General features: G+C 39.3%; 3 protein-coding genes and 1 pseudogene across 4 annotated transcripts; 3 read left to right on the plus strand and 1 right to left on the minus strand.

The window, feature by feature from the left end:
• The first annotated feature begins 4,795 nt into the window (after positions 1–4,795).
• Positions 4,796–9,767, plus strand: LOC141958788 (histone-lysine N-methyltransferase SETMAR-like; annotated as a pseudogene).
• Positions 9,768–13,430: 3,663 nt separating this feature from the next.
• On the plus strand, positions 13,431–168,135 carry CPED1 (cadherin like and PC-esterase domain containing 1). Of its 2 annotated transcripts, XM_074903153.1 has the most exons (23): positions 13,431–13,780; positions 14,253–14,728; positions 25,218–25,404; positions 48,867–48,973; positions 50,831–50,906; positions 63,904–64,060; positions 65,930–66,098; positions 79,555–79,697; positions 81,059–81,131; positions 82,733–82,900; positions 83,808–83,912; positions 84,798–84,967; positions 89,976–90,040; positions 90,365–90,409; positions 92,289–92,475; positions 95,342–95,510; positions 141,686–141,803; positions 147,442–147,578; positions 156,265–156,485; positions 156,742–156,843; positions 157,049–157,136; positions 159,038–159,184; positions 165,123–168,135. In XM_074903153.1, the coding sequence occupies exons 2-23, from the start codon at positions 14,477–14,479 to the stop codon at positions 165,348–165,350; spliced, it is 3,114 nt and encodes a 1,037-aa protein (XP_074759254.1). In that variant the 5' UTR covers positions 13,431–13,780; positions 14,253–14,476; the 3' UTR covers positions 165,351–168,135. The 2 variants fall into 2 exon arrangements, with proteins under 2 accessions (XP_074759254.1, XP_074759256.1); XM_074903155.1 differs by lacking the exons at positions 156,265–156,485; positions 156,742–156,843; positions 157,049–157,136; positions 159,038–159,184; positions 165,123–168,135 and adding an exon at positions 148,020–149,524.
• An 18,121-nt stretch (positions 168,136–186,256) lies between these two features.
• WNT16 (Wnt family member 16) lies at positions 186,257–197,293 on the plus strand. Its single transcript, XM_074901566.1, has 4 exons — positions 186,257–186,345; positions 186,441–186,697; positions 188,645–188,931; positions 196,829–197,293. The coding sequence occupies exons 1-4, from the start codon at positions 186,257–186,259 to the stop codon at positions 197,291–197,293; spliced, it is 1,098 nt and encodes a 365-aa protein (XP_074757667.1).
• Positions 197,294–207,645: 10,352 nt separating this feature from the next.
• FAM3C (FAM3 metabolism regulating signaling molecule C) lies at positions 207,646–236,727 on the minus strand. Its single transcript, XM_074903159.1, has 11 exons — positions 236,599–236,727; positions 232,343–232,389; positions 222,409–222,469; positions 219,660–219,764; positions 218,479–218,508; positions 217,942–218,065; positions 214,194–214,252; positions 213,463–213,513; positions 212,943–213,027; positions 210,363–210,489; positions 207,646–209,295 (listed from the first exon to the last, which is right to left on the minus strand). Exons 3-11 carry the CDS (start codon positions 222,419–222,421, stop codon positions 209,206–209,208), a joined length of 684 nt encoding a protein of 227 aa, XP_074759260.1. The 5' UTR covers positions 222,422–222,469; positions 232,343–232,389; positions 236,599–236,727; the 3' UTR covers positions 207,646–209,205.
• Between the last annotated feature and the right edge of the window lie 51,631 nt (positions 236,728–288,358).

A 288,358-nucleotide genomic window follows, 5' to 3' on the forward strand; every position in this document is an offset into this window, starting at 1 on the left:
CAAGGCCAGGCTGGATGGGCTTTGAGCAACCTGATCTAGTGGAAGGTGTCCCTGATTCTATATATGATTTATAAAATAATACTTAATTCTCAATTCATCTGCAGCTGAGGTCTCTGAAGTAGCTATTGCTGTGTAGGAATGTGATTTTGGTGTTATCTAGGTAATTCTATGGAAACATCAGCTCATTGCTCAGCAACATGTCAGACGAGCTACGAATGACTCAGTAGGACATAAAGAATAAAACAAAAGTTTTACACTATGTAAAGTGATGTGCACTTGAGTCTTAATGTAGTATAACATTCTGGTCCACTACTATGCAAAAATTTAGCAAAACTAGGAAATCCTCAAATAGGAGTATCAAAGTAGTCAAATCTGTGTAATGACAACACATCTGAGAAGGAGCTGAAATGTGTGGGACTCTTCTGGATGAGAAAGAGGCAGCGCAGTGAGAATGTAACAGGGATCTGCAAGTTCAGAAGTGCTGTGGAAAAGGTGTGTCTTTTGATAGAATAGGGAGGTAGCCAGTCCAAAATGAAAAAAAGAGCAGCATTTTTTCACATATGACATGCTTCAATTGTAAAACTGGCCACATAGCTTATATGGGCATAGAAAGTGACTGAGACATTAATGGAAGCAAAGCCCATGGAGGCATAAAATGCAGAAGCAACACATCTGCATCAGAAACTCACTAAAGACTGATCTCTCAAAATTAAGAGTTTGTAACCAGGGAAGTGTTCCTGGATGCCTGTGACAGTTCTACAATCCTCTGGCATACACCACTGAATACTGTTTGAATCAAGACACTAGGTTACGTGACCCTTCAGCGTTATGCAGGGCAGCTGATTTTAGTTTCATTTCAGTGCTCCAGCATTTGGGTGAATTTTTAAGATGAGGATGTATTTGTAGTACCGCAAAGTGCTAAGCACTGTAACACTACAGAAAGTTCTCTTTGCCTTGTAAACTGTATTGTCAGTTTGCATTGTGAAGAAGTAACATTTTTTTCTCAGCTGTAGCTTTTTTTTATTCTAGGTGTGGAATGAAAAAGGAAGAGGAAATACTCTTATGCTTCCTGCTTTGAAAATCCTGCTAGGTTGTCTCTGAATAGCACAGAATAATTTGCATTCTTGTCTCCTTTACTGAACTTTGCAAAATGTTGTTCAATCACACACAATAAAGATTAGAAATTTTGAGGTTTGTTATCCCCTTTCTGTTCCCCCTCACCAGCGAGGTACTTTCCACTCTGAGCTGGCTTTTCTTGGCAAGCTTTTTAATCTCCCACCTCATCCTGCTGGAATGTCTGGACCACGCACTTTTCTTGTTCAATAGATGTGACAGGTGACAGAAGGAGGACCCAGGTGGCCCTCACCTTGAGAACAGAGGGTTCCATTTTGCACTTACACTAAATACCTCTCAGAAGCAGAATTGCAAGAAGGCTGAGTCTGGCTTTTTACACGCTTCTAGAGGTATATATGAATAACTCAAGTTAGGCCACACTGTATGAACATTGTCACAGCAGTTTGTTACTCTTCCCAGGATTGCCTAAAATGCTCTGAGAATAATGTAATTAAAGCAAGAAAAATGCCACACTTCAGTATATCTACACCAAGTTACAGTAATACACCTTTAGCACTTTCAAATACATATCTTGCTTTTATACTCATATGATATTCTATGAAGACAAGCAGCAGCTTTTTCCTCTAGATAACATCTTGTATTTAAAAGCTATTTGAAAATGCAAAGGTTGTCAACAAATTGCATGATTACTTACAGACTTAATGCTTGAATACATCATGTCTTATATTTTAGAAAAAAACAATCGTTCCCTACATTAATTCATAATAAAGTCTTAGAAAAAGTCAAGAAAATGAAGAACAGTGTTAGGATCCACAGCTGTTTTAACATTTTTAAAGCCCTAATACTTATTCGTGCCTTGTACCTTATATGATGAAAACTCTCTAAGTTTTCCTTTTCCCTATTATTTAAATCTTTAGCAGTAATATTTAAACTCATGAAGGAAGGAATCATTTAAATATATTTTTCATAATTACAGCAGCACATTATAAAACTATAACCTGACTTCATATTTGGCTAATGTTGTCATGATTTTAAATCAACCCAAAATATTGTCTGTAATTCTCTTTCTAAAGTCCATTTTGAATCAACCAAATTAGGTATCAGATTTATATATATTTTATTGATTTTCTGTGTTGATGCTGCCTGGTTTTACATTATTTTCCAAAACAAATGGTCTCTTCAATATGCTTTAGTTTCAAAAGTGTTGTGTTGTGTGTTGTGACTGCTCTGTTCCTTTCTAAATATTTATTCAGCAATGCCATACACATTGAATCAAATCTGTATGCCCACATTGGTGAAACTTGCTGCTGCCAATTAAGAAAAGTTTTACTGAAATCTAAGAGTACAATGAGGAGATTCTTAAGCTAAATAAAGTAGATGCAGTTGTTCAGCTACAATTCACATAGTTTTCATAAATAACAAAATTTGGGGGTATCCTAAGTATAGTTTTGTTGCTGACCACAGTTTTATTTATTAGGTTGACGGTTAATGTGGTTTTCCTAATTAAGGTTATACTAAACCTTTCTTCATAGAAGAATAAATAATAGTTATACTGTATTTGCACACATGAGAATAGATGAAACAGAAATAGGGGAGCAATGCAAAGATAACTTTTATTGTTTCCACCTGTGAAAACTTCAAAGCATGTTTTATTATTTCTTTTCAGAAGATGACACGTGGGATAGATGTTTGGATAAACTTTGCAAGCATGAGTGTAGTTGTGCTGGAAGGGGTCAGTCAGGGAAGTACTATGGAATTAGGGAATCCTTGTCAGAAGTACGGGAATATTTTTCCCTCTGTTGATAAAGGAAATGTTTTTTACAGCTCTGTTTTATTTTGGTGAGACTAATATTACATTGTTATTATGTGTGGTTAAAAATAAGTGCTCATCGTATTAAAAAACTTTTAATAATGTTCAGTTATGTAGTTTGCTTAAAAGGTGACAAGTTAGAGTGTTTCTGCTGTGATGAATTCATCTGGATATGATATTCTTGACTTAAATTATTTTAAAATGTCTTTAATTTCTCTGTCATGTTATTTGGGGCTAAATTAATCCCAGGCTTTTAAAGAAAGCACGTTCTATAGATGGATGGATTAGTCAACAGTTGAATGAACTGACAATAAAAACATGTGTTCCTTAGGCTGGGAAAATGGAATGGTTCTACAGTCAGTAGTATTGACCACCCCCTTATTTTCATTTAAGAACATATACACTTTCCAGGGATCTTCCTGATAGCCTAATGCAATTGGAATGGCTAAGGAACTGAAGTAGGAATTATTTTTAAATTACCCTCAAAAATTAAAATTATATGTTAATAATTTTAATCCAGGGTAGAAACTCCCTTAGACACTGACTTAAAGCATGCTTTTGCACACAGAAGTGCTGATTTCAGAAGTAATTATTACCTTTGAGAAAGTCACTTACTTATACCACAACAGTTCTGCCCACCTCTTCTATAACATTGTTGGTTGCTCTGTAAAACATAAATACAATAAATAAATATACACTGGGAAAACATCTTAAAGTTTTAGGCCAGGACAGGAAAACTAAAGATGATTCTCAAAACAAAAAAAAGAGAAAAAAAATCCAACTTGAAGGTGTTTTGGTTAGTATCACCATTAATGTTCAAGATTTACCAACTCTAAAGTACTTTTCATTTTGAAAGTGCTTTCCAAACACTCACCTACAGCTATTTACTTAAAGACTTCTGTTAAGAGGGTTAAAGGAATGCTCTGGGAATGTCTCTCTATGGAGGCTGACAAATCTTTTAGTAGAAAACATTCTAAGTTTTCCTTTTCTCTGTTATTTAAATCTTAAGCAGTAATATTTAAACTCATGAAGGAAAGAATAATCTAAATATATTTTTCATAATTACAGCAGCACATTATAAAACTATAACCTGACTTCATATTTGGCTAATGTTGTCATAATTTTAAATCAACCCAAAATATTGTCTGTAATTCTCTTTCTAAAGTCCGTTTTGAATCAACCAAATTAGCTATCAGATTTATATATATTTTATTGATTTTCTGTGTTGATGCTGCCTGGTTTTACATTATTTTCCAAAACAAATGGTCTCTTCAATATGCTTTAGTTTTAAAAGTGTATCAAAACACAGTCCTATGAGTGATTGATTTAATAAATTTAATAAGAGCTTATTCAGCTACTTCATACTGTATTTCAGAGGTATTCTGATTTGGTTATATTTTAATTTTTGCAAAATCAAATCCTAAAAACATTTACATCTGCATCTAGTCATAGAACATACCACCATAATTAAAAAATATCACAAAACAACCCACAGAAGAGACAACTCCCAACAACCCAGTAATCAGAAAATGAATAAAAATGTTTCTATTCACTTTTCAGCCCTTCTGGACAATTTCAATTCAGTGTGAAGTGTAGAAAATGATAGCAAAACATTTTAGAACTCTCAGACCTGAGAAGTAGCTTCCCTAAACGTTGCTTTTTCAACAGACCCTTGCCTGGAATGGTAGTTTTACACATGACCCATTTAATCAAAATTGTTAAGATAACCCACCAACAGTATGATGCTCGGCTTCCCCCAGCCATATCCCAGCAGTTCAGCACTGATGTCCCTCCCTCAATTTCAGCTTCCAAGACACTTCCTCCCAACATCCTGCAGTAGCCATCAGGCATGTTTTGAGCAAGCTGTGCAGTTCAACAGACCAGAGCTGAGAGGCCATGTAGTGACTCTGCATGGGGCAGGACACAAAGCTCTCATCAGACCTCATGCCAGCTGCAACAGGGACTTTCTGTGTGGCCTCCTTCACCGTATTTATTCCAGCCGTCTTGCTTTTGTTAGCTGTAAAAACGCTTAAACGTACTTTCAGCTTTACTTTTAGAAATACCATGTAGAGTAGGTTGTCAAAAGCCAGTGCATTAAAAGGTGTAATGTACTTAAGGGTATTTCTGAAGTAACTTGTGTGCCACAGTGGTTGCTGTCATCTTGTTCTGCAGCAATTACACCACAGCAGCTAGACTCATGAGAGAAACTGTAGTTATAATTAGATCCGTAAGTTCAGAAGTATATTGTTACTTTCTTCTGCTTGTCCATAAGAACAACAAAATAGAATGTTTTGCATCTCCATGTATTCTATATACTGCCATATATTCTGTCAGCACCAGAAGAATGCAACAAACTGGAATAAATTGTTATATACTCTATTATATTTAATAATGACTGGTCTTGATGGTTAAATGTATGGGTGGCTTGAGAGGCACAGGTGAGCATTTATTCTACATTTATGTGTCATGTGGTTGTCTTAAAACTCTCCTTGTTAACAAATGAGCTGTGTAAAACAAATATCCACCAGTACAAAGCCTTTTGATACAAAAAAATCAGGTTCTTGTTCCCTTGTGCCTAAAATACCCACATGTATGAACTCATCCACTGAAGTCAGTGGAGTCCATGGTGTGGTTTAAGTTGTACATTTGCATGGATATTTAACTGTACCGGGGCTAGCCAAAATTTAATGACCGAAATGTCTGAAATGATTGGCAACTGTAAAACTTGGTCCAAAATTATAACCTTGTTTGCCAGTTGTGTCAGGCACACTATCTGCAGCTGCACAGACTAAATCATCTAGAGGGGAACACAGACAGCTGTAGGTACTTGAGAGCATTATAGCTTTGTTTTATACACATACAACAGAGGTGACAATATTTTCTTGTTTGCAGAAGACTTTCATTTGTTTCCCTTCTGCCAAAGACCATCAGGAGATTGCTGGACAAAGGAGACAGTGGGATAGTAATTCAAAACTCTGTGAATGGTCTCAGCAAAGCAACCACTCTGCTAAAGAAAGAGGATTTTCCTGATCATATAAGCAGTGAAGAGGAAGAAAGGCAGCCAAAGGTAATGGGATACAAAAAAATATGGTTTAGGGAATTTAGGAGGTGAATTGGAAGATGAGGGTTTATAGAATGAGGAGTCTAGTTGTATTTTTCTTTCAGCTTCTAAAATTTGCTTTATTTTAAATAGATCTTGCTTCTGAACTTGAGGGCAACTGTATAAAAAATTGGTGCTAGAGGATGACTGTCATGAATTTTACGGTTACCTTGGCTCTTCTCATATTTTGGACTGGTTTGGGTCCATTTGTGTTTTAGAACAGGAGAAAAAAAAATGTTCTATCAAACTTGGCTACCTTCAGAATGAAGTCAGGCTAAAGTGAAAAGGGAACATGGCAACGAAATAATTTAGTTCACACAAAAGAAGGGGAAAGACCTTGTGATAGGACCTTGAGGACTATGACATTTCAGTTCAGTATTTGGGTTTATTGGAACAGAAACTAGAATAATTAACTTTTTTAAAACTAAAAACACCCAGAGAAAATGCAGAATGCTAAATGTTAGAAATGAAAGGGTTTGCAAATGCTTCTCTTCCCCTGCTAAGTGCCCTTACAGACTGGTCCTTTCCTTCAAAGTTGTTGCTCTGGTTCTAGCAACTCTGTGACTGGCTTGAAAGCTTCACACATTCCCACTGTATATGAAGCTATTTAGGATATATCCTGCTGTCATGCTGGAGGCCTGTCTGAGGGATTGCTCCTTCCTTTTTGCAGTAGCCTCCAAACCAGTATGCTTACAACTTGCTGTCTCTTTCCACCCTGTCTCCTCTTGTGAAAGCTTTTCTGACCTGGTACTGGGGGTGGAGGGGAAGGGCTTGGCATGGGGAGGGTGTCCCAGTACATGGGTAAGCTATACAGATACCCTCCATTGCAAACATCGCTTGAGCAGGCATGGTGTGGCTAGGGCAGAGTCAACTGCACTGGTATTCTCAGTTTCTTCTCACTCCCACTGGTCATTTTAATACGCTTTCACCTGAATATAAGCAGCTAGGAAGAACTGCAAGGAAAATACTACTATGCAGCACATAAAGCACATTCAGAGCCCTTCTGCAGGTATAAGGCAGTGAATGCTTCTGCCTGCAGGAGAAGTACATGAGAAATTAGAGAAGTATTTGTGCAAATGCCTTTCATATAATAAGCCCAGATGATGTAACTTAAAAAAAGAAAAGGAATATCTAGATCACCTATAAGAAGAGATTATTCACTGTGCTAAAAGGATTCTAAGAGAAGACAGAGCTGTTATTAGAAAAAGTTTGTAGGAAAAAAAGAGGAAGACTTGGGAACGGAATTTCAGATGTTCTCACCTGAGGTGTAGAGAAGAGGGGGACCAGCAAGATGCCAGAGATGTGGAGCATGATGAAATAAACTATTTATTTAAAATAAAAAGTAACAAAAATGCTGTCAGAGGTCATGAGATATTCCACTTAGTTCCTGTTCTGCATACCTGAAGATCAATGTCCATGTTCTTGCAGCCTATATGGGCATTTTTTGATAATCACTGATTCTTATTCAGCTCTCCGCAGTAACCAATGAGTCTGAGCAATCAAAATGGCTACAAAATCCATAAATCTTTGTGTAATTTCAAAATAACTGCTGCAAGGGGATTATGTCAAGAGTCAGTGAATAACTGTAGACAGGAAAAAGCAAAGAATTTCCTGATTTATATCCTCATCCTGACATGCAAACTTGCCTTTTAAGCAGGAACCAGTGTCTTCATAAGACTTCGGTCTTTGGCCTTTCCCTTACCCTCATGTCAAGCAACTTTCTGTATTATTAACATATATAAATTAACATATATAAATATTATCAAGCTTTGCTGCTGCCTAAAAGGTCCTGTTCTTTTCCTGTGTTTACATTTTCTCTCACTTGTATTCTCCTGCTGTTTAACTTGTACCATTGGGCCCACTGGACCTCTCCAAGAGTCGATTCAACTCACTCACCTGGAGGAAAACCAACTGAGCTGCACAGGTTTTTTTCATGAAAGGATCTAATGAGCGCCATCACAAGGTAGGAACAGAGGAAGGGAAAGAGCAGGACCAGAGGTAAGGAGAAGACGCTAAGGGCAGGGGAGAGGGGAGCAAGCAAGACCTTCCCTTTTCCATTACTAGAAATTGGAATTCCTAGACTGGCTGATCTGTCCATGGAACTGCAGGCCCAACAACATCTTTATTGTGGCAAAACATCCAGCAAACACAGCTCTTAACACACCGATAAAATTTACAGACTAGGTATCAAAAATTAACTATTTATCTACTATACATATATATGGTCTGTAAATCCTATGATAAGAGAAGTAAACAAACTGCTTGTGTAGTCCAGATCACTTATCGACTCCTGCATAACAACAAAATATTATAGGCTGTTCGGAAATTAATTTCCGTTTTGTAATGTGATTTCATTGCATATGTTTCAGGAATAGTACCTTCTCGACTGGCGTACTGTTATATATTTTTGAAAAGCTCATGAAAGTTATGAACTTTCACACTGTATAATTAAATTATGATATAAGCTGCGTTTTTGACAAATTTTGGAGGCTTGAAGTTCAGATGTCAAAACAGCAATTTCGACAGATCTACGAGTTCAAACTTGGACGTAATGTGGCGCAAGCTGCTCGAAACATCAATGAGGTATATGGCCAGGGAAGTGTTAACGAACGGACAGTGCGACTTTTGATCCAAAAATTTCAACGTGTCAATTTCGACCTTGAAGATCAAGAAGGTCATGGACGTCCTTCTGCTATTGACGACGATGAATTGAAGGCTCTGGTGGAAGCAGATACTCGCACAACTGTTCGAGAACTTGCAAAAGAACTTGGGGTACGCATATCAACTGTTTCTGAGCATCTGAAGAAGACTGGAAAGTCGAAGAAGCTCGACAAATGGGTGCCGCACGAATTGAATGAGAATCACAGAAATCGCCGTTTTGAAGTGTCGTCGTCGCTTCTTTTTCGCAACCAGAACGACCCGTTTCTCGACCGTATTGTGACGTGCGATGAGAAATGGAGGCTCTACGATAACCGGTGACGATCGGCTCAGTGGTCGGACCGCGATGAAGCTCCGCAGCACTTCCCAAAGCTGAATCTGCACCAAAAGAAGGTCATGCTGACTGTCTGGTGGTCTGCTGCTGGTTTAATCCATCACAGCTTCCTGAATCTGGGTGAAACGATCACGGCGGAGAAGCACATCCAGCAAATCAATGAAATGCACCAGAAACTTCAACAGCTGCACCCAGCACTGGTCAACAGAAAGGGTCCGATCCTTCTCCACGATAACACGTGGCCACACGTTGCACTTTCGACGCTGCAGCGGTTGAACGAGCCGGGCTACGAAACTCTGCCTCATCCACCGTACTCACCAGAGTTCTCCCCCACCGACTGTCCCTTCTTCAAGCATCTCGACAGCTTCCTGTGCGGGAGACGCTTCAGAAACCAAGGGGAGGCCGAAACTGCCTTCGATGACTTAATCGCCTCCAGAAGCTCAGAATTTTATGCAACTGGAATAAATATGCTTGTTTCTTGTTGGCAAAAATGTGTTCATTCTAGTGGTTTTTATTTCGATTAATAAATTTTATTCTGACCTGAGATATACCACTTCAAATATGCAGGTTGAAATCGGCAATAAATTTCCGAACAGCTCGATAAATAAATTGAACAATAATGAGAAGCAAAACCAAAAGGGGAGTCTCCCCTAAAACTCTTCTACCATTAACATCAACTGTTTTGCTTTCCAGGGATTTGCAGAATCTTCTCTGCTAGCCTGCCTTCACTGTGAGCCAAGATCAAAGAGCTGAGCCAAAGTGGGATTATGATGTGAATCTTTGTTCTCTGGAGTGCTCTGTGGAACAAAATCACAATATCATTAAGGCTTACAGTGTTCTGTGAATGGGAAAAGGAAACAGAGTCTGGGTTTTTACTATGCTGGGATTAATTTAAACTTCAGTAGTATCAAATCTTCCAATGTGCAGCGCAGTAATGAAATATATTTCTCCTATTTTCTTTACTCTGTGCCAGTCTTCCCCATTCACTATGTATAATGGGACCACACACAGAATTGAAGATACAGCAAATCTAATTGCAATCTGGATTGAATTCAGGGTGAAGTAAAAAATCATGGAGGGTGCAACTGAGCAGGCTTTCTCCATCACAGTTTTAAATAGATGTTTTTCTTGAATATTTACAGTGCTATTGATGCCTATTATTCATAAAGCTTTTATCCAATATTTGAAGTTAGTGAGAATTTATGGCCCTTTGCATAGTTTTTAGTATGCTAAAAAAGAAAGAGTTGACCATAAACAATGAAAATTGCATATAGGTTTACACTGTGAAGATTACAGACATGATTACAGGGACTTGACTATCAGTTCATTTAGAAATGATCTGTTTGAGCTTATTTTTCATGTGAGCTCATTTATCACTGGAATGGTTGCTAGGATGCTGTACTTTGTAATTTGAAACTTGGTCTAGAAAAGAGCAATTGTGAATAGGTTTTTAAACATATTTTCTTCTTGGCAGCCTCGATATAGTGAAATTATTCATGCAAAATGGTTTTTATTATATTAAGTCCTGATCTTACAACCACTTATATCTGGACTTAACTTTATTCAGAGTTGCAGAATGATTCATGTTAGATCTCTGCGTGAAGTTAAGCATGCATAAAATGGATCTATTCATCTGGCCTTAAATTCCTTCTAACCTTCTGTGCCTAATATTTTCTTCTTAGTTGGCTTCTGGCAAATATCTGTCCAGGTCACTACTTAGACCATGGAAATCATTCTTCAGTGGTCACTAGCTTTCACCACTGAACAAACACAGAGACTTGGGTAAAATGGAAGCTGTGTGAATGTGAGCTGGATTGCTTAAAACCCCAGTGCGACTGTGAAAGGTGCATATTACATCCCTGCATGGCATAAATCCTTTCAAATCCTAGTCCCTGGCAATTTTTAGCAAGTCTTGTGACTTTCCTCTCACCTTTTCTGTGTCACAGTATCTTTAAACACAGTCTATTCTAGATAATGCAGATGGAACTGGGATTCTGGCTGCAAGAACTGGATATCACTCTTGACAGACGTGGCTGGTTGGTTTTGGCAGAAGCAATCCCTGAAGGACCTCCCTTCACGCAGAGCAGGGCAGCAGCTGGCTGCTGTGGGGAGCATCCACAAAAGCAGCCCTGAGTGAAAGGAGTAGGGAGAGGGAAGCAGGCTAGAGAGCCTTTAATCCATGCACTGGGAGCAGCCATTGGAAGGAAAAGGCCTGGGAACCCCAAATAGGAAATAAATACTAGATTTGTTTTCTATGTCAGAAAGAGGAGATTTGCAGCTTTCTGCTAAGATTTCTGAAATGTGTACATATACCTGCAAGTATAAATACTCAGTTGGATATTTCTGATCTTACAGATAATTGTGTTCTGTGGTTATTTGAACACTATGCACTGAAGACTCATGAGTTTGGGACCCAGGGGGCCTGACCCTTTATCCACTTATATCCTTTTTGTAAGTGACTAATGTCAGGGGACATTAATGTCAGGGGAATTAGTCCCCATTTGCAATAATCTTGACTTGATTTCTGAGGTGTCAGAATGTGACCAGATAAGTCAGTAGACATGTAAGACCAGAGATGTGGTAGAATCCTGATTCAAAAGATGACAGGAATCATGTTTATTGCACTCTAGCTGTGATTGAGAGAAACATTTACAGCTTAAGAAATGTGTGTTACATGCTATCATCATGAAAAGAAACCACAAAACATAGGAAAAAGCCAACTCACTCCTTGGAACATCTGGGAAAGCATATGAACAGAAGGCTGATCCCCAGGAATATACAGGAGGCAGTAATCTGACTGCTGATATCCCTTCAGCTCTGTTTTTTCAGTATTAGTCTTGGTACAGTAAATGAGTAAATGTTGTCAGCTTGTCCTGAAGACTTGGGGCCCATGAGTGATCTTGGGGCTGCCAGTACGATGAATTGGCTCTGAGACACTGGGGAAAATGTGAGAATAAAGACCCTACTTATGAGCTTGAAATGGGAAAATGATGTTGAGCTGGAAGGAAAACATGCTTACTGACTGCTGAAGGTAACTGAGGAAGCAGGGGGTGAGGACAGAAAGGATTATTTCATTCTAGTGTGGGACTCTAGCAAGGCGATATTATCTCCACGTTATGAAGCATCCATTAATCCAAATCTTTATAAACTGGTTTTAATCGAGTCTTGTAGCAATAGCATGTAAAACCCCGACTAAAATCCCCTCACTAAGAATCTGGGAGTAGTTGACAACCATGCAAATGCCACCTACACAGCTGGTGGTTGTGGGCCCAGAAATCAGGGCATGCCAAAAACCACAAGACAATCTTGTAAAACAATAAGGCAAGTCTATTATTCTCTCTGCCTCTGCTGATGGGGTTATTGTGGCTCCCAGGCTGGCTATAGCGTCTCTGCAGTCCTCCTCTGAATGTACCATCTCCCTGGGTACCCCTCTCCATTGTGTGGTATAGACCTACCCCGAAGCCAGCTGCAGGGAATCCATGGTTTTCCGACGTCCGCTAGCCAGATTTGTTGGCTTGCCAGAGGCTTTGCAACACAGACTGGCTGGAGCAGGGCCTGAGGATATGAGCTGGTATGCTGGAGAAACATTTATCCAGAAAGCAGAGATGAGAGTTTCTCTGTGAATGGCAAGTACCTATCGCAGGAGGACAGAGGCAAGTTTTGTACTCCTTTCCCACTCAGGATAATTCAGGAGTCTAATTTAGACAGCTACAGCCCCAGACAGCAAACTAAAATGCAGTGCATGTGATAGCTGAGGTTCTGTGTGAGGTGTTGAATCGCTTCTATGGCATTTTTCAATATGTGCAAATTACTGGGTTTAGTATGGGGGGAAAAAAGGGATTTGAAAGCTGAATAAACACCAGCACTTAAACAAATATGTACTCTACTCTTCGTTGATGTATATAGGCCTCTAACTTGTTAATGTTGCTGCTGCTGTTGAATTGTGTAGATTGGCTTAACGTTATCATAACAATGCTCATTTCTTATATATGAAGCACTGTAGGAAGAACTCTTGCTTTTAAAAAGTAAAAGATGGGGGATAAAATAGACAACTTGTATACAGATATTTTTAGCTAAAAGAACTTCATTATATGAAAAGTTTAGGTCTATAAAGATAACAGTTTCTCAAATGTTTCCATCTGTCTCGTCCCTCTCCTATGTCAGCAGGGGGAAGTAGTAACTAAGACCTTCTGTGGTTTAGATACTAAGTGCTTTCATTGGAGTATTTTTGTCCACCCTCCTTTTTTTCCCTCTTTGACATCAGTAAGAAGTTTTATTTATACACTGCTATGAGATATTATATCTGCTATGGAAAATTACTGACAACTGTTTTGTCAGTGACGCTTATGTCCAAGTAAATCTGCTTCCTTTTACAACATATTTGTTAATCTGGATTAAAATATTGCAGGTGCTGCTCAGATTTCTACTGCCTGCAAGATATTAATATTGTTTGAATTAGACTGGTTGCCGTAACAGCAATTTTCTAAAAATTGCAGTGATGGTGGCTTCAAGGCATGCAGTGTGAGCTAGGACACCTCTTGTTCCCCATGCAGATCTCAGGCTGCGTCTCCAAAGCCTGTGGCTGCACAGAGTGGAGCAAGTTTAGCCCCACCCTCTGAGCAGTCCAGCCTTTATTTATATGAAATCTGTGGTCCAACTGGCTTCAGATGGCGTGTGTATGTGCGTGTGCCTGCCTTCTGAGTGTGTGAGACGAGCTGGGATCATGAGCCAGGGTTGTTCCAAGTGGTTTTAATCAGCAGCCCATTAGAGGAGAACGGAAAACTTCTAACAGGATAAGAACTGAGTAAGTAAACCTAACTTTGAACTCGCAATCTGGACAAAACAAGCGCAAACAAAAATCTTCATAGTCTGTCAGTTTTCAGATAAATGATCACTTTTAGAGAGAAAGCTGCGCAAGCTGACAGGAAGGAGGCAATTTAAAAGGACTGGAATGAAGGAAACTGTAAAAACAAAGTGGGAATTGAGAATGCAAGAGAGAAAAAAACAGCAAACGATTGTTCACAAAGTTGGTACACTCTCTTACTCTTTTCAGCTGTGGACAGGATGTTTTAAGCTTTAACCTCTTGCTTTCTTGGATACTATTCTCTGGCTAAGTGGTTCCTTCTGCAAAGGGGGTGAAGATTTCTGCTTCTCACCTGTCTGCCGGCAGGTCTGTTCTCCCAAGAATGCGGTGTGGATGAGCTTGCTACGGCTGCTTGTGGAATGCCCCATGGCACACTGCTGTTTGCTGCCACTCACTTGTTGTTTTTTCACAGGTTGTTCCCGTACTCCAATAGGAGGCTACTTTCCAAGCCTCTGCTCATCTGGAACCTGTGACTTCTTGCCAGGCACCAGGAAAGTGCTCAGCAGCAGAAATGAGGAAATCTCTCGCTAGTTTTGGGTAAAACGTGCCTTTGGCTTTTTTTATCCTGGCAAGACGTGGCTACTTGGACTGCATCTGCAATGTGGCAAAGGGCGAAGTGAGGACGGCAAAGAGGACATGGTTTGTGGGCAAGTCCCCAGGTGCCGCAGGCTTTGTCGCCCTCGTCCCTTCCTTCTGGCCTTAGTGGTGGCCATCTGTCTGTTCTGCCAGACCCTGACACCTCTCATGACCAGCAGCATCCTTTCGGCCGTTGTTAATGGGATTGCACCCAACAAACTGACTAAAACACAGCAAGGCAGATACAAGGAGGTCTCCCCAAGCAACACTCACTGCTTCCTCCCTGGCAGTAATTCACAGACAGTGAAAAAGGTAAGTCAGCTGGAGCAGAGTGCTGAGCAATAATTAGCAAAGCGAAGGATAGCGAGTCTGACAGGATCATCTGAGTCCAGCTAAAATTAGACTAAGCTTGGAAGTCTGAGATCTGTATACAAACAAATGGGTGATCTAATGACAGCAGCATATGCGCAAGCACATCTCCGTTACCAGCTCTTCAGTGTAATGTTATTAACACAGGAATCCTGAAATCTTCGACTGAAACATGGTATTGCTCGGTGACTCCAGGGAGATTTCAGTTTGCTGCACAAACCATATTTTATTTTGGCTTTTGGAATCAGGTCAGAGGCTTTACAGTACAGGCACATAAATCAGGAGCCAGTGGGGTTCCATGAAAGTGACCGAGGCTGTTAATTAGCACCAGGACTGCAGCTGCCCTGTGTTAAAGTTATCTGCTGGTCAGTTTTGAACTTTACTAGGATTCTGCTGAAAAGCTGAATATAAATGCATTTGAGAAATTAAAAAAGTGCTTTTCACATTTTCAGATCACACTATTTACTTTGGAATCTTTGTCCCGCAAATTTTACTTTGTCCTTAGGTTACCTGACCTCATGTTTATTTTGTATAGGCTTCCTAGAAAGGGTGTTGAACCTAACAAATGCCAACACTGTTATTTTAGTTGGAAAATGTGGTTTGTTAAATGGTCCAGACTGATGTAGTTATTTTTGCTCTGGAATCTGTGATTAGCACTAGCACAAATGTTTCAGGTTTTATTTATTCCTGTAGAGGACTGCTAATAGTGCAGAAGATATTGCACCGTGAAATTATCATTATGCTGGCATTTTATATACAACAGTGCCAGGAATATAAATATTAATCTGTGACTTCACATATTATGGACAGTATCCATGTAAAGCAGTTTAAATTTAAAAAAAGAAAAAAAAAAAAATAGAAGGCTGGTTCTTTGGTTAGGCAGGGTTCACAGTCTGGAAGGTCAGCAATATTGATTTTAGGAGAGCAGTTATAATGTGCATCTTCTTCAACAATTAAAAACAGATATGTGAAATAACTTTGGTATGAACTCTTTAACCCTAAATCTTAAAAAATGGATTTTTTTTTCTTGTGAAGATCAAAGAGATTTATCTTATGAGTTGCAGAAATCTACTCCATGCAGCATTTGTCATAATTTTATATTTTAATGACCTTTTAATACACTAGGTACCCAGATTTGGATTTGTTCAACAATGTGACATGAAGAATTACAATTTAAAGGGAAATGAGCACAGCTGATGGATGCAAGTCACATAGTGTTATAGCTTTTGATACTTAACAGACCACTCCTTTTTACTCATTGCTATTGCAATGGCAAAGAACATTTTGTATCTCACCTTGGGCTACCTAAAGTCTGTGAGAACTGGTGAAATAATGGCAAAGTTTTGCTAGCATGTTGTTTGGCTGAAAATATCCGCAATTTCTTGTTTCCCAATTTGCCTGAGAACAATGCAGATGGACGCTGATTTTGCTGTGCTGGCTGTTTGAAATTAGAAGGAAGCTTATGTTTTTACAACATGCTGTACTTACTGCCCTCCAGCATGCGTGGTTGGATGTGACTATCACACGCACATGTTTGAACCTTATAGTACAGATGTAAATGCATATGTTAACCCTTATAGGTATGGTTTCCAGGGCTGTGCTACTCTAACACATTCTTCAAGTTCTGAAGACCACCCATAGCTGGCTCCCTATTTGTCTTGAAAGTTTCCTCCAGAGCCTGATGAACAAAATGTCTTGCACATGTTGGGATGTTACTCTAAGTTGCTCTCTGTTTCCAGAGAATACTCTGCTGGTTGTGTGGGCTGAATAATAATCTCAGGGAACAGAAAAGACAAACATCTCCAAAAATCACTTTGCTTTGAAAGTGTGTTCTTGAACTGTGTGTTTTCACCCACTGTTTATTCAGATAGCTGAACTGTTGTTATCTTGCCTCATTTTATTGGGTACTCAGTAACATCTAAGACAGATGTCATGGTTGAAACTTTACATTGTTTTATTTTACAGTCATGTGCCTACTCACAGTAGCTAGTTTGGACGCAAGTTTTCATTAGAGCTCTGGTTTAAATCTTCATGTATGGATCTGGAAAAACACTTTAAAATATAGTCCGAATTATTCACATTTTTAATTAACAAGTCACACATGTATTCTTAGTCTGTAAATAGTCCAGCAAACAAATTGCAGTTAAACACTGCACATGTCTTATGAAATCTAAGTTCATTAATAATTTTTAAAGGAAAAGAAGACCCTGCTGGAGATAATGTTCTTTAGATAACGCCCAGTGTTTCTGGATTTTGAGCATCTGTCACACTGCAGAATCTCTTCTGTCTGGGTTGGGGCAGGTTTAATTCTTGATTCCTTCAGAGAAATAATCAGTATTGTGTTGAGCTTGCTGTGAAAACTTGGTTATGACTGTTTCTGAATGAGCAAAATCCTCTTCCTGATGAATCTGATAATTTCTCTGTTCAAAGTATGCATAGCACTAAGTACCTTAAAAAAAAAAAAAAAAGACACATTTCATGAGTTATTGGGGGAAGCAGAGGGAGAGATCTGAGGAAAAGTGCAGCTTTGCCACTGCATCTCTGATCTCAAAATTAATCTCATTTGGAAAGTAAAGTTCCAGACAAATGCAGAAAAAGCAAAGGGCTGGAAACTGCCAATTTGATCTGTAAATGTGTCTTTAACTACATTCAAGATGCCCTGGGATGGAGCCATTACTGTCAGGCACGTAGTGCAAACTGTCTCTTTTAAATGGCAAAAAATGTAGATTTTATTCATAGCCTGGAAGATCTTGCAGAGCTCATAGTATGTCTCTCAGGTATCACACGTTACAGGAGTTTAAAAACTGCTGGAGAGCTGGTCCTGCAGCCTTATTTTGACATGAACAGAGATCAACAATTTCTCGTATAAATGTTAATATCTGTTGCATGATAAATAGAAGGCTTATTTCTGAATCTCCAACATTGAAGGCATTAGAGGGAGATATCACATCCAGCAGCAGGCTGTCTTCAGGATCAGCCAGGCATGCTTACCTCCTGCATGACAAAATATTTGCAAATATATATAGTAAGGAGAAGAGTTAGTGCTGTAGAATCAAAACTGAAATAAGTATCAACAGAAAAAGCCCCTACAAACCCTGTGTGTACGTTTACCTGGCATGGTATTGTGCCAGAAATACCTTTGGTACTAGCCAGATGTAAAAACTCTTACACTCATCTTGAGCAATTTAGCTCTGCTTCTCAGCTAGTTCTGAGAATAGCTAATTAGCTGGTTACACTGTGTCTTCACTCTCAATTAATTCAGCCAGAGCCAATTTAGGTGTCTGCACAGCAGTGCATTTTGCCCAGGTAGACACAGTACTTCTGCTGTTGGGAGGAAGCAGTGAGACAGTATTTCTCATGGGGTAGGCACAGCTTCAGCATACTAGCTCTTTAACCATGGTCAATGTATAAAAAAAAAATTAGATTTTTTTAATATAGGTCTTGAAGAAGATTATTTCGTGGATACTCACAAGAGCCTTGCTTCACATCCCCTGGCCATTTAAGGATAGCTGAGAAAAAGAAAACAAACGAGACATGCAGCTGATTATATGAGAATTTAAAGAGTGGGTGAGGCTGGCATCTTAATAAATGAAATATAACAGGTATGTTGAAAAAAGCTGTCTTCACTTTCAAGGCCCTCAACCTGCCACTTATGTTTGGTGCAAAAGATAGATTTCTAAGAGGAGCTATAATGAACTGAGCAAAGAGGAAGAAAAGGGTTTTTATAGCTTTATTCTGAACAAGTAGGATAGGATATCATTTACTGGGAGTGGGCAGTATGAAAGATGCAAGATAATGACAGTTTGATATGGCCATATCTCAGAAATACTATGTAGAAAAAGAAAATAAATTTAAAAAAAAAAAAAAAAAAAAGATAAGCATATTTTAGTCCTGTCTGAGATCTAGAGGAAGACCCAGCTGAACATCTTGCACAGGTTTACAGGACCAGGTACCTATATTTCAAAACTGTGATTGAAACTACTAAAAAGCTGAGAAATTGTTACTAGACTCTGGACATCCAGAGTGGAATTATCCTCTCTTTACTTGAGTACTTCACTCTATCTTGTCAGAGCCAGAAAGCTGGATTTCATAGTCAATGGAAATAATTGCCTCTAATGCAAAATTCGTCATGACTTATTGCAGACATTTAATACAAATCTGATGAACTTCACCCTCTAAAGGTGTGTGTCTGGCTTTTTTTTTTTTTTTTTTTTTTTTTTTTTTTTTTTTATGGAATATACTTGCTTCAGTCAGAATAACCAGGGAATGAAAACAGTAGGAGAGGACTGTCATGGAGGAAGGTGTGGGGAAAGCAGATGGGGAAGGCAGAGTAGGGAACCATGGCTACAAAGTAATAGTATCCTAATAGCATCCTCAGAAGGCACAGAAGAGATTGTGCACCAATGGGGCTGGATTTGTGCTGGCGAAGAGAAAGGGAGATGAGAATGGAAATGAAAAGAAAACAAGACAAAGCTAGTGGGAGCTTTTGAAATGTAAATATGTGAAAAAGGAGAAATGAAGCTGGATGATAGAATGAGAAGGGGTGATTTTTGCTATTATGTAGAAATGGAGTGTGGTAAGAGCTCAGAAAGAAAAGATTACATTATGCATAATAAGGCTGGATACATTTTTAAAGTAAATTTAACCTTAAAAAGGCTATTTTATAGAATAAAGTAGGGGGAGGAGGAGAATTCTTTTCTCCTCTCACAAAAGAACAAAGAACTTTGCTAGTATGAAATCACTGCTAATAGAAAGCAATCGATAGATGGTATAATAGCAGCAACTGGTTTCCTTGGAGTTATACCACATTCACATTGCACCCTACGAAAGCAGGACACTTTTTTTCCCTTTTTCAATGTAAAATGTAAAAGGCACTGAGGAAACAGATATTTTTACTGTGCAGATAGCTAGAGATATTGTAGTGATAAAGGGCAAGGCTGTTGTGGTGAGAGTCAGGAAAGAGGGGCAGGGTGGAGACTCTTTGCAGGAAGGGAATTTTGAGAAGGATGCATCAGCAGCAAATGGGAAATGGAGGCAGAATCTCACTCATGCACTTCATTGAGCCCTTTCCTCAAAAGTAGCTATTTTGATAAAATGGTAGGATTGTCTCATGGTCTGTTCTCAAGACAAGGAAGTTGGTACCATGAACTACATGCAGTCATAAAGCAAAGACATTTTGATAAAATAGCTCTGTACTCCAGCTCAGAGTGCTGGTGATGTTTATGCAAATAACTCCAGTTTTGCTCTTGGACTTACGAAGTCATCAGAAACCAGCCATCAAGTAGTGTCAATAATCTAGTTGCTTGTTCTGTATTTATTCAGCAAACAATTGGAAGCAGAGTTACATTCCAACCATTTCATTCTACAACACAGTCCTTTTTGATGAGGAAATCTAACAGAACATAAAGCCAACACATTTAAATATCCTCCAGAAAGTGAAACAGGAAATTAACTTCTCTGTTACTTCTTGATACAGGAGCCATGTGCACTTCAAATGTAACAGTAATATGAACAACTTACTATTTCTATGAACTTTTATGCAAACATGAAAAAGAATGTAAAAGTCACACTTGGAATTAATAAAGGTCTGCATAGTCCTGTAAATGAATGACCTAGGGCATTAGAACCACATGCTAAGTTTTTATTATAGCTCTTCTTATCAATGCTGTTTAATATTACTGTGGTAGTTTCTAGGACTCCCACTCATGGATTTTTTGTAGTGTTGCTGTGCTTGGTGGTATTTAGCAGCAAAGGGAGATCCACACTTCTTTGCTGGCTAAGTGGAAATTTAGGCAGTTTGCTGCCTGTGAATACTGCTAGTACTGCCAGTGTTGTTTATATAAGGCTCGTTCTCTTTCATGGTATTTCTGTTGCACTCTCCTTTCATACAAAGGACTTTTGGTTTGCATAGTGGCTCTTATATCTCTTTTGCAGCAGCCCAGTACCTCCACAAACCAGTAGGGTTCAAGTAAGCTGCTGTCAAGTTGTTTGGAGCTATTGGTCAAGACTGACAGTCTTGACTAGCTTGGTGTAAATGAGTGGCTGCCTGTAATCAACACAGGGACTAACACCACCAGAACTGTGTAGCTGAAAAGATGATTAATAATTTTTGAGTTCTTTCCTGAGAGAAGATTAGGCAGACACGAGTTGGGCCATTATGTTAGGAAGAAGAATTTTGTTTCTGCAGTTGAAGTGATGGTCAATGAAATTCTATGGCATCAGTTCAAACTGTATATTTGCTTCCTTGCCAGGCAGAGACAATGCATCAATATTTATGGAATTATGCAATCTTCTTGGAATCTGAAAAAATGCCAAGGAACTGTTTGCCTCTCCTCAACTTGAAATATCATTGCTATTTTCTTCTTGGCCAAAACAACAACAGTAATTATATATAAGATGCGGTTACTGACCAAACTTTGAATTTTTGGAACAACCCAGAAATTTTGTACAATAGCGAAAAGCTTCAGAGACTAATACAATCAATTATATCTTTATGCATTCATAAACTAGAATTGGATAAAACTGGTTTCAAGGAAAATGTCAAAACATTTTCTCTTTAACAGAGAACTTCACAGCTATGTGGAACTTACAGACAGACAGAACTAAGAATTGCAACTCAGATAAGAGATGTCTATTTTCAGTTGGACAAGGAGGGTTACGTAATTATTGAGCTTTCATATTATATAAATTGGGCTGTTTATCTCATTTGTTAAGACTTCAGAGGAATATATATTTGACTTGATCATTTATTAAAAAAATTTATGCTCATTTCTTTTTCTTTTGTGTTTTTGTGTTATTTTGTAAACTGAAAACAAAATTACAAAATTAATTTTTATGCATTTTTATTCACTTTATAGCCCATTGTGGTTTATTTAGACCCATTGTTAAGGCTGTGGATCATCTGTGTGATAGCCTATTGCACGAAAATGAGGCCAGTGGCTCAGCTAAGCGCAATGGCTTGCAAGCTGTAAGACCAGGTATATCACGGCAAAACTGACAGAGACCTCATCCTAAATCATACAGGAAGTCTTAGCTTTGCTGTAAAGCCTCATTAATTTCTGTGGAGACACACACACACTGTTCTCTAGGTAAGACAGGGACCACAGATGTTCTTTACCAATCCTTTTTACAGAAGTTGTATTGAATCTGTATTAAAGTGACCTGCTAATAATAGCCTGAGACTTCAAACTGGGGAGGAGCTAAAAAATGGTTTGGACTTGAAAACATTTGACCATTTAACAATTATTCTTAAATACTCAAAATATTATGGATCCTTTTTTTTTTTTTTGGTTGAAGACTAATGCACATTAAAGTTATAGGAATGCCAAAAAAACCCAGAACCATAAAATATCGAAATATGTGAACAGCATATTTTAATCTATTTCACTCTGCTTCTTTTATACCAGCTCTCTGCCTAGACTGCATTTTTATGATTGAGAAACATTTTATAAAAAACAGCAGACTCTTTAAGTGTATAAACAAGTCTGCTTTTGCTATAATATCAGAAATTCTGAAAAACATCCAGTAGTAACTAGATCAGCATGTCCAGTGATGTAAGGCATTTTATATAGAACTTTGGAAAAAATTATGGAATCACTTGCTGCAAGTGTGCAGTTGGCCAGAAATTTTTTATATTCTGTGTAGCTAACAGGTAGTTTAAAACAAACCCAAAAACCTACCCTACATTGCTTGGCAAGAAAACAGAGGACACGTTGAATCTTGTAACCTGGACTGCAAATAGCTCTGAAAGGGCAGAGGAAATAAATTTGGCAACACTATGCATGGATCTCAAGCAAGCACCGTAAAAGGTGTTGAGCTGCTTCATATTATTCAATAGTACCAGATTAGACATCAGGTCAAGCTGTTAAATTTAGGACCTGAATTATCACGGAGTCCCAAAGATCCCGTCCTGGCTTTTTGGGAAGCTAGTGGATAAAAATGCCTGGGCGGTGGGAGGGGAGGCTGGGTGTCCAGATGAGTGTGTCCCCAACCAGGTTTGCTCTGTCCCTCCCAGCCCTGTGTCAGGAAGTTTTGGACACATTTTTACGTGTCTCAGGACTGGGTGTCCCAAGTAAAGCCCTCTGGGTGCCTGTGAAGGTTAGCACCATTGTTTGAACTTCCTTTTTTTTTTTTTTTTTTTTTTTATGCTGCTATCCGTGTTCTCTTACACATTTGCCATTGCCAAACTAGAGCCTTGCAAATATGTCTTCTAATCCCCAGGGAACTGGGGAATTTGCCATCTGCAAGCGGGAAGGAGAGCTCCCTTCCCCTGGAAGATCCCGCTGCAGACGGGCTGGCGCAGACCAGAGGCCTCTGGCCCCGGGGCCCTCGGGACGTCTCGATGCCAGCTGGTTCCTGTCCCCCTGCGCCTCGCCGGCCAGGTGGAGTGAGCGGTGGGGGCACAGCTCGGGCCCCAGGCCTGCCTGACACCCATGGCCGCCAAGGCCTGTCGCACCAGGCGTGGGCCGCGAGGCGCTGCTGGGCGGGGGGGAGCCCTGCAAGACTTGTCCTTGAAGCGTTGCCTGCAGGGGAGAATAAAGTAGTTTCTGGGTACTTGAGATAGAAGCTCTTGAACTTTGTTGGAAGCAAAATGCTTAAGGAGTGACACTGCCGGAGGCTTTGCTTTCACAAAGAAAGGTGTTTTTTGTTCGCATGAATAAAGCACAGTAGCCCTAGTGAGGAGGTGTGCACACCGGGCGCTGCCGAGTCCGAGGCAGGATCCTGACCCCAGGCAGGAAAAAATCACCCTCAGCCGTGCCGCGAGGGGCGGCAGCAGGACAAGCCGTGGTCGCCAGCTAAGACTGAACAGGGATGTGTCCTGGGCTGCAGCCTCTCTGTGCTCCTCACGTGTCCTCAGTTCACCCTGCAACACTGGCCGCTGCAGCACACGTGGGATGGAAAATTGGATATGCTTGCAAAATAAAGTGAGAGGTGTCTCTCTCCTGATTTTATTCTGCAATGCAAGTGAAATAGAAAGTGGGAAGTGTCTGGCTGGACTGTCCAGAGGAGGAGGGAGAGGGAGCACAGGCAGGGGGCCAGGGCCAGGGCTGCGTTTAAGAACAGGGAGGGAGGGAGGGAAATGGAGAGGGAGTGCTGCCAGCGCCTGCTGGCGCTGCAGGAGAGCAGGAAAGAGAGAAGATAAGAGGAGAGGAGGGAGGGGAAAAGGCAGAAGGGGAAGGAATGGTGTATGCTGTGGTGGGGACGGGCAATCCGAGATGCTGTAACGCTGTGCTTGCCTCCCTATTTAAAGGGAGTGTTTTAAAAATGCTGGAATGCCGAGGAGGACATCTGACAGGTTACCTAATGCGAGTTCCTGTGACTTCACCCTGTGCTATGTGTGCTTTTTCCAGTCAGCATGCAATCAACCTATACTTGAATATCCCAGTGTCTAAAGTAGTTTTGGGCTGCACATTTAGAAAATATACATAGAAGACTGACAGTGTTTTAGCAAGATATTTTTCAGGATCCCGTCATCGATGATGCTAACCCTTTCCATTGGGTATGTCTGCTCTGAAGCAAAAGCAGACGTGGCATTAGAGCCTCAGGGCTCTAATTAAGTTTCAGAACTTAATGTGCAGCTCACACTACTTCTGTGCATTTGGGGTAGCTCTCTTCCATTTTTCTTTGCATGATGCTCATATCACGGGCTATTATAGAGAAGAAGGATTTTCTCCAGATGCCGTTGTCCTAGGCGCTATATGGGAAGACAGTGAATGGTGGACAACTCAAGAGTTCCTTGAGATTCATTGGAGAGATCATACACCTTTCTGCTTGCTCCTATATACAAGTCTCTCTGCTAGACCTCCTATAGGAGGGATCATGTTGGACTAATAAGGCAATAAGGTACCGAGAAGGTTACATTTATTTTTCTAGAGGCATAGCAATCTACGGTACTTTTAGGATTCCTCTGCATGCTTTTACTTCGGTACTCTTCTTACTTTTCTTAATCACACTGCACAGCAGAACTCAGACCCCTGCACTTTGCTTCTGTGTGGGACCCACATTCCTTGGAAGAGTTTACATGGGTTTCACCAAGTCCTTTCTGCTAGGTGACCCACAGAATACTGTGGGCCCACGGTCAAAGTCTGCTGGCAAGTACTGTTACCAGCTCATCAAAGCAGCCCAGATTTCAGCCAAAGGTGTTTCCATAAAGGGAAGACCATGGTTTAAAGATCCTCCATTGCTACTCTGAGCTTTCAAACCCTTGCAATATCAGCTCAAAATGAGGGTAGAAAAAAATGGAGAGGCAGATAAAATGGAATTTGTGGTCAGAAGTCCCTGATATAAAGAGAATTCTTAATTATACCAGAAATATTTCCTGGATCGCCACAATAAATTACTAGTTTCTCTTGTGAAAAATAACAACTGTATATTATACTGCAGAGGAGTGTCCTATCTTACAACAATTGTCTTCGTATTGTGTTTGCTGTAGATTGACGACTCCATTCTTCAGTACTTTGGAAGCCATACAAGAAGAGCAGTTCTGTATGCACCTCCTGCTCATCATGAAACCGACCGCCAGCTCTGTCAGCGCATCCTGGCAAAACATGGATATACAGTCACAGTCCTTGAAAACAGGGGACTGACGGAAGATCCCAGGCATGAGGGCCCTTACCACAGTAAGAATAATTAGCCTTAGTTAATATGTTAATTAACTAAATGTTAGCTATTTTTCCAGCATCCTTACACAGGGGTAAAGCTTATCAACTCTTGATGTAAGGATAGAAACCACATTCTAGCCCTTCTCAGTTGTGCAGCTAATTTTCCACAATTAGATGATTCTTCCATTCGATAGATCCTTCTGTAAAAAAAATGCAGCAGAGTGATTCATCATAGTCTTGACAACCAAATCAGATCAGTTTGCTTCCTGATGACTACTCATACCAACTTCATCAGTATAACTGAGTGATTTGCAGTAGAGCATTTCATAACAAAACAAATACCTGCTATATTTGTGTCTTTCTCATCTTCTCTCTTATAGAAAAGCTGTATCCATGAAGGTACACTTTTTCCTCCAGTAATGTTTTGATTCTGTAAGCTCATTAAAGAACATGATACAGAAATACATTTTGCACTTGCTACAGAAGCTGGGATAAATTACTGTCGGTTCTTAGTTCCTGTTGAAATTTGATCCACAGCTAAACCAGGCTCCTGAAGAAGCTTGATGTCTTGCACAAGGGACTGTAGCTTTGTTGCGTAGAGTTGTACTGTCTTGATAGAGGAGCTTTGGGCACCAGTTACATATATATATGCTGACTATGTTTAAGTCTTGGACTTAAATTCTTGGACACCTCAGAGGTAGGAAGTGGAGCTGTGATCTCAATTTGATCTTCTGTTGGAAGTCAATTTCAGAACTGGAAGGCTTTGAAAAAATACACAGACCACCATTCTGTCAGTAGAAAAATGGTGTGGTTGGTTATTTTTCATGCTAAAGGGAGTGCTGCTTGCATCATTCAGGCTTGCAATACATTCCTAGGGTTACCAGAGAGCTCAGTTTTGCTTTGTGCTTTAACCAGAGTAGTTTCATAGATGAAAACCATAATTACTTAGCATGCTTGAGGCTGCTCAAAACTCCACCAGTAATTTCAAGTTTCTCTAAGAAACTTTCTTGAAAATGAGGTACATGCAGTTTTCTTGGCAGGTTGTACCAAGAAATAGTAAATTGTCTTCACCTCACTCTTTTATTTTAATCTGGTTTCATAGTCACCTTTTAGCCTCTCCTCACCTTGAGTACTTTCCATCTCAGAGTGACAAGACACAGCATGTCTGCAGGCTTTGCTAATGTCACATGGGCTGCAGAGAAAAGATGGCATCTCTGGGGACCATGTGCACCATCTCTGTGAAATACTTTTGTTTCAAATGGCCAAGGAAATGGGTATGCCAAATTCAGTTATGATTAATAAAAAAATGACTGTACTAGATTTTGCTCCAGTTATCAGTTCAGGTTGAAGTTCTCCAATATAGATTTTTACCCTCCAAATTCTGCCTCTGTAGAAATCAACTTAACCGTAGGCATTTATGTTTTACAGGCTAGCATCAGTACTTCCTGTAGTATTTTTCCAGTAATGAAAAAAAATAACAAAGAGGTTTTAGGTATTTTCCAGGAACATCCTACAGCTTCCAGCGGATGTTGGCGTATGTAAAGAAGTCAAATACTTGCCAATTTAAGACAGAGTAAGACTCTAATAATTCCATTTGATGGCAATGTAAGTCTGCCTTTAACTAATCCCTGTTATGTAAATACCTAGCTTTGAATTTACATCTTAAAAACAAGAAGTAAGTCAAAGAGCATGTCTGCATACCAAACCAATGATATTTTCTTAGAACTAAACAAATTATGCTCAAAGTTATTTTTCTTTTCCAGTAGATGGTGGGGTTTACTGTTCTGGATAGCACTTCTTATTTTGGAGAAGGGTATTTTGAGCTATGCTTTGTCATAATATTTTCCTAATAAGAGTGTTACAAATTATTTAAAAGTATGTTCCTTGAAGTCTCTATTAAAAAGATGTAGATAGTGGACTAAGAAACATAGATCATGAGTGTTGTGAAAAATCTATAAAAAGAGTCTTTCCTTCTTATTTGGTATTATTTAGCAGCTCTATCTGGTGCTTTTATTTTTGTGCAGTCTGTCTTACTCATGTATCTTTCAAAGTTCACTCTAATTTTGAAAGGATTTTTTGTTTAGAATGGCTGAGAGCCAAGAGTCTAGCTGAAGACATATATGGAAAAAAATTCACCACAAAACATTCCTAACTTTTTTGTGCTGGCCCGCTATTAATTTTGGGACCTGTTCTGTTCCTGTCTGAAACCCAAATGGGACACTTCTGCAGACTGGTCTTCCAGAGAGATACTCTAAACCTGGGCTGCAGCACTGTGTTGAGTTCATTGCTGTTAGAGAGAAACATCAGGAGAATAGTTTTCTACTTATAAGTGGAAATTTTTCAGCTCTTACAGATGAACCAAAACATTCGCAGTTTTGGTAACTGGAAAATAGTTGGCTAAAAAGGAAAAGCATACCTTTATATTTTTTCTTTCATGTCAAAGAGACTGTGGTTTATGGGTTTCCTATGAAAACTTTGTACAGAAGTGCTCTACAGTAAAACATATGTTATTCAAACCCCTAATTTTTAATTGAAAAATAGCTTTGTCAGTAAATTTTCAAACAGCTTTGCTTGAACAAAAAGTATCTGTGCTTTCACTGTTCCTTAGCAATTAAACCCACATGGAGGGAAAAGCCCATGGACCGATGATATCTGTGCCTGCTCTGAGCTCTTTTTGCAGCAGCCTGAATGAGAGAGTTTTGCTGTAAGGTTTAACACATTTCTTAGTCTGCTGCTAGGATGGAGATGATAGAGAGGTGGTACTGTGTTAGTAGCAGATGATGGGATAGTCAAGTTTTGCAGAGAGCTGGGATAGCCCCCTTGGGCATGTAGCTGCTCCTGGGGTAGACCCGTGTAAGCATGGTCAATATATCCAGTGTCTGTGATAAATCCATTGTGAAGCAAGCAGTTCAAATGAAGTTGGATAACAGCTGATGAGAAAGTTATCAGGTTGTATTGGGCATCACATCTATAAATGGTACACTTGTTTGTCAGCTAGGCAGAAGAAAGTGTGCTTGGTGTGTTGCTCCTTCCTTCCTCCTCCTTTTTGTATAATGTGAGAATCTGCTCATAGAGACATAGCCTCTGGGCCGTGTTCTGCCTTTGCTGCAGCCTGGGAGCAGCTTTGAATCTGGTGTCACACAGCTTCACAGAAAATAGCAAAGGGATCAGAAACAGGAGTGAGAAAGACCCTCACATCTGGACTTTCTCCTGGGGGGTGTTCTTGTGCTCTCAGAGTGGCAAATGCTGGAGAAGAACTTGCCAGATATTTTCCAGTCTTCTGCCTTCTTCCCTGTCCTTCCAGTCTGAGAAGCTCTCATCTCTGGGGCTGCAGCAAAGATCAACAGGATCTGTGGGTCCCTATGGCTCTGTGATGCTCTGCCAACATTTTCACGTTTTTTAACAGGAAAGTTTTATCTCAGAAATTTGTTGCACTAAAATGCGTTTCTGCTCTCCAAAAATAATGTGCCCTCATTACAGTCCGCTGCCTGAACCTTTCCTGAATTCCATACTTTCCCCAGATGACATCTTCTAAGATAAGTAAACTTCTTATGTCTTTCTTTCTGGAGCTGTCAGTTTTTGTCCTTTGCGCAGTGTGCCTGCCTCCTTAGTCAATGGTGACACTCCCTTAATAGACATTTCCTTCATTTCTCAATTTTTCACCTTTACTAATAGTTACGCAAATCTCAGAAAACTGCAGGCTCTGAAAAACATGTGCACTTGTATGCTACAAATCTGACCAGGCAGTTTTAATTCATTCTGCAATAAACTGTATAATTCTGTTACTGCTAGCTTTTGGAATGGAAAAGGTTCTGTATAGCTTTAATGACAGCTAGTCAGTCGGCCATGGAAAAACCACATCTATTCAGGCCGCTGGCAATCCGAGTGCAATGTAACATTATGTGCTCCCTGCTGCCTTAGAATGTTAATTTTAATAATTTGGTGGAAGATTGTGCAATTTAAATGGATGACTTTAAAAAAAGAATCATAAACCATTTTCATAGTATTGATTTTACACAACAATTTCCTATTTTTAGAATACTACAGCTAAGTATTTAAACTTTACTAGGGCTTTTGTTTGCAGTTTGAGTGACATCCACTGAAGATTAAATTTTAGCCATGCCATTACAAAGATCGTTACAGTACATATATTGATTTTGGGTTGTTGGGTTTTTTTTTGTGATTTATTATTCCATAAGATATGTATTGAACCCATTTTAGCTTTGGTCAACATTTATGTCTTGGGTCAATGAGTCTTTATGTTTATTTCCACTGAAATCAATACCAGTTTCATGTCCTATTTATTCACCTGAGCTTGTTAAGTGGAGATCATATACTATATATATCCTTAAATTTACATACATTGCAAAGAATATTAGATCTGGAGTTATTTCCTCTTTGCTGACTTTATCAATATGCTCACTGATTTCTGTTCTGCTTTCTGCCATTTTAAAAGCATGCTGTGTTTTTAAGTGCTTGGCTGTGCAAATTAAGTCCTGGTTCCAGCAAAGAGGATGATCTGGCTTTTTGCAAATGTGGGAGTGGTGCTTGGGTGGAGCTGCTCCAAGAACAGGAAGGGATGAGTGAGACAACAGACCCATGGGAGCAAATCCAAGTGAATCTTGGCCCTTCTCTTTATGTGAGATGGTCAAGAGATCTGTCTGGTATTTAAGGTGGCATCTCATAGCATTACTTAGATATTACTGCAAGGACTGAATAACCCCTCATTGTTAAAGCAACCTAAATATATTCAGACATAACTAATTTTGCTGTAAAATGCTGATTTGAGAATTGCTGTATTGTTACAGCAGATATGGCCTCTGCTGCCTCCCTTCTTGGCTCTCTATAGAGTGCTCTGTTGCTTCCTTGTGCCAAGCAGTTGCTCCCTGTAAAAGCTGCTACTTGGGGCATGTCAGGAAGCATGAGCCTGCAGGAGTGAGCACAGGTGTTCAGCAGATGTGGAGCAATGGTAGCTACATGTTTCTCTCTGTCTCTGGATGGTGCCTGACCAAAGAAGCAGTTGGGGACAGATGAAAGAAAATTCTGCTTTGATTCTCCCCAAAAGCCAAGTCATTCAATTTTTCATTTTGGTTTGTTGGGTATCCTTTGGAAAACTTCTCTTTAAATAAATTCTTCATTTTCTATGGGAAGAAAATGTCTGTGTCTCCTCACTTCTATTCACAGTAGGACTAGGAGACAGAGAAATGTTGCCACACCAGAGTTAGAGATGGAGCAACTAGAATAAAAACCATATGAGTCACTGTCAGAACTAGGATGAAATGCATGCTCCTTGCAGTATATCTTTAGCTTATTCCTTTAGCATATTGTATCAACACTAGTACTCCTCACTATTGATACTTTTGACCAGAGGCTAATTCAGCAAAAGAATCAGCTTAATTGCTGACATCTGGCCAGCAGCAAGGTAGGAACTTGCAGAAATGCTATTTCACAAGCGCAGTCAGAAATAGTTTCCTCAGGGTTGCTAATTCTAGAGAATAAACTACAGCCATCAGTTTTGGAGGCCCCCAGAGCCATGTCTGATCACTGTCAGACATTTGCCATACATGCCTATAGTAAATAGGATATGAAGTACTACAACAACAACAACAAAAGTTATGTTAGATATTAGGAAATCTGTTTTGGGGGTAAGGCTAGTGAAGTAATCAAATGGATCTGCTGGAGCTGTGAAGCATTCAGTCTTACAGGTCTTGAAATACTAGGTAAAGAGGTTTTATTGGGTGGAGTGCGTCCCCCTGTGGGGTAACAAGATGGACTAGCCTTGAGAGAATGAGGCAGACAAGAAACTGAAGAGGGAAAACATAGTGATTTCTAAAGTAGGTGGAGAGATTTCAGGTATGAAGCAGCTGTGGTGGCTCAAGGCTCGAACTGAGCAACAAGCAATATGTAATTTACAGCAGCTTCTTAAAATGCAAAATATTTTAAAATCCCAATTCTATGAGAATATATTCCTGACAGGAGTGGGGAAAATGGAAGGGAGTGCAAAATCAGTCATGCTTAGAGTATTGCCAGCTGAAGTTTGAGAAGGTAGGAAGCAAATAACATACTCTGAAATAGGGATGGTTTTTATGGGACAGCGTGTAAAAATCAGTACTAAGAGAACCAAGTCTCCTTCCTTAGTGAGTGGTTTTCTATGGAGTTTGAAATACATTGGTAGCATTAGTTCTAACTTTACTTTCATTTTTTTTTGTTTTTGTTCAGAGTACATTTAGTAGGAGATCTTACTTGCTGTTTGTTACAGCCTCAGACAAGTTTCCATGAAATCCAACTAACTTTAGCAAACAATTATAAAGACTAAAGGCCTCAAGCAAAATTGCTGGTGTGTTCTGTAAACATCTGGTTGCCATTTTCAATTACAAGGACCAATCCACTGAAGGAAGCAGTTTAGTTTTTTTGGAACAGAAATGGGACACTGGGGTTTTTGTTCTTTTTCATAGTGGAGAGTAAAGGAAATGTCAGGAATAGAGAGGTCACTAGATGCTCAGCTTTTGTAAATACAAGAGTCTCTGAGAAAATTAAAGTAAATTGAAATCAGGTTCTGAAAGTGTAAACAACCCTGTGGAGGTAAGGTTAAATAAGCAGGACTTCAGATCCTAGCATGCCAGCAGAACACAAGATCATTCTATCATAAGCAAGTAATTTAAAATATTGTGCAAAATAATAATGGTGAGGCTAGCCACATAAGTGTTTTGTGGGTTACCATGCAAATACGTGTGTATCTTCAGATCTAGCAGATGTAATTTCTCTTCCAAAAATCATTTTGGTTAACTGTTGGTACAAATATATAGCTGGCAGTATACAAAACTGGTTGGTTTCCTAAAGCAAAATATATGTCATGTGAGTCCTGGACAAAGTTTTGACAAGTAAAACATACACTTCAGAAGTATTCTTTCTGTATGTTGTTAAGCAAGGAGCTTAAAAGTGTGATCCTCAGAGCATACTATTACAAGCATACTTAATGTTTGTTAAGTTTATTCTACTTCCTTAAAATGAAAGTTCAAATAGTTTTAGGAGGAAAATGTATACCAGAAACATACATTGTCTTGACCACTTTTTAGTTCTGCTTTTAGCAATTAAGGCTGACTCTTTGCCAGCTAGTTGAAAGTGGATGCCTAATCTCATGCCACAGACATCATTGGTTTCAGTAGAAGATAGATGAGTTTCTGACATACCCAAATACATGCTGTTCTCTGATGTGATGCTGTGGTTTCTTGTTAGAAAAATCTAAGTGCATCGTATATTTTTCTGAACAATATGTGTTCTCCTTCCTAATTATTAGCAGAAAATATTCATATTTTTTAGCAGAAGAGCACACAAACTATTTTTTGTATCACTAAAATAGGCCCTCTGTAGTATTTTACTAAACAAATGCACTCTTTTCCTTGAGAAAGGGAAATTCTTTATTTCTTCATAACAAAAGTATAAGGACATTCAACTCTTAAATTAAAACCAAAATGTAGCATTTAGTCATAAAGTTATCAAACATACTTTTTTTGAATGTTCATTTTTGTCATATAAACAGAACATACAGTCCAGTGGAGAGTGGTATTTATTGGGTTGACTTAGAACTTACAGTAATTAAAATATTGCACACTGATTATACAGTGAGCTAAAATTAAAACTTTGCTGGAATAAATTATGTCATGTTAATAGAATCTGAAAAACACCAGTGTGTCCGGACAGATACACATGTTGGCCAAAGAAAAGTGACAATGTGTGAGTCCACTGAAATGGAATGAAATAAATACAAGGGATTAAGGTGTAAGCATATAAACTTTATAATATGCTATTAACATGCAAATCCTCTAAAAGAGTTTGAGGCAATATTTTATAACTGTAGCCTATGGGATAAGAAGGTAACAGCAGATAATTTTTTATTCAAGTATTTTTAAAATGTTTTCCTTTAAGAAATTAATCGTGACTCTGATAGGGCTCGAGCAGAGACTCTGGTTTATAAATATGTATGTCTGTTCCTAAATGTCAGATGATTGTCTACTAATATAGGTGCTGGGAGAATGACAGTAAGTCTGTCCAGAAGCCTGTAGCATTCCTGCCAGAGCAGTCTCTCTGAGAGATTGTTGTATTAGTGCTGCCCAGTGTTTTGGCTGCTGGAAGCTGTGACTCTTTTTGATGCACTCACTGGCTCTGAATGCTGGTCAGCTGTGAGAAGTGTGGTGTCTTTCATCTTTGTGCTCCCATTTTTAAGTAGAGGCATTATATACCTCTGAAACCAAACCAACTTTTAAATTTTTTTTTACTTTAGCTACCATGACTTTTATAGGTTCAGATAGCAAAAAGCTTATACATTGTGTGGGCCTTCACTGTAATTTGCAGCCAGCCCACTCCATTCCTAGGTTCAGATTCCAACTTTCTCCAGCTGCATCCACTTTCAGCTGACAGCTCTTCTGAATGCTGCATCCCAAAAATGCCCCAGACATCAAAAGTACAGTAGCCACCCACGGGTTAGAACATGTTTCTGAAAATTTCACGCACCATATTGTTACACCGGCTTATTTTACACCAAATGGGAATCTTTCCTTCATGAGGAGGATGATTATTCTACCCTTCTGATGTTCATTATACTCCCTCAAAGTTGATTTTTCAGTGTAATATTGAATATTCTTTTATTTGGCCCCTGAGGTTGTCCATTTGGAGGTAATTATAGTTTGCACAGATGTTGAAGAGAAAGGAAGCTTCTCTGACGTACTCAGAAATCAAAACTAACTATCCCTCAGTTTCAAGCTGGTCATGAAAGCTTTCAGATTTCTGAAAAAAATTATTTCATAAAGAAGACTATTACTAAAAATGACACCTACTCTTTGATTGGAAAAGAAAAACCCACATAAAATTAATTTCTATCATTTTTGGCAGGCATGTTTTCTTACATTTTTCACAACAGAAGGTTAAAATATGGAAGGGATTTGGATTAAAAAGTAACAGAGGAATAGGATTTGAGCAACCTTAACTAGTAGCAAGATTTTAAAAATATATTCTTAATATATTTCCTCAATGGTGCCTCACATAGGTAAAATATATTCACATTTTGATAGAGGAAAGGACAGAAGAGCTGAGCGGTATGCATTTTGGAAAGTTTGAAACAAATGATTGAAGGCATAAAGTGTTTCTATAACAAGCTCATTGTTGTAATTACTTTATTTCAGAGATTTGTGGTAATGCTTTCCAAAATAAATATTTAGCTATAAAAAGGAGTTTCATTTTTAATTTATAGCAACTATTAAAAGTGTGTATGTACATAGAATATACTGGGTTTTCTTCCGTATTGTGTAAATGCAGGATGAATCTCTCAGAACCACACTTATTTTAGATCTGACAGTTAGATCTGACAGCTCAATTGATCAGTTTTTGAAAATAGACTTTTAGTGTAAAATGGTAAAATAAGACGAAACTATTTTTTCTTTACTTGGAAGAAAACCACTGTTTGCTACAATCTTTTTTTTTTTTTTCCAAGAGATAAAATGATAAGACCTAGCTATTTTTGACCAAACCAAGAAGTATTTGTCTGTCCAAATAGGAATCAGGCATTTAAATACTTTTTCTATTTCCATCTGGCTTCAACAACACTCTCTCAAAAAAACAACAAAACAACAAAACAAAAAAGAAAAGCCCTCACTCCAGTTTTGACAACTGCAGTGAGGCTAAGTATCACTGGAGCCTGTCTAGAAGTCAGTTTTTGACAAAATATATATGTTTGAGGTAATCTTCTGTAAAGAGTAGGCTGAAGAAAAGGACTTTAAATACATAGACTCTGGCACACGTTAACCCCGTTTTCACTTGGAATTAAGTGCTATAGCTTTAGAAAAAAGGTTAGAAGACCTTTGGATAAAGCTCTAAGAGTAGAAAGAAAGAAAGTATTCAAGAAAGTACTAGCAAAGGTAACTGTAAAGTAGTTAGGTTGTCCTCTTTGTGACAGGGTGATGTGTGAAGTAGAAGAAAGCTGCAGGTTTTTTCCTTCTCTACCCAGCTCCATGACACATCTGACTTATATCCTAGACATTATAGTACACATTTTTTGTAAATCTAACAATGTGGGGGTGCCTGTTGTCCTTAAAAAGTGAGAGGTCTGACCCTAAGTTTCTTTAAAATGTTTGGAGAGATAATTGTAACATCTGCTTTTGAGTCCATGTTCCATGGACTGCCACTATGAGGTAGTGATGATGATGTCTGTATCATCAACTTTCACTACCCCATGGCATGCCAGGTGAATAGACTTGAAAGGCAGAATAGGGTGCTGCATAGAAAACAATACCTGTGGGGTACAGTTGGAATCTCCCTCACATTAGCCATGGCTTAATTATTGCATCCCTGTCTTTGTGGTTTTGTCTAACATAAATAAACTGGGTTGATTCCTTAGTCCTGAGGACAAGTGGTGCAGTATGGCTTGTGTCCATGTATCTAAACTCTTTTCCTCTGACTGAGGGTGGCCTGCTCTTTGCTGAGTTTTAGGAACTGTCAGTGGCTTGAGCTGTCTCCTGGGGCGTTGCATGGCCACCCAGGGAGAAGAAAACAATCATAGCAGATGATTGCAAGCCAGTGGTTGAGCCTGTGTCCTGACACTGTTTAGTTTAGGCATTGCCTCTCTTCCCAAGCTTCTCTTTTGCAGTATTCTGATCGTTTCCTGTCTCTTGGGTATTAAGGACTCTGACACATTAATTAGGGTTGGCATAGGATGCCGGAGTGCTGTAAATGCAGTGATCAAGTGCTGCCATTGGGACTTTAAAGTATGTCTTTATTTCTTGCATAGGTGATAAAACAGCATACTTTTAAGTTTATAATTGTTATGCTACTTCATTGTAATTCGAATGAGACAGGGACATTAAGACATATAAACCCATCTGCTCTTTAGCTGCTTATCCTGAGGGTCCTCCATATCCATTGAAGGGAAGAGGCTGTTTTCTCAGCTCTAGCACAGTTTCTGCCCTTTAAAGTCAATGATGGATTTTCATTAGTGCCATCATTTAGAGGGCTTCCCAGGTTCCTCGTGTTCTGTTGCAGAGTGGGAGTGGTAAAAAGATTGGGGTGAAGGACAGGATAGAAAGTATACTCAAGCTGTCAGTTTGGTTTCCTTGGGCAGAACCCTCCTCCTTCCCAGGCACTACTTTCCCATTGAATCTTCTCTCTGACCTCCAGCTCTTTCCACTTGTTGCATGCATCTCTCTAAACACCCAGACTCTTCCTTGTAAAAGTAGCAGGATCAGCAGGCTTAGTCTAGTGGTGGAGATGCCTCAGTACCTCTTGGTTTTGTTGTAGCTCCTATGAACACACCTATCCAAATTAGAGACATTGCCAAAACTGGCAGCTTAACAGAGGTGAGGCTGATGCAGATCCATGTCCAACCAGCAGTGAGGCTGAACATACAGTCTCAGGCGGCACACGCACACACACCTATACACCACATACATACATACCCAGGGCCAGCCATGCACATCAACACAGCACTCACAAACACAAACAGCACACATGGCCTCATCCACTCTCCAGTGTTCACACATGCACTCATACCTGCTCCAGCTGCTGCCATCATGGACACGGACCTCCAAGCCCTGGTCCCGTCCAGGGGCTGCACTTAGAGATACACACACACACATATGCAGACACATATACACACACATGAGAGCCCTGATGCCAAGGAAGAGTTGGCAATGAAGTTTAGTGAGAAGACAGGACAGACTGCCCTGACCAGGTACAGGACATGGCCAGACAAGAGTAGCACCCAGCCCCACTCGTTAGAGATGGGAAGCCCTTTTTATCCCTTTATTCCTCTTTTTCCCATGTTTGTTCCTCTTCAAACCACCTTGATACCTCCTTTTGCACACTCTTTGTTCCTCCACTAGACAGCCCATAATAAGCAATTGGAAAACACTCTTACTGTGCACCTCATAATGGGTCCCAAACCCTTAGGCGATGCACTTTCTCCCCTTGTCAGATCCACAAGATGCTTTGGGGCTCCCATTCACTCATCATGCTGGACCCTGGGGCTGAGTATCCCCTGGGACAGCTGAGGGGACTAGGGCAGGAGCTTGTGTCTCTGACAGGGTTACTGGGGTTCCCCCACCCAGCATCATGCCTCTGTACTCCTTTGTGTGTGTGTGTACATGTGTGCATGTGCATAAGAGAGAAGAGTGTTTTGTGCAGATTCCTCTTCTGCAATGTCCCTGGTAGCAGCTGGAGCAGGGTGCTGTTTGAATTCTCCCACCTGCTGAGGTTCCTCTGGGCTCCACTGGGCATATCTGTAGGTGAGCTTTTTGTCACAGAACCAGTGATCACAGCGTTCCTACTCTGTTTATTCAGCAATGGAGACATGAGTCTGAAGGCTGTAATACATGTTCCTCTGAGTTTCTCACAGTAAAATAACAGAACTTCAGGCCTACATTTTCTTTCTTTTTTTTTCTTTTTTTGGTAAATTTTTTGCCCCCCCCCCCAATAATTGGAGTTTTAGTAAAAGTTTCTGTAATAGAATTTTTGAATCCTGGTGATTTTGCATCAATTGACTCTGTTGGGTTTTCATCTTATATCTCTGTATCCAGCCAAAAGATTTTCCTGTCCCCAGTGTGTTCTTCATTGCCACAAGCATTTGTTTCCCTTCTTCTGTCACTCTGCTCTGTGGGTGACAGAGGTATCTACCTCACATATTTAAATGCTACTTTTCTTTATGTTATCTGAAGTTTAAATAAAGTAACTTTGTAATAAATGGTGGGAGATCTTGAAGATCCTTGTGAATATCTGACTGGAGCGGGCATATATGCACACAAGTGGGGCACAGTTAGGTACTCAAAAACTGTAACATGCACTCTTTTCAACTTTGATTCGACTCACTGGCTCATGATACATCCTTCCACTTCCTGAGCGCATGCTGCTTTTTCACATGACTTTGCCTCAGGGCACACAGAACAGGGATACAAAGTTCTTTCCTGGATATAGTCCCAAGAGTTATCAACTGGAATAACATCTATCATGTAGCAGTGAGAGTTGTCCAAAGGCAGTTGTGTCAGGCAGGCAGAGTCTTCTTCCTTGTCACAGAGCAGGATGGAGCTGTTCTTCCCTCTGCTGAGGCTTGGAGAGCTGAGCGCCCTCTTCCTCATTGCATGAATCAGTGTGGTTTTCCTCCCTCAGCGGGACATACATGTGAAAATCTGGTAAATCTTTGATTCTTGGGTAGTGCACTGCCACCTCTCATGCTCAGCCCCAAACCCTGCTACCAGGGCAGGGACATCATTGCAAGTTCTCCAACGCCTGTGACAGCTAGAGCATTTGGACAATAACTTCCTTAACTATTGAGTTGCTTTCCCCATGAAGTTCTTCACCCCAGTCTTATCCCTACATACCTCAACTGCATGACACTCCTCCACACATGCACATCTTCTCTTTCCAGTTTTCACCTCGTTCTTCAGCCCAGTCCACTGTCAGTATACTATCTTTCAATCTGGCTTTTCTGTCAGTTTATTTATCCAACTTCACAGCAGGTAAGGAAGCACCTACACAGATGGATTAGCTGAGCTTTGGCAGATCTGTGACAGCTATGTGCTTTAACTAGTACTTCCATCAGAGAAAGTAAGGTCTCAGTCGCACAATGCTTTTTTGTGCGAGTGAGAAACATATCTAGCAGCTTTGACTGTGGTAGCCTACCTGGTGTATTAAATATGTATAAAGTAAGAATTCCAGCATTGGGAAGCAACTAGGATTGGAAACCTTTTTAGCTTGCATCCAGGTGGAGCATAAGGTATTGGATTACTAGATGCTTTTGGTTTCACTAAGGCTTGCTATGCAGAAAGTACATGTGTGGAGAGCATACCAGAGTAATCTGAATATTCATCCAATGCACTGTCTGTAAGCACAGAAGTGGAATAACAGGCTTGGGTATTTTTTTGTGTTTGCCATAGGGTCAGGACTACATATTTTTCTTTTGTTTGCTATTGAATTCTACACTAGTTCAGAAAGTATTTTGACAGCATATTTTCATAGCTTGAATTGACAGATTATGCCATGATAAAAACTGTAGGTTTTTAGAGCCACAGTCTGTAATACAACTCATTGGAGAATTATTCTTAGCTTGACACGGTCTCTCCCTGATAAATTAAGAAGCATCTAATGCACCTGTCTACATACTGCAGTACTCTTCTCCCCATATCAGATGAATATAGTTTTTGAATGTGCTTTAGTTACTTTTATTTCCAGTATTCTACTCATTCTTTGGTTATACAGAAAAATAGGTGGATATGGTTTAATTTTACTGCATTTTTTTATGCATTACCTTTTGTTGTCTTACAGACAGTTATCTGCAAATTGAAAACCACCACTTTAAATCATCTGCTGCAGGTCTGCAAATTCTTTTGTGGTTGTTTCTTATAGTAGGGTAATTTGTTGATTGAAGAAAGGAATGTTAGTCTATTGCATGACTGAATATGATATAAATGGAGCAAAGATTGTCTTGTCTCTTCTTCATTGTATTTATGCCTGCAATAGATTTCTTTTGCTTCTTTTAGAGAAAGTCATTTTCCCTGTATTATCAATTACTCCAGTAAGGAAGATGGTAACTGCTTGACTTGGGAGGTAGGTCCAAGACAGTTTTAGAGTCTGAGACCAGGTGGAAAAAGGAAAACATCTTGCCAAATATGAGAAGAGTTCTGTGAGAAACAGGTAGCTCTTGTCTTGTTACACTCATTTATTTTTGTACTTTTAAAATTCTGATTTGGATTGACAAGGAAAGCAGGCTTGCAGCCTGGCTCTTCCTGATATAAGGAAACAGTAATAAAATAACTCTCTTTCATCTGTTTTTCAGACAAGAGTGGAAGCATTATGCCACCCTATTTGTAGTTAGGCATAACATCTCTCCATAGTATTTGCAGAAGACATACAGAATAGTCAAGCATTACCCTGTTTTTATGGGTGAGGCACTGTGATAGGACTTCAGATGGCTGTCTCACTCTCCAAATGCTGAACTCAGGTGTGACTGTGCCTTAATTCTTGAGCACAGGGCAGTGTTTTGTGCTAAGCTGTTCAGGGACAGATAAGCTGTCCTTGGAATTAGTCTGGTTTCACTTGGTTCACACCAGCCTCTCCTCCACAAAGAATACTACCCTTGGTGCTTCAGATCCTCTTAGTTAGGGGTAGCTGAGCCATAATAAAACCCTGATCATCCTCAAAGGGTGTGAATAATGACTGTCCTTAGAATTCCTGCAGCCTTTTCCTGGCAGCCATACATCAACTGTATGAAGTATTTTGTGAATGAGTTGGCTGCGTCCAATAATCTCATACATAGAGTGGTTTTGGGGTTTTGTTTTGCACTTATAATGCTACACTGCAATTATTGTGCCAAAAGATTTCAGCCTAATTTGTCTAGTTAAGCAGGTGGTGACTGGACTGTACATTATGACAGAGTACAATCTGTCTCAACAAATAATATGGAGCACACTGTGTGAAACAGTGAAAGGTTTGCACATGGACAGGTGAAGAGCTGCTTTCCAGAATAGTTCAGAAAATATCAGAAATCTTGCCATGTTCCTACACTATCTTCACTCATCAGAGTGACTGTTTCTTCATTGTTGTCATAGTGAGTTCAAACTGGTGATAGCTCACGACTATCAAGAGCCATGCCAAAAGAAAAATTAAATTACTTCCAAAAACTACTTCTTTAAGGGGAAAATTCCTGCACTCCTAGGTATAAGACATTCCTTTAGGGATATCCGTACAAATGAAACAGTGATATCAAAAACTTGTAAAAGGCTGTATCATTAATAAAAAGAAATCATTCAGTCCAACAAGCGGCACTCTGATCTTTGCACAAGTGAGACAGCCGAACTGCCATAGCCAGAAATAGGCTTCAAAGGATATTTTTCCCTGAAGTGTTATCACTGAAGCTCAGATCTTCAGAGGTGTAGGATTCCCATGTCCCCAATCCCTGTCATGCAGCCTGCCTGATGCTTCTGCCTTCTGAGATGCTGAGGGTCATAAAATCCAGCCCAGAGTCCAGAGACAGGCACTGAGACAGTAGTTCTGTCTTTCAGACATCTTGTAGTTCTTTCACTCTATAAACTCTTGACTAGCAAACTATTGGCTCCTATAAATTGACTACATTGCAGGGACGAAGCCTGTTTTATAAAACATATTCCTCTGTCTTTTTTAAAGTTGGGTTTGTTCACAAGAAGATATTTCCATAAATATGTGCCTCCTCACCAAACTCTGTTCAGTCTGTGCTCACTCCATTACCCTGCAGGAGCAGAGGAGTTTGACTTTTACTTTTCCCTGTAGACTGTGAAGACTCGTGATTCATGAAGCTAAAACTTACATTCATCATATATTTTTTTCAGATCAGGATTGTAACATGCCAAAAATACATTTGAATACAGTTTAATGCATCAGTACTTAAACAATACCTTTTTCTGAAAATCTTCTCTTCACATCCATATAGTTCAGAGGTGCCTGGAAATAGACAAAAAACCATCATGTACAAATCTTGTTATCTCCCTTGACAGGGGTTCTGTAGACTCCTTAAAATAATGTATTCCAGCACTTCATCCTTGTGGTTAGAATTTTTTCTTTATATAATCTTTGCTCCAAATTAAAATGTTTACTTTGTATCCTGCCTCCAGTGATTAAAGAGGACAATTTATTTTGGATGGGTAAAAATTTACTCTATGCTGTAGTGGTTTAACCCAGCTGACAACTAAGCCCCACCCACCTGCTCACTCACTCCTACCTGGTGGGATGAGGGAGAAAATCAGAAGGATAAAAGTGAGAAAACTTGTGGGTTGAGATATAGACAGTTGAACAGGTAAAGTAAGAGCTGCACACAAGCAAACCAAAACAAGGAATTCATTCTCCACTTCTCATTGGCAGGCAGGTGTTCAGCCATCTCCAGGAAAGCAGGGCTCCAGCACACATAATGGTTACTTGGGAAGACAAACTTCACCACTCCGAATGTGTCTCCCCCCTTCTTCCTTCTTCCTCCAGCTTTTATTGCTGAGAATGACTGCATATAGTATGGAATATCCCTTTGGTCAGTTGGGGTCAGCTGTACTGGCTGTGTCACTCCCCAGCTACTCACTGCAGGTGAGACACAGAGAAGGTGCTGCCACTATGCAAGCACTGTTCAGCCATAACTAAAATACATTATAAACACTGGTTTGGTAATAAATTGATAAGACAACACTGTGTGGGCTGCTAGGAAGAGGATTAACTCCATTCCAGTCAGACCCAGTACAAGGTCTTCCAAAACCCACCTCCTTCTTGTAGACTGCTACTGAAACCATATTTTCCAAAACTGAGAAACAGCTTTACTGGTCAGGTATGACCAACAGCAACTACAGCAGCGAAATTGCCCCCAGTTCCTTGTATGTAACACTCATAAACAGATTGGTTAGAATTCCTAATGTCTGAGGGGTTACGATTATAAAGAAATAGACCCTATTATTTAGAATTCTGTGGTGAACTGACATGGAATAAATTCAAACTGCAGTTCTAAAGGGGAGGATTCAACTCTTTCAGCACCAATAAATCTTTGCCCACAACTCAAAAGTTATTTCTATTTTGGGGGGAGTGTGGGTGGGTTGCAACAATATTATATCGTTAATTCATATGCAGGTTATCAGTCTGGTCCTTTTATGCAGTAGTGCTCTCTGACCCATTGTATCTGTCTGTCTGATTTCTCCTTCTGAATTATAGCACTTTGTATTGGGTTTACATGACAAGGTTTTGGTAGCAGGGGGGCTACAGAGGTGGCTTCTGTGAGAAGCTGCTAGAAGCTTCCCCTATGTCCCACAGAGCCAATGCCAGCTGGCTTCAAGACAGACCCACCGCTAGCCAAGGCCGAGCCCATCAATGACAGTCATAGTGCCTCTGGGATAATATATTTAAGAAGCAGGGGAAAACCTGCTCCACACAACCAACAGAAGAGAAGAGTGAGAATATGTGAGAGAAACAGCTCTGCAGACACGCAGGTCAGTGAGGAAGGAGGGGGAGTTGTTGCTCCAGGCTCTGGAGCAGAGATGCCCCTGCAGCCCGCGGTGCAGCCCGTGGTGAGGCAGCTGTGCCCTGCAGCCCGTGGAGGCCCATGGTGGGGCAGATCTCCACCTGCAGCCCATGGAGGACCCCACGCCAGGGCAGGTGGATGCCCCAAGGAGGCTGTGACCCCGTGGGAAGCCCACGCTGGAGCAGGCTCCTGGCAGGACCTGTGGCCCTGTGGAGAGAGGAGCCCACGCTGGAGCAGGTTTGGTGGCAGGACTTGTGACCCCGTGGGGGACCCTCGCTGGGGCAGTCTGTGCCTGAAGGACTGCACCCCCTGGGAGGGAACCATGCTGGAGCAGTTTGTGAAGAACCGCAGCCCATGGAAAGGACTCACATTGAAGAAGTTAATGGAGGACTGTCTCCTGTGAGAGGGACCCCACGCTGGAGCAGGGAAAGAGTGTGAGGAGTCCTCCCCTGAAGAGGAAGGACTGGCAGAAACAACATGTGATGAACTGACCACAACTCCCATTCCCCATCCTATTGCACTGCTCGGGAGGGGAGGTAGAGATATCAGGAGTGAAGTTAAGCCCAGGAAGAAGGGAGGGGTGAGGGAAGGTGTTTTTAGGGTTTGGTTTTATTTCTCATTATCCTACTCTGATTTGACTGGTGATAAATTAAATTATTTTTTCCCCAAACCAAGTCTGCTTTGCCTGTGATGCTAACTGGTGAGTGAACTCTCCCCGTCCTTATCTTGGCACATGAGCTTTTCTTTTCTTTTTTCCCTCTTCCCTGTCCATGTGAGGAGGGGAGTGATAGACTTGCTTTGGTGGGCACATGGCATCCAGCCAAGGTCAACCCACTACACACTTTTAACTTGTTTTGAATTTCCTCAGGTTGAATTTGTACCGTTTATCAAATTTATTTTGATTTCTGATCATGGCTTCCAAAGTGTTTATTCTTTCCCTCAACTTGTTCCCCTCAACTTGGTGTTATTTGCTATTTATAAATGTACTTGCTATTACATCACTCAATTTGTTACTGAAAAATTTGAACAGAACTGAATATATGGTGGGGTATCCTTTGAGGTTCTGCTCAAAAAAAAATCCACTTTATAGTGGTCTTCATTTTTCCAAATAGCTGTGCACTCACCTTATAGGTATGTTATGTGGAAACAGTGTCTAAAGACTTACTAAAATTAAACTGTTTCATAGTTACTCTTCCCTTTGTTCACTGAATCAGTTACTCTGTGAAAAGAAATTGGACTAGTTTTACATGGTATGTTATTGACAAAAAAAATTTGTGGCTGTTTCTTGTCTTCTTATCCTCTAGGGCTTGTAAATTGATTAATGTGAGGGTGATGGTGTGAGTGCAAAATTGCAGATCAACATGAAATTAAAATAAAAATAAACCGACCGGACTTTTCATTTTCCAGAATGAATGAAGTACAGGAAGATGAACATAAAAGATGAAAATTGTATTTGATTTTCAAAGTTCCTTCATTTCAAAATTCAGGACGGGGACCTTAACTGAAGAATGAAATTTCAAGCATTGGTTTTGAGATGAAACTTACTCATTTGGTTAAATCAAATATTTGTCTATGTATACACATAAGAGATTAAGAACTCCATGGAGCTGCATGCATCTAACAGTTTTCCTGCAAAATCCAGCCTCCAATGCCATAGCTCATGGGGAGAATGTGGTAGTTTCAAAGGCTGGAATAAGACCACTTCATTTTAGAAATCACCTTCAGAAATTCTTGAAGTTCATCTATAAAATGTATGTGGTGTAAGCTTAAAACTCCACCAAATCCTACAGTTCTCATTTTATGTTCACTTTGATGTATGATATCAGAATAAAAATCCACTCTGAAGAATATTTTTATAGAAAAAGTTAAATGATTTTATTGGTGTCTGCATTCTTATTTCTAAAACCATTTTTTTCCTAGTGCTAAAAACATTTGGTTTTCTCCCTAGATTATTATATTTTAAATTATTTTTCCACATTAATCATTTTAATTATTCCAAGTGATGTCAGTCAAAGCCAACAAAACCAGTAATTTCTTGTTGAAAATTTTAACTTGTATATTATATTAATTTTCAGTTGAAACCTATTGCTCGCTGAATTGAATAGCATGTACTTTGACTCATTCAGAATAAGAGTAACTAAAAGTGGTCCCAGCTGATTGGAATGAAAGTGCACTGTACTACTGATACTTGGATTAGCAACTCAAGTTGATATTCTCAGGTAAACATGAGATACACATTTCATGTACACAAACACTTTTTTAAGATGGGACTACAAAGACTGGAGGAGAAGAGAGGGAAAGAACTGACAAAAAAGACTGATGAATAAAAGCATCACATTGCCACATTAATATCCACATTAAGATCACTTTGCCTGCATAATAAGATGTAATTCTGCAGATGAACATTCCTTGTGTAGGCAAGGCCTTAATTAACAGACTGAACTAAAAAATCTTGTTTCGAAAAGATGCTCAGAGAGAGGATGAACATACAATTGCATATTTTTATCTTAAGTTACCACTCTTCTGGTTGTCCAAATGCAAAGTAATACAAAGCAGTAGAGCCTATGTCCGTGAGGTGGGATTTCATACTGTTTAACTGGTCTGCTGCTCCTGCATGCTGAGCTCCACTGGCTTACTGAATAAAGCAAACACGATTTCTATAACTAGACAAAGCCCTTTATGTGGAAAAGGCTTGATGCAAATTGGTAGTAGTTAAATTTTTCTGATATGAAGCATCTTCCACTCCAAATGTCTTATCAAAGCCTGCTTCAGGTGTAAAGTCTGCAGGAAACCAGCAAAACATTGACAGTGGAATAATATGGTCATTATTAATGCTTCTTCATTAAACATCTCTTAAAATCATTTTGAAATAGGAGTTTTCCATGCAGATTACTTGTGTTACTGCTGTCACTTTTGTTCTGCCTTTCTCTTTTATTGTAGAATGCTCACATGTTGTACCTTACTTTACTATAGAAATAATTTGAAAGGGATTTTCTGTGTTACTGGAATGTTAGTAACACTAGCATTTTTTTTGCTTAGATATAGTTTTATAATTATTACATTTGCAGAAGGGAGACAGACCCATGGTCTCATGATCATAGATGTTCATTTTCCACAAAAAAATGAAGCTGTGAGATGAATGACACGGGCATTTTCTAGGCTATATCTATTCACAGAGGAGTCTTGTTTCAGAACTAATTGACCATTGTAACACATGCCTTTTTCATTTTTGTTTTGCAAGAACATTTTGTCAGGTGTAGTTGATGAGGAATGTGTTGATACATTTCAATAGAAGTTACGCTGCTTTGTCAGCCTGAATCTGAGAGACAGAACTAGGTGTATGCTGTTTTTCTAATAGGAAGTCTCTTGTATTCTATAAATAGACATGTTTCAGTTCTGATTGTTCTGTACTGAAATAACTGGCTAGATGTCTAATTACTCTAAACAGAAACCACAGATAATGGCAGGCATTCAACCCCTCCTGAAAAATTAAAAATTGTTCCTAGCAGTTAACTGTTCTACGTCCTGGTCACTGGCTCAGAAACATGCCAGGTCTGAGGATCCTTTTTCCTTTTTTTCTCTTCTCTTTCATACACTCATATCAATCATTCTGCTGTGTCCTAAAGGCAAATGATACACAGTGCAGCATGTCCTCTGGAGTCAGGGATCAAATTCATCCCTGGCCAGGATGTGTAATAATAAACAAGGGAAGGAAATTAACTGCTGCTGAGGAATGGTGTTCCCTCTAGCTCCTTTTCAATTTGCACACAGCTAGGCATTGTGCTTTATATGTAATTATAATGATTTATTCAGAGGCGTTTACTAGTCAAAGGCATAACATCTTGCTTATCTGATAATCACACAGAAGGTGAGGTCATCTAGTAGGTTGTTAACACTGTCAATCTTTTGCACTAAAGTGAAGTATTTGCTTGTATGTTTCTTTAATGTTTCATTCATTTGCTATCTGTGCCATTTTTATCTGTCTCCAGTTTTTTGTTTCTTTCTTTCACAAAGGAGCCCACAGTGAATCTATCTTGCCTAAATTTCATATGCCTTAATTATTTTTATACCATAAACTGTTTTTTGTAATGTGAAGTTGAAGAATTCTTTACATTAATGGATGCAGTGTACCTGAAAATTCATCTCTTTGCCTTTTTCACGCTGCTTATAAACATAAAAAGGTGATAGTCCTGTACAACCAGTTCATTATGGTACTTAATGTAAATTGCATGTTAAATCTCCTTAAGTGAAATCTTCACCTTACTTGGCATTTGTGAATGTGCAATGGAAAAAATTCCATTTTGGAGAAGGAAATCAGCCAAAATAAATATCTCTGTGAGCCATTAGTGGGACCAAATTTAGGGGATAATCTAATAAAATTAGGAAGGTATCACAGATGGATAGCACAAAATGGAATAAAATGCATGTAATCTTCCCAACCTTGGGAAAAAGAACCAATCAACCAGTCTCTGAAATAGGTGTCCTGCAGAGAGCTTTGACCTAATGTTATACCCTGCCTTGGATGCTGCACCATTTCTTTGGCTGTCCTTTCTGTTTGGAAGCTTTTTATTTCTAATTGTCATCCTGTCACTGAAATGGGTTACCCTTTATTGAACATATTCATGGTGTCCTCAACAGATGTAGTGATTCTGTTAATCTTTTGAGAGATGCCACTGTCTCTAACTAGTCCAGAAGATGAAGGCTATATACAGAAGAAAACAAATAACCACTTGAGGAAGCTGACCAAGCTCATCTGAAGCTGCATTGGCATTTCTACATCACACCACATGCTGCAATATGGGCAAACTCCAAGACCTATTTATATCTTCTAATCCACAGTGGTTTTTTAATTGATGCAATTTAGTTTTGTCTCTTCTTCAGGCAGACATCTCTGACTCTGGTGTTGCTTGTTTCCTTATAATAGAATCCCATGGTGTCAAAGCTCAACTTCGCTCCAGAAAGGAACCATCAGAGCTAGCTCAGAAGCTAGCTACTTGCTCAGTGCAACTTAATTCTCACTTCTACACCAGTTCTAGATGTTGGCAATCTGGTGTCTAATATTTAGGAAGCCACTATATCAAAATTCAGGCTAGAAATTCCTGATGTGTGCAAGAGCATGGATGTGTGTTATAAGTGTGCCTGTTGACCAGTTCAGGAAAAAAGAAGACAAATTAAAGCAGCCCACGTTAATGAACTTTTTCATTTCTGAATGATAAACAGGTCAAACATCAGGGGACTGGACATCAGCAGGCAGGTATAACAGGAGGTGCCAGCGGTGAAATACCTAAATATAGTTCCAAAGTTTGAACTGTGATAGCGAATGTGTATTTTTTCCTTCTGACACCTGTAGCTGTTCATGGACTTAGCATTCCGACAGTTTGCTATTCCTCAGGATTTGACTCTAAGTATTTTTTTGTTCAAATAGGAATTACATGGTATTTTTTTTTCTCAATATGCTTCTTTTCTTCCCTGATAGGTGGTATAAGCCCTTGGGATCTTTTGATCTGCTTATCTTCCAGAAAAAATGATGGTACTGGCTGCATTCAAATGGAAAACTTTCATCATCTAGAGTTATTCCAGAAGGTACAAGATTATTGTGTTATCCTTTGTGGGAATAGGAGGACAGGGCTAGCCCAAATTTTCAGCACTCACTCATGAGAAGAAAAGCATCTAATGCTTGTTTTATACTGCAGCAGTGTGGTTTAACAGCAATTAAAATGTTTTTTCAAGCTTCCTATCTACTGAGGAGTATTTGTCAGATACCAACATTTCCTTTGTCTTTATATTACATACAGTGATCAAAAGCAATTTCTCATTTGGACATAGTATGTTATTTTGGATGTAAGTATTTCTGTGTAAATACTGAAAATTGGTACAACTGAGTGTCAAATTTTCCTTTTCTCTTCTTCAGCTTGAACTTTCGAGTTCTTGGCCACCCTCAGCCAGCATTTCAAGCAGCAAAAGCATCTACAGAAGTCAAGGGAAATTTAAGTAATTTACCCCATTGGAAAAGAGAACTTAGAAATCAGGAGAAACAGCAAGCAAATGCATGCAGTATTTCAATATAATATCATAGGCAGAAGATAAAGCTGGACTAATTTAGGTGTTGCAGGCTTTGCATCTAATATCCCTATTGAGTTTAATCTAATTTGAGCATGTGTCCAAACAGTGACAGTGCTCCTACAATTGATAATGTGCAAGCTGGACCAGTGTCCTCCTCCAGGGCCTTCGTGAGAGTTCCTTGCTCTGGCGCTGCAATCTGATTACTCACAGTCCAAAACATCAGCGGTGCTGATATTTCTTGGTATTTTCAGGATTTTCTTTTTTTTTTTTTCATTTGAGTGTGTGGTGGACACAGTTTAGGTTACTTAGATAGGCACATGTCTAAATAAGCACCTGACCTGTTGGTAAAAAATACATAAGTCACTTAAACTGAGGTCTTTCTTTGAAAAAATGTGACCAAAGCATGGATACAGTTTGGCTTGTATTTCAAGTAAAATGGCACAGATAATAATGGTAAGACCCAAAAGTATAGACTCTGACTTGGGGAACTGGGAAGAAGAGAGCTGCTTTTGAAAGGTACTTAGTTCAGGTAGGAACATGTTCATGAGGATACAAAAGACAACTACATGTCCACAGAAGGCAGGGCTAGGAGCACGTCCACTGGGGTTCCCTGTGACAGGGATGCCTTATCTAAGTGTATCAAAAATTAAATTTTTATAGCAGTTCTAGTGTACTAGAAATATGCATGCTTTAGATTCAGGTCTCAGATCAAAAAACCCTAGGCTTCTGCAAACGGCTTCTTGCTCATTCTACGCATATTTTTGTATCTGAGCCTCTAATACTGTGCAATATAATAATTCTTACAGCACTCTGCAATGTCTAGAAGTTTCACACATGAATAACTGAGACACAAGGTGATCAAAGGAATTGTCCAAGTTCTCTCAGGAAGTCTGCAGCACATCAGGGACTTAAACCAGATGGCCCATATCTCCGGATAACATTAAATATTGGACAAACATTACTCGCTGCTGGCATGTCCATACCACGGGTGCAACACAGTTCCTTGTTACAGAACCTGGGTATGATTTAGCTGCTTTAGGCTATTTCCACACAGGGAGAGACAGTGATTGATAACTGGCAGAGGACAGAGAAACTGAAGAAACTGAAAAGGGGGCAGGGAAGGGTGAAAACTCAGCAGCCAGGAGGAGATTGGTAAGTCTAAAATTTTGGTTTGTGATGGCCAATGGAGGAAGAGCCCACACTTTAACTTCATTATGCCATGTTGCAGAGATGGCAAACTTGTCATTCCCTTTTGACAGTGACAGGAGTTTAGCACATGAGGTGTCTCTGATAAATAAAACACAAACCCATTGAAGGCTCCAGGAGAAAGAGCGCTTCTCTGAATGAAATCATTAAAGCTTCTCTTTTTACATACAGGTTAACCTACTTCCAGAAATCCAGCATTTCCTTTGCAGAAAAGAGGGATTATGCCAGATAACAAAAGCCTTTTCAGGTAACCTAATTTCTTCAGATCTGCATATGTGATGATGGTCTTTTAATACTTGTCACAGGACGTCTCTGAAATGAGACTGTCAGACTTACAGTTCCTTTTAATTTTTAGTCATGAATGCTTAGAGGGAAAAAAAATAAACAAGAATGAGAATCCATTTCAGATACCACTTAAATACAGATTATAGTTATGCACTATCTTTTCAGGTAAAGATATTGCATTGTTTAGCTATTGCATACTGCAGAAATAATTTAGCTATAAGTGTCTCATTTTTGGACTGGTTTGTGTTAATAAAGTGTGTTGGTGTTTACACTTCCAAGCCCTGGGTTTGGTGTAATATGTTTGTTCAGCTTTACAAAAATGTTGTGGCATGGAGAAGGAGCAGGAGTCAGAATTTGGTTCCCATCCAGACATAGTTTACTGATAAAAAGCCTTTGTGTATTAAGATCATCAACCAGAAAAGTTTAAAGGTTATGGGCGAGTTGCCAGAGAATTCTAATTTACTATGGGTGAAATTCAGCTTTGAATAGAAACTGAAAAAAACCTGTTGTGCACCATATTAGGTTTATTTAAACTAAAGACACATTATGATCTCAGTTACACTACTAAATATCCAGCATCAATGCTATTTTGCATTTATGATCTATCTTCACTGCATAACTTTGTTTATAAGAAATGTTGTCCTTTTTTTTTTTCTTTGTAATTCAGTAACAACCAGCTCCACATTTATTCCATTACTATTTGGCCTTGTTTGCAGACAAATATACAAGATTGGTCAGTCTGATTTTTTCTTTTTTGTTTTTTCATTTTTCTTTTATTCTCTTCCTTTTAGTCCTTTATATATATGCTATATTTAGCACATAAGGAAAGGATTCACAGAATCACAGAATTGTCTGTGTTGGAAAAGACCTTGAAGATCACCCAGTCCATCCATTCCTTACATCTCATTTAACCCTTTAGAAGTTAGGTATCTTCTGCAGCAGTATTCTAGTCTTCCCCTTAAGTCAGTGGAGAGAGTGGGGCAACTACAAATACTACTTCATTTTATCCTAAACTATGTGTTTGAAACAGGTGTCTGAAATTACCCTCTGCAGGTACTTACTACCCAATTATCTCTCAAGATTGACTGTAAATGAAGCCTAGACAAGTAGCTTAGATTAAATACCTGACATTTAGATGACTGACTAAAGTTGAGGTTATGTGGTTCCTAACCTAAGCACACCATATTTCCCTTTTAATTTTTGTACTGCTTTGTTTAAAGGTTGATCAATACTTAAAACCTGTGTGAAGTGTTTCCCTTAAAAAACTGTATGTTGAGGGTCAGTTTAAATTCCATTTTCCTGGTGAAATATATTGTCAAAACTGATCATAAGGAACATGCAGTATAATGAACATCTATCTAGGTCCCTTGACAGTCCTTTATTGTGAAGACATGTTACATCAGGTAAGTGATATATTCTGTTTTGGCTGAGTTTTAAGTGTCTTCAGTGATGCCTAGTGCCTTGATTCTCTTGCACTGGAAAGTGAATTAGAAAGTATTCTGAAAAAGTACCAGTTTCAGTAGAAAATTGTGTAGATTTCAGAAAACTTCAAGGATTTCAGGAATTGGTCGTTCCTACTCATGTTGTAACGGACTGCCTTTAAAAAACATTGGTTTTCCCTGCTACTTGGAGAAAGGCCAATTGCAGTGGTTTTATTATTTTGCTACTGGAAAAACCACAAACACAAGAGGCACTCACCACACATAGAGCTTTCCCCTTAAAATATGCACATTTTCACCGGTGTCCATAAACTGTGGTACAAGCCATTTTTTTGTATGTGGCCTGTTAAGCTCTTCAGTGTTTTCTCCTGTATTGAATTTGTGTGGCAAAGTTTTGCTACCAGGGGGATACAGGGGTGGCTTCTGTGAGAAGCTGCTAGAACCCTCCCCCATGTCCAACAGAGCCAATCCCAGCCAGCTCCAAGACAGACCCACCACTGGCCAAGGCTGAACCCATCAGTGATGGTGGTAGCACCTCTGGAATAATATATTTAAGAAGGGGAAAAAGAAGCTGCTTAACAGCAACTGCAGCCACAGAGAGAAGTGACAATATGTGAGAGAAACAGCTCTGCAGACACCAAGGTCAGTGAAGAAGGAGGGGGAGGAGGTGCTCCAGGCTCTGGAGCAGAGATTCACCTGCAGCCTGTGGACAACCATGGTAGAGAAGGTGGATACCCAAAGGATGATCTGACCCCATGTGGGAAGCCCAGGCTGGAGCAGGCTCCTGGCAGGACCTGTGGCCCCGTGGAGAGAGGAGCCCACGCTGGAGCAGGTTTGGTGGCAGGACTTGTGCCAGTCCCTGTGGGGGACCCACGCTGGGGCAGTCTGTGCCTGAAGGACTGCACCCCATGGGAGGGACCCACACTGGAGCAGTTCGTGAAGAACTGCAGCCCATGAGAAGGACTCAGGTTGGAGAAGTTCATGGAATACTGTCTCCCGTGGGAGGGACCCTACGCTGGAGCAGGGAAAGAGTGTGAGGGGTCCTGTGCTGCTGGTGAGGAGCAGGTAGAGAATTCAGGAGTAAAGTTAAGCCCAGGAAGAAGGGAGGGGTGGGGAAAGGTGTTTTAGGATTTGGTTTTATTTATCATTATCCTACTCTGATTTTACTGGAAATAAATTAAATTCGTTTTCCCCATGTGAAGTTTGCCCATGACAGTAATTTGTGAATGATCTCTCCCTGTCCTTATCTTGACCCACAAGATTTTTGTTATATTTTCCGTCCTCTGTCCATCTGAGGAGGGGAGTGGTAGAGTGGCTTTGGTGGACACCTGGCGTCCAGACAGAATCAACTCACCACACGTCCTCTTTAGGGAAGGGCCATTTATAAACATCTTATTCCATGTTATAACTAATGTTATTAGTGCTTTCCTGGCAAAGAGACAAGCCCTTCTGACTGATGCCAAAATCCCATTGAAATCAAGGTAGTATGTGTGCTGGTCAGTAGGGTTCTGAGTCCTACCCACTCAGTAACAAAGGATTATTCTAGCAATCTTCTGAAGGACTGTCAGATAGAAAAAGGCCCACTCTCACCTGTCAGTTAACAGAAAAAAAATCAATTAACTGCAATGTTTTAAAGTTTTTTTAAAAAAAAAAAATCCATCTCTCAAATCTAGGTGTCTCCACATCAGCATGTGGCCTAGGGGCTGAGGTAGTTGTTTCAACACAAGGGTCTCATGACACTTGAGATACCCTGGAGACTATAGGATACCCAGTAGGATGGGCAAATTTGGCACAGAACCTATGTCTTTTTGGTCCAGCAGCTGGAGGCTCAGAAGCCAGATGTCATAGATGGCAATAGATGTCTATGTGTAGATACCTGAATTTAATTAACACTTGGTATCTAAGCTTCCAAAATGAACAGAAGTACAGTTTAGAGTGAGCAAGCCCAAAAGAACATTTACTTTCAGCAGAATTTAGGGTTAGCTGAATTGCTCCGCACTAACTGTACAGACTATGCTGATGTCCACTGACAGGAATGGGAATTTAGGCTGTGGCACACAGGGGGTCATCTTTGTATAGATCAGACCTCAGAGTGTCTCAACCCAGAAATGAATCCCATTTAGTGACATCTAATTTACTATGAGTGAAATTCACCCATAGAAGATGAAATTAGAATCAGAAGGGTAAATAATTTGATTTCAGGCTAAGAGGACAAAAAGGCATAATATAAAACAAACTTTTAGAGCCCAGATTTCAGATACTCTCCTCCCCTTCCATTCACCTGATAAAGCCAGCTCTTTTCACTTCTTTCTCTTGCTTTCATCTTCTGACAAAACTTTCTTTTCAACAACAGCAAAGTTGTCAATTATTAGGATTTGTTTGATCCTCAAAATTATTTGGGGAAAGAAGAGTTTTCGTCAGTATTTCCTTCATAGAAGAGTTTGTTCCCTTTCAAATCAGTTACGTACTTTCATTCTTGTGTGTTTGAATCAACAGGGTTTCTCTGCAATTCGTGTTGAAGAGGATCAGTTGGTTTGTTATTACTGTGTTTGTCATTTAGTCAGTCCCCCAAGGAGCCAAGCAATTTCCTGTAAAAGTGAAAACACGAAGTTGCTGCTTTAAGAATTATGTGATGTAATTAAAGGCTCACTAAGTCATAGAAAGAAATATCAGGCAGCAAAGCTGAAAGGATGGGATTACTGGGTTTAGTGTGGGTATGACAGTGTTGATATTGATAAGCAGTGGGTACAAGGGTAAAGGTTATTTTTTTTTTAAATGTTATTCTATTTGTTATTGTGCAATTCTTAAGCTGATGGGTTTTATATTTAAGAGAGCATGCCCCTTCTTATACCCCTGTTATATCAGTACAGGAAAGAAAATGAGTTGTAGAAAGTATCAGATGAGTACTTGTTTCTTTGCTTTGTCTCTTGAAGGGAAAATATTTTTGTCAGTCTGAAAATTCAGGTAGATTCTATCGGGGGGGGGGGGGGGGGGGGGGGAATTATGCACCTACCAATGATGACTGCTTTTTAGGAGACAGGAGAGCTGCTGAAAAGAAAAAAAAAATAGGAAATTCAGACTAAAAAAAGAGTTTAGAGGAGCAAAAATGTAAAAAGTGATAAATATGGATAAATTGGATTGAGTGAGAGAAGGAGTTGCTGGAGGATGGGCACATGTGGCAGTGGGTTTGTAATGAGGCATAAGAATGGTAACAGATCTTAAAATTCAGCATGGAAGACACTAAGTGCTTGCTGCTCAGTCTGAGATTTGTTTCACTCCTGTTTTTGCAGGGTATTTGGCCCAGTTTTTAATCAGGTGCCTGATATCTGCTCACTATATGAGACTTGGACCATGAGGAGGTTCTGGTGTGGCTATTGAATGATAAAGGAAGGCTCCTGGAATTTATTGCTCAGGTCAGCAAAAGCTGCAGCTGTTGTGAATGAAATCTTCCTCCAAACAGTCAAAGCCTAGAAGCTCTCTGAGGCTGGAGCATGACTGGCAACGAGATTTCAGGTGGTCATACTTGATATCCCACCATTGGGCTGAGAACTGAGCTTGTCTGCCTCCTGGAACTACTCTCAGCTGAGAGACAGAGAGGACTAAGATCCACAATGAGAGCAGAATTGCCCAGCCTTGGTTTAGGGCACAGGAAAGGCATCCTGATGTATGCACAACAAATTCTTTGACAGGTGTTGCCTGAGAAAGTAGTGGAAATGCTTAGAACATTCCTGTTCTCTAAGCAATCCAGACTCGTCTGTTTTTCCATATAAGCATTTGTCTTGCTTCATCACTTCCATGGCCCAGCCTGTGCCATGATTAGCTGTTTTCTCTGCCCATCCAGATCACCTATACTTTTTAAAGTAATACTTTTGCTGTATGCCTTCCTTCTGCATTTCTTTTTATTAGTGTCACCAGTGCAGAGACTTTATGAGTGTCTACCAGCCTTGAATGCTCACTTGATCACCTGCAGGGCTGGCCAACAGCCAGAAGGTCTTGGGATAGGCAGGACCCTAATGAAATTGGGTGGGAGGGAGAGCCAAGATAGTCCAGCTGTGTGACTGTGCTTTCACTATGTGATATGTTTACTGTCTGATGCTAACTCTGCACCAGCTTTTCCCCTCCCTTGCCTTGCAAATCTGCCCTGCCTGTCCCCAGCATCACTGGGTCACTTCAGCAAGAAGGGTGATGAGGTGAGGGGAAGAAGGAAGGCCCAGTGGGGCCACTTAAGTAAGAGAGAAATTATAGATTAAATTTATTTTCTGTAGTAATAATGCAACATCTCTGTGACAGGAACATGCTTCTTTAATAGAGGGATGCATTTATTTTGTCAGCTGGCCCTTACAAATGTCTTCACACCAGCTGTGATCAGTTTTGCACCTATTACCTTTCTCTTACTGAAATTGCTAAGAGCCTCAAGAAAGGCCAATAAAATCAGCATCTGATTCTTTTGAGTTAATTTGATTATAAACTACATGGGGCAGGATTTTCTTTGTTTTACGATGGGTCAGATCTCAGCTAGGACAGAAACATACTTCTGTATTAATAATAAATATGAGGAGACTGAAAAGAAGTAAAGCAGCTAAATGAATTTAATTACTTGGTCTATACTATTCTATATTCTACCCTGTTACTAGTACAGAATTGGAACTGTCAGTGTTAAGTCAGTGGTTGAACTGGATGATCTTTAAGGTCTTTTCCAACCTAGATGATTCTGTGATTCTGTAATTGTAGCTGTGGCTCTAATCATGTAACAGTCAGCCCGCATTTGCACTGAGTTGCTTTTTCCAGAGCTGTATAGTTTAATCTGTAAATTTAAGTTCCAGTATGAAGGGTGCACAAAGAAGAGGCAGCCCTTCTGGAAAATATTGAAGAAAATATTAAAAAAACCCCTCTATCTTTTACTGTGCGGACACCTTAGGAATGAAGAAGCAAACGCTGTATTTAATAAATACTGTTTTCTATCCACCTGCCAAAATAGACATGCAAAAAACATGGTAAATGATTAAACTGAAGCTGTATTGGCTGATGTTTTTAAAGGGGAAAATAAACAACACATACGTTTCAAAATGATGTGCTGTCATAATTTTGTCTTTTTAAGTCTGAAACTTCACAGGTGGTTCTTAGCATGAATTTCAGTGCATTCCAACCTACAGTTTAAGTTCCTTTACCTCTAGATCTGCTTTACTATAAACTTTTAAAAATATTAAATGTATTTTAGATAAATTTCCAGAAATGACTAGTAGTTTGAAATGTCTCCATTCAAGTATTCAGGGTGGATTGCTTTGAGATTAACTGTATTACAGAGGGAGGCATCACTGCGTTTTTTGATTATGAAAACCTTTTAAGGACAGCTAGATCAACAGTCAATAGTGGGTTGAACATTGAACCTACAGCAATGTGCATATGAGAAATGAAGCTTGTAACACATGTCAGAATCATCACAGGAGTGTTAAGTATCAAGCAAGAAATCATGTTCCTGTGAAATCAATGGAAATTTTGCCAGGACTTCAGTAGGGGCCAGGTTTGCCCCTAGTCTTCCTAGCTTCCTTCAAATGCTCAGCATCTGCTTTGAGTTTCACAGCCACCCTTTTCTAAATGCATAGGTTATAAAGCTGAGTGTTAAAGGTTCTCTCTCTTTCTTTAGCAACCTCAAGGCCTAATGGGTAAGACATAGAAGAGTATTAATCTTTGTTTCAGAGTCCTTTCATCCGATAGGTCAAATGGATAACAGGAGGCAATTAAATGGAATAGGTCTGCTTTCTGTGACAAGCCTGCAATGACCTCAGGGCATGTATCGGCAGTAGTTCAACTGAAATCATCCATCCTCTCCAAAATCAACACTGAGAAATGAAAAAAATGCAGTTTTAATGCTCATTACTTTCAGGGCTATGCAGCTCAGAGCAGATCACTATACATGACTGAGCAGAAGTTCTACTGGATAGTATCCTACTGGATATCCTACTGGATAGTAGGCTTTATTTTGATAAAAATCCCCTAGTCCTGGAGGTGCTCGGAAGTCGGTTTAAGACTGTATGAAAGCATCTCCTGATGTGAAGCAATCTTTGCAGCTGTTTAACACACCTTTCCAACCTACAAAGACTGGAAAATTGCCCAGCTAATACTGGAAGAGAACCAGGTTGTAGCAGCTTGACTGGTCTGTATCAGAATAAGCTCTTTGTGCTTCAGCAGCCCACACCAATCAGGTAGATGGGTGATCCCAGCACAAGATGCAATCTGAAGTTCTTCTAACTCAGTGAAATGTCCTGTCAGAGAGCAAACCTTCAAGGCTGAAAGAGATGACCTGTTATCAGTCCTTCCTGAATATTGTGCTGCTGAGAAATGAAGTGAGGTGACTATCATTCTTTTTTCCTGTGTGAGACAATTCAGGCTTCTGCTAGAGATAGACTACTGCTGTGAAAATCTAGAAGGAAGTTCAGAAGGCTTCTGTGCAGAAGTAAAGTCTACTCTGTACTTTCAGGATTAATGTACTTTCATGATCTAAAGTGATGTTTTTCCTGCTAAAAAGAAAAGCAAATGAATGAAGACACGACAAGTACAATGTCCTGAGCTTACAATGCCCTTTATGAAAGAAATGAACAATATGCAGGGCTCAGAACAAAACACAGCACCTTAGTTGCATTTCATCCAATCTCTAGCTTTGTGCTTCATTAAACAACCAGGAGCTTCCAAGGTGACTCAATCTCTCTTGAAATGTTTCTAACAGATCTGACAGTTGATGGGCACTTTAGAAACAAAATTACCTTTTTCTCACAGACAATAGTCTTAAATGTTCCTTGCTCCCTGTTTGAAGTGTATAAAATATAGCCTATTTCATCTTGGACAAAGTAAAAAAAATTAGCAAAACCGTATCATAAACCTCCTTGTAACATCAAAGGATAATATGAAAAGAAGCATAAAGAAGGGGACACATTCTCATTCATCTTCTGTTTTCTTTTCTTTCAATTGAGTGTTAGTCACTTAGTTCAACCAGTAGGGCCTTCTTCTGCGGAATTCCTTATGTTTGCAGATCACCAGATGTTCATGTTAACCTAAGTGTTCCATTTACCACCATTCCGTGTGGCTGCAGCCGGGTCAACACTGACCTGGCTCTGCTCCAGGAAGTCTTAATTTGTTCAAATGTACTTCTAGCTATTGGTAAACCTTTTGCTCAGCCACATGTTGTAACTCTTAAATCAGCTATTCTTTATTGTGTATACATTGAATCTCATGTTACACCTCAGAACTCTGAGCCAAAGACAAGTAACTTGGGAGGCGGAGATGGGGGGAGAGGGAGCAAGAAGTCATAGCTGTGTAAAATACTTGAAAGGCCTCATTAGGTGTCAGTGTAGCTGCTCCATTAGATATCAGTTGTCACTGTCAACTGATCTGTTTGAGACTCTCTGGTACTCTGAGAGATTGGAGTTGACAGAACAATTATCTATCACCAGTTCATGTGACAAAGAGGTGCTTAATTTTTTTGATCTGGAGATGTTGACTTGCTTTGGTGGATCTTTTACCTCCTTTTCACATGTGCCCCCCAGCTGTTCCTATGTCTCCGATCTATGTTGTACCCCTTGCTGTAGTTAGAGGGCTAATATGTGAATTCAGCTGAGAACTTGTAGCGGATTCCTTACCAATCCAAATGGCATAATGGAGAACACCTTAGGCAGAGGTAAAGTGGTGCTGTTTGTCAGTGTTTTCAGTGGTACCAATTTCAGAGATGTCAGCATAAGAAACTTTCTTCAAGCCAGAATTTCGAGGAAGTGAAGCACTTTTTTTAAGTGAAAGCAGGTCTCCAGCCTCAGGTCCTTTGCTTTACACTGGATCATCACAAGTGGCAGGAGAAAAAGGTACTTGTGGCAAAGCCTGCAGCTGCTTCTCAGGAAAAACAGCAGTTTGTCTAGCCTTTCAATTACTGCATAGCCACTTTAAAAGGGAAACTGTTATTTTCTAGTTTACTTTTTTCTTTTGATCTTTAGAGCCTGCTATAAAAAATTACTGGTTTGGATTTTTGAAAGAGGAGATGTAATCTGGACATGATAGGGTGCTGGGATTCTTTCTAACTTGGTTTCACAAGCTGCCTGACACATACCTACTGCTGAGTCTGCCTCACCTCTTCTATTATAAAATGTTGATGTTATTTATGTACTTCAGTAGGACTGGTTAATTAACAACAGCTTGTAGAGTGATTTCAAGATGGAAAAAACATGGCAATTACTGCAAACAGTAAAGGCACTACTAGCTAATTTTCATTGATGATAATGTTGATTAACAAATTTACAACTCTAATAAACACTGTTACTGCTTTTGAGTGCAAGACCAGGTGAAGAGTTGCCATAAGAACTGATGCAGCTGAGTGTACTGCAGTTCAGCACTGCTGATGTCTTTTTAATAATATGATAATTGTATTCATTGCTTACTAGGACTAGATTTACTAAAATGAGGGACTGTCACTCCCTATTAACTCTGCCTGATGTTGTACATGCTGTGTGTCTTCTCAAAGGAGTGAGCACCTTGTGACAATCTCACTCCCCCTTCTCCTTCTTCTAGCCACCTTGCAGTGGGCTCTCTCCCAGGTGGATGCTAACACAAAACCAACAGAGGTGTGTAAGGCACCATACAGAGAGGATGCTCTACAGCATGAGGAATAACTTTTAGTTCTCAATGATAGTCACCAACACTCTGAATTTGCTTAACCTTCTCCAAGAAATGTCAGGTTTCCATTTTTTCTATATCGGGGCATTTTGCAATGACAGGGCAATGCTAAGGATCTTCCACCCAGTAGTTTGAGAATTTCAGGACACTTCTGTTTTTCATCTGCCCCTACCCATTGTTTAATTTATTTTTGTTATATCCAGATCCAGTAAAAGGTCCACTGGATCGTGACAAATGAATTAATGTCAAAATAGTCTTTTCTATTTCCCTAAACCAGCTAAAACTCTGATTTAAGTGGAGTAAATATAGGTACAAACCTCATCTCAATATTTTCAAACTCTGTCTTTTGAGTTAATACTATATTGGTTATTGGTTGTTTGTTGCCTTAGCAATACAATTAAAAACATATTTTAAAAAGGAGAGGACACTCTACTTTCTGAGTAATGAACTGAACAGCCCTTCTCTGCTGCCATGTTCTTATTTTCAGTGGAATATTTGCTTTATTTTAAATAAGAAAATTATGTTTTGTACATTTCCCTTCTCTCAATATTATGGCAATTTTAACTAAAGCAATTGCTGAAAAATGTGCATCTTTGACATAATTTGTCTTTCAGATGATCAGCTGAGAAGAGCTGTTATTCTTGTCCTTTGCATGTCACATAGCTATGGCCTAATGTAAAAGTTGTATAGGTTGTAGGGAGCTTGGTCTGGAAGCACAGTTCTCCCTACAGCTGTGTGTTGTAGCCATCACAGTAAGACAACCTGTGTCTCTCTCTTACCTGCCCCCCTAGAGCAGCATTGGCAATGAGGTAGCTGTCATGGGCTTCATTGGGTTTTGTGTAACTTTGGTCCCATTCATGGTCAACAGATCAGTATCTTGCTCTTTGAAGATCTAGGCCATAGGAGTTGAACTTCAGAGTCTGACAGCACTGGGCTGTTCCTGACGGTTGTACCAGGATACAGGGGAACAGGGCTTGGCTCCAGAACTCCATAGACAGTTGCAGTAGCAGAGGACTGTGTCTTGCCTTTTTACCAGTGTCAGGATAAATCAGAAAAAGATCTCTGAAGTCATCTGTGCACTGTGGAGGGCCTTTAAGTGATTTAATACTTAGGGTTTTGCCTGAACACCAAAACTGTATAATCAAACTTTGTACTTTGGAAATTATTTGCAGTTGCAAGCAAGTAGCTTAGTTTTCATGCGTAGTCAATGAAAAAATAAACCCTTTCAGAGAGCTGTTCAGAACCATTATTTCTCTTAGTGCTCCAAGGACTGCTCTCTCTCCATTGCCTAAAGAAAAAGCCTACAAATACTATTTTGCTAATATAGGCACTTCAGTTAGGTAACTAAAATGATGCATAGGAGTAGTTTCTGTGGGACCAGTGCAAATTGTCATGGTGAAATGCCATTGTCTCTTTACAGGGTGGAAATTCCCATAGAGAAATGCCATTATGTCTTTACAAGGCAGATATGGAAAAAGTAGCACTTGATTTAGAAGGTCTGCTCCCTGTGCATATTCAGAAGCAAGTCTGCTAAATAAATGACTTAATGGGAGTTTACTGTCTTATTCCTGTTATCACTGCACAACCAAGTAGGCAGACAGTAGCCAGTTTTGTCTCAGTACCATCAAGAAGCAGGTAGTCACTTACAAAGTCCAAATCAGTTATAATGCATAACACAGCAGAAAGATGCCAATGAGAGTATAATCTGAACATGAGGTGCTATATTAATAAATGCCTGGTTTTGATTAGTGAAACCTTTAATCCTGCTAAATGGTGCATGTAAGGCAAAGGACCAGATTAATTTTAGATCCCAGTTGAGCTTAGAGGCCTGAACTGAGCTGACCTGATGAACAGCCGATAAACATAGACAATCACAACGTCATTTTAACAGGATCTGTATGAAAATGAATAGTCCTTTTCCTTGAATGGCTGCTCACAGCTCATCACCAGAAATACAGCTTCAGTTTTATTTTTCATTTCATGTACCAAAGTCAAGAGTGCATGATTTAAAAGAGAAGCTATACAAATAAGTTCATAATATTAGCACAGTGCAGTATGTCATTAAAAAGATAAGTAATAAGGCTTGGGAATAATACGAACAGCTTGACTTTTCCTGAACTATTACTTAAGAACTTGAAGTGTGAGGTGTGTCAGAGTTAATGAAAGCAACCCTACATGAAATAATGACATGATGTAAGGACCCTGTGCTTTTTTATCAGCACAGTAAAAGCAGAAAATTCATACCACCCATTGACTGATCTCACATCACAATATTTTGATTACTATTAATAGTCACATGTCTCAGGAATCTTGAGGGCTCTGGCACATCAGCCCTGCTCCCACTGTGCTCAGTGGCAGAACTAAGCCTTCTATAGATTTTAGTAACTACAAAATGTAGCCTTAAATGGTGACCCTAGAAAAAAGGTTATGTGATTATTTACTGAGCTGTGTGATTACAGTGGCAAAGTACCTTGGTCTTTAGTCAACTAATTTGCTTATCCCCATTAACTGTAATTAGGGCTATGTGAGAAACAAAGTTTTGGTATTCTATACTTAGAAATAAAGGATTTCTATTTAGAAGAATAGTGTGCTTTTTGTATACAGCACTCATGCACTCACCTATAAAGTGGGAGTTTGAGCTAATCCTCTGATCCTGCAGCTGGAAGGGGGTGCTCGGTAGGTATAAAGCTCTCTGCTAGCAGATCCAAAAAGGATTATAGTCTCAGCATTTGTTATTTTACATTTTCAGCTGATGCTGGTAGCTCCTCTCTACCTTTTGTGTTTTACACATTTTATCCTTAACAGCAGGAGTCAACCCCTGTTTTCAACACTGCTGGCTTTCTCATCCTCTTGGTACTTTTTCAGACCTGCAGCTCCCAGTTGTCACCGCAGAGTGCTCCGGTCAGCCTGGGCTGTCAATGGCCAGCACTGCAAGCAACATGTCCCAGGGCCACGAAGGCACTGACAAGACACGTACTGCCCATCTGCAGTACGGGTGGAAGCAGAGCACAAGCGCACAGCTGTAAGTTAATGATACCCCACCCTCAGAAACTGTGAGTGCTTTGTCATGCGGTTAGTCAGGAGTCAGGGACCCAGAATGTAGCAACAGAGGAGACCACAGCAGATGGAGTCCTTGGATGTACTGCATCTCTTACACTTGCATAGTATTTTTTTCTCTACTAGCCAAGCTTGCATATGTTCTGTGTGAACAGGTAAGTCTATGCTGAGGGCATTGAAACACTTAGACAGATAAATACGGACCGAGGTACACCTCTGAATGTTTAGGTCTCATGGTGGGTGAGCTATATCCTGCTCCCATCCCTGCCTTGCCCTACCGCTGACATACACATGTAGTCCTTTGTTCAGAGACCCTCCCTTAAGTGAAGAACCAAGAAGTACTTGAGAACTGGCTGTCCAAGTGCTGTTTCATATGTTACAGTATCTCACACATTTTATGTTCTGAGGACCTACCACTCTGTAGAGGAGAGAAACATGTCTCTTTAAGATAGATATTATTAGACTCCCTTAACAGATAGCAAAATTGAGGTTTGGAAAGGCCACGTATTGCCAAAGTTTACACAGAACTGGAAGGAAAGCCCTGTATGTTTTACCAGTAATCAGTCTTAGAGACCCATAATTTGTATAGTCATCTTCTCATTGCATTTGCTGTGAGGTAGGTTGATACTCAGAGATTTTAATAGGCAGAATAATAACCACATTTGTGAATATGCCCAAGTATAGCTCAGATTTCCCCAAGTAATGAGCTTTTAAATAACAGATTTTCCCCTTGGGTTTATTTTTTTCTGTCCTGTTACTAGGGCTGATTCATTTTGTGTGGACTGTGGGAGCTGTAGGCCAGTATCTAGAGAGCCATGTCACTTGTTAGACAAAGCTTGCATGTTTCTTTTATGTTTAGCTGATTTATTATGGGTTATTCCAAGGTGTCATAGTCTTTCATAATATTTGGAATTATAGTTTATGGCTTTCATTAGGGAAAGCATGCAGTACCACATGTTTGTGTCCCTTTATTACATTGAAGAAAGTGCTAACAATAGTGCAGTCTTTCCATAGGGTTGTTTTGGGGTTTTTTTCTGAATTCACTGCAAATCAGTGTTAAATCTGGGCACCCTTACTATGCACTTCTGTTATTTAAGCTGTTTGGATTTTTCAAATGTTCTTACCTTCACTCTGAATGTTCTGGTTTTGCAGTAATTACCATATGCCCACAATGCATTTACCCATATGTAGTCTCAAACATAAGTCCCTCCTAACATAGTTACTTTCTATGTGTGTGTCCTGGTTCAGCTAGGATAGGGTTAAGTTTCCCCAGCAGAGGGGGGGAAGGGATCTCCAGCCGGGTTATTCATACCATGCTGACGTCAGGTCCAGCACGGCAGCACGGGAGCTTTTTCCTTTGTGGCTTTGATGACGGGGAGCATCGCGAGCGAGCTGTCTGTAACCGTTGCGGTATTTCTCTGTATATCTTTTGTCTTGTTTACTGTCATTACTGTTTATTTTTGTTATCATTGCTACTGTTGTTGCTCAGATTGTTTATTACACTGTTGTATTAAATTTCTTCTTATTTTAACCCGGGGTTTGTGCCCTACTTGTGTACGAGCGTGGGGGAGGGACAAGGGCAACGTGATCTCCGGTCCTGGCAGGGCCTAAACCAACACAGTGTGGAAATTAAGATTTAAAATTACTAAAATCAATAAAAAGACTTCATGTAAAGCTTTTTTCCAGCCTGCTTGGCTTCTTCTAGTGTGTTGCTTAACTTGGGGGAAAAAAGGACTAATTTCCTATTTCTGCTAATTTCACTATTTTCTTATAGCTAATTTTCCTCATTTGTAAAAGCACTTCATTAATGCTATGAATTTTTATTACTTTCCAGGAATCAAGTATCAGCCTCACCAGGCCGCATGGACATCCTTAAAGCTCAAGACGTTTCTGTCATCATCAAAGCATATGTGCTTGTGACATCCTTAACACCTCTGCGGGCATTCATTCATTCAACCACCACAGTCTGGCATCCACCCAAGAAGAAGCACTTTTCTGTAAAGGTAAAACATATTATTTCCTAATTCTTCAATCTTTCAGGCAAAGTACAGAGACAGAAAACCATGTAAAATCTTTCTTCTCTTTTACCCCTTCTTTATTTGCAGTCCACAGTGAATATTCTCCTAATATAGAGCTTTCATTTCTCAGAACGAGTGGGGTTTGCTTCATGAAGCAGGGAAGAGGTGCCCTGGGCAGCAGGGCTTATGGAGAGCCCTGGATTTTCTTGCCTCAGAGCCCATTTTTACTGGTGACATTTGACAGCAGTTACAAAGCTGAAGTTTTCTCTAAAGCACTGCAGTGGGGGTGCTGTCTTGCAGTAACATCTTTTGCCCGGATATTGACAGTGTTGTAAAAAAAGCAAGTAAATATTTAAAGTCATTTGTTTATATTTCCTTTTTGGGTGCACTAAAACAGAATGGAGGAGGGTCAGGGCACTTCTAAATAAGGGGAAGGAAGGATACCATGGAGAGGGTCAGCCTCCCATGGTCTCAGTTTTATGAAGAAGGATGTTTCACATGTGCTTTAATTGGATTAACTCTGGACATCTCCAAGTGCCCGGAAAGACCCCTCTCTCTCAGTATCTACTTTGCCTAACGGTTCTGTGGGTTTCCAGACATACTTTCCTATTCCCTTTTCCTTTCAGCAAGGAACTGTGCTTGCAACACGGCAGCTTTTCATGAGGGACCTACTGTTCTGGAGCTGCTCCTTTCCTTTTGAAGGAATAAGGTCACAAAGTAGCAGTGATTTCTTTAGGTCACATAGATCAGCTCCTGCAGCAGTCATCTGAGGATGGCTTTTTTTTGTTTTGTTTTTGTTTGTTTTTGTGGTTTTTTTTTGGTGGGGGTTTTTTTGTTGTTGTTTGGTTGGGTTTTTTTTTACTTTGCCCATGTAGCACTCTTGGAGTAGGAGCAGGTCATGGCTTTGGATCAGCCTGAGTGTTGCAGTGTCACTGTCAGGACTCTTGATGATGCCAGCCATTTGGTATGTTCTACAATTTTAGCACTCTCAAAGTTAAGCGCCGAGTCTAAGCTCCTTATCTAATTCTAGTTATTGGAGAAACAGACTCCTCTAGAGAACAAATCATCCTACCCAATTTAGACACTGATTTTGGAAGGAAATTAATTTCCTGCTAAAAGTGTCTACTTGCTTCCATGGACTATGACATTCTTTGAGAACATGACAAATTCAAGATTGCCAAAATTAGGTGAGATTAATCTAATTTTCTTTCTTTTTCATAATTCTTTTTCTTTCTCCCCTTGGAAGCTATGGAAGCCCACTGAGATACATTATTTTGCCATCTATTTTCTTCTATTTACATTTAGGAAGACTAATGGTCACTAACTTTCAAACCTTGGGGTTCAGTTTTGGTTTATGTTTATTAAAATAGCACAATATCTGGCAGCATCACTATTGCAGCTGAAGTAGGGACTACTTTAAAGTCTAGTAGTTATTAGTAATTGTGATATGGCTCTGTAAAATAATTCCCACTGAGGTAAGTCTGCTGAACGAGGTGCCAGCCAGCATTTACAGAGCACTTTGGCAGCTGAAGAAACAATAAAAATGATAGATAGAAGCAGCAGCACATCTATAGTAATTCCAATCTGGTTACTGCTGCTGTGGTGTTATATCTTCCACAGCTTTAGGCAGACTTTTCAAAATGAGAAGAAATAAAAAATAGGCACCACAGCAAGCACATTTGTAGCAATGTATAGATTGAAATGCAAATTTAAAAAAATGATGGAAAGCGAGGTGCATAAGACTGTCTCTTGGCATAAACAGTGTGTCCTGTAAAGAACCTGGGAGGAGTCAGGGAGTCTTCAGGAGAAATGAGACACTGGGAATTCATGGAGTAACCAGAAAGCACTATTGGGAAAGTCATAAAGAGCCTTCTGTGCTTGGTGCAGAAGCATCAGGCAGGAGATCATCAGTCAGAAAACAATACTTGGGAGAAGGTTTGGATTCAGCCTTTGATATCCTTTGGAATGAGATTGCATCAAATATCTCATAAACTTCATGGAACCATCACTTGTTGCTAGTGGGACATATGATGCCAGCAGAGGGATCTTCTCTCCCAAAGTATCCAGTGGAGCTGCGTGTGTTTGTACCAGCCAAGGAACCAGGTCCAGAAAGCTCCTAAGTTTCTGCCAACTCTATTGTGTAGGAAGAAAAATTGCTTCTTATGTTGTGAAGATCCAATAAAGACATAAAGGATCTCTAAGACTTGTTCTTCTACTGGTTGACATCAGTGTCACTGGGGACTAAGCATGCCTATAGAGGAGACTTTGATCTTGAAAAATTTGTTGCTGTTTGATGTGGTTTTCCCCAAAAGCAGCTGACTGCTTTGTTTTTTTTTAAATGAATAGATGAGAATAATTTGAATCTGCTGCATTGCCATCATAGATGTGCTGCTTTCAGTAACATAGCACAATAATTTAGAGACCTCCTCAGTGTATAGGCTTCTGGTCAGCAAATTTTTTCATACCAGTATAATTAAACTATTATCAATGAGAAATGAATCCACCAATTGTGGTTAACTTGGTTACAACATTATTACCACAAAGTCAGTATGTTGTTTAAAATTTGATCCCCTATGTACAACCCTTTATGGTTGCTAGAAGCAACCAGAATGTGGTATATATATATGAAGGAGAAATTTTTTTAAAAAAGACTGGAGATAGGGTACCAGATGATATCACATGATTAAGAGAAACTCTGTAAAGAAGAAACAGGAGTTTAATGAATTAAATAATACTTCATTCCCCACTGCTTCTTTGCTAGTAAACTATTACAAATTATTTTTACAACTCATATTTACTTAGCCTAATCATAATGGCAAGGCTTCAGAATGACTCCTTGAATAAGCATTAGCCAAATGGCAGTTCAGGAAGAGTTCAAGTGTGTTTTGCTCACCAGCTGCCAGGTTTTCTCTGGATTATCCATATTTGAGTATCTCAGTTCAGAAAGCAAAAGGGGGTAAATCCTGAGCTGGCATGAAGATTTTGTGTGTAGTCAAGGGGTGGCAAAAGTGTGACTCTAGATTTGGGCCCTGATTGGGAAGATGCAGGAGATGCAGGGGAGAGAATGGCTTTCTGCCACACAAATGTTTTGATATGAGACTTGCGTAATAGCCTTATTTCCTTGAGGAAATTTGGAAACCCCTTATTTAGACCATCTGTGCATTGAAAAAATAATAATAAAAGAGAAGCTTTGCATTTTGCATATGGTACTAATTAAGGGATGGGTCTCTGTAAATGTATGCAATAATTCCCTCCATGTTAATCAACATTATTCATGTGTATGGAGCAGAAGGCTGACCCCTGAATAATTTTCTGTTTTATAGAAACCGGTGTGCAAAACAGTCATTTATGTTTAATTATCTCAAGGTTTAACACACTGTGAAGTGTTTCCTTTGCCCTGCCATTAACCTTTCCCAACTTGGACCCAATTCTTAATGAAGGGATGCACTTTTGTAGACCGTAGTGGTGCCACATCCTGAGTCACCTGGGAGGGCTCTTCTCTGCTGTTGGCAGCTTCCCACAGCCCCCACTCTGGTTCACCGTCCCTCTGCACATCCAAAATAGACAGTTAGGTGCCTTCGGGATTTGAATTCCTTGCCTTGCATAACCCTTGATACCCTCAACTGAAACTATGGTATTAAGTGGTTTTCCAGTCGTGCAGTGAAGTAAACGTAATTTATTAAAGCAGTTTGGTGTTAAGCTTGTTGTGGTATAAGTCACTATAACTATTGCTCAAATTCTCTCTCTGTGTATTAAGTATTTGGAAACTTGAGTAAAGAGAAATATTTTTTACACGTAACATACATGCAAATAAAACTGGACCCTCACCTACCCAGGAAACACATCTTTTAATATGACTGAACACTGTGACAATTAGGTTGCAGTATTGCCCTCAAGTGGCCAGTTTTGATACTACGTCAGGTAATAGCCACAGACAACGTGAGTTAAGAGTGCAAACATACACGCAGATAAAGAGCAAAATACTTAGGAAGAACAGAAAAGCTCGGGATTGTTTTCCTTTGTTTTATTTTTGAATTCTTGCCCTGTCACTTAGCAGAGCATATACAAAATAAAGTTACCATCATCTCTTAATCAATTAGGTTGCAGGGTTATTTGGGAATAAAATTAAATTAAAAACAAATAATTCTCCATTAGGTTCTGTGAGAACTTAGCATATGCATTTCACTGTTCTTGAAAGTTGCCTGTATAGAGAATCAAATACTGTAATGCTCCTCTTCCTGGGAGACTGAGCATAACATAAATGCCATCTCTGTTTTCTGTCCTCATAGTGTCTAGAGCCCTATCATTTGTCTTTTCACTGATATAAGAATGAAAGTCTGTCTGGACTCAGGGAGATCAAAGACACGCTTAGTCTGACGTTCTGTTTCTGGCAAGAACCAGGCAAGAAAGCATCATGAAACCATGTAACAGGACAAGCCTAAAGTGATACTCCTCCTTAGGCAGACCATAGCTGTGTCTGGTAACCTGCAAGGTTAGAAACACAAAACTGAAAATGGAATATATCTCTTTATTTTTAATAAGCTGCAGGGGACTTTTATGCCATGCAGTTCTCTACTTGATTTTTTAATCCATTAATGCTTTTGGTCTTCCCAGTGTCTTGCAGCAATGTGACTCTACAGATTATTTATGTGTTGCTTGAGAAAGAACATTTGTTTGCTTTAAAGCTTGTACCTGATTACTTAATTTCATATCCTTAATTCTTGTTTTAAGAGAAAGAATGAGTAATCCTTCTTTTTGTACCTTCTCCATGTCTGTGAGAATCTGTCAATGCACAAATAAAATTCTTCCTGGAGTTCTTCTCTGCTCTTCTCATTATGAACATCTTAGTCTAGCTAGTAAGAGCTCTAGACTGATTAATCTTTAATAACACGTGGGTATGCCATGAGTAAATCTTTACACTGTTATGCAGGCGCTTATTTCTCCTGGTCCACAGATCCTCTTGCTCTGGCTGTTCAATCCAGGCGGCTCTGTAAACATGCCCCTCTGTGGCTCCCAACTTTCCCAGACCTACCTCCCATTATCCTGATTCTTCTCACCTTTCCCTTTTTGCTTTCCAGCCTTCTTTAGTCAAGCTGATCCACTTCGCTTCTCACAGCAAGCTGGGAAATGCTGTTAGTAAATCACATTTACTTTTCAACTAAGAAGTTGATGCTGAGTGGGGAAACCACTCTTAGTTCAGTCTCAAAGGACCTAATTTAGTGTTTGCTGAAGCTGGTGAGCAGCATTTTGTCTTTGGACTTAGTCTTAAGGATCTTTAGAGGAAACTTTTCTCTTCCATGAAAATAAGTTATAAAAGTGTTAAGGGACAAGAAGAGTTTTTATCCTTAAGTATTAAATAAAATCCCTTTAAAAAATTCTATGTAAAGAAAAAAATATACCTAAGTGGGAGATTTACTGTATGAAATATCTGAATAATACCGTGGTTTCCCCCTTCATCAAGTGCCATGTTAGAGCTGCAGTGAAATGACACATTGTAACAGAAAACAGGGGTGGAATGAACAGACCTACCTGAAGCTAATACTATAAACTTTTGATAAATTACTTCACTGATTTCTCTGTTATGTATTCTGGAACCATTGTTTTGATTATGGGTACATTTTTCTCCCATTACATGTCTTACAATTTTTTCTGTTTGCTGTGATCAGTGGAAAGGTCTGCATGTGCAAGCAGGCAGTATAGGAAATAGCTTCATTGCAAAATATGTTTTTTCTGGCCACCTGTGTGGAATCAGTCTGTATTCTTGCAGACATCTTAGATATTTAAATACCTCAAAAGATATAGTAGAAGAGACTCTTGTTTTTGTGTAAAAGAGTATTTTTGTGTCTATGAATGACTACTCACACCCAAAAATATTTGGACTTGTTGAAGAAATGTCACCAAATATAGATCCAGTAAGAAGAATGAAAGTACAAAAAAGAACTGAGTACAGAGCCTATACTGAAAGTTATCAGAGGTTGATTGAATTGATTCAAGTGAAAACATCCTCAGCTATTTTAAAGGAGAGCCAATTACGTTAAGCTTTATGAGACCTTGCAGATCCAATGGATCAGAAAGAGTGCAACAGCTCCAATGCATAGCAAAACAACCTGGAGAGGACAGCCTTCGTTACTTCAGAAAGGGTAATTTCTTGAAACCAGAGGTCATACTTTGGTTCTTCAGATGGAAACCTTGCTTTCAGATAAGGATCCTGTTAACTTTGCCAGCCATCTAGTTTTGAAGGCTACAACTAGGACCAGGAAGGTCCTTTTAAATTCTGTTCATACAAATCCTGTAAAGTATGATGCACCATATCCCAAAACCTAAACCTCAAAATTACACCCAATTACTCAGTAGTCCCAATGGTTCCTTATCTTCCACCTCCTTGCCTCTTGGGTAAGTTCAGAGCTCAGCTACACCCCCAAAGTCTCTCTCCCTGCTGCAAATGTTCATGCTGCTTTTATATTATTACCCAAGCTAACTACTTCCTTGTTTCAAAAGTCACTTTGTAATTTCCTGGTTACTGTTTAACCTCACTAAAAGCCTTCCTCTTTATCGTGATAAGGTTGGAACAAACATCCTCCCAGACAGTTTTGTGTATTCCCAGCACACAGGTTTTGTTGTCCATGGGTGGGCTGTGTGAGCACTCCCGTGGTATATCATAGAATAGTTTGGGTTTGAAGGAACCTTAAAGATCATCTAGTTCCAACACCCTGCCATGGGCAGGGACACCTTCCACTAGACCAGGTTGCTCAAAGCCCCATCCAGCCTGGCCTTGAACACTGCCAGGGAGGGGGCAGCCACAGCTTCTCTGGGCAACCTGTTCCAGTGTCTCATCACCCTTACAGTAAAGGATTTCTTCCTTACATCTAATCTAAATATACCCTCTTTCAACTTATAGCCATTACCCCTCATCATATCACCACACTCCCTGACAGAGTCCCTCCACACTTTTCCTGTCAGTCCCCATTAAGTACTGGAAGGCCGCTACAAGGTCTCCCCAGAGCCTTCTCTTCTCCGGGCTGAGCAGCCACAAGGGAGGTGCTACAGCCCCTTGATCATCTTCTTGGCCCTTCTCTGGACTTGTTCGAGAAGTTCCATGTCCTTCTATGTTGGGGGCCCCAGAGCTGAACACAGCACTGCAGGTGGGGTCTCACAAGAGTGGAGTGGAGGGGGAGAATCACCTCCCTCGACCTGCTGGCCACACTTCTCTTGATGCAGCCCAGGATACAGTTGGCTTTCTGGGCTGCAAGCACACATCCAGTAACACGCTCAAGTCCTTCTCTGCAGGGCTGCTCTCAATCCACTCATCGCCCGGCCTGTATTTGTGCTTGGGATTGCCCTGACCCATGTGCAGGACCTTGCACAGGCCCACCTCTCAAGCTTGTCCAGGTCCCTCTGGATGGCACATCTCTTCCCTCCAGCAAGTCAACCACACCACACAGCTTGGTGTCATCAGCAAACTTGCTGAGGGTGTCCCTGTCATCAACAAAGATGTTAAACAGCACTGGTCCCAGTACCAACCCCTGAGGAGCACCAGGTTGTCACTGGTCTCCACTTGGACATTGAGCTGTTAACCGCAACTCCTTGAGTGTAACCATCCAGCCAATTCCTTGTCCTCTGAGTGGTCCATCCATCAAATCCATGTCTCTCCAATTGAGAGACAAGGATGTCGTGCAGGACAGTGTCAAATGCTTTGTACAAGTCCAGCTAGATGACGTCAGTTGCTCTTCCCTTATTCACCAATGCTGTAACCCCATCGTAGAAGGCCACCAAATTTGACAGGCACAATCTGCACTTAGTAAAGTCATGCTGGCTGTCACCAATCACCTCCCTATTTTCCATGTGCCCTAGCATAGTTTAGAGGAGGATCTGCTCCATGATCTTGCCAGGCACAGGGGTGAAGAGTGACTGGCCTGTAGTTCCCTGTGTCTTCCTTTTTTCCCTTTTTAAAAACGGGTTGTTTCCCTTTTTCCAATCAGTGGGAACTTCACTGGACTGTCACGACTTCTCAAATATAATGGATAATGAATGGCTTAGCAATTTCATCTGCCAGTTCCCCCAAGACCCGTGGATGCATCTCATCAAGTCCCATGGACTTGTGTACCTTTAGGTGCTTCAGATGGCCTCAAACCTGATCTTCTCCTACAGTGGACGGTTCTTCATTCTCACAGTCCCTGCATTTGCTTTCTGCATCTTGGGTGGTCTGACTGGAGCCCTTGCCAGTGAAGGCTAAGACAAAAATTCATTGAGTACCCCAGCCTTCTCCATATCCCAGGTGAGCAGGTAGCCCATTTCCTTCTGAAGAAGGCCCATATTTTCCCTCATTTTCCTTTTATGACCAATGTACCTATAGAAGCTTTTCATGTTCCTGTTGATGTCCCTGGCCAGATTTAATTCTATCAGGGCTTTAGTTTTCCTAACCTGATCTCTGGCTGCTTGGACAGTTTCTCTCTGTTCCTCCCAGACTATCTGTCCTTGCTTCCACACTCTGTAGGCTTCCTTTCTGTGTTCGAGTTTGTCCAGGAACATCTTTTTCATCCATGCTGGCCTCCTGGCATTTTTACCTGACATCCTCTTTGTCGGGATGCATCACTCCTGAGCTTAGAGGTGATGATCCTGATATATTAACCAACTTTCTTTGGCCGCTCTTCCACATGCTATTCTACCAAGCAGATCCCTGAAGGGGCCAAAGTCTGCTCTCCTGAAGTCCAGGGTAGTGAGGTTACTCTGTGCCCTCCTCACTGTCCTAAGGATCTTGAACTCCACCATTTCATGGTCACCGCAGCCAAGGCTTCCCTTGAGCTTCACATTCCTCACCTCCTTGTTGGTGAGAACAAGGTCCAGCATAACACGTCTGCTTGTTGGCTCCTCTATCACTTGGAAGTTATCATCAATGCCCTCCAGGAACCTCCGGTATTGCTTACGTCTTGCCTTGTTGTCCCTCCAACAGATATCGGAATGGTTGAAGTCCCCCATGAGGACCAGGGCCTGTGAATGTGAGGCTGCTCATGTCTGCCTGTAGAGGGCCTGATTTGCTTGTTCTTCCTGGCCTATGGCAGACAGCCATTATACTGGCACCTCTACCAGTCCTCTCTTTAATCCTAACCTATAAACTCTCAGTCAGCTCCTCATCCATCCCCAGGCAGAGCTCCATGCACCCCAGCTGGTCGCTGGCACAGAGGGTGACAACCCCTCCTTGTCTCCCCTCAGAAAGATTGTTCCAGCTTGTTTTTATACTCTTTCTCAGGGCAATCCTCAGCTGATTATTCAGCTGGCTGCCCCAGCATCTCTCCTAAGAAATTAATTTGCAGAAAAATTGCCAGAGGAAAATCCTCTCAAGGCAATTACTACAGTCACCATAACATCCAGCCCTGTGGATGCCACACTCTTCGACTCTCCTTGAGTCCCCATGACTTTGTGCATGAAGCTTGCAAATCAGAATTCTTTTGTCAATTAAATCACATTCTTTTCAGTGTGTCAGGTCTTTAATTGATGATTCAGTGCATTTTTGAGGTACCATATGGATACATATCACTGAGATCATAAACCTTATTTTAATGACTGCAGATTTTAAAAAGTGCATGTCAAAGTGGGTAGACAAAAAGCATTGTAAAATTAATATTGAGTTAGCCAAATTTATTTTTTTCCCCCCAGTGGCTTATCCTAAAGCAAAAGGTCAATAAGTTAAAATTAATTTTAAGAATATTTCTAGTTCATTCTGCCTTTACAGGAAGTGTGTGTTTGATCCATGTAATTTGACTGCATTTACATGCTTGTGTAAGACATTACATAAATATGTGGAACATACCTCCAACTGTATGCATCCAGCATATGGGTAAATGTCTTAAAACTCCTGAGAAGTTTTGCAATTCTTTATATAATGGTGTCATTGTACAAAACATGTGCATGTCTGCACTAAGTTTTACAGCCTATTAAAATATAATCCCTATTCCTCTACTTAAAAATTTGCCACCCAGAGGTCAGCTTTCTCCCAGACTAAATTCCTGTGATTGCCACCATTTTTTCCTATTCTGTTCTCTTTTTACTATTCAATTCTGCTTTTAAGCATGCTCAATCAGTAATGAGATTGAATCTTGCCGGACAGGTAGTCAGTTTCCTTTGAAGGTGAGAGAACCAGCATCGGTGGTGATCATCTGAAGAAACCTTCAACTCAGTCACTAGTATTTTGCAGTTGAACACAGATATTTGTATATCTTGGTTGAGCACACTCAGAAGAACCCGAGGTTGCTGCAGGTTTTCACACTTTATCACCCCTAAGCCATACAGTTCACATTTTCCCTATCAGTTGCTGAGAATCCTGTAGAATCTGTAGGAGTCAAACCTAACCTGGACTTGTTTAAATAGGATTTTTTTCATTAATTGGAATGTAATGTAAAGTGTTGTCTCTTGCCTCTGTTGGTTCTGAATCAGCCTGACTAAATACTTATGTTCAGTTATTGGCTTAAAAAGACATTGTCCTAAAACCTGATATCCCCTAATGAGAACCTATTGAGCGGTTTCTTTTCTAGTCTGGCTAGAGAGCACTGTAACTAAAATGCAATTCCTTGGAGAAGCCAGTTTTATTTTACTGCTTGTTGTGTTGGGAACAGTTGGCTATTACAGCCAACAGTGTACTCTGAGTGCAAATAAGGCAAATCAGCCTGTCTTTCATCAGCTCTTACTAGAAATATATGCACTGTGTATGCTTTGTGTTGAGATGATTAGGAATTGATTTATGGTGAGGAGCAAATGAACTAATGGGGCTTTTTCTGTCCCTCTTGCCATTCCTTCCAATAATCCTTATTCTCTCCTTACAAAATTCTGAATCTCCTTATGTTCCCTGTACAGCAAAATAACACAGCTTCTCACTTAGCCCCTCAATACCCATGGTAGTTTTAAGAACTTAAAGAAAAGGTGCAAGCCAGTGTGGCAGGAATGTAAGTCATGTACAGGATCCGGCAGAGATACCAGAAATAGTTAAAGGCAGCTGAAGAACCACCATGTAGTCCCACCTTGGTGAGATGAGTCTTCATTTTAAATTTTTTATTTTATATGGTCTTCATTTTATTTTTTTTTATTTTATATGAACAGTTTAATTAACTGGTTTGGGCCTGAATAAGGGATTGAAATGGGACAGTTTCACTCAGAGATGAATCTAAATCAGAACTGAAAAATGTACATCTTCTTGTTCTTAATCTTTGTACTACTCTGTGGGAGAAACACAGCTTTGATGATCTTAGACTTTGGGAGACACTGACTCCCTCTCAGTCTGTTGTGGCAATGAAATGATCTGAGGATTTGCATAATCTCTTTCTAAATAGCAGTTCTGGTGCTCTTTTGCTCTAGCGACCCATAGAATTGTAATACACATGGAAAACTTTCTACAGCATAAAAATACAGTGTGATGTAATTCAAGATTTCGACATGATACAAATATCCAAAGGGCAGGGTTGAGGCTGTATGTGCAGCCTTTACTTTGCAATTTCCTGGCAGTCAGAGGTTTAATTTTTATAACTTTAGTCATATATACTGTTGTCATTTTTTTCCTACTGGCATTTCAAATAGCTTTATCAGAAAGAGGATAAAAAGTCCCAGGCACTGCAAAACTTCAGGCCAGATCTGTGAGTGGAAGACATTTGTTTTAGAAGGGAAGACTTGTTGGAATAAAACCAGAGGTGATAAGAACAGGTAAACAGGCGGACCAACTTCGTACCCACCAGTCATTTACCAGCAAACAGAATAGAGTTACTGAAAATGAGGAGTGTTAAAAGCAAAGAAGGATGAGTGTTAGCTACATACCTGAGTATTCCCACAGCTGGCTGTAGGCAATGATACAGTATTTTTTGAGAAGGGAAGGGGAAAGTGCTTATTACATTTAACTGCAATATGATGCCTGAAGAAACTGAAATCATGTCAATGCAGAGCAGTGTGCTTGACAGTATTCATGCTCACAAAGGGATGCTTCAACACTGTCTAGAAAACTCGAGGGAGTAGAGTGAACAGAAATATGTTGTAAAATCTGGTGTCAGCACAATGAATACATCATAACACATCACCAATAACTAGTGGTGTGCCTCAGGTATCCCTACTGGGTCCACTCCTGTTCAACACCTTTGTTAAATATCTGGATGATGGGACAGAGTGCACCCTCTTATGAAGGGTTGTGCTGCCATTCAGAGGGACCTCGACAGACTGGAGAAATGGCTGACAGGAACCTCATGGAGTTCCAGGGAAAGTGCAAAGTCCAGTACCTGGGAAGAAACAACCCCAGACACTGGTATATGCTGAAGGCGAATAAGCTGGAAAGCAGTTTTGCAGGAAAGGACCTGGGAGTCCTGGTGGACACCAAGTTGACCATCAGTCAATCAGCAATCTGCCCTTGTGGTATACCTGGCATATTGTGTCCAGCTCTGGACTCTCCAGTGCAAGAGGGATGTGGAGAGAGACCAGCAGAGGGCCAGTAGGATGACTAGGACAGGAGCATTACTTATTTGAGGAAAGGCTGAGGGATCTGGGACTGTTTAGCCTGGAGAAGATTCTCAGGGGCTCAGGGGGATCCCATCAACGTGTATGGATATCTGAAGGGAGGCTGTAAAAAAGACAAAGTACTTTTTTTACTACATAAATGTATCTGTTTAGCAATACAGTACTACTAAATTATCTAATAGTTTTACATAGTTGAGACATTAATTGGGTTCTGTGTCATGTGGTAATTCTAATGGAAATGTGGTTCAAAGACAGCCCCTTTCTTTCTACAGAGGACTCTGATGCAACAAAACTTGCCTGTGTCCCCCTCTTCACTGGGGCGCTGTGTTGTTCCAGTTGTTTCCCTGAATCTCTATCTGAAGTGATGATATCAGTGAATTTCTATGAGTGATGACAGTATTGTGCAGGCCAGTGAATACGCCACTGGGAGGATTCACAAGTCTAAAAACTTCAGGCTGTGCAAGAGTTCAGTCAAAACACAGGCTGCAGTGGCTGATCATTTCTTCAACATTTTTTTCTATATTCTATTTAAATCTTGTTAACCTGGGGTAAGGATTTGTAGTCAAGGTCAAGCGAGATAGCCCTTGACACAGTACGGTAACAAGAGAAAAGGCTTTTACTTTGAGTGTGCTATTACCTATTGTTGAAGAAATAGGTGTTTGGGATTTCCATTGCCTAGAACCTGTTGACAATAAAAGGTTTTATGAAAGTAAGCTTAGACTGTGAGCATTGTTTTTTAAAACCATTAATACAGATTTTATTTCACATATACTTATTTGTAAAGAAAAAGTTATTCTCTGCTAGTATGGAGCTGTTCATGCCACTTTCCCATGCAAATAAATAAGAAATGAAGTTGACATTGTAAGGCAATTTTTACTTCTACCAGCCATTTAATTTATGATCTTAAGCACCGATTTACTGTAAATGTTCAAAAAAGATGTAATATCTTTTACAGCTGCAAAGGTTTTTCGAGATATTCTTCAAGAGCAGTTCTCCCCAACAAGCCTTCAACAACATGAAGGAAGCTATAAGCAAACTTCTACTTATAACTGAGGTCTTCAGTGAATCATCTGCCTCAGGACCAAACTCTTTCAATCAGTAAGTGACTTGCAGTAGTCATTCCTATGCTATTGTCAGGATAGCTCCCTAGAACAGAAAAAAAAAAAAAAAAAAGTAGAGGATACAAGGCTCCTAAAATAAAAAAATCCTCTCTATTTCATACTTCTTTATAAAGTGAGGACATGCTGCATTTAGGGAGTAAAACTCTTCAATACCCACAGTGTTTCTAGTTTGTGAAAAGGTTATGATGCATACTTAGGACCAGATGCTGTATCCTGATGAAGTGTTTCAGGCAGAACTAATGAACAGAAATCACTCACAACTGGACTAGTCCTAACATATATAAAGCTATATTTCCCTTCAGTGAGCCTTCTGTCATATGTCAAATATTTAATGTTAGAGTAGCCCAGATGGTTCAGGGCTAGCTGTGGCAGGCAATCTGAAAAAGAGACACTGTAGAATACTTTATGATATGTACCTTATGAAATATACCTAGGCAGCAGCAGTCACATTTCTATGGCTGTTAAATCATTGTAATTGCTTCTATTAGAGTGTTACTGTTCTCACACATAAATCAACCTTTATTATGTAATATTTTTATAAATTGAAATTAATATCTGTTCTATATATGTTGTGTCACATATCTGACATTTTTATGATAAATACTAAATAGGTTACTATTTATTACATTTGTATGTTTTATAAAGCTAGCTGAGAACCCAGGTGTTTTAGTAGCAGTAATATAAAGCTCATTATTTGACTTATGTAAGTTGGGAATAAAGCTTACTTTGTGAGTGGAGAGGGTAGTGAGGAGGGGAGGAGTGTAACAGGGCTGGAGCTGTTTTGACAGTGGTCCAAACTGTAATATTTTTTTTACCAGTGGGATGGATATCTCTTGTTTATGTAACCCAAGACTTGCTAAGTGCTCCTGGCCCATGCCTTCAAACATTCCCATTGTTGCAGCCATTTACCTCCAGTGAGCCCAGAGAGTTTCACCATCTATTGCCCTACAAATGTCTTCAAAGCTTTTGCAGGACCTCATTCTCATCAAAAGGCATTTCCTCCTCCAGCATAGTTCACCTCCCTCATTGGTTTAAAGGTCAGCCGTATAAATACAATATGACTCCATGCAGTTGGCTCTTCTTAAGAAATTTTATTTAGTCTGTATGACATGCTGTAACTTGACCTATGTGTGTATGTTCTTGTGTGTGTTATCTGGACCTGTGTGTGTATATCTCATTGTAGCATATATAGGTACATGGTTTAGTGGTGGACTTGGCAGTGTTAGGTTTATGGTTGGACTCGATGATCTTAATAGTCTTTTCCAACCTGGATGACTGATTCTATGTTTCACAGCAGTGGCTAACCTCACTGAAGATTCCTGTTACATTGTATTTCAGATGCAGTCAATGTTTTCAAATGCTAACCTTTGACATTGGATTCGGCACCTCCATATACCCTGTAGTTCTCGAGGTGAGAAAATTACACAGATTATTGCTTGACCCCCAAAAAATTACACCAAAAAAAACACATCAGGGAAACATCTTTGACAGGTACCTGTAAAAATACATTAATGTTAATTTTGCCTAAATGTGGAGAGTTGCTGTGGGTTAAACCAGTTTTTAAAGGACAGAGCTACTGTCATGAAGTTCACTACACCATTGAAGTGTGTAAGCCTTTCAGTTTTAGCATGAAATGACTACCACCCCAACTGAATATCAGGGAAACAAAACCCACAGGAAGCACTGCATGAAAGTAGAGTTAGATATCAACTGTGCCAGAACAAAGATGAAGGGAGAAAGTTAAAATACCACAACTGACTTATAATACAAATTAAAGTTCTCCTTGAGTTGTATGGTACTTCTTCAGTTCATGACCTGCTTTGACTTCCACTGTGCTGCCTTCTTCCTGGATGGTTCTCAAAGCTCTCAAAGAGAGAAATGTGACCTGCAGCATAAAATCCCTGTGCCAGTTTTGTACTGCTCCTGCCTCAGAACAGTCTGGCCAGATATGAAAATTATACTGCTTTCCAGTTGCTTCTCATTACCCCTGCATATACATATGATTATATATATATAGGTATATAAAATCTTTGTCCATGTTTATGATACACAAAAGGCAAAAAAAATTAGTAAATATATCCTGGGAAATTACAGGAGAACACTTTTAAAATTAATCCTCAGTTAAAATCTGTTCAAGTTTCTAGTAACAACAGTGCAGTCAATCTGTCCATCCTTCACAGAAAAAATAATCCTTTATACACAAAGGAAAAATGAACATATGAAAGGAAGTTTTCACAATTTAAAAAATCCATGAAGACAGTATCCTTAATTAGCCTGACAAGGCTTGTTTAGCTAGTATGAGAGATGTGATGTCATAGCAATTAAATAATTAAAACCAGGCTGTAAAAAATTCTACCAGGAGCTGCTTGAAAAACTAAACTTAAAGCATAATATTTACCTACCTGTATAGTAGTCTCAACCATCAGCCATGATCCATAAATGTACAGTAAATAAGTAGGATTTAATAGTTTCTTATGAAAATACAAATTACTCTAAAAAATAACCGTTGATAATTACTATGACATTTAACTTTAAATATTATCCCTTGAAAAGTGTAATATGCACACACACCATGCAGCTTGAAGTTGTTTGTTCATGTTAAAATACAAATTTATCCATGTTTTATAAACATTAGTTTATTCATTGTGTTTCTATATTGTAAAACTTATATTTCATGTGTAGTAACTTCTAAATACCTGAGTTGTGCAAGAGTTATGTTAATATAGAAGCCGACAATTTTAAAAATCAAATTTCAAATCAAACATGAAAAAAAAAAGCTCACAAGAGACTGAAATGTTGTACTCTATCCACTGGAGGTCAGCAAACATTGTGGTGTGTAGTTCTGACAGAAAACGTGGTACAGCATGTTATATTATAATCCTGTCTTTTATTAGTGTTATGACTTTTTTTTTTTTTTTTTTTTTTGATAAATAGTTCTAGTTTGGTATATGTGGTTATGAGAAGACTGGGCTTGATATTCAAACTGTAAATTCTTACATTGTTTTCCAACAGGTTCATGACAAGTTTGACTTTCAGGATGAGGATGAATCAAATATTCAGGACCAAACTTTCAAAGAATTTCTTTTTGAAGATACGTTTAAATTTCTCTTATCTAATGAATCCTCAACATCCAGTTTCATAGAAGCTTTACAAAAAATACATGGATCAACTGTGAGCAAGGTCATTGATTCCACCTTTTTCTTAGTATTAACTGTTTGAAAACATTTTATATTAAATTGTATGCCTTTCTGAAACTGCTGGTGCCAACTTACAGAATGAAGGATTTATTTAATCAAAACTATCTGTTACTTTAAAGTACTGTATTATGTTTAAAACTTTAAAAAGTAATTTTCCCATCATTTTTAATGGTCTTTTCTAATATACAGTTTTGTGTGTTTTCATAAGCCTAGAATTTATTAACTCAGTAGATTCATGAGCATCAAAATTAAATTTTGTTTCCTATAATTTCATGTCTTATTCTGAATGCAAGATCCAACTAAATTTTTTTGCATTTATAGGATCTGTATAAGGTTTGCATCACTAGTGAAAACTATTTCTGACAAGATGAGATCTCCTTTATCAGTATTTCTCTCAGTCTGGGCACTTTTAAGGGTGCATTTCTGAGGAGCCCCCTGCAAGACTTACAGGACTAAATTATCCATGTGACTTCTGCCTCTCAGAGAGGTGTGACTAAAACCAGGTCATGGGTTCTAAATTTATCGCAGGATAGAGTAGGAAGCCACTGACATATGCACATATATGATATGATTACCTAAGTCTGTGTTCTGTAGGAGACCAGACCACATTTCAAACTATCCACTTCAGTGTCTATACTTTATGTCGTCTGTGCCCATGGTAGTTTCTATGGGTGCTTTTCTACACAAAGCTATTGCACAGTCTACTTTATTCTAGACTGAGAAGTGAGAAGAGCTATCAAGGAGATGGCTGGACATGGCTTTGGATGAGGCTAGGGCAAGTTGAGAGCTGCTGTAACTTGTTCCTTTGATCACCAAAGGGATTGGGGTCTAATGAAAGCACTCTGCTTTCCATATGATCTCACCAGAACATTCTCCCCTTTCCTTCATAGGGTGGAACTTACCACAGAGAAGATGAGCAATGTTTGTCTTTAGAAGAGATAAATTCAATGATTACTTTCATAAAGGAGCTGAAGAATCTGGGACAATTTGAGCTGGTAAAATAAACAGGGTTTTGTTGTATTAGATACATACTTATGTAAACCTCTTAACATTTCTCCATTACCATTCTTTGCTGTCTCTGGCACATGTATTAAGCTGGATGAACAGGAAAGCAGGGAGGTAGAGGTTATGCTGATTTTATTTTGGAGGATTTTTGAAATTTAAATTAGAAGAGATAAAGAAATAAAACAGGGAATTTGAGTAGAGAATTAATTGAAAAGAACATCTAAAGCAGAAACAGAGACCAGAAAATAGAATAAAAGGAAAAGGAGGAATATTATGTAAATGACTAATGAGTTGGTAAGAAAATAGAATGATAGAGAAGCAAAACAGGCGTGAATGTAAGAACTGGAGACAGTACAACACTGAGTTCATGACCGGAGTATAAATATAGATGAAAAAGTGGCCAAAAAAGCAGGTGGAATATGTGTCTTCTACACACTTCAAGTGAGTTCATTTTTGGAGAAGAATAGGGATGGAGGAGTAACAGTGTCTGTGAATAGGCATGGCAGTTAAGGAGTGATATGACAAGTGTTGGAGAAATAAAAGATCTGCAACTGGATCTTTGTTCAGAAAGTCTGTATGATATCAGGTTTTCTTCTAGACCTGCTAGATGAGTTGGAGACTGATGAGACTTTCTGAAGAGGGATTGACCTGAATAGATCTGGAAGTCAAATCAGTGGCAAAAGAATTAGACTTCCATGTCAGTACTAGCAATCCTGATTTGCAAGACTGGGCAAGATGGTCATTTTCTATAACATGTGGGAAATAGCATTAAGATACATGCATCTGTATGCTATATACACTGTCTTCTCACTTCTCACTTTTTTACATTTTTTACATTATAATGTGTAGTCTCTAATCATTGTCTCTCTTCTCAGCTTTTCCCTTCTGCTGCACCCAAGATTCAAACTTTACTGCGTGACCTTTATCACATGGTAGACCCAATGAGACGGCTTGGTTCAGTCCTGACTGTGCATTGGTTGCTTTCCAGTTTACTTGAACAATTCCAGTTCATGACTAAAGAGGCACATACAAATCTTTCAGAATGGTAAGGTAGTTGTTATGTGATATGTTGAGGGTAGTTTCTCGAATGATATTAATTAATTGCAGTAGCTCCAGTAAGCCTCATAAAACTTAGTCCTTCAGTAGATGTAGGTGGACTTACAAGATTTGTGATGAAGGTTCATCATCCCATCATGGAGCATGTCAGGCCTTCTACCATTAGACATGTAGTTAGGTTTCTACATATGTCAGTTTTGTCCCTTTGCTTCTCTTTCTGATATAGAGAACTCTGGGTTAAAAAATAATTGGAGCTACAGTAAATTATTTTCTAAGAAATATGAAGTAAATTAGGTAAGTTGTTTCTGAAAAACTGTAAACTCAAATTAGGAGTGCTTACCAGGGTTCAGACTGTCTTTTAATTTATCGACGAATTAAAAGTAAAACTGTATGAAAAATATAAAATTTCAGGTGAGAATTTTTCCAGAAGAGACTAATAATGTTGAGTGTCTAAATTTTCTGTCCAACAACAAATGAATCAAAGAGCATAATACTCTGAGAATCTCATTTTAACTCCTTTTGAAAAGCTGGAAAAATATTGTAATGATAAGATTAGATCCATTGAGCTTCTGTCAAGAAATTTTCAGAAGGAAGGAAGGAAGGAAGGAAGGAAGGAAGGAAGGAAGGAAGGAAGGAAGGAAGGAAGGAAGGAAGGAAGGAAGGAAGGAAGGAAGGAAGGAAGGAAGGAAGGAAGGAAGGAAGGAAGGAAGGAAGGAGGAGGGAGGGAGGGAGGGAGGGAGGGAGGGAGGGAGGGAGGGAGGGAGGGAGGGAGGGAGAAAAGTTGTGGTATACTATATCTTAGTATAAAATTTGTAAAAATGTGTTTTCTGTCCTCATTATCTCTTGGCTAATAAAGTTTCATACACATGTGTACCACACTTCTTTATGACTACAGGCACATATTATTTTGCAAACAAGGACTTGGGAACAGATGCACATTAGACTTTTATGCTCCATTCCACTGAGTGGAAGTTAATTGTGTGAATGACATTATTTTGTACATTTTTCTTGGAGAATGTTGTAGTGACTATATAAGGTGTCTGTAAGATCTTTTAAATTTTAGTTCTGTTCCTTATTGTCTTGGGTGTGGCTTTCAACAAGTCAATAGTCATCTGTATCTTTGTTTGCTTAGCTATAAAGTGGAGTTTATGCTTTACCACAGTGCTAGGTAACTATTAGTGTTTTGAAAATACACAGTTCCATGAATGAGCTAAGTGTTATTGTTGTTACTGATGGCCATTATGTGAAAAGCAGCTCAAAGATGCAGCTGCTTGCATTCATGTGTAAGCCCTTGCCCTCTTGCCAAAATATTTAGGTTTGCATATCAAAGCATACCAACCTTTCTCAGCTTTCTGTTCCAATCTAAGCTGTGTCACTCACTCAGTTTGAGCAAGCTCCTTGTCCTCTTCTTTTTCTTCATACTGGACATTATTGTATGTGTATAAATATGTAGAGGTACCATGACCTTTCTCCAGGGTATAGGCCAATCTGCTTTTTTGCACTGTATTTTTTTTTTTGATGGCTAAGCTAATAATGCCATTCTGTTCATTCACTGTACAAAAAACCCATGTGTTTTGACATTGCTAAATCATAATCTTCCACTCCTATAGCTACATGCATGTGATGGTGATGCATGTGTCAGATATGCATGTAATTACAATTAATTGCAAGGAAGAAAGAGCTTAGTAGAGCTTACTCCCAAATAACTTGGGTATGCATTCTCTTTGAGATTTGATTAATCTTTTTCAAGATTCCCAGCTTTGAAGAGTTTGTATATCAGAACACTTTTTCGGCATTGCTTCAGTTAAGGTCAGGTTGTTTATTTAACAGTTCTTGTTTCTCTGATTATGCAAAACTGATATTTTCATTTACAAAATCCAGTGATTTGCACAGATGACCTTCCAGGCAGCGAAGATACTTATGGGGAAAATATTGACTTCTGACTTATGTCTTGTACAGTTATTCTGTTCACTGATCATGAATCTACAGGATGGAGACAGGATTTAAAGAAGTTTCCTGGTCTACTTTTCTTTACCCATATCACCTACATGACTAGTATTGAAACCTTAAATTGTATTAGGGAACTCTGAATTCCTTCCACAGGAGAATCAAGAACTCTAGAAACTCATCTCAAACTATAATGAAATTTTTACAGCCTAGGTGAGAATGACCATCTCAGATGTACTGGTATAACATATGACAATGTGCTTCGAGGTGATGGAGTGGTACTACCTACAATGTGCACTGAAATAAATGTTCTGCATTGTTTGTGTGCCATTTTTCAACTCTACACAGTTTCAACTTGTGATATGACTGAAACACATCTTTACTGTCTTTTAATATAGGGGCTATGAAGTACTGTGGCAAGTATATTTGTCTGTGTCAGACAGCAGGATAACATGGGAGAATCAGATTAGTGAGAAAAGAGAATCCTTCTGTATTTGTATAAAACAAAAGCCCAAGAAGGTCAATAGAGTTGCAAATGGTTCTATGAAACTGATACATTTGGGAAAATGTTGCTAGCTTCCCATATGCAAGCCCCTTTTAAGGTCAATATAGAAGCAGTAGCCCTCGAATTGAATTTGGGTTGGAAATAATTTCTTGGAGTTTAACTTGGTCATGCTCATCACCTGGGCAGTTTGAGAAAAAAACATGGTTCAGACTATGGGGCAGAAGAAGGCAAAAGCAAGGAAGTTTGGATAAGATTACTGATTTGCAATGGGAAGAATGAGAGACAGAGGGAAGAAAGAAAGGAAAAAGACACTTGGTATTAAGTGCCAGGAAACCAATCCCACTCTTGAGTCTGCAATTTTGTATTTCCCTTTTGAAGATTAGCACAGGATACTTAATTGGGTGAACTAAATGCCCTCATGGAAACAGTGACTGAAGCCAAGGAAACACTACAAAAACACTACAAAACACTACAAAACAGAGAGCTCAACTGTTGGTTAAGGAAAGCTGTTGGTTAAGGAAACACTACAAAAACACTACAAAACAGAGAGCTCATCTGTTGGTTAATCAGAAAAAAATTGTTAGTGATCATGTCTCACAAAATTACCTCCAGTGGCTCCTCATTTTCAAGGGAGACATACAAAACATCATCTAAAGAAATAAAATTCATAACTCTACTGAATACTGTCAATAGTTTGTGATGTGCACAGCAGCAATCTTTAAAAAGGTACCTTCACAAGCATGAACCCACCTAGGGTACCTGACATACAGTCATTAATTTCATTAGAGTTAATTGCAAAGTGGGTAGGCAATGAGGACATCTGTGCTTGATAGCTCCTCCAAGATACTAAATAAATAAGGGACCACTCCTACAGATGAAGGTCCCTTCTTGAATAATGGCTTGTGAAGGAAAGGAGTCTGCAGAGGCCAGGGTCTCAGCCACACCCTGACTTCCCTAGTCCTGCTGGCTACAATATAATCTGAGTATCTTTCTGCAAAATAATTTCTAACTATTGCATTTTGATACCCTGTTGTAATTAGTCAGAGTTGTTATAAGTGTCTTAATGTTTTTTGAAGATAATTACAATCTCTTTACATAGTTCACATGTACAGGTCACACTGTTCCTTTGGGAGCCAGGGCCATGCAGTGGTGGTGGCTGCCACACTCCCGAGATGTCCTCTGGCTAAACCAAAGTCTGACATTTTATAGAGTTAAGACATCTTGTTTTCACCTTACAATAGGATTTGGGACTGGGCAGTCAAAAAGGAACAGCGGAGAGAAAAAATGTATTTGATTGACAGGTGTTAGCCATTACCTCCTTGGCAAACAGAAAGAGGTGTGCAAAATGACTTATAACTTGGAAAACAAACTCTCTAATAGTTTAAGTGCCTCCTTTGAAGGAGGTCATCAATATGCATGAAACTAGGGCAGTGTCTAGACACTGCAACCTCAGAACTACATTTTCATGCACACACAGAGAGAGGCACATGGATCTGCCAGTTTCTTCTTTCCTTATCTCATTGAGATAATGTAGAAATCTCTGTTTTGTTATTGGACAGTTTACCTTTTACAATGATTGACCTCAATATTGCTTTCAGCAGCTCTTGTTGAAACATTAGTGATGGCTGATTGCACAGAACAATATTGCCACCTCCCTTCCTTGACACAGACAGTGTTGTCTTTCAAAATCCAGACTGAATGGGCAGCAATATCTGGGAAGAAGCTGCTTTATCAGAACTTCTATTGAAAACACTGGGAGGAAAACATGTGAAAGCTTCAAGAAATGCTAACAGACCTCCGTAAAGGTCTTATCAGCCAGAGGTCCAGTACATGGGCCAGAGAGAAGCCTATTGCCTTTCTTCTACTATGCTCCCAAAATGCTATATGAAAGAAAAAATCTGTGAAGTTAGTAATATAGGCACCACTAGCATGTTAATGAACCATTGCAATTGACTTGTCTTTTTTCACTGAGGATTTTTTTATATATATATATATATATATATATATATATATATTCTCTGGATGTTAATCATGTGATTTGTTTTGAATTAGCAAATAAATTAGAACACATAGATGTTCCTTTATATGAATTCATGTTAATGTTGGCACAGATATTCACCTTGATACAGGCCTTCATTTATATTTAATTCATTTGCAGCAAAGTCTAACTTTAATCTCAAATATATATATATATATATATATTTTAAAAAGTCATAGAAACATTGAAGAGATATGGTTTGGGTTATTTTATTCTTGGTTGTATCTACTCTTCCTTTACTCAGCAATTCAACTATGTTTTGAAATTTATTTCTGGTTTTCTTTTTTCTTGTTATATGCTACCATTTATTATGGAATGTGTGTTTTCTGTCACGTTCATTCAGGTAATATTGCTAATGTTGGGAATGTGAATCCAGAAGGTTCATCTTTCATGGAGAATATTAAAATGCCATGTGCCCTGGGTTGCCATATAGAAATTTTTGAAAAATGTTCTATGGTTTCTGTTCCTTCCATTCATGTAGAAATATGTCTGCTATTGAATCGACAGGAATTCTCAAGAAAATGCAAATCCTAAGCAGAATGTTCCTTCTGACTTCAGGAAGAATCATGAAGGTAAGGGATCAGAGTAAGTTCTTTTATACATGATATGTTTTCCCTATTTGTTCTACTTCTGATAACATATATGATTTAGATTATGTTGGTTTGCTTTCCAGTTGGAAGCTCTTAGCTTACTACATATAAAAGACCAATTTCTTCCTTATCTGTGTAAGTTGTTCTGCTGAGCCCATGAGCAGTGTTTGTGAACCTAAAGCAAAGATCTCACACTTAAAGTACACAGTATTTTTTATAATTAACACAATGAGAGTTCCTTCTCCTATAGGATTGTGAATCAGGCTTAGAGCAGAAAATTATTAATTGTTTCTGTTTATCTTTCAGTATTGCATTATTCCAGTAAGACTAAAGAAAGACAATGCAGTTATGGTAAGTCAAGGTCTTTCTAGACCACTAAGGGTCAAGAAGAAAGATTACTTAAAGAATTTTCGGGTTTTTCTGCATAACATTTCAGTGAATGGAATGCCTGTGGTCTGTCATGTAAAAAGGATTTTTAAGTAGCAAGAATGTTTATGAATCACTCAGTAATTGGGCTATTATGTTAAATAAGCTTCAAGCACAAAGTTAAACATTGCTATGTGTGCATATTAATGTGAGTATTCCAGCACTCATTGATAACTTGCTGCACTTCAGTAGACTTTTGTCCCTTATTTCCAAGAACTTTAGCATACATTTTTTCTTGTGGAATAACCTTTAAACTTGTGTGGTGTTTAATCAGCCTTGTATAAGGCCAGTCTTCAACTCAGTGGTGGAGTTTTAAAGAGCTGCTTAAGAGATGAAGAGTTTTTCTAAAATATGTGCTTGTAGGAATATTTAATGTATATTTAAAGATATGTAATGATTTAAAGTGTATTTGTCTTTGGTGGGAGCAATGCTTTCTTCTGCCGTCCTTATTGACACATCATCTGAGGGGTCGCTTTATAAATGTGAAACAATTGCTCTGTGGTGGAAAGGCTTTTCTATCCATTGAGCCTCATTTCCTCTCTGATACTGATTTCATGGTGCCTCTAGGAACTCTTTTGTGTCAGTCAGAGGCCAGAAATGCTCCTGGGCTGGCTGACTGGCACCATTCTGATTGCATCATATTTTATTTTTAAAATACCTCAATTCTTTTTTTTTTTGAAAATTCCTCCTCATTTTTAAGCTAGTAGTGAGATAGCCTTTCTAAGTGAGGCATACAGGATCTGGAGAAGTATTCATACTCACTTGTAGGATTTCTTAAAATACCTTCTGTGTGTCAACTTACAAGCTTTTATTCCCCCTCAAATCTAGCTCAAATTTTGCTCTTCCATTGGAATAACATTCTTTACATTTTAATCCATTCAAGAGTGCTGAAATTGCCCTGTTTTTTTTTTCTCAAGACAGATATTTTGAGGTAAAAAAAGCCCACATAGAACTGCTTGCATCCTTTATGACCCTTTAAAGCCATGCTTTAAGCCACAAGATATTTCACATATTACAGAGAAAGAGTTTCCTGGCTGGAGTGTTTTCTGCTAGTTTTAAAAACATACTAGAGAATATATGTGTAAAGCAAGTTTTGAATGTGTAATTATACTGTAAATCTGAATCCAATAGTTTGGATTAAAATATTTGTCAAAAGTGGGTTGCCAGCAAATAATTATTCTCATGAGTCATTTGGCAAACGCTACAAAATTAAAGGATACACTTGAGCAAATAGGATTTGATTGTGGAGATTTCATACAGAGGGAAGGAGCTGGATTTTTTTGATTTAAGAATTTTAATAAAACCTTCTTCCAGCTGTACTGCAAATGACCCTATGGGTCTCAATATCTCCATGTGACTTGTTCTCATGAACAATAAGAGTATGTCTAACTTATTTGGATTTTTATTGGCAATTACACTTGTACATAAACCCTGTACACAGGCTGGTACCTAAGTAGGTTATGAATTTTGGCCTTACTCTTCTTTAAGTTTTGCTTAACCATCTGGAGGCAGAATCTCCCAGACTTAATCCTTGCATTTTCAAAGGCTTACTTAGACTTCGATTTTTGTGACTCTGACTAAAGTAATTGGGCACTGAATGATTAAAATCCTTTCAGGGTCTCAAAATTTATCTCAAATGCCAATACACACTCCATTAAGACCTTGAAGCAGGATTATCAGTCTTAGAGTGATCAGGCATTAGAAGTCTTGCCACTGTACATGTTATCAGTCTGCCAGAAGTTGCGCATTACTTAAAAATGTTCATACATTTCACAGTTTTTTCTTTGATGCCTTCTTGGAACAGATAAAGATACCCTATCTCATATCAGGCAGATCTTCACCAGTCCACAGCTGGACTTGAATCCTCAGTTTAACCCAAAGACCAAAGAATACTACGCAGAAGTCCCATTCGACATAGTGACAGTGAAGATAGGAGCAGAACCCTCTAACTGTCAATGCCAAGTACACCTTGATGAGAAGAAAGGGCCAAGGTATGAGTGACAAAACATGAGCGTGAAAACCACATGTGTCCTTAACATTGGAAATATGTCAGAATATTACAGAGTTGTTTTGTTGTTCCAAAACCACATAATGCCTATAGATTAGTCACAGGAAATTCAGAGAGATTTCAACACTCAGAAATTTGTATTTATTTGTCAAGGTCCTGAAGGCAAAGGTAATGTGTTCTCAAGCCATAATTAATACTAGCTTTATGAAGTACACAGTTGCTAGCAACTCCCCCAGAATCTCCAGTCACTGCAACATCAAAGCTGGGTGGGAACAGACCATTATTACACTGCACACAGTAGACAGCAAAGAACTTGAGCTTTTGTATCCAGACCTTGATTTTGCACTGTGACCTAAGCTATTGCCCCACTGGGCTTGGTCTCTCAGCCAGCAGTCTGCCTGTGTGGGTCAGAGTAGGACATCTGGGATCAAAAGAAATAAATTCAAGTTTACTCACTTAGAATGATCCAGTTTTGTCAGAATTATAGGGAATTATCATAGAATCATTCAGGTTGGAAAAGACCCTTAAGATCATCACGTCCAACCATTAACCTAGCACTGCCAAATCCACCACTAAACCATGTCCCCACCACTTCTACACATCTTTTAAATACCTTCAAGGATGGGGACTCAACCACTTCCCTGGACAGTCTGTTCCAATGCTTGACAACTCTGTCAGTGAAGAAATTTTTCCTAATAGCTGATTTAGACCTCCCCTGGCACAATTTGAGGCTGTTTCCTCTTGTCCTATCAATTCTTACTTGGGAGAAGAGAACCCACCTTACTACAACCTCCTTTCAGGGAGCTGTAGAGGGCGATGAGGTCTCCCCTCAGCCTCCTCTTCTCCAGACTAAACACCCCCAGTTCCCTCAGCCGCTCCTCGTACGACCTGTGCTCCAGACCCTGCACCAGCTTCGTTGCCCTTATTTGGACAGCCTCCAGCACCTCAATGTCTTTCTTGTAGTGAGGGGCCCAAAAATGAACACGGTATTCAAAGTGTGGCCTCACCAGTGCTGAGTACAGTGGATCACTTCCCTAGTGCTGGCCACACTATTTCTGATACAAGTCAGGATGCTATTGGCCACCTGGGCACATGGCTGGCTCACATTCAGCTGGTTGTTGACCAACACTCCTAGGTCCTTTTCCTCCGGGCAGCTTTCCAGACACTCTTCCCCAAGCCCGTAGCATTGCATGGGGCTGTTAACACCCAAGTGCAGGACCCAGCACTTGGCCATGTTGAACCTCATACAATTGACCTGGCCCATTGATCCAGCCTGTCCAGTTCCCTCTGTGGAACCTCCCTACCATCAAGCAGATCAACTCTCCCACCCAACTTGGTGTATCTGAAAACTTAATGAGGGTGCACTCAATCCCCTCATCCAAATCACCAATAAAGATATTAAACAAAACTGGCTCCAGTACTGAGTCCTGGGGAACACCACTTGCGACCAGTCACCAACTGGATTTAACTTCATTCACCAACACTCTTTGGGGCCAGCCATTCTTCCAGTTTTTTACCCAGGAAAGCATATGCCTGTCCAAGCATGAGCAGTCAGTTTCACCAGGAGAATGCTGTGAGAAAGTGTCAAAGGCTTTTTATTAAAGTCCAGGTAAACAACATCCACAGCCTTTCCCCTCATCACTAAGTGGGTCATGTCATCAGCAAGTCCCAGTTTATCTGATCTTTTAGAGAAGTATAAAGCTGGAGAATAAGGGAGAGACCAAAGTCATCACTAAACATCTGGCTTGAGTACTGACCTACAATCATCCATGATGTTTAATTGCTACTATGATCCCTGGCACAGTTTTGGCTTTTCCAACCAGCTCTCTCACAGACAACAGCATGTCCCAGGGAAAATCCCAATAGGCATTTTGGGCATGACCTGGTTTTGGATGTTGGGAGGGACAAAAAGTGTTTATTCATCTGGGTCAGGTATCTCAGAACCAGATAACTGACCTATTTACATGCTAGTCATTAGTGAGTGGATAAAAAGGAAATCAGGGACAGTTATTTGCTTGGGAGGAAGAATCCTTAACCATTACAGAGCCAGCTTTGCTCCATGGCATGAGATGCCTATGCAACACTTCATCTTTTGACTGACTATGAAGCAGATGTTTTGCCCTAGAATGTCTGCTAGTAACCACTCTGTGCAGTTGTTACTGATCTAATGCCTAATATGCTCCCTGTATTCTCAATAAGAAATTAGCCTTGATTCATCATTTCAGAAGGAGCTCCCATAAAATTCTTCCATTCAACTTTTTAGTATTTTAATATTAACCACCTTGGCTGTCAATATGGATACATGCAAAACACAAGATATTTCTTCCTTGTAAAAGGAAAACAGAATAGCAATATGTCCTTTACACTGAAAAGTTAAAGCCCTGGAAGTGCAGGTTCTGTGTGTTTCAGCTTTTCTCATTTCCCTGCCAAGGGAAGAAGAGCACAGTCTAGTTTTACTCCTGTCTGTCTGAGCAGTTTGTCTGGGACTCCATCACATTTGTCTAGTGGCCAATTTCAATGGCTAGCTGACACCTCTGATATTTTTTGTCTCCCTGCTGACTTCACCATGAACTTGGACCTAACAGGAATTATTATCCCTAGTGGCTTCATTCACAGAATTGTTGCCACTGCCACTTGAAGATGTTTTCACTAAGTTCACTGTCAGTATTTTGTCTTCCTGAAAGAATTGTAAATTGTTAAAAATCTCATTTTACACTGATTTTATTTAAAATAGTATGTTAGAAATAGAAGTCTCAAGGAGCAAGTAAAGTTTACCTGCCATAGATAAAGCAGTGTAAATCTTTGTTTCTTTAGTGTTTATTCCACTTCTTTCCTTTTTTGCCTTGCAGCATTGCTAACTACCCCCTTGGCCTTGGATTGAACAAAGTCATCATTCTCGTAACAGATGATTCGCAGCCCAGCCCTCTGATTGTGAGCAGCTACAAAATCACAATTTATCGAGAGGACCGCCCCAGTCTGCCTTTATTTGATGACTATATGTTGTGTGGGTTTGTGCAGGTATTCTATCTATATTCCTTTACTATACAAATTAATAGTGAATTTAACTAGCTTCTGTTCATTCAGTGGTATAAATTTGGGTTCATGGGCCAAAGCCAGTTTTGATGAGTTTAGAATCTGAGTTCTAAATGCTATAATTGTATGAAATACAGCATTTACAAAATGTTTGGGATATAAAAAGTAAGTCCAGCATAAGTACCTGTTACTTATGTATTTGAGAGCTCCAAGTCAATTAATCCTTACTTTGGTCAGCCAAAACCCTACCTATTAGAGCACTGTTGTTTGCTTGTGAGAAAACCATCGCTCTGTTTGCAATGAGCAGACTGCAGTTTTCATATCTGCGACATCAGAGCCATGGAAATCCTTTTACCAGGAAAGATATTTATGATGATGGTGTGTTTATCAGTGTTCAAGACAAATGCTGATTTATGAATGAAAAGTATTTATTCTAGAACACCAACAAACACAATGGAAAAAACCCACTGATGATTCTGAAGGATGGGATGACTGTTACTTACATTGCATTGCATAAGTTTGGGAATGCAAGTAAATTACTCCTTACAAAAAACAATACTTAGGAAGCAGTGGGTGTCTTGAATGAAAAAAAAGACAAGAGTGTCTGATAGGGTTAAAGAAGGGCTGGGGAAGGGAAGCTCAGCCTGAATTAGACACAAAATTGGAAGAAATATAATGAAAGAAATGAACAGTGAAGCTTTTAGTTAGTGAAACTATGGTAATAAACATATTCTTCATAAGATAGAAAACCTGGGACACAGGCTGGAGCAGAGCTGTTTGAATTTCAGAGTTTGAGGACTAAATGTTGGTACTTGATATGATGGGCAAAGATAAGCCAGTCAGTTCAAAGAAGGAAGTGACATGGTAGATCATAATCAAGGGCAGCGCTTTTGTCTGTGGGATTTTAAATAGATTGGTGGGTTCATTCTAAATATTAGAGAATCCAGGAAGAATATTTTTAGTCACAATTAATTCAGCAACAAGGAATCAGGATTTTCAAAGCCATAGTATTGAAACTGTCATCCATGTTCATGTCAAATATCTATTCCTATTTTTATTTATCTTCTTTATGAAGTTCTTTATATATCAATATATCATTTTAATAAAATGTATTTCCCTTCTCCAGTTTCTCTCTATATACTGCAGAAGAGGTTGGTAGAGGAGGGTGGGAGAAGGCAAAGCATTTTATGTGATGGGACAGATCAAGAGGGATCTTTTTTTCCTGTGGAGAAATAAGCACTAGGCTTCAAACAGGAGCCAAAGGGATTATAAATGTTGATAGCAAATTGTATGTTGACAATAATTATCTCAATCTGCAAATCAGAACTGTCAGGGAAAATGTATGTAGTAGTCACAGCCTAATGACTGCTGATCTGAATACCTGATTGTGGTTCGTCTGGCCCTCTACTTACTATTTGTCTCTTCTCTTACACTTATCTTACAAGCTCAAAGGTCAAGGACCATCTTTTTGCTCTTTGTACTGGCTCAGCGTTAGATCTTGTAGCTGCTACAGTAAAACAAATAAGAAAAACACATACAATATCTAAGATTTTAGTTCAGGTGTGAATTAGTATAAAAAGGAGAGCAGCAATAGCTTGAGATAGAGTTATATTACTAGGAGAACACGCTGGCTGGAAAGATGTGAAGAAAGCTCCTCTTGCCCAATTTGGGGCATGTATCTGGGGGTAGGAACAGGAATTCAACCTCATACACATCCTCCCACACTAGAGTTTACACTGTTGTTAATGTTTTATGATAACATTTATGAGACTGAGTATGAATCTTTGAAGCGCTGTAAAGGCAAAGAGATCTAGAATGATAAAAATGAAAAGTGTTTTAGAAGTTTCTTTTGATTGAGCTTTGTTTTCTGCTCCTATGTGAATAACTACTCTCTAATTATTATAATTGTTCAGAGCTAGGGAGGTCTTCAGGAATTTAGAGTAAAAATGAGATGAAAAACATTCTTGTGGTATCTAAAGAGGGCTGTGAAGATACAGTATGAGAATTTAAAACATTTTTTTTAGATACGTTAAAGGCAAAATTATCAGAGACTGCCTTTAAAAAACAAATTAAGACTGGAGCTGGAGATAGAAATGGCATTCTAAAACACTCAAAAGTCTGCATTTTTTTCTCCTTTTTCCCCATTCGCTAGTACAGAATTTGTTGCCTTTTACTTAGAGTGATGTTTTTTATTGATACAAGACTCAGGTCTCAAATAGCATCATTACATTCTGCTTTTCATGCCAGAGAACATTGTGCGCTCTTGCAGGGTGGGTTAATATGCCCTGATCAATGGCAGGAATGTTTTTTCTCTTAGTAACAAGACACCTGTTTTAGGAGCAAAAGGATAAATCAGCATGAACTGATGGAGTCTCCTTTGGACACTTGACTAGGCACAACTGGGATCACACATGGGGAGAGAAAGGTCACTGACAGTGGTGTGGTCTTTCTCACAGAAGGCTTCAGTTAAAATTCTAATCCAGCATTTTTTTTTCCTGACTTTCTTTTATGTTTAATCCCATTAGGATATTCAGGTTTCACTGCAAAATGATACTATAAGGAAGGTTACAATAAAAAGACAGTGTGGGATGCTTTTTCCAGTCTTCTAACAATTCTCATGCAGTTGAATAATCCTGGATTACTTTCAGGGCTATTGAATTAAGAAGTGTGTAGTTCCAAGCCTTGCAGCTCCTAAAAGGGGAAAAAATATTGTCCTCTCTCTTTTTTGATAGCAGCTATAATATCCTCATTAAAACCAAATTAGTAGGGAATAAACCATGGCATTGCCAGAGCACCTTCAGCAGCTTTGGTTGCCTTTCACTGTGTGTTCTTCATTCTGACAGTATTGCTTAGACTGCAGATGGAGAGATTATTGGTTTGTGATTTAACTTTATTTTGTGCAATTGTTGACAATATTAAAATCAAATGTCCTTGAGAGAAGTGGTGCCATTTCATTATCACCTGTGAAGCTGTGATATCAAGATAGAATGCAAAGCAAACAGCAAAAACCAGTGAGCTCTTAAAACAGGACTATCACCCTCAAGTGAAAGATCCCAGACTATGTACACACTGTCATAAAGGTCAAAATATTTTAGCTATTCTATTCTTACACTGCCCGTTATCTTTAGAAGGCAAACAGATTTATCTATGCCTCACTTGAACTGTGTGGATGCTCCCTCTTTGATTGTTAATCGTTGCCTAGTTGCAATTATGGAAAGTAACTGGTGATGTGCTTAGGGAACTTTGAGACTGTGAACTTTTGTACCTATAGTGTCCTGCTGCCACGTGTTTTGGGGTTTTTTGGGTTTGGATTTTGTTTGGGGTTTTTTTTAAGTAATACAGTTATTTATTTGGTTTTACATTGTGAGTAATGGATAGCTAATATATTTTATAGCCCTAGTGTATATCATTCTCTTTGTGCATTTGCACAAAACATGAAAAGGTACTTTCCAGAATCAGTGCAGTGCAGTGGGCTGATGCTCTGGCTGTCCTACAGCTTTCTCAGGTCTGAGAGAATGGATTTACAAGAGAACAGCTTTAAAAACTTTCCTAAGTGCTATTATCTCTTATATTTTTATGAACCCTTTTACCATATTAATTTCTTAGAGTCCAGAGAGCATAAGAATTCCGACAGAGTTGGTAATGAGGTACTGGTATAGCATTGCTGGCTGTGTAACAACAAATGGCTGCAGTGCAGCTGGCAACAAGATGCCAACAACAGGATGTTGATTCTTTTTCTGTCTGTACACTTCCATTGATGAAAAGACAATTGAGACCTAGGCCTAATATAATAACTATATTCAACTTTATTACAGTCTCTGAGGGCTAGAGATACAAAAACCATTTAGAAAGAAAGGAACCTTAAAAAAACCCCAAGTAATTTAATTTTTTTGTTTTGTGAGATATTAGAATACTTATATTTTTTCCATCTCGTTATACATTTCCCAATGAAAATAAATTTACTACATTTAAAACTGTGTGCTATTACAGTTACAATGCCTTTCATACCAGACCGTACAAGAAAAAATTGTCAATTATAGAAACATGAATTAACTCTTTGCTTAGTGCTTTCATGAAAGATTTCAAAGAAACTTACAAATATTAAATAATATCCATAAAATAAAAAGAAAATAAAAGTTCAGGAGAGAAACAAAGAACATGCCCTGTAGTAAGATAGGCTTGAAGCACGTTAGTCTCTTCTGTATCTCCCATTAGCTGCATTAGATTCAGTGTGACTCTCATTACAAACCACACATCTCTTCTGCCCTTAGGACACTGCGGATGCCATGTGCACATACAGTCTTTGCAGTGCTTGTTGCAGCAACAGCTAACCTTCTTCACAGTTCTGGGTTTGAGTATCTTGCTTGAAAACACACAGAAAGTGCATCTCTGAAACTGAATATCCAGCCTAATTATATCAGCGACCAGACTATATCTTATTTGCAAAGTTAACTTACTTCCCTTTTGTTATAGAGAATAAAAGAATATGCATTATAGGAGCAATCATGTGTTGCATTCTTCAGTATTCTCAGATCTATAGCTGGTGAGAACTTTTTCAGTGGTTTTGAATTTTTCAGAAAACAACAAAAACTGCCCCAAACTTAAAAAAAATAGTTTGAGTAATTTTTATTTTTTTTTAAAGCTCTCTGATTATGGAAAAAATAATAAATGAAAGCAAATGCTTTCTCCAAAAGAAGATGTTTTAATTCAGATAGGGTTATTTGATTAAAATTCAAAATTTATATTGATATAAGTGTTAGGTTAGAGATTTTAGCTATTGTGCAGTCCAGACTGCTAACTGTTTTCAAGAAGGGAGTGTCTGGGACAAACAAAAAGACCACTCATTATTAGATCTGAAATACTCAAGCCTATACTTTAAATTTTCTTCAGAAACACTGGTGAGAGCATAGTATGACAGTCATTTTTTCCAGGAGCAATGCCAATTTAAGCCTCCCTTTCCCTGCCTGCAGCTACTCATGAACCAGACAGGAGAACTTTTTTGTTTTAAATGGACTAGTTTCTAGGAGAAGGTTCCCAAGATCTCTATGTGAACACAAGGAAAGGAGTAGATGCAGGGTAAAGCAATTTTTGCTTTATTCATGAAAGTAATTCACATCAAGATTGGGTTTAAAGCTCCTGCGAGTGAATAGTTATAGCTGTGCAGAAAAAAGTAGAGACCTGGTTTTAAATGAGCAGGAGCTTCATGTTCGGAAATCGTAGAAGTGATTTATGCGTGAAAACACATAAAACACTAGAAGTACATTTGCATTGCTATTAATCTATTAAATAAAGTGTAAACTATTTTGTTTTTTTCTCTGCCTGCAACCCACTGCCCAGGAAAGATAAGGCAGTGTTCATATAACCCTGAGGAGCAAATATCTAACAAACTGAATACATTGTTAAACTGGAGGCATTTCAGATGAAAATCACAAAAACGATTAGAGAGCTAGTACAGAGACTGCCACAAAAAGAAAGGTGAGGACTTATATCTTCAACTGCTGTTTGTCAACATGGTGCAATTAATTTCAGGGGAGCAATTCCAAATTACACTGATGGGAGTGCCTGTCCTGACAGAAAAATATGTCTAAATTCTCTTCCATTGTATATGCCAGACAGTATTAGTGAGTGAATTCACTTGCATAAAACTGCTGAAATTTTTATTACTTTTCCTAACATTCATGGTCAAACAACAGTTTAGGAAAACCTAAAACCTGTCTGAAGGGGTTTTAAAGTATTTAAAGATCAAGGGATAATCACCATTCACTGTAAGTATAAAGTGAACAAGCACCTAAAACAAATAACACAACTTGGTGCTTCTAAAATGTATCTTTATGAAGATATAGAAGGCAGAGGCATAAATAATAAATACACTGGGCTAACGTGCAAGTAGAAGGTTAATTTTCTGTATGTATCTCAGAACAAAATGTTTTGTAGAGTCAGTATGTTCTGACTTTGTCAATATCTATACCATTGGGGAGAGAAGGCTTGCCTTGTTTTCTTAATTATAACAAAGACTTCTGTGATGATTTAAAGCATTGATTTGCAGATGACTCAGAGGAACAATTAACCATTGTGATGGATCTTCTTTACTTTTATACAGTTCTCTGCTGAACTCCTTTAGGATCTCAGCATCAGAGATGTGGCTGTTAGGCTGGTGTCTTTATCAGTGGCCAATATCAGCTGCTTTAAGAAAAGGTCCTCAATAGCTCAACAGAACATAGATTTGTCCTTTGGGGGAATCAGTGTAAAGCTTTGGGTTTTCTCCGGAAATTTCGCCTACACCATTGACTTCATATGTAGTCAGCACTATCATCTGGTAATCATGGATTCCCATAATCACTGTTCACTGTCAGACATCTGCCAGGCTCTGAACAGGCCATAGAGGGAAAATGGGCACATCTAGGGTATAAGGTGGGAGAAAACAGGAAATAATGAGTCTGGCTATGCTTCTACTTAGGCATCTTTTTCTCTAAGCATGGAGTGAAAGTTTGCTTTACATTTTCATCTTGTGTCTCCAGTAGGCTGTACCTGACTAGGATCATCATACTTTCCAGCATCTTGGGGATGCCACATTACAAAGCCCAAACTTTGAGACTCAAGTTTGTGTTGGGTCCAGCTGATGGAAGAAAAGCATATAGTCTTCCAGTTTAATGCATTTTACTTGCACTCCTGATTATATATTACTTGTGCTTAGTCTTCCCTATATAGCTAACTTTCCTGTGGAACATATGATGTAAGATTAATACCAGATAGACTCCAGGAAACACATCCAGAAGTATCAGGCAGAGACTGAAGAGAGTGGGTGTTTCCATGCAGCAGCTACATTTGTCATTATTACAATGCATTGTACACTGGAAATGGTGTGTTACCATCACTGATGGATAACTAACCACCAGTGCTTTGAGATAATCTGTGTGAATGCTGATACAGCAATTCAAAAATTTTAAGCCAATAATGACTGAGATGACACCAACAAACTAAATTTTTTATAATTATTAGGCAGAGGAAGTATTGGGTTGCTATGATTAGCCCCTGAAGAGATAGAATTTTTTAGGCAGCTTTCAGCCTTCATTTTTCCTATGGTCTCTTTCCTTGGGTAGCACTCTTGTAGTTAAGAATTTCTTAAATCAGGAATTATATCAGTCTTCATCACTGTTGAATTTATTGACACCAGCTAGCGTTGTTTGTAGCACCTCCTACCTCAGCAAAGGAAAATTTAGTACCCCCTCCTCTTCCTTTCACTCTTCTGCTTGAAGTTCAGCAAAGTCTTACTAGGAACATCACACCATCCTAGACACTCAGTTAGGTGACTCCTGACTTGAATGATTATTTTGCTATTATGCTGCCATAGAGTAATTAGTATATTATTATGTGAGGAACAAAATCATAAAAGATAAACCTCAATGACCTGATAAAGCAATTCTCCTCTTTTGTGTGTTCAGGCTGTTCCCCTTCATACAATTACTGATGTCATCCTATGGGCATGCATGACACATTAAAAATACGGAAGATGAGGATCTGCCTGGGAACTAGCCAAGCAGAAACTCATTATCACATAACTAAAAATGATAGGGAGTCAAAAAATGACCTGTATGATTGCAGCTGGTGAACAAGATCCCACTGGTGCTGGTGGGGAGTATGATTGGACATTTCAGACTGGCAGATGCCTTGCAATACCTGCTCCCCAGGGTGCTGTAGGATGGGGAGATGCTGAGACAGATACAGTGCTGTGGATGCAGACTGTGTAAATACAGTGCTATCTCTGAGCCCATCAAGGACTGCTAGTACAGACAGGACTAGACCCAGGTTTTTCTGATTCCTTGCCTTTAACACAGGTTTGAAATGTCTTTTTCAATAATAGCAGTGAACCATTTTGGATGGCTGTGAAAGGAGTCAGACAACAGTAAACACTGGGTAGGCAATTCAGCTCCTGGGAGAACACTGTTCTCTGGAAAAGCTCATCAGAAAAGCTGTTTTTATATAATTCTTGTTAGCTATGGAATTTTTGCTCATGCTGTGTTATTGGGCAATCATCCCACATATTTAGAATAGAATGTCATTTATGGTCTTTTTTTTTCTCTTATTTTGGATGATTTCAATATAATACAGGCCCAGTAACACCATTGGAATCAATTATATTTTGCTAGACAACTGGTAGCAGTAAATTCTGCAGAAAACTCCATGTAGCACAGACTTCTTTGTGCTTATTCTTGTTTCCTCCACAGTGATTCCTCCATGCATTTCTGCATTGTGACCCAGTTTGGGCAGGAGAGGTACAGCTTGATGGACTGATGGTTAGAGCCTTTTAGGGAAAAGAGGAAGGCACCTGCTTGAATCTCCTCAGCCTGAGGCAGGCAGTGGCAGCTCCTAGCATCCAACCCTGAGCCGGGTGCTGCTGAGATGAACTCTGCGTAATGTACTAATGATATCACCTTGTAAAGGCACCTGAAGTCTCTGGAGAGGAACAGATAATGTACTTGGGTTCTCCCAGTCACCCTCTAACAACGGCTGTTTTCCCTTAATTCCACAGGGAATTTAGCTTAGTCATCTCAAGCACTATGGTGGGCCAAACTCTTGCTTTCAGGCTTTGCATTGTCTACATTAACTGTGCTAAATTAGGGAGTCAGAGTGTAGCCCATGTTTTTTCCATGCTTCCATTTCTAAATGTGCAATATCAGGGTATAAGCATTAACTCCCAAGTAAAGCGTAAAGGCTTACAAGTCTTTCGGTAAGTATGAGAACTGCGAAGTATGAGTTAAACAGTTCTTTATGAGCTCCAGGAAGTGCAATGACACATGTAAAATTACAATAATAGAAAAGGGTGGGGAGGCAGAAAAACTCACGCAAGGTCTCTGAAGCCTCACTGAAATATTTAGCTTGTTTTGGGTAAATAGCTGTGTCAGTGTTTGCATTCTGTCAGTGTACCTGATTCATGGAGAGAAATAATTTAGAAATAACTTGCACTGTATGACAGCACACAAAGAGTTAGAATCATGATCAGACTGCCAGTTTATGTCGCAGACATATCAGTATATGCATATGAGCAAAGAATTTTCAAAATATATGTTGCACACGCATCTGGTGTTTTTTATAAATGGTCATTGTAGTTTGTACTGGAACAAAAGTTATAAGGTTAAACTTCAGTAGCTTGACCTTCTGTCATGGTCATAGACATATCATGAGGGGTGCATGGTGAAACTGTCTAGAGCCAAGTTTAGGGGACATAGAAGTGGCATGTTTTAGTGCACAGTTGTGCGAGTACACTTCAACTCTTCCAGTTCTGAGACTCTCCAAGTAGACTGTCATTTGGATTTAGTAACTGCTTCTGTACGCATTTTTGTGATGTATATAATAGTAAAAGAAGAGAAAAATATCCTTAATCCAAGCTCTTTGAGCAGGGAAAAGACTCCCATGGACTTCAGTGTAATTTGGATGTGACCTAACTACACTTATTTTGTTAACACGAGTCTGCAGAAAAGAAAGTATGCCTACTGTTGCACTCCAGAAATAATAGCTGTGCTTTGATCCATCTCAGCTTTTGATGCTGGAGAGAATTATTGGTGACGTTTTGCCATTAGAAAGCTGTAATATGAAGTAGAGGGTAAAGGTTGCTAAGATGATATAAGGAGAAGACTAATGAATCATAGTAATGATTCCATAACTCTTCCTAGTCATTTGTCCAGTCTTTTAATGATACTCTTATAATTCTGATTCGGTAAAATAAAAGCAACAAGGGTAGTTCTGCAAGTCAGACATATAGTACAGTAGAACAATGGAGATTGAAGTGATTTATTGCTGCACTGCCTAAAGGCTATCACCTCTTCTGGCTATATGATCAAAATGCATATTTGAAATTCAGATTGTTTTCCCTGTGCATTATGTTGGTAAAGAGGTTGTGACATGACTGAAATCCTGCTGTGGGTTTCATGATCTGACATAGAGGTTTGACCATTTTTATTTTCATTGAAAGAGCCAAGGATGCTATGGCACCAAGAATGAGTAAATTACTCGGGCTGCTACACGAAAGCTGGTAAATGGGATAATCCCATATACCAGTGAATACCTGAAACAAAACTGAGACCTAAAGGTTTTTTCACAATATGGGACAGTTCTTGCATTCTGGGCTTGTCCCAGATAAAGTGGAAAATTCAGTCACCCTTGTTTAGAAGCTTGAGAAATGGGGTCCTTCATGGACTGAAAAATTATAGATGTATTTAGTCTAATTCATGTCTCTCCTAGCATCAGTCAAAGAAGTTGTACCTAGGTCATAGAGCCATAACCATTTCATAGTTTCATCTATGAAAACTAGAGGAAAGTCAGAATCCAATTTCCTTTCTCAAAGTTCAAGAAACAAACGAGGAAACCGGTGTTCTTGATAATTTTATTTTTCTTCCTCAGTTGTTTCTTCTTGTAGAATGTTCTTATATGAGATACAAAATAGAAAGTTGTTTAACTTCTTATCTGGTTAGTCAGATTCTTTTCTGTATGAAGTTATAAATATGTGAAGCAGTTTTTACAGTTTTAAAGAGTGCTGGTATTGGCCTAAGTTACATCTAAGTAAGGTAGTGAATACTTATTGCGTGGCTAATCATAGTTTAATTGGTCTGATGTTGTGTTTATTTAACAACTTGATAAAAAGCAGTAATTAATCATTGAGAAGTATTTACTATGCAAGACAAGCCTAACACCTGAAGGACCTGCCAGAATCAGGCAGCCAGTCCTCCACTGCTCTTATTCATTTTGGAATCGAGATAAATATAAACCACAACTACCAATATAAGACAAAAAAGAGACTCAGATTTGATACACTTTGTAATTATCTTCACTTAGAAAATCGGGTTCACAGTACATATCCATTGCTATTTCTGTAGCTGTAAAATTGTCTGTATCCTACAGAGAACTGTTATTCTCTTTACCTAGACCTCTACAGTTTGTGTTTCAAAGCTGAAATCCAGGGCATTCATTATTGACAGTTCAATTACTGTATTCTTTTCAGTTCACCTCATACACTGCTCTCAAATTCATCAGAAAATGTGAAATAGCCTGTTGAATTTTCCTGTTGATGATACCACAATAGATGTGAAAGAAAAGCCTTCAGCATGAGGCTTCCTCAGTGTTAACAGATCATGAAAATTGGCAACAACTGTTGTGCCGAGTATCATAATCTGCAAGAGGAGGGCCAGCAATTCCACAATGATGAGAAGAGAGCACTTGGTGTTTGAGCTGTGGTCACATTTGCCTTTCAAGTAATTTTGGCCTCCATAACACACTTTGTGGGAGAAGAAAGCTAATGCAGCTGCCTTTGCTAATCAGTCAGTATGACCCAGCCCCTCAGGGAGTCAGGCAAAGGCAGATACATACTGAGACACACAATCCTTGCTGATTAGCAGTGAAAGCTGGTAAAGTTACTCTCTAAGCCTGTCTGGCCCATCAGCTCCAGAAATGTAATTTAGATGATTATCTACATGCCCATTAAACCTTGTGACCCACTGCTATTCTGTTTGAAGTTTGCCTGCTTAAACTTGCTAATAGGAAGAACAGAAGGATTAACTCAGAGGTCATGAAATAAGAGCAGCAAAGAAGATGACAAAAGAGCAGAGAAAAACTTCCTACTGCATGTATTTGGTAAGGAGAAAGAACTAGAGTACCTCGATCATCTCAGCAGATACTGTTACTTTAAGAAGCAAGCGAGCCATCTGGAATTCAGGCCATTTAATACTTTTTTTGCGTGTGCTTTCAATCTGTTTTGTTAAACTGCAAAAATAAAATGTGCTACCTGTGTGATAAATGTTGTCAGGTGTTTACAGAACACAATGCAACATATTGTAAAAGAGCATGGAACAATTGATGTATGATAAGTGTTTCTGATTTTACTCAGGGTTATGGTGTGTAGATACAAACAAGGAAGCACTTAATTTAAATCAGTCACATCAGAGTAGTCACAGTCAGGTCAGAATCAAGGCCAGCCTTGTTCCTGTTAGGGTAAGAACCTCCAGCCATTACAGGGGCTTGTGAACTTATAGATTATCAATTAAAAGCTTATACGGTGAATCTGTTCTTTAATTAATCAAATTGTAATAAATATAAACATTTATAATGACCTGCATAAATTAGTCACAGGATGTTGCAATAAAAATAGTGAGTGGTTAAAACTAAATTCATAGAGAAAAGATGAGATTCATTGCAGAAAACAGAACGGAATACATAAGTACCTCAGTAGGGATATCCCGGGGGTCAGACTAGTTACTGGAAGAAAATGAGCTTTAAATGGAGTCTGAAGGTCATTCACCTACTTGTGCATATACTACCACCCTTGGAATGAATCCTTGCTCTTTTGCTAAGGACACAGTCAACCTACATGCTGAAAAAACATTGGTTGGGGGCACATTTCACAGCATTCCAAAGACAACAAAACCATTTCACTAGTATTATGTCTGCATCTCTAGGCTTTACAGTATGAGATCTCTTTATAAAGAATTATTGTGGTCTACTTTGCAATACTTTTAATGTATTTATTTATTTATATGATTTTTGTTGATACAGATATGATTAAGTATAGTTCTGTTTCTCATTTTATTGTGTTGAATCAAGCATATTTTCCATCTGGAGGCTCTATACATCTCAGACTCCTTTCATTTGCATGCACAACTCTGTATGAGAGAGAGCAATATGCTAGTGAGGAAAAAATAGAACAGTATTCGGTGCTGGGCAATTCATTCTAGAACTCGAGACTTTTATTTTTGTCAGTGTTTTTAGTAATTTTTTTTTTGTGGATGGTACTGGAAACTCAGGTACTTGCTGCTCTGAAGCTGATGCCTGTGCTTTGTATTTAAATGCATCAGTTTTAAAATTGCACTGTAAGCATTATACTGAAGCTGCCTTGTGCCTTATTCTGGTTAAAAGTATTCAACATTACTGTCAACCACAGTTGGGATCTTCAGTCTGAAACTGTTAGCCTTCATGTGTTGACCACACTGGCACTGGTTCTCAGCTTGAAAAATGTATTTTCCCAAAAGTTTTAGGAAGGAAACAAACTTCTATTGCTGATCCTGAGTCTTCCATTGAGTGGCATGTGCTCAGCTGCTTGCAACCAGACTGCTTCAGAGGACAGAAGTTATTCATAAATCTCATTCCATTGGTGTTGTCTGAAAAACAAAGTAGATGCCAATATCTGCTGGGAAGCCTTGTAGAAAACAGATCAAAGGCTTATGGAGTTTATTTAAGAAGGACCAGTTGTGAGTGGCTTAATGTCTGAATGTGGCATGAAAAATGAAACAGCCATGAAAACAAGCCACCACACACAGAAGTCCTCTGGGCTTCAGTAAAGAATTTGAGTAATATGTGGTACAGGTGGGCTGATGTCTCACCCTGTCATACTGTTATTTCTTTGACTCTAAATGAGGATTGCCCCTCTGCATAACCCTCTGAAAAAGAGGAAAATTTCTTCTCAAAGAGACTTCAGAATAGAGCCTTCTTCACTTACACGGAGTGAGGTGCCTGCTGAAGATATGTTGCGTTCTCTAGGTCATTTGGTTTAAAGAGTCCGTGAATCTGTGTAATTCACTTAACCTGTGGCCAATGTTCTAACTAGCATTTTTATTTTGAGAGTTTCTCAAAATGAATCACATCCTTTAGTGTATCCCTGTTCCAGGTGTGAGAAACTGGCTTATTTTTCACTGGAATTATCTTTTCTATTTATGCCTACCCTTCCTATGTCCTGCAGGGTGCCTTGATTTATAAAATACTTGGAGACAGCTGCAACATCCCTCAGTGCTTACCAATGATAGGTTGGAATACAAATAGTGCCTGTGCTTTCCTATGGCACCATTGCTGTAATGTTTTAAGGGTTTCTTTTCTATTCATTTTTGTCCCATAATTTTCTTCTTCATTCAGATATTCCCCATATGACAATGGTTTCAGCATGGATGCCAAGAAAAAAAAAAATCTTAGAAGAACCCCAAAAGGGGTTAAAATTTTAAAAGAAGTGGCTATCCTGGTATCTCAAGGTAGAGCCTACTCCTTAGTCAGCTCTTTGTTTATTGACCTCAACGGGATACAGAGGCACAAGCCCCTCCCTGGCCATACTATACTCTACTGGGAGAAGGGTTTAGGGCTGCTTCAGATCACTCAGACCTCTTAGCCTGAGTTCCTCCAAGGAAAGGAATTTCTTCAGCAGGGAAGTTCCCAACTATTACTTCTTTAGCAATGAAATCACTTTAGAAAAAGATCAAGGAACCTACTATGAACTGCAGTGTGAAAAGGATCCAAAGAGAAAGGATAGAAGGATCAGTTGCCTCAATATGCATCTCCTGTCCCATCAGAAACACAGTATTACATCTCACACCAAGCTGCTGATCCCAAAGAGAACGGGACTGTGCATACTTGTCAGTTCTGTGTAAGTGCTTCATATGCTGAATATAATTTTTACATCTTAGTGCATTCAAGTGGCACTAGATATCTGTGTTTCAGTACTTGTACCAAACCCTGAATGTTTTTGGCTGGTCTTCTGATAGGTTAAGGTAATTCCCATGACCTATTGTTTCTATGTGAATTTCTTCTATGAAGCACATTGTCACAACTCATTCTTATCATATCCTTCTATATCATATCATATCATATCCTTCTGATATCATATCCTTCTATATCATATCATATCCTTCTGATATCTGCCTCCATTGTGCTATGTCTTTCCTGGTCCAACAGCCTAGTGTTGTTCATGGTATTAAGCTCCAGATAAAAATAAAAAAAGGGGCTGGAAAAAAATTGCTTGAGGATTTACCTTCTTTTAATTAAAATAAAAACATTCCTAAGTAAAATTATACTGTGTAGTTTGCCATAATAACATTATCAAGAGATGCAATGCTTGAGAGAAAAGGTGCACAATTTTTATATAGTAGTTGCTGCTGCTTTTTTTTTTTTTTTTTTGAGACAGACATTTGACAGTTCAGAATTATATTGTGAGCAAGGGTGGATGTGATGGAAATTGGTTATGATGTTATCAAAAATCTCTAAGAGCTGCCAAGTAAATTCTAGGCAAATGAAACACTAATAGAATGCAGGATCTGACCAACAATATGGTGACAGCAAAAAGACACAGAAAATACTTGAGGAGAGCTCTAATCCCAGTGACAAGGTCTCAGAGGGAAAACATGAAGATTCAGTGCATTTTTCTGCAAAGAGGTATGCATGCTTAACTTCACACACTGTGGACATTTCCACTGGATTCAGTAGGATAACTTCTGAATAATACCATATGTCTCCGTCTTTGCAGGCCCAAAGTCTTAAGCAAAATTTATTAAGTTTGGGATGTGTATAATTGTATCCATGTTCACATTTTCACATAGGACAGGCAGTACTTACTTATTCCCAAAACAAAACATATTTGTAGTACCTATTAATGCTCATGACTTGCTTTCTAATTCTTTTTGCTCTTTTTCATGATGACATGCTATGTTATTTATGAGAAATGACTCTGTTCTTTAGATAGGTAAAAATACTCTATTTCAATTTTATCTGAATTACTAAATTAGTAATTCAGAGAAGCAGATTCATTGATTACACAGAGCTGTTGGTAAATATCAAGGAGTTGCTTATACATATACAGGGCCTGAATCCTCTCTTCTGAACTAGTTGTATGCTGTGATTTCCTGAAATCTTTACAAACTGATGGAACATAATAATCTGCTAGAATAATCAGAACAAAGAAAGAATATATCCTCTTACTCTTTTTGTCTTTCTTTCTTTCTGTCTATATATCCATCAGTAACTTTGGTCACTTTGTTTGTGCAAATGTTTGTGGAAAATGTCTGTTTCGTCCACCATTCAATCTCCCTTTCACAATTAAAAAAATGCTAGTCTTCATTGGCTGGTGAAGTAATAAAGTTTGAGCAAATGTTTTGGGGGAAAACAGATCAAAACCATGTAATTTCAGAAAGTACCTCTGGTAGATTTACAGTGTGTGTGTTCTTAATTCCCACTGGGCCAGTAGGACTTGTCCCACTTGGTAAGTAGGACAAGTAATCAAAGGAGAGAGAGGAAATGGAATTTGTATGTTTTGTGCTGGAGTGACTTAGCTTTTATTGTACAAGCATGCTTGGATCACTATTCAGACCTCAGGTTGTGAATATCTTTTCCAACTCGTTTATGAACAGAGTAAAAAAGTACTCAACTAGCTATAGTTACTTTGCATGTACCTTTAAATTTTCTTCCTAAAATTATTTTACTAGCAGCATTAAATCAAATGCTTTCAAGTATTTCATAGCTGTTTTACTCAAGACAAAAAAACTATATTCAATGAAAGCTTTACCTGATCAAGTGGTACTTGAAGCATCTTTTATTTTAACAGTAAAATGCCTTAAAATAGTACACAGTGCACAGTAGATATTTTGGCAAATATGCTTTTATGTTCTTCCTTGCCTAAGGTCATTGGTCAACACAGAGCTTTCGCTTGTCAGAAATCTGTAAGATACTAATTTTTGTTATCAAATCAACCACTCCTCTTACTGTTCCTTTTTGTTTGCAGTTAAACATTTTGAGTTTTCCCCCTGCCAAACCCTTGTATTCTTTGTACTGCATGAATTGACAAGCCTAACCTAGGAGTAAACACAACACCTGGAATCCTCTAGCTGATGGTGCAATGAGAGCAAAGGCTAAACTGAGGTCTTCATGAGGATCTGGAAATCCCACAATAGAATTTGAGAAAAAAAATGCAGCAAGAATTCTGTATTTTTAGTTGATCTTAGCAAAACATCAAAAAAGTGCAGATACATGGTGTAGGACTGTCTTTTAGTCTTCACGTTAAAATCTTAGGACATGAGTTTTCCATTCTTTAAAGGATGGAGAACAATTTAGAAGGGTTTTTTTAAAGCTAAAATTCAAATCTTGTGGCTAAAAACTTGAAATCTAAAAGAAAGCTATAAGCAAGGCATGAGCAGAGTTCCTGCCTATGGATGTACAAGACAGGTCTCTGCTGTATACATAATCTATACCACTAAACAAATGGCAGGAACATATGACTGAAGAATTTATTTGTGTTTCAGTAACCTTGAGATCAAAATACTCTAGATGGGTTACACTGACCAAAGGAAAGTACTACAGTTGTCTCTATAAGCAGCAAATTCACTGAACAGAATAGGCATGTGAGAACATCTACAGCAGTAGATCTCAGTCCCTGGCAGGTGCACTTACACTTGTATTTCAGTATTTTATTTCTGGTATTCAAAGCTTCTTGTCTGTGATAACCTCTGCCACTGTTGCTCCATATTCATTTGTGCGTTCACTCTTCCACGGTGATATTTTGACTGCTACAGAGAGTTGGAGAGACTAAAGCTCATCTTTAGAGCAAAAGTAACAAAATAAAATTAATAATAGTAGCAGATTATGTTACTGTGTTTCTCCTGTCTGAAGTTTTATAGGTCTTTGATTTTTTCCTCTCTTTCTCCCTACTTTTTACTTCCAAATTTTTCATTTTTCTCATTTCCTTTGAGAATTCTACTGTAACTTGTATATAGTATATAATGTATATAGGTTGAGGGAATGAGGTTGCAATTTGTTCTGAATGAGCTGATGCTCCCAGTCATCCACCTCCCTGTAGGGAACAAGTACAACATTCGTCAGGTCAGTCACGAGCAAAGTTCACGCAGAGGTTTCACTCTCATAAACCTTCCATTTCCCCAGTTGTAAAAGGGAAATAGATGTCAGGAAAACTTTCAAACTTGCAAATAAATTGAGTATGTCCTAAGCAGAACTGGAAGATGAGTACAAAAGACTGTAAGGTCATCTAGGTCAGGTGGTGAAGCCCAAAATAGAGTGAACACCTGCACTGATGTCCGTTTCCCCTGAATGCAAACAGGGTTACTATGCTCTTAAATATTACACCAAACAACTGAGCATTTTTGGGGCTGATGATGAACCAAGGACTTTGAGAACCAGTTCACTGGATGCTGCAGAAAGTACTTGGACAGAGGAAGCTGTTCTCCTTCCTTGCACCCAAGCCCAAGGAGACCTTCTCCATGCTTTATTTGGCAGGGTGCTAAGACCTGACATTTTGACCAGGCCCACTCTCTCCTGATAAAAATACAGGAAATGCACCATAAGCTTTTAGATATGGGCCATTCCCAGTATTGCTTACTTTCACATACAGACAGAGAGCAGCTGGTGTTATAAGGCAATGCTATCTGCCAAAAGACCTTTAAGAGGAAAATGAAAAAGACGTCTGTGTTGAAGGCACCAGCTAAACAGCAAGCAAAGTATTGTAGATCACAGTGGGAGAAACTTGCATTATGTATTGCTAATAGCAGTTCTTAACTTGCAGTAGGCAGGGTAAAATGACCCTTTTTTTTTTGTTTGTTTGGAAAGAGTTTGTGCAGAGAGATGAGAGCATGCTTGGCCCACAGAACCCCAACCCTCTTCAGTCCCTTTGAAAAATACACTTCGGCTTGTACTGATTTCAATTATGCACTCAGCTTTGGGCACACATTACAGGGAGATTTGGGCACAGGACTAGGATGCATTTTCAAAACCAATAATAACCATCCAGAAGTCTTTTGGAAATATGTGTGATGACTAACACATATTCCAAATGACACAGAGGCAAATTCAGACTCAGACATGGGGCCTTGAAGCTTCCAGCAGAGACGTTGACACTAAACTGCATTAAATTCTTGCATGTCAAAGAAGGGAAAGTGTTAGGAAGTTGGTAACACAGGAGGCACTTGGCACAGTTTATTGTCTTTATCTTATTCTATCAATGCATTTCTTTTCAGATATATTGCATACTTTATGTTGACATGATGAAGCAGTTTACTGTAATTGGTAATACACTTGCATTTTTTTCGTAAGCTGTTTTATATTTTTTATATTTTATTGTTGCAAATGAGAACTGAGCTCTCATTCAGCTGTTGCTGTGCCAGTCTGGCGTAACCCCACGAAGTAACTGAAGCTATTGTAACTGAGTACAAACTGTAGGTTGTGCATTTGCAAAGCATCTGGAAACTTTGGTGGATCAGAGCCAAAGCCATAACTCATTGTTATTGCTCTGATTATGTGATGATTTTATGACATATAATATCCTGTTTTCTTAACAGCAGTCTTTTAAATGCAAACCTCTGGGAACTGATATATTTCTGTCTCTAACATTCGTTTGTTGCTGCCTTGAGTAAGGGTGTTATAGTGAACACCAGGTAAAATGTATTTGTTAGGCTTTGAATCTGGTGCTTGACTATGACAAACTTTCAACACATTACATAAGCAGTTCAGGCATTCAAATCGGCTTCCAAAACAGGACTGAGGGCATCATAACACACCTGACCTTAAATTAGAAAAAAGTATGGAGGGCACGCTGAATCAATGTCTGAAAAACTGAGATACTCCCCTTAATATAAATTGTCTTGGAACTTCAGAATTCCCTTTTGAGATGAGCGCACCAGAAAAATGGAATGAAACATGTTGAAAAACTTTTTTATACATCTGGATGTCTTTAGGATTATGAAGAAATTTGACAGATATTTTAGCTTTGAATGTTTGAAGTGTTAACCCTATGGCTGAGAGAGGATAATTTATTTTTATTTGGTAGGTATTTTTCTGGTACCTGGATTTTCAGAAATCACCAAATTTCACATTTGAATTATTGTATATAACTAAATATTCTATTAAAACAAACATAGACTAAAGCAAAATAGGCGTTCAATGGAAGGCATAAAAGACTTCTATTATCACCTTGGCAAGTTCTACAATAAAATGTGAATAATCCCTTTGGAAATTAGTTGATGCATGTAATAATTAAGTTCAGAAATACTGATTCATTTTCTATTCAGGCTTTCAGTTTTTCTATCCCCGCTTTGGCTATTGGATGTCCAAAGAGACTTTTTTGAAGGCTGGTTCAGGAGATTGGAAGTTGAACAAGTGGGTCGTTTTTTTCAAAAATGAACCTTCAACCCAAATCTTCCTTCTGCTTCTTCCACTCTTACCCCAAAATAAAAAGAATAGCAGCTCACAGCTTCTTTGCCTGTAGCACTGCCTCCAACCCAGTGGTTCCCTATCTTCCTCATTCTGACCTCCAGTTGTTCCCAGTTTGCTCCAGGTTCTTCTGTCTATGTATCAAAGTAGATAGATGTTTCCCTCATAAGGCTCTTTTCTCTCATAGGAGAGAAGAATTGGCCTCCTGGCCTATAGTTTAGCTAATGTTTCATTGGTGAGGTGAGGTTCAGATGGCCTGAATGTATGATGAGTACTGCTTTGTCCTCCTCCTGACTGCCTGTTGCCCTTCATGAGACGTGTGACACCACTTTAAATATTTCTAGTAACTCCTGCTGATGGCCTTAATGGTTCCTTCTGATCATATTCTCTGTTACTTTAAATATTGTGCAAACCTACACTTCCCAGTCAATGAAAATTCCACTCATCTGGGATTTTATCCAGAATAAAATATTTGCAGTATCAAGCAGTTGTTAAAATTTGTAATTATCTTTTGGACTAAACCGTCAGTGAAAGACAGTTCAGCCTGCTCAGAGCTCAAATGGGAAGGATTCATGGGAAGCTTCCATGAAGGATAAAGAAGCTAGTGAGTGCTGGGAGTTTTCCAAGAATGCTCTTCTGGAAGGACAAAAACTTCTCATGCCCTTTAAAGGTAATGGAAGTTGACAGAGCAGAAGACACCTTGGCTTAACTCTGAGCTGCTGAGTCAGCTTGAAAACAAAAGAGAAGTGTACCAGAGATGCAAATGCAGATGAATACCTGTTGAGAACTACAAGGGCATTGCCAGGATATGCAGAGATGCAGTTAGAAAAGCAAAATCTCAGCTCAGATTGAAATTGGCCAGAGATGTCAAAAACTACAACAAAGGGTTCTTTCAGGTATGTAAACAACTAGCAGAGACAGAAGGAAAATATTGGCCCACTGTTAGAGAGGTGAATTAGTCACCAACACTGAAAAGGCAGAGATTCTCAATACTTTCTTCACCTCTGTCTTTACCAGCCCTTTTGGGTCCCAGGCCTTGAAAGCAAATATGCGGGCTGATGCAAACACAGACCCACCATCAGTGAAGCAAGATTTGGTATGTGAACTATTACAGGAGCTTGACCCCTACAAATGGATGGGCTCTGACATATCCACTCAAAGGTGGTAAGAGAGCTGTCTGATGTAATTTTGAGGACCCTCTTCATAATCTGAGAAATCATGGAGATCAGGGAACATCCCAGAAGACTGGAAGAAGGTTAATGTCATCCCCATCTACAGAAAGGGCTGAAAGGAGCATCCCAGAAATTATAGGCCCATCAGTCTTACTTCAGTACCTGGAAAAGTTATGGAACAAATCTTCCTGGGGGCTATCACAAGTCAAATGAAACATGTGATTGGGAAAAGCCAGCATGGATTCACCAAGGACAAATCATATTTGACAAACCCGATCACCTTCTATGACAAAGTAACCTGCTTAACTGATGTGGGGCGGGCAGTGGATATTGTCTGCCTGGATTTCTCTGACGCTTTTAATACGGTTCTTGACAGCCTCCTAGAGAAATTGATGCATTATATTCTAGACAAGTGGTCTGTGCAGTGGGTGGGGAACTGACTAACTGTTCCCACCCAGAGGGTGTCACAAGTGGGGTTCCCCAGGGATCAATATTGGGTCCAAGACTGTTTAATATCTTCATATGTGATCTGGATGATGGGATCAAGTGTATCCTGGTGAAGTTTGCTGGTGATACCAAACTGAGTGGGGAAGTGAAATGCTGGGGTTTCAACCCCAAGCCCCAAATTAAGGTTGACATACGGGTGATTCCCACAGCCCTTCACAAAGGGGGGGTGAGTTTGCCTTTAGGCTTCCCTCCAGGGAGCGGCCGGCCTTGCAGACAGAGCCATTGGGTAAAGGAGCCCCAGGTGTCTGCATTCAGTAACCAAGGGTCAGGTGTCCCACTGAGGGATAAAAGCTGGGACCCCTTGCAGGCAGGGGCAGTGTCTGTCTGTGAGGTGGGTGCCCTGTGCAGAGTTCCCTGTTGGGGAAGGACCTCCTGCCTCCCTGGCACTGGGCTCCAGTCAGGTCTGGCTTTTGTAAACATGGGCTGTGTAGAGATTCAGTATGTGGCTTCCTTGGTCTTGTGTGTCTGGTTTGTTGACTCTTGTCTCCTGTCCCTTCTATGGGAGACTGCATTTCACCGTTTATTGCACCTTGGGGTCAGTGGGATTGTTGTCGATTATACATAAATCTGACTGACTTGTTTGTACCCCCAGCACTCACCCATGTACTGACCCTTTTGTATCGAATACAATTTGGTTATTGGTTCATTTTTATGCTGGCTGTGTCCTTCATGCTAGGCCTGATAATTGGCAAAACAGGAAGTTGTCAGTTTGAAAGGGAGAAGCACCCTGCAGGAAGACCTGAACAGGCTGGAAGAGTGGGCTAACAAGAACATTATAAAGTTTAACAAGGACAAGTCTTTCACCTTGGAAAACAATCCAGGAGTGCAGCACAGGCTGGGACCTACCAGGCTGGGGAGCAGCTCTGTGGAAAGGGACCTGGGGGTCCTGGTGGACAGCAAGCTCAATATGAGTAAACAGTGTCCTGCAGCAGCAAGGAAAGCCAACGGGATGCTGGGTTGCGTCAACAAGGGCATCACTGGCAGAGATAAATAAGTCATTATCCCACTCTACTCAGAGCTTTTCAGGCCACACCTGGAATAAGTTTGGGTTCCCATCGTGCAAAAAAGATGTGGACAGGCTGGAGAGGGCCCAGAGAAGGGCCACAAAGATGATCAAGGGACTGAGAAACCTCTCATATGAGGAAAGGCTGAGAGAATGGGGTTTGTTCAGCCTTGAGAAGAGAAGGCTTAGGGGAGACCTTATCATCATGTTCTAGTATTTAAAAGGTGGCTATAAAAAAGATGGAAACTCCCATTTTACAAAGAGTCACATGAAAAAGATGTGGCATAAAGTGTACAAGTTACTCCTGGGGAGATTCTGATTAGACACAGGAGGAAAATTTTTCACAATGACAATCAGCCTTTGGAATAATCTCCCCAAGGAAGTGGTGGATTCCCCAACATTGGACATCTTTAAGATTTGGTTGGACAGGGTGCTGGGCCATCTTGCCTAGACTGTGCTTTTTCCAAGAAAGTTTGGACCACCTTATTCTTGAGGTCCCTTCCTGCCTGGTATTCTATGATTCTGTGATTCTATGACATTGATCGCAGATGGAGGGTCCAAGAAGGAATTTCAGACAAAACTGGATTACTGAGAAGGTTCTACAGTTTGTCCATTTCAGAAGAGATTCAAAGCTTCCACTGGGACACCTTTGACTAGAGGTATGTTAACCAAATGGTGGGATGCACCCCCTCTCTGATGTATTAGTTTCAGTTGCTGCTGGTCATCTGTTTGGTACTGGCTCCTCAGCAAATGTGCAGTCACTTGTGTAAATGCTTGTAGACTATTTAAATTTAAAACTAACCAGGTTTGCTAGCCTGTAGTATGTGGGATTTAAATTACTTTGGAGCCCCCAGAAAGTGAGTTATCACATCTCTGCCTGCTTTGAGCCTGATAAAGTCTGTTCCAACCTAAATTATTCCATGAGTCCACAGATCTTGAGTCCATGAAACTTAGTTGAGTGCAAAGGCTGTTTAGAATACCTCAGCTACATGGTTTGCTCCACAGTTCAGTAAAGGACATTGGGCACTTTTTAAGCCAGAATCCATCCAGTAATATATTTGTTTTTCTGTTATTCCTGTGAACACAGTTTTTCTTGCCTCCTTTGTATGTGTGCCCCTCAGAGCAGAGCAGGGGCAAATTCCACTGAAATGACCAGAATTTCACCTGTCTTTAAAGGTCTGAGTTGACTGTAGCACTTTCACTTTGCTAAATACCACAAATACTACTTTGTGCTGGCCAGCTGGCAATCAGACATACAAGTGGATATAACCAGTTAGCAGAGAGCCTAGTTCTAGTTGGGGATTGGACATGTACGTGTATCCTACACATGACTGCAGCTAGGTTTCAGCCTCTGGACCTTCAGCACTGTAAGGCAGTAGTATTGTCTGCCAAGCCAGACTGCATCTCCCCACTCACCAAGCTAAAAGCTGTGCCAAGTTTGAATTAATGTGAAGCTAAATATGAGACAAGATATGTCCTAGTACTCTTATACAGGTTAGTTCAGCAGAGAAGAGGGACAACATTCACTAATATTGTTTTTCTATTCTTTTACATTTTATTTCTTTAACATTCTTTAACAGTCTCATTTACGGTTTTGTAAACCACTATTTCCATCACTTTCAGACAAAAAACTCATGTTGCTTCTCTACCTGATATCTTGAAGGAGAGAGTTCATTAAGGTCCAAAGGATAACATATATGCTTTCGTATCACATTTAATCAAAAACTCCACTAAGAAGAAGTTGACTTTTAGTCATATTCATGTAAAAGTAACTGGCATTAGTAATCAGTATCTTATATGAATTCATATTTTTTAACATTTAGATAATCTGGAGTTTTCTATTATCAGGTGTTTTGGTTAAATATATAAATTTTTTGTTTGAAATTCTGTATTAACTTTTTTCTGAAGCCTTCTTGTGCCTGAAGGAAAACTTACTCATGCTAGTGTTTCTTCTCTATTGCACTGTTTTTAATTAACTTTATAGTTGCAGATCTGTAGATAATTTTTTTTTTCCCTGTGAATCAGTTCCTTTCTAATAACAGTTATAGATCCATCTATGAAACAAAAGAAGGCCCTATAAAGAAGAAATAATAAATGGAAAACAGATATTTGGCAAAGAACATTAGTGCTCATTCCTTCACCCATCACTGTTTCTTAGCATTTAATGAGTAATAGATTATGTGGCTTCTCCCAGTCTTTTTTAGCTATGTTGTGGAATGCACTTCACTGGAAGACTTTAAGTGAAATTAGTAAAACTGCTGGTAAACTTGATATTGCCTCAGTATGAGAGGATGAACTAGATGACCTCATGGATTTCCTTACTTGTGGGTTTCTTCCCTGCTTTGTGTGTCTGTGATCCTCACAACTCAAGACTCTGTAAAAAGCTGTGCCATGCTGCATTTAGTCTAGCCAAAACTGGAAATAAAATATAAGTGCTAATGATTTTCTCCCTTTGTATTTCACATATCTGAGCTTAGGAACTTCATCTCTTTCCATTCAATTTTAAAGCAGTGAAACAAAAGAAAAGTATAATTTAGAGACTTATTACTGCCAGAAATCTTGCTCACAAATGCTTTGCTCTGTAAAGATAAAGGTCAAGAAGGTTTTAAACCACGATGTTCCTTGCCATCTGAGCAATTTAGGATGCAATTATTTGCAACTAATACAGTTTGGGATGTATGCCATCACTGGAACAATGAGACTTTTCCCTTGGTTTTGATCCAGTAAACATTCTGTTACAGAGCTATGTAACAGTACATATGGACACAAGGGAAATGAAGGCAGAATTTGAAAGAATTTGAAAAAAGTCACTGAATTGAAGACAAAGTCATGACACATTAACTCAGAATGAAGCTGGGCTTAAGAATGAAGGCTTAATTTATGATTGCTGAAGAATTACAAGGCTATTGGAGGTCAACAGAACCGTGGTGTTATGATCTACGTAAAAGTATAAAAGCAAAGAAAACAATTACTTCAATCCACTGTTCAAAGCAAGCTATTATGTCTGCCTAGTTTAATGAATTGTGATGTAGTAGAAAACAATGACATTTTCAGACAACATATTTTACTTGCTAACAAAGTGATCTGAAACTGCATATTGCTGCTCTAATGCTTTTCCAGAAATTCAGTTTAATCAATAATGAATACATTTTCCAGAAATCTTTTTCTATATCTGGTCCATAACACCAAATTGAGAAGATAGACAAGAGCATTTTGTTTGAAATGACCTTTTCTATCTGAAGATAATTGCTGTGTACAAAAAACCCTAAATATATTGTCACAAGAGGTAAAGTTCTAACAACTTTTTTTATACAGCATAGTCATAGGAAACATTTAACACTTTTTCTGCCTTTTTGGTCAATTGTACATAGTGAAAGAAAATTAATATTTTTCCTGTTCAGATAAAATCTTTCTTCTAATACTGGTGGTAATTCCAGCTGAAAGGAAGATGCATTTTCTGAACAAAACATGTTTTAGCCACACAGCTTCTACAATGTCTCAGTTAGTCCTATAGAATGGCCAGTGTCCAAGAACACAAAAAGAGGTAAAATACCTGTTCCAAAATATATATGGAAAACTACTTTACAGGACATTTATGTCTGTTAACATCAGCTGTGTCACATATGTTAAACTTATACTAAGCTCTAACATGCTGAACAAAGCCAGACTATGTAAAACTCTGTTCTTTTGAAACAACAGAAATAGGACAGAAATGAAGCAGTAGAAAAGCAGCTGAAAAAAGGCCTATAATCACATGCAAATACTGAGATGATGACTATTTTCAATTTTAATTATGCTACATTCCTCATCTCAGAGACCTGTATTAACATATAGGTACCAGAAGTGCTGAACAAATCTTGTCAAGATGTTTGTGAATTTATTCGGAGCAGAATCTATCTGGTTGTTTCTGAAAACAATGTGGACTGTGGTTGCATACACACTTGTGCATTGTTAAGCAGGAGTATGTTCAGCTGCGTCTATTCCTCTTGTAATGCTGTTACAGATTTTACCTACACACACTCCACTCTGCCTTACTGATGCTTTAATCCAGTGAAGGAAGGCTAACGGCTTCCTTATTTCTAATAAGTAAAAGATCAAATAGTCTTAATTATTGACACTATGGTCTAGCCACCAAAAATGGGGGTTTTAATGATAAAAATTAATGTGTATCATATTTTAAGATATCTTAGATAAGACTTCGGAAATAGCCATAGAAACCTAAAAATATCAACTTTGTCCTCCTGTGTGGGAAGATCCTGCTGGCAAAAGCTATGGAAGGACAAGATAGCAGTAGGCTTTTTTTATACAACTTTGGTGTTTGGTCTGGATAGGTGAAATTGCGATGTCCTTACCTGAGGGACATTATCAGAGACCTCTTCCAGGCACAAAGCTTTAAAAGCAGAGCCAACATATCACCCACACCTTCTTTAATAGTTCTTTCCATCAGTGCTTAGGTTGGGAAAGAATTTCTTTATTCCCTGTTCTGTAGGTTTTGACACATTTTGAATGCCTGACAAGCCAAATTAAAGTGAGGCATTGTAGAGCAGGCTCTGTCTGAAAGGTTCATTAATGAAGACAGAGACCTCTGCTAGAAGGAACAGTGTTTCAGAAAAATAAAAGGCAAACATTGTAATAGTTTTGTTCTGCTTCAATAATTCTGTGGTTTGGGGTGTTTTCCGCAGAGCAGATGAAAACTGAGCCATGGATTAAAGGTATACAATACTCAATAGGAATCTGATCTTTTTTGTTTTACAATAAATTAAATTAATAGTCATCAGCTTCAGACAGGAAAAATATGTAAATCCACCAAGAAAGAAATGTGAAAGCATATAATCTCTTCAGAATGCATTTTGTTGTTCCCTTTGAAAGCAAGATATTGAAAATAGTGCAGTTTTTAGTTTAGCCTCGAAGCTCTGTTTTTCATTATTGTGGCTTATTGCCCACTATTAACTGTTTCCAAAGCCCATTCGAAGCTCATATGTTCTTTGCTTCTGCTACAGATTGTGAAAGAAATTGCTGTATACTGTGGCCCGTTAAGTTTTATATTTGGTTTGCTGTAGAAAAAATTTTAACAGTAACTTCTGCTGCCTACTCTTTTGACAGTAGAAAAGGTGAGACAGTAGTGTGGATTGCCTCTGTGCTTCGTAGCAGGCTTAAAAGAAATTTGTTTGTTGATGAGTTGCCAGGGAGCTGACATGGTACCTGAAGAGCTACCATGTGCAGTAGTGGCTCTGCACCCAATACTTGGCTCATTCTTCACTCTCTGCAAAAATGAAAATATGATGGTCAGATGGAAGGGAAAGTCTTCCGTGCCCAGAGCAGTTTTCTTGGTCTGTACACCGTGGATGGGATCCATCTTACTTGACTTCTGTTTCAACATAAGTTGTTGAGCCCTACAACTGAGCTTGTTCCATTAGATGCCTTTATAATCAACTGGGAAAAATCATCAGTTTTAAGGCACAGTTCAGATGATCTGTTTTGAATATCTATTATAGTTGTCTGAATGGCTTAGCTATAAAGATGTGGTGTTTGTGTTTCAGCTGTTAATACCAGGTCAGATGAAACCTGTCCTGAGTAACTTGTATCCTGAGCAATCCCGATAAAATGTGTGACAACTCATGCATGCAAGGTTACATAAGTGTGTTGGTTTAGGCCTTGCCGGGACTGGAGACCACGTTGCTGTTGTCCCTCCCCCACCCTCGGACACAAGTAGGCACAAACCCCGGGTTAAAATAAGAAGAAATATAATACAACAGTGTAATAAACAATCTGAACAACAACAGTAGCAATGATAACAACAATAAACAGCAATAATGGTGAACAAGACAAAAGATATACGGAGAAATACCACAACGGAAACAGACAGCCCACCACATGCTCTCCATGACAAAAGCCACAAAGGAAAGCTTCCCGCGCCTGACCTGACATCAGCATGGTATGAATAACCTGGCTGGAGATCACTTCCCCCTCTCTGCTGGGGAAACTTAACCCTATCCTAGCTGAACCAGGACAATAAGAATCCTGTGTTCACAGGAGGTAGAGAATGTGGTGCAAACTCTTTTAGCAGGATGTTGGTTGCATACACTAGCATGAGACACATGTAGTTCAAACCTGCCACTTTGTGACTACTGAGTATCTGAAGATCAATATGATGTTCAGAAGTCAAAGACTTGTGGGGTGCTGGATATTCTGTATAGATATATTTCAGCAGAATGAAAGCATATTTATTCCTAAATTATTTGACCTGCGTTGGATCTGTTTCTTCACCCACTGAAAATTCCTAAAAATCTTAACAATACAGGGTCAAGTCATTATAGAGGTAACGTCATTTTTGCATAAATGTTTCTTTTGGAAAAGGAAGTGAAAAAAGAGAAAAGTGAAAAAAATTAAGACCGTTGATGAAGGAAATTGAACAGTGAAACCACTTTCCCCCATAATAATTTTATTTGAAAGTATAAATATGTGGGATTTTTTAACTTTTTCTTTATATACCTTGAAGTTTAACCCTTCATCCAGGTTTTTATCATCTGTTAGGAATGCAATTTATAATTTAAATAAACAATAGAAAACCAAACCCACTAGTGATAAGACTGAAGGCTCTGTCTTTAGTCTCTGAAATAAAAAATTAAGGTGGTCACCCCTCACCTTATGAAGTTATAAAGCCTTGCTCCAATCACATACTTCTGTGATTGTTCCCTACCTTTTAGGTTAATGAAATGAAACACATTATGACTTGTTCGAGAATGGTTGAAATAGAAAAGCTGATCTGTAAATATTATGATTTTCTTTTATTATTTTGTAACAGAATAATATGATCAGCACAGCAAATTAACATACAGTATAGAGGTTCAAAAATGTATGTTTTCTTTTTATCCTTTTGAGTTCTCAAGTCCCAGCCTGACAGTCTGGGCTCTTTCAAAAGTGTTCTTTCACCTATAAATACCAAGCTTGAGATGAGGTATTGACCATCTGGAAAAGTCAACTTCCTGGAAAGAAGAAAGAAATGGATAGTGTCTAAGTCTTAGGGGTAGGTGTTCATCAAGATGGAAAGAGCACTTACACTTAATTTTGGATGTGGTTTTGACCCTCTCACTTTCTGAGCAAGTGCTGGACTTAAAGAAACTTGAAAACATAATTTTTGATGACAAGAACCTGGATAGGAGCATCTGTGTTAGGCAGCAAGTTTTCTTTGTGGCAAATGGGCACTATTCTTGTTTCTCCAGAAGGCTGTTAACTTTAGCATGATCCAGATAATCTTCTGGAGCTGCTACTCTTCATTCTTTGACTAAAGATGGTTTCAGCTGCCATCTCATAACTTGCAGGACACTTTTAAACAGGAATATGGGACAAAGCATCAATTCACATGCCAAGATATGATAAAATACTTTGTGTCAATAGCTAGTCTCTATCATAAAGCGTTATAGTTTAAAAAATTAAGGCAACTTTGGATTTCATAGTCATCCTAAATACATCCATATTTACTTATTTCCCTATGTTTGTAGTGTTCATCCCTGTCCAAATCTGAACATCTCAGATGATTACGCTAGAGCATCAGTCCCTCAGAGTCCTCAGTAAAGTGAATGAAGAAAGGCAATCCTCCAGTGAGTGAGTTGGAGCACTGAACCCGTGCCACACAGATATTAAAGAAAACAGCTCTTCTCAGTCAATAGCAACCCTATTCTTCCCCTTCTCAAGGATCAGAGATCATGATCACTTTTAAAACCAGAAGCATAGTCTAGGTGAGGAAGAGAAAAAAGACTCTTGCTGAGCTGTGGCATACTGACAATATGTTCAACTTGCTTCTTTCCCACATAGAGCTTCTATGTTGCCTTTCCACAATTTTTTCAAAGTGTCTTGCAGCTTCAGAAAAGACCTGCAAGTTTCCTGGCTATTATCTGTGAAAGGGGACTCTTACAATAAAGATTCTACAGAAAGAAGGCTCTGTGCCTCTAACACCAGAAATTGCAGGAACTGAAGTGATTGTTCCGGTGCAGTGTTGAGTATTTTGTTCTCAACCTAGTGAAGTACTGAGTACTGATAGGAAATTCCAATATGAACCTAAAGGAAAAAAGATGTGAATGCAAAGTATGCATGTGCTTATCAAGAAAAGGATGTCACCCTGTCTACTTGCTCCATCTCCTGCCACAGAACTGGGAATTTTTGTCACATCTCATCTCTCCATCCTGCTAAGGGAAATCACATCTAATTAACCACAGAAATACTGCTATTTAGTTACTTCTAATAAGAAAGGGATGACTGTCTGGAGCAAGCAGTTCTGGGGAGTAAAAAGACAGTCAAAGAGCCTACCCTTCTTATCTGCACATCTGCCACACATAGCTTTCAATGCACAGCCTGTTGATTAATTTTCTGGGCCATGTTTTAAGATGGAGAGAGACATTTTTGTTTGGTACTCTTATTGTTTAGGACACTTTGGTTGTAGTGACTGATTGCTAAGCCCTTTTCTGTAGCTGCAGATATGCTTGCAATAGATTTTTCTTAATTTGTGTTTTTGTAATGGTTCATACTATCATTAGTCTCTAATAAGTCACATTTGGTGTCATTCTACACAACTCAGAAAACTACTATGAATGATTTGTAAAGGTGGTTGTGCAAATGGAGCTAGCATGTCCATTCCCCTAATGAATCAGACAGAAACTGATATAAATTAATATATATTTTGAGTTCTGTATTCTTGTCTTTATAGACCAGAAATATGGCTGATAACCAGACTTAATTGTAAACTTCAAGTAAGTGCTAAATTATAGCTCCTTGTTTAGATGAATCTGCAAATTATCTAAGTAGGAGTCAAAATACTAGTACCGTAAAATAGAGGACTTGTCAAATTTGCAACCATTCAAATAAAACTTCATTACTCAAGTATAGTGCATCTGGTTAGATTAGGAATTCTATTTACATCTCATAGTAAAAAGGTTGCTACTTGATTTTTTTTAGATCTATGAATCAGTTGCCTAAAGTGGAGCAGGATCCCCATACCAGACAAATCCCTACTTTAGAGTTAGTCTCTACTTATCCTACTGGAGACTTTTTACTTAAACCACTAACTGAACTCTCATCAATCAGTACATAAAGGATTTGAAATTGCATCTCCTACATCTCTTCAGTACTCACTAGGCTTTTAGAGATTACAGAGATCTCTTAGCTGTGTTTTCCACTGGGCTTAATCTGGCATACAGATTTTCAGAATATTTACTAATAAGTCTTTGCTGACAAAATTAGAGGAACACCTGCTTCTAACTTGAATCTCAGCAAGACTTGAATCTTGTGACTCTGTGATTTTGTGAACTGTATGGAAGAAGATGCACGTTTTCAAGAGGTATAAAACAAATCAGATGTGCTTTTTCACTGTGGCAAATGATCATGATGTGAAAGACCCAAAGCTATACATGTTAGTTTATATTAATGATTAGAAGTGCTTTTTCATTTCAGAGGTCTATAATTTGACATCTGAAGTAACATATAATTTACAAAATATAAAGAGTGTTACAACTGTAACATAAAGTGCAGATGAACATACCACAGCCTCCAGATAACCCATTTCTTGTTTTATAAACCAAAAATACTTGTGGGAGCATCATAATGTTACAGAACGCTACACCGTGCAAACAGATCTCTGCTTTTAGTTTACAGATGTGTAGGAAAAACATGTGGTCAGACAACCCCCTTAAACACTGCACATGTGGATCTTGCAAGCAGCAAGTTATTCCAGATAAAATCACTATAAAGTTACGATCAGCATACTTTTGCTCCGTTTGTCATTTTTCCAACTGTTTATCATGATCTGACATAGCATTTTTGATACCATTACTCTCTGTGTGAGGAAAGCTTTGGATAAGGAGCTTGTACTTCAGAAAAGGACAAGCAAATCTGAAGTCAGTCTACTGGGAAAAAAAAAAAAAAAGTGTATATGAGCTGTATCTGGTAGGGTACAAAAATGAGTATTCAGGAACTTACACCTTGCATGAGCTCCTGGCATTTGAGGCATTCACTATTAAGCATTGTGAAAGGATAGAGATTACTTTTGGAACTCGCTGTAATTGCTATGGAGAGGTACTCGTTAGCTTTGTGGACCTTTGAGATAATTGCACTCAACAGCTGCCACTGAGGTCAATCAGAAGACAGGAAAAAAATACCTTGGAAATGTCCAGCTTCTTGTAAATAGTGGTTGTGAATGGCACACTGCCAGTGAACCACCAACACTCATAAATGATAACACCTCTTTCAGTTGGCTTTAACTCAGAACTAACTCCAAGACTTCAGTCAGTTACTGGAGGGTGAGAAAGGCAGAAGAGGACTCAGAATTTTGCTTTACAAGAAATACTTTACAGCACATCCAAGTCTTTCTTCACTTCACTTTTGCACTCTGATATAGTGAAGGAGTTTATACTGTTTTACCAGGAGAAAGCAGAGTCATCCTAAAGCCATTGAAGTGGACAATGTGAAGGCCATTTGAAGCCTCTGTGTGTCTGGGTTTTCATAGATGCATTGAGGTCATTTGTTGGACCCGCATACCTTTTCATTCCCCACTATGTTGGATTCTGAAGCTCATCAGCCTAGAAGAAGGAGGTTGTTTAATCACCATAATCTGTGTGGTGGGCTGTTATTAAGATCAGTCTTTCTATGGACATTTTGCAGTGCAAAGTGGTAAGCTGGAGTTTATCTACTACATGTTTTCTTTTTAGCTCACTTTATATGAAAACAGTAATGCAATACTTTCAGACTAGCAGCCAATCTTGAGCTGTTTCCTCCTATGTTACTCTTTCAACACAATAGAAGACAGGTGTAACATAAAATAGAGGCATTTCAAAGTATTTCCAAACATTTTTTAGCAATTGCAAACAATTATTTAAGCAATTCTATTCAGTTGTCATAACATGGCACATCTACACAGCCATGTGCCCCAAGAAAACAGTTTACTTTTCATTTAACCCATATCCGTCTCTTTTCCCTTTCCCTTTTTTAACCTTCCCTCAAGTTTTCTTACTGTCTTTCTCATGTTGGTAATGTGAAAGATTAATTGAAAAGAAATAAGTTCTCAGACATTAATACTTTTCTAGAAGTATCCTTCCCTGATTCAGTTATGCAGAACTGCCATTTTTATGAGATATTAGTATTAGCAGCTGAAGGTAAAGATCAGTATGGTAGAGTCACCACAACAAGATTACTCCACATCTGTGTATTTATTTCTATAAAAAAAGACTGTAAATTTTTTACAATCTCTACTGTTGTCAAATGATAAAAAGGGTGTAGAAAGGATGTGGAAGGAGGGAATTAAAAAGAAGTAAAAGCAAGATGACAATATCCTTGCAATAATACTTAATTTACCTTTGTTAAATTACTATCCTGTATCTAATATAATTACAGTACACAGTATATAATGGTATCCAATGTATGCTATATCATAATACACTATAATATTTTCAGGAATAGATCCTTTACATTATCTCACTCCTTTTGTCTGTAGCATGTCCTCTAATGTGATTTGAACTGAAAATGTTTTAGTTTTCTGCAGCAGCCAAGTCTACCACAAGGTCAGGGTCTCAGTGTCCACAGTAAGTTCTGGAAGCCCTTTGCCACACAGAAGAAAGCTCATGCTGGAGGGAACCTGGGCTGTGCGTTTGGTTCAGGTTTGTAGGGATTTTGCTGAGTTACTGCTGGGCAAACATTCTGTGTAAAATTCCTTTTGCAAGATATCCTATTACTGAGGAAGAGTAGGAAGATGAAAAATAGCTGGTTAACGACTAGGAGAGTGGGCAGGCCGAGACCAGTCCATCAGCTAGACTGTTCATATGTCTAGGCAAAAATATTGAAACAATACAATTATATTCAGTCCATGGTTTTAGAACTGCCTATAATCAAATAATCGTATCAGTCAGAAAAACAATGTGAGTTATAATGTGGATGGGTCTGCTATGGGATATGAACGTATCTGTGCGTACTTTGCTGAAGGAAAAAATTGTTTCACATCTCCAGAAACCTGAATTTACAGCAGTTCATTTTATTAGCAGATGCAAGAACGTTAAACACCTCATAGTCTCACTCAAAATGTATGTGAAAGGAGTAGCTCTACACACTCTTTGAAGTGCTGAATCTTGGTGAGGGTAGATTGGGTCACCACCTGGGTGTGGAACTTTGCCCGGATCCAAATGTAGGCTCTGTCCTTGCAAGAAAAACAGTAGTTAACATGTTTCTGACATTTTAAGGGGGAACAACCTGAGTCACTTTGATTCAGCTGTGTTTACAGAGCTGCACTGGCTGCACTATCTGCCTCCTCATTGCTTCCCAGACCTGAAGTGAATCACAGAAATTTTCCAGACGGGAGTCTATTAGAGCAAGTAAATTGCTGTATAAGACTGTGTAGGTCAAGGGAACTGAAGTGATTAATAAACTGTAATTAACTGTCTTAATGCGTTGTTGAGGAAGCCTAAATTTTTATTTTTAGTTTTTTTTTTCTATTTCCACTGTGCTCCATTTCTGTGCTAATGTGATTTCACTATTGACCAAAGCAAGGCTTCAGCTCAGCATCACTTATCATGTCTTATGCAGTAGAATAAGCCTCATCACTAAGCACATTATTCAGTTTTCAGAATTAGTTGGTTTTTGTGAGGGGGGCCTTGTTCAACTAGTGGCTGCTTGATTACTTTAACTGAATGGAAAGGACATGCAGTAGTAAATTACTGCAAGCAGGCTGTTAGAGAGAGCGGGGTGAATTCTAACTTCAATCTGCTCATTTGGCACTAACTGCATGCAATCTGTTTCTGTCCATGTGTGAAAGCTACCTGCATGCAGTCTGCTGTCCAGTAAGCCATCAAGCTGTAAGGAGACTGCATTTTCAGTCTGCTGTGCACCAGAAGGCAAACCTTTAATCAGTATCTTTTGAAAAAGATCATGATTAATAAAAAAAATCCGTGAAATTCACTTCTGTGATTATAACAGCAAGTGTACTGAAAATTCATTAGAGTCAATTTTGACCCCATTGTTGTTTAGAAAATAAATGACTACATGGCCAGATTTGTAGGTGTTCTAGGAAGACAAATTTTCCTGTCTTACTCCTGTCTCCCAGCTGTGTATATTAAATGAGTCTCTGGGGATATGTAAAATTTAGTGCTGGACATAGCTATTAGACAGCAAGGAAAATATTCTCATTCAAAGGTTCTTCTGAATGAAATGTGTACTGATTTTCAAAGGCAAATCAGTCCTTCATTACTTCATTCTTTTCATGGTAAGCCACAGTGTGGTAAAAGGGAAATATAAATAATAACCAGATACTGTCTATAAATACATGTATATTTTCTATTTTGATACAGTCTTCATTGAGTGCATTGTCCAAGAAACTGTAATCTCAAACGATGTTGACAAATTTACTTTTAAGTATTATATTTTTTACTGAAGCTTTTAACTGAAGAGGAAGAAAGGAGAAAAAAACCCCACCTCTTCTTAAATATTCACATTCTCTCACTCTCTTTCATACATATAGAGTAAAAGTCACAGTCTTCTTTCTGCACTACCAGAGGCTTATTAATATAAGAAGCTTCAAATTGAGTTACGGATAGTGTGGAATGGAGACCTACCCATGCACTGTCCAGGACATTTGCACAGAGACTTTCTCTAGTGTCATTTACACATTTTTAGTTTTAACCCTCATGTTTCTTTGTGTATGCAACACATTCTAAACTTTTCATAACTAATAATTTTTTCATAAAATACTTCCTGGTCACAGTTAGAAAGATTTGTGTAAATGCTCTCTTTCTAAAAATATACCCTCTCAAGATCTTTGAACCTGTCTCTTGACTCACTTAAACAGCTTAGTGTCTTAATAAGAGAAGGATCTGATATTTGGTCAGAAAAGCCCCAGAGATGGACCCTTTATCAGAGATGAGCCCTTCATTGAAGGCCACTTTAAAAACCGAGTCAAATGCAGAAGGGTCAGCTGCTGCTTGCTGCTCTGCCAGCCACTATGACCTGCGTCCCACTGAGCTGCTGGGAAATTGCAAGGTGTTAGGGATCATCCCTGCCTAAAATGGGGGAATTGCAACCAGCACACCTCTATTTCACATGCCTCTTTTTTTTTTGGCACCTTTCAGGTGAGGAGCAGTAGTCGCTGAGGTAGCCTTCAACAAAATGGACATCCCAGGCTCAGGTCTGGCCCCATGGCAAACCCCTGTGTCCCTCTGACCATCTATGCCTGGGTGATATTTTTCAGTGCAGACTGGGTATTGAGCAGACAAACCATTTGTACCACTCTCACTGGAGAGTAAGCATAGGTCTTTACACCAGGGGTATTGCTTTTTGAAGAGGAAGGTGTTTGACTGTTGGGAGTTGAATGACTCGAGTGTTCAACACAGCTGCTCTCAGGATCTGTCCCTGTGTGTTCCCCGAGACACCATTAAAGACAGCCAACATCAAAGCACATGGCTCCATGAAGCTGGCCATGTGCTCAGGCTTTTCAAACATGTGTGTCAGTGTAGACTGTAAATAGGCAAAGAGAAATAACCTCCTCTTGTCCACCAGATACAAGTGTGCTTTCCATTAGAGTGAAGACTCCACACATATGTAGAATGTGTCACTACATGAAAGGCAGGAACTCACTGTGTTTTTTGTCATTGTTTGAGAAAACAGTTTCAGAAGTCTTCCACTTTGTGTTTCTGAGCCTGTATTAGTAGCTTCCTCAATGTTCCCCAGGCAATATATGGCTCTGATGTGTATTCCAAAACCTAGTATGCCACGGAGGACAATTTCTGTATAAAACAGTGTGTGCACTAATCCCTTAAACAACATTTTATTTAACCCTGCAGACAACATAAATAAATAATAAACTTTTCTGGCTTTTTTATGACTATATTTGCTCCATGTATTTACCATTTACTTAGCTTTGGTTTTGTCTACTCTTCCAAGGAAGCAAAGCTGTTGAAATATTTCTATCACTAATGGCTCACTAATACATTTTCAGTCCTTTGGGCCAATTTAAGCTCAATTTAAACTAAGAAAGGAAATTCCAACCTTCCAATGTTTTGGGGTTTTTTTTAACAAGAACAAGAAAAGAAAAGAAAACTCAGTGTTCCTATTGAACTGGATTTTCAGAACTTAGTTCTTTTGCATCCTGTTTGGCAGTCACCAGTTTGCTATTCATTATGAATATTTTGCTGAAAAAAAATCCAGTATTACATTCATTTTCTTGTGTTCAGGGGATGTGTAGGAGAATCCAGGGCAATCGTTTGCGAAGAGAGAGATTTAAGCATCCCGAGGCCTAGGAAAATACACCATGTCCAAGCAGTGTAACTAGGATTCCTTATACAGTGTGTAGGCAGTGTTAGTGAGGTAAATCTTGCAAAGGAAGATTAAATATTTTTTCTTAGTAGAACACCTGATACAACTGAGGGAAGAAAGCATACACAAAAAGTGTCTGGGTACAACCCTTTTTAAAAATTTAAAATAGAAGAATTCAGCTTGTAAAAAAAGATTCTACATGAGCCAGTACAGTGATTAGGAAGTCAGATGTATTGCCCCACAGAAAAACATATGGAAAGGAATGTATCTTAAGTGTACCTTTCTTTGGGATTTACACACTCAGTCTTGGGTTACAGGAGAGCCTGTCCTTCACTTTGAATTGCCACATGCTTTCTCAGAGAGTTAAGTACCTACTTCGCTCCGTCCTTTCTCATGTAACAGTTAACAGGGAGCCTGGTGGTGCTCCCTCCATTCAGTTTCACCCTCTGTTCTTTACACACACCTAGCCTGCAGATGGAGCAGGTTCAAGGCTCTTGTAAATCAGTATTTAACTATGTACAAAGCAAATGCAAGCAGCTTCCTTGGGAGAAACTGAGACAGAACTGCCCGGAATAATCTATAACCCACTGACCGAAGGGAAGATGCTGGGAGCTTGAATTGAAATCTCTGATGCGAATTAGTTAAAAGAGGGACTTTAAATTGTGTTTGTTTTGTCACAGGGAAAGGTTCTACCAGAGTAATACTAATGTTTTGTGCACTGCACATTACCAGTGGCATGTACTAAGAACACCTATCAGATCAAGCACTGTTGGCAAAGGGATTTCTGAACTGCTAGAGCTCAAGGGTCTGACTAACAAACAGCTCTGCTGAGCTATGGGTTATTTTGCCTATGCCCACTACAAGAAACTTAGGCACTTAGGAGGGTGGTGGCAACTGAGTGAGGGTTTTGAGATGATACATTATAAGTGTGGGTAGTGTTGGATGGAGGTCCAAGTCATCAGCCCAAGCTGATGTATAAAATGAGAGGCAGAGTTGTGAATTGGATCCAAACACCCTAAATCTCTCCTTGGAATCTTAACCTTAGTATGGCCCAAGCCCTAAATAAAGTTAATAGATGTTCTTGCAAAATCTACTGGATTTTGTGCTAAAAGTGAGAAGTACCTTTGGTATGGTACACCCTGAAACACTGAGTTCAAATCTGAACAGCCTTGTTTACTGTGACAAGCAGCTTTAACAGTAGCTTTAGCAGATGTAGAGTTCACTGGACTGAGTCCTTGACTAACATAGGTTTTTTCAATACATTGCATCCATTGTCAGAGTATTTAAATTTCAGAATTAATGAATGAACAGTAATGCTTTTCAGAACATTTTTTCTCTCATACCTTTTCATAGTTTCTGAAAGTAGTGACAGATGTTCAGTCTGAGAAGTTTTACTGTGTTCATCATGGTTACGATATAAAGGTCTTAGTCTAAAATCAAAGGGGCAAGGCTAGAGCTCATGCACATCTTGCACATAAGAAGGTGTAGAGTATAAATCTCTCTGCAATGTGAGCTGTGTGTGCCATATACCCTGAGCATGGGAGGGTAGAAAAGAATGCTCCTTGAAAATAGCCACAAGGCTGTGGGGTTTCCCAGCTAACATAGTACATTTTTAACTAATTACCAGGGAAAACAGTCAGGGCCACATCAGCACTTTATTGAGAGAGAATCACAAATACCTGATAATTCTTTTCATTATCAGATAAAATATTTACTTCTTACACTGTCAAAGCACATGGTTGACTCAAGATATTCCTCATTTTCAGATAATGGGCTTGGCAAAATTCAAGTCAATCCACATTCAGAGATTGCACTGGGAAAAGATGCAGGGAAAGAGGAGAACTAAGAGTCATTCCAAAGCTGATGCAGCTCTTAAAGTCTCTAGGTCAAAATTATTGTCTCACTTTTAAAACTAAAAAACCAGCAGAATCTAAAATAGTAAAATGTCTCTTTTTATCTGCTGTTCCTTGTTCCTGTTTTATCTTCTTTTTAAGGGAGGAAGAAACACTGAATTCTTTCCATTCCTTTTTTTCTTGCTTTGTGTTTTTAGTTTATAAAACATACAAGCTGGAAATCATCACTGTTCTTGATTGGGAAAAATATCATTAGTTGCATTAGGAAAACATGTTTGCTAAGAAAGCAGTTGAAAAATCCATGCAGATGTTAGCTTCAAAAATTGGGAAAAAAAAAAAAAGCACTGTGTCTATCTTTAGGTACAGTTTGAAATATTTTCCAAAACTTATGTTTACAATATTTTATTCTTAATGAATTTGGGTTTCACATTCAGCTGTCTTACTTCGACTAATTCTACTAAGTCTCTGAGCAGTTCAGAATCATAATTCACAAGTCTCTGCTAGATTATAAGCCATGCTTTTTAGCCCTCATGTGAATATTTTTGTTCTATTGTTCACAAATGCAGAACTTTGAACTATTGACTGTTTGGGAGCAGGAAGGCAGGTAGAGAGTCTAACTGACATGTGTGGTATTAAACATGACATAAAATGGAATTGAATCAAAATCCTTCATAGATTGAAAGGATTCTTTTATATTCCTCACACTTATAAAAGATACTAAAATAGTGATATGAAGCTTGCAGTATTTTCTCTAAGTAGCATTTATTTCTCAAAACAGTTTCTTAGCTTTCTGTGAGGTTAGCATCCTCTGCAGAGGAAGCCATTTTGCATCTGCTGTAGTGTCAAGATTAAATTTATTTGTCCATATTATCCACGTGCTTTGAGGCAGTTGTCTTTGTAGAGAGGAACCTATGGCGATTTTCAAAAGCTCTTTAGCAGATAGATAGTAAAGATACTGTGTAGACATTCCAACACTGGTTAAAGCATATGACATTATTAACAAAAAAAAAATTCTATGAAGAATTTTGTGATTGAGACAGAAAAATCCTGCAATTCATAGTATGCTTGTATTCTTAAGGAAAATTAATAAGAATTATAACAACAACATGAATAGTGTTAGTAAGAACTTGAAAGCAATTTATACTGATGTCTGCACTTTGTCCATATTCAAACTGTTCTCTGATGTCTCCACCATGCCTTGACAACATGGCCAGTATCCCAGCTTTTCATATCATTCCCAGTCTCCTACTGATGTCTGCGCACTGCATGTTCCAACCCTGTGTGTGCCCAGACTCCTTTTCTAAAGTGTTTTTACGGTCCCTACCAGATCCATGTGGAACTGAGCATCTCATATTCTTTTAATGTTTTTTGTGACAGTGCGTTTGGGGTCACTGGGGAAATATTATTCCATTTTTGCAGATGGAACACATTAATTTCCTTACAAAACACAATGGTGGCAGTTTCATTCCTTTAAAACATAGCTGCAACACATGGACACATTACTCTATCACTTCAACCCATTAATTCTATATTCTCTGTTTAATGGATTTGTGTGTCTTTTGGTGTAGGCAATGTCTTCATCTATGTCTTAGTGCTTGATGAATAATAATAGTTATTGTTTCCCAGCCAAAAGCAGTTGTGAACTGAAATTTCTTGGGAGACTGCCTCTCTCATTGTGAGAGCTTTCTAGAACTATTTTGTACACTCATGAGTTTCAGTTCAATCTAGTTAATTTGGATGTTGAACCTCTGAATTTTTGGAGGTTCATCTATCACTGAATAATGGAGACGGACAGAGAGAGGCAGTTGAATAGAAGTCAGTATGCCAACTGTTCCTTCATTTATTACTGCCATATTAATAAAGTTGATAGAGTGGAACTAATCCATCTGCTCACAATTTATTCCCTAGCAATAAGATACAATTTCACTATTTCATGAGCTCACTCTTTGACTAATTTTATTAGAATTCTTTCCATAGCATCATTTTTTCACTTTTCATCCAGTTTTAGTTATGTGTAAAATAGTAGAAAAAGATGGACTAAAGAGACATGAAAGGATTTAATGAGAAACTTGGGTCAGCTTAAATAGAACCAGATCAAATAAAGTTAAGTCAGCAAGCCTGCAAAGGCTAACAGAAAAGCATTCAAAATTACCTCTTTCACAGGAAGCTTTGTTCTGTCATGTCTAAAATGTAAACAGGCAAAAGAAATAAGGCAGCTCTGGCAGCAAAATAAGATGAGGAAAGACTGTGGTGACTTAGGGGATGTGGCTGGGTGACTTGCCAGGCTGATGGGCAACAATGGGCAGAGGGCTGCAGTGTCAGAGCTCAGTGGATGGAGAGGCCTCCTCCCTTCCTTACCAAGAACTAGTGAATGAGGTTTATCTCATCCACTAGTTCCCAGACATGTGTGAGCTCTGGATATTAAAAAGATGCAGGAGTGTTGGTTATATGCAATGCTAAAATGAATTACTGTGAGCTTAGTTTTTTTCTCTTGTTTAGTTTAAAACAGTCTGATATGCTGATCCCTTATTGGTCTGGTCAGGCTAGTCTTCAGCGATCTGGGGTGGGTGCAATTTCAGACATGAGTGACTAAGCAGAAATTACCTGTTTTCAAAGTTTTGAGCCCACCATTCCCGATGATCACTAGGGGTTTTAATACAAATGCAAGAAGAACTTTTGCAGAGAAAGCTAAGTGTAGAGCCTAGGCACAGTCATTCTGTGTAGGAGTTTCCAAAGCATCCAATTCATTAACATAAGTCTACTTCCACTGAAAATGATAGTTTTAGCAAGAGCTTTTAATGGACTGAGTTGGGTGATTCCAGAAAAATTCTGAAATTACTACCTTCCTATTTTAAAATGCCTTTTTGAGCTAACAGGTAGCAGCTGTAGATGCCAAAAGTAACTTTATTTTTTGTTATATGTGGTGCTCTGTCACTGCTGGAGCACTGACCATTAAAATGAACACAGATTGACAACTTGTTCCTGTTTGATATGATTTTTCCCAGGAAAGTCGTGGGCTTCTGACCTTCTCTTCTTTCAACAGCTTCCAGTTTGGTGGTTTATGGGGTTAATCTGTAGGCAATTAATGCCATTTCAGACTAATCATTCTTTCATTAGAGTGGAGGTGGTAGAAAAGTACAACAGCGATTAAAAATCCAAAATAGTTAAATAGTTAAATTAGATCTCTAAATCTAAAGCATAACTGCAACTACAATGGTACTATCTATATGACATTCATTCCATTATATTAGTTAGCTGCATGAGTGTGGATCATCTTTATAATGCCTTGGTTATCTCTCTCACTCTCTCTCACACACACATCTATATGATTTTAAAACTGGTGTGGGTTTTTAATATTTATGTACACCTGAATGAAACTATGTATGTATATGGATATAATTGAGAAAAAATACAGTGTGGTTATTGAAAGCTGAGATAACAAACAAATTTCTTATTAAAGCAGACACCTAGACTATAAATAAATGAAATAATGTATGCATTAATAGCTTCACATTAATAATTTGAGAAAACTGTAAAGTAGCAGGCACAAAAATCTGTGTGATCTCTTAAAGGCTAAAACTTTTATGAAGGATCAAGTTCACTGTAGTGTGGTCTAAACAGAAAAAATTCTCATTTCACTCAGCAGATGGAGTCCATAAATATTCACTCTCTAAGTATCAACTGATGTTGAATGAAAGCTGTCTAGATGTAGAGAGGAAAACTTTATACATCTTTTATTTGGTAGTGTCCAGAAAATCTTCAGTAAAGATAAAAGAAAGTGTCCTAGTGAAATGCCAAACCAGTCTTATAAAGAGTCAATTCTAACTGTGCACTGAAGTACGTAATGCAGGGAAATTTTTCTTTGATTCTAGTCCAGACATTTCAAGTGCTTTTTTATGTCTGCCTTCTAAAACTGAGGGTTTTCAGGGAGAACAGACACAGAGCAAGAGGTATCATTTAAGTTTAAACCTCTTACTCTCATCTTTGCCATGAATGATCTTTTGTAAACAGACTTAAGATCACAAGATGTTTCATCCTTGGGCAAGGCAAGAAGGATGTCATGTCACTACAGCACCTGAAGAAAACTTTGAAAAATTTGCAGATGGTTAGAAAAGCCCTTAATGTGCCATACATTGGTGGAGCTGCGGTAAATCTGTAACAGTCACGTATTCATTTTGCACATGTCAATGATGATAAAGGATTGGTCTCCCACAAAAGTAAAGATGAAACAAATAAGGCTTGTTCAGTGATTCACAATCTCTCATGATCCTTTAGTTTTAGATGTGAATTACATATTAAACACAAGCACTGGCCTTTAAAATTCATGGTTTTCATACTTTGAAATCACAATGATGTCAAAGGGAATCGGTGATGTAGTTTGACCTGCCTTTTGATTGCGGTTAGTAATAAACCATCCACATGAAATTTGTTAATGATCTTTTCCAAGGAATGCAATTAAAATCAATTTTTATTTGTTTAAACACATAACCTGGGCAGAGGTATGAACAAGAAAATCCCTGTTAAGTTATTTTATGGCACTATGTTGAGAGCAATAGCAGCACATTCAGGAATTTTGGACTCTCTTGTGATGTCCTGTGCAAATGGTTTTACTGCAAGGTAGGAGCTTTCTGATGTTAATGTTAGTTGAAGTAATACTGTCAAATAGCTGTACAGTGTGTCCAGACCCAGAGGCTCCAAGACAACATCACAGTTTAACGCTAGAAGATACCATGCCATTCATTTTGTCCTAACAGCTTTCCCTAGTTTTAGAATATTGAGAACAGGATAACCGTACAACCGTTCCTTTGAAGTCAGTGGGAGCATTTTTTTTTACTTTTTTTTCCCCCATGGAATTTAATGAGATCAGAATAATTGTGAGACAATTACTTTACTTTGGTTTTTGGTTGAATAATCAACACCAGCATTTACTAAATTCCGGGACAGATTAATATCTCCAACTATATCAGTGGCACGTATCCTACTAACTGTCAAGTTTCACCCTGGACATAATATCTTTTGCTCATTGGTCCTATTCAGGCGTAGCATCCTAGATGTAGCATAATTTCATGGAAGCAGTGAATGATATTACATGACAGTTGCCAAATTAATTTTAATGTAATTTTAGAAAATAGAAATCAGCATACTTCAGTAAAGACCAATGCATTTTTTTTTCTTTTTGAAAAAATAATATTTTATATTTCTTTTTGGTTTCAGAAATACACCTTGTCATAATGAATGCACTCCTGTAAAAGTGTATTTCTATTTGTGTTGTTTGTTTGTAACTAATTAGTAGCACTAAGCATATGCAATTCTTAAAAAAAGCAAATTTTGAATTATTGGACATTACCATGACTAATATTCCATTTAGCCATAAAGGAACACAACTGTGTTTTTTCATGCACTGTTTAAAAATAAAAGCACATTAAGTAACAATTGCCAAGGTTAAATATTCATCATATTTTCTCCTTTGTCATAAAATGATCTTTTCCACTACTTTTAGTCCCAGTTTTATAGCTTTTTAGTTTTGGTGAAAAAAAAACCTCATTGTGTTTTAGTGAGCTTATCATAATATAGAAATGAGGGTAAGACAAGGAAATATGAGGTAGTAGATGCTTTTTCTTAAGATAACACTGACCCCAGAATGCTCCTATTTTCTGATGAAACAACTGGCAATAGCACCTGTTTGGACAATGCAGTATTCAGGATGAGTATTTTTACAAAGTAATTTGAAGAGACATTAATCTGAACTGTTGTAGATACATGCCTCTGAATTGTTCTAAACTCTTGTTACGGTTGAGGGAGAAAGGCATTTTTAGGATGTGATTCATTCTATCCTGAAGAGCACATCTAAAATAGATTAAAAATGTGTCCTAGGGATGCTGTTTCTCTGCTAGTAGCTCAGCCATTTTCCCCTTGAAGTTTTTTCTATTTTCTTTCTCTTTTCCTTTATGCGTCTGTATCTCCTGAACATAATTTGGGGCAATTCATCACAGAAACGTATTCCATATGACTGCAGATATGTATACATAAGGGCAAATAGGTAGAGATTGTACGATAACTAGAGACAATATGACGTTACATAAATGCTATATATGTTTGCCTTCATAAATTTTCTTTTTGCCTTCATAAATTTTCTTATCTCTTTAGCAAATGTAGTATCTTGTACATTTACTGTGGATTGGGATAGTTTATTACAAAATCATTGTCTGAATGGAAAAATGGTTCTAAAATTCATATTAAAATACATATTGAAGAGCAAATGATGAATGAATTGCAGAACCAGTCCCAAATAGCTTTTTTCCTCTTTAAATATCCTTGAAGGCATTTCAAAGTCATATGGATGGGTGCAGTGCTGTCATTTTCACAGATTTCATTTTAATTCAGGACTGTGGTTCTCGAATTCGCCCAGAGGAGTCCTGTGGCTTACAGCCTCTGTCTCATGAATACCTCTCAGCAATTTCACAGACAATGTTTAAGACCTGTGAAGCTGGAGACACAAAAGGTTTGTACTTAATCCTCTTTCTTCTGAAAATTAACTGGTGCACCTCATCACAATAAAACTAGAAACAATGTTTCCTCTTTTCTATGGACATGCACTAACCTACACACAATAAATCTGACTAATTACTTGTAATAGTTACAGATTTTTAAAATCAAGTTAATTCGTTTATATGATAAATTTTTGTTTAATGAGTTTCTAATCAGTGACCCACCACTGCTTGTGTTATTGTCATGCAGACTTTAAAATGCATTGAAATATTTCCCTCAAAAGCATTTAAGAAAAAAATGCTTTATTCTAAGTGGAAGGGATTATCTACTCAAAATTAAAATCAGCTTTACAAAAAGAACACATTTTGATCCATTTGAATTTTTTATTTCCACTTCTGTACCGGAAACACAAAAATAATTTATAATTTCAAACAGTAAGGTATGTATTTTTACATATATTGATGCCTAAAAGCAAAGATGGACAATCAAACATTATACGATAAAAAATACAATCAAGACATCTCTTTGGTTTAATGAGAATCCAGATTATAACAGACTGTCAGACAGGTATTCGTGTTTAGGTCATGGCTGCGTGAAGATTTATGCAAGTCTACTTTAACAAATCTGAGTAATCCACAGGACTGCTCAGGTATGCAGTCTTATTCATAGCTTAAATTGTTGCTGGATTAAACAATGAGTAAATTTGTTCAATTCTTTATTAGACAAAATAAAAATAACCCAACACTCCTATATGGGCCACTAATACAACTGTATTTTTTATATTGCCATAGATAGGAGCAGTTTCTCACAGCAGCAAATGTGCACAAACTCATGGAATAATCAATACAAAGTAAAAGGAATGTGGGAACTGCCTGAATGCATCGCTTCATGTGAAACAGAGGTGTATATTAGTTTTGTGTTATATCAAGGGAACACAGGAAGGATACACTGTTGTACACAGAAGCATATTTTAATCCCACAGCAAGTTGTGAATCATAAAAAAACACAACTCATCCTATGCTACTATATCAGGACTTGAAATTCCTGTCTAGAAAGCCCAAATGAAATCCACAGGAGAGACCTTCGGGAGCAGAGTATCTGTTTCTTCTGGATAGTGCATCTATAAAGTGGAGCCAAATATAAATTATCTTTTACAGAGCTATTGTGAATAATATACACAATTAAAATGGAAACAAACTTCAGGATATGTAGTCTCCAAGAACAAGTACATTAAAGAGGGAAGAATAATTTCTGCTTATAAAGTGAAGATTGTCAAGAGGTATCTAATGAGCCTAGAACTGGGGTTTGAAGTATCTGGCAACAAGCAGCTGTGTAGTTTTGATGTACTTCACAACTTTCAACTGGAACTGGAAAGCATGGATTTTTGTAGAAAACCATTCCGAATTTGTAACAACTGAATGATATCCCAGTCCTGGCAGTGAACGTTTTCCTGAAACATATGGGAACAATTGCAAATTCCCAACTAAAGCAGCAACATCTCTTTTACTTAAATAAGCTAAATTTTCAGAGAAACTAAGCAATGTCATTTCCTCTCAGAAGAAAACTCAAAACTTCTGCAGAAGTAAGGCAGCATCATACACTGTTCTTATTCAAGAGAACAGCTTAATTGTATGGGGATACTGGGGAACCATCACAGCAAAATGCATCCATGCTGGCAAAATCTTGTGTTAGTTCAGACGTAGGCGGAGGGTGAAGCAGAGTAGCAGAGAAAGAGGTGAAACCTTAGTTCCTCTGATGTTAATGGTAAAACTTAGAAGTCTGCTTTGCAGTTCAGTGCAACCAGGATTTCATGCCTCATTTCTAGTCCTTTGATACAGGGCAGGGACATCAGCTCAGCGTCTAACCAAAGGCAGAACTGGCTTCCTCCTGCCCTAGTCTTTATTTTTTGGAGGAAGCTCAGCATTTTAGGAAATATGCATTTAAGTTACACCATTTCTTTCCCTCTCTCGTTCTCTCTTTTTGTTGGTGTTTTTTTTTTTTTTTTTTTTTAATCAATAAATACAGATTGAAATATTCAACAAGGGAAGCTTCTCTCATTCCACCTTGCTTAGATCATGGAATGAAATTATGATTTTTATAGCAAAAATATCTTTCTTCCTTCAGAAAATCCCCTTTGACTCAATGGGGTTTGAACCATGCTATCGTAGGAAAAATTTGTTCAGTATTTCAGTATGATCAATAATACAGAAGTCAGAAAGCACTAACTGTGTGTTTGGGTCCTCAGAGAGAGAAACAGTTGATAGGGACCATGAGAATCCCTAATTTTGTTAAATGCCCACAGGTGAATCAGGCTACTGCAGTCTGTGGAAATTTGTTTTGCAATTACAAAATCTGGTGGGTAAGAGACCGCAGCTCCACTTCTAATGTTCTGCCTTGCTGCTGTGACATGTACATTTTAGTTGTATCCCTCTTTCCATACTTTCTAGAACTGCATCTAGTTTAGCATAATACTGTACGAGCTTCCTCTTTACATTCAACAGCTATCTGGATTTGGGTCCAGAGAAACATAAACTGATCTTCAATTTAGTGTCTCCTTTGGTTACAAGGAGTAAATTTCAGTTTGGACATAAACCTGTAGGCCTAAGGCCATTTATTCTGTAGCATCAAAATCATGTCCTTTAAAAAATAATTTTAGTTTTGTTTTTCATAAACGCAACTAAAAGCAAAATGAAAAAAATATTTCTATAGCCTATTCATAGAAAACAAGTTTTTTCAAAGCCTTGAAAAATAGACACCAAATGTAAATTAGTCATAAAACAGCAAACTATCTTTAGCATCAGCACAGGTTAAATATTTCAATTCTGAGTTGTCAGTTTAGAATAATTTTTTCTTTTTATATGGATAATTGTTCAGCATTACAGGAAAATTTTTATTTTGATCTTGAAAGCAAAATATGTGTATTTGTAGCTATGGCAATGGGAAAGGTTGAGTAAAAATAAAAGGCTGAAAGAAGAAACAAAACTATCAAATTAAGTGCACAGCCTTTATTGGTTAAAAGTTTTAACTTTAGGCTATTTTTTTTTCAATTCAAGGTAAACAGTCCTGATGATTCATTATAAATATCTTTCTTTTTGTGACATTTTAGGAGAACAGTTTTGGGGAGTACTGCCAATGTTTAATCTCATGTTTTAAGCAGATTTATGGATGCAAGTGATAAACTGCTCTAATAAGCCAAAAGTCCAGTTTACTTTTACACTTCCTGTGGAAACTTCCTACTTACAGGCTTTCATAAAACTTTGGTTTTACCAGTTTTTAATTTGTGAATAAACAGCAGATCTTGCTTTCCTGCTCTCTTTCACTGAATTGTAGGTAAATGTGCCCTTGCCTAGTAGAGCCAATGCTAACTCTTTCAGCTGAAGCACTGCAAAATGCAGGTTGATTAAAATTGTGTTAAAAGCTGCATTTCATGCTGCTACCTTATATAAATGGGGAAAAAGCAACTTATAATTGAAATACAAAATAAACTTGAATTCCAAACTAATATTGATTGTTTGCAATTTTTGACTGTTAATTGTCATTTTCTTTTATATATGAGATTCGTTTTATCTTTTAACACAATTTTATTTTTGAAAGTTAAGAATGAATTCACTAACTGTTATGAAGTTGCAATAGGAAAAGTTCATAACTGGATTTAAAAATGCATAAATTTACACACATTGTAAAAAAAAACCCTATGCAAATATAAAACCTGCAACTATTCTGTTGGGTTTAAATGTCAGCACTTTCTATAAACATAGGTTTATCTCCATATTTGTTCTCTAATTATTTTTTTTTTTTACATTTGCCACTAACCTTTAGCACATGCCAAAAATGGATCTAGTTTTTCTTAATATACCTAGAGAGTTATTGAATATAAAACCAATTATTTGAAAGAAGCTTTTCAAAAGGTACTTATCACTTTCACTTGCCAAACTTTAAAATTTTATTGTTCAGATGTTTCAGCTCCTCAATAGTCATTTTATATAGTTCTATTTTTCTAGTTTATTACCTAAAACCAGATCAGCTCATAAAGGTATGGGATGTTAAGAAGAAAATTCTATAAAATGACAAATCTCAGATGTTGGAGATGTTGCCAGAAATTTTATGTATTTGGTTTAAAAGAAAAATTACAATGTCAGGAAAAAAACCTGCCTAGTTTTCATATAATTTTTAAATATAAACCACTGCCCAAACCAACTTTCAGGTCATTTATGAAGAACTCTACAATAGTGGTAGCCTCTGAGTCCAGGCCTCAAACCAGCCAACCATTCTGTCCCTGTCCTGTTACTCAAAAGGCACAAAACAATAAAAGGAGTTTGCATGGCACCCATTGCTGTGTTATCCAAGACCTTGCACTTTTCAGTCTCTTCATACGACTGCTATGAAGCTGGGAATGGCCCTCTTACCATGGATTGCAAAGGGGCTGTAGGGGGAGCTAAGGACAAGATCCACAAGTGGCAATAGAAATCTTGGTAGGTCAAAGCACGCTTGGCTCCAGCCAGAAGGCCACAACCTGGAGCAAGGGACCTCAAAGCCAAGGGAGGGACAGCATGAGGAAGGGGTTCACAATGGCCGGAACTGGAGGCTGCAAGAAAGAGGAACTGGTAGTTGTGACGGTCACAAACTCTAGGGTCATGTCTACTCTGCAAGCATTTGCTTTTGGAGCCTTTTGCTGGGCTTCAGTGAGAAACCTGGCTGTGCTAGCAAGGCACAAGACACAAGGACCTGGGGGCCTCTGTGCTCTTCCTTGTGTAATGCCTTTAATCAGAGCAAAAGCAGGTTTTGCTGGCAGAACCACATAGACACTGGGAGATATTGTCAGGACAGTGCACTTATATGGGCTAGAAAATGTGGGGTTTGTGTTGATCTGAATATAAAGGCAACTCGTATGTTTTCTGTCTTCTTTCAGAAGTAAATCCCTCAGATTTCTAGTAGGATTTTGGAAATTAATATTTTTTAATATACAGTATAACAAAATCATTCAACATTAGATAAGAGATGCCTAAAACCCACTGACTTTTGGTAATCCCACTTTATGCTCCTAATCTGCAAAATTTTTGAAAATAAGGATCAGGCTCTAATAAATCACATAGGTAATTCATCTCACCTTACTTTCAGCTTCTGAAATGTATATGTGTAGTCTGGGACAGTCCTCTGAATTTTCCAGGGAAAGTCATCCTCTCTTTTGCTTTATTTTTCTATCAAGGGGGTCTCAAAGTCTAGCTTCAACCAACCACTCAACTTTTAGATGTCTAGTTGTAGATGGGAATGAATCTTGTCTTTAGACACTTCTGAATGTGAAAATTTTCTTTTTGCATTCAGTCTCCTCACCCCCTTTCCCTTTCTCATATTCTTTCTGTGGAGAAAGGACAAACTTCTAAAAGAAAGGCAACAAGAACTGAGAAATGAACCCATAAACAACTGTCAAATTTGAGCATTCGCAGCTCTTTCAGGGAAAAGAAAAACTCTTCCCCTAGCTAAATGAAAAGGGCGTAACAGAGCGGAAGGAAATAGTCTCTTCAAAGGGTTGGGGGCATTTCATTTAGGGAAAACTCCCATTACAAAATTCTCAGAAATGTCTTGCTTGCTGTATAATACAGCTGCTCACAAAAATACAGAGGAGGTGCTGACATCCCATTGCTGTTTTCCAGGACAGTGGATTGTCCCTTGCCTCAGCTGCTCTGACAACAGGACCTGTGACTGGAGAGAAATAACATGGCAGCCCCACGGCTGCCAATACTCTGTGCTAGCCAAGTCTGAGCTCCAGCGCTGTGTGGAGGGCAAAAGGGTATGTAACACTTTACACATTAATTTATTTTTATTTACCTGGATATTTAGTGTCCTGAAGATTTAAAAAAACCTTCATGATTGATGTGTAAGAAAAATCCCTTTTTATTATAACTGGAAAAATATTCAGGTGGATTCACAGGGACAAAACCCAACTATTATCTGTAATTTAACCTCATATGCAGACACAGTGGTCTGCTGCTATATCAAACAGAAGCTTAGGTCATACCAGCAGAGTTCCAAGACCTACGGTGTTCACGGTTACCAGTCAGACCTGCAGTGAGTATATAATGACTGTAAATAGAGGATGGATTTGCATTGTTGTCACAGTTTGTCTCACACTTGACGTGCAAGTTGGGTTTCATCTGCTGCGTACCTAATGCATGGCATTGCTTGTGCACACTAATCTTACCAAGTCTTCTTGCACATTCTTTTCTTGTAGTGAAGCTTCTAAGGTGATTGCTTGGAAACACAAGGTCTCCTTAATAAGCATGCTATGACTGTAAAACTGTTGAGAGAGAGCTCTGATCTGAGGCTCAGGTACCTTACTGAGGATACAAGTATCCAGAAAGTAAGTAATTGTTATAAAGATTTTTACAGTGTATTGTCTAGGTAAAAAAAAAAAAAAAAAAAAAAAAAAAGCAAACAAACAAACAAATAGTAAATAAAAGTGGCATTTTGATAAAATCCAAGAGCATTTCTATATAGACAAATGCAAAAATAATAGTCTAACATTTCCTCCTTTCTGGTCATTTCTTGTCCTGCACAAAGTCCTTCATTGCAATTTGGCTTTATTTCTGCCTGTGGCTTTCTCCATTACTGTAGAGTTGTGGGTTTCTCCTAACATATTTTTCAAAAAACCCCATAGGTTTATATGGCAGAGGAGAAGCTTGATTTGCTCCTCATGTACAAAACAGACACTTCTGGATTGACAACAGCAAAAAATATGGAAGAATTTGATAGCGTTGCTTTGATCTTTAATTTCCATAGACATTGGGCTGATTCAAGTAAACACCCCTTGGTCAGACAATTGAAGGACAGCAGAAGAGCAATGTGCCACTATGGAAGTGGATTGCTAAGATATTGCTGGGAGGATTATGCTGACATTCCCATCTCCTGAATCCAACCACTCACATTCACCAGTGTCAAAAACAGAACTGCATTTTTTAAGGGTCCATTAAATCCAAGTATATGAAATGAATGTTTGTGAGTTTGATTTCTTAATTCAAATTCCACCATGTCCTGACTCTCTGAGGCCACTGATCTATTCTAGTGTCAGATGATAGCCGGATCCTATGTGATCTGCATTAACACCATGCAAGAAATATCTCTGTAAAACTAATTGCACTTGTTTCCCATTCTGCATCTTTTGCAAAAGTCTTCCATCATTGTCTGATAACCTTCATGGCTCTGTAGAAATCTGTTGAAACACTCCTGTTACCTTTGCATGGATATCCATTTGACTGGTTTATTCTTTTAAAGTCATCACTCTAACACAGGTTCCCCTTTTGGTATATTTTTCCTATATCTTTGCAGTGGTTTTAACTTCATGTAACATTTTGCAATATAATTTCTGCTTCTGTGACTGAATAAATAAATGCAGAGCCTGGACCAACTTCCTTGTGTCAGTAAAACTTAAGAACTAAGAGAGACTTTCTTCATACCTATGTCAGATGAGTAAAAATTGTCCTCTGCTTGCGTGATAAGGTCCTGATTCTGCCTATGATTAAGGCAATTTTGACATTACTTTGCATAGTCTGAGCAGTGTAGTAGAAAAAGTACTTTTTTTCAGGTGCTCACCGAAAAAGACTTTGGTCTCTCAGTTGTATTTTATGCTATTACATATGTTTAAGCAACCTGTATCCTTTATAAGAGAGCTATCTGAGTAGCTAGCAAGATATAACTCTTGTGAACAAATACATTTTTATTACACAAGACATTTTTATTACACAGAAGATATCTATAAATAATTATATTGCCTAATTAGTGATATTAGCTTCAAACCATTATATACCTTGTCTTTAAGCACTACAGAGATCACTGACTTCTCAAACTAATGATGTCATAGTTTCCATAATAAAATAAGTAGGAGGTTTCAGTGCTGGAAATGTAAGCAGATTATTAAAAAAGTATGAGTGCAAAACATAAGGGCAAAAATAACTAACCCAAGTGAAGACACTGAGATGATCTAGAACGTTGTTAGATTTATATTGTCATTTGCTGAAGTTGCCTAAGAACAACAGAACTCACTCATGTTCACTTCTCAAAATGGGCTGAACTAACCCGTGTGACTGTATTTTGGGGTTTTTTAGTATGCCACCACGCTTTGAGTATTGGGTTTGAGTAATTTCAGTCTCTGGAGCTCAAAATCCTTTACAAAGGAATCATGTAATGACCTGCATTTGAATTCTTGCTCAAAATTTATTCTGAACTAAAGAAATAAAACCTTCATACATCCCACATAATTACCAATCCTTCCTCAGGAAATCAGACATGTATGTCTGTAGCATCTTTGGGTCAAATGACATCATACCTTTCATCAAAACGCAAACAGCCCTCTATGACTGAATTTCACTTCTGAATACCTTCATAAAAAATTCAGTCATGCAAAAAACCCAAAAAATATCCTATTTGTCTTTCTACTTCTAATGAAAGTGAAGGGAAGCATGCAATGAGTTAATCACTGCTGTGCTGTGTCGCTGATCTGGGTGCGCTTTAGCTACTGATGAAATAAGATGCAAAGTGAATGCTCTTTTTGGCTGAAATGTAACACATGTCATCTGTGACACTGGTCAACTGTATCTTTAAGCACAATCATTCTGTTTTTCTCATGTTTCATATAACAACAGTAAAAATGCAGCAGTCAGGTATGTTTCTTGTTCATTAATTTCTTTTATGCGTTTGTTAATGTTTCTGAAATATGCTTACTGTCACCCAAACAGAGCACTTATTTCCTAGCTGCATCATAAATATACCTTCAAAAATGCCTTCTAATTTGTTTTGTAACTCCAGGTTGCTTTCACGTCTTATATTAAAACTGATTTTTTTTTTTTTGAGCTCATATCTAAAATTATTATCTCCTTTCTCTATAACAGAAATTAATTTTCCCTGGCTGTGAATTCCAATTGAATTCACATCACCATTAATTGCTATTTTAGTTTGTGTGCATATAAAACTGTGTTTGAGCTAAGTTGTTTCTGTTTCATAAAAATGTAAGAGCACCTGTAATGAAACAATAACACTCAGATTGGTGGAGACATGAGAAAGAATACACACCCACAAAAACAGTTTATGAGGCCTTATTTTGCTTTATGATGTATCCTTGCGTTTCAGACACAGTAAACAGGAAAATTTTGAGGTGTTGAGGCTAAGGTGATTCTGGCTGAGTAGATTTTCCTTCAGTCTGCTTTTAATAACTCCTCCCTTTTAAACTCTACCTAAGGGTAACAAGATGCATGCTTCATTGTTCTTAGGGAATTCCACATGTATGTCCTAACTGAATCAAAGAAATAGGCAATCATGATAAAAGTATTATATCTGTATTATATTGGCTTAACAAAATCCTCAGTTATTGTAGTTAATTAGTTTTTGCTGTAAGATTTATACAATTCTAGTAAGACAATGTTTTGATTTTTGTACAAGAACTTTAAAAAATGGATGAAGGAAAAGGGGTTCTAATAGGTAAATATTTATCCAATTCGTAGCATATAGAAAGCTGGCCTCAATAGTAGGGGGCATATGAATTTTGTTTATCGTTGAGAAAAACTACTCAGAGTTTTGTCGTATAATAAAGTACCATTGTGTCATGTGTAATTAAGAACAGGAAATATGTAAAGGCAATATTTGCTGGAGCACTTAAAATTCAGCTGTTAAAACAGGAATTTTAACTTACAATTTCTTAATAATATTTTAGAGCTAAACAGTGGTTTGGACTTACAGGTGTTTAAATTTCCTAAGTGTGGTTAATTTATAATGATAGGTCTGGTTAAGAAGTGAATTCCACTATGCTTACACAATCTCTTAAAGCCGTTAAGCTATAATGGAATTTTCCACACAAAACGTTTGCAACAGAAGACACTGAAAACATCTGTCTGAGTGAAAATGTTGTTCTTTGTCTGGTAAAATTATAACCTTATATATGTCTGATCCTTTAGTCATCCTGCAGACAAATGCCCCATTGACCTGACAGTACATGACTAAGCCTTGTGCTAGACTGTAAAGAAAATGAGATACGTCATATTCTAAACACTCGAGTCTCCATTTTGCTCATTATTGTCATAGAGGTAGATATAGAATCATCCCTAGACCCCTTGGTACAGATCGTACTAAATACCACATGGCACAGACAACTATGGTAATTTCATGCAAGTGTATAGAAATAAATATGGCCATAGCTACCAGTATTCAATTACATTGAATAATTATTCTAATTCATTGAAGCTCTTGGTTTAGTTGAAGGGCATAAGTTTTCTTCCTGGGGCTAAACATAACTTATTTTAGCCTCTGAGTCTTCCAAGCATTTGCTGAAAATGAAGCTGACTTGCAAAAGCTGGACTTTGAAAGATGCCTTCTGATGCCCTGCATACCACAATATGTACTTGGCCAGCTCTGAACAAGGGCACTTTGAAAAGCAGCTAGGATTGCCTACAAATGTCCTCTTCTTCCACCTCATATTTTTTTTTTTTAGGGAGAAGAAAAAGAAGAATTTGTTTGTTTTTTCCAGGTTTTACACATGTGTTACAGCATGGCTGAACCGATAGTTAGAAGCAGATTGTTGGATGCAGACAAGGTCTTAATGAACGGTTGCTCTGTGTGTGCAGATTTGCTGGTGATGTGCTATGCACCCACCAGCCTTGGATGCGTTGGATTACAAGGAATGCACACTTATCTTTTTATCTGAAATCTTCTCTGGACTTATGGGAGAGCATTCCCTTCAAAATCCCAGCACACAGTCTCCGGAGTGTGACTGCTGATACCCTCCCATGACAACTGCAAACAGACTTCAGAGCTCTCTATGAGGACTAGGGGGCAGGGACCATAGGTTTCACGTACGACAGTTCTAGTTTTAATGACATATCTTTCAACAATGCTGTGATTTCACTACGAAAGATGTAGCTGGAGTTAAACAGATTTGCTTGATTCCAGTGACACAGTCCTGGTATGGCTCATAGCTACTTGAACAGTTGAAGACTTCTTGACTGAAAGCTAATATGGTTGCTATAATTGACTGATATCTTTGAGGATGACCTACACTTTTGGTCTGGCTTTCTGTACTATCACAAGTCCCCTTTGGCTCATTTCTCTCTTCCCCACTTACATCAAGACTATTCTCTTAGCAGACCTGCTTCTGAGTGTTCAGGTTAATTTCCTTAGGGAAGCAACCAGTATTCCTCACCAATGTGATGTTGCCATCTGTGTCATTTCTGACTCATCCTGCTCATCCACACCTTCTCCTAGGAATAAGTATACATTCCCAGATGGACACTCAGACACTCAATAGCATTAGTTGTCTGATATAATTTCTTGACATTCTGCTTTACCTCCTCATAACAAGCTCACTTAAGAGTGAAAATTGAGATGTTCTGAGACTCAGAACATACTGCTTCAGAGATGGACTGTGTGCAGTCTCATTAGTCTTGTGATAATACTTGAAGAAGTACGTCTAGGCCCTATCTATTTATTTCATCCAGTTATACTGACTGCTCTAAAGGAGGCTGCTCTGACTCCTGTCACCCCCTTCACGTTCTCAGAACATCAGGACAACAGTAGTACTATTCTAAAGCCCATCTGATATTTTCATTTTGTGCCGGGCATCATGGCATTTACAGAATATAACTGCCACTTGAAGACATGATCATATCTAACTTGTCTCTGCTGATACTGGCTTTGTAAATGACTGCACACAGTGCCCTCCCATCTGCAGTCCTAGCCAGCTGGGTAACCCAGGGAAGACTTGAAAACTCATTCATGGATCCGCTGCTTGTGTGTGTGTGTGTGTATGTAGGTGTAGAAATTGTATAGCCCTACAATGCTAAAGTATTTAATAGTGCAAATTGGGGAGACAGGGGCGATGTTTTGCTCTAATTTTGACATAACAAAAATGGTAAAGAGGCTAATTAATCGATCTCAGTCTTTGATTCTCTGCAATGCTTGAGACTTCGGAAATATTTAGAATGACACTTCACACTTAAATTGCTATAGAATGCACAGAACAAGACATTTGTGTATCATGTTCATTGGCCTTGGCCATGGTTCTTCTATCCTTTTTTTCCAGTGTTGTTCTGTTTGAAATCAGTAGTAGATGAGATTAGACCAAATACAGTTAGAAGGAGAAAATATCTGTGAGAATCTTAGTCACAGTAGAATGAAGAATGAGATAAAAATGCTGCATGTGCCAACTGAGTGTAATTAATAGCTGAATACGCTCCTTTGCAATTAGAAATCCTCATGTGCAGAGATAACAAAATGGTATCATATGTTTTTAAAAGTAGAAGAGAAACAATCTAGCATGTTCTACCAACTGTTCTACATGTGTAACCTGGTAGAGCCAGTTTGTTATTCTGCTAATGATGTGTTGTGTTCTTACAGAAATGTTCTCACCCACATTGCAAGTTAATGATATCCTTGCCTGCTAATATCTGAGAACTGCTTTTTAAATAGATATACATCTAGATACTACAGTGATGGATTTATGAAATGGAGATTAAAGAAACATGGATATAGGCAGACTGGAGAGATTAAGAGATTTTGCAAGTTAAAAGAATTTTTGGTTAAAACCTCAAATTAACCTAGTTTAGAATTAGGACATATTGTAAGCATGGACTGTCTTCCTAATTGTAAATAATTGTGTGCATGTTTGTGTCTGTCTGAGAGGGAAAGAGAGAATATCAACCAGTCCTTCCAAGGATCCTTGACTTCTGTGAGTCATGTTATGCTTGGTTTAAAGAGGTTTCTTCTGACGTGAGGTGAAAAGATTTGGAAATCCCCTTGCATGTGAGAGAAGTGCTTGTGGAATACAAGCATGAACAGCAACTGTTTAAGAATTTACCCTATGAAGTAGCTTTGAGAGGTCCAGGACAGGAGGTAAAAGAGCTTCTATGTGCTCGGTGCTAGTTTTAATTTGTTTGCTACTATACATAATCTATCAAGGGCTTCTCGGCAGGCCACGATGGGCAAGGCATGGGAAGTTCAAGTCATCGTCATGCCAATTTTTGTCCCTGTCACCAGATCAGGGTATGTTCATCTGAAACTGCTTCTGTTCAGTGGGAATCATCGCTGGTACAATGTTGTGGCTTATTTTTAACGACAATAGATTCATAGTGGGAACTGCAATCAGTTCTTAAAACTGTGACATTCCTGAAGGAAATAGAGATGTATTAGATGAGAGGAGACCAAGATGCTTTCACCACATAAAATATCTAAGAGAAGCTTTGGAAATACATTCTTAATCATGTAAACTTGTGCAGTCTGAATTTTATTTGCATACCAAATATTCAAGGTGGAAGTGGTAAAGCATCAAACCCCAAATCAAATTAAAAACAGACAAACAACAGAAACCCAACTTACAGGGTGCCAACTACCCTGAGTGCCAGAGGAGGTAGGAGAAGTTGCATACTGCTGTGCAGAGAACAGGGCTGTTACTGTGTTATGGCTCTATGGGGTTCCTGGCTCCCAGCTTTACCTTTATGCTCCTCTATGTAGATTTCTGGCTGAGGTGACTGTGTTTATAACTGAATATGTACAAGTTGTTCATTGGCAAGCCACAGTGAACCTGGGTTCTCTTCCACTTTGGACTCGTCATCGTTTACATGTTCCGTTCAGCAGGAGGAAATGCTAGTCCTATCCACTAAAAATAAGGCAATTACATTAAAAACCCCACACATTAAGTTCTGTGGTCTCCACACACAGAGGTGTTTGATTTGTCAGGGGAGTCCAGAGAATGCATAGGAGCAAGCCCAAATTTGACTTCTTCATTCATTAGCAAGTTCAGAGTAGCCCACTGAAGACTGCTGATACTTGAAGTACTTCTGTCATCCTGACAGCCCTTCTAACTCCCTTCAGGTCATGATGCTTCCTGGTGGTCACATCACACATGCCAGGACTCTGTTCAGATGATCTTCCACCAAAATAACTCCCTTTTTTCCCCCCTCTGAAACTACAGAAAGACCATGTCTCTACAAATAAGGCAACAGCTGCAGCCATTGATGTGTATGGTGAATTGGTGTAAAGTCTAATGAATCACATTTATGGAAGACAGACATTAACCAAGACATGCTGTGTAGGAACAAGCCACATGAAAAACTGGAGGAACAAAAGCAGAAAGATGCAAGCAATCATGAAAGGCTCTGTACTAACAATTGGAAGTAAATATAAACAAACAAAAGAAATTATTAACAAAGGTGAAAAATGAAGGGCTAATTGTGCAGCTATAACCATCTATAACCTCTACTTTTTTTCTTTGAAAAACATAACATAGCTTTTTGTTAATCGGATCACGCAGTTTTTGCTAAAGGAGATGTATTAGTATTGAGATGTCAGAGCTGGAGAACTGGCAGCTCACAGAAATATTTCTTGAACATTATGAGAAGGGTTTAAAAACCTCCAGACTAGCTGTATTCTCTTCTTAGCTTTTGTTTTATGGAGTGTACAGCTTCTAAGTCAGTCACATCTTTTTTTCCCATCCAAAGATTCTTTTTATAGGTGACTCAACTAACAGAGGAATGATGTACTATCTAATAGAAAGAGTGAATAAGACTCTTCAGGAATGGCAAAAGACTCATGATGTTAAAAGTTATCATAATATCAATGAGGGGAAAACATTTATCAGCTACTCCTACTACCCCCAGTTTTGGATGGACACAAACCAGAGACCGACTTTTGAAAAAGCATTAGAAAAACTGCTGCAGAGGTACTGTACAAACTCTATTGCTGGCTTGTTTGTATTCTCATTCTATTTTCAAATGTGTTTAACACATTTTACAATTAAAGTCAGTATGCAATTAAAGTGTGCAGACAGTATTGTGTGGTCAAAAAATAGTAGAAAATTATATCAGGTCTCTCATCAGGATGCCAGATACAGTTCACTGAAATGCAATGCAATGCAGATGAAATGTTTGCCATCTGTTTTAAGGCAACATGTGTTGTTTTTCCTTTCTGGGTTTCAGATCACGTCCTCTGAAGAACACAGACCAGACCGTATTAATTGTAGGTGGTGTTCAGTGGCTTAATTCCAATCACCTGCAAATTATCCATAAGGTGTTGAACAGGTAATGTTACGTATTTGGTGTTATTCCAAGTCTTGATATGATAAATTATGAGGAACAACTTAACAAAAAATATTAAATACAAACATTTCATTTGTTTTCTCACAGATGTGCTTTAAGTGACTTTGAAAAAATAAAAATGTAGTGTCTTTTGACATGTCTGTTAAGTAAAATGTGTGTCCTTTTGTTTTCTTAATTTGCCAAACAGGGAAAATCTATCAAATATCCTGGTAATTATCAAATCCATAGGGATGGGCTTTCACCTCCCAGTGGATGGAATACATTCTCTGTCACAGGTAAGCCACAGTACATTTAGAGTGCATTTTTACAGAAGACTTGTCATTTCAGCAATAATTTTGCTGTCTGGTCAAAATATGTTACAACCTCTGCTGAGCAAGCTTTAAGAAGATCAAAGATCAAAGAAAGATGAATGTTTGTGTTTGCTCATACTGCTTGCTAATGTGGATTTAAACCAATTTGCCTTATTTCATGGATTCCGCTGCAATCAGAGCATCATTCGAGACACCATGCTCAGTCAGCCATCCCAAGAAACAGAAGAAGCTCTGATATTAAGCCTGCTGCCAAAGTTGAGAAATCGAGCTGGAATAGGAAGATTGCTCCTCATACCATGTTAAGCACAGGCCCTCCCCAGGCTTCCTCCATGCTTACATGATCCATGCTGGATCAGATTCACTGATCTGTCTGTATTGCATGGCTCTCCATAAATCTATCTTAACCAACCTATGAAGCCAAAACATTACAGAGCAGCTGGAAAGTACTGGTGAATCCAGCCTGTTATGTGTATGTTAATTGATGTTACAGTCAGTTTAAATCATATCCAAGACTCTCAGAGTTACAGATGGGCTCATTTCTATGTGCTGTGTAACTCATTCAATTCAGTATTTTTATTTACAATTTGGGCAGTGGTTTTCTATTGGACACATACAAAATGCGCAGATGAGACGGGGCTAGGAAGTGCTGGAGGGCAGAGCAGAGTAAATGATGCCTACCAGAGCCGCATGTAACACTCCGGTTACTTACAAGTGTTGAAAAGAGAAAATTATAAGTTTTCATAGTTTATGTACAGCACTTTTTTCACACTGGGGACTGGCGCCCACACCTTTTTGCAGCCATAACATATTGCTGTATTCAGTGTGACTTACTGCTATTCTCACTCTTCTTTTTGCTATGGAGACTGCCCCGTCAGATTTTGTCCATTCTTTCTGACTAAGTTAGTACTACCTATCTGCTTTGTGTCTATTAAATGTCCGGTTATTGATTCCAACCATTTCCTTAATTTATTCGGATGAACAAATTAGGATACAGTAGGGAAACTGTTGACATCAACATGAAGAAACATTGTCGTAACCGCTGCCATAGCTTTCAGCAGAGTTCTGTCCTAGGAGAAAGAAGCAAACTTTGATTGAAGGTAGGTGAGGCAAGGATAGAAAGAGTATTAAAGGCTTGCCAGTATTACTTTTTTCTGTTTCTCATACAGTAAATTTATAAAACTCCAGAAATCAACTACAGTGCATAACTGATTTTTTTTTCCCACTTCCGTAGTGGAATCATATGCCAAATTACCATGTGGTTTGGGTGCTCTGGACTTCTGGATTACCCCAGCTACTCTCAAAGCCCTTCTGTCTGCAGCATGAAATCCATCACCTTGCCAAATTTATGGTTAACCTTTTTCTATTCCTGGTTTTCTTGTCATATCTTGAGAAATAATAATTTGTTCTTCAGTATAAGCATTTCTAAGATCTCTATGGCCCTATACTCCTTTTTTTAAGTAACTATCTCAATGATTTTGATTTAAAGCTGATTTTTTCTTTACAGAAACATTTTCACTATTAGTTACAGACACCTTTATAATAGGATTTTTTTTCTGAATTATGCCTCTATTAACTAAGTACATATTTAAAAAAGTTACCCAGTAATTCTATTTTAAACAACATTGAAATCCTCCTATGAAGGAAGCTGCACAACTTCTGAAAAGTAATTATCATTTCTGCAAATATCTACAACAGTCTTGGAGTAATAGCTATTTTCAAGAGTGAACTTATAGAAATTCATGTCTGGAGTATAATATAATTTCTTCTTTCAAAATGCAGTTTTGCTGTCCATTTCCATAGCAGAATACAGTAACTTTTAAACAGTCCTTCTGACAAGACATTGCAATATTTTATCTGGAATGCAGGCAGAAGTGCAAAACTTGTGGAATGAAAACTTGATTATTCTGGATACAGCAAAAAATTTCGGATATGAAGTTGTTGACACCTTTGTCATCACCATGGGCCGCTACAAAGAATTCTTGCAAGGGAAATGTGGCTGCCATTTCCATGAGGTAATAGTTTATGCTTATATCATTCCCAGGTATTTAAGAGAGATTTTAACTGTCAGGTACTTAGAAACAAAAAAGTATGCAATGAGGTTTGCATCCGTGACTCAAAGTTAGGCCTGAATAAAACTGTGGAGATGGCACTTTGTATGGTGGCACTTGTCGCTTGCCACTCAGAGCATCACACCACCCAAAGATAGGCTGAACTGCTGCAGTGGTGATTCCTTAAAATAAAAATAAGCATGCTCTTCTGAAAAGGTAATACATATAAAAGGATGTTGCATGGTTTCCAGGTTCTTATATTATTTGTTATGGTTATATATTCCTACTGCTTCTGCATGGACACAGTTTATCTTTTTGCCATACCTCGGTCTCACAGGTTTTTGTCTGAAGCCTTCCTAAATAAGCAGCTTAGCAGACTCCTGTCAGACCATAGGTACATTTAAAATGGAGCTTAAAATTGAAAGACCAAAAATGGAGCTTAAAATTGAAAGACCAATCTTACTTCTATATATCGGTTTTCATATATGTCTGAGAGTTATCTGGGATAGTTTAGTGACTGACTATAGAAACAGAAATATTAAGTCACTTGTTCTCACTCACGCCCATAGTTCTGCTTTCTTTTTTGTCTGAAATCTATAGAAATTCTTTCTTCTGTTTTATAACTACTGGACTGGTGAAACAAGGACTTTGTAAAATATATGAGTAGGGCAATAGAGAATGTATTCTTCTATTTATTTGAAGTTTTGGCAAGGAATCTTCACAATATATTACAAACAGGAGTCCATGGTTTAAATCAAAAACTTATAAGCAAACACATTATTGTATCTAGGCACAAAATCAGCCCAGAGGCTGCCAAACCAGTGAAAGTAAAGAGTTTGAAAACAAGATATTTAAAGTTTTTCTGTATTCCTTTAAGACAGATTTTGAGTATGTGGTATGTCTTTTTATAGTGAGTACTCTCCCCCATCAACAAAGGAGGGATGCGTTTTAGTTTTGGGTTTCTTGTACCTTATGTATAGCAAATAAAGAAGTGCAGCCCTGGTTTAGCGCAGGTGACCCTGAATGAAAAAAAAAGAGTATAATTTTTGAGTAGTCAAGTAAGTAGCTATGCTCTGCCATAAGGCTAATGAGAGTAATTTTGCATATGATAGTTAAAGTACTGTCACCAAGGCCATCAGACTATTCCTGTAGCTTCCAACCAAGTCCTTCCTCAAACCCATGACACCAACTTGTTGGTATAAAAAGCCATTTCCCAGGTTCATGTTATGAGTGCTCAGTCTGCTGAGAATCCAAACACATCTTTCATTTCCCTAAAGACCCATGTATGTTACATTATTCCCTTTGGAATTCAAAACAATCTTTGTGGAATAAAGGAGGATCATATTTTTGCAGGTGCTTAGCTCCTATTTCCCGATAAAAAATATTTCTTCAGTAAAAATTGTAATCATGCATTCAGACATCATCAGTAACCCCATGCCTCAAATTGTGGCTGTATATAAGGACAGAGAAGCCTTCAGGTACCTCTGTTGATAAAGTCCTGTTTAACACAGTAAGAAGTTGCCTGTGATGCTACAAGGATTTCCATTCTTACGAACTGAATCTGGTTTGTCTGTTTAACAAAAGACCAGGAAGCTACCACAATTTATTCCACTAAAATCTGTTTAGGACCATAAAACTTGAACTGTCATATCTTTCAGGAAGATTTCATTTCCTCTGAGTGATCAAAAGAGAGATGACAGGTGCAAGTTCTTTCATATAATGAGATACAGAATAAGAAGAAATTGTTACTGAAAAGGTAGAACTGGAGAGAAAAAAGGGTGCCATGAAAGACGACCCTTTGAAACCAAGATTTAGTGAATTTATGCTGTTTCACAGTCAGCTGGGAACTTTCAGCCTGTAAGAAGCTACTAGCTGGAAGAAATCTCAGGAGTTTGATTACTGACTAGAATAATGACACAAGTAATTTGATGTGTCATTTAGAAGACAAAACCCCACAAGTTCATTCTTATTGAGAAAATACTAGAACATTTTTTATTAGAGTGATCAAAAATGCATAAATATTTTAAAAGACTGTCAGCCACACAAGTGAAATGCTATAATTTTTCCAGCATGAATTTAGAACTTGTTTTCTGTCAAAACAAATTACTTTAAATAAGAGAAACCACCAAATGTTTTCTGAATCTCTCAAGAGAAGGATAAACCCCTTTTGCTTATTTTGCCAAGTCATGTCTATTTTTCTGTAAGCTTCACTCTTGGCCAAGCCTGTTCCCAGGACCTGGACATGTACAGGGTTAGCACAGAATCTCCGCAGAGCTTCACAGCTATAAAGGTGGACCATGACACCAGGAATGAAGTGGAAGCACTAATTTTCCCTGTGAAGAAATGTCAGGGCAGCTATGATATATTTTCCTTAAAAATCAAAAAAGCAGAGCAAAGATCTAAAAATAAGGTTTTCTTCATCAGACACCCACAGTATATACTGGAAAACTAAAATATACTGTGGCTAATTAAACCTAGGAGTAGTTTAAAACAAACAAACTGAAATTCAGTGATGAAGATAGTAAAGTTCAAGCATAGGCTCCAGAGTGTCCTTGCAGTGTTTCCTGTCCAGGACTAGCATAGCAAGCCCAACTATTTTCTTGTAGCCAGTGTATTATATGTAATTCAGCCACAGCAGTCAACTTTACATAAAGCAGAATAAAAATATTAATAACTATAAGGCTTTGAATTTTCTCATTCAATATCACAGAGAGAGATATAATATCAGAGACAGTATACTGAACAAATGAGTTCCCAAAAGAGACTGGGGAGACAATCATTTGTCACTGGTTGGGAATCTGTTCCAATATAAGGCTCACTGGGACTTAGCACAGGTTTGGGAGTGTTATTAGACCTGTCTCACATCTCGTGCTGTCAGCCTCACAGATGATTTCCACCTCAGGCTCCTCAGCAGCTTACGTGTTTTCAGCCCATTGCCATGGCCTTTGTTCTGCTTTGGGACCAAACACTGCAGGGGTGGTTAGTTAACCAATCCTTTAATCAACTCTGCTCAGTGCATGAGAGAGGCATGAACACAGCTCAGTCCAAATACAGCTGGAAAAGAGGGACTAAGGTCACAGAGCAGCTATTTATGTGACGGATAAATAGTCCCATGGAGTAAGTGCCTCTCTCCATTTCACCCAGATGGTTATATTGATCCTTTTTTGTCTAGAATCCAGATGTTGGTGTCTTTGTGGGTCATTGCTGATGCTCGCTATTTCCACAGAACTTTGAGTGAAACAGAGAGTTTCAAAGTTAAATATTTCACATGCTTTGTATGGAACTGGGTGAAAAACAGCAGGGTGTGGTTGGTCATCAGCATTTTACATTCAGTCTTCTACCATCTTCTATGAGCTCGTGCAGATTTGACCTTGCTTCTCTGCTGGAGGAATCTCAACAGAAAGTATGTGTTTCTGGGGAGGATCAGGGGAGAATTTGGCTCACAGAGCTTGTTGTTAATGAGGCTCGAGAGGTCATTGTGCCTGAAAGAGGCATAGATGTGCCCAGGAGAATACATCAGCCACCAAAAAACCAGACTTGATCCTTGAGGAAAGCAAAAAGAAAGCCCTTGAATGCTTTTGATACCTCGTTAGTTTTAACAGTTTTGTCATCAGTTTATTTCTGCATCCTGGCAAGTGGAGTTTCATCAGGTGCTGAAGCAGTTTACACTAGGAAAATGGCATTTTGCCTCCAAGGATGGAGCCAAGAACACTGTGTAAAACCTCAGCACTTTTCATGTTTTATGAAACCAGATGAGATGGATTAAGTCTACTGCTTTGTACTTTCACTTTCTTTCTCTTAAAAAATGACCTCCTAAACTCCCAGAAGACAGCACCCCTCTATAAATGCCATCTGAGCTAAAGCACTGCTGTGCAGGAATGGAGGCCTGGCCATTATATGCAGTCAGAAAACAAGAACGGAAATGCATTCAGCAGGTCTCATTTAGTTCTCACTAGCTGGCCGAACAGAAAGTTATTTCCCCTGATTGTCTCGATAAATTACTGGAATTCCCACCTACACACTCCAGAGGGCCTTGGGTCACCCTGATAGTGCAGAAATCCACATCTCTGTAGACCCTACAATCCTTGCTCAGATTGCCAAGGGAACTGGAGTCACAAAGGGATTATACTGATCAGGGACAAAAAATCTTGTATAACTCTGGCACTTTCTGCCAAACATACTTCTAGTTCTATGCACACATGCAAAATGCTGATTTTTTTAATACCTCATTCTTCACAAATGCTTATGGAGAAGTAGGTTGGCCAGCAGTTATAAAGACCTTTATGGAACCCATTTTTTATTCAGATTTATTTCCTAATTTAATGTCAAAGAAATCATGGTCACCACACAAAAACTAGCAACCTTGGGATTTTGGTTTCTTAATAAGTGGCTGGCTGCTGGATGAACATTAGATTGCATTCCTGAGAGATTATACCTAACAGGAATGTAGTTTGGGTGACTGGTTCAAGGTGGCATCATTTTGAAATAGTTTTAAGATCTAAGGCACTAATTTAGAAAAATGAACCTGCAGTAATTGCATGAAAACAAATAACATCCCCTGGCTTAGCTGTATCAAATTGATCAGAGGATATATTAATTTTCTACATGAATAATTCCTGGTCTTTTTTTTTTTTAGTTCAGCCAGCTCCCTCATAGCCTCTCTGCCCAGTCTTTCAAGCTTTTGCACATGTTATTCCTTCACTCACATTTAAATTTGTATGAATTGTTACATTTGTTATGAGTTTCAGTACATATGAACATTGTTTCTGATTGTTTACTGAGATAAAATATACGTTAAATTTTTAAAAAGCTAATATGCTTCCACATAAGTATGTGCATTAATAAATGGGGTGTCTTTTTTGAGTGTCTGCTGTGATTGATATAGCAGGAAAATTAATGAGCATCAGAGCTATCAAGTCAGCATATGTTTACTCTTTTAAAAATAAACTAACCACTTAGCCCCTTTTCTGCTTTCTCTGGATTTGCCAATGCCTGGATCAGGGTCTTCTGTCCTGCATCTGTGCAAGGTTCTGAAGTTTTGTGTCTCTTGAAGCTGCTTCCTTGTTCATTAGTGACTGCGTGTTCACTAAGACGAGATCTTCATCTTCCCACAGGATACCACACCACACCCCCCCCAGTCATTAGACTCCTGACAACCATACCTTTCACCTTTTCTCTCATTAGGCACAGGCATTTGTTTATTCCATACAAATTGAACAAAATAATCCCAGAGCTTTATCCATATGTGGGGAGGCAAGGAGGAGCATTCTTCTGCATGAAGTTACTGAACCACAATGTGATTATGTTGGTGTGAAGCCCCAGGGAGAGGGATGTTAGCTTGCACTGTAACTCCCTTCTTGGCGAAGCATGACACATGAGTGTTTTCATCTCAACATGGAGCTGGGCCAGGTTTGCATCAAGACCTGAGAGTGAGACATTCTCACAGGGCTCATAGGTGAGACACACACAGCATATGTTCCGCAAGTGCTTGGGATGAGAGCAGGATTTCAACCTTCCTGCAAGTCAGGGCTGTCCTGTGTTTAGTTTTTCCCAAGGTAAATATACAGACAAGCTGTTGAGTATGGATTTTGTTGTTCAGGTAAGTTGTCCCTAATGGAGAGAACAGAGTCTAATATGCAAAGGCATTACAGAATCAGTCAAGTGAGTATAATGGGCCTATAGATATAGATGTCAAGGCTCAAATGAATACGATCTTGCACTTTAATTAGTATGTAACATAACAAGTTGGCCCACTAAAATACTGTTTGTGAGCAATTTGCAGCTCAAGGCAAGAATATGAGGACCTGCTTTGTGGAGAACTGTCTCAGCATTTCTGTACGCACAGCTGTGTGTCTTTCTAGGTACAGGCAGAAAGCACTCACATATGTCACTTCTTTTGCAGGTGGTGAAATCCAATCCCTCTGAAGAAAGTCCGCATGTACCAGTGACGTTATCAAGGCACTATACACTGGGGAAATATTTTGGCAGTCAAAGCAAGCCATCACAACTGCAGGACTATGCAACAAATTCTCAGTCCCCATATCATGTCCGAGGTCCAATAAATCAAGTTTATTCTGAAATCCTTCTCAGCAGGCTCTGTGCAAGTAAGAGGGAGCTTGTCAGCACATAGCCTCTCTTCGATATAGTACTGGGACTAGAGATATGCCACTACTTGTGTAAAAATCGAAGGACCATGGTGAATTTATGACATGCTTCCTTGATTGGCTGCATACACACTAACAGAGTTTGGGACATGTGGCATTTTCCTAAAACTTTATGAAATCAAGATATGCCCTGGCAACTCTGTGGTGTCAAAATGGAAGATGGAGAATTGCAAAGCAGAGAAGAGAGGGAGTTATTTGAACTGTTGCCAAAGGCTAGAACAGCTGTAGTTCAAGCAGCTGTGTATTAATGATAGTAAAGAGGGAGAAATATATACACTTGAACAATTTGGAAAGGATTGTTTTGGCTCTTCAGCACTATCTAATTTTCTATTTATAGAGACACTGTACTATTTGAATGTATTTAGAAACTGGCTACATTCCATTTTAAAGAGTTGGTTTATGTTGATGGGTTCCCCTTCAATACCAAACCTTTTCTATTTAGACACTTGGTTTATACAATCTGAAAATGTCTATTAGCATTTTACTGATGATGCCAAGTTTTGAACTCTAGTGTTTTTAGTGAAAACACATCCCTTCTTTCTGTCTTAGATGGAACAGATGTCTACTCTATTTTCTGCATGTTCTAAAGCTAATGTAGAGATAGATTACTTAGACTTGAGACTGATTATAACTCTCTCGATGTAACATGTAAATATAGTGAATATGTTAACATAACCTTATTTATGGTCCCTATTCAGGAGAATGGCCATATGCAGTAAGACTGCTCAGATGTGTACTTCAGTGCCTACCTTGCCCTGTAAGCCAAGCAAGTATTCTACCCACATGGCAGTGCCATTTCTTTCATGATTTTTTATAAAATACTTGCCAATGTGTGAAGTCAGTACCACAGCAGAAGAAAATCCCCTTTGCTAGCATACATAAGAACTTTGGGATCTGGTTTTTAATCTGTCAGGAGGAGTGTGTGATGTGGTGGGAACAGAATGTACTGCCTTCATATCACGCTTGGCAAGAACAAGACCTTCTCTGAACACTAGTTTCATAATGTAGCCCAGCTACATGACTGATATTTGCAATCTGCTCTGGGTGAAATCCCAGGGAGAGGTTTTACCACCGCAGGGGGAGTGTCTGCTGATCCCCTGCCATAGCATTGGCGGCACACTCATTCACAGTTGTGGTGCCCTGATGGGAAACCAGGCATGGTCCAGGCTTAGCAGTTGAGTGATGGGTTAATGGCACCCCATAAGACTGTTCTCCCTACAAATTATCCAGTTATGGATTTTTATAAATCCAGGCATGGAACAGGCAATCAAGGCATCACTCTCTCCCACCATGCACTAGAGAAGGGAGGAAGAACCAGGTAAGTATGAGTCTAATGAAGGATCCGATGAGCTCTGTGGCATACTGGCCCCTTCACAGTTTTACATATAATGCTCCAATATCTTCTAGTGCCTTTGGGAAAAGAAGCTGCAAGCAATGTCAGGTTATAAACAGATTATAACACAGAACTAATCACCATCCTATTGGCCTTAGTAGCACACAGAGGGGCTGCTCTATTTAGAAGTAGAGCTAGAAATTAATGACACAACATTTAGGATTTGCCAAAGATCCTTAAACTCAGCACAGTCTGTATCCTCAGCTAAAGTTTTGTGAATTCTTTCTCCTTCAGATATGATGGGAAATGTGGTATGATGGGAAATTTTCATGTAATACGGAGTTTGGCTTCCCTAGATGATAGCAAGATCCTCAAAAAGATGATCTGACATATCTAATCTAGAGGACCTTCCACTATATTGTCAAAGCTCCTAATTTAAACAATAACATTACTTTTAGTCAGACAGTGTGATTACCTCTGTTTCTGTATAAAATGCTGCTGCTGTGCCCACAGAAAATGTCCCTGTATTTCTATGTAAGGTTTTCCCCAGCCTGGAGCTTTACATGAAAGATGGGTCAGGAGCTGTGCATAAATACTGAAAATGTCAGCCTTTAGTTTTGAGCAATATGATTATCTAAGGAATATAATTGTATGCAAATGATATAATATATACTCTTGGGTCTGAAAGTCCAGGGCTGCACAACCTTAAAGCTGAAGGATTTAATATCATGTCATTAATTTTAGTAGATGCGAAATGCAGCCAGATGTCTTTTGTATTAAGATGATCAATGATAGGTGTATTACAATTCTGCTCTGTTAAGAATTTTGTGTAGCCTGTTTAAATCCACATGCTGTTACTGTTATTGTTCTGTACACAAATATTTTTAAGGCATGAAGTGGGGTTTTGTGTTTGGTTTTTTTTATAATCAAAGCCTATTGCTGAACCATCAGCTATAATGATGATAGCTGATACCAGCAAATGAGCAATTCATCACTTCAGATTTCACCACAAAATGGTTTACATGTGCTGTGCACCCAGATGTCTTAATGTTTTCAAAATCTTAATATTTTTCAAATGTATCAAGTGGAAATTTTCCTGTGTGTTTTGTATTTTTTGTATATCTATGTACATATATATGTCTGTACGTCACTGGTACAATTTGCAAATTGATCTTTATTTAAATCAGTCCTTTGAATAAGTTTTTTCCAACACTACATATGATCCATGTAATCTTAGGAATAAACAAAGGGAATGTAGACTAAGCCAAGTACTGAGGTACATCTTTTATTATTTAACTTTAAAATATGTCTAGCATCTCTAGGTGTATGAAAGAAGAGAGGTGAGATTGACATGGAAGCATGACTTGCTCATACTCATTAACATTTATGGATTAAGACAATAAAAGAATTACCGTGTTTGAATTCCAGTGAGACTACGTGTGTTTCTATCAATGGTTAACTCTAAAATTATCACATCTGCTGTGACATTTTGCCTGAATAAGAATTAAAGTGTTCCTACTATATTAAGACTGATTCATAATATAGGATTTTTTTCCCCATATATTTACTTTAGGGCCATTACTTTCCATTAAAATAGCAAAGGACCTGATTGTCAGGGTGAGTTCCACCTCCTAATATAGACATGAATGGCCCTGAAATTGGTGGTAGGATTGAGATAATTAGGCTGGGGAACAAGTACACCAAGACAAACAGCTCCAGCAGCATGTGGAGTTTGGAGTAGAACCAGGGTACTTTAAACTACAAGTAGAGAGACTGGAACTGTGCTACAAAAAAATACTCTGATATACAGAGCAGTAATCTCAGCTATTATTGCATCCCTTTAAACTTTAGCTGGAGTTGCAGCATGATGTACCAGTGTCCAATGAGTTATAACTCCTTGTCTCTCTCATAACTCCATAGATGTTGAACAGTGATTTAGGTTTGAGCCTTGATGGATAGATGGCCACAATGATCAAGTCCATATCAGTGAGATTTGTGGAATAACTGGCTATAATAAAAAAGATTTCCCTATTTGTAGGGAAATGCCTTGGCAAGTCATCAGAGATGCTGTATTTCAAATATAGCAAGGAGCTGAAAGAATGGACTACAAATACTATTTTTACATTTAGTATTCATTTGAAAATATTAATCTTTAGAATAATCTTTTCAACACCATTAAATATAAGGCCTTTATTTTTTTCTTCTATGACATATTAAAGGGACATCAAAGTCAATTTATTTGTTTAGTGGGTGGGGTATTGGGGCATCCAATTACCTCAAGGTTGAAATAACCACTAATAGTTATGCTTATGTTGCTATGCTGAGCCAAAGAGAATGCTTTGAAGATGCAGATATGTGTGATATTAAGTTGACTGCAGTCCAGGGATCTTTCAGATTACTTTTTTAGAGTAAAGCAATTTTTTAGAGGTGCAGTGAACTATTTGGCATAGAGTCAAACTGCTAAACAAGCCTCTGTAGGCTCACATGAAAATAGTCTTACCTTTTTGTTTGCCTTCTGGCCTTGCATCTGGTTTGTTTTACCTCACTGTTATGACTATCAGTACCTGCTCTATTCCACATCAGCCTTTCTTTCAGATGACCTGAGAAGTTTCTGTTTCATCATAGAAGCAACTTTTGCAAATCTGAAAGATGATTGTTGCAAATTCAGGCTGAATCTTCAAAATCAAGGTTATTAACTTAATGTTTTTGTCAATTTCAACAGCAAAAGATCTACTGAGTGCAGCAGGGGTAGAGCAAGACCCTTCTCTAGGGCAGTGATTTTCTCTGACGAGTTTGAAACAGCCGTGTTGTGTTAAGGACTTAGTGTGTACTAACACTTTGCTCTTAATGGAGCTTGCCTTTACCAAACCAAACACCATCTTCCAGACTCCACTGATGCATTACCTGTGTAAATCTTGGAAACACCAGAACAGTCAGTGTATAATGCAGGCATACCTATGCATTCGTTCAGTATTTAATGGTACGTTCACACCATTCACTGAATGGAAAAGCCTTGACTACACAGTAAAAAACCACTATGCCTTTTAGCCTTACTCATCTGTGGTTTGGTGGTACTAAAAATAGTGTTATATGTGTCAGTCTAGGCCAGTATCTAGCGCTAAGTGTCCTAGAAAACTGCTCAAGTCATTAACTTGAATGGGCAAGATGGGCCTGTAGGGTCACAACAGGGGCTCCTGCAGCACCAGTTTCTATTGCGATGGATTTCTCCCTTTCCTAGATTGATTCATTTGGCTGCTTGGCCAGATCCTCGGCAGCTGTGGACAGCCCTTCCTGCAAGCCCTTAAATACGTTCAACATCCATGTCAAGGTACACCATGTTAAGTAGCCTTGAACTGAAGATAAAGTGTATGTTTAAATGAAATCTGAACTGAGGTCTTTGTGAAACACAGAACCTACTCAACATGTCCTTGATTTCCTCTAGAATTGAACTGCTCTAATGAGAAGCAGAATTCAGTCCCTCTCAGCTGAATCTCAGATAACAGGGTCTTTTCTCAACTTTTGACAAAATCTTTTTCCCACTGCTTGCTTGCACGAAACAAAGGGAGGGATCTTCTCTGCATGCTCCCATTTAACAGAGTGAGATGAGCTGCATTTGCGCACAGTCACTGTGGTAGGCATTTCCCTCATAGACCTCATTACGGGGACAAAATTCCCATAGCAGACAGTGTTTTCAATATTGTGATTATTGTGCTGCTCTCAGGATGCTAGGTAGATTCTGGATGAAGGCAAGACTGCAGAACTAAAATCCTTGAGTGAGGAATCAAAATGCCTCATACATCTTTTGGCAAAGTCAGGGCAATTACGGAGTTCACTACAGATCAGGCGGGTGAAATTAAAGTTGTCAGGAGCCCTTTAAAGTCAGTAAATTCTGTGGTTATTGCCAGGGTTTGAAGACCAGATCTGTATTTGGCAGAGTTTCTCACTTGCCATTTTCTGAAAATATCTTTTAGCTTTTCTTTTGTACTTGTCATTATCAACTTCTATATTTTCGTTATAATTCTCTGGGATTAAGGAGCTTAAAGTAATATTTCTGCTCTGCCTGATAATAACTGTGCAGCCTTCACAGGTGGTAGTCAAACTGTCTTATAGATCAGAGAAGTTTTATTATTTCTGCAGGGATTTTTCCTTTACTTCCACATACCATCTCCAAAGATTCTGTATATTAGCAGATAACCATCAATGGCTTTAGTCATAATAGCTTTAATGTCTCCAATGTTTCTTATTCTAAGAAACCTGCTGATCCCTATTTGTCCTAATAGGACAGAAAACACTTTAAACCTTGAAAACCTGATCTTATAAGTCACTGGACAGTGTAGCACCCAACATGATCTAGACCACAACTGGATTCCTTTAAAATAGAGAATCACAGTTACATCTTCATATGTAATAATATGATGTTATCTCTTACTAAAGTTATTACTGAAGTGATTACAATTTGAATGTGATTTCTGTGGACAGATAGGTGGGTTTTTTTTCATCTCAGGATCTTTGTTGAGCTCTCTTTACAGCAAATGGTATCTATTAGCTACTGTAAAATCCTGTTTCAGCATCCTTTGTGAATTGTGTCCAGTTATTATAAAATACATGTGTACAAGTGGATTTACTGCTGATGGTAAAAGGTTAAAACATAACAGGTTTTACTGCTCCACCCATTACTGGTCCCTAAATTCCACATTGCATCATTTCTGTGCAGTAACAAGGAGTCAGGGTCTAATAACCCCGTAATGCTGGCTGTCTGCATGGCTCCTCAGTCTCTACAAAAGTTCAGCACTGAAGCCCTGATGGAGCTATCAAAATAGCACACCTTCAGCTACAAAATGCATACAACAGAGCCTGCAGACATACTCAAAACATGTCTGCTGGATTGAGTTCAGCCTGGAAGTCAAGACGACAGCTTCTAGAGACTGTCTATTTTCAGACACCAGAACCTGGATTCCTCCTTAACTCTAGCTATTCAACTGAAGCATTTTAATTATGTGTGGTCACACAAGGCTTCTTTGTATTCATTGCAGAAAGACCAAGATCTGAATTATTCTCTAGAGGTGTCTATTACTTCTACAATATGGCTTACTGTACAGGGAACCTAAACTCTCAGAATTGTCTGATAGGTACCTACAATTTTGAGACATGAATGTCAGCTCAACAGAGGAGTGGCCATGGGATTTACTGTTCAGTTAGAAGTTGTTTTCACATCCCCATTCTGTTCATTTAGACCAGGAACTTGATCAGAAGCCCACCACCACCACCATCACCACCAGGACATGATCCCCAGCATTTCCCAGGGTGGTACATTCTCAACATCTTCCCCTGAAGCCACTTGATAGTTTAACAGTGCACTGGATCAGAGGGAAGCCAGCCCTGCAGGTAACCTGGTGAGCAGAATATTTGATGGTAGTATAGGAATATGCAGGTTCAACACCTTCATCTGGAAAAATGAAGAACAAATCTCTGTCTACTGACTTACAAGGGGGCTAGGTGAATGTCTCTCTTTCCATGAGAAAAAACAAGCTGACAGGCACTTAACTCCAGAAGATATTAGAGATTCATTTTCAGGTTCACAAGACAGACCAGAGATAGTCACCTGGTTGGTATCTGAGAGCTCCAGCTTCTACCGCTTCTGCCTGTACTAGAAGTGCATGGCAAGCCTAAGAAATTTAGAGGCTGCTGACCTTAATATGCAGTAAAAGCATCTAATAGGTGTTAAAGAAAACAAGCCAAACACCTTGGTCACATACCCCAAGTTGGGTCTATGAAGAATTTACTGCTCTGAGCATCTCTCCATGCCTCACACACCCAAACACACCCCTGAGATTACTGCCCTGTTATCTTGTGGTTTATAGCTGTTATTGCTATGTTATTGCTCTCTACCTCACTTCATTCAAAACAATTTAGGCTAGAAGAGACCTCTGTAAATTAAAGTGTGTAAACTAACCTGGGCAATTTCAGATGATTTAGATTGGGCAGCTGTTAGATAGCCACTATGTCAGTAGGTGAATGGTAGCATCCCTGAAGACATAGAAGGAAAAAGAACATGGTGAACTGGAGGCAGGGTGGAGCTGACAATCTCTCCATAAGTTATCTGCCGACAGAAACAGCATCCTTTCCTGATGAAGTCCTGTTGATGAACTTGTCCTGCAGCTCCTGGGGTTTGAATGCCTGGCTCCAAAGCAAGAGCCTTAAATTAATATAAATAAATACCTGCTACAAATACAAGTCTGTAAATGAGACAAAAAGGGTCAAAATATGGACCTTCTAAATGTTTGGCAACTATATCTAAGTGTGCCTAGGGAATCCCAAGGGACTATAATGAGTCTATAAAACAAGTTAACACCTGCTCCTCACACTCTTGTTAATTAAAATTCAGTAGAGTTTCAAGTAATTTTAATGAGTTATCTATCACGCCACAGGAACCATTCTGGAGCGGAGGCTGTCTTGACAATGCCACAATTACCACACTTTGTAGCCAGTATACTGTCTTCAGTGCTGCTCCAGCCCAGGCAGTTGTTTTTTGTTTTTTTTTTTTTTTCCCTAGGATCTGAGGGTCAGAATATCAATCATTTAGTCATTATTTTCCCTCAAGCTCAGTTTTTTCTAGTTCAGACTGACATCCTCCAGAAAATCTGTGTTTTGTCTGTAGAAAGGTCAATTCAGGTGTAATGACCAGCCTGTAAAGTATCAACACCTGTCTTGTCCCCTGCAGTGGCTTACATGGACTGTGAATCTTTTGAATTCCCCAAGAGCCTGTGTGCTGGTGGGAGAACTCATCTCTGTTCAGCAGAGCCACAGGGTGGGTTGAGCCACAATAATCACTCAGAGGACCAATTATGCTGGTGAGTTTATTAACTGACCACTTTAGTGAATGAATGGAGACAATTTGGCAACTGATAACTGTCCTGGGAATGAATAAAGGCACTTTGGCAATGAAACTATTTTCCTAAAAACCTGTCAACAATCAACCAATTGCAAATCGACTCATATAAAATTTATATATATGAATATATGTAAGAAAGAGAGAGAGAGAAAGCAAAAAGAAGAAAGAGAAAAGAGAGGGGGAGCCAGCTTGGACCATAGGTAGTGGGTCACATGTGGGGTCTTGCTTTTATATAGTCTTTCTTATGCATGCACAGTAGGTTGTTCCAGAAGGTTCTCATTTTCTCCGGCTTGTACCTTCGCAGTTTAGGCAAGTTCTGTCTCTGGGCAACAACGGGAGGGAGGGGGAAAGAAACAGCCCACTGCCCCACCTCTGCCCCACAGGGCATCCCACTCGATTTGTTTGACACATCCTCTTTACAGTTTCTTGTTTACAAACAGTTTGTGACAGCACCTGAATGACAAAATCACCATTACAACACTATAGAGTACGGTTCTGCAGCTACTGGGAGAGAGTCACTATGGTAGCACACGCCAATCTGAGGAATGTACACCAGCCAAGGACAGCACTTACATATCTATCAAGACTTTTCTTGTCCTGAAGAGGTGCTCCCTGCTCTGGGTTTGCTTCAGTTCCTTCCATTTGGGAACAGCAGACCTAGCTTTGCTCTCTCCACCATAACCAGGGCTCTGCCTCATCCTGGGGCTTGGGGAAGCTGGGATAATCCTACCCCTTTCCATTGTCCTGGCCACACATTTTCTGGGATGTTTTTAAGTGAAAACACCACACTGACTATTTGTTGCCTGGCTCAATATTGTCATTGCTTCTGCTGGGCAAAGACTGTCTACACAGACTGTAGATCTGTGTAAGGAAAACAGACAGTAAGAAAAGTCCTTTGGCACATTTAAGGTTTTGACAGTAATTCAGCCATAGACAAGTTGCTGAAGTGAAAAGTATGGCTAATGTCCAAGTGGCAAAACACTTCAATATAAAATGAAAGAAAAATCAAGGCTTGATTTACAAGGGCTCTGGTAAAAATGTTATGACAGAACACTGGTATATTTTTCCCTATTTCTGTCTTAAAACCTTTCACCAAGTAATATTGAGGGACCTAGCTTTATATTTTTTTTAGTTTTGCAGGTTTTTTCTCACCACACAACCATATTGATGGCAGTGCAAACTATACTCAATAGACAGAAATCTAAGGTCCAATCTGGCTTATTTATGCATGATATCTTATTACTTTTGAAGGAAAAGAAGATGCCAGCAGAAATGCTCAGTATCTTTCCAGGTTATTGCTGACAGATTTAGAGACAGTTACTATGAAAACATTTAAGCAAATACTCTGTCATGGCTGCATATTCATCTGCTATCAATGAACCTGCTTCCTGGATCCATAAGTATTTTATGGCCTTCTAATGAAGAATGCAGATAATGCTGTTTGGTATTTATGTCTTGCACATAGTTCCAACATGTGGACCAGATACCTGGGTCCTTTTCCTCATGTCTAGACTCTTTCCTTCAACTGTTCACATTTTTATTTTAAAAGATCCCTAAAAAGGGCTTCCAGATAGGCAGAAAATGACAAACCTCTGAAGCCTAAACTTCTTCAGACTGACTTGGATGCACACATTGCTCTGTATGAAGATGACTGCATGCAAGCAATTAATGGGATCTTCTGGAACATCTTGATGAGTCCTGCAAACAAATAATTCCCATTCGACTACAAAAGCATTCCCAGCCTTTTCCTTTCCCTGCTTTTTATTGAATATTCTTTTGTAAAATCATTCAGCCTTTCCTTTCCACTTCCATCATTTTGCCTTACTTTGTGTGGGATTCCACACTTTCCATCTCCCCTTCCCCCTGTCTGTGAGCCATTGATCAAGCACATTTTTCCACTCTCCACACACCACCTTAGCCTGTCGACTAATGTTCAGTTCTCAGCTGGTGAAGCTGTGGTCTTGATAAGCTTTGTTTTGGAGGACAAGTGGTGAAGGCTTTGTGAGCGAGCCCATGCGCTGCTCACAGTGACATGCTGCCGTCACTTTCGTAAGGACTATCTTGCCAGCAAACTGAAAGGGCAAGTTGGGCAGTTTGTTTCCCCAGAGGGTCAGAGAGTTGTACAGTTGACTTACAATGACCTCCACATCTCAACAAGCTTCTGGATTCAGCATGCCTCTCCTGAGCAAAGACTCCTTGTGTTTAGAACTGGGATCCACTGCGTAACTAAAATCTGTTAGAAGCAAAAGTTATGAGAAGATGAATATTAAAATAAGGTGGGAACGCATTTCAGTTTGCCTTGTTCTCTTGCAAGAGCCATCCCTTCCTTTATGTCTTGTATTTGTTTGCCAGCAAATGAAATTCATCAAATCTCTATTTTCATAGAAAAGTGTCTTACCTATCTTTTATCTTCCATCCCCCGTGCCTGTATAGGTGAAATTACACGGCATATTTGCACTGCCCTGTTCTCCTTTTCAGTTGGTCTTAGTGTACTACAGGAAGGAAAGATTTGTGTTGTTGAGGTGGAGACCCCTGATTTAAATAGGTGGAGCTGTATTCCCATAACATAGCAGATTTGGGATTTTGGTGAGTAAATTACACCAACTCTCACACTCACACATGTGTAAGTGGTCTCAGGAGTGTTATTGTAAAGCAGTCTACCTTATAACACATCACCTCAGCATACAGTTTTAAGTGTCTTAAAACTTACTTCTATAAAAAAGTCATTTCCATAGCTCCTGGCCACTTTCTGAAACTCACAGATTCTGCAGCTAGGGAGTAGTTTTACATCTGATTATTTTTTTAAAACCAGTTTGCTTATTTTTGTAAGGCAGCTAAATTTAAAGTTAATATACAGCCCTTCTGTAGCCACAAATAATACAATGAATCTTTGTCCTCCCAATACTGCTGCAGGGATCTGATCCAGTAGACACTTACTGTTAAGTTTATATGATGTAAATATAGTCTGATATAGTTTGATTCAGCAGTCATTTATGCTTCTGCTTTATTTACACTGTACAGTTAGTGCCATTTATTCCGTTAAAGTAGTCACAGATATAAAATAGAGACCATAATGGACTATATGCAAGCTCTGAGGTTTTTTATAACCAGATCTAAGACTATGTTCCTCTCTGTTTTGAATACATATGATTCACTTAATATTTTGTATTTAGGCTTCCCTTCTAACTGTGCTGCATTAGTTTTTGCCATTGCAAAATGCTCAGATCAGGATTTTATACAAGAACATGTAGTGATAGGACAAGGGATAATGGCTTTAAACTGTCAGAGGGTAGATTCAGATTAGATATAAGGAAGAAATTCTTCACTGTGAGGGTGGTGAGACACTGGCACAGGTTACCCAGAGCAGCTGTGTCTGCCCCCTCCCTGGCAGTGTTCAAGGCCAGGCTGGATGGGGCTTTGAGCAACCTGGCCTAGTGGAAGGTGTCCCTGCCCATGGCAGGGGGGGTGGAACTGGATGAGCTTTAAGGTCCCTTCCAACCCAAACCATTCTGTGATTGATATGATTGCTAATTTCTATAACAGTACAAATCATCTTTATTGGTAAAGATAAGTGAAAAATTTTTATTCTCTGTCCTTCAAATTCAGTTTATATTTTTGTCTTGTCTTTGTCAGTATATTTTTACCTCTCAATTTCTACATTTACCAGAAGGAGAACATTAATAGAGACATTGTTGTTGGCATTGCTAGTGATAGCAACTTCAATCTCAAATGTAAAAATCAAAATAATACATCAGTGCTTTAGAACCATGATAATATAAAAGTTGTGACAATAAAACAAAACATATTGAGTTCTCTTTCATATCTTTTTGCACCTGAATCCAACACTCAAAGTTCCTCTACAATCATGAAAGCTTTTAATCACATGTACATTAAGTTGCACTTTAAAACACAAGCCAAGTATCCAATGCAAATCTTTCCTATTGAATCACCCCTATATTTGTCAGAATACTGTTATCCTGGATGGCCTGAGGGTAAGATAGACAAAAGAAGTGCACAGAGATACTGGATTTGCATGCTAACCAAGTCAGCTTTCTGATAATAAAATTAGAAAGTCCTTATCACTTTCCTCCAACAGATATTAAAAGAGTGTAACAAGCATTGGAAAACACAAGATGAGGTGAAGATAGCAATAGTCATTTCCAGAAAACAGGCTTATTTTCCCTTCTTTTTTTGGTGTTGGAGCAGGCCTGTTGAATATCATCATGATGTGTGTCCATGAATGAATGGAGTCTCTTGGGTCCCTTGTAGATCACACCTCCCAGGGTGTGGCTGAAGAGGGTGTATGTTCCATTAAAACACAGATAATGGTGTATCTGACACTGGGAAGCAATTCTGAGTAATCTTATATAGTTTACACTCAGATTTCGTTATTCAAACGTTATTTCCTAATCCCTTCTGTAGGAATAGCCATAGATATATAAAAAAACCCCAAGTCAGCAACAGCAATGAAGCACCTGTTAGGCTCTCATACATGAAAGTACCAAGCACAGCTGGGGCAGAGTGATGAGATGAAATATATTCTACTGCAACTGCTGCAGATACTTAGGAAATAAAATAGATTAATATTTACACAAATGAGGAATTAAAGGACCTGATGGTCCTACCTGTTGTCTTTCACTATTTAAAGGGCAGAAAAATTCTGAATCACAAGATAATTGTTTTTTCTGAGCAATAACAAGTGTTAAAAGCATTTGCCATGACTATATTGAAACTATATAAATACGTTTAATTTGTACACAGAAAAAGTTATTAATTTGGTGTTGAGGCTGTAAATAAAATGTTTATTCAAGAGGAAAACGTAATATTGTGTGCACTATTAAAAAACCAGATATTTATGGCACCACAGCACATAATTTTACAGCTGTGTTTGTGACCTCCCTTATGCTTCATGTGGGGAATCTTTTTCATGCTGCAGGAACTGCAACTGGCAAGAGATCCCAGCCCTCTGGGCAGCAACCCTGTCTCTGCAGGTCAGGTGAGGAAAGGCAGAGGGAGTGACAAATTGCTTGGACAAAATCCTCCTGTCAGGGTCAGGATTAGCCACACTTTGAAGGGGCTGAGACTTTTCCTTCAGACCTGCTGGTGTTTATGGAGTCCTGGCATCACCCAGACCCTCCAGGGCAACATTGGACCATGCACCTCCCGCTTGCCTCTCCTAACAAAGACTGGCTGTACTAGCTCCTGGACGGGGTCGGGGAGGAGGGTGCCCTGCCCTACTCTCTGAGGTGATCTCCAAAGCATGTTTACTGCCCATGCTGTGCTAAGGGATGTTACCCTCTGCTCACATGATTAGAGGAAATTGTAGATGCTCAGGCTCCACACTGACCCCATTTTTACTGGTGTTCACTGAAGATTTTTGCAGCTGTCAAACCACTCAAACATCTCAAAAAACAGGAGTCCAAGTAAGTTTTCAAAGAAATAATTATTATTAACACAGTGAGAAACCACCTGTGTGAAGGGCATTAAAGACACAAAAAACATCCCCAAACAATCTAAACTATTCCCTTTTATCCGCACTGGCCTTAATTTTCGCATGATTTAGGTCTATGATATTACAAGGTTGCTGAGATGTCAAACTCCAGCTACTTTGATAACTCTCCAGTTTAGTAGAGTTCAATTAGTTGGGGACAGCCTAAACCCTGTAGACTTTGGCACCTTGCCTGCGGCTACACACATTTTAAACCACAACCACCCTGCCTTATGCAACAGTGGATAAATATCACAGCTGCAGGGATATAACAAGGGTAAGATTTCCAAAGCTGAAAGACTCTCTCTGACAAGAGTGTTAAAAGGTTTAAGCGGGTTCAAATACTCCAGTGCCAGGCACAGCCAAAAAAAAATATGTTAGAGAGAAAGAGGGAATCACTAAGAACAAGAAATAAGAAAGTCGCTCAGGAAACAGGTAACAAGTGACATCAATCGAGCAGATTTAGTAAGATTCAAGAAAGGATTTGATGTTTATCAGCTAACCCAGTAAAAAATTTTGGAAGTGATCTAAAACCTGGTAATTCAAGGCAACCTGTAACCTTTTGACATTACAATGAACCTTTATGAAGGGACAGATTACCTTCTTACTAGGAAGTTTCTTGCACCTTGATTTTTAAGATCTGTTGTGTTCATTATCATTGAAGAGATATAATTTTACATGGGCCTTGGATTAACCAGAACGTAACTGTATGATTTTTCAATTTTTATTTTATTTTTATTGATTGAAAAGTGCTAAGTGGGAATGGGGCAAGATGTGAAGCAAAGATTATTGAGGGTCTAAAGGAAAAATGCCAAGGCAGAAAAGATGAAATTAATGCACTGAGATTAGTAAGATCATTGAAACTGTGAGAAAGGTTGTGTAGTGAAGGATTTGCATCCCATGCTTGGGATGTTTTAAATGTTGTCGTATAATCTGGAAGACTGATTTGAAAAATTAGGCCATTCATTCCTTCCTATCACCTCCACATTGGGGGTAGCAAGTGGTTGTCAACACAATACCATTCTCTCCCATTTCTTCCTAAACTTTCTCTTTCGAAACTGTCGTTATAGGTAAATTCACATGTATGAGGCAAGTAGTCTGATGACTGGACCAAAAGCTTTACGAATTAGGCACACATCCATATCTCAGTGAATGACTATATAATAAATTGAGTGCTGGCTTTGTGTTATGAGAGTTACAGAGTAGATTCCTCTGTTTCTCTCATTATCCTTACTCAAAGGATAAGTAAGTCATCAGAAATGGAATTAGCAATGAAAAACTGGGGTCCTGATTGTGGTTTTGATGATGATGTGCCATCTGACACTAGCAAATTAAATCTCTCTCTGAATCTCAGTTCCCTCATCACAGGATGGCAATAATTCTCTACATATCAATCATGTCACTATCATGAGATATAACAAAAGTATTGCTATAAAAGTCTTAGTTGTGTGGAAAGTGTTAACACAAATTAGTAGTTGGTGCAGGATTCTGAACTGAGTTGCAGACATCACTGCTCCCAGGGCAGCAGCTCCCCCTCCCTCCTCTGCCTGTTGCATGCCTAAAATGCAGCAAGCTCCTGTGAGCATGCTGCTTCTGTGCACACAATGAATGTGTGTGCACACACGCATGCACACGCGTGCACAGACACACACACATGCACATGCACACAGAGTATCTTATCCTGCTTATCTCAGGAACTTCTGTATAAAGCTTCCACATACAGCAGCACAGCAGTGGTGTTACACCCTCAGGGGAGTTCGATCTAAGAACTAAATAAGGAATATTTCCAGACTTCCCCTCTTCACTAAAGTCACTTGGATTCTTCCATACACTTGAGCTACTGTTTTCACCAAACTCCATAATTACCTTCTAAAAGTTCTGTGACACCAGCCAGCAGCACCAACCCTCCTCTAATCTCATACAGTTTATCTACGAAACAAAAATATAGAAAGTTTAAATAATGTTGCTTCAAGTATGAAGAAAAACAAATTTTGTTTTTCATAATATCACATCTTCTAGAGTGTTTCCCATCCTCCTCAAAGCAACTAGGGAGATTCATTGCTGTCATAAAGGTACGCTGTTATCAATTACAATTTTGCTACTGATTTTAATTTTTAGTAGTAAGTAGGATGTGGGTGAAATCAGAATTAAAAAGGGAATTTGTTTTCCACATCTTTCACACCCCTCCTCGGTATGCTTTGAAGCCTTATCAGCATTCCCTTGTTTTACTTAACATTGGTATGTCAAAAACATGTCTCTGGAGTAACTCTAGAAAGTACCTACATTTAGAGTGGCCATGTCAGAGAACAGAATTTGCCAGCAGCACCTCAGAAGGAACCCATATCTACTTCCAGGAGCCCCCAAAATATGGGCAGATTTCCAGACCTCATGTAAATATCGGTAAGTCCAGGACACTGTTTCCAGATTTGCAACCACAGGGAACAGCAGACTCCAAAGTCAGTCTGAGTCCCCTCTTTCCTAAGCCCTGGCTTTCTGGCAGAACATCAGAACACCGCCAATAGATGTAGACTGCCAGGAGATCTGATCAGCAATTTCTTCAACAACAGAGTTATGGGCTCCAGAAAACTTACCTGGAAACTACACAAACTTTCTTCTGGATATTTGGATAAAGACAGAAGGGTTTGTGAGAAGCTTGCTCTTTCCTTGCTTTCCAGGTCCTACTTCTCCTTTTTTTATATATCCATGTACATAGAAAATGCAGTTACATATCCTGTGTTGTGCAGCTATTATAAAGATAGTATTAAGGGGTAGCTCTGGAATCAGTATGTGTTTGTGAGGTCTGTCTGTGAGGTGTCGATCTGCCACTTGTCATTACTGGATGAGCTCTATTTACCATCCCAGTCATTTGCGAACTCAGCATGCCAGGTCTAAATCACCAACAGACGTGTACTTTCAGGCTATACATACTAAAATGAAAAATAGTCCTAATAACAGCGATAATGTTACACCTCTGAACAGAGGCTTCTCAGGGGACTATGTATGGGAAAAGGAGCATCTCTCTTTTCCTTTCTAACTTCCCTTCTACTACCATCTTGACCTTATCGAGGGCCTGAGACTTGTCTGCTGAGACATCACCTCACAAAGAGATGCGGCAGTGTAAGGGGTCACTGTACCAAGAGTGTAGGGATCCCTGGCCTGAAATCTGGGCTCTCGCTACACATCTCTCCTCATGTAATTTCTTCCTAAGGGTACAGTAGTCTCACAGCCCCCCCCCCCCCCCCATAGTGCAACAGCTCTGTTCGGGTACCACTATTTTGTTGGGGAGTGGGATGCAAGCATAGGTTGCCTCCATCCCTTCTCTACTGCCAGAGCAAGGTGACTTACACAAGCAGTACTGCCTGCAGGACAAGGAGGAAGGGAATGGGAGACCTGGGGTGGGCCAGGCTTCCCAAGGCACAAGGCTGGTTTGCAGATGCTGCAATATCATGCTATGGGTTCCCAGTAACCCTGGTAGCGCGCAGAGGTTGAGAGACCTGCGATACCGCTGTGCTATCAGGGTCTTGCCCCACACTATGTGACTGAGCACATAGTAGTTCACAGCTGCTGACTGAGTAGCAGTGACTTTTACCCTTACTTCAAGGTTCTGTTGGCACATGATCTCTGGAAACAGCTTTCCTCAGAAAAGGTTGTCACAGCCAACACATACAAACCTTGATGACAACACCTAACGCTGACATGGCTCCAGTTTCTTTGTGAAAAGACTCGGCATGTCAGCAGTTCCCAGAGCTGACGGGCTCCATCGTGTAGCCAAGCACTGAGGTGGATTCAAAGTGTGTTTGTTGCGTGAGAAGTATAGAATTTGTGCTTGGTCACCAAACATGATAAATTTCATAGCTGAAGGGAAAACTCAATTCAGAGAATATGGGAGATTTTTCTGTTTTGGATGGATGGTTTATCTCTGTTCATTTTTTTAAGAAAAGGGGATAATGCCCCCATGGGTCAGTAAGGCCCATATATATAGGTGGGATAATGTAGGCTCCTGTGTTGTATTCATGTCTCTGCTGAGCATCAGAAGTTCCAGGAGAAGGAAAGTAATTTGTACAAAGCTTTCAGAAGTGGTGACTTGTTTAGGGGAAGAAAACTTTGCGTGTACTTGCATCTGGTAAATAAGATGGCAGACCTTGGTTATATTGAGAGCGCTAGTCATTAACTTTTTTAAGAGATAACTGGTCTATCTGTCAAATGAACTGCTTATTCACACAGATTCTTCACAAGATTATTTTTCCTTATCTAACCGTGAATCAAAAATATGTAATTTACTCTGTCAGGATCACATTAATCATCATTAAACAGTAAATTAATAAATGTCCTGTCAGGAAATATCACTCAGTTTAGACAATTTTCCTTCTCTTTTTTTCCTTTTAACAACAGTTCATTGTCTTTTTAAGACAGAAAGATGTGGGACGCTTAGTATGAATAGCTACAGATAACCCCACCTTATCCAGAGAACGTAAGATAAGCAGTAGGTCTAATTTATGTTTCCTGATTTATAGCAAATTTTGACCACTGAGGCTTGGCACTTGACCTTGGCTTGGATTCTGGTTCATTGTCTCTGTATTACAGTCATGTTGCTGTCTGTCATGAAGAGAATGGTCTCCCAGCATAGCAGGCTCTGAAGCACCAGTGAGTTAGAATTACAGACTTTAGAAACATTTGGCAAATTTCAGTAAATGTTGGTAGATCAGCAAAGCATTTCCAAATTGTGTCCCTTTGCAGGTTCACAAAGCGCATAGCTTGCAAAGTCATTTGTTTTTCCTTGCCTTCCTAGTAGCCAGCTGACGTACATGCAAACACGTAGGTCTAGACTGATAGAAATACTCCCGTAGGTGCTGCTTTTGCCCAGAGAGGAGAGTATTGGGGAGGGTGGGGGGTGGGGGGGAATAAAACGAGATGGTGTAAATGGCCTGCAGGAAGCTGAGCGGCAGGAGAAGAGGAGATTCTGGGCTATCTGGTGGGGAACCAGACCGCAGCAGCCAGAGAGGAGGCACAGGGGCTGTGGGCAATGGGGGAGTGCTCGTAAGGGAAACAGATGGGAAGAGAGGCAGATGGGAGATTAGGACACAAACATACAGTAATCCAAATTTCTTTAAATGGAAATGGTCATGGAAAAATGTGTTTTGTTTCCAGTCACTGCTAGAGATTGAACTGGATTATCTCAAGAAGTCCCTTACAGTTTGGGGTTTTATTCTTTTTTTTTTTACGCATCAGCCTTCCAAATTGCAACTGCTTCACTTTAGACCAGTGTATATGATCAAAGGGTTTTCCTAACCACTTAATGGTTATTGTAGCAAAAAATATAGACAAAATCAGATTCTGGTATACGGGAACCCAGTAGACAATTAATCTATTTATGGTATCTATATAAAATACACTACAAATAGCATAGGAATTTTTGAAATCAACATTTTTCTAATTTAAATCTTACATTATTGTTAGCATATAAGATTCTGCAGCTTCTAGAGAAAAACTCACGTGCAAGATTTTAGGACAAAAAGCTCCATACTAATTTAAACCAAAACTAAGCCAAAAAAAACCCAAAACAAAACCAAAAACCCAACAAACCACAGAGAAGAACCCTGTTAAAAAAACTGGCAGGAAAAAGTAATTTCAGAGTGGATGATAAATGCGTATAGCAGATCAAGCACATAGGAAATACACTGCTGCTAGATCAGGGCTTTGAATTAACTTTCCTGGGTGGAGCCAGGAAGCAGCAATAAGGATAAAATGAACCATGTGTCCTGGAATAATTAGATAATTCTCTGATACATCCCACACAGTTTTGGCTGGTTCAGGCTTGTTTCATGGCCGGTTCCCTGTGTTCCAATGTTCTTCTCCATCCATTTCCCTCACTTTGGACTCAGTTCCTCTGCAACCACAAGCAGATGTTCTCCAGACTAAAATTCAGAACAGAGAAAAGCCATATCGGAAGGTTTAAATAGCTCATGGGGTCATATGGCATCTGCCCAGAACTGCCAATATTTTGGAGATCCTTTAAAAGCAGGCAAACGGGGAGAGAGTAGGAGAGAGAAGGGGAGAGAGACATATTCCGTAGATCTAAAGGTACCACAGCTCATGCTCTTAAAATATCTCAGCACATCCATGGGGAAAAAGACAGGGGAAACACCGCATTTACGTGATTATTTCTCAACATGTTGTACTCTTAAAAACGTACACCTGTCATTTGAGATGATTTATTGTGCTCTTCACTTGGAGCTGTTGTCAGTCAACAAGAGCTGTTTAGCTAATTTACAACTGTGTAAAATCAAAGTCTTTACAGAGCTGCCGTTTTATCCAGATTATTTTTCGTGCAGGTGTTTCACTTACACCGAAGAAAGCAGCGATATGTTGTGATCAAAGAGAACTTTAAAGTTCAGAGTGCCAACACCAGCTCTTCATCAGGTGCTAGCTGACTCATAGGCTTTTAACGTGTAACGAGTAACTAACAATTATTACGGTAGTAGCTGACAAGAGTGTCTCACTGAGGTCTGCAGAAGTGGACAAATGCGGTCCTACTAAATACCGATGCTGGCTCTGGAGCCAGTTATCTGATGGTGCTAACGCGTTAGAAAATTTGAATAAAAAGCGTAGGCAACGTTATGATTTATTGACGTCGGTATTTTGTGCCTTCTCTCCTTTCTGCGGGTGAAATCACTGCAGCCCCACTCTGTCGCGCCCGGACCCCCCGCAGCACCCCTCGCAGCCGCTCTCCGCGCTTCACATCCCGGAGAAAGCGGACACCGGTCCCGGCCGCGGCACAGCGCGGAGCGGTGCGGAGCCCCCGCGCTCCCGCCGCGCCCCGGCCCGCCCCGGCCCGCCCCGGCCCCCGGGCGGCCAATGCGCGGCCGGGGGAGGCAGAGCCGGCGACGGAGCCGGGGAAAACATCGAACCCAAGTTCTTCCTCACCTCGAAGGGGATCAAGCGCTCCCAATGCTTCTCCTCCCGCCGCCCGCCCCACCAGCCCATCCTCCCCCGGAGGGCCCGCCGACGGCCCGGCCTTCCCCCGCCGGCCGCCCCCTGCCCCCCGAGGCGGAGGGCGCCCAGTAGAGGGGCGCCACTGGCGACCGTCCCCCTCGGCGCCCGCCGCGCGGGGGGCCGGGCGGAGGGCAGCGGCGGCGTGGCGGGGCTCGATGCGGCGGCCATGGGGCGCGGGGCCCCCCTCGGACCGTGCCTGCTGCGGGCGGCGCTGCTGCTCGCCCTCTGCCCCGCCGGCGGCGGCGGCACCTGGACGTGAGTACGGGGCGCGGGAGGGAGGGCTGCGCGGCGCCCGTCCCTCGTGTCCGCCGGGGCCCGGCGCTGACGGGAGCGGGGGGCTGCTTCTGCAGGTGGCTGGGCATCGCCGCCGGGCCGGAGAAGCCGGGCTGCGCCAGCCCGCCGCTGAGCCGCCGGCAGCAGGACCTGTGCGAGCAGAAGCCGGAGCTGGTGCCCGCCATCCGGGAGGGAGCGCGCCTCGGCCTCCAGGAGTGCCGCAGCCAGTTCCGACACGAGCGCTGGGACTGCCGCCCGCCGCCCGCCGCCCGCCGCCGACCCGCCGACCCCCCGCTCGCCGCCGCCGCCGCCTTCGGGCACCAGCTCAGCAGCGGTGAGTGTCCGCCCGGCGGGGCCGCCGGCCCGCGGGTGCGCCCGCCGCCGCAGGGGCGGGGAGGGGCGCGGGGCTCCCCGGCTTTCCCGCGGGGGGCGAGGCGGGCGGGAGCCGGGCGCAGCCGGGCACGGCGGTGCCGGCGGGCGGGCGGGCACCGCATCCGCCCCGGGAGCCTGCCGCAGGTACGCGAAATACACCGGGCAGGGAAAACCTGCCACTGGCTTTCCGAAACCATTGTTGCTTATTGTCATTTTTGCTTAATACGTCCGCGGATGACAGTGCCTTTATCGAGATCCACTTAACTGTGTTGAAACGTTGTTACTCGTAGACTGGCGTCGGGTTTATCCCCTTATGTCATAATTACTAAATGAGCGGGGTAATGACATAGTATTTCGAAAAGGTCATTTGATTCCAGGTAAAAATCTTCTCACAGCACCGATGTGAATTGCTTTAAAATGTATCTTACACGATCAGTAAGGTGGTATTGCTCAGCACAGCAAGACCAGAGTGGCTTTTGTTGCATGGATTAATAATGGAATTGCAGAAATTTGCACTGAAATCCTATTTTTTCCTATTTGTTTGTGTCACATGGCAGTATCAAAGGTCTTGATCCTGCAAGTTTCTCTTGAACGCTCTGCTCAATGATTTCAGAGTAGCCATTGATGTGAACTTCAGGATTGTGGTACTTCATTTGGTGTTGTACTTCACTTTGTACTACAACACAACAGTGAAAAAACCCCAAACATTGACCATGAAAACCTAAAACAAGCAATAAAAAGTGATGCATATTCCAAAAAGGAAAAGAAAAAAAAAAAAAACAAAACCAAAAAAGGGGAGCAGTTTACCCTACTATATGTAGCCATATATATTGTATGTTGGTCTTTCTGTCTAATGGGAAGGACTATTCCTGCAGACTCTTAAATGAGTGGCACTGCTAATCCACAAGCTTCACCTGAATGTTCTGTGGAAGCATTGTGTGATGGTACCAGCACCACAGACTAGTACGAACAGAAGAAACAAACAGGAACTTTTCTGCCTGTAAGCAGAAACTTGGGAGATTGAAAATAACAAATTGTTTTACAATAGTGAAAATTGCTACAGTGAAATTTTATCTGCAGTTAATGGACAGTTGCTGTTTTTCAGTTTGCTTGGAGAGTATACATTGCTTAACATGTTTAAAGATCTGTGCCACATTATGCCAGAAGTCTCAGAGAACGGGACTGGCTTAAGAGGCCCTGGCAGGTCCTTCCATGATTCTTCTGAGATAGAGTATAACAGTTAAAGGCTTTTTATAGTGCTGTCTTTCCTACGGCCAGCTTATGCTAGGAAAAGCACATGGCCTAAATATCCTTGGGCCATCCTGATTTTTGCCTGGTTTAATATTCCTGGGGCTGCTTGCAACTTTTGTGAATTAGAACAACCTCAATATTTGCTAAATTTAGCATGGGGTAACTTCTGGCCCTATATCAAAGTAACCCGGGATCATGACAACTTCAGATTCCTCCTCCAAGATCTGAACTAAACTTTTCTTCTTCTTCAAATCAATATGAATAGTGAAAAGCAGAGTGGAGAGTAAGGGATTTGGATGTGGTTTGTTTTGGGATTGATTTTTTTTTTTAATTATTAAAACCTAATTGGTTTGAAAGTTTCTGTGGCTAATAAAGTTCTCAACCAGGTTTAGAAAGGAGTTACCAAAAATCACAGGATACAAGGAGCCAGAAACAGCACCATTAATAGCATGGTCATATGAAGAGGCCCTGAAATCTTTGTTGGATGTGAATATCCACTGCTTTAAACAAGTTAACTCTACAGAGCAAGCTGTGATGACTTTTAACTTGTAACTGTTCCCTTTTAATAATAGTCTGGCTTGTAAAATCACTTTCTACGGCTCCACCAGGAAGGTAATCAGAGGGAGGTATGAAGTAACATTTGTGCCTTGCTTTGCAGGCACGAAGGAGACGGCGTTCATATACGCAGTGACGTCGGCGGGCCTTGTGCACTCGGTGACACGATCGTGCAGCGCAGGAAACATGACTGAGTGCTCCTGTGACATGAACCTGCGGCACGGTGGCTCGGCCAGTGAGGGCTGGCACTGGGGCGGCTGCTCTGATGATATCCACTATGGAATGTCATTCAGCAGAAAGTTCCTGGATGTGCCCATTAAGAACATAACGGGCAAGAGTGGAAGCGGACTGGTGGCAATGAACCTGCACAACAACGAGGCTGGGAGGCAGGTACGTGTCACCATTCAGAAATGGCAGCAGTTGGTTGCCTGTTCCCCTTCATTGACAAAATGGCCTCAAGCAACCAAGGCCTGTCCTTGACTGCAGGTACAGATGGGGCCAGTGGCAAGAACAGCACTTATGTCACCAAAGCAAACGTGTACAAACTCAGAATCAGAGCTGGTTTTAACTACTTAACTAAACTCCACAGGTTAAAATAAAGACCACAAAATAAGATTTAGATCTGGAGTGCTAATCAAGTATTAGATATTTGATATCCTGTAACAAACTTGAAATAATCTTGTTATCAGCATAATACATTAGAAGTTTTTTCACTTATTATTCTGTTATTATCATGACCCGCACTTTTAATTCTCTCTAATAATGAATGAACAGGGAGACTGAACACAAGGCATCATTATCCATCCACAGTCTGGGGTCCTCATCTGAGAGCAGAAGTCTAAAATCGTTCAGAGAGGAAATCAAGAGTTAACTTTTTCTTTTAAAAGATGGGATGGAAACAACACCTCTATTTTAAAGTAGCTCACTGGTTAGGGCACTCATCAGAAAAGTGAGAGGAGTCTGGCTTCAGGTAGCTCTTCTTCAGCCCAAAGGACTTCAAACCCACAGTTGCAGAGGAAATGTGTGTGTGGGTGTGTGACATCAGGTCCTCCTGTCCTGTTCTGGAGATGGTAAATGGGGGCAGAAACAGCCAATACAGAGAGATGTGAGTCTAATGTAAGTGCTTGGGGCTTACATCTGGCATGGCAGAGACTTGGATTATGGTTCTTGCTTTAAAATTACTTTCTCTGCTTTACCTTGGAGTTTTGAACTTTGTCAGTGTTTAATGGCTCTCTCTGGCCCCATAATACTTTAAATCTGTTCTGCTCAGTGACACAGCTATAACTAAAGAAAGAAATGGAGACCTCTGGTTTTAACTACACATATTGATGGACTCCATTGTAACTCAGTAATTTCCTGTAGCCAGAAGCAACATCAGTGGATTTTTCTGAAAACAACTTTCTTCCCCACCATAAATGGGGAATAGCCATAGTAAGCCATCATAAGGGCCATGGTGGTATAATTGCAAACTATTTTAATTTAAACTAATTTTTACAGTTTGCAAGGTAATATTTAGTTAAGTTTTATATAGTTGGAAAACCGGAACATCTTTCATGGACATAGGCCCTTTTCAGGACTGAAGAAGCAAACTTTAAACCTAAGTAGAGGCTGAGAACTGTTGTAGATGCCAGTCAGCTAATCATCAAGGTGGTTGGTATTGTGTAGTAGGGAATGTAAGTAAGAGGAACAGAGGACTGAGTGATTATTTCCTTAGGGAAAGAGCAAAGGGTCATTTATCACATTTGTAGAAATATCTAAGGGAAGAGATAATAATCTCCATAAAAGTCTCTCTTAATTTCATTATTTTTCATATATAGTAAAGATAAGAATTTTTATTGTAATACTCATGTTTGTCATTAGACAGTGCCATTTTCTCAGATTAGGATGACAGTGAAAGTGTCGGGAAGAAGACTGCAAGGCTTCAGAGGAACTTCAAAGAGAGAGAGAGATGCAATTTCTGTGTTTAGATGGCAGCAACACAGGTCTTCTCTTTGATGCTCTGTTCTCTTGTCTGCCTTTAGCTTTATGTTGGCAGCAGCAGTAGTTTGCTCTCCTTTTGGTGTTCACTTATGGTCTTCCCGTACCAAACTTGTGTTTATCACTCATTGCTGCAGGTGTGCCATCACAACTGCCTGGGCTCTTACACTCTGAACTGTGCCGCGGAACTGTTCAGCTTTAAAACCTACCCCACATGCACACAGAGCCTAGAAGAGAAACTTTTCTTTTGGTGTTGCTTTCTTTAAAGTTGGATCAGTTCCCTGATCTCATCTATAGCCGTCACACAGGCAATTGGGCCACATACGTCATGGAGACAGGACTGACTGGAAAAGGGAAAGAGTGCGTTCAGCCAAAGACAACATACTTTCAAACAATTAGCTAAAGCTACAAAGGGTTGGAGGATGTGGTTAAGTGAGTCTTCATTTTCCATGAATAGTATTTTTGATAGAATCTAATATATCTTAGATATTGGTTATATGCATGAGAATATAATCAATTCTGTGTCCACATTTTTAATGTCATGCAACCGCAGTATCATCTATTATTATTCATGTCGAGTAGTACCTCTTAGTATACATAACTTCATGAAACCAGAGTTTTAGACTAGGCTGTCAGGTTCTGGGAATGTGGTAGAATCTGACCCAACAGGATCCCACTAGGTCTTGAGGACCTCTCGGTGTTTCATACTTTTAATGATACTGAGCTCTCCAACAAGGCTCTCAAAGTACGCTGTCATAGGCTTATTTGGTGCACACCATACATACTCTCATTCCTTTCCAAGTTTTTACAGAAAAACCCATCTGCTGCAAGCCTGAAAGGACAAAAGACCTGTATTTAACTGTTTTTATATCAATGGTGTCTTTGTTGTTCATTATCTTGGAAGAAAATATGCAGAGTATTTAGTCAGTTTCCAGGCATAAATATTTTGTAACTTAATAGAAAACTGTAGGATAAAGCAAGTATTTTGACCACTGTCTAGAGTGAAAAAGAATTTTTATTGTTGGTACTTGGGATTTCTAGCAGCAATATTAACTGAAGTATAGCAGAACTCTTAATTTTTGTAGTTCCAAAATACGTAACTAGGAGATGCTGGAAAATGTTGACCTTCACGTTTTGTGGCTTACAAGAAGGATGTTTTGCAATATATTTTGGTACCTTATGACCTTCTGTAATAAATACTATCGTGTATCTGTGTCTTGCAAGAGCAGTCTTCCAGGGACAATACTTCTGTGTTTGTTTAGAGTTACTAATGGAACTGATATGTGCAGAATTCTCTTGTTCCTTTCCCATTTCAACATCTCGTAGTTAAATCCAAGATATATCAATTTTAAAACAGTAAGGATCATTGGACCGGGTTGTCCGCTGTTTAGGATACTAACCTGAACCTCAGAAGATCCAGATTTCATTCCTTATTCTGCCACAAGATACATATTCATCCTATTTTAGCACTGTAACGTTCAGTGTACTTAGATGTGCATATGAGAGTCGCACACCTCTACTCCTTATAAAAAAGGATGAAGGGAGTCAGGCACTATGGGTTGACTATTATTGTATTAGTATTTTTTTGCTGATGGAAGAATTATGCTCAGTTTTCCACTTGTGGAAATTTATTTGATCTACAGGACTTGTATTTTCACATCAAAATAGCTTGGCTCTTCAGAGTTTATTTTTACTGATACCTGTGGGTTGGTAACATACCCACCAACAGTCTGCAATTGTTCTTAAGTGCTGTACCTCCGGTAGGACATATGCTTGTCTTCATGAATAGTCCCATTAGTTCTACCACTGGCTTAAATTAGGCTGTTTAATTACAGGCATCAGTTCCCATTGCAAAACAAGTACTGGCAGCTCCTGTCTCACAGCTGAGAACAGTGCCTGCAAACAGAGAGCTTTGCTTGGAGATATTAAGCATTAATTGGCATTAAGGGGTATGCAAACTGTGACTCCACTGACACTCTCTCTCCTTTGCTGCAGACCAGTCTCTGCTTTCTGCCCATCCACCTGTTCTAACCACACATTCCCACCCCATGCCACTCCCACCCCATGCCACTCCCTCTATTAATTGCATTGGATCAGTGAAAGGAAGTCAGTTTAAAAATAATTTTTTTGGAGGGGGTTAATTTTTAACACAAACTAGTGTTCAGCACTGTATCCAATTCATCACTTAGCCCTGCACTCCTGTTGGCCTAGTACTACAAGGGCTGAGGGCAGCAAGTAGAAAGTGGGGCAAGAAGAACTGCTCGGGTGGGCTGAACACAACACTCATGGATCCAGCTCCGTTCCACACTGATCATTTCTCACAAGCAGTCAGTTGGTTTCATGACCAGCCTAAGAAACCTGAAAACCTGTCCCAGCTTTCAGAGAGGGACACATCTATCCACCATGTTTCTGTGAGTAACAGTGCCCCTCTGAAGTTCTCTATGAAATTTTGTTCCTTAGGGAGAATCCTCTCGCAATTTCATGAATAACTGAAGAGACTCACCATGTGACTCTAACAATGTGAAATGTAGCACTGGTTGTGGACTCAGTCTGGAAGTCACACTCTCAGTAACTGTGCATCCCAGTAATTCTGTGTGCCGCTGAGACACAGACGTGTGTTGCAGCCATGTCCACCACAAGGCTGCATTAGCATAGCTTAGGTTTGCTTGCAAGAAAACAGCAAGAGAAAATTCCTAGTCCCTAAATTTTGCCAGATGTTCAACTATGGGAGATTGTTCACAATGCAGCCTGAGATCCAGCAGCATGTTTTGTGATCAGCCAAAGCAAGATGTCAGTTCCCTGTGATGGCAGTAGAGGCAACCCAGAATATATTGGAGTCCAACCAGAAAACTTGCCCAAACTAGCAGCTGGGAAGCAATAGCCTGGGGCAATGCACAATTATGATGACGCCATAAATGATTCTAAATCAAAGTTCATCAAAGCTTCATGTGAGAATCCTGACCAACACAGAATAAATCCACAAATGTTTGCAACTGCTATGAATGTTCTCAGTGCTTCCACAACCAATCACATTTGTACTTCTTGCACTCATCTGATCATCCATACACTGCTAATATATTCTACATGTTTATATTTTGGTATCAACTGAAGACTCCAACATTAGTGTCTGCTCCTCTTTAGAAAGTCTGCCTCCCTTTAGTTTTCGTTAATTCATCCTCAGAGACAGACGCTGAGGTCATCTGCTGGGCTACTTGCCCACATGGAAGTAACTCACCCTTAGCACCCAGCAGACAAGTCCAGTGCTTCCCCTGACAGTTTCTCTATCCTTTTACTATGCGCAATTCTAGCAGATTTGGAATTATACTTTCCCCAAGCCAGACTGTGTATTTGTCCCCTGTTGTTTCTTCCCTAGTTCGTACTCTGTCGTACTACAGGGAAAGCAAGGATTACATTTGTAACCTTATAAATCTTATAGCACAATGTGATTTCAAACTACTTTGAGATTCTAGTTACTTAACTCTAAGTAACTAAGTAACTTAACACTAAGTAACTTTAACTCTAGTTAAATAACTAATCATTAGAAATTATAAAATACGGTTAAATCCCTTCTGTTTGCAAATTGCGTGTAAAATTAATCTTTTGATGTCATGTTTCTCTTTTCCTTGACATTTTATTAGGTTATCTGTGTTCTAACAAAGATTTTCTGTTCTTAGATCTGAAATCCTCTTCTGTCTCAATCACTGTTGCATCTTAAGGATGCATATTCTGACTACTCAGTGATTTCCTTATGAATAGATTCTTAAGATACGAGCACCAGGTCAAGTCTGTCTATTAAACAGAAACTAGCCTTTGAAGGAGAGAAGATAAGTATATACAAGAATTATTGCCAGTTGATTTGAAAGAGTCTGCATGTACTCTGGGGTGAGGGTCTGCTTGTTGCAATGTTCTTATTTCCTCCAGGATAGGGAAAAAAATCTCCAACTGCAGAAGCAATCCACGGCATCTGGAAATATCTCCTGCACCAGTGCATCACTTCACCAGGTTTAGTTTGCAAAGGCTAATGGCTGTTCTAGGTCAGGGCATACACCTGCTCTTTCTTGCTAATGGTTCTTTGAACACCTTGCTTGTTTGGCTTTCATAGTAGCCTCTACCAACAAATAGGTCCTGTTAATTCACCAGAGATGTGACTCCAAAGCAAACACTTTGGTCCTGTGTATTTTAAATAATGTTTGTAGAGTTATATGCGAATACCAACTCAGGCTTATGTCAATATATTTGGGGAAGAAATGCCAGGAGACCTCAACTCCCACTGAAAGCAATGGATTTAACCATGTTGGACTTGTCCCAAACTTCAGTGACCGCATTCACCGTGATGAAAAGTCCCAGTTTAACACACAGGGTAGAAATAGCTCATTTTATCTGCTCCATGCCTTTACTAGCTCTGAAACTTTGAGAAAGGCATTTGTGCTGCCTGAGCTACAAATAAGCAGTCTGGGACTTGAGTTTACTTCTGGTCCTCCATAGGGTCAACAGGGCTCGGTAGGATTTCAGGGCTCTGGTGTCACTGCAGAATCAAGGCTTAGGAACAGGCACAAATGGAACTATTTTCTCAGGGGAAACTAGAGAAAGGTGTTAGATTTCTCTTCTGGTTTTTTCTTCCCTAAGACAGTTTGAGAAAGACATAGATTGACAGTGGTTAATGTTTGCGGGGGCTGTGGAGTAAGTGAAGGCTTAGGATGAAGTTTAATAAACATCATGAAGTAGAGGTGTGAGGGGGGTGGTTGTCTTCCCCATTTTGTGGGAAATAGTGGTGGAATAATTAGAATCTGTATTGGCCTTGCTGCATGAGAAGTTTCAGGAGAAACTTCTTGTGAGATAATTTTAAATTCACATTTTCTGTTACATTTCCCAACTGCCTTGATTGTGGAAATTAAATATGGGGGGAAAGGTTAGTAAAATGGTAACATGGGCTTTCCACACCATTAACCAGTGGCTTGCATGAGTCTATAGGATGGCTCCAGAGTACATTAATGGAAAGGTAAAACAAAACTAAACAAAAATTATGATACCTTGTCCTTTTGCTGTATCTGTGCATGTGACGATTTTTCTGTCCACTTTTCCAAACTCTAATGTGAGATATGTCACTAGTCTAATTGTATAATTTTATACTATGTCTATTAGATATTCCAGAAGGAAGTATTATATTAATTGTCTGGTGACTATTTGAGTTGTAGTCTCAGATAAAGAAAGTTACTGCTTGTTTACAGATTCCAGTTCTTTGAGGCTTGGTCTCCTATAAACTGAGCCAAAATTCTTGTGTGTTGCAAAAGCTTAACACAGGCTGCAGATTCCCATTGCTGGTCAGACAGTTATTTTTCAGCCCAGTGCTTGCTTCTACATGGGCATGGAAAAGTAGCCCATCTAAGGGTATTTTAACATTGATAATAATGGAAAATTTTTCTAAAACATTGAAAGTTATAGAATCAATATTAGTGCAACTATCAAATGGTTTTAAATAAAGCCGTTACGCAACTGGAAACACTAGAAACCCATGATAGTCTGAGTATGTCTAAATTACAAGAACAGGACTTGATCCTGTAAGTGAGAAGCATCTGATATTTACTTCAGAATACCTAAGTTGAAGATACGTCTGCTGAGCTATACAGACTCCTTTGGTAGACTTTCCATGGAGCTCAGAGACGTGGGCAACCTCCAGCTCTTCCAACACAGGTCTGTCCTGAGGTGCGTCCAGGATGTATGCTGTACTGCTTCGGATGCTGAGCCACGCTGGTCACACAGGCACTGTTGTACAACCTTAAGCCATTCCCGTGGCCTTAGTTACATACAGACCATGTTGTGAATGTTTAGTGATCTTGATGGGAGCTGCAAGGCACCCTTAAAAGATGGCATAGACCTGCCCAGAAAATGTCTTCCAACGTAGAAGAAGTGTCATTACCTGACCTATCGGTGCTTCCCTTCCTACTATTCTCCATGAGGGCTGTTTGTATTCCAGCGGTGGGAGGAGCAACACAGGACATATAATTTCAGGTATTGAGGATCCTCCAGAATTAAAAGCCAGCCAGAAATACAAGCTTTCATTATTCAGTATTGCTACGTTAGCGCCACTGCACTGTGAGCACTTCTGAAGATGAGGCTTTTCGTAGTGGGGGTCCTGAGTTGGAAACCTGATTCCTAACATGTATCATCCTGTCCTCTGGCTTCCCCATCACTGAAATGACAATGGCAGCTGTAATATTAAATACTTCGAGACCTCTGTGTCACTGATGTCAGGCAGTATTCATAATGAATGAAAAACCACATCCAAATGTCATTCTCCCTTTGCTTTCAGGCTGTAGCAAAGCTGATGTCAGTGGATTGCCGTTGTCACGGTGTTTCTGGGTCCTGTGCTGTGAAAACTTGTTGGAAAACAATGTCCGCTTTTGAAAAGATTGGCCGGTTTTTAAAAGATAAGTATGAAAACAGCATACAAATATCAGACAGACTGAAAAAAAAGCTACGGAGGAAAGAGAAAAGCCAACGAAAAATACCAATTGGGAAAGAAGACCTGCTATATGTGAACAAATCGCCCAATTACTGTGTCGAAGACCAAAAACTGGGGATACCCGGGACTCAGGGAAGGGAATGTAACCGTACCTCAGAAGGACCCAACGGCTGCAACCTCCTCTGCTGTGGGCGTGGGTACAACACCCATGTTGTCAGGCACGTGGAAAGGTGTGAGTGCAAGTTTGTCTGGTGCTGCTATGTGCGCTGCCGGAGGTGTGAAACCATGACCGACGTACACACCTGCAAATAAGATTAAGTACAGAAAACACAGCCAAACCATCCTGTTCTGTTTGGTACACACAATTGCCACACAGGCAGCAATTAGTCTTACTGTGTGGGATTGCAAGGGGATCAGCATCAGGGGAAATGGGTGTTGCCAAACAAGGGCTAGTCCAAGCATTTGGCATATGAAAGACAACTGAGTGAACAGCAGCCTGCACACAGGGCAGCTAAAACACCAAAAAAGGACTTCTGATGATACATTTGAACATGTAACTCCATGAACGGGGACAGACACTAACCTTTCCAGTTCTTTAATAGCCACAGCATCCTGAAGATCCATGTGGTCAGTAGGTACAGTGGTGAAAACTCATGATCGCATTAGCCAGAGACTGAAGAGTTAAGAGGGCGTGTAAGACACGCTAGTTATAATCTTTATGTCTGTATTTTTAAAACTGGGGCTAGATGGATCCACTAGATGGTTCATTTCTGCAGCCTTTAGAAAAACAAAACAAAACATAACAAAAAGATAGGGGAATGTTCTGCTGTTGACCATGAGGCATTTGCTTTGTAACCTTTCAGAAAGCTGTCTTCTGCATAATATGCAGAAAAGCATCTGGTACTGAGAAACATGCAGGATTGCAGATTGCTGGATGCTGCCTGGGTGGAAGAGGAGAGCCCAGCAGTATGGAACAAGTTGTATCCAGAGAAGAGAGGCTGGAGCACAGCTTGAATGTGAATGGTGTACCAAATAACAACCTCGGGATTTTTTTATAGGTTGTCTTTCAAATGCACAAAGTACAGGTCTGAGGAGGGACAGAAATACAGTTTGGTATCTGAAGGAAATAAAATCCTTCACAGGCATTTCCTCAGTAGCTGAACACACAATTTGCAAGTCAGCTGGTAGTCACCTCACTGTTGGACTGTATGCAAAAACCTGCCATGTTCAACCACCTTGCTGGTGGTTCACCATCATTTTCACAATTAACCATACAAGATTCAGCCCAAAGAAATCTGCCACACAGTGAAAGACTTTTTAAAGCATTGCTTTCTCTTATAGAAGCAGCATCTAGAACTTTTCATTAGGTTGCATCCTAAGCAAGTTCAGTGCACAATGTAATTTATGGATTGGCTCACACCACTAAAATATTTAAAATGCTATTGATAATATTTTCTCCCCCTCCATATGTTGGCTCAATTTTATTTTACATCTGTGAAAGGTTGTTTATTTTTATGCAGTGATTTAATGCCTGGCTTAAAAAGCATTTCTGTTGTTTAAATGTGCAAATACCTATTTTTGATAAGACAAGAAAGTTTATATTTTGTAAATATTTAAATTATGCAAGTTATGTAAAACATTTCCAAAACTAATGTGATAAGATTACAGCCTTTGACATTTGTTAGTTAGATATTTGTTACTACTGCAGTAGCCTTTAATTGATTTTTATTTGCATGTGCAGGGGGAAATTAGTCAGAGAATCACATAAATGTTCTTCTTTTTACCATCAGGGTGGTTATAATTATTGCGGTTAATACACATGTTGAGAAACACTATGATTTTCTAAATGATCAATTAATTAGTATTCTGTATACTTTTAAAAATTCTTTTAAATCCATTTTACAAACAGTGAAATCCTGGCTCCAGTGGTTAAGTGCAGAACTTCCACCAACGTCAAGGGGACTTGCAAGGGTTTGCAATCCCTTAACTTGTTCCACACTAACAATCAGTTTTTAGAAAGAAATCATCTTAGACAGTTTGGTTGAGGCTTTCAAAGTTACTTTGAGCAATTCATTTCCTACTTGTCTAGTTATTTTCCCATGAAAGATGGTGACCAGATTCCCTGTCACTCTTTATGGGATGTGTAAGTCAGGAAGAAGCAAACAAAACCTTTTGTGTTGTGGCACTTCACTACCTTATGAGGAGTATCTTCAGCAACCAACAAGTCCTTTATCTGCTGGGTTTTTTTTTACCTTTCCTCCACATTTGGCCAGTCTGTCTTCATTGACCTAACCCGATAATTATCCTGTGGCTACAAAATCTGCTGTCAATGGAAAGGGTGCTCAACATGCAGGTTGCTGTCATAGGAGTATTCAACACCCTCCCTGTGAAAACTTGGATGGGGAGGACACATCCTGGTGGAAGACCCTGAAGAGAGAGTTGTGAGCCCCAGGTTGTTCCCATCTTCCAGGAATGAATGTAAACCCAGAAGCTCCACAGGCCATGCCACAGCACCTATTGGCAGCATGGATGAGACATGCTACTGGTCACTGTTGATATCAAGGTGTTGTAGAGGCCACCTCTTTCTCTTTCTGAATTTGCCTTACTGCCCTACTACCAAGCTGCTGGCAGAAGTAAGTGCCTCTGTGCCCTACGTAAGACTGCTCATAGTGTTGAGGTCACCAATTGCTCACAGAGTTCAGTGTTGAGGTCACCACTGTTTTGTTGTATGGGGCTCCAGCAGGAACCAGCGGCTGGGAGTTCTGTGTGGAGACCAAGATCTTCTCTTCAAGCAGCCCCAACCCGCGTTTCAAAACTATCTTAACTTTTACCAGACCTAAAGGTTCTTCCACGCCTGATGTGTAAAGTAAGGAAAGTCACTAATATGCTTCTTGGTATACCTTAACTTCTGTCAGGGTAGGAAAGAGGGAGAAAATAGTCCTGGACTCATGGGCCTAAGGACAGCTTCAGGGATTTGTCCAGGAGAAAAATCTCAGTAGACTGTTTCTGTGGGTTTGAAGAGGAAGGGCCCTCACATCAGTATTGCACAGCAATGTGGGGCAGTCATGACGCAGTCAGGGTGTCTTACCTGCTTGACTAGCCAGTATTTGAAGCTTTGTTATTTTTGAGAGGTTATCTAGTTCCCCCGAAAAATCTTTTTGTTCTTAAATGTTGTTAATAAAATACTTTTTTTTTCTGGTTTTGTGGGGAGGAAGAGTTTATTTTTTCAAAGAATGACAAAAGACAATGAAGAGAAGTGGCATCACACATGGTTTATGAAAGCTACAATGGCTGAGGCAACAAGGTAACAGAGGTTTGAAGCTTCACTGGCAGCAGAAGGACCCATCTTGTCTCTGAGAAGCTGAAAAGAGCAATTTCATGGGAGGTGGCGTTACTCTTTCTGCACTGAGGGCAGGGCACTGGTGAGACCAAGCACATGCAGGCTAAGGGGCAGCTGCTTGCTCTCCTACTGCTCTAACATTGGGAGCTTGGAGGGTGAAGCAGAAGCAAAGCCAAGTGTATTGGGGAGACTGGAGCATGAGCCCCACTCTTTACCTATCACAGTTGAAAGTGCTGTTTAAGTTAAGCTCTGTTGTAACTTATCTAAGTTACATCCATAAAACTAGTTCTGGGTTGGCAGTGTCTGTAAAAGTAATTCTCGATGGGATCAGGATATGAACATTATTTTGTAGTAGCAGCAGGGTTAAAGAAATTAGCTGACATCTATTGCAGTACTTATTCCACAAAACTGCATTTACTCTTTCTACACTGGAAAAGCTCTCCTTGGGTGAGAGCAAGAGGGAGAACCATCTGTAAGACAGCATGCCTCCACTTTCAAAGAGGGACCTACATACGACGTGTGGTTCCGCTGCTTTTGTGGGCATATGGCACTGGGATGAATTTCATTTGCTCAGTTTAATAGGGTGGGGTTTTTTCTCAGTGCTGGAACCAGAGGATCAAGGCTGTTGACTTAGAAAACATAGCCTTATAATACTCTTGTATAGCTTTGCAATAATACATCCTTTCTGTTCAAAAGTAGCTACGTGTGTGCTTATCTGAGCAAGTGAGATTAGAAAAAAAATCGGAATGAAATTCAAAGTCTGAGTGGAGGAAAGGTCTTATCTCAGTCCTGTTCCCTCACACTGCCCTTTTATGCATGAAGCAGCAGTTTGTGAAAAGTAGCAAACCTATGAAAAATGCCACAAGTTTACTTTTTGAAGAAAGGATAATTGTAACCTCTTCTGAACGTGAAAATGAGATACTCTGTTTTGAAAACAAATGCATGTGCACTCGCTGCATATTTTAAGAGCAAAGTTGTGTTGTTGACTGAAGTGGTTACATACTCGGAGGAATTACTGCAGGAATACAGCTGGTAAGCCCGTTGACATGCCAGCCTGTGTGTGCATCAGCCTGAAGAACACTGTTTTGTCCCTGCCTGTTGGAGATCTCCTGTCAAAGGATGTGTAGTAAATGGAGATTGTCTCCATTGCTAACAAAATGTCTCTGTACTGGGTAGCACTTTTCAGTGAATAACAAGTATGTGAAACGTATGTGTAAACATCAACAATTAGCATTGGTCATTCAGAGGAAATGATGTTAAAAGGACATCCACTTTGGCTGAGGTTTCTGATGGAACTAAGATGCTTGATTTCATTGAAGGATTGAAGTTTTCACAAGGTAGCAAACTTGACTTTAGGGCAGTTCCTCATAGATCAAAACTGTCGTGGCTAGGTCATGTAAAGTGCTGAACCCATACCAATTCACTCTGCTGGCTAAAGCATATTAAAAACATGTAAAAGGATCATTCCACTGTGGCAGACCTCATGCCAAATGAGGCACTCTTTGAGCCTTCTACCTATCCTCACACAGGATGGAATATCAGGAAGTATCAGAGTGGAATAAATGTAATTATTTGTTCCACATAACTTGCCAAAAATGCTAATTGTGAATCCTCTCCTGACTATATCCCGTCTGTCCTACCTGGTGATGTGGAGTGCCCAGATCCAGTAACAGTAGTAATGGTGACTTCAGTATCATGACTTTATGTTTTCATTTCATGCAAGGATTTGCAATAGAAATTTTTAGGATTTTTACACACTTCCACAATTTTTACTGTTAGTGAATCGGCATGGGCAGACAACAGCTAGCAATACCTAACTGAGAAACAGGGCTTCACACCCATACAGCCAATGAGCATCCCTAAGAACTGCAGTAGTAGTATTCTGACTATAAATGGGAAACTGGGGAGAAATTACTTGCTCAAAGTCACTTGCAAAAGCAGTGACAGACCTATGTTTAAAAAAAAAAAAATTAAAAAAACCCAAAAACCTAAAAAAACAATAGGCAGGTGTCCTGATTATCAACTTAATGCTTTGGCCAGAGACCTGGTCTCTGCATTTGATTCTCAGCCCACATAGTTTGAAAACTGTGGTTTGCCTGTTAGGACTGTACAGTAACCATCTGACTTGTGACTACTGGGCAAGTCCTGCTGCAGAGCCCAGTACAGTTTTTCAAGGACAGGCAAAGACTAAAGTAATCAGTTGTCTAAATCTGTGTTTCCTAAACATGGCCTCCTGTGGTTTGTATTTCTGTAAGTCAGATGTGGTTTTTCCCCTGCCACGCATGACAAAGTCATCATGAAGGGAATGGTGCCTGTGAACTCCACATTAATGCTGCAGATAATTAGTGCTAAAATCCCCATGCCTGTCTCAGAGTTTGCTGTTACACTGAACTGACAACTGTGTAATTCCACAGGTAGTTCTGTTAAATAACTAATGGTTTACTGAGCGGAGAGTGAAATGGGAATTAATCCTGTGTGGCCACTGTGTCAGGTCTGCAGGGCTGGATGTATTGTGGCAGATAGGAACATGAGACTGCAATTCATTCCACAGCTAGCAGATACCACTGACTGGTCATCCCTCTGGCTGAGGCTGGAATTTGGATGCCAGGGCTGATTGTAAACGGATGGCCTTCAGTGGAAGGGAGCTATCACTTTGTTTGCATAGCAAAGAGGTATAACAAATAAAGTGTCTAGGAGAGTGAAGGCAGACACACACGTGGAGTTTAGATGCACTAATTGAACTGGAGCAAGATCGAGACATTCATTACAGGGTAGTGCCACATACCTTGTGAAACCTTCTGCTGAACCTGAGCCTGGCAAGCATGAATACAGCTTGTCACAGACTGAAAGATCAGAGCCTCTCTCAGGGTTTGACCGTTTCATTTTCCTGTCAGTCTGGCTATGTTTACGACTATACAGTGTAATTTTAAATAAGGTGCACAATTTCCTTGTTAATACTTCCAAGAATCATCAGCTCACCATACATTTTCTGGTTTTGTTTTTTTTTAATATTAAGTTATATGTGTATCATGATTAAAATGCTGAAACTTCTGATCAGGTAAGACTTCTATAATTATTTTCCCCAGAGCCCTGAAACTTTGTATTTGATTGTGGAGCAGAGCAAAACACATTTCATGAGTATTTATGTTTTCTAGAATAAAAGCTTGACACTACACTAGGGTTAAAAATGGACTGCAGTATTATTTATGTGGATGATGATTTACCCTCTGTGCTGAAAGGTACATTGTGTCTTGTGTCAGTAGCACAAAACCAGCTGACAACTGAAACAATGTCCCATTCTTTTGCATGGACCAATCTGCCCCATAATCTAACAAATTAATTTGACACTCTATTGTGTCTCAGTATGTACTAAATAATATTTTGATGTTAAACATACTGAGTTTTTAGAGGATCTATACGTCACTAAGAGAATCAACATGCACAGGAACACAGCAGCAAGATACTATTCAATTCCAGGTTAAGATGTGCTCTTTGGGTTTTTAAAAAACAGTTCTGGCTAGTCATTGCCAATGGGAGCAAACCCAGAAGTTAACTGAAACTTGGAGAACTAAATTGATAACTGAGCAAACTTGATGATTTTGGAGCTTTTGTCTGTAGTCTCACGTTAGGCTGGGTTTGCCTGACGGGTTGGCTGAGCTGATGCTCAGGCTCCCTACCCCCTGCCCTGACCCCAGCCTGTCGATTGGTTTAACGATGCGGTTCACAAAAATACAACAAACAATAGATGTGGCTCAGTTTGGAGTAGCAAACTGCAGGAAGGACATGGGAGTAAGAACTCAGGGAGGTGACCAGTAGTAACTCTTTGAGCTGACTGTGCTGCCAACATCAGAACATTATCCAACTATGGTTTTGCACTTTATGTACATTGAAAACTCCAGGGTTTTAACATAAGACAAACCCAAAAAAAACCCAAAACCTACACAGCATGAATGGAGAATATTTGACAGAAGCTCTGCAAACAAAGCAGCTGTGAAATAAAACTGATTCCAATGATTTCTATGCAAGAGTTTTAGGTATAACCAAACTTTTGGGATTACTCAGTGCTACAACCACCTCCTGTGGAAGTTTTATGATCCCTCACAATGTGCTAACATAGGAGCCCTCTCAGGAAAACAAGCAAACCGTGTACAGTAAGAAGGGTTGATGCTTCAGGGCAGGCACATTTTCCATTGATCAATGATTTTATGGCAGTACCTCTTTTGGTCACTCAGGACTAAACAGCACTAAGGCAAGACAGAACAGTATCATACTCCCTGCTGCGACTATATTTGGGATAATACAATTTTGACCACTTAAATAACCTTGAAATATTAGTTGGGCTCAGTCATGGTTTTTTTCCATTTGCTTTTTGTCCTGTAATTGCAATGCTAAGAAACCACTCTAAACCTCCTGCATTGTGGTGCAAGATCAGCAAGAGGAACAGAACCAACCAGCTGCTTTGGGCTGCCTTCAGGGATCAGAAATTTCTTATACAGGATAGAGTGATTTCTGTGCATTTTACACAGTAGACAGCGTAGCTGGACTATTACTGTGCTTTATACTGATCCCTACCTGTCCATATATATATTCTAAAACCCTGAAAGTCTTCATTTCTACATACTTCAAAGGATGATAAACAGACAATGTTCATTTTATTTACTAACATTACAAAACTTAACACAAGGCGCAGTTATCTACATTGTGTGTTAGGTGCTTATGAGGCACCTATGAGGGCTAAGATATAAAAGCCATAAATCAAGACATTATCCACCAAGTTTTCCAATGGGAAGGATGATTCAGCTGCCAAGATCTGGGAACATGAGGCTGTACTGATAAAGACAATGCTGAAATATTCAAGGCCAAGGAAGATAATTAGTCAGAATTGCTGCAGCATTTGGTAGGAAAAAAACATTTGCAGTCTATGTTCCACAGAGAAGACAGCACTCCCTTTCGCTGCTATCCATCAAGCTCAAAGAGAAGACTCCTCCTCAGCCGGGAATGCCTTCTTTCATGCCAGTGATGTTGTAGCTATATCCTAGTACGGACAATACCTTAAGAAAGGAACAGATCTTTTCTGAGCAAACAGGTAATTAGATTTACAGATCACAGTAATTTTAAAAGGATAAATGTAAGATTAAAGAAACTGGGTTGCATGTTCTAGAAAGGAAAAGGTAGGGCCAGGAGGAATGTAAAAGACATCTAAGAGTTATCAATTTTTAACTTGCAAAGAAGTAATCATTAATTTTCAACAAATACAATTTGGATTGTACATGAAACAACCTAACTAGATGGATAGTTAAGCATAGGAAAAGACATCTCAGGAAACTGTTTTAACCTGAGTCTGTGAAGGATGCATTGGATGATGTTTGTAAGGCTCAAAGGGCTGACTACAGGAGGAGAAAGGAGGAAATAAAAGTGGATTTAAGCTAATATTGATAATCAGAAATGTAATGAAATATCTTTAGAGCATATTCTCTTGCTATTCTTCATTTTTTCACCTCCAGGGAGGCAGCAGCAGGGGCAGCTGAGCCCATGTGTTTGTGCCCTTTTTGCACATTGCTCAGAGGGGGAGAAGCACAGTCCCTGGTATCACTAGTACAGCATCAGGAGCCACTAACACCTTGTGGTATCACTGTACAAGCCAAGAGTTGTTCTTGCACCTACCTGCTTTGGCTTCAAAGTTCCCATGCAGCCTTCCAGGTTTCTTTCTCAATTTTCTTAGTCAGGCCCCTTATATTAAAGCTAGGGTACGGCCTTAGAGATTTAAAACTGAAGCGGATTTCATCAATAAGAAGTCCCTTGCTTGGTATTCACCTTAGCCATGGCCCAAGTCAATTTAGGGAGGGACTACAGCCCCTCCCACCCTTACACAAACAAGGTAGTCAACATGTGTGCTGGTAGCATTATTATTTCCCCTCCTGAAGTTATTCACCTGGCCTCTATTTTATTAATACACTCATTCTTGAAAAACACAGAGTACAGAAAATCCAATCAGTTTAGGAGACATTACGCACACATCAAGGGTTTAGTAGTCACGTCAATGTTTGAGGGAACTAAGTGCCACAGTAAGACATCTGGAAAGCAAAACATGCTGAGCAAAAGGAAGCTTTTTCCAAACAAGCACTCAGGAAACTAAAGCTGTAAAAGGCTCTGCTGCTTCCAGAGGAAAAGAAAAAAAAGAGTTTGATCAAAGACTCTAGGAAAGACACAGAGGGCACATTAAGGCAGAGACACCCTTCAGCTTCTTTCTTAAAATTTCTGTTATCCATATAATGCCACACTTGTATAGCAATTGAGAGCTGTGGTTAACAATGAAGTCACTTTCAGGTGGCTTGAATCCCAGCTGGGTGCTCCTATGCAGACAGATTTTCTGGAAGTCTCTCTTCTTTAGAGTAAGCATCAGAAAGTTTACCTCAAGAGGGGAATACATTGTAACTAGCCCACTCAAGGCAGAAGTGAGAGATGTCATGACTAGATCTTGTGCAAAGTCAACAGACAATGATGATGGACAAAAGCAAGGAGACCCCACCTGCCTGGCCACTCCAATACAATTTATATATTTGAAGAGAGTCCTATTATATGTGATACAATACAGCTGTGAGGATGTGGGTTAGAGAATAAGAGGAAGACTTCCATCAAAACCAGAAGAATCAAACTATTTAAGAAGTTACAAAAGTAATCCTACCATTTCATTCCTTTAAAATCTGTTTTTTAAAAGGTCTGTGGCAGGTGCAACTTTAGTATGACTTTTAACCCCTTAATTTAGATTATCAGGAAAAAAAGACACAAATTTAAAAGATACAAGTGCTAAGAGGTCTGCCTTTAACACTTAACTTTGTAGAGGAAACAAGAACTCTCTAATTTAATTAAAGATGAAATATTCATTGGCATTCAAAACCAGAATAATAAAGAGAAGTAGTCCAGGGAAACTATTAATGCAGACAAATGTTTCTCTTAAGCCCCTGCCAAGCAACTTCAAAATTCTGATATTATTCCAGGTAGCAGAATAACTAATTCTGGCATATACACCAACAAAACTGCATTTCTGTGAAAATTCCATGACTTACACAATTAGCTTTCCACAATAGCCCAATGTTATGAAATCAAAGTTAATTTTCCAATTGATAGAAACAGGGGTTTCCTCTGATGAAGAAATATACATGATTTTGACATGTCCTCCTACACAAGAAAATCTGAAAGATGTAACAAAAGCAGTTTCACTGTATAAGGTGCATTTATTGCTGTTCTACATTAAACTTGAGGGAAAACCACATTATTTAACAAGCTAGTTAAGCATACAGAATAACTCAGAATCCAGTCTTACTCTGGTATCACAGGTTATTTATTTTACTTACAAGGCAATTCCCAATATTGCTTGAAATTTTTAGTGCACAGAATTTAATTTCTCAAAAGACATCAACAATAATAGTATTTTGAGTGCCACTGTGTTCAACTTGCACTGTGGATTCCTGAAAAATCCTTTGTGGCTTTTGCCCATGGTACTAGCTAAAAGTTTTTTGAAGATCATACCAGAACTCATATGACATAAAGCTCCAAGAAATTACACCCAGTTCTGTGTCAGTCCCTATTTTGTAAATACCAACACACACCATCACCTATGCCATACTAACCTAGTTTCAGCAAAAGTTCAAGCTGGCCCTACTTAAAAGAATCAAAAGTTTCCAAAGCAAGCAATGTTTTCTCACAGCTCTGATACAAGCTAAAGAATAAGGCCACTTCAACTTGGTCCATTTTTTCCATTAAAAAAAAGAATGAAGGAAACATTGTCAGTGAAGTTAGTGTCACACATTGCATAACCCCAGATACAATGATTTCTCTAACATCTCACCACAGGAACAAATTGCCTCAGCTCATATTAGATGTAACATAGGCGGTAAAGATGCACAAGTGTGTACGCTGAAACAACTCTCCCTAGAAGGCAAACTGCTTTCTAACAGGCCTTTTGTGATGGGAAACTTATTCCTGATGTTAGAACTAAAAGAGGAAGCTGTAGCATTATGCACATTTACTATGTGACTAACGACTACAGCTGAACAGCCATAGGTAAATCAATGGTTAAGCAGCAGTACAAGAATTGCAATAAAATCTGAACAAGTTAGTCAACAGTACTGCTGCTTAACACGCCAAGCCTCTTCTACAAAGTAAACATTATTTTCAAGGAATTACAAATACTCCCAAGCTGCTTTTAAATATCATGCACACTCTTTATATATTTAGTTTTGTTCTTCCCCTAATAAAAATAATTTCTATTGTGCTTCTCATGGCATATCTGCGTTACACTATCATGTATTATTCCTTTGTCAATTATTCAGTTTTGATGGGGGACTACAAAATAAATTTCTGGAGTACTTTGTATTAGAATAACCAAATAGCTTTAATAAAAAGTGATGCTGCCATTAAAAAGGCAGAGGATAAAAAAAATTAAAGCTCTTTATTAACTTATCACTAAAATCTACAATATTCCACAAAGGTTACATACTGACAGCAACATTACGCTGTTAAGAGGACAGTACAACACTTGTCGGGATCTGTTTATTATTCTCATATGCAATTTATTAGCTAGTTGATCTACAAGATACCTTTTACCACAGGCAAACTAAATACTGTGCTTTTAAGAAACCTGCATAGAAATGATTTGATGTTTCTTTTATTTTGGACATATTTACAAAAAGGATTTCTATGTGTGTTAGCAATAAATAATCCCAATATTCAAAATGTCAGTGCTCATGCACACACCGACAAGATGGTTGCATGCTTTAAAAATATTATTTATAGTACAGTCTCCTTCATAGCCCTCTCCCTAATAATAGTAGAAAGTGCATTTTCTTCTATATTCTTTCTTCTTTCTTTTTTTTTTTTTCATTTAGTCTTGTTTCTGAGGGATACAGCCTTCCATCTCAACAACTTCTGGCCAGCCTTCATACTTGTTTGTGTCCTTGTTGTTCTTTATATGCTATAAATACAAAACATCAATCTACGTTAACGCAAGTCATTTATCCTTTTGCTTTAACTCACAGCTTTAAAAGACATTTTATTTACTTATTTTCAGGCCATGGACAAAGAGAAGACATCACTATTAGCCTCTTGTGCTTTGTATCAAATATAACAATTTCTCAGTACTCACCACTTAATGTAACTTGCTCAGACAAGTGTACACTAAAAACAGTTAAGCCATACTGGAAAAACATTTTAAAAATTTATTATGGATGTTTATTTAGGAAGCAAGACAAGCAGAAAAGACCAACTGCATTAAAGCATGAACCACTACGAAAAAATAAGGATACTGCATTTACAAAGCACTGAAAACAAATAGTCAGATTTTAAAGAACATTTTTTAATGTTAGCTGTTCACCTTTTTTGAAAATTAGGGAGTTATTTTTCCACCAAGCAACCATCTGTGGTCAGTCAGGTAAGACATTATTGCCTCCAAGAGTCTGCCACTGCTCCTGCCCTAGTTCCATGCCCTCTCAAAGCTGGCAAAGAGAACACCCCTGCCTTACACTCCTAGTACAAAGCTACCTTTACCAGTAATCAAAGGCAACAAAGACATGTTGAACTGTAACAGCTAAAGTATGGGAACATATTCTATTTCATAAATTTTGCTATAGCAGCAATAATTTTTGACAGAAGAGCAAAGTGAACAGCTGGGAACACCAACACCTTAACTACTACTTACCTGCTGGAGGTCTACCATTGTTAATGCATCTAGCATCTAAAAAAAACTTACTCTCTAGTGCTTGTGTAATTCTTCACTTTAACTGGATTCATTGAAAAGATAAATGATCTAGTTATTGGGATAAGATGACCTACCCCATAAGATTTTTTTCTTAGTTGTGAATCACCAAAATCTTTTTTTCTACATTTAAAAGGAGGCCAGTCAAGCAATAAATTTGAAAAGAACACTGTGTGCCACTCCTGCAATAAATACCCATCATCTTAAACAAATGTATGGTATTTATAAAACATATTATGCTGTTATTAATGTAATGTTATATTCCAGTAAATTATAAAATAACAGACCTGTTCAAATGGACTTTTAGTCTTAATTCCTTTTCCACCACAGAAGACCCAGTTGTCTCTAAAGCCAAGGTTAGTAATAGACGTGCTTCCTAATTCAGCAATCAGTTTCCGTGCTTCCTCATTAAGCCTTGAACAAAACAGAAGGTCAGTATGTGAATAAAATACATACCTTAAGAGATTTTATTGTTCAACAGACCACTCAGCTTTAATCTGATTAAATATAGTTTAAGTCAGTCAATATTGGGCAAGATCTGTCTTTCAAAATCAGATAAGGCTAGTTCTGAAATCACTTGATCTTATGAGCACTGTTCTTTAATATTATAATCTCAAGGAACCTGCATACAAACCTATCAGTACACCAACAAAAGCCAAGAATCCTCTCCTGTGAGAATTTATACATACATCTCAAGTCACGTTAGCAATTCACCAAGCAACTAGAAAAGTCATCCTTTAAAGTAAACATTGTTTGCAGGCTCAAGTTGAAGTCTAAATAAAGTAAAAGCTATTTTAGATTAGAAGAATGACCTAAATATACAAAAGAAGTTCTTGTCTGCTTGGGCCAATTAATTTAAAATTCAGAATGCTGCCCCACAACACAGTTCAGTGCCTGTAGGTCCAAGTAGGATAATTTTAGTAAAGGGAAAACAATTCTGTAGGATGGTAAGTTATCATTCAAAACCTCCAAATAACAGTTCTTTATTTCTTGCTTTCAGTTACTACATTTGCCCGATTACTAAACAACACACAGAACTTCTGATTATTACTGAGATGTAGCTGAATGACTCACTTTAGCTAAAATTACAAAAACAGTTAAGTACTTTGGAGGTTATTTGCACAACCCACAGTCCAAGTTGCTAGAGCATTAGGGCAGCTTGTGTTTTAAAAAATAAAAATATTTTATCTTTTAAACATGTTGGTTCTTCACAATTTTAATTATTTTCAAAAACTGGCATTTATGATTACCATCGACCACCAGTGGTAAGGTTTTGGCTAATTTTATAGTATCAGTAATATACAGTAGTTCCTGGTTGTCAGCATGAATGGGCCAAATTGATTTGCCTTGATTTAACTGATATTATAATCTACATAAAAGCTTTCAAAAGCATCAGCTGTGATTTCAACGGTTATTGAAACAAACTAACTGTACTTATATAAAACATTAAAGGAAAAATACCAAAAAGAAAAGTAACACAACAAGTAAATAGAACAACAGACTGAAGATCCAGCCTTGGCATAAAGAAACATTAAATTCCTTTCTTCTAAAAGCAGTGAATGTACAGGCACCGAACGATTTACTGCAAATACTGCACACTGCAAATTCAGGACTTCGTCACAGGGAAGTTGCTTGTATATCAAAAATGCAGACAAGTTGCAGATAACAAATTGAACCAAAAGAGTCAAAAAAATGTATGGAACACATTAGGAAAAAGTTAAATATTACTAAAACAACAGAGGAAAAGGTAAACAAAAACCTTTTAATTTTCACTATGAAAAGCAATCCTTTGGACAGGATGGCTAAAGTGATAAGCAGATTACAATACAAATTCTATGGTCATTTTTAGTATCTATTAAAGCTGACCAAAGTTGGGAAGGTTGGAAGATAATGCTTAAAGAGAACTACAACCTCGCAGGCTATGTCTACGTCAATAAACTCCACAGCTTTAAGGTGGAACAGTCCAAACACTGAGGCCAAAAACTATGAGGCGCACACTAGTAACCTCTCGGACTTCAAAAGAAAGGATATAGTCAAGGCCTATTGGGGATTGTCTCTGCAACCCTATAACCACCAAACTCTGTCTTGGAGTTGATCAGAGAAAAAGTGCTCAATCGAACCGACCAGTTTCCAACAGAGTATGTTCTGAGAGTCACTTCTGAATTTACTAGCATAAGACAGAATAAGCTATCCGCAATAGTAAAACCAGCACATCTCCAAAAAGACAGACATTCTTGGAAGCATACATTCAAAAAAAAGAGGTGGGGACAAATTCTGGGAGAGCAGCTAGAAACATACAGGGTCTTCAGGAACCACAGAGGATAAGTGTATGGTTTTAAGAAAGTACAATGCCTGACATGCAAATATATTCTTCATAGCTACGAGTAAGCAGTTTGTGGGACTGACTATATGCCCTACATGGTCTCCTTGATGCATTAACATCTTTTCTCAGAAGATCAAAAAACCCAACTGTGTATTGATGTAGCAATTGGTAATTAAGTCAACTACCAGTCTCTAGCCTTTTCAGATTTTCAAACACCTGTGATATTTCTGCTAAAGGGTCTAACTTAACATCTCATATATTGTTTCTCTGTTGTTAGGATCACAAAAGTATACACCTAACAGTTCTCTATGTATACACATACATAACCCATTACACCTGGTTAGTTCTAATTTGATCCTTGTTGTCCCCAAACCACATCACCATTATACAACTAATAAATTGAAAGCACAGTTTCAAATCTGTCATCTTAGAAGAGCAAAACTTTATCAAAAGTGATTTCGTGATAAAGAATGCATTATTTTTTTCAGTATAAAAGAGCATTTAAAATTTTAAGCAATATTTACTATGTAAATCAATGACATACTTGGTCGCACCATCATCATATGTCCCCATTAACACAATCGTTCCATCCTGAATGGACTTCAGAAATTCAATAAATGGTGCCACATCTGAAAAGAGAGAACACAAAACTGTCTAAATATGGAATGGTTGCTTATTAAACACCTGCAATGCCTTCCTGCAAAGACATTCCTTTTAAGAATATTCGTAAAGGTACTAATAAATTTATAAAAAGATGCTAAGTGGGAGAAAGATAAAATGCAAAGAGAACTCTTTAATTTTACAGAAAGACTTTCATCCATATTGTGTAAAGACAACCACTAGCGGGAACTACTTGGGAGAACAAGTGTGATTGATTAGCCATACCATTTCCTCCCACCTCAACTACTGTGTTTCTTTAAAGTTGCACTCTACGCACAAATACAAAGGTAGAGGTGAAGCACCCCTTAACTATCACCTTAAACCACCACAGCTAATGGAGCCCGTGTGTGAAGATGAGCCATTTAAGTTGTTTCTCTCTGACCAGCTAAGGTAACTGCACCTACCTCCTCCCCACATGTCGAAGAATTTAGTGTCTAATGGTTCTCCTGTTTTACCTGCAGAAAAAGAAATATGTGTTGTCAACAAACACAGCCAGAAGTATTTTACAGACAGTATGTCCAATGTCTGAAAGAGTCCTTAAGAGGAAAAGTGCTGAAGACACCATGTAAATCAATTACTATGGTAACTCTTAAGAAGATTGCTCCTTAAACAGCATAGTAGTTTGTGAAAGGTGCAGAAAAATGTAAAAGGAAAAAAATAGAAGATGCTGATTCTGATTTTGCTTCAAGTGGCGTATAAAATATAAACAAAATCCCACAGCCTCTAAAACCAATAAAGAGAATTCACTTCATATATTTGCCTTTCTTTTAAGTTGTCTTCGCAAAAATAGATAGTACAGCTACAGGTTGCCTTTAGTGCAACATGTAACATAAGAAAGATTAAAATTACACTGCATATTTTGCTATAGACTGGAAAAATCTTAGCCAATTTGAACATCCAGAACAAATAGAAGAAAAGTGGACAATACAGTAATCTCATTAGCTTTTGGTTTTAATTTTACTATGCTGTCTACAAAAGCACTATTTGATAGAAGGTAAAATTTTCTTTTTAATATGTGCATAAATATGCTGAATACTTCCTTTACCCCTCCTGCTCACCTTTCACCATCCCACAGTATTACTTCTTAAATTGCAGAAACAATTTGAAAATTAAGGTCACTTAAAATGTCACTTACCATTGACCAAGGCCACATTTATTCCTCTGCCAACATTATTTTTAACTCCACTCATTAAGCTGAAACAAAATAAACAATTTTATTTTTAAAAGGACAATTTTCTGATGTGAAACATTTCTGGTTTTTAAATAAGATTGATCAAATTGTAAGAAATACATAGTTGAAAGACCACATGTTCACGAGTACTTAAAGCAAGGTCTCCTTGAACAAATCTGTGTGCTCTTATGGCACCACTGAATTGAGAACGATCGATTAAATATCCCCAGCTGTATCTATTTCATCTGATCGCTCAATCATCTTTGTTTCAAAGTATGTGTGTATATTAAGTGTCACAAAAAATAAAGTGCTATTAATGTATTTAATAAAATCCCTTACAGTTAAAGAGCCTGAAACAAATAATAATTTGAGGAGTTTAGCACAGTCACGTATCCAACATTTTAAGCTTTTCTGTAAGCACATGATGAACAAAAATGTGTTCATGAGTTTAAAAGCTAACTGAACAGAGGCATTTAAAATTAATATTGCAGCATCACACCAAAAAACAAGAAAGTCAAAGCAATTAGCTACTTATACCAATACAAGGAAACTTAAATCCAAGAAAAATAGTCAATACCCTGATGGGACTCATATTCAACAAAAGCTGAATATAATCTTGGAGCATAGTTACAACCAACAAAACCGTTGTAATCTATGACAGCAATTACTTGGCCAAACTCAGAGCAGCAAAGGAGCTGGAAAGAAGAAATGCATTGTGCAATGTAGGAAACTCCAGAAATATTTTAGCCACTGGAGGATCATTTCTTCTTGATCACATGACTTTCATGTCATGCCTGAGTATCTATTTTAAACAATAAAAACATATGGCATAAAGACTGAAAACATAAATGAAAAAAGGCAGCGAAGTTCTGAACACATTCCTTTGCTTATATAAAATGTAGTGGACATATGATTTAACAAAAGAATTATGAACTTGCTTTTATTTTAACTACAAAATTCTCTGTAAATAAATAGCAATCAAAAAATATCCAGTACTGGGGTGACAAGATGCTGAAAATCCACACATGCGTAACAATGGATTTCAGACAACAAAAAAATCCTGCAGATATGAAGAATTACTAGTTATTAAGGGAATGTAGTGCAACACTCTGCTAAAAGGTTACTGCAGCACAATCATGCAACTGGTTTCGTAATATAAGTAAAACTGCAAGAAGAAGTTGCTGGTAAAGCAGAATAGCAATATTGGCACTTCTAAAAAGCCCATGAAGTAGCAACTACAATGAAATATTTGGATGATGACTAAAGTATGTTTTTCTAATTTGGATTATATCCTTCCAATACAGGAGAATAAGGCTATAACTGAACCTTTATACAGCAGAATTGCTACTTCAGACCAAAATATCTATATAATTAAAAATAAAAATTAAGAAATGTATTCGGAACTATACCATCAATTTGAGTACTCTCATAAACCAAGTGACATCCTTATTTACAATATATCTTTTTTCTGTGTATGAAACATATCATTGAAAAATTATGAAAAATTGTCCCTGCTTCCTTATCTTGGATGTATGAAGAATACAAATTAATCAGAAAAAAGCATTTTTCAGGAATGAGTTCAGAAAATATCACTAAAAAAAGAGCTACTGAAGACTGAGTTTTTTCAGAGCTCTGAGATACTACTTTACAAAACTGAGATCACTCATGCACTAGGTCACCAAAAGTACAGGCTGTAATGTGACAGTTTTCTCACAGGAGGGCAGCCGTTCATCAGTTTTAGAATTCTTCCAACCATTAAAAATCAACAAGCTATGGGAGCTTTTGCAAGAGAAATCAAACTTCTTATGAGCAAAGCAGAAGAAAATATAAAATCAAGCAAATTTTCTGGTGGATGTTTAAATAAATATTACAAGTTCTCCTCAGAAGGATTAGAAAGATTTTTGTCAAAGGAAACTGGACTTAAGACTCCAACAGCTGTGCACTAAGGTGTATGCTAGTATTAAAAGAATACAGGATTTCTTGCCAGCAACCACTTTCTTTTCATCACTTCAGTGAAATATCCAGTAGAAGATTTATGTCTTTTGGACAGGAACACCAATCTCTTCTTAGTTAACCAGTAAGCAAGACATTAAAAAAGTGCCCTACAATCCTGGAGTTAAAACATTACTTGCACTGCCACAACTTTTAATCAGCGGATCACCTTAAGTCTTCACAAGATATTAAGCTTCCTAGCAACCAGAATGAGAAGGTAGCAAGTTTTGCAACACCAAAAATACAATGTAGAGAGATTAAATAAGACTGTCCAAAGTCACAAAGGGAATCAGTGATAAGAACTGAAAGCAGGACCTAGCAGCTTTTAGTTAGTACATGCAAACTGTGCTCATGCTCACTTCGCACGTGCTCACCAACTACACCATGATGCTCTTCTGCAAACACATTCCTACACAAGTGAGCAAGCTTGAGATAAGTCAGCCTCACAGAACGACTTGAAATTTGAATAGTGCTTGTGTTTCTACTAATAACAGAAAGTGAAGAAGCTGCAAATCTTCAGCTGCCAGGGAAAAAAGCTGCCATTTTAACTTCACTACATCTTAATTGCTAGTTAGTGCTAAAAATAAAGTCTTCTCTAGGATCATATGAGCCTATTCTTACTTTACAGAGTAAAGTGATGGAAAACGTAAACCAATACTTTTTACTCTCTTACAGATTAATTATCCTATTTATTATATTACACGGGGTTATGTTGTTCACAGTGAAGTTGCCATTAGCACTAACCACTGTACATGCTATCTGACCAACTCTGTAATACAGCATTGGCTGAGAAACAGCTGGAGTAGTTTAAATGCAAATGCAAGGCAACAGCAAAGTGTGACTGAAGTTTAAAAAAAAAAAAAATCCCCTGACAATGCTAAACATCATGTATTTTCTAACATGTGACATACAAAATTGAGTGAATAGTTTGTTATGCAAAGCTGCACACTCTGGGTGACAATGAACAGGAACAACCTAAGAACAAAGAAGCAGAGTCCAAATAGAAATATTAATATTTCCTTTATGGGGATTACTGAAAGGTATTCAGTTAAATACACACAGTATTACTGATAATACTGTGTTAAAAAATACTTAGAAATACAGGACAAACTCAAAACCAAACTGTGTTTCAAGCACTTCCTTTCCTCATGTCACAACTATTTTAAATTGATTAACTTTAGTTTCCATCAGCACAATTAAGTAACTACTGATCATTTAAATAGTATTTTTCCCTTTCGAACTTACGCTTTAAAGTGGAAAATATGTTCTGGCATTGGTACTATGGAAATAGTTTAGAAGATGTTGTGAAATTGCCTTTGCAAAATCATAGTTTTGGCTGATGACATTCAGTTAGAAATATCAAGAGTAATTCCTTAAAAATACAACTGTTCAACTGAATCACTATTAGAGGTACAAGAACAAGTTACTTGGAAGGAAGTCTGTATCTGATTCAACGAAGTCTAACTAATCCTTAAGTCTGTAAACCTGAAAAGTGTAAGCTATCTTTCATCTATTAAAATAGCATACATTTCTGCATTTACTGAAGAGTATTGTGTGCTTCATCAGAGATGAAGTTATAATGCAATATAATTTTTTCATGTGGTCAAACCGCTGGCAAAAAAAAAACCTACAAAGAATCATTTAAACTGCTGATTTTGTGTGCAAAGTCATCCAAGACAGCATTTGAAAGAGATACTTAGATACAGGTAAAAATACTTACACATTATCTTCGACACAAATTTTAGGTCCAACTACATTTGCTGCTCCACTTGCCATTTTGAATGCAAAATGCTTTTCAGGACAAGCTTTAGAGATCCCACATTTGTATCTTGGAGGTTTTGTAGCTTTCAAAAGGAAATAAAACAGGATTTTAGAGACACCACCACAGGTAGGCTAACAGAGAAATATCAGTTTTCTGAAGGAATTCAAGGAAAAGAGCGAAGACAAATGGTATCTCATCTGCAGTTTCAGAACAGCTTAAAATAATCTAGATTCTTGCAGTACCTCATTATTCTACTTCTTGTTCTCACCCTGCTGTTCACTCTAGTACTGTCATCAAAAACCACGAGACAAAACTACAAGTAAAATGATGGCAAAAAACAGACTTTACCAGAAATTTAGGAAAATCGGGAAAAGAGGAAAATTAGTTTCTGATTGCATTTAAAGTGTAATTAAGATTTTCCTAACTATGAAAATTCAACAGTCTGTTATTAGCAAAAGCAAGTCACAGCAGTAACACATGCATATGAATACTCACAGCGTGCAGCTGCATCCAGTGCTGATCTAGCTAAAATGCAAAAAGAAAGTTATACAAGATGTTACTATTAAAATGTCATCTGCTATAAAATAATGCTATAAATTAAAAACCTTTCTGTAGCCCTATAAAAACAGGTTGGTTGAAATGAAGTATCTAATACATATGAACATTATATTCCAATTAAAACATTAACCTTTACATCATAGAAAAATTAAAGTGATCAAGAACCACATTTAGAAGCACTGCTTTATTTTATGACTCTCCAATTAACAACGATCCACAGAGATATAAAAAACACCAGGGATTTGTGGAGGTGTTGGCACTGAAGTCAAATGAATTCCCCTCTTACAGCTTCACCAGGACGGGGCTCCTTCCACCTAACACTGGGAAGCTTGCAACTCAGATGCATTTGAACCCAACAATTCACAACTCCCTTTCTTGGGACAGGCAGAGACACAAGTGACCTCATCATGCACATATCTACAATGCATCTGTATACTTAATGACACCTATGTATCTTCAACAATTATTAAAGATGTCTCTGGTGACTGGTTCACGTCAGCTCACACTGTGGTAATCTGGAGTTAAACAACATGAACCTGACCCATGTACCTAAAATTGTGGGTTTTGTACTGAAAAGGCCCTTTAAAGATAAAGTTTGTTCAAAACAGACTCTGAATTTTCAGTCACCTCATCCTAATCCTTTTCTGTGTAGAACCTGGGCACATCTGAAATGTTTTGATTACTGCACGTTCAATTGTACATGGTAGTGTACCTGTGCAAGCAAAAAAGGGCACCCAGAACATAAATTCTGAAATGCTTAAGCAGCAGAAAGGCAGAGCACAGATTTCAAAAACATCATTCAAGTCACCTAGTTTACAACTCCAGACTAAAACTCTAAGTACCAGTAAACAGAAAAAGCAGGTAAAGTTACACATACTTGGCAAGCAAAAGAATCAAACTGATTAAGAGAGTAGGTTAAATATTTCATACAGAAAATAACTTAATACACACATTATATATATGTCATACATAAAAACCCAACAAGTAGACACATTAAAAATAAACACAGAATTGTTAAGTGTAAGAACCTAAGCTTAAAGCAAAATGAATAAGATATTCTTGACTGTGGCTGAAGTAAATATTAATAGATGTTCAGAGAAAACAAAGTCACCACTTACCAAATATGTGTCCTAAGTTTGCATCCATTTTTATTTCAAATACTTGAGATATGACATAAAATGTCAATAAAAATATTGCTACAACTACTACCAACTTTGCAGCACCTATTCAGAAGCAGAGAAAAGTTTCAGAAAATTATCTGCAAATGATAACATTAAGTTTACCAAAATTAATGACGTGAGAAATGTGATTTCATTAAGGGGACCTCAAACAGGACGATCATTTGTGGACTCACTAAACAGAAGTAATCAGCAAGAAATGAACATTGTAACGTAAGATGCAACTGGTTAGTCCATCAGGTTACTATCCCAAATACATACCCTGCTCTCAGCTTTCTCCAGCTTCATGCTTGTCTGGCACCACAGTACACCAACTGAGCTCAGCAGCCAGGATAAAACACATACTTTTTCATGGAAATCCAGTTTAACAATATGAACTAAGTTGATCTAACTGGTTGCTATCCAAAGGGGAAATTCCCACCTCCCCTTATTCCACTTCCCTGTTCTTAGCCACATGCACCTGTTTCCTCACTGCACACAAACTCTTCCCACCCCGCCTGCCAAATGAGCTACCTCTGTTTTAATGTATGGCCAAGACTCAGTGATTATGGATCTTTTCATATATTGTAGCTTAGATGCTTTGATCAGCCAAGTTTGAGCATTAAAAAAAACAAAACAAAAAAAGAACCACAAAAAAGCACCTCCTCATCTCCTTTTCAAATTTATATTACTGACCTTCAAAAAGCAAGTTTGAAGACTCAGAGCTAATTTAAAAAGTAATAAAAAGCAGTACCCATCCCCTCCCCCTTTTAATATGTTGAAGCCTCAGGTAGTCTCGAGTTTTACAAGCCTAACTTTCTCCAGTGCTGAACAGTCAAACTACCTCCTGGGAGAAGAGCCGGAAGCACACAACCACAGCAATTTACATCTGAAAGGGAAACTCAGGTGTATGTGGTACCGCCTTAAACCCCACCATTTTTCAGCATAATTTTCAGTAGATTTTTACAGAATACTCCATTCTTATCTTATTGTAAAATACTGACTGAGAGTAGAAGTGAAGTGAGGAGGCATGTGATCAACATCCTGCCTTCCTGCCTCACCCCAGTATGTCAAACTGTTTGGAAGAAGCAACCTTACAGCATGCTTCTGTTCCTCAGATTGCCAGCCAAATAAATCCTTCAGAAAAAAACCAAACTTATGTACTCCTGCAAATCTCAAACTGCTGCTGTGATGGGCTGTTCAGAAAACCTTAAAATAATCAGATTACTCATCCTTCAGAAGGATGAGAGATGTTGATCAATCCTTCCAAAAGGCTAAAAAAAGATAAGGGAATAGAAAAATAAAATATGAAGAAAGAGATACAGCTTTTTTTATTTGCTTGTATTTCAGTCTTCCTCTTCCACTTTCCCTTTTTGTGTGTGTGAGCACATACATACTATGTAAGAAAACACAGATGCAAACTTAATTTAAAAATATTATGCTGGAATCCAAAGATTATTGCACTCAAGGGAAGTGAACCATGTATAAGCACTGGAGAAAACAGATGATCTGAACATACATTAAGAAGTGGAAAAAAAAGTCTTCAAAGCAACACTGCTTAAAAAGACAAGATGCTACCAGATTTTGGAATGTGTCATCTAGCAAGTGGCATTTGGAGAGCATGTTGTTTCAGTAGACAGTAGGTGAGATGAACCAGAACTCAGTCTGAGCACTAACCATCCCTTCCACTCTATATCCTGAGTCTTTCAACCAAACTGAGAGCGCTCACTATGAGGGAGAGGTGAGAAATCTAGAAAAGTCTTTTAGCACTTGAACTAAAACCAGCCTCTTTGCTACAGGTTCAACATTCTGTAGGAACTGCCTTATCATCTTTGTGGTTTTTAGCAACACAAGTAGTTAGGTGGAATTAAAAAGAAGTTTGGGAAAATAATTTTCCAGGTTATTTAGCCATCTTCTAAAAATTGCAGCATTTTCCAGTTCTTTATTAGATTTACTTTAGCAGGTTTTTCACAGTTATACATATTGAGGTTAATAAAACAACTAGAAGTAGGGACAAAAATCTGGGCTGATGTCCTGCATTAAGAAGGTTAACGTGCAACTCTTGGAAAAGGAGGTGTCATTATCTCCTACAAGAGCCAACAGTTGTTCCTTCTGCAACATAACACTACAAGTATTCATAAAAGTCCAATACATCAGAAAGTCAAAACTGTTCAACTGTCACATAGGCTATTCTACTGCAAGGAAATGTCTGAAATAATATATTCGTGTAGTGTTAGATTGGAAAAGATCTTTTTTTACAACCCCTACACTTGCTGTCAAGTACAATTAGTTTCTCAAACCCTGTACTATAGTAACTTACCTCTACGAAAATGCTTTTATAGCTTTCAAACTCCAAGTAAACATTCATGAAATTTAAAACACTTTTGGTTAGGGTGTGAGGCAGGGAAGAAACTGCTTAAGGCATCAATTGGCCATTTCCTTATTCCTTCATCATCTTACAGAATTAGCAGTTGAAGTATGTCAAGTCAAGACACCTTAACCAGATCAGCTAAAGCATTTTAACCAGCTGCTTGCTCTTAGACCATCCCAAATTCCAATCTGAGTTTCATAAAACATCAGTTAAGTGTAACATCACTGCCCGTTATGCCAGTTAAGTTTATTTCACAACCTTAGTGTCACAAGTTGTTAATGCTGTCTATAGCACTTGTTTCACAAGTGACAGAGGTCTGATTTTACGGAGCATACTTACCTGCTATTCTCATGTTTAGTCTTCAGCCAGCTGATGACACTACTGCATTAAAAATAGCCACCTAGGGAAAAAGAAAGGTACATGATCATAATTACAGCCAAATTAACACTTTTGCAATGGGTTAACAGTAAAAAAAACCCCATAGATTTTCCAGCCAATAACATTAATGTCTGCCAAACCTTTATTTGCACATACACCATGTCAGTACATGGTCATCTTTGTGCTTCTTGAATCAGGAGTAGGAGGAAACTCAAGACAGAAGATGTCCAGGCTGAGTGCAGCATGGGCCCACCATGGTTGAACACAACCCCATGGTATATGTGCAAATAAAGGTTTGGCAAACATTGTAATCTTTACTCATTAAATACTACATATCTATTGGAAAAATGATAATTTGTTTTACAACATTTAAGTAGATTAAGCATGTAAATTTTTTTTTTAAATTAACTGAAACTAGAATTTGCTTGAAAACAGAATGTTACCTGAACTGTTCTATCTCACTTATTCTATTCTTATATAAGTAAAAAAGAGCCCTCAGTCACTTCCAAAAATGCAAGAGACATTCAGACAAATAACAGTCTGTAATCAGTACTTCCCTTCTGAATTAAAAAAAAAAATTCTCTTTCTGAATTTGCATTTTTCTGCATAACTGCTTCTATTTAATATGGCAAAAGAAAATCTATTGGCATTCAGAGATCTTCTACACTAAGGTCAAATTTAAAAACATATAATAAACTATTATTCTAACTACTATTCTAACCACCACACTCCCATCACAAAAACTACAGCATCCCTAATAATCTGCAGTCCTATGCCATGTTTTCAAAAAACAAGAAAAATGTTATCCTTAGAAACTATTTGAAAAACTATTGTTATTAGAAGTCAGGAAATGCAAATCATTTGCAGAAGATCACCAAAACCCCCACATAATTCTTGTGAGCTATGCTAGGGAGGAAAAACTGATTATTACACAAACCACCTTTTGCCTTCACTTTAGTATCCATAAATTCGGTGATTTGTGTCCAGATTCTCTTTGCCAAAGGCATAGTCATTGTGCTCTCCTGCTTAAAGTTTCCAAGAAAATGGGCAGCAGAGAAATAAACAGGAAAAAACAAATAAAAGTATAGAAATATTTATTTCTACTTCATAAGCATCTGAAAATAAATATCAACAAAGTCTGAAAAGCAGACAAACGGTTTTAAATGCTAACTTTGTACTACAAGGGAAGTCTCATAGAATATTACAGAGATAATATATCCATTGTATTTATAGCCACATATATTATATCCACATATATCTTCTTCCAGTGAAAGACTAGTATTTAACTGTCTTATAAAAAGGTAAAAAGAATCTGCCAGGGCAGATAAACTAATTTGATTTCAAAGTCCGTGAACAGAATTATTTTAAGCATTCTTCTCTCCCCTCCCCAACCCCAAAAATATATCAACATTAAAATAAATACTGTCTGTAGTTTGGACAACCACCAGTTTGTTTCAAGTCAGCACTGAAAAAAAAAACCAAAAACCCCAAAACCGCAACACTTTCCGCTTTTTGTTTGACTGTAACAAAAACACGTAATGAATTCAAAGCATGAAAGCAAGAATATGAACAAAATCAAAAAGCAGAAACTAAGTGAAACAATCATATAATCCAACCTTGACTGCAGAATGTCTTTATCCTAACACCCCCATCCACCCATCCTAGTAATCATTATGTGTTGCAATCAACAAATACACAACAGATAAGATGCATTTTTTAAAGTGTGAAATGGTTTTTGATTTTAAAAAAAGTAAAAATGAGTATGTTATGCCTCAAATTGAAAGAAACTTTAGAAGTGATTTATATTATTTTCCTAAATTACAGCATATCAAGAAATTGTGCGTTTTCGTCTAGAGAATACAGAAATGCTACAGTATAAACGTTGCACAGCATTTTCCAACTGCAAGAGAATAATTTATGAACACGAAATCCTTTTCCTATACAGCATTATCTTAGAATTTTTTTTTTTTTAATTCAAGATAGAAGAAGGAATAAAATAGGACAGTGCATGAGCCCTTATGAATGCTTATCAACCATTATTCCACATCTTTAAGTATCAGACCTCATAACTGGAATTATAGAAGCAATATAAAAATGGATTTGGAATTTCTCATAGTATTTTAGGACCATTTAAAAGCAAACAAAGAACACAGGACCACAAATGAGCTTGCTCAGATTCAGATGCACAAAACCAGTACCAACACCATTCCTTTGATTACTTTAGGAATGGGTTAAAAAACCCCAAACACTGTTTTTCTCCTCTTTGACATAAGATTCCATCAAGCAAAAGGGCAGCAGAATTACAACCTAAGTATCTTCTTGAGTCATGAATGTCCAGTAATATAAATAACCACTTTATTACTACATTAACGTAATTCATTTCTGTCAGGCAGTACAAGGCTCACATTTATTGCTTATTAGTAGGAGACTGAGACAGGAGGTGCAGGCTATAGCAGGGTCTTTAGGCAGCCCCCTGATGAGTACAGCAGAACCCAGAACAGATGCAAAGGCCCAGGACAGCACCACATAAGAGGCAGCAGAAGCAATCAACATCTACAAGTCACAAAGTAAAATGGCTGGTTTTGGCAAGTATTATATTGTATGACTGTGAAACATGGATCTTCTTACTCTTCAGATTGTTTTCTTAGTGCAGAACTTCAGAGCTTTATCAATGTCTAAAACTTGGGCAGTGGAAAGAAATCAAAAAATCCCTCACATGCAGCATCAACTGCATTGAAACAAGAAGCTATCCACTGAAGAACCTAAAACCAGAGCCTTCAGATGCTGGTTTTCCTCTATGCCAAGAGAAAGGAAGTGGTCACACCTCTCCTTCCAATAGGCCACCCTGGGGAATCACAAATGGCAGGTTTACATCTATCATGGACAACAGTAAAGATGGTTTAAGTCAGAACAAATTCTAGTCACAATCAGCATCGTGAAACACCAGCACATGGCACACGCATTCATTCACAAGATAAGTATCACTGAATTTCAGCTATTCTAGTAAACTTCTGATATTGCTATTGGTCAAAGGAATCTTGTACAACTCCTCATGAGTCTGGAGGAGCATGGTCTCCTTTTCCTATGATCTCACTCAGTGCTAAAGGTGAAGACACATCTTTTCTCAGCAACACACACACAGGTCAAAGAGCTTTCTGAATTCCATGGCCTGTCATCACCACTGCCCAGGAGCCAGCACACAGAACATTCAGTGGCAAGATGTTCAGACCAGTGACCTTTCAACTACAGTAAGTCATATCCACATCCTGAATAAAGAGCACAAAACTACAAAGAGGTCAAGATCTACAGACTGGTAGAGCCAGGCCTCTTGTCAGTAGCTGCTGGATAGTTTTCTTAAAAGGCTTTGATGATGCTAACCTTCAACCAAGCTCACCCAGCCACACTGGTCCAGGGAGATGGTGAAATTCCAGTATGTAAAGCTGTGAAATACTGAATAGTGGAAAACAAAGAAGGGAATGCTTTGTTAAACTGATGTAGAAAGTTCTCTGAACTGGCAGAACATGATTGACTCAACAAAAGTAAAAGAAAACCAGCAGACAGGCAGGAAGCTGGTGCTGCCATACTGGGAAGTTCAGAAATTGCTCTTTAAGCACAGCCTAGTGCATGGGTTGCTCAAACCCTCAAGAATAGGAAGGAAAACAGACTGCTCACTGAACCAAAGATGACAAGAAATTACAGGTTATAGATCCTTTTTGAATGTTGGCATGTCATTGTCCATTCCCCTGCATGGAGCTCCACATCTGCCCATGCAGAAAAGTTATTCTGAATACAAACTAGTGGATATGTGGAAAGGCAGCTGGGAGCTGAGGTTACTGGTTGCTTTTTTCTACTCCACCCATCCTTGTGCATTGTATTTTGTCCCAAGGCAGAGGCAAGTTCCAGATGTTGCAGTTTCCAGACCCAAAGCCATTCCAAGCAATCCTCATGACAGCCCAAAATGCTATACATAAGGCATCATAACACAAGTAGAAGCAAAACAGGAAACAGCAGCTTACAATGAAAAAAAAAAAAAAAAAAAAGGGCTTTCCCTCACTCTGCTCCACTTGTTGATTAACTTGTGTGGGGATGACAGACTCAACACAAATCTAACAAATTTAGTACATACACATTCACATAGCTTCTGCACATATTTTGATACATACTAAAAGTAGCTTCAATCAGCAGAGCAGCAGATACTTGCTTTTAAAAGTGACCTGTGTCTCTTGAGGGAACCCTGCCAAGTACTTCACATAGGGAGCTTATATTGGTTTAGGAAAACTACAAGCCTATAATCTTGTCAAGGAAATCATCATCATGTTTTATTAGATGATACAAAGTTTCTAACACACCACAACTGAGTTATTTTTGTGTTCATGCGTTAGATATTATGGTCATCAAGCAAGTTTTCTTCCTAGAATCAAGGTGAAGAGGAAATTGTACTGAGGTCAGTAATTGATAAACACATACAATTATTATTAATATAGCCACACTGAAACAACACTGAATAAAGTCCAGATTTCAGTCCCAAGCTGAACACAGTTCAATTTGATCAGTTCTTTACCAGCCTTGCTCAACACTCTTGCCCAGAGATGGTGCTGTGGGACACACTACATAGGGCACATGTCACTCAGGCACAGCCTCTGTCCTGCTTACTGTGTGTGAAAGCTCTGACCACTTGCAATGTACTTCTGTTTATAAGGATTTTTCAAATATGAATGCAATAAATGTTTTTATGGATAATACTGAAACATGCAGATTAGTCTACTTCATTCCCAGGATAATAGTATTTCCATTAGCAACTTGATAGCATGCATAGATTATATTTATGAAACAGGCACACAAAACCAAGCAAAGATAAGAGGCAAGAATTTAGGTCGGGATAATTTTGAATTCTGACATCAGTTGATTAGGAAAAGGTCCCAAAATCAACAATATTTATTAAAACAGTAAGTAACACACTTCAAAACGGATGTCAAGTGTGACAGAACGGGCAGCAATAACGAAGAAAAGGATCCGAGAGATCTCTTTAATGTGAGGGTCAACAATGAGGTACTGCTGCTAAAGGGTAACTAACTGCTCGTTGTGAACTGTACCTATAGGATTTTTGTGTGTGAAACAAAAAGCAATTATTCTGCTCTGCCTAAACAAATAAAAAATACTCTGTTCTATGTGCTATCTAGACTTTTAACAGAGACCCATATGTAGTTTTCTGTTTTAAAGCATAATCCCCAAATGGAAGAATCTAGATTAACAATTACATGACCTACATAAAACAACTAAGGGCTAAAAGAATCAGGTTTGCTTTGCAAGGAACTGTGAAAGTAAAGACAGAAGTAAAGAACAGACACCTTTGTCTCTTACCTCCAAGGTGTAATATAAAACCAGTTTTAAAATATGTTGAGATGGATTGTTATCAATATCCACTGGTTGCTGCTTATCTCTTTGTAGCTACAATGTTGGAGAAAAAACAGCTTCCCAGCTACAAGGGTAAACAAGAAATACAAAAGGCGGCTGTAAATCATCATAAATATCTGCTACAAGACAGGTTTTCTTAACCTAGGTAGTCTACAAGGTGAGAGTTAGTGTTACCTTTAGTATTAACCCCATATTTCTACAATACTATGTGCAAATCTGTATCCAGATATGTAGTACTAAATCTGTATCAGCCTGAGGTGCTCTGAACTAAATTCCAAGAGAAATTTTTCCCCCAAACAGAATTTAAGAGTTTGTATAGTTTCAAAAATGGTCAAATAACGTTATATCTGTTTTTATCTTTATTTATTTACTATCCACTAACATGAATAGCATACCAACTACACTGTACTAGAATTAGATAAGCATTCAGAATTACTTAGTACCAAAAGAGGGGGAAAAAAGAAAAAAAAAAGGCTTGAGCTTTTATTTTTATTTCTGAGTCATGAGTAGATTAGGATGGCATTTATTTTTTGCAGCACAAACTGCCTTCCTCTATGATTAGCAGCTGCATTTTTTTCCTGTCAGAGAACAGCTAAAATGAAAAGCCATTTTACCCTTTCACACCTGGTAAAATCAGTTAAACAACATTTTGTTTAATCCAGTCCCTGATAATAGATATTTCACTCTGTTTTCAGGACGTTCAGAGCTGTGGTGGTTTTCTACTCATAATTACACAGTGAATTAGATATGTCAGGAACAGCATTAGCTATTCTTATGTGAGCTCTGGTTTTAAACCAGTGGTTGTGCCAACCTGAAATACATGCCATGGACCAATTAGCGAAGACAGTTGAAATCATTCCAAGCCTAAATTTGAGCAGGAATCTAGGCTTCTAATACGATACTTTTATTCAAATACAAGAATCACCCAGATGATTGCTTACCCTTCTGCTAGACTACCCATAGTTTTTCTACCATGTTTACAAAATTAATTTAATTTGAAACTGGTAAAGGGCACACAGAGAAGAATTACATCTTTTAAAAAAGTAACTACTGTAGTTCAATTTTACTGTATGACCATGCACCGTTTGTGTCTTCTGATGACACAGACTGTGACCCAAGTAGTTGTTCCCTACAGGCACACCTACATCCATATGAATTCCTTGTGGTTATGGCAGAAATCCACTAAGGCAAAAGGTTTGTCCACACAAAACAACTTACAAACTCACATATATTTTTTTCTCCTTTGAGACAAATACTACCATGAAGAATAATTAACTGCTTCTCACAAAAATTATACCACCTGAATAGTATTCTTCCATGTATGTCTAAGATTCAGCTTGGTGTTCTGACAGCACTGAATTAGACCCAAAATGTTTGCTTGTCAAAACGAGATTTTATTTTACTTCTATCTGCAAATGAAACCCAGATAAATTTTGCGAATGAAACTCAAACTTACTCTAAAAAAAGGTAATTCAGTTACCATTGCATGTCCTATATTGCAAATATTGTTACATGGATTCACTTCTAATAAAGGAAATACACGAGAAGAAGCATTATGCCAGTGTTTCAATACCTGATGTGTAAAACAAACGCTTCCCAAAGGACGTGTCAAATCACTGACCATGCAAGCTTTTGCTAGTGGCATCAATCCAGTACTTTTACCTTAGGCAGCACATGAACCAGTCAGCCCCAAACACAAAAAAATTCTCCTGAATCCCATGGAGTTTGAGATAAAAGTACAAAGGTATTCTTCCCACTCAGAATGAAACCCAACCCACATTCCTTTTGCAATGAAAGAAACCAAAAAACCCCAAACCTTCTAAGCACCCAGTTCATACTTTGAAGACTCTTCCCAAACATCACACAAAATTTTCTGGTCCATATATTTAAAAACAGGATTTAATTTACTGTCCCTAAAATCCATACTATTTATAGGTGATAAAGTAAATTGTACCATTGCTCCTGATACACCTATTAAAGAGAATCTTAGCCCTATATTTCATAGGGTTAGATAAAATCACACAGAGAAGTTCAGGTAGTCAAGGACAAACTGCTGAACCTCATTCACCCATTTGTTTTTCAACTTCATCATAAAGAAGTACATAAATCTCACAGAGATTTGAGAGCAAGGTTTAACATTTTCTTCTGTCAAATGATTAACAAGCTATTTTGCAACTGAAGCACTGCTGCAATTACCACCTGTTCAAGAGTTCAAAACCACTGACTTGTTTTCTGTCATGTTTTTTGAAGAAACAAATTACCACCTTGATTTCATAAAACAGCAAAGTCTGTTCAGCCTTTCCACAAAAAGAAATAGTAAATAAAATTTTGCAATGCATTTATCTGCAAGATCACCAGGTATTACTCAAAACAAGGTGTTGCCAGAATCCAGTAGAAGTTTCAAATGTACAACAGCTTTTACATCTTTGTATCAATAAAAAAAAAACCCATTATTACCAGAATAATGCATCACCACCATGCATCTTATTCTGCCCCTTTCAGCAATTCTCACTAGGACTACCATACAAAAAGATTACAGGTCTGACAAACAATTAACATACATATAATTACTACGACTTGATATAACCACACATGACCACTGCAGAAATTTATCTGAGGCTACGGTTACAGCACGTCACTTCACACTGGGGCCTATTTTAAGTAGTTATCAAGCCAGCAAGCAGAACAGGAAATATATTATAAATATTTCCTCTATAGGTCCAAGTTTACTGTAGGAACACCAAGCTGCTCCTCTGCACCATTCTTCCCCCAAATACGATCAGACTCTAGACAGCAGCTTTACAATGTCAGAATGAGAACATCTTATGAGTGAGATTCATTTACTGCACAGACCGCCACACTCACCGTTTCACAGAGCTTCACAGAGACCACAGACACAGCAAGGCACAGAGGTCCTATATATTTTGCCAGGCAGAGGATCAAGGGTACCAATAGTAGCAAGGGACATCACCGCACACTGCTGCCAAAAACTACTATGATACTACCAAGCATTTAAGCTTCTTTAACAGAAGCTTAGCACGATCTGAGGCTGCATATTGGAAAGAACTTTTAACCTTTGCTCAGTAGCATGCTGATCTCACCAGGAAGCAGGGATGCGCTCATGAAGTACTCCCCCAGTGACAGCCACTGCTCAGAGAAGTGCTGTTATCTCCCTCCTCTTGCTCCAAGTGATACAGAAACCCCTGCTCTACCACAGAGCTGCTTCTCATCTACTCATCTTCCATGTGAGGCTGCACTTTGGCAGGGCTTTGGCCCTTTACAGGGCAGAAAGAGCATGCCACTGGCCGAGTGGAGCACCCAGCAGAGAAAGCATCACACATCAGCTCTGGGGAGAAAGGGCATCAGCACAGCAGGCCCGAAGTGCAGAGGGGCCACATTATACCTACAGGACACTGCAGAGGGATCATATTGCAGATAGAAGACTGCTGTTGGGTGACTAATAACCTCCATGCTGCATGATGCACTCAGTAAGCCTGCAGATGACATGAAGCTGGACAGGAGTGTTGATCTGCCTGAGAGTAGGAAGGCTCCACAGAGGGATCTGGACAGGCTGGATCCATGGGCTGAGGCCAAGTGCTGAGTCCTGCACTTGGGTCACAACCATCCCATGCAATGCTACAGGATTGGGGAAGAGTGGCTGGAAAGCTGCCTGGAGGAAAAGAACCTGGGACTGTTGGTCAACAGCTGGCTGAATATGAGCTGGCAGTGTGCCCAGGTGGCCAAGAAGGCCAGTAGCATCCTGAATCAGTAGTATCAGAAATAGTGTGGCCAGCAGGGTTGGGGAAGTGATTGTCCCCCTGTACTTGGCACTGGCGAGACCACACTTTGAATCGTGTGTTCATTTTTGGGCCCCTCACTACAAGACAGACATTGAGGTGCTGGAGCATGTCCAAAGAAGGGCAACAAAGCTGGTGAAGGGTCCAGGAGCAGCTGAGGGAACTGGGGTTGTACAGCCTGGAGGAAGGGAGACTCAGGGGAGACCTTATTGCTCTCTACAGCTGAGGGAGGTTGTAGTGAGGCAGGTGTTAGCCTCTTCTCCCAAGTAACAAGTGATAGAACAAGAGGAAGCTGTCTCAAGTTGTGCCTGGGGAGGTTTAGATTGGTTATTAGGAAAAATTTCTTCACCCAAAGGCTTGTCAAGCATTGGAACAGGCTGCCCAGGGAAGTGGTAGAGTCGCCATCCTGGAGGTATTTAAAAGATGTGTAGTTGTGTTGCTTAGGGACACGGTTTAGTGGTGGACTTGGCAGTACTAGGTTAAGTTGGACTCAATCTTCAAGGTCTCTTTCAACCTAAACAGTTCTATGATTCTATAAGGAAGCTGGTCAGTCACATGATCCTTAACAGCTCTAGAGTAACTCACTCCTTTCTGCTGAAAACACAAAGAGACAGCAACAAAAATTGCAGTCTCTAGTCTGTTTTCTGAGCATGAAAGGATTAGAACAAAGATCTGTAACTTACCTCTTGGCTGAGTGTGATCTTCCAGCAACCAGTACCAAACACATAAGCTATATGAGAGAAAAATGAATTAATTAATTTCAAAATGAAAAACAGTTTCAACACATCCATCTTCTATCTATCGTTTGAGATTTTAAAATCTAAGAATTGCTATAGGTGGGAAAAATTAAAGTTATGTGGGATAGCAGGTTACTACAGGTCATCACCTATGGAGAAATTTGCCACAAACTAATTTGAGGAACAGCATCCCTCAGTGATTAAAGGGTGCTTACTACTGAGACTCTATACAAAGCTGACATGAAGACACTGATATACAGTCACTGTATACTGTAACAACTCCTGATGCCATGCCTCTATGCATCATGCTGTTTAAAGAGAAATTCAGTAATTATTACAGAAAATCCTGTAATAAACTTCTGCCTGAATTGACTCAGATGCAATTCTAAAACCATTCAAGTGTCACTGATGTTCAGGTGACCAGCAAGAAAACAGCCATGGCAGTTCCCTCAACCACCTCACCAGGTACTTGCAGGAATATCTGGGCAGACCCAAAGGCAGAAGTAAGCGTCCGGGAACAGGTCAGCAGTTTTACAGAAGTGGTAGTACTAACTTATACCAGCTTAAAAGCTTGGGGAATGACGACTCAACTAACTGATGATGGCAAAATAGATCAAGAAAAAGTCTTTGCTCTTAGGAGATGGTTACTTTCTCCTCAGATAAAAGGAAACTGGAGAGATGGTGGGAGAAGGGAAGAAAGTCAGCTAGTCACAAGAAGAAATTAAGTCTTATAACAGAGGGGGGACTGTGTCATCTATTTTGACATTAATTAAGATTTTAATCAGAGTCTCATGAGAACTACCATGCTTTTGTACATATAAACACATTGTGCAACTTTCTGCCATTAAAACTGACTCAACGGCACTGCACATTAAATGCAGGGCAGAGTTTACTCCAGCAGCTCCCTCTGTCCTGACAGTCTTCCAAAGCTTCTCCCCTATCCCATACCCTCTTAGCAATGAGCTCCAACAACAGCCGGAAACAGCTAAGTTGCAGTTCTGTCTGCAAAGGAAGATACAAACTATTTTTGTATCACAGAATTACGGTACTATATACAGAGAGCAAAAATAGTTGGAAAAATTCCAGAAGAGTAACTACTGATAACTCCCTGTGAAATCTTAAGTGTGACTGGATTTCAGGAGGCCTGGGTAAAATAATATTTGACGTTGTCATCCATGTCTTGGACTACGAAATAAGGATAAGCTTTTTTAATTTATGGATAACATCAAGATGCAGGCAGATGTGAACAAATTACAGGGTAGAACTAGAACTACAAATTATCTGGAAAAATATTTAAGAAAAAAAAATCCTAAAGTCCTCTTGGGACACATACACCATTATAAAAAACATGAGGAGGCTATGCTTAGATTCATAGTTAGACACAGCATTTTAGAAGATGAAGTAGGAATCAAGGAACACCTATTTATAGGTTACAGATGCTCTGATGTCCATCTGAGTTCAAAATTCTGGTGCTAAGAAATGAGGTTTCAAGTTTAAAGTTATTTCCAGTTTAAGCAATACCAGTTGAAAGTTATTTCCTCATCACTGTGCCTCAGGCCTGGATAGTACTAGGAAGCATGAAAATTTATGAGATAGGTGAGGTCACCTGCCAGCTTGCTCCAGCCCACTCACCATTCCTCCAGCTCAGACCACATGATTTTGCTAAGGAAAGCTAACCCAGTAAAAGAGAATTAATATAATTTCTGACAGATGAGCAGACAACTTTTAGTAGTATCAGCAGGTAAAGCACAGCAGCATCAGGCTGTTAGACTTGCAAATTCATCTCACGTAGTCTCATTGTAAAGACTCAAGATTTCTGACACTACTGCAGATCACATTTTTCCTAAAGTAATCCTGAGAATTTATGGACAGTCTTGGTTTCAGATCAATGTGAGATTTCCCAGAAGGATCCTTCTCAACTGTGAAACAATTACAGTAATTCCAGTGCTGTTGACAGCAAAGCGATTGTCACAGGGTTGTTCAGCTGGCCAGTGGCAGAGAAAGCACCCGTTTACAATAATTACGCCTTAAATCCTACACTTTATCAGAAGATTTTAGTGAAAAACTCAAAACTGAACATATATATCACATCAGGGCTCATGGAGACGCTGACTGCCAATATAAGCCGTAAGACTTGCAGTCCTTACACTCACATGTCTATCCTCTGACTTCACTGGAACTGCAGGTTTACCAATCAGATCCCAAGTTCTATTTGAATAACAGTTTCTCTTTCAACGAATTAAATCTTAAGGAACAAGTTCTTTGTGCCTGCTGTGGATTCATTTTATGAACACCTAATCTCTAGGCTACAAAATAATCTGTAAGCAAAGTGGTATTTTTACACCTTACATGGCACCGATTCATCTTATGATCTCACAGGAAAAAAAAAAAATCCCTTTCCCATATAGTATACTAATATTTCGAACAAAACTGGAAACTAAACATTCAGTTCACTTTTTAAATATCAGCTTGCCAAAGTTACACTAAATTCTCAAATTTTGTCTACCCTATCACTCTTCTTAAAGCACTGAGAATTCTCATTAGATGTAGAACACGTAAACCCTGAAGCATTCGGGCTGCACCTAGAAAGGCTAGGCAATAACTTGTGGGTACTGGTAAGGCGAATTTTTTAACTACTTACTCTGCAGTCTTAATGGGTGAACTGGTCAGGAATGCTGCCAAGAGATGGAAGCAATGGCCTGCAACAAACCAGGTGCCTCCTCCATCCCGAAGTGATTAGATGTTATTACACGACAATACCAAGCTATTAGCTCGTGAAGAGCCTACCTTGCAGGCTTAAAGCAAGTTACAAAACTTGTTCTGCTACAGACAACTATGTAAACGAACAGATGAAAAAGATTTCTTCATACTTAGAAGAATGCCTGCGGGAGAATATGTGCTAATGAAGACATTCACGCCTCGACTAGTTTCGAAGGCTTTAAAAAAATACTGTTGTACAGTCATTACCCAGCAATTTCTGGTTTTTGGTTGTTGTTGTTTTTTTTGTTTTTTTTTGTTTTTTCCCTAAATAATTCTATTAGTATTAGGTAAGTACTTCGTTAAAAAAAGAGGACCAGACAGCTAAGTTCACCAGCGAAGAACCACCACGGGCTCAAATCCTGCACGGCGTTATGGAATACACTGAATATTAGAGAGAAGACCTGGCATATGCAGAGATCTTTACGGAAGTCTGGAATTATTGCGTCATCATTTAACCTCTTTTACGTATGAGAAAATGGAAAGATTATGGAATCACGTGAGTTACACAGCGCCTCAGCAACTCTGGCAAAAACGTAACTTAAGATATGGTAGCACTTACCTACCAAAAAAGAAAAATATAATTACTGTATTTTTTTCCCTACTTCAGCAACACGGAGGCTAGAAAGCAAAGGAACGCTGACTGCTTCTACTAGTATCTCTCTGTAAACCTGGACGCACAGCACATCCTCCTTAGCAGTTGAGGACTGTTCCCTGTAACGGTGTATTTAGTGCTTTAGGTAAACGAGAGTTGAGTCCTATAACCCACGTAACAACAACGTCCGGGATCCAGTACTCAGCAGGGAGAGCACAAAACCGCCGAAAAGCAGCACCGTTTCTTTTTCACTACGCTAAGCCTTTGTTTCAGCAGCAAGAGGCCGCCTACACTGCGACCACTTCACTTACTTAACTAGACCGGGGCGTCCGGCTCCGCCGAGAGCCGCCACCACCGGTGCCGCCGCCTCGGGCTCGTCCAGCCCGGCAGCGCCGAGCGCTCGCACCGGCGCCACGCTGCTGCCCCCGGCGAGGAAGGGAACGGGGACGAGATGAGTTGAGGAGAGACCCCCCCGCCCCCAGCGGTCCCCGCCCACCGCCCGGCCGGCTGCTCCCCGGGGCCCCGGGGGAGAGGTGCCGCCCGGCTCTGACCCGCGCCCGGGGCCCCAGCCCGCCTCACTCCTCCCGGCGGCAGCGCCCGGGCGGGAGGGGACGGGGGGAGGGCCAGGCAGGCGGCCCGGGGAAGTTGCCCCGCCGGGGACAGCCGGCAACAGAGGCAGGGGCGGGCGGCCAGCGCCAGCCTGGCGCGGCTGCCCCGCGCCGAGGAGAGCGGTACGCGCCCGGGCGGCAGAGCCGGCGGCGGGCTCACCGCCGGGAGGGGCAGGGGCCGCCCGCCACCGCCCGGAGGGGAGCGCGGGCGCCACCCCCCCGCGGGGAACGCGAGCCCCTACCTGGGCCGCAGGGGCAGGTCGTGCAGCCTCCCCTCAGCGGCCGCGCCGCGCAGGCTGCCCCGGCCCGCCCGCCGGCGACGGAGCAGGAAGCGAGCGGAGCCGCCGCCGCTGCAGGGGCGGAGGGAGGCGCGGAGGCGGCGCGCCCGCCCCCTACCGGTGGCGGACCGGGGCCGTGCCGGCGCCGCGCCCGCTGCCAGCCCGCCCGCGACCCCCGCCCGCCACCGCGGCCCCGCCTCCCTCCCTCCCTCCCTCCCGCCCGCCCGCCGCAGCCGCGGGGCCGTCCCGGTCAGTCGCGGGCGGGGTGCGCGTAAGTGGCGGCGTGTCCGGCCCGGCTCGGGGCCGACCCGTTCCCGCTGCCTCCGGGGTCTTTCTACGCGCCCCCCCGAAGGCGTCCCCGGAGGGTCACCTGGGCTGGACGAACGACCACGGCCCCCCAGCGCCGCGGGGCAGGGCGGGCTCCGGCGGTGGCCCCCGGGGCCACCAGTGGCGGGTGCTGCCCCGGGGAGCAGCGGGGTCTCCCCGCGCCGTGCTGTCGAGCCCCGCGGAGGGGCTGGGGACAGACCCGTCCTGGCTGGCACGGCGGCGCCGCTCCGCACAGCGAGCACCGTTCTGGACTACTTTTTCGATTATTTAATGAAGGCTGATACTCAAAAAATCCCCGACGTGTGTACAGCCACAGCCACGCATCCACAAGTGAACGGCCCAGGGTGCGAGGTGTGCCCAAAAGGCAGGCTGGAGCTCCGGGGCGGCGGGGACTGGGGCACTGTTGGAAATATTTATGCTTGTTTTCTTCTGCATTTTAAACACCCTTTTCCCCAAAAAATACACCAGAAATTATATTCTGTTACTGAACAGAAAAGACATCTTCTGCTTAAAAAAACCTCCAACTTCTTATATTTATAAGGCTTTTTGATTAGTAGGACAAAGCTGATCTGTGTTACTGCTAAGAAGAAAAGGTAATAACCTTTCTCCTTGGTGTGCTCTGTGGCTGCTGTTTCTTTTTCCTTTGTTTTTTCTTCCTTTTTTTTTTTTTTTTTCCTTTGGCACTGGTATTCCTCTAACTCCACCATGAGTTAGCATAGATGGTGAGATAGATAAACTGGAAGGACACCATTTTATTGTAGATTTCTGCTGGTCTAACTCCCCTCAGCTGGACTATTGCTGTGGTGGATATAGAAAGTGCTGGGGCAGCAGCCAGACAGATTCAGTCGATTCTGCTATTGTCAAATCACAAAGAGAGCATTTTTACAAAATCAGCGTAGCACTTCTCTTAGCAGAGAACAAAGCCACAGCTAAAATATAGGGCATATAGGCATCATCAAAGTCAGGTAGACAAAAGGAAGTTTCCATGTCTTATTTTAACTACATCTGGTCAACAGATCTTTCTTTTAATGGGTTTAAAATAACATACTTCAATACCAGTTGCTCCTTGATACAGGATAGTTATTTGAACATCAGTCAAGTAATTTCTTTATTCAATTCTCACAACACATTGGAGTTTCAGGCATGCTGTAATCTCAGCATAGAAATACCCAGTGGAAGCATTGCTCAAGAAAATAAAGTCTTTATAGCTTTTAATTCTCAATTATGATATAGATAGATCTTAGTTTGACAGTTATTTCAGTGCTTAATATATGAAATTTCACCATGTTCCCCTGATTAGTTCTTAGGTGATACTGTCTACATAATAGACTAACAAGGTCAGTATGCCAAAGAGGCTAGCTCCTTTGATAAGCAAATGTTTGCAATAGAAACAAACATTTTAAAAAGATTACACAAGTAGCACTATCAAATTATTAAGAGATGAAATAATATTATCTGCAGGATAACCAACACCTCAGAATACATCTGTATCAAAGTCAGAGAAATAAATAAGTCTTGAGAAAGATATAATGCGATTAAATCCCATTATTTACCTGGCTGAAAAGGTGCCACAACACACACAAGGTGGAGAGTCACACATCACTGGAAATGTGACAGCTGGCAGGAGCCCAAAGAAGAGGGGATATGCTAGCTTCCAGTGTCTCAAGAAGGCTCAAAGTTCCTCTTTTCCCTTTTTTCCTAATTTGCCTTATAATTTTCCCTTTTTTGTACTTTTCTTTTTTTGTAACTTGCCTTATAAAGAAATGGCTATGGCCATTAAGTAGAGGTCCGACGTAAGAAGTACAAATAGGATCTATACCTACAGGAGTTTATTTTTATTATCGTCTGTGATGAACTGACCGTTTTTTCTTCGGTAGATTAAGAAATTCAGTATGAAACAGAATGTGTTTCATCGCTACATGCATTCTAAATGTTTCATCACAACATAATGTGTTCTAAATATATCATTTTTAAATTCAAAATGCTTACATTTTTTTAAAACAATAAAACTATAAAATAGCTTGGTTTTATTGTTACACTGTTAAACTCTAAGAAAAACAAATACCGTAACTTTATTTTACAAATGTCAGAAACCAAAATATCTTAAGAATTCAAGTACATTGGGACTGAACAAAAATTATCTTGTTGGCCTTACTTCCATCTTTAAGTTTCTTTGCTATTGTCTTTAGCATTTGACCTGAATTTACTTTCTGGTCTCTCTCATAAGTACTAATTTTTACTAAGTGAAATTATAGCACTGCACTATGTTGGGTTTTTTGTTTTTTTTTTTTTTTTTAATTGAAAATGAAAACCTTTCCTTCATGTAATTACAGGAAAGCTAAATGTGATGCATGCTTTATTTAGCATCCTAGGGCTAATCGGGATAAATGAAAACAAAGTAAAATACAGAAGCAAACCCTTTCAGGTGCTTTATCTTTAGGCTGTTGATTATTGCCTCTGGTAATAGATGTTCTGCTAATCAGTCATCAGTCTTGACTCTCAGTTCTGGTATCAAAGCAATTCCTGGTGGCTTTTAAAAGTAGTTTTTTTCCTGAAAGCCTAAACTTCACAATTGTATGCTATAAACTAATACTTCTGCCCTAGCAGATCTTTCCATGGCGTTTTGAATGAGCTAACCTCAGACCGCTGGCAAAGACCCAGCTCTCAAAACTCAAAATATCTGTAGCATAAAAGTTACTTTTCTCAACACAGTAGCACAACCATAGGAAACCCTTTTCTTTGCATTTGCTAGGATAACTATTACAGTGCTTTCTTAGAACTAAGATGCAAACCCTAGGCCATCTTTTAAATATTACACAGAAAGAAAAGGAAAAATAATAAAAGAGAAGGTTACCTGGAGAATGCTTCAGGCAGTTTGCCTTGAAGCAATAGGAAAATGTGATTTTCACCAAGTTTTATGTTGCTTAACTATAAATAGAAACTAAAATGTATAAGCAAAACATGAAACGCACTCCTCTCTTCTCTCCTGCCTCTTCCAAACACACGAGAACATGTTTGAAAAAAATCTTTCTTAAAACAACATTTTGTTAGCTTTCTGGCTGGTGTTATCAAGTTTCATATAAACAGTACTGGATGTGCATCTGAAAGAGAATGTATTATTTAGGGTTTGCCCTATGATGTGGTAAGTATTTAAAATAGATACTTTCTTAGTTTTGTGACTTCTCCTCCTGTTGGTATCAGTTTAGGCAAGCAGCCAAAATATCAGGTCTCTGATATGAGAAGTCTGAGTAACAATGGGTAGAAACGATGGATATGGAAATCCCACAATCCCAGTCCAGAGGATGGATTTGAACACCTCCAAACCTTTCTTGTCAGTGATGCACTGATCCTGACCAATATTTCACAGATACCTCCTTTTCCTGTGATGTCAAAATAAACTCCGAGTCCAAGCACTCCCAAACTTTCAGAATTGTTTTTTTCCCCGTTTAAGTCTATTTTTACTTCGAGTTAAGTGCATATGATTATGAAAGGAAATATGTATGTAAGTGAGCAAAATTCCACTGGAGTCAGTATAATTGCAGTTGCTAAACCACTAAACCTGCTCACCACAGGGTTTCTTATTTCATTTTCCTCCCTGTGAGTGCATCTAGTATTGTTTAATTCTTACAGACTGACAGTAGTAGAGACCAAAGTCTTCTGTAAATCATATATTCAGGATAGGTTAGAGGAAGCTTTCTTATCTTGTTTGTTAAAGTACCTCAAATGTTACAAGGGGCATTCCTAGCACATGATATGCTATTAATCCCTCATGAAATGTTTTGGGGTTTGTTTTTTTTTTGTGTGGAATCAGACAAATTGTTGCCAGTGAGGACAGGATATTCTGTCATTTAGACAGAAGAAGTGGAAGGTGGTAATTTTCTTTTACCATATGGTATTCATAAATATTTGTCTTAACATCTGGTATGTAGGTATTAGTGCAGATGTAGTGAAATATTACTGGCTTGAGGTCTTATGTGCAATGTGTAATGAGCTGGAGACCCACACAAAACCTGCAAACAATGATAAAGAGCAAAATGGCAATCTTTTGCAAAACTCTTCAATCTATTGATGTGGAGATCTTATGGTTCCTATATATGACATTACTGAATCTAAGCAGTCTCCCAAAGAACTTCAGAAGTCCTAAAAATCGGTGCTCCAGTTTTAGATGAGGATCATCTGAGGAACACTTCCAACTGAGATTGTACCCATTCAAATCAAGAGCAAGCATCACCAGCTGGAAGCTGTGGACTCCCTGAGACAGACACACTATAGATGGTATTTCTCATGAGTTGTGCTGTGAACACATAAGTGCCACTCTGAACATCTTGCGTTCACATGAGAGCTCTTCTTTTCCACACAATGAAACTCCTCCCACTAAGACTCTTCCTCATAGGAAGCATATAAAGCTTGCTTCCAGGCTTATTAATGCTTCATTTCAGCAAGATATTATTCCTGACCCATAAGCTCTCAAAGAGATCATACCTTTCCCAAGGCAGAGCTCCATGCCTTCCTGCTGCTCTCAGAAAAAGGGCAAGTCCTCCCCTCCTTCCCAGCCTGTCCTTGCTAAATTGCTTGTATCCATCCATTGCACCACCCTGTTGTTGAGCTATCCCACAATATCACTGATCCCAATGAGATATTGCAGCCCTGCAACTGCATTCAGACCTCTGATTCCTGCTGTTGGTTCTCCATGCTGCATGCATTAATGGACAGGCACCTCAGATGGGCACCCACTCGTGCTGTTTTACAGAACAGATATGAGAGCTTTCCCCATAGTACTATACTGTTAGCACTTCCTTACTGATGCGCATTTGCTTAAATCAACCTCTTTCAACCTGTTCTCTTGATTATACATCATTCTGCAGCATTTTCTTGCTGAACTGGTCCACCACTTCCTTACTTGATTGTAGGTTATCATCTCCCTCGCTTGTCATTCCTAGTTTAAAGCTCTCCTCACCACATTGGCCAGCCATTTGGTGAAGTTGGTTTTGCCTCACTTTGTCAGGTGGGTCCTGTTTCTTCCTAGCAGTTGCTGACCATCAGATAGGGCCCTGTAATCATAAAAACCAAATCCCTGTTATTGGTGCCAGCTGCGTGATGCCAGGTGGTGATCTGCAGTATCTGTCACTTCTCCTCAACCCCTTCCTTTCCCTTCTCTTCTGGTTTTCAATGAGAAGACCTGTGGGGTCAGGCTCAGCTGGTGCCACTGCTTTGCTGGACTAAGCTCCTGATCCCTCAGCTGCTACTAAAACACTCAGTCTATTTCAAAGGTATAGATCTGCAGATAGGAGCAGGAGCCTTCCTCCTGTTGCTAGAAGCCACAAGCCTCCAGCCTTCATCATTTCTTTCCTCCCACCTGTGTAACTGCATGAGCAACATGCTCTGTTTTTCAAAACACAACTCAAATGATGAGAGAGGAATTGATGGACAGTCTCTCCATGTCCACCCACACCTTAGTGCTTAATCAAGATAACAGCTCTTCCTGTCTTAACCAACATATCAACCATTGTCAGTAATTATCTTGTCTATTCTTTTCTAGTGGAAAGAATCCCATCTTGTGAAGAAACTCTCAGGATGATGAAGTGAAAACATGGGGCAGCTCAGCAAGTATTTGGAGGGTAGATCCCATACTCAGCTGGGCCCTTAGGTGTTACTATAACAAAAATCCTCTGTATCCAGAAATAGAAAGCAGCCTGTACAATTATGAATTCTGCCAGCTCACACAGTTCTCACCAAAATGGAATGACCAGACCCCATCCTTCTAAGCCTCAAGTGATGAGTAAGATAAAAAGCGCAGAAACGTTGCTGATCTCCCTATCCCTACTGTCATGCTTGGCTAGACCACAGAAAAGAAATTGCATCCTTAGCTGTAGATTGATAGACACAACCCTGAAGAGGGGATTCTAGCTTTAACCACAGTGTTACAGCACTGACTTTGAAAGTGAAAAAGAGAACTAGAACAGCAAACACACTTTGTGTGAAGCAGATCCTAATGCAGCTGATCTTATGCCAAGGGGATTTATCTAGAGACCAGACTAGGCTGCACAGTTGCCCAGCTAGTACAAGCAGCTCAGCTCTGATGAAGAGATGCTGGGAAACTGTGGAAACTCCAGCAGCAGACAGCTGGTGATGCAGCAGAGCTTATTGCTCACCAACCATAAGATCATACTGTAACAATTATCTCTTCAAGGACCAGGATATACAGTACTCTGAGACTAAAATACTGAAACTGTGGCTGTTTAGACACTGAGGTCAGATGGCATTACTCTGCAGCTATGAGGCGAAGAACCAGAACTATGAGAACTTCTGGTATGACTTGGAAGGTGTTGGCTCCTCAGTTAACCCGTATGCCATCTCATAGTCTTCAGTTGCCATCTTTCCACCAGTATTATGCCTCTTTGGATCTCACTGCTCTTGCTGAGAGTCTCAAAGTAGCACAGTAACATTCATAGTGAAATGCAAAGAGACCCCTGCTTTGCCTGCAGCTAACCAACTCCTATCTCAAGAGCTCTTCACAGTCCAGTTGGGGCAGAGGTTTAGCCTTGCTGAGCAATAAAACAAATGCAGTGGGGAGTTTCTGCTCATCTGGTCACAAGTATGTGTGATTTTCTGAGCTTAGCAGTTTGAGAGGAAAAAAAAGTATTTCTCATTGATTACTTCCTCCTACCACAGAGTTGACACAGCCATTGAAACTCAGATGTCTTTGAAGGAGTCTTACCTCAATAGTCAAAGAAGTATGGTATGAGAAGCAGCCAATTTTAACAACAGTCTCATTAAGCAAGATAACTTGTCAGAACTGACTCCTGTTTGCAGCAGGGCACTCCTTGTACCTCAGCACTTTTAACTGTTTCTCATGTTGCTGAGTTCAATACTGTACAATCCTGACATCATAGATTTTCTGACAAAAGAGCAAAATGGCTTTCAGTGAATTTTTAAAACATATATTCCCATATGATACAACTACAGGTAGTTTAAATTTTCGTTCAAATAATGACATTGGGAGAATACTTGCTCTGTTTCATAGTAATGTGATGTACAAACAGCATAGGAAAGAAAGAGCTCATGAGGTACAGGAAGGTGTGGCTTGTAAGTAATTCAAGGCAGGCACCCTTTAGTGCTGGGGTGTTTCCTATTCTGCTTTTGCTGCGTCTGTTGACCCAGTTTGGTAGGCTTGTGTTTAAGTCTCAAATACTAGTTTGTGGATTGTCCAGACAGCATAATCTCCTAGATCTCCCCCCTAAAAATGTGGAGGGCCCCACCTTCCTGGGGAAAGCCAGCCTCTTCAAACAAACATGTACTTTTCCCTCCATTAGGTCTGCACAGCAGGCCATGCCTGTCTTTTGAACATATGTCTCTGTAGGAAATTTCACTAGTTTTAAAGGATGTGTGATTGTACATTTGCCTGCCTGTGTATGTGCCCAAAACGGCTTGCACTTCTTAAAGTACTAACAGCCCTTTTTGGCAACACTCCCAAAACATAAGACAGCAATTTTGGTCTTTACCATTTGTATTTGCTTGAATGTATTTTTAAAGTTTTTTTATTTTATTTTTAGTTTTAACAATATAACTTTTCAAAAGGAAAATCTACTTAGTATTTTTTTTAGAAAGTAATCTAGGCAAGACTTGAATTCTAAACTTTTATTACTTGCAATCAGTCTTTTATCCTGCAAACGGAAACATCATGAAAGGAAAGGAAAGGAAAGAAAAGGAAAATACTGGAGGAGTGAGAGTCTGTTGTGCTGTTGCAGAGTTTCTAGACAGGACATATTGAAGCTAAAGTCACTTGATTTACACTAGACAGAAGTGTTACTGTAACAGATTTGTGTTATAGAACATCCTTCTGATGTACTTTCCATCCTGAAGTACTGTATTTCTGTTAAAAATTCACTGAAGATGTTTCTCCCAGTATGCTCGTTTAAATTATCCCTAAATTCTTTCCCTAAATCCTAAAAATTTATCCCTAAACCCTTCAGAGTACACCAAAGCTGTTACTGGTTGATCAGATAGTCACACATAGTTTTCATAGAATATTAGGAAGAAGCTGAAAGGTACATTTAGTGGTCACCTAATCCATCTTTGTATTTCCCATCAGAATCATGAACTTTTCCTTACAACTGCTCCTTTATATTTGTTATCTCCATCTGGTTATGAAGAATCTAGTTTCCATAAGTGATCCATACAATTACCTACCCATGCTTTTGATCCTAATGTCTAACCTAAACTTTCCTTGCAAGCTCATCTCTTCCTCTCATCTATGGTGATGACAGAGAACCATGTGTTTGCTTTGCCTCTGCTATTAGCCTTTTATGTTTGAATACTTTTTTTTTTTCTGTTTTCTCTCAGTCTTACCTAAACAAAACAGTCACACTTCCTCTAATCCTTGCTGACAGATCCTGTTTTCCAGACTTTCAGTATCCCTCTCTGAATTACAATTTCTTTGAAACATGGTGGCCAAACCTTGTCGCATCTCTCCTATTTAGGCATTACCAACATAGAATTATCTATGGCACCCAATACTCTTACATGATGTTTTCTTCCATTTTTGCCATAGCAATCTTGTTGACTGATGTTCAGCTGTGGCTCTGTATGACCCCTACATCCTCTTCTGTGGAACTTCTACCCTGCTGGGAGTTTCCAGTCCTATATTTATACATCTGATTTTGCAAACTCTAAATTGTAGCCTGTCTTTTTTATACCATCTCTGCTATGTGTCAAGATCTTCTTGAAGTTAATCTTGTTCTCTAAAGTCCTCACGGGATTTTTCAGATTGGTTGTATCTGCTTGTTTAACAATTAGATACTCCATCATCTGGAGTGTTAATGGGAGTAGTGTTCTGTACTAGAACCAGGTCAGACCACTGGGGATAGTGCAGCACAAAAGGATTTTGGCATTATACAAACCAATGCAGTTTTTTTCTGTCAGTGTTGCACCCATGTCATAGCAGTTTTCTTTAAATCTCGTATGTCAGGATTGCTTCTCATGGAAAAAATGTCATGAAAGGCAGAGTCCACAACCCCACTACCATCAAGGTATGTGACATCCAGTGCATTTTCCCCTATCTACATGGCCTGTTACTTTGGTTAGGTTGCTCACCTAAATAATTTTATTCTTCTTTAGCATGATAGGGCATGGTGATTACCCGAGGAAAGACATTTGATCTTCATGGTATTTGAAGTAACATTTTTTTTCATTAAGAGAATTTTAATTCATTTCACAGCAATTAGGCAATACCTGCCCATGTAACCACAAAACACATTTATAGTCACAGAATTATTGTTATTTACATACTACCATTTTTTAAATTGAAATAACCAGAAAACCCTGCACTTCCTAAAGCTGCTTTTGGAGGATTAGATTTTATTTCTTGTAGCACTATTACAAGCTAAGTGAACAAAAACTGCTTACAGAAATATACACTAGGATTTCCATAGGAAATCTTCCTGTATTTAAGACTAATCTGGCATTAATGTGTATCTTTAATCAGAGGCAAGCCTCTAGTTCAATTAATTGGGCAGGGGTTGTTCTGAACTTAGGAGCTCCTATGGTCATGTAAGAAATGTAGCAATAGAGAGCAATTGATTATCTTTTGGTAGCAGCATGAATCACTTGATACAATTTCTCTGACTGAGGCCTGAAGGATGGAGCTGGAACTTAGATTTCAGCTGGAGGGAGGGATCCTTGGTCTAAAACCTTAGAACCAAATGCTACTGAATGTTCAGAGTGATTTGCTCATTAATCTGATCCTACCAAACCATGTGGGAGTGAAAAAAAAAAAACCAAACAAAAAAAGCCCCAAATAATCCATAAAATAGCTTTATCTACTTCCAGCAGAGAACAATCTGGCCAGAAAATTTCTGATGAAATATTTTCTCATCAGGATATGCCATTCATTGAAATCAGAATGTTCCAGAGGAGAATTTCCATTTTTGACCAATTTCCAATGCAATCCAGGCAGGTTTCCAAGACAAATGAGCCTATCAGTTTGCCTGCCTTCTCAACAGCCTTTTTGGCTGGTTCGAGAGGATCTGGGCTTACAGTCTCCTTCACTTTCGGGCTGAGAGAGTGCTGATAGCTGGGAAGGAAGGACCCTCTAGTTTGTGACTTCTTGGCAATCCCAATTCCCCAGACACGCAGGGGGCGAGGCTGACAGGCTGCCCCAGAGTTGAGGCATCACACCATGGAAAGACTCAACACTCCTTGGTTTCATTCCAAATTTTGAAATATTAAAATCTTCTATTGGAAAAAGATCTGTATTTCTTCATGTTGCTCTAATGAGTTTGTATTCTTGATCAGAGCCTAATACTGCAAGAGAGAGCATATCTATTTTTACAAGTTGTTGTATAAAATTACACAGACATAAACAGGGCTCTGGCAGGCTGACTATACACAGGCATATAAATAATAAAGGTCACACCTAAACATAAGACAAGGAAGTAGTGCCCGTGGTGATGTGAACATACTATTTCTATTACTATTGCTTTTAGAGGCAAAAACCTGACATGGAAATGTTACTTGTTTAGTCAGAACAAAAAAACATTTCAATATCATCAGGTTTACTATGGCACAGTCCAGCACATTCTGTTGAGTCTTAGTTAACATAAAATATTTCCTTTTGTGCCTTAGATGATCATTCAGTTCTGTCTTCAGCCAATGAAAACACTTACCCTGCCTGTTCTTTTCATTTTTCATGTCCTAGTCTTACAGTCAAGGGACTTACTGCTCTTACAGCTCAGCTCACAGAGGGAGTATGTGACTATTTCTTAGCCACTTTTGTGTGATGACATTGCCTCTGTCTCAAACTTAGCCTAACATGGCAACATGACCTATGTACCTATTCTGCTGTTGACGTGGGGATCTACAGGAAAAGGACAGTAGAAAACAGCTATGGAGATGGTAGTGACTTAAAAGCCACACCAGATTTTTCTGAAAAGGCTACTTGCTATTAATGTTATTCACTGTTGGTTGGCATTCCCACACTAAAATATTTTGGGAAAAGTTCCAGTATCCCTTTCATGATGCACGATGTCAAATACAGAAAAATATACAATTAGAATTACTAAATGTAATGAAAACTATTAACAATCAGCTAAATTGGGGTAATTTGTGGCTTGCCAAATAGTAGAGCCTCAGTCCAGAAAGACCATTGGAACCTTGATGAGTGGGCCAGGAGAAACCTCATAAAGTTTTAAGACGGGAGGTGCAAAGTTTTGCACCTGGAGCAGGATAACCCCATGCACTGAGAATTAACTGGCTGAGTAGCAGCAATGATGAAAAGGGCTAGTGGTGGGGTCACAGTGGATGCTATATTGAATATGAGCCACTAACATAGTGAGGGAGTAGGAGCATGTGATGTACAAAGCCTGAGGGAGTTTGTTCAGCCGGAAGAGAAAGCCAAGAGAGTAATCCAATGGCTGTTTTAAACTGTCTAATGAGGGAGGGATGGAGAGTTTAATGACAAGACAGAATTGCACAGTGGACAAGAATCTACATTCAAAACCTGCAGGAAGGAAGATTTCAACAAGATAGACAGACACAAAGCCCACAGTGGGAGAGATTGCCAGCAGAGGCTGAGAAATCTCCATCCTTGGAAATACTCAAAGCCTGGTTGGATAAGGCCTTGAGCACCTTATTCTAACTTGGAAGCCAGCCCTGCTTTGTGCATTAGGTTGGACCAGGTGATCTAGAGAAGACCTTTCAAATCTGTGCTTGTGTAACTGTATTCTCATTGTGAATAAGACAAACTGCATACTGGGCTGTATCAGGACACTGGTCAGTAGATCAGTGGGAGCTCTTTTCCCCCTTATTCCACACTGGCGAGGCTGTCTCTGGAATGCTATGTGCAGGTTAAAGATCACCAGTTGCAGAAGGATGTTAAGAACTGGATAGGACCCACAACACAGTCAAGGGCTTGAGACACTTGACTGATAAGCCATAGTTTATCATGTAGCTGGTTAGGCTTAGTTTATCACATAAACCAGAGTTTATGGGATTTAAGCTTGTTCCCTCTGGAGAAGATGAACCTCCAGGCTGATCTGATGGCAGCCTACAACTGCTTGAAGGACACTTACAAAGACAACAGATCTGAACTCTTCTCAGTAGTGACAGATAGCTTGACAAGGAGTGAGAGCCACAAAGTGCCAATTGAGAGGTTCTGTTTGGACATTAGGAATAACTTTAGGATAATGGCTCAGCAGAGAAACTGGTCACCCAGAAAGACTTTAGAATCTCTCTCCTTGTGGGTTTGCCAGTCCTGACTAGACAAAATCTAGCTGACCTGATTTAATGTTGGCTATAGTTCCGTTTTGAGTGGGAGGATAGACCAGTCAACCTCCATAAGTCCCTTTTAACCAACAATTCTGATTTAATTAAAATTCCATTTTCTAAAATTCTATTTGATTAACATTAAACACAATTGTCTAGTTGAAAGCAAGAACTCTGGAAGTTTCCTTATTGCAAATAAGCAGGATATCAGGGTAGGACGTACTGTGAAAAAACCCTGTCATGTTGTACTCATGATTTTTCCTAACCTTTTTTCCCCCAAGTATATAGCACTAGCCGCTGTCAAATACAAAGCTATAAGGGACCATTAGATTGACTTATCTGTTAAGGAAAATACTAGTTCCAGATTCCTAAAGGAAAGCAAAATGGCTCTTTTCAAATTTGTAGAATGTAAATATTTGCTGAAGGTAATAAAAAGTCTGACTGTCTTCCAGTCAACAGTCACAGCTGGTAGACACAGTATGTTCAGATACTGCCTCTGAGGGAGCATGAAATCCTGGTGCTGTGCAACATCTGTGAAAGTTTTCATATTGATTTCAGTGGAGCAGGATTTCATGCAGATAGTCTTAATCTGCCCGCTCATGAGATTGTAAAACAGTGATAATTTACCGTTCATTTGACTAAATTTAAAAAGTATGTGTATTTTAGGAAGTAAATTAAAAAAAAAAAAAAGGAGGTGCCTTGTATAAGGATTAATATGTGTTGGCAAAGATGAGGCATTGGATGGATTCACCTTTGACTACTTATCTAACACTCTTTGCACATGATAAATGAGTTTTAAAATATCCTTATTTTTGCTATCGTGCCAAATATACTGCCATGTGATGCATATGGGGGAAATCCTGACTCCTTTGAAGTCATGGCAAACTTCCTATTGCCTTTATTGGCCCACATCTTATGTGGACATGATTGTGTGAGGCATATGAAATGAAATTTTAACAAATGTGAGCAAGAGTTGCTGGCAGAGATGTTTCTAAGACCAAATTATCTTTTACATTGTGATTAAACTTTATTTCCTGCTTAGTGAAACACCCAGTCATGTTACAAGATGGAAAACACAGAGGGACTGGGCAGCAGATGAAAGGCTGGTGTCTGAGCCTATCTCAAAGCTCAGGCTCTTCTTTCTGTCTGTTACAGCATTCTTAGGCTAACCTACATCCAAGTTTCTTCTGTTAAGGATGACCTTAGTTCTTGATTTTCTTTCCAAAATACCAGTGCCCCAATTCTACTCTCCTTGACATCAAAGTCAGCATATTCACTCCCTCTGTGAATATACTTTCATACACTGTTTTGCAAAATTTTGTATTTAATGGGCTATTTTTAAATGAAATTCTAAATTTTTAGTTACACAAAACCTCTGGGTGGTTTTGACTCAATCTGAAAATTATGTATCTTTGGAATCCTGCTACTATTTGTCTTGGCTTGTTTTGACAGTTCTCATTTCCCTGTATGTTGCAGAGCTTGGGAACAACATTGGTAACTATTCTTGCTCTTGGATAGGATTTTTCAGTCTTATAACCTTATAACACTTCTGCAGGAGACAAAAAAGAAATACTGGATGCAAGAGTAAGAGAAGGAGTTAATTTGCTCAAGTCTTCTGCTTCGCTCCATTGAGTACCCGGCCAGTCAGAAAAACACAGCTGAAAAGGCATTTCATGCATGTGAAGTTAAGTACAGGTCAGTTTGGCACAGAGTGTAGAACCCCACCCAGAGAAGTCAGAGATACCAGTATAAGATTTGTTACCTCTATGCTCATCATTTCTGACATGGGTTTCCAGTCCAATATATTCCCTTGGACTTTCTATTCACAGTTTAGTTTATACACTGTCTAAATAATTTCCAAGGTCTCTGAAATAATCTATAACATACAAATAAATCAGTTAATTTGTAATGTAAGTCGTCATCACACCCCAGTTACCCTGAGGTCTGGCATTACAACTGAACTGGCATCACAACTGAACTGGCATCATGACCACACTGGAAAACTTGTCTGCAACACTCATCTGCCAGGCTTACACACTCTTTCTTTACACGTTTTAGCAGTAGGCTGCTACTTTTACGAGGCTGATACTTTTATGTAAGTTCAAATTTATACCTAGTTTGAACAAGGAATATTCTAAGCTGCTGAGGAGTAACCTTGGCAGACAGACTGCTTCTCAGAGACAGCCTATACAAGTTCATCTTGTTAGATAAATAGTTATTTCTGAGGACAGCAGCTTATTATTTTCTCTTCAGTATATTTGATCATTTGAATTAGTGATCACTTGAATTTTCTTGGTAAGGGCAGAAAAGTAGGCATATACTTTTATGCTACCTTCTGCACTACTGCTTTTATGCCACTTGTCAAGGACTCCTAAGTGTCTAAGTGTCTGCATGTCCACAAATTTAGGACATACAGCCACTTCTCAAGTGCTTACTTGTACTATAGCGTATAGGCACAGCATGAAAAGTTTATAGCATATGGGACCCACTGTGCAACTGATTTGCACATGCACTGGAAGTAAGTCACGTTTTGAACACTGATTTTGCAGCACATGCATTGAAGTTCAATCTACATGCGCACAACAGCTCTAATGCATCTGAAATACATCAGGCTCCATGCACATGCAAATATGTATGAGCTGCATTAGTCTGAAAGAAGATTATGGGGTAGAGTGGGCAATGTTGAAAAGATGATGGTCTTTCTCTGACTTCATTAGACTCACTAGCAGAATGGGATGCGGTCCAACACATGCCTGTAGCATCACTGGTTTCAGACAACACAGGCCCTTTCCCCAAGACTGCAAGATAGTTTGAAATCAGTGGGCCAGAGTGCTCATAGCTAAGGAAAGCAGGAAGTATTCTCATCTAAGCCCCATATCTTGGTAAAGCCTATCTAAAACTTCACAATTATGTATTCTGAATTAATGCCTATGCATGAATTGTTACTTCATTAAAGCCTGTGGTAGTACAGCATGACCTCCACCCCAGCCTGGCTGGCCAGGATGGACATCTGCCACATGATCAGAATGAAAAAGATATGGTGTATGAAGAGACAGCGCTGTGGTTATCTGCCTTACATACTTAATGACAAATGTATAGGAAACTTTCTCAGTTGAACTGTGCTTCCTATACGGACACAGTGCTATCCTTTTATCCCAGTGCTTTGAGAGCTCTCTCATGCAGCACAAAGCAAGGAACAAAATGTAAAACTGTAAATCAGGTTTGCCAAAAAATTAGGCTTCATTCAGGTTTACCAAAAAATTAGGCTTCATTTTTGAAAGAAGACACACGGACAGACAGCTAGTGCTGCAGTAGCTGCTAAAAGCTAAAGGTAATTTTGTTTTCTTCATATACAAGAAAACCACCAGACTTGCCCACAGAGCTTCCTGAGTCTGAGCAGGCTGTACACAACATATGTATAGTACAGTACATTTCCACTGTAATCACTTCTATTTTGTAGTGGGGCTAGTTTTGATTAAGCTGAGCAATAGTAGAGGGTCTTATCACAAACTAATATACCTACTGCTTCTTACTTCTTCCTTTTTACTGCCACAGACCTGTGAGTTCAGTAGGGGCACTCACAGCTACACCTATACTCCTAAGGTAGAGTATATGGAGTATATATAGGTAGAGTATATGTGCCTGTTGCAAGACACAGCTGTTGCAACATCAGTAAATACCATATTATTTTTCCTGTTAGCTCGTAAAGCAAACTATGAAGCACAATCAATTCAACCCTAACTGCAGTGGCTTGAAGTATGAAAGTCTGTACAGGTACAAGTTTTTACGCATTGATTTGCCAAAATACTTCAGTCATGATGTAGAGCTTGTAAGCTGTTCTTATCCCAAGTCTGGGCTGAACTGAAACTGTCAGTTCTTATGAATTTTGTGATGCAAACACAGACCTTGTGTGAGATAACTGCCTCGATTTTCACTTTAAACTACAGATTAAAAAATAAATTAGTTCAAATGCTACTGTAGCTTTAAGGTCGTCAAGCTAAGGCCTTGAGAAAATAAAGATATCTAACTGATGTTTTCAAATTGTTTCTTGAAGAAAGGAATATTAATATGGTGGTAACAGGTTACAGTATTTAACACTGTAGCCTTGACGTTTCTTATTAAATATTTAACTGCTGGCAACTGTGTACTTCACAAGCACCCGTGAAAGTGAAACCTGTTTTGAGAACACAAGGTTGGTACTCATAAAATAAAGATAAAGACATGGATAAAAAGAAATATTATAAAGTTGTCACATTATTTGTTATCTCCATAACAAGATTTGAGACTTTTTTGATATTTACTTGAATGTAATATTGTTCCTGTGGGGACAAAGGCTTGTAGACTCACTGGAATAAGTGCATTTAATTCACAAACTGTTTTCTTTCAGGACTATATGTAAAATACTCCTTGTATTTTTAGAGCAGACTATTTTTGAACCATGGTGATTAAACAAGTGAAAAGGTGGAGAACTTCACAAACATAGCAACACTGTGCACCTTTGTACCCAACCTTGGTATAATTACATTTGCAATGATACTTTTACAACAGGAAACATCTGAGTCATTTTGGTTTTGGGAGCTAAAAGTTGATGCTGATCTAAGTGTCTGTAGAAATTTTACCCTGACAAGTAGATGAAAGGTGGCAAATTAGGAATTATGTCTCTAATTCTAGCATTAAAGTGCTATTTTTTTTTACACAGGAATAATAAGAAATACGGTAAATCTAGTAAATTGCCTAAGCACCTACAGAGCTTTTTTATTATGTATTTATTATACACTGCACTTCTCCATATTTTACTGCATCCTATGGGAGCATTTAAATTTTGATTTTAAGTAAAGCCTAGTAACACCTAGTTTGAACAAGGAATACTCTAAGCTGCTGAGGAGTAACCTTGGCAAAGACTGCTTCTCAGAGACAGCCTACACAACTTCATCTCTAGTTATTTCTGAGGACAGCAGCTTATTATTTCCTCCTCTTCAGTATATTTGATCACTTCTTGGTAAGGGCAGAAAGATTAATTTAATGACTGTAATTCTCTTCAATGAAATCTCAAAAGAAGAACAAGTGGATGAACAAAACACTGATCACAAATAATGACAATATTACATATTTAGCATTGTCATGTTTAAGCAATAGAATAGGGTTCTTGCCTACATAGTTAGAATATACTAAGCAATTTATATTCTGTTTTATTCTTTCTTGAAAAATAATACACGCAACTATAATACATCAAAACTATAAAATATATCACATCAACAGGCCTGGAAGTTGCAGACCTCTGCTCACCCCAGGTGTAAGTTGACAGTTCCTGAAACAAGCCTCAAGAAGTTGGCTTTGTGTCTGGTGACTGTGGTGGGAGTGAGAATAACTTTTTTATATGTGCATGTTCACCTCAGTTCTATATCCATTAGAAAGAAAAACGGAGGGAACACTTTGGTGCTTCACAAAACATGAGACAAACACACACACACACTGCTCAAGTAATTGAGTGATGACAGTTGTAGAAGGATAGATAAGTGGCCATAAATTAGACTTAGGGGGAGCTGCAGGCTCTCAGGCAGTACACGCAGATGCTCACTGCTTTCTGCTCCTGAAAGTATGTCTCATGCCTGTCCCAAATGACAATCCCTAAGGAGCAGTAAAGATTTCATTCTCCGTTCTATGGCAGTGCTTTCAGCTCTTCTGTTGAAATTGCCTGCACAGATGCTGGTTAGTGGCAGGAGCAGTGATGATTTTGTGATGAAGACGTGTCTCTCTTGGGAGCTGGATGAAATCCACCTAACTTATTTTGCAGGACTTATTTCAGCAGATTGTATTACAGCCTCTTTCAGTCACCATGAGCCTTACTCCATTCAGATGAGCAAGAGATACAGAAAATGAAGGGGAGTTTAACTGCACTTTTGAAATGGCATTACCGTATCTATTTCTGTTTCTGTATGTAGTCATGTTTTCTTGGTACTGTTTCTGAGCCATAGTGATTTTTGACAGCTTGTTGCCTAATTTGGTTCCCCAAGAAGAGACACAAAGCTGGATGGCAGATGAGATGCTTTTATTAGACACACTCACATCCATCAGTGTGCTGGAAAGACCAGGTAATCCATTCTGCCTTGCTCTTGCCCTTCCAAGCATGTTCATCGATAATGGCCATAGCCACAGAGCAGTCCTGTGTGAGTCACTAGTTAATTTGTCCATCTCCCCATTGCTCTTTGGATGAGCCTGTGTTCTCTTCATGTTTGTCATGGTTTAACCCCAGCCAGCCACTAAGCACCACGTAGCCACTTGCTCACTCCTCCCCCCTCCCAGTGCGATAGGAAAGAGAATAAGAAAAAGTAAAACTTGTGGGTTGAGATAAGAACAGTTTAATATCTAAAATAAAATTAAATATAATAACAATAACAATAATAATAAAACATTATAATAACAGTAATGAAAATGAATATAATAAAAAATAGAGAGAGAAATAAAGCACAAGAAAAGATAAGTGATGCACAATGCAATTTCTCACTACCCGCTGACCGAAGCCCAAGCAGTGATCCACCCCTCCCAGCCAACTCCCCCAACTTTATATACCAAGCATGATGTTCTATGTTGTGGCATAACTCTTTGGCTAGTTCAGGTCAGCTGTCCTGGCCATGCTCCCTCCCAGCTTCTTGTGCACCTGCTTGCTGGCAAAGCATGGGAACTGAAAAATCCTTGATTTAGGAAAAGTGCTACTTAGCAACAACTAAAACATCAGTGTGTTATCAACACTATTCTCACATTAAATCCACAGCACTGTACCAGCTACTAGGAAGAAGATTAACTCTATCCCAGCCAAAACCAGAATAATGTTCCTCTTCATACAAACAACATAGAAAGTTTAACTTGTGGCCTGCGTTTCTTATTTCACACCAAGGTTGATGTGATGTTCTGTGTACATGCATTGACTTACTGTAACTACAGTGTTGCCTACTATTTCTTATTATTTTCTTAGTTATTACAGTGGTTAAGGCTTAAGGCTTGCCAAGAGAGCCATGGTGAATAACAAGCAAATCTCCAAGTGTGCAAAAGGTTTCTGTGTCACACCGTCCACAGGAGAAAACCTTCAGAATAAAGAGGACCCCATTTGCACAGTAAGTACCTCTCAGTACTTCCACTTCTCCCTTAAAATAGAGGGAGATATTGTAGTATTCAAGATGATATTGAACAGCAAATATGGGCAAAGAAAGACTATTTAGTGTCAACTTTTATGCAGAGTAATTTATAAACATATAATGGAGTGTCATGACTGTATTATGGAAAATAATTAAAGTTGTCATCTATGATAGGGGTATAAGATAATATATGTTCATGCTCTGCACTGCTGGTGATCTCTTAACCTTTTGAAATTCCTTGGCTATACTGACTGTGTTGCAGGCAAATTAATGAAATGCTTATGAAGCAAATGGAGTTGAACCTTCCTGTACCAGTGGTGCTTTTGGCCCTGTACAGATGGTCAGAAAGTATCAAGCCATTTTCTAAATATTCAGTACCATGCATGATGGCAAAGTATAGTTAACTAATTTAGCACAGCAGTTTTTGTCTTTAGTTTAAAGCAACATTTAAGTATTCTACCTGCATCTGCAATTTAAGTGTATAAGACTTGCTCTTCAAAACTAGTGTGACACATACAAAGTTGCATCATCTAGAAGAATAATGCTTAACACTATGAGACTGGATGGAATAGTGTAGAGTACCATAGTTACAGTCAATCTGTTTTGCAGATTATTAATGTAATGTAATGTAGTATAATATCTAATGTAACATAACATAGCATAATATAAATAATATAGCATAACATAACATAGCATAATATAAATAATATAGCATAACATAACATATATAATAATATAATTAATATCATATATATAAATATTTGGTTGTAAAATTGATTCAGGACTAAGAATAGGCTGTCCTATATCCCTGGAAAAGTACTGCTATGCAAAATAGTAACAAGCAGAGGTATGGTCTGATTATCTGTGGGCTGACTGTACTTACAAGACACTCTTCTGTGTGTACAATGTGAAGTTCCATCAGCCCTGTGACACCTCTGGAAATCATAAACGTGTTTCAAAAAACTTTGGTTCCATAACTGAATTGTCCAACAAACCTCTAATCAATGAGTAGAGATGGGCGCTTGCAGCTGGCTTGGCTGAATCACTCTTCAAAGGTATCTCTCACCACTTGCTGTAAATTAATACCCTAGGCAACAAATCAGGCACTCAGTTAGGAGCCTAAAATAGCTGAGATGAACTGTGCAAATGATTGTCCAAATTCTGCAACACCCAAGAAAATGTTTGCTCTGTTATCCTTGAAAAGGACCTTTTTTTCTTTCAGTTCCATATCCTTCTATGGTTTCAGAAGAGACAGTAGAAGGGTTGCTGCATTCTGCACTGCCAGAATGGAGCTGATCACTTTCTCAAGGAATAACAAATACTGGGACTGTAACCATTTCACAGAGAGAGCGTAAGGGGATATCTTCTGACAACATTTTGCCTTCTTGGATATATACAGAAAAAAAAAAAAAAAAAAAAATCCTGATCTTGCTCTTTATTACTGCTTCTTAACTGATTTCAAAAATAAACAGCACTTCAGGTAGAGCATTTCTAAAGGCTAATTCTATGTCTCTAGCAGTCACTTAGCATGCAACATCATAGCTTACAACATTCACTACCTGAAGTGTGATAATAGTTACTTAGAAATAGATTTGTTTATTTGCCTGAGAGAAAGCCTTTACTCTTGAAGTTGTCTTGATAGGAACGTCAACAAAAGCCACAGGCTTCCAAGGATGGACTGAATCGTTTTTTTTCATACCAGTAAAAACAAGCTCTGTATAATTCAATTTCGAATTGAATCGCTCATCTCAGCCATAGCTGCTTGGCTAATTACTCTGGAAAATTAATTTTATTTAGTTGACTGGCTTTTAAAAATTATTACTTCTGTGATACTGCAATTTAAGGGTAATTAGTTATTTGGGAGCTGAGATGTCTGTGATCTAATGACTATGAGAAAAGTTAAGTCTCCATGCTAACAAAGATTATTTTTAGTGCTGCGATTTCTACATTTACCATAAGATAAATGCAAGCTTGGCACATCAGATTTTGAAACTTTTTAGATAGCTTATGCTAATTTATGTGATGTGCCAGATTCATCTCTGTCAACTTGCAGTCAAAACTAGGATGTCTTGTCATGGGTTTCAGTTACTGGAATGCAAAAATTTGATGGCATAAATCAGAAGGGCTTCATCTGGGTACTATTAATAGAAGACAGATTGGTGGAGCTGAGGTTATTGAAGAGGAAGAGGAGTATGATGGAACAGTGAAGTTGACAGAGGCCAAAGGTTGACCCTAGCTCTAGGGTTAGAGACAAAGCAACAGGCTTTTAGGGGTATGTGTAGACTGAATGAAAACCAAAAGTGAATGAATAATCTATTTTTATTTCTTTCCTCTTTCTCAATGCAAAGATATGGAGCTTGGTAGATGTTTGAAAATAAAGAGAACATTAACAAAGAAACACACTGCCAACCATTTTTGCTCTAGACAGGGTAGCCAACAACTCCACCGATTTTGGCAAGCTGCTCAGGAGGAAGGGAATAGCAGTATTATACAGGAACGCTGCTTTGTCAAGAATATTTTGAGTCCCATTATGTTAGAACAACATTATAGTTTTATGAGTTACCAGTCCCAAAAGAAGTCCAACCAAAGGTTGCTTGTGTAAAATTTCACTACCTATTTCTTACAGAGTGAAGCCTTTCAGATGCTTCTAGTGCAACACGACGGGTGGGGAGATAGGTGCAAGCATATCAGCAGATGAATAATTGTGCAGGTGCAGGTAGGGATTCTCCCTTGCAGCATGTCATGGGGACAGAAGCTTAGCAGGACGCTGCATCCTCTACCACTATGGATCCTAACAGGAAGAACTCCTTCAGCCCCTTGTCCTGTCCCTTGTGACTTCATGCATGGCCGCTAGTATTAGCTATTAAAATTAAACAGGGGTTTTAATGGTCATACTTGGTTTTCAGTATCTTATATATTTTTTTTTAATTTTAGATGTTCAGAGCCCATTATGATTCAATTTGTTGAGAAACATGGTTAAATGAGAAAAGAATCTGACACAGAAATTCATTAGAGCTGGGAAAGCACCATTTGCTATGCTTGCCAAAGCTTGACTGCATTTTAAATCTCCAAATATTGTCAGCTCTGGAAGTGAAGCATGACTTTTTCTGTAATGCAGCAAAACAGAATATTGCTGTGTGTAAATTCATTGGGGGCCTTTGGATGCTAGGAGGGAATGAGGGAGGTAGAAGATTAATAATCTGAATGGCGTAAGAGCAGCAGACGAGAAATCAGAAAACAACTTCCAAACTTGTGACTCTTCACTTCTTAACACAGCATCTTATTATTACTATCTGCTTTTCCAGAAGTTCAAGTAATTAAGTGAGCACTGGGAATGAAAGTTAAATATTAAAAAATAGGTACAAAATTGGTGCATTAAAATGCAGAAAAGATTTTAAATTCACATGTTTAGAACCTAAAGGATGACAGAATTGAGGATATCTGTGCAATTTTTTAACTTGCTCATCTGATGCACAGACATTGGGATTGTCTTTAATAATATGAAACTGTACTGCCATTTTTCAGTAGTTTCCCACCTCACCCAGTGATTTGGATCAAAAAGAAACTCATTTTCTTTACAGAGGTTTCAGGAGTGCTGTTAATAGAATAAGCTAAGTAATTCAAAACCATTATTATAGTTATCTTCACAATGCAACTGTTATATTATGTGGTATCACTATTCTCATTCTACAGGCAGAGGCAAAGAAATGAAAGCCAAAACTATGAATACAAAATATATGCCAATTTCTACTGTTAAAAAAAAAAAAAAAAATCAGGGCCCCAATTCAAAGCATGAGGCTCACTTATTCGCCAAGGCGCAGGTTAAATATAAAAAAATTTTCTGGTATCACAGAAGCAGTCCATAGCTGAGGGAAGGTTAGGATCCAGTCCCCCAGAAAAGCACCCAACTATCCAGTCTTAAGGTCATCACTTGCCATCCTGCTTTTACCTGGCTTACCTGCTGCATGTCTACTTATGTCTTTAAAGGAAGCAGCCTGCAGTCTCTACCCTTACAGACTACAGATTTGTCCCAGCACATCACCTTTGTGAAGCTGGAATATCTTGTAATTAATTTACAATTAAATGTGATGACATAACACTTACACGCAATGAAGAGCAAACTGAGATTGTATGAAAAGCCCTAACTGGGACATCTTACAAGCTTGTGGTTGCTTGGCTTTACTACTTTTTTTTTTATTATTATTTTTTTATTTTTTTCCCCTAGTGTTTGTATTAGGAGGGAGGAAGCTAATTTCAAACAAGTTTCCAGAGAGGGCATGATCATTAGAATTCTGAGTTTGTACTGATCTTCAGTGTTAGTAATAAAGCAATCAGCCATCCAAGTAATCTTACACTAACTATTGTGTACTCAGCTGCCCAAATGAGTAAAAAGAGAAGGAATAATTACAAATTTCAAAGCATAGTGCCTTTTTTTTTTTTTTTTCTTTTTAATGGTACAGGACAGTAGACTGCAAATTCATCCTTTTGCACTCTGTGTTAATTACTTGTCATGTTTGAGGTGGCAGAGTCTGATCTAGCTCATACTGAAATGTGTGAGAATCTTTCAGTTGACTTCAGCAAGCATGACAGCATCTCTGGATGGCTCTAAGGTTTGTTGGCATTTGACCTGAACTATGCGGATTTAGCACTTGCAATTTTGTATTACTGTTGCTAGCTCTTTTCTCCTAAACAAAGTGGTTTCACAGAGATTAATCATTCTATCATTTGTCTGTTTGGAATGATGTGGTTGTTGTATCATCATGTGTTTTTAAATATACGTTCTGTAGTAGCTGAACCTGAGAACAGACTCTGTAGAATCATGGAGAGAATATCACTACCTAACTGCAGCTTTTCAAGGAGCTTGTTAATGTTCCAATTACAGCTGTACAAACAGAAAGCTAGAAAGAGAGGGAAACAGCAAAGACTTATAACTAACAAGCCTCTACAATACCCATGACTACAATGAACATAAAAGTATAACCATCCCTCCTGCTGGAAAAACGCCAAGTGTGACTTGGACCAAGTCCAAGATTTCTGCAAACTGTACAAAAATAAAGTTATCAAAAACCACCTCTTTCTCAAACATTCCTACTCTGTGCTATCAGAGCCACATGGGCTGTGTCTGGTACACTCTCCTCTGAAGACACACAGAGGGAGGCTTGCATTAGCGTGCAGTGACATGAGTATACTGCATCCAGGGCTCCCGTGTGTAACCAGGGCACCCAGACCCCTATAAATTTGCCAGCCTCTTCTCCGCTCTCCCCAGGGAACTCTGTCCAGTGCTGCCACAGGGTGGGTGCCCCAGCAGATGAGGCTGACTGCAGCTGTGAAGGTAAGGGGGAGAAGAGAGAGGCAGTAAGTACACAGTGCTGGTAGTTCCCAGCTCCATGACTGGGGATGACACATCACATCACCTTCCCTTGTAAATCAACTCTTACATTTTCTTGTTTATTATTTGGTACAGACTGTCCAAATCTTACAATTTCTTGTAATAATCTGCTGGGTTTTTCTGTGATTTTTAGACCATTACCGCATTTTTGCCAGATCTCTAACAGTGCGGCTGGATGCTACTGCTCTGACTGAAGTTCCCAGACACTGGGCAGCCCTGAGAAGTGAGTGCTTTGTACTTCTACTTTGCATGTGCAATGAGTCAGTTGCAGTTAAGATATTCCATGTGTTATAGAATATGGTGGTTGACCTTGGTGAAGTGCTAAGGCTTGGACAACCGGCCTAAGCCAGAGTTGACCTATAGATGAATCCTGTATGTTTTATAACTGATAACCATTGTGCTAGTAGGTATTGTACTAAGTTATAACAACCCACTTATGCTGATGTAAAAAGTGCTAAAGCATTGAAATACTGCAGCCTGAACAACAGGCCCCAAGCTGAAGCTGCTAACTTAGTCTGTAATCATTAATAAAGTATGTAAACTCGCTAGTGAAAGAGGCAGCTTAGACACAATATAATCAGGAGTGAGGAGAGAATGTACCCAACTTCCCTTGTTTAGCCTTGTTCAAGGCTGAGAACCCAAGTATCTGGCCTTGTCAGAAACTCCCTTGGTCTCCCCCTTGAGCGTGGCCAGGCTCTGGGTGGAAGCCAACAGGAGAATGAAACCAGAAATTTTCCGCTCAAAACAAAGGTGCCAGCTATTCTGGCTTGTCGATCTCTGGTATATAAGGCTGGGCCCGTTTGCAGCGACTCTGGCAGCCTCACCTATGGGTGGCCGCACCGCGTAGGATTTCCCCCTTGCCGGGACAGGCTCTCCAAACCCTCGCTGTAACCGGGGCTGCCCAGCCACTGCGGGGCTGGATGATGGTAACGTGTGCAAGGGGTGATGTATTCTTCTTAATCACTATTCTCTCTCTCGTGTAGTAATGATTTGATGCATTACCCTGTATTCTCCTGTTTGTTGCTTTAAGTGCACTATTCTGCCTTTTCTTACTGCATGTTTTCTGTATTACACTGTTACATTACTTGGTTATCACCAGTAAAATACACCTACTCTTTTCACTCTGGTGTCCATGTTTAATTGGTGTCCTTAATCAGCAAAACACTTGCCTAGCTGCCACACACCCATCGAGCCAGTCTCTCTCTCCCCGCCCTCAACATGACAGGAGGCAAAAATTAGGTGAAAAAGTTCATGAGTAGAGATAAAGACAGGGAGATCATTTGCAAGTCACTGTCACAGGCAAACCAGACTTGACTTGGAGAAGATTATTTAATTTATTGCCAATTTAAAAAAAGAAGAGTAGCAGAGTGAGAAACAAAGACAAAACTAAAACACCTTCCCTCCACCCCAAATCTTCTTCCCAGGTTCAACTTCAGTCCTTTGTTCCCAGCTTTTCTACCTCCTCCTCCCTCAAGTGGCATGGGGAGATGAGGAATGGGGGGCTGGGGTCAGTCCATAACAGCTCCTCTCTGCTGCTTCTTCCTCCTCACACTCTCCTGCTGCTTCAGCGTGGGTCCGTCCCACAGGGTACAGTCGTTTAAGAACAGACTGCTCCATCGCGGGTCCCCCATGGACCACAGCTCATTCCAGGAAACCTGCTCCTGCATGAGCTCTACATGAGTTGCAGGTTCCTTCAGGGCACATCCGCCTGCTGTGGTGTGGGGTCCTCCATGGGCTGTAATGTGGATATCTGCTCCACCATGATCTTCCATGGACTGCAGGGTGACAGCATGCATCACCTTGGTTTTCTTCATGGGCTGCAGAGGAATCTCTGCTGCAGCACCTGGAGCACCTCCTTCCTTTCCTTCTCTGATCTTGGTGTCTCCAGGACTGTTTCTCTCACATTTTCTCACTCCGCTCTCTCACTGCTGCTGTGCAGTGTCTTTAACCCTTTCTTAAATACAGTTTCACAGAGGTGCCACCAGCTTGGCTGACAGGCTCATCTGTGTCCTGTGGTAGGTCCATTTTGGAACAAGCTGGAACTGTCTCTGTCCAGTGCAGGGCAGATCCTGGTCTCTTCGCACAGGCCACTTTTGCAGCCAACACCAAGGCATGGATACCCGATAGAGTTGCTCTGCAGGTGTGTAGTAAATCCAGCTTGTCCAGAATACACCAGCTTGCAGCACACATCTAGCTCAACTCTGCAACTGATCCGTGACTGCATCTGTCCCACCTGTAGTGAGTCAGTGTGCAGGTCGGGTGTAGTCTGACCATCTTCATGGATCATTGCTTCCCAGAAGACTACTTGTGCCCTTTCTTCCCATTCTTGCAGTAACATAACTCTTGCTCTAGCATACCTCACACCACATGATATGCTGATTCAGTTTGTTAAACTGATGAAGGAACTGTTCCCTTTTCATTTGCAGAGTTAATTTTCTGACAAGTTTGTTTCCTGGCAGATGGTGAACATCTAACTAATACCTGTTAGTTCAGCTGTAAAGTTTGTGTGTGAACAGCTGTGATGGGCACTCTGAATAGCGTGCATGCACAATTTTATTCCCAGAAATCCCAGATGAAAATATGGAGTGCTTTTTGAATGTGAAGTAGGGATAGTTGTACATGATTTAAGAGGGTTGCACATTCCCATGCCAGAGTCTGTTACCAACTTGGAGCTCTGGGGAAGAAAATGAACAAGCTTGCAGGATACCCTATTTTGCATATTATATTTCAGAGAAGAGGAGAGAGCACCCCAGAAGGTGCTTCATGTTTCTTACTCCTGGAGGTCAAGACCCTTATCCAGACAATCAGGAAGCTTGGGTGGAAAATGGTGACACTGCCTGAGGACTGGAAATAAGGAGCAATTGTGAACAAAGGAGACACAGAAGAGGAACTCAGTAGATTCTTTTCTTCAGTCTTGAGAGGGCTCCCACAACGTATACATCCTTTATAGCAGAGAGATCAGATGAAATAGATTGGTTTGAAGTAGGCATACCAAAAGTATTTAGACTAAGCAGAAGATTTAAATGTTAATAAGTCACCAAGATCTGATGGCATTCACCCAAGAGCTCATAAGGAAATGAAACATAAAATTGCAGAGCTGTTGGCCATCTACATCAAGTGCTGGAGGAAAGAACCTGGGAGTTATGGAGCAGTGAGTCTGACTAATGGGAAAATGTTAGAAAGGGTCTATAATAAAGAAAGGGATTGCTGAATACATGAAGAAACAGTCTATTGAAAAAGTGTCAGCATGGCTGAGGTGAAAGGGTGTCCTGCCTCCCTGGAGGTGTCCTGCTGCAGTTCTATAGCGTGGTCAGAGGAGATAGTACATTTGAATTTCCAAAAAGCCTGTGACCAGATTACATGCCAAAGTTGAAAAAAAAAAAAAACCAAAACAAAAAACAATTTACACTGCCACAGGATTGCAGGAAATGACCTTTTATTGACTTGAGAATAGATAAAGGATGTGGAAAAACATCAACAGTGGAGTCCTGCAGGGATTGGTGTTGGGACCAGATTTATTCAGCATCTTCACCAGTGATCTGAAAAGGGAAATGCAGCAAAATCCTCAAGTCTGAAGATGATGCCAAGCTCCTCTAGTAGGCAGTGAGGAGCTCCAGAAGAAGTTTATGAAACTTAGTGGAGAAAAAAAGGCATCAAATTGGTTTTACTCTATCTAAATAGAAAGCAATATATCTAGAGAAAAAAATCTGAAGTGCACCTACATGCAAAATTCAGAATTGGCAGTTTCAGCTCCAGAAAGTGATCTTGGAAATAATGTGGCCAGTTTACCAAAATCATTGTCCTGATGTTCAGTATCAGCCAAAAAAGCCAGCAAAATGTAGATCAACATCAGGAAAGGTGTTGAGAATAAGACAGGAAACATAATTTTGCCACTTTTGAAAGCCATCGTCTTGCATGCTTAAAATTTCTGGGTCCTCAAGAAGAGCACAGTGGAGTTAGACAAGGTAGAGAGAAAGGCAACTAAAATGATTGAGGGGATGTCATGGCAGCCTTATCAGGAAAGATTAATATGACTGAAGCTGTTCAGTAGAGAAATTAGAAAGTTGAAAGGAACTAACATACCAATACTAATAATTATTAATTATTATAATTGTTATATGAATTAATATATTTTTGTATACTATTAACTATTATCATTATTAATTAATAACCAAGACTTGTGGATTCTGGGGAACTATAAGGGGAATGGACTCCAGATAGTGGCCTTGTCTGCTTTCTTCCAATAGCATCTTGTCTTGCCACTGTAAGAGACAGTATGGGCACTAGTGGTTTGACTCACTGGTCCTACAATAGGATGTTTCATGTATTCTTACCCACAGACTAGAGGGGCTGGACTAAATGAGACATAAAGAGAAACTTCTCTCCTCATAGTGAACACATACAAAAGCCACTGATTTCATTTATCCAAACCCCTTTCCAAAAAAAAGAAAAAATAAAAAGAGGAAAAAAAGGAATTTCCTTTCACTCATTTCTTCCTTCCCCTCATAGAAACATCCTATTTCCATTCCTTTAGAATCAGCTTCTTAAACATTAACCACAATACACGTTGTGTAATACACTCCTACTGAATACAAAAATACAGGAAGCACAATAAACACAAGGACATGACAACATTAATAAATGTTACATTTCTTTCTGAAAGCCCCTTGGCCAATGAAATGGAAGATTTTAGTTTTATTCTGTGCCCTGCACACTAATGATCAAATGAAGCGAGATGAGATTTCAAGTTTTCACAGCTCAGTTCATCTCAGAAACCTACAAAAGGTTTTAGTGTCCTCCCACTCTGCTCACTGCTCCTCCAGCTGACATGCAAATAATATCTGTTCTCCTGCTTCACCATCTCCCTTCCTCCCACCAGAACCGATAAAGAACAAAACAAGAGTTGCTTTCCTGACTTCTCACTCTGTTGATGAGCATGCATGAAACTTACCTTCTCACTCTCCTCTCCCATTCAGAACCATAAAGAAAGGAATACTGCATTATTTCCTTTAGGTACCCATAAGACAAAGCAAGCCAAAGCTTTGCTTCCCACACTCTCTCACTTAATTCTGCTTGATGTCTTCCTATTAACTCCAACAGGATGGTACAGTTATCTTTAGCTGTTTCATTATCATTAGGTGTCTTTATGGTTTCTTATCCTCCTGTAATCCTTATCTATTCAGGGCTTATTCATCGTATTACCTCAGTTGAATGGTTAGTTATGGCCTCCCACATGTATTCCCCACTTGCACCTAAAGTCCTGGTCATTCTGCTCATTTTGAGTTGCCCTTAAAGCTGTGATATTGCCTAGTGTTGCCTGTTGCCCACATAACTTATCCTGAGTGGGGATGCAACAATATACTCCACAAGCATGGCCCAGGAACTATCCCTGCCACGCAGACAAGCATAGTACGAGACGCTTTGTCCCCAGTGAATGTTCAATGTTAATCACGTTGAGTTGAACTAAGGGCAAGTGACTGGAAAATCAAAGTCCCACAGTCCCTCAGAAGTTTTAGAGCACTCCTCTGGATGATGTTTGTTCAGTTGTCCCAAAACAGAACAGCACTTTGAACTCAGGCTATCCGCAGCCCTGGGGAACGCCCTAGACAAGGGTATCTGTCAAGTGGAAGTGAAGCTACAGCCATCCTTGATTTCCTTGGCCCCAGCAAGGACTCAGAATGCAACTTCTCATATTAGGCATTTAATTTGCTCTAAAACTAGTCATTCATCCATTTGAATGAAAAAAAAAAAAAAAACACAACAACCAAACAAAAACCAAACCAAACAAAAAAGAGACAGTATTCTAGGTTACCTAAAAAGCACTTTCCTGACAGGTTTACACTTTGCCACTGAATTGCATAAGCAGTTAGCCATAGACCTTTCACCTAATATATGCTTAAACAGCTAAGAGAGTCTTAGCAACAAATGTCTCATTTGGAGGGACCACATTGTTCTAGAAAGAAAGTATAATTATGTAATATTTTTTTAAAGTAATGTTAAAATCAGATTTTTGTAACAATTAGAGGGCTTTTTCCTATTTATTTTTTACAATTTGTTATCCTTTTTATTTATTGAAAAGTTTGAATGGTTGTGTGGTATGTGAGCAGATATTACCTTTTCATTTTAAAGACTGTAATACACTCCAGTATTAAGATAGAAAAGTAAGCCAGTTTAAAAAGAGGTGATTTATGGGAAAAAGGTCTTTATTTTAAGGAGACCTACTAGGGCATTTCTCATTGTCTTTTTTTTTTTTTTTTTTTTCCATAGAGATTCAGAGCACATACAGCTCTGAAAGAGACATAAATGACAAAACTTCCAAGGAGCAAGAACTTCACTGTGAATTTTTAACACTTCAGTGCAGGCACCCACAGACATTCCTGTGTTTTGTGTTGCACATTCTACGGTCTGTGTTCTGTATATTTGCATCAGTTAACAATGAGTACAAATTTTCATAGTGGAACAACTACGTAGAATCAGTTTTTATAACAGTCACAGCACAACAATAATGGGGAAAATGTTCTTTTAATTTATTGCTCCTGGTGAGCAAAACATAACCCTCCCTTTACTATTGAGCAATGCATTGTGTATTTAAAAAATATTCAATACTCAGTAACTCATGACAGTATGGTCACAATCCTCAAATAATTTCTGTGCCGCTGAGACAAAAGCATGAACAAATTCTAACACATCAGAGATAAAGTCGGTAACTCTGGAATCATTCTCTAACACTTACTTCTGTATAATACTGTACACAGTTCAAACAGCCCACAGATCTTGTCCAGTGGAATCCAGAAAAACAATCTACTGTGTATCTATGAACAAAATACACATTGCAGAAAGTGAAATGGCTACAGCAAATTTCAGCCAGCTTCTGGTAAGACATTCTGATGCACAACACTGATAAGAGCAGAAAATTGTAATAGAATTAAATAATGGCTTGTACTCTCTAGTTCCTAAGTTTTGAGGAGGCCTCAAAACTCTAATTTCTCATTTTTTGAATAGAAAATCCATACCTTCTGCTTTCTTCAAGTACCATACAATGACAAAAATAAGCAGAATGTTACTTCAAAAAACTGCACCGTTAAAATAGATGTTAAAATCAGGTCTTCTCTTGTAATAATGCAAGAGCTAGCCCAGGTGTCCTAGATCCTATCTTGAGAACTTCAGTCTTAAGCAGTGTACCTAAACACAATGGTTTATGTATGCAATTAGGAAACTGAATTGCTGTGGGAGCAGAAATGCAGATGATGTGTAGTGGCATCCTTAGGAAACTGAAACATTGCAGCAGAAGGCTCTTGGTCAGAGACTCTACAATGGACTGAACTGGTAGTATTTTAAAGACAAGCGGCTTACAATAACACTACCAGAGTTAAAATCTTAGTTTTTGATTGTCTGGGCATACAACATTTTGACAAGTATTTATCATGTATCTCAGACACAAAATGTCTTCTGTGCACTTGTCAGAAAAACAAGAAATGACATGAGATAGGGCAATAACAACTGAAAAACAAGTGACTGAGTTACAGTCATTACAGTCACAAAATTGTATCTGTCTCAGAAAATTCTTGCTTGTTCTTGGTTATCCAGTGCATCAGAGTGTGGAACAGCAACTGCAAATACAGGAATACAGAGAACTACTGTTCAAAAGAAAAATAACCCCTATTTCCAGTTTTAGACAACTCATTAAAAAGTTGAGCTAGATAAAGAATTTAGAGTATGAGATTTTGGTCTAATACTTTGTTATATGGAATGCAGTCACTATATATATGCTTATTATTGCATTACATTAATGGTGGTTTGTTTTTTTTTTTTTCTAAATAAGTATTAGAAGGATGATTAAAAGCTCGGCTGTCATCCCTAGAGGTCTGACAACACTCACAGTTCTCTGTTGAGTCTGGATAGCCAAGACGGAAAAACAAAGATTGAACAGATAAATATAATCATTTTTCTCACTCGAAGGCAGAATTTATAATGGATGTATCAAACTTTGTTAAGCAGCTGGAGAGGCCTTGGGATTATAATAGAGGCTCCCAGTTCTTACAGGAGCTTGGCACCTTGAAGTGCTTACCACCTCCAAGTGTTAAGGAAACTGTTCAGCACCTTGAAGAATGAGGTTTTCCCGAGTGGCACATAAAGCTCCAATTAATGTGCATTAGATTCACAGGCTTGATAAAGAAACAGAGTAATTATCATCTGCCTGCTTAGATATTGCTGACTTCTTAAGGTGCTGAAGAGCTCCTAGCTTTTGGAATAAAAAAATTCTTGGTTTAAATAAAATGGATTTAATGTATGGTTTATAATTCATAATATCTAGAGATTATACAGCATTTGCCTGCAAGTTACATTTTAAATAAAAACTGAAGCAGCAGTACAAAGCAATTATTCATTTAGTGTAGCAGGGAACCCTTTTCGCAGGACAAGGTTGTGAGACAAGGCACACACCAGTATGGTTAACAGTCAAGCTCCAAAGTTTATTAGAAAACCAAGTCCTTATATATTCTTGTGCGTTCTAAAAATAACAGCAAATCCGTGTGTTGCTCTAGCGCATGCTCATTTCAAAAACTAGTTCCTCTCAGCACTTTCGATAAGTACTACTAACTGCGCGCAGCCGGTAGATAAGTTTCTCCTTTGTTATTTTAAAGAATCCCTTCTTATCTGTTTCTTCCCTAACAAGCACAAATTCTTTTGCTTTTAGCCGTCGTTAATCTAGACGCCGTTAGTCTTCTAACACAAGTGCGCCATCAATTTAGATGTCGTTAATCTTCTAACCCCAATGCTGATGATACTTTTACATTGTCAGTGACGCAGAAGGTTCGCGACCCGGCATACGCACCCACAATTTAATACAAATTATCTCCATAAAGGAAAAGATGTTTCTCCAAGCGTGCAAGGAATTAAACAGATTATGGAGACACACTGCCAAAGTTAAGGGCAAAGTGCGATCAGTTTACAAAATCTATTCTATTTTCTTTACCTGTTCCCAAAGCCTTATATTTCAATCTATTTTTGTTCACATTTGTCCCAGGTCTATTTCTTCACACTACCTCTTTTTAGATTCATTGTTGCAGCAGTTTTCCAAATCTGGGAGATTCCTACCCAGTGAAAAAGGGAGAGATGCATTATCCATGAGAATCCATATCTGGGACCTATCTGTAGTCATTTTTAGTGTAAAAGAGGGCCGCATTCAGAACTGTCAGTAACTGGTGCAAGACATAGGAGACAGTCGAGAATAAAGCCTGTTTGCTAGCACTATTCTTTTTAAGAGAAACTGAGCCTTATCTCAGAAGCTTGTAAAGGACCTGTGACTTTTGATGTATAGATCACACTCACTAAGGTTCTGCTACATTTTATATTTGCTACTTGTATCTACATCAAGAACCAATCTCTAATCTCTTCTTAAGATATACTCTGTGATATACATTTCTGGCTGAGAGAGAGAATGTGAAGTTTAAGTAGAGTCTATTTCATTTAACTTGTTAACAGAGGTGTCAGTCACATCTCAGGTCTTTTGGGTTGGATTCATCACTGCTATGCTCTACACACTGGTTATTTTTCTCATATCTGAGATGAATGTAAGTTAGCTAGAAGTTAACTGCATTGGTATAAATGACTGCCTAAGATGTAGAAAAAGGGTGATTCAAATGTGCTGCACACACCTGGGACAGACATGACAGAGCTGCCTTCCTCTTGGTCTTGTCAGAGGGATCTCTTTGGCAGTCCATCACACTGCATTGCACAAAGCTGTTTCATCCATTCCAGCCCCAGTGGGCGAGGTAGGCTCAATGACCTCAGCAAAGCAAGCAAATGCATTTTTCTGCCCCATAGTTGAAGAAGATTATTCTTTTGTCTTCATACTGTATCACAAAAAATCAATTTCATGGCATCAGCAAAGCTGCTCACTAAAGTGTCATCTTCCATGACCAGCTTGGAGCCCTGAGGCTGATCAAATCCCCTTCTCAGCAGGGGCAATCATGGGTCTGCTACATCCATGCCCAGATCCAGTAAGTGCCAGTTCCTCTTTTCCCTCCCATCCCCTGTGCCCAGCCCTGCTTAGGTGATACTATGCCACTGACCAGGGAAAAGGCGAGACAAGGCAGTGCTGCCCACCCCTGGGTTTCATCTTTGCTCTCACCTCGGTGCTTGGGAAGCCTCCTCCCAGTGTGGCTGTCCTCCCCACAAGGTGCAGAGGCAGACACGGCACAAGGGCAGGGCTGAAGGCAGTAGCAAATAGTTGTGTACTAAGGGGGCTGCAGAGCTTGCTTGGTCTCTACCCTCTGAACCAGTCAGAGCAAATGGGGCCATGTAAGAGTCACTTTGCCACTGTTGCTGAGCCAGCATAGATTTTTCTGCAATTATCTACTTCATGTCTTCTCAAAGCCAGTCCTGCTTATGAAAGACCTGGTGTTTATTTAGGTCCTTGTTGTCAAAACGTGAACTATGGGATTGATTGTCCTCCTGGGACATCAGTGGAATTTTTTTAGTCTGTCTGCAGTGCGAGTATGTTCAGGTTCCAGATATAAGAATGAAAAAGAAGCTGAGTTATGTATCTACTGAAGCCAAAAGTAGCATTTGGAAAATTTCTGTGGCTCTACATCTCTTTTTTTCCTTCCCACGTTTTTGTCCAAAGTAGGCTGTATAAAAACATTCTTCGTTAGATATTCTTTATCATTGTGATTGCTGGAGCAGGAGCTGACGGAAGACAGAGGCACTTGATGTCAATAATGAAAGTGCCTTGCTGAGAACTGTAAATATTTTAAAGTTAGAATATGGTGTACTTAGATGCCACGCTTCCTTTTCATAACCCTATAGAAAGTTGAGCTGTTAATATTCAGTGGAGAGGCATTATTACAAGCAACAGACATCCCATTTCAGGTTGGTACTAACTCCATGGGAAGATGCAGATGTATCACATACCTACAAGGCTAAGTGGCAGACAGATTACAGTTTCTTGTATATCAGTGGTGTCAAGCCAGCCCTTGAGAATTTAGTTCTAGTGTATTAATAAAAATAGAGGGCACTTTTGTGTAGTAACTGCTTTTCCTATGTCTAAAGGGCTTCATAAGTCAATTCTGTAAGCTAATGGGATGGTAACAGATCAATAGCAATAGCATGAGAAAATGTCACTCTAGCACACAGAAGCCATCAGATAAGCTGATTAATGCTCCATCAGTCATCTGGTACAATAGAAATAGTCATTATGAAAGAACATCAGTACATGATCCCTTTGGAAAATATACACTTGAACCTGACTTTTTTTTTCCGCAAATGCTGGTATGTTCCCTAAGAGCATTTAAGTGGCCAGATGCAGTGACCACACATAATGGTAGAAAAAACAGCTCTCCAGCCATAATTGTTCTTCAGCCATAATCCTGAGAAAAACAGTGAGTCTTTCATGTTTCCTGTGTCCCTTTAGTGTCAATAAGTCAAATGAAACACCCTTACAGAAATTACCTAGAGGCATATATGTTCGCTTATTGCTTGGGAGTGTATGAACAGGGCCATTCTGTCCTTCATTTTATGACCCACTGATTAATCTGCTAAACTAAAACCAGGAGTGTGGAGAAGAACACAAGGTCTTAAGGATATGACTAATTTACCTTGCCAGTAAATGTAATCTCATGCTATTCTGAAGCATCCTTAGACTTTGAAACCCATAAATGAGGGCAGGATTCAAAGTCTCAGTAAACTTATAAACCAAAACTGAGCCGAGCTTCACCTTGAAACCTGAGAAAGTCAAATGCCTCTCCAACAAGTTTTAATGGAAAGCACATTATCACAGGTAAGCACTGAATGCTTTGCTATGGGGACAGGAAAACCTTCATTACCTGAGGAAAGTGTAGGAAGAGTTGAACTAGCATATGTGAATAGTGAATTACACAGTCCTACCAGAGAGGGTTCCTTCCACCCTTGAGTTTTTTTTCCCCTTTTGCCCTCAGGTGGCTGTTAGTGGTTAGTGAAGATTCTGGGCCCAGGGTTGTTTTCAGACAGACCCATTTCCAGCTGCCTGCTTTCTGTGAAGGAACCTTGGAGATGCTCCTGGCTTTGTACTGTCCCTGTAGCTGCAGTATTGCTGGCAGCATCATGGTGTTTCTGCCTTACCATTTAGCCTTTGGTGTGATACTGCCTCTGTGCTCGACCCTCCCAGTACAAGGACTCTTTTTGTCTACCCCAGTAGCTTCAGCTCTAGGGGTGGTGCTCTCCCTGTTTCTGTTGTTCGTTTCCCCAGGCAATGCCTGGCTGAGTCCGGATGATGCTCCACAGCCAAGATGGTTTCTGGTCAGAGTCCAGGCAAAGGAGAGAACAAGTCCTCAGACCAAAGCCTGGGTATCAGTTCTGCAAGGACACTTGAGAAATGTCTGGGCACCAGGGATATCCTTCTGTTTGAGAAGTCATCTCAAACCTCATCCTCGCCTGAGTCCCTGAACTGAGAGTTTGGACAAGGCAGTGTGTTCACCCAGGGTGTTTTAAAGACTCACTATTTTTTGCCATCCTTGTCTTCTTTTCCCATTGGCCACACTCACCTCCTGGAAGCTGTTACAACAATTTCTTGACACCGCAAGTGGTATCAGCAGTTGCTGTAGGCAGTGGGGGGAAAGTAGGAGAAGGCAGCAATGACTGGAAGGTCTGCCTCCTGCCCCTGCCTGCCAGAGGCAACGGCAGTTCTGTGGCATCTCATTCATAGCCTCTGGAGGAGGCATTTGTCTCATGCTGTGTCATTCATGCTTGAATAGCTATCCCATCTCCTCCAGGGAAGAGACCAGATGGAATGTCCTGTATGCCAGATTTGACTACAGGTTGCCAGTCGGAGTGCACCAGGTCAGACAAAAGGGCTCACTAGCATTACACCAGAAATTCAAAGGATTTCTGGCCAAAACCCATCCTGCTTGGCCTGGCCTGAAATCATGGAGAAGCTGTGTGCCCATTTCATTCTGTCCTGTGTGTCTTCTGTAGATGGCATGAGAGAGCTCTCTCCATCTGTGAGCTTTAGCCTTTAGGGCTAATGATGCTTTGTAATATTTAGTTTTGGGTAATTCCCATGTGTGGCACTTTTACGATTATAACAAACCTGATCTTTTCTGCAGTGGAACCAGTTGATTCACACAGCAATAAACAGAGCATGTCACTGGTTGTCAGGATATCCTACAGAGTCTAGATGCTGCAGTGAAGACCTATGGCATGAGGCACATTATCTCCCATGGAACACCACTGTTAATCACATAGTTAAATGCCTACAATAATACGAAGTGTAAGAAGATGCTGTGAACTCATTTAGGCTTAAGCATGATGCAAAATTATCTCACAGAATAAAAAATTACCAGTCAGTGTCAGTGTGCCTTTGGGTGTTCTCACTGCAGAAGAGCATGAGGAATTAGTATCTTACTAACTTGTTCTTGGTTTTATAAAAGTTATTTCTTGTTAAAAAAATCCCTCAAGGGCATGACCTACTAAACCACATTCTCTCATGCAGCCTGAAGTATTATCTGTATAATAACAATTCTGTCATTGGAATGCAAGACACCACATTATCTTTAGCAGATTAGTATCTGAAATCATTCAACCACAAGCCAAGGATCCCTTCTGAGAAAAACCATGAGCTTGATCATCCATTTATTACCTGTTAAGATGTTCTCATTTACCTTCCCTTTGCAAAATTTGGCTCTCAGTATTCAAAAGAGATTCAATTCAGAACAGATATTTTCACAGTAATAAATCTCTACATTGCGTCAAAGGGAGAGTTTGCGGGGAATATGGGGCTGTATCCAGACAAAACTGTCTCTACAACAGACAGACAGGCTCGACTACCTATTTGATCATGGGGGAGTTGTGGCAAAAGTTGGAGCAAAATGACCTCACTATTGTAATTTGTTGCAAACCCATTTAACCGGCTGATACACAGTGGATGCCTCAGTCCTTCCCGGGCAGAGAGCAAAGGGAGCTGTATGGAGTGCCCAGCTGAAAACATCTTCTGAAGGTCTGAGCAGTTACCCTCTCAGTGCATTTATATGAGTGGATATATGAAGGCAAGAAGGCATCTTTCTAAATACGTATTTCTAAGATGGAAATAACTAATACTCTCTGCCAGCTGCCATGAGACTAGTGGTGGCAAAACTGAGCTAATCTATCTGGCTTTTTATGGTAAGACTTCCCAGACAAAGCATCTCTGTCTCACAGGCAAACAGCAATTGGGGAATGTGGTTGCCTTGCAGGGAGGAAGAGCTGAGTGTGGCATCACCTTTTTTGTTTCTTCCCAGGGAAGAATGCTAGCTTATGTATTTTCCAGAAGGAACAGACTGGCTGCTCCAAACATTGCTTAGGGCAAAGCCATGCCCTAATGCTGAAAATCAGGCCAGATTTGTTTTGGAAACCTGCTTTTCCAGAGTGGTCTGGCTGACATACTAATTATTCCCTATTCTTGGCAATTTCTTGCTCTGACTGAATGTCCTTTTGAAAACTGTTGACAAGATCTACACACCACCCAGAAGAGCCTGGCCTGCACACAGCCTGATCTACACACACAAAGTACTCTTTGCTGAAGTTCACACTGTGCAAGTGGATGCTGGACAAAAAATGAGCTGCAAATATGGACAAGGAATAATTGTGGTCAGCACCGGCACCACTGCAGCTACCAGGGTGAAATTCATATCACAGATTATCCACAGAGAGACAAACCCCAAAAAGTCCCCAGATGTTTTATTTGGAAGAATACCCTGACATTCTGTCTTTTTAGGCAGTGTGACCTTATTGAAGACTCTTGATTATTGTCAGGAGAGGTTGATCTCTGTATTTAAGTCAAATTCTGTAGTACCTCATGTCTGGTCTTTCCCTGTCATTAGGAAACATTCTTAGGCTGCCACTGGTTTTGCTGCCCCCAGTCTGAATTAAAAATAACTCCTTATGCAATGAAAAGCAAGTACAGTTGTACTGCCATTATATTCAGTGGCAGTGCAGGAACTCCTGAGAGAAGAAGTTTTGAAATGGAAAGCGATTGCCTTCACAGGACTGTTCTTTCCTTGTTTCTGTGGCTGGTTTTCTGCTTATTTCCACATGTGAGACATTTCTTAAGACTATTTTCCTTTTAGTGAATTGTTCACACCGTATTAACCAGGAATAGAGATTATTTAAAAAGTGTCCCTTTAAATTCAGAGAGCATTTCAGTATTTCTTTTGCTTCTTCACACTTCTAGTTCAGGGATGATTCTGAAATCCATTACAGGATATTCACCTTTTTGCATTTTGTTTGTGAGTGCTAATGATACACCTTCTCAGTACTTTATTAGGCATCAGAGAAGAGGAAAAAGATGAATGGAACAAGGTAGCGCCTAATCATGTTAATTTTTGCCTCAAAAGAATGGATTTCCAACAACTGCTGCTTTTAGTCTCTTTCTGGAGTTTTAGATTGCATTGTTTATTGGTTAAAGCCCATGCACTGAATGTAGCAGGTTACTGTCAGAAACCTTTGGATGAATGATTATTGAACTTTGCAGTAACACTCTACTTAAAAAAATCACTACACAGAGAAAAACATTACCTCCAGTGGTAGCAAATCCTCCAACAGGAGAAAAAATGTAGGCTGAACAAGGAAGTGTTGTGAAGTGCTTGTGATGGATTTCTTGGCCCCCTGCCTGGTGCTGGCTGTATAATTCCCTGAGGATCACCCAGGGTGGAGCCGGCTTGCACTTTTCTCTCTAGCACCCATCCTGCTAGCACAGAAAACACAAGGGTGGTGCTATGCAGGGTGGTGCTATGCAGCATAAGACTACTTCAAGATTGGCTTTCAGTTGTAAGGCTGAATTTCTCAACATGTTCTGCTTCCCCAAAGCTGTCTGATGCCCCTCCTGCTTACACAGGACACTTTCTGCAGATTTATATAGGAGAGAGAATATGAAATGGAGCCATTGTTTCTCCTTCACTGTAGTATTTGCCTTGCCCTCTGGTTTACTAGGTACTTATTTATAGCATGCTCCAAAATAAAGTTTCTTTCACTTTCTAGAAGTCAAAGCTAAATGCTGGGGAGACTGAAGGCCTCTTTCATCCTGATGACTAGTTCAGTGTGGGAACGTTTATGAAATGGGATAACACAGTCACAACAGCTGAGAAGAAAGATCAGTGCATGAAGAATCATGCACGTTCAACTTGGGCTCCTCTGCAGTGCAAGTAAGCTGAATTTTGCCACCCCAGAGTGAATGGGCTATTTCTTTCACAAACAAGGTTCAGAAGGTCAGAAGATGGGATGGATAGCTGAGAGAAGAGCTGAGGGAAGCTGGGGTTGCAGCACCTGCAACATCTGGGGAGTATGGAGGGGTAGAAAGATGGTTACAGTGTGTGTCCGAGCCACTTGTGCTGCAACAACAACCAGGTCACGAACCCCTGGCCTTCCACTGACAGCAACAAGAGCAGGAGGTTGCCTGCCTTCCCACAGCTCTTGCCTGGGCAATGTGGCTCCCAGACTGTGACACTCCTGCCTTATTCTCTTCCTCCCCAGTAATCCTGCACCCAGTTCAGCTGCCTGTTTATTTCTGCCTTGAAGCAGTCCTGAAATAGGGTGGAACAGGAGAGACCACCTGCTGCCAACCCAATGCCAGTGCTTAATTTCTGAAGAAAACCCAATTAGAAAATAACATGATGTAAGTTCTTGTAATACTTTATAGTAGGTACTTCATAATACAGAAAAATTATATTAAAAAAATGCCCACTAAAAACCCAAGATTTTATTCAACACTAACAGTGTAATCTCCTATTTTGCAAGGAAAGCTTTGCACATGTTTCTCTGTTTCCAAGAGCTGCATCATTAATATTATTCCTTCATCTATAAAGTGAACTCATGACTCTGCATAATCACTCTCCCTCCTGTATGAAACAAAATCAAGCCAGCATTGCACATACCATTACTCCTGAAGGGCAGCTTCCAGAGCTGCATTTTAATTAGGGTGAGATGTTTCGTCTCCAGTGGTTCAGGCACACTACTGGGTTTCTGAACTTTAATAAGTTACTGCATGTCAGCCAAGGCAGGTGATTGTCAAGGTGCTTGCTCCTTCTCTGGCAAATGCAAGGGAAAACTTTTTTTTTTTACTAACCTAGCCTGAAGTCTGAGCTGACACATTTTACATCACATTTGCACTGAGAACCTCCAGTCAATTACCAGTAGCTTGTTAAACTGCAGGTAAAATAATCTTGTCTCTTAGTGTGAAGTGCTTAGGTACAGCTGTGACACTGCCCGTCGTATCTTCCTTAGGACAGCTTGGTTAATGGGAAAGAGGAAAGTTCATCTTCTCTGCCTTCTGTTTCTTAAAAATGCATGATAAATGACCCTCAGGTTAATTACATAGGTTTGCTGTGTATAGAAGGAAAGATAGTTCTGTATGTTAATGATGGATCCACAGACAGATCATTTCATACATTTTGACTATAAAATAGCATTGGGATTTTCTGATATTAGCCTTTTCTTCCAGTGGAGCAGATACTGCAGTAATTTAGGATTGAAGCTTTCCTGTGTTACCTGGTGTCGTTTAACCTTGCTTGAGCTTGTTTATTTATACAGAAAGTGGGGAAAGTAATGCTTGTCTTTCTCACAAGGCTGTGAGAAAGCTTTTAGTGAATAATGGCTGCAAAAAGCCCTGGGAACCTTGGCTAGAAGAAATAACATAAACTGTTAGTGTGCTCACATTAGTTGGGGATTTTTTTTTTTTATTAAATCAGTCTATTGGAGTAGAACTTCTAGAATCATTTAGTCTTTCCAAGGAGACACTCAGATATTTCTCTAAAATATTCTGTAAGATATTCTCAGATATTTTCTAAGGAATTGAAATAATTTAGAGTGAGCTATTGCATGAGATTGCAAAGCTAAATAAGAGGTGGGAGCATTATAGTTGGAAGTGTTGAATGTATTTCTTTCATAGTAACATAAACCCAAAAATATTTCAAGTTTCTTATGCTGAGATTCTAGAAACACAGGTGAAGTTCCTGTTCAGGTGGTGACTCACTGCATGACTCACTGAATCTGTGGTTGTCTCTTGGAATGGATGCCAGGTACACATGCTTTTATCTGTACTCTTTGGAGATGCATCTACACATGTGCTGGATGAGGGTATGAAAGCTCATAGGCCTGGCAGCTCAGAGTAGGGCATTTCTGCATGTGCTTGGGAGCCTATATTTAGACTGCAAAGATAATGTCCAGACAATCCATCAGGATTACAAGGTAGACCCACAATAAATGTAGATGCCAGATAGGCTTTATGGGTACAGAATGGTAGGCTGTCTCAGTCACTTTGTTCCAAATTTTCATCGTAGGTAGATATCCAAAATCCAGCTCTTAAAATATTGCCATCTAACCCTCAAGATGCTTTAAGTCCACAAGTATTTATGTTTCCAATGTATTGTCCAGGTATTTGGAGTTTTTTCCTTGTAAGTATTGGCATCTACAAAAGCTCAGCAACTGTTTCACCTTAAGCCACGTAACGATTTGTAAAGTGGTGTTCCTCAGACAGGGACTCAGCCCGGTAGGCACTTATATTGTAATGACTAGTTAGGTCTCTCCCAAATTCATGGCTGGAGAGTGTACTGGCAGTGCTACTTTTCTTCTTTTTGTGCAGGTGTTCAAGGATTAACATTCAAGAGGGAAGAATTTGGGTTCTGCCTCTACTTCAGCTGAAGGTGGTTGGAAGCTTCAAGCCTAAACTCTCAGAAGAGCATCCAGACATGCTATGTATATGGCAGTGCATGTTCTACTGGAGTGAGTTTATCAAAGCAGTGGGTGCAACAGATGGGGATTGTGAGAATGAGTCAGTGATCTCTGATGATTTAGTCACCTGGAAAGAGACCTGGCCTCTGGTTTGTGTGCTAATCCATGTACAAAGCATTAATGAGAGACTGTTCTACTTACCTGTAAAGATCTGATGGCGCCAACAGGATTTAAACCCGGACTCTCTGTAGTTAGGCAGATGTTTTATCTGGCACCACTGCATTGTCAGAAGACCCAGGTTTGTCCTGAGTGACAGCAAGACTCACCTAAGAGCAAGATCATTGGCTGATACTCACTTTAGCCTAGTGAGTAATGGTTTCTGTACAAAGTGGGACTTTCAGGTTATGTGATTTAAGGCTAATCTCCATAAACATAAAGGAGTAGGGAAAAATGCAAAGCAGAGGAACCCAGCAGCCTAATCAGTGCCAGCCAAGCACATCTCCTCTCTGGGCTACCACGGGGGAGCAATCAGCCCCACTGTTTGGGAGGCTCTCCCTGGAGCGCCTTACAGACTGAGGGAGGGAATTCCTGCCTCCAAGGGTATCGGACCCATTATGGTATGCTGAGAAGAGCGCTGTGGACATGTAAGAGATTTATTATAGGATGTTTAGGGGAGGAGCCAAAGGTGGGGCAAAGGGAGGCATCAAGGGCATTTGAGGAGGAACAAGTGTGGAAAAATAGAGGGGAAAGGGAATAAAATATGTAAACAGGTTGTTATGTCTGGCAATGCCCTGCGCCTGATTCCAACAGTACATATATGTTCTGGGGAGCTGTGTGTGCAGGTCAGAGTCCTGGCAACTGGATCGGGGCGGCGGCCTGGGGGTGCCTATGTCCCAGTGCCAGCACCAGAGGAGACTGGGATCCAGGGGCAGCTACTGGTCATATCCATATATATATTTACATATCTTCCACTAGTGGGCTTTCATCCTGATCAGCCAGAGACGGGAACAGGATGAGGCCTTTTGTGCTGTGCTTGCTCAAGTGCTGTGTTTCCTGTCTGTGTGACCAGACACGTGCATGTGTAGATATATTTATGTATATATGCATGTATGTGCATATGTATTGTGTGCGTGTGTGTACCTAGTGGGCATACATGCTCAGCCTCGCTACGGGCTGGACCTGGGGCCATGAAGTTGTGGCAGCCTCACGTCCAATGGGCTACCTGATCTGGCAGCTTCTAACAGGTACAGACCTGTGAATTTGGGGACCCAGGAGGGAGTATGAATCCCTTCACAAAGAAGAAGAATGAAGATACCAACATCTCCTTTCCAGTCATGACTCTAGAAGAAGGGCTATGAAGCTAGGCCAGGTTGAAGCTCTTTACTGGTGCCCTGATTAGGGCATCTAAATTTCAGAAGGAAGGGAGGTTTTTTAAGGATTAGCCTAGATGGCGACCTGTTCACTGAACTAATTTCTCCACACCATAGTCTGCTGCCTTGCATTGAGGCAACAGATTTAGCCTGAAGGAAGCTCTTACTGCTTGGCTCGCATAATAATATGCAATGTTATGTTATTCTTTCTAAATGCTTCTCTTTATTATAAAAAGTTCAGACTTGTTTAGTCATGTAAAAAAAGAGGGACACATATGCTGCTCGTTTTTTTGAATGAGAGAACCGGATGGTACAGAAGTACAGGACTGTAAATAGCATTCCAACTGATACAAATACCCAAATACAAAAATATGAGCAGATAAAAATTAAGAAGAAAACTCAACATCAACAAAGAAAAGAAACAGATGGCTGTTATTGGCTGCTGTCATCTATGAAAGTCTGGTCCTGGGGAAAAAGCAAAATAAACAAACATGTGTGCTGATGTGCTGTCCCCAAAGAAATCACATGGAATTCTATCACTTCAGTGAAACAAGTTTTGTTAAAATATAGAGGGGAAAAAGGTAATATCTTGGTCTGGCTTAAGACAGTGGGAAAAGCTCCACCAAATCCTAGCAGAGAAAAATTTTTTAATGAACAGAACAAACCTTTGTTACAGAAAAGTATAAATGAAGTACTTTATGAATTGGGAGTCTTGGCTAGTCCTTAACATGGTGCTAGTGGTATAGTATTTGGCTGAGTAACAAAATGAAGTATGGTTATAAATAACATTTGGGTCCTAGGGATTAGCTGAATCATCTATGGAAACTGGAAGTAGGGATCTATGAAGAAGGTGAAATTTCCTAAAGTTTCACTAGCTGACCTCTGACTGTACTACTACAGTCCTCCAAAATACACTGGTCAGACTTTGCCTGTGTGTGCAATATTTATGGCTTGTAGTAAAAATAGTAAGATTCAAATTAGCCTTTGCTAATCTTTTCCTGATAAAAGCAGGAGCCTCCATCTTTAAGGGTAAGAGTGGAATCTCAACTTTCTAGCAAAAGCTATGAGAAGGATTTGAGAATTATACAAGGAGAACAAAACCAGAAAAAGTAGCTCATAGTATCTGGGAAAACCTTTTGATTTTGTGTCTGGTTTGTGTCTGTGGTGCTTTTTGGTTATTAATGTGAGCTCATTAATAGAAGTAGCTTTGAATGATTGCACAGAAGTTTAATTATGCGAGAGAAAGACTGACAGGGAAAAGTTTTCCCAAAAGAAATCTTAAGATTCAGGATTTTCATCTGATTACACATATTGTTTTCTTTTAATTCAGACAGGTTTTATGGCTTCAGTAATGTAATTTATCTAAAGGTTGGTGCTGCAAGTCTGGGTCAAGAATTGCACAGTGCACATTCCAAGCTGATTACATCCCCTTGCACCTTTTCAAATTACACCCACTTTAGGTGATAAGATCTAGATACAATGGAAAGCAATATTTCCCTTCAAGGATTGCAATCACTGGTGATTTTGTCTATTCATATGGAGTATCAGGCTCAGCAAGGTGCTGTCCTGAAACATGTTGAACACTGCAGAATGCCAAATTGACTCAGCTCCTGCAGGAGCCAGCATTGTGGAACTGGCATTTGTTTGGCATGTTACAGGACAAGTAGTGAAATTACATTTTAGGACTTTTCCTTGTAATTACTTTGCCTCGTGGGAACTCTAAATTTTCTTTTTTCTTTTTCCTCTTGCAGAAGTTACAGTCATATGAGAGCTACATGTAAACAAGTGGTTCTCATTTTATGAATCTTTCGCTTGTCACCAATAATGTGATACTTGCAAGTGTGTACATGGCTGTATATGTAGTACATATTGTAGCTCTACTTATCATGAACTGAATTTAAACTTAAATGACTTCTCTGTAATTCGCTCTGAAGGAAAGATACAACAGAGAAAAAGCCTATTAATTCATCCTATGGCTAGAGGGAAGTGTCATTTACCCAAAGTGCTGAGAATTATCTCCTTTGCATTCCACACTCCAAAATGTACCCTTCATGATTCAGAGAGACTAAAAGCTTCATAGACAGTCATTATAGTCATTATAGCTTAGTGTGAGGTTTGTTGTAGTAGATCTGTAATATCCAGCAGCACCTTCCAGCACAAAGTCACTTTCTCACCTCAGTAATACTAATCACTTCCATATAATAAATAATTTGATATAGTTTCTACTAGATACCTGGTAGGAGGTTTGGATTAAGTTAAGTTTTCCACCAAAAAACTCTACTTTGGGATCAGGTATTTTTTCATAGATAATAGTTTTCTTGGAGGGTATATGTTGAAATCGTTATTAATGTATCTTGTCCTCTTATTTCTGCTCACAACTCCTTCTGTCCCCTCAGGAGCTTGTGATTGAGGTTTCTGAGGCTGCTCAGCAGCTGTGACCTAATGGGTCTGCTTCTGCCCGTGGGGAAGGGGACTCTGAGCTCATCAACATGATGCGCTCTTTCACATTTACACCCACTGGGAATAAAGCCAAGATATTCTAAAATAATTTTGAAGATGCTGCTTTTTAAATAAAGTCACTTACTTACAAAGTATGAAATCCTACTTTATGAATTTTATATTACTCCCCCCATCACAGTCAAGATGTTCTGCTGATCTTTGAGTCACATTTTAGTCATCCCAGTTTGGGGGATGGGAGGATAGTGAGCTTTTGCCAAAAGAGAGTTTTTTGTCATTTCTGAGGGAGAAATAATAATAATAATAATAATAATAATAATAATAATAATAATAATAATAATCAACAGCTCCTAGTGTTGCAGCATAATGATTTTATATTATTATCTATAGTGAGTGAAAGTAGGAGCAGAGGCTTAAAAGGAATCTTCAAAGCTTGTACCTTGAAACTGCAGGTAATCGTTCAATGACAGGAATCACAGAGGTCCCCAAACAATTGCAGCTGATTCAGAAAGGCCAGAAAAACCTGGTCAGCACACCTGCAGCATACCAGAAACTGCACAACACTTCCTACAACAAGCAAATTTCAAATATTTGCATATAATAAGCCAGAAGCATAAAAATTACACAGGAACAGAGCAGGAGAGACCAAGGCCCTGAGAACATCAGGGAGTTTGTTAGGATCTTAGGAAATGTTTCATAGGTACAGAGGAACAAACAATCCTCTCACAATCTGATTAAAGGAAATTTTTTTCCTGGTCTGAAGTCCCGTGACTGTTTAAACTGAAAGAATATTCCCCAGACACACCTATTAGTTACTCACAAGTTTCTCTGCACACTAGTTGACCTTTCAAAAAATAATTTGAAACAGTATTGACAAATGTCTGCCATCAACCTTTATTTACATTATCCCTAGCTGTTTTGTGAAACTTTCCCTAGTTTCTTACTATGGACAAAAAGTTAGCATGAATTGCATACATCAAGTAAAAAAAAATTTGGGGAGTAATTTGCTAGAGAAAGAGCAAAAAATGAGTGAACTTCTGGCTTGGGAAAATCAAAAGATGATTAAAAAATAGCCTGTGACTTAGTTTCAGTTTCTCTGAACTCTACAACTATGGAAAGATTAAGATAAAAACTTCAGTAGTCAGATAAAAAAGGTCACATCATCTCCTTTGCTGCCTGCATATGGATGGATTTTAGATAAAATGCTGGACCTGGCTTCTGATCAGTCCCTTTGCTGGGCCCTTGGCATCTGACACACTGAGTACAGGAACGGATTTGAAAGATGCCATTTAGATGTGTGCTCAGCATTTTCTTTGCTCCTATTTAAGTTTGATCCTGTCCCTGTTAAACTATCCTATTAATCAAACTACCATGATACTACATACCACAATTATAAAACAAGTTTAAAAACAAAGAATCCAAGGGATGCACTTGAAAACTACAGACAGCTTTCAATAAGTGCAAGGATGATACACTTCCTTTCAAGGTATGAATTATTTATTTACTGTATTGATATTTGAGAAAATTAGAAATCAGTATCCATCAGAAGTGGACATGCGACATGGTATGATAAACGGGTGTTCAAAACTGCTTTGCTTTCAGTAAAAAATTCTTATAAATCTTAATGAATCATTGACACGATGAAGCCTAAGGCATTTGGTTTAACAACTGCAGCCTGTGACCAAGAATTGCTGGTGCTCTTAGTGCCATCTAGTGATGCTTGGCTGGAATTGAAATGTGGCTGTTTTCACAGTATTATATACGTATTATGAATATATCCTATAATAAAAAAATAATTATAGGATATGAATATATCATATAATAATTTTTAAATATCCATAACTCTTTAAATTCTGTTGTGAATGGATAATTTCAGAAATCACAGATCTATATTGGTCAGATTTGCTTCTAGACTGCAGCATATTGAACTCTGAAATGCAGACACTTCTGATCGGAAAATAAGGCAGTAATTACAGCAGTCTTCCTAAAAGACGGAAAAAGTGGTGAATCCAATTTAAAGTAAATGCAAAAATCAATTGAAGTTACTAAACCTGCCAGATATGAATTATCTAAAATGCAAGCTAGTGATATATATGCTTGGTGACCTGATAAAGCAGAAGACAGCAATGACCTCCTCACTTTGTGTCCTGCAATTCTGGCCCTGCATCTTTCCTGAGTTCCTGATTTTTCCCCCATCTCCTTTTCTACCCTGTAGCATCTATGTATTGCTTTGTTTTCACAGAACCTTGGAAAAGCATGGTTTGTTAAAAAAATTAGCTGAAGAAAAACTCATCGGAGAAACTTTTAAGGTCCAAACCATAGGTAAGGAATTTACCTTCCACATTCAACCCCAGAATAACCCTGAGGTTACAGCCTTTATTGGTGACATTCACAGGTTGTGTTCAAGGCCTACCTTTAAAACATATAATGGCTGGATTTGCTATATACTGCTCTCTCTTTCTCTGGATTTTCTTGTGAATTACCGAAAATCCTTAATTCTAGTATGGGAAAAAGAAATTTATTTCAACTTTTATTTTTTCAGAATATGAAAACTGTTTGTTGACCAGTTTAAACTGTAATGTTATGGTGTCTGAATTTGAATGAGATGATTTCTGAAATATTATTAGTATTACTCTCAGGCCTTAGTTACAGGTAAATAATCCTTTACTGATTGAGAATAAAGCACATATGAAGCATGAATTCCTGTCTCAACAGTGCACACAGTCCAAATCCAGAGTGCAGCTGAACTCAAGTGGGCGTACTAGGCAAATAGAAAACTGGTTTTTGGAAGACTGATAAAAAATGCTAAAAGTGGGTCTGTCTGGATGGTGGGTGCAGGTTTGCTCTGCCTCTGCTCAGAACTGATGGTGCTCCTGCCTGAATGCCTGTGAGCTGAGCTGATCTAACCTGGCTCAGCACCATCCTACAGCTGCTTGAATATCTGACTTCTGCAGGGCAGGAGAAGCATTTGGTGGTGTCTGAACCCCTTTGTGTAGGAACACCCGCTATAAAATCTGTGCAAACTATACAGATTTTGGAAAGAAAAAAAATAAATGTACAAGCAAGAACTTACTTCCACTATTATGGTGAAACTGTATTTCAGCCCAGCCTGCTTAAATGTGGCAGTGAAGAGGAACTCATTTCCTAAATACTGCATGGGAGAGAGGACTCCTTAATATAGAAAACTTGCTGGAAAGACCACCAATTTCCCCCTGGATCACCTAAACATCACTGATGGGCCAGGGCCAGAGCACTGAAGAAGACAAACTGTGAGAGAAGGAGGAATTTAGCAGATGTTTATGCATCTTTCATCTGTCAGATGAACTCAGGAGAAAAGCAGAGCCACAGCCCAAGTCAATGTTCAAGATTAACACAAAGCACGTTGCACTGAGGTTTTTTTTGTAAAAATTTATACATCATCATCACTCCCATTTTGCCTTTGGAGCTATGCGTTTTGAGCAATGAGTTTTTGACAGAGGTGTGTTTTATGATTTAGGATAATTATTCATGTTGTAGACCTAAATTTCATCCACAGCATCACATGCTGAGACTAGCTGAGTATTAGATAAATTGGGGCTCAGAGTCCCAAAGTATATAGGAGAAACATTTCAGATCATTTGGCAGACCTTCCCTATGACAACAGGACAAAAAAACCCCAACCCTGATGACTTTCTATTTCTAGCTTCCAAGACAACAACCGTGACTTAAAAGAGATTCTTTTATCTCTGATGTGAAGGGATTGTATTCCTTGCTCTCAGATGTGGTCCTTCTGATTTCAATGTGTGCTAAATTATTGCAATTCCCAGCTGATCTTGAAAACCAAGTGGAAATGGAAATAAAATTTCGTGCCTGAATTGTACAGCCTCAAGACAGTGCAGCCCAGCAGCAGTATGGAAATCAGATGGTTCCAGTCCTCTATCAGTGTCAAAGGGTCTGTCTTGACCTGTAAAGCTATCAAAAATCTAGATCAAGCTTTCAGAAAGATTGACTGTTCTTTCATGACCTTTGAAGCAAATGCAATGTCTCTGACTCAGGAGGAGGGGAAGGGATGGGAGAGCAGACTGTTTCAGCTTCATTCCTAAAACGCGATCAGTGACAAAATGTACCTG

Source organism: Athene noctua, chromosome 3 (assembly GCF_965140245.1).
Source record: "Athene noctua chromosome 3, bAthNoc1.hap1.1, whole genome shotgun sequence".
Lineage (NCBI taxonomy): Eukaryota > Metazoa > Chordata > Aves > Strigiformes > Strigidae > Athene > Athene noctua.

Excerpts from the sequence above, each read along its gene's own strand:
- FAM3C (XM_074903159.1), bottom strand. Across the intron at positions 214,253-217,941 it reads ATTTGTGTCGAAGATAATGT|CTTAATGAGTGGAGTTAAAA; the intron begins GTAAGTATTTTT and ends ATTTTGTTTCAG. Across the intron at positions 209,296-210,362 it reads CTAAAAGTCCATTTGAACAG|CATATAAAGAACAACAAGGA; the intron begins GTCTGTTATTTT and ends TTGTATTTATAG.
- WNT16 (XM_074901566.1), top strand. The coding sequence starts at position 186,257 with ATGGGGCGCGGGGCCCCCCTCGGACCGTGCCTGCTGCGGGCGGCGCTG. Across the intron at positions 186,346-186,440 it reads GGCGGCGGCGGCACCTGGAC|GTGGCTGGGCATCGCCGCCG; the intron begins GTGAGTACGGGG and ends CTGCTTCTGCAG. Across the intron at positions 186,698-188,644 it reads CGGGCACCAGCTCAGCAGCG|GCACGAAGGAGACGGCGTTC; the intron begins GTGAGTGTCCGC and ends CTTGCTTTGCAG.
- CPED1 (XM_074903153.1), top strand. The coding sequence starts at position 14,477 with ATGGTTTGTGGGCAAGTCCCCAGGTGCCGCAGGCTTTGTCGCCCTCGT. Across the intron at positions 81,132-82,732 it reads TATACCCTGTAGTTCTCGAG|GTTCATGACAAGTTTGACTT; the intron begins GTGAGAAAATTA and ends GTTTTCCAACAG. Across the intron at positions 82,901-83,807 it reads ATGGATCAACTGTGAGCAAG|GGTGGAACTTACCACAGAGA; the intron begins GTCATTGATTCC and ends TTTCCTTCATAG.